This window comes from Heterodontus francisci, chromosome 6 (assembly GCF_036365525.1).
Source record: "Heterodontus francisci isolate sHetFra1 chromosome 6, sHetFra1.hap1, whole genome shotgun sequence".
Taxonomy (NCBI): domain Eukaryota; kingdom Metazoa; phylum Chordata; class Chondrichthyes; order Heterodontiformes; family Heterodontidae; genus Heterodontus; species Heterodontus francisci.
The window spans coordinates 62,508,135-62,787,715 of record NC_090376.1 but is presented as its reverse complement, the minus strand read 5'-3'; the positions used below and the strand labels follow the sequence as shown (position 1 = coordinate 62,787,715).

Sequence of the window (279,581 nt, the reverse complement as noted above, 5' to 3'; positions counted from 1 at the left end):
AGAGCTAAATAGTGCAAATAGCCTGGAGGAGTATAGAAAGTGTAGGGGTGAAATTAAAAGGAAATTAGGAAAGTGAAGAGAGGGCATATAAAAATATTGGCAAGGAAGATCAAGGATAACCCAAAGATGTTTTATAAATACATAGGACAGGATTTTACTGAGCTCCTGATATCGGGCTCCATGGCCAGGATGGCCGGAAGATCGTTCCGGCAGTGGCCCGCCATGAAGCCCCACACCAGGAGTGCTGGACCTGATCTTCCTGGCAGCGGCAAGGCTCCATGACGGCCCCCCTACCGCTGGGCAACAGGATCCAGATTAACATATTTAAATTAATGAAATTAATACATTTAAATAAAATCAACAGCGATCCTAGCTTCAGGCCGTGATCTTCCAAGAGGCGGCTGGCACCCATGCACCTTCAGTTTCCCGTCCAGGGAAAACAGGTGCCACCGATGTGGGGAAGGGGGGAACTTATGACTTTTTATACAGTTGTGGGGGGGGAGGGTGGTGGGAAACGGGCTCTAATGCAGGAGAGGATGGGAAGGGGAGACCTCTGCACCTTGATCGGCCTGTGGGGAGGATCAAGTGCTAAAATTAAGTGTTCTGGGGGGAGGGAGTGGTGTGGAAGAGGGCAAATCTTGAATTTAATTATTATGGGAGGGGATGGGGTGATAGATTTATCGGCAGTACATTGTGGGGGCGGGGGGGGGGGTAGTCCTTTAAAAATTCAAATGACCCGCCAGGGCTGGCTATTCTTTAAAAATGGCGCCAGCTCCTGCACACAGGCAGCTGATGCCATTGCCGGCGTCAGACAGCCCACCCCCTCCACATGATTGGGTGTGGGGGTGGGAGCACGCCCCAACCGGCTCATTATCATGGACCGTGAGGAAGATCACAGCAGCATGGCGGCGTGAGGCCCCCACATGTGGGCTGCTATTTTTTTCTCCCGCCGCCGTGGGAGTCTTTCAAACGTCAGTTTATTAGAATCCAGGACCAGTATGTTCCTGTGAGGAAGAAGGATAAGTTTGGCAAGTTTCGGGAACCTTGGATAACGCGGAAAATTGTGAGCCTCGTCAAAAAGAAAAAGGAAGCATTCGTAAGGGCTGGAAGGCTAGGAACAGACGAATCCTTTGAGGAATATAGAGACAGTAGGAAGGAACTTAAGCAAGGAGTCAGGAGGGCTAAAAGGTGTTATGAGAAGTCATTGGCAAACAGGATTAAGGAAAATCCCAAGGCTTTTTATACGAATATAAAGAGCAAGAGGGTAACCAGGGAAAGGGTTGGTTCACTCAAGGACAGAGAAGGGAGTCTATGTGTGGAGCCAGAGGAAATGGGCGAGGTACTAAATGAGTACTTTGCATCAGTATTCACCAAGGAGAAGGACTTGGTGGATGATGAGCCGAGGGAAGGGAGTGTAGATAGTCTCAGTCATCTCATTATCAAAAAGGAGGAGGTGTTGGGTGTCTTGCAAAGCATTAAGGTAGATAAGTCCCCAGGGCCTGATGGGATCTACTCCAGAATACTGAGGGAGGCAAGGGAAAAAATTGCTGGGGCCTTGACAGAAATCTTTGCATCCTCATTGGCTACAGGTGAGGTCCCAGAGGACTGGAGAATAGCCAATGTTGTTCCTTTGTTTAAGAAGGGTAGCAAGGATAATCCAGGAAATTATAGGCCGGTGAGCGTTACGTCAGTGGTACGGAAATTATTAGAGAAGATTCTTCGGGACAGGATTTACTCCCATTTGGAAACAAATGGACTTATTAGCGAGAGGCAGCATGGTTTTGTTAAGGGGAGATCGTGTCTCACTAATTTGATTGAGTTTTTTGAGGAAGTGACAAAGATGATTGATGAAGGAAGGGCAGTGGATGTTATCTATATGGACTTCAGTAAAGCCTTTGACAAGGTCCCTCATGGCAGACTGATACAAAAGGTGAAGTCACATGGGATCAGAGGGGAGCTGGCAAGATGGATACAGAACTGGCTCAGTCACAGAAGACAGAGGGTAGCAGTGGAAGGGTGCTTTTCTGAATGGAGGGATGTGACTAGTGGTGTTCCGCAGGGATCAGTGCTGGGACCTTTACTGTTTGTAGTATATATAAATGATTTGGAGGAAAATGTAGCTGGTCTGATTTGTAAGTTTGCGGACGACACAAAGGTTGGTGGAGTTGCGGACAGTGATAAGGATTGTCAGAGGATACAGCAGGATATAGATCGGTTGGAGACTTGGGCGGAGAAATGGCAGATGGAGTTTAATTCGGACAAATGTGAGGTAATGCATTTTGGAAGGTCTAATGCAGGTATTGACAGGCAGAGAGATCTGGGCGTACAGGTCCACAGGTCACTGAAAGTGGCAACGCAGGTGGATAAGGTAGTCAAGAAGGCATACGGCATGCTTGCCTTCATCGGTCGGGGCATAGAGTATAAAAATAGGCAGACATGCTGCAGCTGTACAGAACTTTAGTTAGGCCACACTTAGAATATTGCGTGCAATTCTGGTCGCCACACTACCAGAAGGATGTGGAGGCTTTGGAGAGGGTACAGAAGAGGTTTACCAGGATGTTGCCTGGTCTGGAGGGCATTAGCTATGAGGAGAGGTTGGATAAACTCGGATTGTTTTCACTGGAACGATGGAGGTGGAGGGGCGACATGATAGAGGTTTACAAAGTTATAAGCGGTATGGACAGAGTGGATAGTCAGAAGCTTTTTCCCCAGGGTGGACGAGTCAGTTACTAGGGGACATAGGTTTAAGGTGAGAGGGGCAAAGTTTAGAGGGAATGTGCGAGGCAAGTTCTTTACACAGAGGGTGGTGAGTGCCTGGAACTTGTTGCCAGGGGAGGTGGTGGAAGCAGGTACCATAGAGACGTTTAAGAGGCATCTTGACAAGTACGTGAATAGGATGGGAATAGAGGGATACGGACCCCAGAAGTGCAGACGGTTTTAAGTTTAGGCAGGCATCAAGATCGGCGCAGGCTTGGAGGGCCGAATGGCCTGTTCCTGTGCTGTACTGTTCTTTGTTGACCTAAGAAATATAAATGAGTATTTTTTAAATGAGAAGCTAGGAACTATCGAGATAAGCAAACAGATTTAGGGTGCAAGTACAGAAATCTACATAGTCTAACAAGCCCATTATTGAGAATCTCAAAGCGCTTTACAACAGATTTTAAAGAGTAGTTATTGTTATTATGTCGAGGAAACACAACGGCCAATTTACATACAGTATGTGAGATAAATTACCAGTACATCTGTTTTTGATGCCAAAATAAAAGCAAAATACTGCGGATACTGGAAATCTGAAACGTTAATTCTGCTCCTCTCTCCACAGGTGCTGTTGGACCTGCGGAGTACTTCAAGAACTTTTTGTTTTTATTTCTGTTTTTGATGCTGCTGGTTGCAAATACTGTTTTCGAGTAAACCTTTTATGAAAAGGAGGAATCTGTGTTACCGGTTTTCTGGGTTGGTATATTAGCAAGAAGCAGATTACATATCTTTCAGTGAAGCCCCTGAAATACTGAGCAGCAATGAGCAATCCTTCCAATGACTCTTGTCAAACATCCTTACTGGACCTTCGCAACAGAATCCAGCACTTCAGCCTCGCGAGATTTGAATGTAGTCTCGCTCCCGTTCTTTATGCGTTTACCTCAGTGACGTCAGCTCGTGATTTACGTAGGGTGTTCCCTGTGAAGTCAGCTCCTGGTCGCTGCTTTGTGACTGTGTGCGGAAGGTGCAAGCGGCTTGTGCGTGTTATTGGGTCGGTTTTGCTCTGCAGCGTCTGAATTGGAGCCGCGGAATAGGCGGTAAAACTTCCTAGTTCAGAACGGAAATAACAGTACAGGACTGGAAACTGGTTTGGCAGGCGAGGCATTTGCCGCGTCTAGTACGCAGCAGGCTGAGGCCGGCGAGCAGGCATGATGCGTAGTAAGGCGGAGGTGGAGAGGTACATTGCTTCGATGCAGGGCGGCATGGCGCTTTCACCCCGCGAGGTGAGTGTTTGAGTGTCTGTCACTGCCGTCCGAATAATTAACCTTGCGGGGCGGGCTAGGAAAGCGTGCAGGTTGTGTTTTTGTGGTGTTAGGCCTTGCCTCTGTCAGGACGCAGCGGTTGTACTTTCAGGACCGGGCTTCATATCTGGAACAGAGAACCAGAGGATTTCTGAACCAGCTGTCGTTTAGCGCTCTAAAGTGGAGGCGGTAGTCCCGTATCATATTTTTGCCAATGCCAGAGCCTGTAAACCGAGCTTTTCCACACTTTCAGTTTGAACCTCGTTGGTTTCGTTTCTTTAAAAAATGTGAATGTCCGAGAACTGATGCGTTATTAAATTGTCGTCTTGTGAACGCTGTGAATTATTTGTGTCTATAGTTAGAATAGTTGGCAGGAAAAAAGACAGAGGCGCAAGGGGAGAGCCAACTGTGCAACAGCCCCAACAAACAAATTTCTCTGCAGCACCTGTGGAAGAGCCTGTCACTCCAGAATTGGCCTTTATAGCCACTCCAGGCGCTGCTTCACAAACCACTGACCACCTCCAGGCGCGTATCCATTGTCTCTCGAGATAAGGAGGCCCAAAAGAAAGAAATAGTTAGAATCATAGAGAGCTCAAGTTGCGTTGTTAATATCTCTACAGCAGTAATAATGTTTCGTACAATTTAATGACATTTGATAAATTAATCTGTTAAACTAGTTTGTTTATGGAAATGAGTTAGGTTCACCGGACTTGTTGCTGGGATGGCGGGACTGTCCTATGAATAGAGATTGGGGAAACTGGGCTTGTATCCTGCAGAGTTTCGAAGAATGAGGTGTGATCTCATTACAATCTACAAACTACTTAAAGGGACGGACAGGGTAGATATAAATAAGATGTTTCCCTGGTTGGGGAGTCTAGAACCAGGAGACAGAATTTCAAAGTAAGGGGGAAGCCACTTAGGACTGAGATGAGGAGGAATTTCTTTACTCAGTGGGTTGTGAATCTTTGGAATTCTCTACCCCAGAGGGCTGTGAAAGCTCAGTCATTAAGTATGTTTAAAGCAGAGATTGACAGATTTCTAAATACTAATGACATAAAGGGATATGGGGAAAGGCCTACTTGGGTCTGCAAATGAGACCCGACCCAGCCCAAGACCTTTCATTTTTTCCCACGCCCGATCTGACCATCAGTTAACCTACCTTCCGTTTTTCACTTTGTTCCTTACCTGCACAAGCTTAAAATAACTGTAGCAAAACCATCTTTAAAGTCCAAAAAGTGAATTAATGTTAAAGTCACTTACCCAAGGTGGTGATAGAACGTGTCCAATCCGGCCCGACCGGAGCCCGAATGCCGGACCCGGAAGTGCGACCTGACCCAAACGTTGTCGGGTTCGGGTCGGGTAGTAGGCCTTTAGTGTGGGGGGAAATGGCATTGAAGTGGATGATCAGCCATGATCATATTGAATGGTGGAGCAGGCTTGATGGGTTGCTCCTATGTTCCTACCTCAGCCGGAATTTTAGGGAATGTTTTTCTTATGTTTGCACTTTATCTGTTTCACACAACTTCCCAACTTTCCTTTTAGAAATCACTCAAAGGATTTTTGTTTGCAAAACTCTACTATGAAGCCAAGGAATATGAACTTGCAAAGAGGTAAACAATGTTCCCACTATTTTATAGTGCTGTCGTTTTTTATTTACATTTATGTATTTATATATTTTGGACAAAACCAAGAAAATGTTTTTCTTGGGTTGTTCTAAAAGCTTTTCAACTTGCACACTGGGAAAATACTAATTACAACAATAAAACATGTTTAGCTTTATTATTGTATGTAATGAAAACACTTAAATGTATTAAATACTTTTCCTTTTTCTATCTGTTTCTATCTAATTAACCTCCAACTTATTTTCCTAACATTGAGTTCAATTGCTAAAAGTAATGTGTAACAGCCATACACACAAATCAGAAGATCTCTGCTAAATGAGCTGATCTTAGCACTGCTTTTGTTACACAACCCCTAATTTGACTTTGACATCCTAGGACTAGTGGGTGGGGGCGGAGTTCAAATGCAATTCCTGCTCCTGATTATTATCTAGTATTGTGTTTGGGATGCCTTTTGTTTGCTTGTTAAAACTTCTAGACACAAACACACACATGAACAGTGGTCACTTGGGAAATTTGGAGAGCATCCATGGAATTGTCTTAGATCAGAAGGGCAGAATATTTCCAAAATTTGGGAATAGGAGCATCTCTGGGAAAATATTACTTATAAACTGCTTGTAATGCCTATTTAAGCAAGTTAAATTGCAAAAAAAAATTGGAATAGTTGTACCATGCATGTAACTGGATGGAATTGCTATGATGCTAAGCTACAGAGCAGCCATGATCTAACTGAATGGCAGAACAGACTTGAGGCTGAATGGCTTACTCATATTCTAGTTAATTGGTTACGAGCTGAGGAGTAAACTTTTGATTTGTGTGTTAAGGTTTGATGTAATTGTTCTAATAGAATTCTTTGCTGTTTGCTGTCATTTGGTTTGCTTATAAAGTGATAAAGGAACAAATGTGCCTTAAATATCCTAATTCTATGTAATGTATTTCATATTAGCTGTGTCCTGGAACAGTTGTTTAATTGATGTTGCTGGTTCATAACAGATTTACATAGCTGATGCTGTTCACAGAATCATTCAGCACAGAATGAGGCCATTTGGTGCTGGCTCTTCGACCTATCCGATTAGACCCACTTCCCTGTTGTCAGCCGTGATTCAGTTAGTGCACTCGTCTATGTCAGAAGGTTGTGGGTTCAAGTCCCCAGATTTGAGTAGAAAAATCAAGGGTGACTCAAGTGTAGTACTAAGGGAGTGCTCCACTGTTGACGGTACTGTCTTTCGGATAAGACGTTAAACTGAGGCCCTGTCAGCCCTTTCAAGTAAATAATCTATGGCACTATCTTGAAGAAGAGCAGGGGAGTTATCCCTGGTGTCCTGGCCAATATTTATCCCTCAATCAACATTACAAAAACTGATTGTCTAGTTATTATCACATTGTTGATCTTGGGAGCTTCCTGTGCCCAAACTGACTGTTGCCTTTCCTTCATTACAACACTTTGGGATGTCCTGTGGTTGTGAAAGGCGCTATAGAAATTCAAGTCAACTTTCTTTTGCTCTTTCCCCAGAGCCCTCCAAATTGTTGTTTTTTCAAGTATGTATTATTCCCGAAGAAGGGTCACTGACCCGAAACGTTAACTCTGCTTCTCTTTCCACAGATGCTGCCAGACCTGCTGAGTGGTTCCAGCATTTCTTGTTTTTATTTCAAATTTTCAGCATCCGCAGTATTTTGCTTTTATATTATATGTATGTGTCCCTGTTGTGACTCCCTCTGATTTAATTTCAGGATTAAACGCCGCTTGCTTGATTAATTAGGAAGTAGAAGTGCTTTCTATGCCCCTGCTGTAATCACTTTAATTTTTTTTTGCAGGCAGATATCAGCATACATAAATGTACAGGAAAGGGATCCAAAAGCACATAAGCTTCTTGGCCAGATCTATGAGTCTGAAGGCAACATTGAAAAAGCCATTGGTTGTTACAAGGTAAGGGCTATGGTACAAATACAGCTTACTTGTTCAGATTGTTGTTTTTACCCAGGTCAGTACATTTTTGTATTACTGTTAGTTGAAGACCTGTTGCTGCAGGTGTTGTAGAATATTCTTAGTAATTGACCCAATAGTGGGCTACACTAAAGGCCTGCTCAGGTCTGCAAATGAAACCCGACCCGAGCCCCGACAGAACAACATCCAACCCGAGCCTGACCCGGCCCGAGTCCTTTCATTTTTTTCCCGCGCCCAACCCAACCACCGGAATGTTCAGTTAACCTAGCTTCCATTTTTCACATTTTAAGCTTGTGCAGATAAGCAACAAAAACTGTAACTGGACTTGCAAGGTTGTTTAAAAAGTACATTACAATTGGAGCCACATACCGGAGATGGTGAGCCGAAGATTTTTACCAGAGAAATTCGTGCTTATTTGGTCACTAGTTAAACAGAAACCCATGGAGTTGTGCCCCAACTGGTTGTCCCACACTGTACCAGTATCTGTATTGCTTAAAATAAACGCAGCATTGCCCGAAGCCTCAGAAAATATCATTATACATTACCTAGGCACCTGATTTACAGGTTGAAGTTTATCCAGTGAGCAGCTGAGATGCAGAGACCAGGAAGGTCCTGAGTGATTATTATAAAATATACATTCCTATATTAAAGAATGTGCTCTACCTTTGACGGAATCGCTTACTGCAGACTAGTGTGGAGTATTTCCCGCCTTGGCGTCCTGGCTGTTACTGGATCATGAGTCCAGGCCTCTGGATTACTAGTCCAGTAATCTCTGAAATATCTCTCCTTGTTTTAATACTTTAATCCGGTAGGTCAAAGAACAGTACAGCACAGGAACAGGCCATTCGGCCCTCCAAGCCTGCGCCGATCTTGATGCCTGTCTAAACTAAAACCTTCTGCACTTCCGGGGACCGTATCCCTCTATTCTCATCCTATTCATGTATTTGTCAAGATGCCTCTTAAACATCACTATCGTACCTGCTTCCACCACCTCCCCCGGCAGCATGTTCCAGGCACTCACCACCCTCTGTGTAAAGAACTTGCCTCGCACATCCCCTCTAAATCCCCTCGCACCTTAAACCTATGCCCCCTAGTAACTGACTCTTCCACCCTGGGAAAAAGCTTCTGACTATCCACTCTGTCCATGCCGCTCATAACTTTGTAAACCTCTATCATGTCGCCCCTCCATCTCCGTCGTTCCAGTGAAAACAATCCAAGTTTATCCAACCTCTCCTCATAGTTAATGCCCTCCAGACCAGACAACATCCTGGTAAACCTCTTCTTTACCCTCTCCAAAGTCTCCATGTCCTTCTGGTAGTGTGGCGACCAGAATTGCACGCAATATTCTAAGTGTGGCCTAACTAAAGTTCTGTACAGCTGCAACATGACTTGCCAATTTTTATACTCTATGCCCCAACCGATGAAGGCAAGCATGCCGTATGCCTTCTTGACTACCTTATCCACCTGTGTTGCCACTTTCAGTGATGTGTGGACCTGTATGCCCAGATCTCTCTGCCTGTCAATACTCCTAAGGGTTCTGCCATTTACTGTATACCTCCCACCTGCATTAGACCTTCCAAAATGCATTACCTCACATTTGTCTGGATTAAACTCCATCTGCCATTTCTCCGCCCAAGTCTCCAACCGATCTATATCCTGCTGTATCCTCTGATAATCCTCATCACTATCCGCAACTCCATCAACCTTTGTGTCGTCCGCAAACTTACTAATCAGACCAGCTACATTTTCCTCCAAATCATTTATATATACTACAAACAGCAACGGTCTTAGCACTGATCCCTGTGGAACACCACTAGTCACATCCCTCCATTCAGAAAAACACCCATCCACTGTTACCCTCTGTCTTCTGTGACTGAGCCAGTTCTGTATCCATCTTGCCAGCTCACCTCTGATCCCATGTGACTTCACCTTTTACACTAGTCTGCCATGCGGGACCTTGTCAAAGGCTTTACTAAAGTCTATATAGATAACATCCACCGCCCTTCCCTCATCAATCATCTTTGTCACTTCCTCAAAAAACTCAATCAAATTAGTAAGACACGACCTCCCCTTCACAAAACCATGCTGTCTCTCGCTAATATGTTTGTTTGTTTCCAAATGGGAGTAAATCCTGTCCCGAATAATCCTCTCTAATAATTTCCGTACCACTGACGTAAGGCTCACCGGCCTATAATTTCCTGGATTATCCTTACCACCCTTCTTAAACAAAGGAACAACATTGGCTATTCTCCAGTCCTCTGGGACCTCACCTGTAGCCAATGAGGATGCCAAGATTTCTGTCAAGGCCCCAGCAATTTCTTCCCTTGCCTCCCTCAGTATTCTGGGGTAGATCCCATCAGGCCCTGGGGACTTATCTACCTTAATGCTTTGCAGGACACCCAACACCACCTCCTTTTTGATAATGAGATGACTGAGACTATCTACACCCCCTTCCCTCGGCTCATCATCCACCAAGTCCGTCTCCTTGGTGAATACGGATGCAAAGTACTCATTTAGCCATTTCCTCTGGCTCCACGCATAGATTCCCATCTCTGTCCTTGAGTGGGCCAACCCTTTCCCTGGTTACCCTCTTGCTCTTTATATATGTATAAAAAGCCTTGGGATTTTCCTTAATCCTGTTTGCCAATGACTTTTCATGACTCCTTTTAGCCCTCCTAACTCCTTGCTTAAGTTCCTTCCTACTGTCTTTATATTCCTCAAGTGCTTCATCTGTTCCTAGCCTTCCAGCCCTTACAAATGCTTCCTTTTTCTTTTTGACTAGGCTCACAATATCCTGTGTTATCCAAGCTTCCCGAAACTTGCCAAACTTGTCTTTCTTCCTCACAGGAACATGCTGGTCCTGGATTATACATTCAAAAGTATTAACTGATATAAGACTGCTTCGTATTTAGTAGTGTCACATGAATTAAATTAAAATATATTCAGAATTATATATCAACTATTAAGTACTAATGCCCAGCTTTGTATATAAAAAATGGCTATTAATTTCATTAATTATCCATAAACACAGGCCACATTAAATTAAAAGTGATTTATCAGGTCTGACAAATATATTCCAAATTCAGAGCATAATTCGTTGTCTTTCCCCTTTAAATCTCTTAATTTACCTTGCATCCTCCTTCATTTTACATTCTTTATTCAATACAATATGTTTTGAGGCAGGCACGAGAAGACTTGCCAACCCCGAAAGGGGTGTAGTCAATTCATTGGAAAACTGTGCAATTCAAGAAAAGGGCCAAGTTCCTATTAATGCAGATTGAAGCTGTTAAACTGCTTTTGTCGCCAAGAATACAAAGTGCGAAGGAAAACCAAGCGATAAACCAAAACACACACAGGTTAAATTTTGTGTCAATGAAAAATAGAACGCATTAAAAACATATTATTGCATAACAGTGCAGCAACTGATTACATTGCCATTTTAATCTTCATGAAATATTTACAAAGACCTTCAGCAGCCCAAGAATCAGGAAAGGGCTAACCGGATAGTTATGAGGCTGAGTTCTGCTACAATGTACGCAAGTACCGTTTATTGTTTATTGCGCAGTATATTGAAATACCAAGCAGAGTAGGAAGCACACTTCAAAAGATCTGCGGTTTCCAGTGTTTCACTAATGCAATTGTAATGCAAGGCTGTTAGTGTTAGAGTGTCCCCGACCCAGCCCAGCCCGAATGCTGGACACGGAAGAGCGACCTGACCCGGCCCCGACACATTTTGTCGGGTCCCGTTGGGTTCGGGTAGGGTAGCCATGCTCTGTACTGTATTTTAAGAAAGAATTCTACAGTGCTTGTAGCCATAAAATTTGGCAATAGGCACTAGTAAAACATTCCAAGGTTGAGTAACTTTGGCTACAGCAAATCATGCATGCCATCCGTTCTGTACCATCAACCATTACCATTGCAGTGTTTCAGTGCAGTTAATAGTACAAGCTTCATGCTTTTAGATGACAAAGTGCCAACAGAGATCAAATTACAAAAATGATGTTCCGGATAACACAGCCACCTTGGTGCATGCAATGTAGCAGTTCTGGTTAAGACAAATTTCAATAAGACTCTTATTCCATGTGAGAATGCCAGCAGACATTCCTTTCCACAGATTTTAAAAACAAATTAGCCATAAGAAGATAAATAGCAGGAGTAGGCTATTTGGCCCCTCAAACCTGCTCTGCCATTCAATAAGATCATGGCTGATCTGATTGCAGCCTGAATCCACTTTCCGGCCTGAATCCACTTTCCTGCCTGCCCCCCCTTAACTTGTGTTTATATAGCGCCTTTAACCTAATAAAATGTCCCAAGGTGCTTCATAAGAGCATTCTTACACAAAATATAACACCGAGCCATCTTGTTACAAAAGTAAAATACTGCAGGTGCTGGAAATCTGAAATAAAACTGTAAATGTTGGAAAGAGTCAACAGGTCAGGCACTTGTTGCTGCAGGTGTTGTAGACTGTTCTTCATAATTGACCCAATAGTGGGCTACACTAAAGGCCTGCTCGGATCTGCAAATGAAATCCAACCCGAGCCCGACAGAACCACATCAGATCAGACCTGACCCGGCCCGAACCCTTTCATTTTTTCCCGCAATCGACCTATCTTCTGTTTTTCACTTTTTAAGCTTGTGCAGATAAGCAACAAAAATTGTAACTGGACTTGAAAGGTTGTTTAAAAAGTACATTAAAATTGGAGTCACGTACTGGAGATGGTGAGCAGGTTTGAGGGGCCAAATAGCCTACTCCTGTTTATGTTCTTATGTCTGATTTGTTTTTAAAATCTATGGAAAGGAATGTCTGCCGGCATTCTACGTGGCATTATATGGAATGAGTTTTTTTGAAATTTGTCTGTTGAGAGAGAAACAGTTAACATTTCAGTCTGTGGCCTTTCATTAGAATTGGAAAAAGTTAGAAATGTAATAAGTTTTGAGCAAGTGAATAGGGGGAGTGGGGAAAAAGAATAAAAGGGAAGGTCTGTTTTAGGGTGGAGAGCAGGAGACATTACATGACCAAGGACCAAAGGGAGTTGGAATGGGACAAGTTTTAAAAAAACAAAAACAAAAGATGTGCCTAGAATGCCGGGATCATCAACCGCTTTCGGATGACAGCAACCTTATTTTTATATAGCACCTTTAATGTAATAAAATATCCAAAGGTGCTTCACATGAGTATTATAAAACTAAATATGGCACTGGGTCACATAAAGAAATATTAGGTCAGACGACTAAAAGCATGGTCAGAGATCTGTTTTAAGGAATGTCTTAAAGGAGGAAAGCGAGATAGAGACTGAGAGGTTTAGGGAGGAAATTCCAGAGTAAAGGCCCCAGGCAGCTGAAGGCATGAACACCATTGGTATGCGATTAAAATCAGGGATGCTCAAGAGTCAAGAATTAGATGAGTACAGCTATCCTGGAGGCTTGTGGGGCTGGAGGAGTTTAGAGATAGGGAGAGGTGAAGCCATAGAGAAATTTTAAAATCAAGGCTTTGCTTGACCAGGAGCCAGTGTAGGTCAGCGAGCAAGGGGGTGATAGGTGAACGGGACCTGGTGCAAATAAGAACATGGGCAGCAGAGTTTTGGATGTCCTCAAATTTACAGAGGGTAGTTGGTGAGGTCAGCTGGGAGTGCATTGAAATCGTCAAGTCTGGAGGTAAGAGGCATGAGTAAGGGTTTCAGCACCAGATGTGCTGAGGCAGGGATGAAGTTGGGCAATGTTAGAGGTGGAAATAGGTAGTCTTAGTGATGGCGCGAATATGTGATTGGAAGCTCATCTTGGTGTCATTTGAAAGGAAAAGAAAAAAATGAAATGAGAGAAAAAAACAAACCAGTAAAGAAGAAGGAAACAAAATGGTTATGGTCTAAAGTTGTTGGACAGTGTTGAGACCAAAAGGCTATGTTCAAAGTTGAGGTACTGTTCCTGGAGCTTGCGTTGAATGTCATTGGAACACTTGTTATGACCGAGGTGGGAGTAATGCACTGTCAATTCAGGCCCACTACTCCACAGGTCACAGCATTTATTAAAGTTTCCCAGCTACCAGAAATTAGCCAAATTAAACATTTTATTAACCCCCAGAATAAAACACACCAAACCCGATATCTTTAAACAACAACAAACTAGCTATTTATTAATAAACTAAATCTTAAACAATGCTGAGATAAATCTATGTCTGAAACGACTTTATAACTTCTTATTCCTCCTAACCCTCATGCTCACACACATACATTCAAAAACCAACGGTTATCCGGTTCTAAAATTATTTAAAATTAGAGCTGTTTCTTAGGAATAATAAAACAACTGAATTCTAAGTCCTGGTTGATTTCTTTCCCGGATCAGTGAGGTGTCCCAGATTCGAATAGTCAAATGCCATTCGTTTGAGGTCTCCAGGCGAGTTGAACATTGTAATGGATAGACATTCAAGGCACTTTGGCTGCAGTAGGTGTCACACTGATGTTTCAACAAGGAGTATAACATCAGGTTTATTTAGATTTTGAATTAGAATTCTATCAGTAGAACCTTTACTGAGTTGCCAGAACTCTCAGAAACACGAGACAACAGAAAGTCGCTGTTGAGGCAGTGACGACTTAGGGACGGGAGTATAAAGGAATTTGCTACCTCCACTAATGCAAAGATTCCTTTCCGGGGTTGTTTCCTCTTTAGGTGAAACACAGCCTGTAGGCCAGTGTAGATTTTCTGCTGAGAGAGATACAAATCCTTCCTTCAGGGAGAGCATGCTTCGTTGGTCTGCCATATCAAACCAATTCTAGCCAGTCTTTATACACAGTCAAACTGATACAATACAGCATCTCTTGCTGTTGTTTAGGAACAGGCTGGTAGCTCGCCCACACTGTTCCCAGAGAATATTAAAACTTCTTTCAGTCTTAAAGGCACGCAGACCCCCCTCCCCTTAGTTTTAAAAAGGGAGAAAAAAAACACTTCCATGATACACTGCAGGAGGCAGAGGACAGAAAGGTGTGGGAGCAAGATGGAGAATTAAAATGGAAACTCAGGATCATGCTTGCGGACTAAACAGAGATGTTCCGCAAAGCAGTCACCCACCCAGCTGTGATGACAGTTTAAAAATTGGCAAATTAATACCTCGAACAAAAGTAATAAGTTCAATCCATGGTTTATGATTGTGAAAACTGATCAAGGATTTGGTGTAGTAACGTCTTGTACCACTCCTCCTCTTGGCATTTCTTGGCGGACGATTTTAGGAAGGTTGTACTCATTAGTTGCAGGCCTGTTGATGGCTAGTCAGGCCTATCCGTGACTGGCAGATTCTCCCACAGTGGGTGCAAGTGAAGGTGTAGTCGCTGCTGGAGACAATTAGATCTATCCTTCTCCTCCTATTCTCTTTCATGCTGGTGCTTCGCTCAGTCTCAAAGTTGTCTGAAGCACTCCCAATGTAGCGTCTTCAGGCATCACGATCTATGGCCTGCGCTTCCCACTGGCAATGGTCGATGTGGCACACAGAGAGGGACTTCTTCAGGCCCCTCTGATCAGTTTACCAGTGGTCAGCTCTCCATACAACACGATCTTGAGCAGACAACTGTCGTCCATCTGGGCAACACTTGACCAACACAGTTGGCATCGATGCTGGTAATGTTGGCTGTTTCCAGGACTTCAGTGTTTGTGATGCGGTCCTGCCAGCGGATCGTGAGGAGGCAACACTGATGGAAGCATTCTAGAAGGCGTACATTTACGGCGGTATAGGACCTATGACTCAGTGCCAAACAGAAGGCTGATGAGGACTATAGCTTGCACACTTTGAGTTTGGTCTGTGTTCTGAGGTTGTGGTTGCTCCACACTTGTTTGTAGCCAAAAGTACTGTTTACTTTTAAAAGCCTATTGTCCACTTCCTTGTCTATGGTGGCATCAAACAAGATGATGCTTCCCAAATAGGTAAATTGCTTGACGGCATTCAGCTCGGTTCCCTCGATGACCATGCCTGGTCATCTATATTCTATATCTATATTTGCAGGACTTCAGTTTTCTTTAAATTGATTTTTAGTCCGAAGATTTGTGCTGCCTCGGAAAAATGTGTTGTATGTTGCAGGTCTAACTGACTATGGGCCACGAGAGTGCAGTCATCAGCGAAAAGAAGTTCATGGATGAGTTTTTCTTGTGTCTTTGCGTGAGCCTGAAGACGCTTAAGGTTGAAAAGGCCTCCATCAGTCCGCAAGCTTACGTAAACTCTCTCTTAAGGTATTCAGTTGCCTGCTGCAGCAGCATGCCGAAAAGAATGGTGAATAAGATCAGGGCCAGTACAACCCTGCTTCACGCCATTGGCGATTCGGAAGGGACTCGAGAGGTCGCTGTTTTTGCTTGACTTGTCTGTACTGATTTTCATGTGACCTGCTCACATGGCCAGGAACCTGGGTGGGCATCCAAGTTTTTCCAAGGATTTTCCAAAGTCCATCTCTGCACACAGTGTTGAATGCCTTGGTGAGGTCTACGAAAGTGACGTACAGGTCTTTGTTTTGCTCACAACACTTTTCTTATTGTCTAAGTGCAAATATCATGTCTGTGGTGCCTCTGTTTGCTCTGAAACTGCACTGGCTCTCTGGGAGGCTTTCTTTTGCAATGGTAGGCACAAGCCTGAAGAGGTGGTAGAGGCAGGAACCCTCAACGTTCAAGAAGTATTTTAGATGAGTACTTGAAACGCCACAGCATACAAGGCTACGGGCCAAGTGCTGGAAAATGGGATTAGAGTAGTTAGGTGCTTGATGGCTGGCACAGACACAATTGGCCGAAGGGCCTGTTTCTGTGCTGTATAACTCTATGACTAAGTATTCTAGCCAGGATCTTCCCAGCAATAGAAAGGAGGATCATCCCACCATAGTTGGAGCAGTCTGATTTTTCTCCTTTTGGTTTTTGTACAAGGTGATAATAACGGCATCATAAAGATCCCATGGAATCTTGCCCTGTTCCCAGTAGGTCGTGAAAAACTCGAGCTTGCTGTGTAGGGCAGGGCCACCATGCTTCAAGGCGGTGGAATTCCATCGACTCCGGGGGCTTTGTTGCTCTTCTAGTTAATGGCAGTCACAGTTTCTTTCAGAGTTAGGCTCTCATCCAGTTCTTCTTTGATGCTGTTGTTGGATGCGATTGATGGCAGTGTCATGCACTGTGCACTTCGCGCTAAAGAGAGTTTCAAAGTGCTCCGACCGGCGATCCAGGACTGACTACTTGTCGGTGTGTAGGGTCTTGCCATCAGCGCTCCTGAAGGGGTTTTGGGTTTGATGTGCTGGTCCATAGATTTTAGTGCTTCATAGAAACTACTTATGTCACCAGTATCCGTGTACAGTTGAGTTTCCAGAAGTGCGATCCACCAGTCATTTTGGATGTTCCGTAGTTTACATTAAAGGCTGCTGCATGCTTGACTTTATGCTGTCTTTTTCTCTTGGCTGGCCAGGTGAGCCTGATGAGCTGACCTTTTTATTGTTAGCAGACCTTGAATTTCCTTGTCATTTTCATCAAACCAGTCCCTATTCTTCTTGGTGCTGGCTCCGATAACCTCATGGGAAGTATCCAGTATTGCAGTTTTGATGTGTTCCCAGAGTTCTTCTGGAGTGGAATCAGCAAAGAGATCAGGGTGTTCCAGTTTAGTCTGTAAGGTTGCTTGATATCTATCTCTGCAAGATGAGGTTTACAGGTTGCTAATTCGAAATTTCTTTGGGTTGTCTCTAGGCCTGTTCTTGGGCTTAGGCTTGAAATGGAAGTTCAGCTTTTAGCGAACGAGCTAGTGGGCTGTATGACAGTCAGCGCTGGGCATGACTCCAGTATGCAGGTATTTTCAGTCAGCTGCATCCTATTTGTAAGATGGACTGGAATTACTGGTCCTCATCAACACCCAGCGGCACACCGTCTCAGCTGACGGGCCAAATGTAGTGAGGGGAAAATGAACATAACGCCACCTGGGCGGATGTCTTTCTTGATAAAGATAACAGCCAGGGCTGAAAGATTCCAGGTGGCTCAAGTGACCATGTTCTGGACCAAAGGCATGCCGCACCACATTGCGTGGACTATGGTTGTTGGTCTACCAGCTATGGATAACATAGCAAGGGAAGATGGATCCTTTCAAGCCTTGGTCGGCAACCCACCTAGGGGAGGGAAACTCTGAATCCAAACCTGTGGCTTGGAGACCTCGCTGCTGCTGTCCTAGTTAGCTGGGCCACGACAGATGAGCTCCAGGCTTAAAGGGTGGGGTCAGTTAGCACAAACTGTACTCTACCTTAAAGCACCAATGCGCAGGCAGGAAGGAAATCCACCCCAACTATAACTCGACAAGTAAGTCCTGTAGCGAAGGGGAAGAGGCGAAAACGGCAGGTGCAAGATGGCACTGGCAGCCGCAGTTCCAATCCTGCATGCAGGCAGCTCAGGATATTGCTCGTTTTTATGATGACCTAGGTGACAACATCACCTAGTAGCACCCTAAGCAAGCCAACCAGCCTTTTTGAAGGACAGTACTGCTTGCTCCTGAATTGGAGAGGGGCCAAAAAAAGGTGGCCTAAACACATGTTCGTCTCCCCACCACCCAGTTGACTTGCCATGATCAATGGGCATCTCTTAATGCAGCCAAACTGCAATAGAGAAGAAAATGCAAACTCCTAATCTCACTTCAAAAGGTGGGAAAAGAAGAAAAGTTCTGAAACTCGCCTGCTGTAATGTGAGAACAATGCTCGACTCTGGTGGGACAATAGCCGCCCCCAACGATGTTCGGCCCTGGTGGCGCATGAGCTAGCCAGACTAGGTATTGATATAGCAGCCCTGAGTGAGGTCTGCTTGTCGGACCAAGGCAGCCTGACAACACAACGCTGGCTACATCCTCTATTGGTCAGACAGACCTCAAGGTGAAAAATGCCTCTTTGGTGTTGGCTTCATATTGCGACAAAACTTTCAAGCCTGCCAATCGACCATTCCGAATGCGTCATGTCCCTGCGTCTCCCCCTCCAAGACCAGCAGCATGCAACTCTCATCAGCATTTATGCTCCAACCCCGAAGGCTAACCCAGCTGACAAAGATAAGTTCTACACTGATCTCCGTGAACTGATCCAGAATGCCCCTCCCAAGGACAAAATTTTTGTCCTTGGCGATTTCAATGCCAGAATGGGCTGTGACAGTCTTGCATGGAAGGGAGTGCTTGGAAACCATGGAGTTGGTAACTGATGAAAATGGGCATTTACTCTTGAAACTCTATGCAGAAGAACTCTAAACACTGGCACCTGATAGATTACATCTTGGTGTGCCAGTATGACTTAAACGATGTGCTTGTACCACTCAAATATATTATAAACTGCATAATATACTTTTTGCCTTTTTTAATAAAAAACCTTTTTGGATCCCTTTTCATGTTTTACTCAGTTTATTCACATTTGTAGTGTGTCAAGGCCATTTTATACCTTAAGATAGTCTGGCTAGCATTTTCTTTTTGGTTAAAAAATTCTCTTCCATGCTATTATTTAACAGTACATAATTGTTAGCTTTTTCTTTCCATTTGTTCCATATCCCTTCTCTTCTGAAGGTGGTGACTCCTTCGGGGTATAGTTCAACTGGTCCCAGTTACCCTTTTGTGTTCCTCAATTAATTATTGATGTGAATATTGGCGGGTGTCCAACTGTGAAAGAGCATTGCAATCAAGTGCATGAACTACAAAAGACCTAAGATATTACTATCTTTTTTGAATCTCCGAATCGTTACAGTGCAGAAGGAGACCATTTGGCCCATCGTGTCTGCACCGGCTCTCCTACTGAGCACTTCACCTTGTGGCCCCCCCCTACACCACCCCCTGATCTTCTCCCCGTAACCTTGTACATTCTTCCTGTTCATATAACTGTCTAATTCCCTTTTGAATGCTTCAGTTGAAACTGCCTCCACTGAAATCTCAGGCAATGCATTCCAGATCTTAACCACTCACTGCGTGAAAAAGTTTATCCTCATGTTGCTTTTGCTTCTTTTACCAATTACTTTAAATCTGTGCCTTCTCGTTCTTTCACGTGTGGGAACGGTTTCTCCCTATCTACATACATGCATACAAGTTAGGAGCAGGAGTAGGCCATTTGGCCCCTCGAACCTGCTCTGCCATTCAACAAGTTCATGGCTGATCTGATCGTAACCTCAACTTCACATTCCTGCCTACCCCTGATAACCTTTTACCCCCTTGCTTAGCAAGAATCTATCTACCTCTGTTTTAAAAATATTCAAAAACTCTGCTCCCACCGCCTTTTTGAGGAAGAGAGTTCCAAAGACTCACGACCCTCAGAGAAAAAATTTCTCCTCATCTTGGTCTTAATGGGCGACCCCTTATTTTTGGACAGTGACCCCAGTTCTAGATTCTCCCACAAAAGGAAGCATCCTTTCCAGATCCAGCCTGCCAAGACCCCTCAGAATCTTGTATATTTCAATCAAGTCGCTTCTTACTCTTCTAGACTCGAGCGGATACAAACCTAGCCTGTCCAACCTTTCCTCATAAGACAACCTGCCCATTCCAAGTATGAGTCTAGTAAATCTTTTCTGATCTGCTTTTGTCCAGACCCCTCGTGATTTTGCATACCTCTATCAAATCTCCTCTCAGTCCTTCTCCAAGGCAAACAGTCCCAATTTCTCCAATCTGTCTTCATAACTGAAGTTCCTCATCCCTGGAATCATTCTCCTGAATCTTTTCTTCACCCTCTCTATCACCTTCACATCCTTTCTAACGTGCGGCACCCATAACTGGGCACAGTATTCCAGCTGAGGTCGAACTGGTGTTTTATACAAGTTCGATATAATCTCCTTGCTCTTGTACTCTATGCCCCTATTAATAAAGCCCAGGATGCTGTATACTTTATTAACCCCACTCTCAACCTGTCCTGCCACCTTCAATGACTTATGCAGATATACACCCAGATCCCTCTGCTGCTGCACCCCCTTTAGAATTGTACACTTTCTATTGTCTTTCCATGTTTTTCCTACTGAAATTATCACTTCGCATTTCTCTGCATTGAACTTCATCTGCCACCTATCTGCCCATTCCACCAATCTATGTCCTTTTGAAGTTCTACACTATCCTCCTCACAGTTTACAATGCTTCCAAGTTTTGTATTATCTGCAAACTTTGATGATGTGCCCTGTACACTAAGGTCTAGGTCATTAATATATATCAGGAAAAGCAAGGGTCCTAACACTGACCCCTGGGGAACTCCACTACCAACCTCCTTCCAGCCCAAAAAACATCCATTAACCACTACTCTTTGTTTCCTGTCACTCGGCCAATTCTGTATCCGTGTTGCTACTGTCCCGTTTATTCCATGCTGGCTTTCTTTAATTAACCTTCATTTGTCCATGTGACTATTAATTTTGTTCCAAATTATTTTTTTCTAGAATTTTCCCCACCACCGAAAGTTAAGCAGACTGGCCTGTGGTTGCTGGGCTTATCTTTACATCCTTTTTCAAGCAAGGGTGTATAATTTTTAATTCTCCAGTCCTCTGATGCCACCCCAGAGTTTAAGGAAGACAGAAAAATTATGGCCAGTGCCTCTGCAGTTTCCTTGGATGCATCTCATCTGGTCCTGGTGCCATATCCACTTTTAAGTACAGACAGCCTATCCAATAGGACTTACTTATCAATTTTAAACCCTTCTAGTGTCTGCATTACCCCCTCTTTCACCATTGCCTGGGTTGCATCTTCTTCCTTAGTAAAGACAGATGTAAAGTGTTCATTTAATACCTCAGTTATGCCCTCTGCCTCCATGCGCAAATCCCCTTTTTGGTCCCTAATCGGCCCAACTCCTCCTTTTACCACCTTTTTGCTATTTATATTTCATAGAAAACTTTCGCATTCCCTTTTGTATTAACTGCCAGTCTCTTTTCATACTCTCTCTCTGCTTCTCTTATTTGCCTTTTCCTTCCCCTTTGAATTTCCTATATTCAGCCTGGTTCTCAATAGCATTTTCTACCAGGCATCTGTCATTAGCACACCTTTTTCTTCTTTATCTTAATCTCTATCTCTTTTGTCATCCAGGGAGCTCTGGATTTGTTTATCTTTCCCTTCGAGGGAACATACCTTGACTGTGCCCAAACTATCTCCTCTTTGAAGGTAGCCCATTATTCAGCTACCACTTTTCCTGCCAACCTTTGACTCCAATTTATTCATCCCAGATCTGTTCTTGCCATATCTAATGCTTACTTAAACTCTCTCGATTTCAAACTGTCATCGGTTCCACTATGAGCGACGACATGTGGCTGCTCTCCCTATCGCATTCAATAATGTCCTTCATCCTGACACCAGGAAGGTAATACCATTTGGAACTCCTGGTTATGACCGCACGAAAGACTATTCTCCTTGCCCTACTCTGGGCTGACATCTGTTTGCAGCGCTTTTGATACGTAGAGAATATGAAATATGTTTTAAAGATGAATTTCCTGTAAAATGTCACTAAGGTTGCTTCCTGCTTGATTCTTAGCGCGTTGTGGAGCTGAACCCAGTCCAGAAGGACGTTATCCTGAAAGTGGCTGATTTGCTGTATAATAATGGAAACCTGATTGATGGACGAGCTGAGTACTGGGTGGAAAAGGCAGCCAAACATTTTCCTGGTAATGGAATCGTTTACAAATTGAAGGTAAGCTAAAACTTTGTTGTTGAATTTTAAAAAGTGAATCAAAACTTGGGCTCTGATTCATGACACCAAGACATTATTTAAAAATTCAGTGGTTTTTGCCAATTACATTCTCATGGCATTTGCTGTTGATTAGCTGCAGTAATGAGGTGCTAGGTTATCAGTATCCAGCAAATTTAAAAGTTTTTTTGAATCTTCTAAGAAGCTCTGACAGCCTCGAATTTCATGCACTGATTAAAATCTTGCATTTTATAGTCTTTAATTTTCTTCAGGAAAGAGGGTTGAGAGTATTACAGAAATGTAATTCTCCGGTACATTTAAATTCTAACTAACTTGGACTTGTGACCAATATTGTACTCTTTTCTTTTCAATTAGCTATCTGTTTCAAGCATTCCATCATCTTTCTGTCTCCTTTTTTTTCCAAAAGGAGAAGCTGTTGAGCACAAAGGGACAATTAGACCATTCTCAACTGTTTGACCTTATTCAGTCAGAATTACGTTCTCGGCCTGATGATCCATATGCTAATATTCGCTTGGTGGAATTCTACTGCTCTATTGGGAAACTTGACGAAGCTGTGAATTTCTGCATTAGTACAGAAAAGAGAAGAACCCTTTGCAAAAGTCTAGAATGGTACACCTGCATGGTACAAACATTGAAGGTGTGTAATAGTGTTATTTTTGACATTCTTCCTGCAACACGACTGTTTTTTTTTAAAAAAGCTATAGAACCAGCTATATAAAAGTCAACACTTTATTTTCTTTCTGCTAATCATGTTTGCTTAATGTCAAATTGGTCTAAAAGTTTGTATTCTAGCATCTGAAATCTTTTTTTAAAGTTATGTTTCTCTACATAGAAAAGTAGTTCCAAAATATCTAACTCAATGCAAATTCTTTCAAGGAACTTATATTTTAAGCAGTTTTCCATTAGAAAGTATGTAATCCAGGAAAGAAGCAAGAAAAAAAGATTAGCTCTTTTTTTTTACTCTGCTCCATCTCATTTTGGTGGAGTGTAAGGGAGTGTTATCTGTTCTTAGAATAGCTTAAACTGCAGAATACTATAAGGCGTTCAAACATTCTTTGGTAAATGTCTTTGTGTAATTCATTTTTTTTGTATTGCTCTGCAGAAAAATCTTGGTTCATCAAATGTCTCTGCAGCTGACAAAAGCAGGCAGAGATCCATGCAGAAGGAGTTGCTCCTGGCTTCCTCTAATCTTGTGTTCCTGACATTGTCAACCAGAGATGTCCGAGATGCTGTAAATGCTCTAATGAGGTAAACTTTTGTATGTTCTAATTTTTTTTGTTCTGCTAATTATATTGACTTATGCTGGGCTTTGATTTCAGGTGCATCCTTCCATGTTGCCTCTCCATTTCACCAATGATTATTACTATGTGAGACCAGGTGACTAGTGTCTGTAGCCTTTGACTGGATCACCACCTGGTCATGCCAGATGTTCTCATTGAACAGGGATTACTGTATAGAAGTCATGGGTAGAAGCCTAAGCCTGGTTTTCTGTTCCCAGGGACACAGACAGGTTAACAACTCTATTGCCTTGCTGAACATAAATGGTACCAGGGTATTTCAAAGTGGGGATGATTAGACACTGAACAGGAATCGGGAGATTTAGGGGTGGTCATCAAAGGCATAGTCAGAGTTGCATTTAGGGGAGACTTTTGGGAAAGCGTCGATGTGGCAAGGCAGCTAGTTTTTAAAACTTCAGATTGCATGTATATAATGGGCAAATACCATGTTTTGGAGGGAGGGGCATGCACAGTACCCCAGACTAAAGAGTAGAGGGTGAGCCTGGATGGATGTAAAGGAGATTCCGATGGTAGGGATGAAGACATGGAGGGCTTTAAGTCAGGGCAAGGATGTGCTGGAGGACATTGAGAACTGAGGTGATGCGTGAACAGGACTTAAGGGGTAGGATGCAAGGTGGTAGAGCTCTAGATGAGCTACAGTTTGAGAGATTAACAAGGATGACATTGGAAAAGTCAAGTCTGGATAAGTGTCTTGGCTGAAAGGAGGGTACGGCTGCAAGGTAAAAATAGATGGTCTAGTTGCTAGATTGGATGTGGACTTGGAAGCGCCATACTGGGTTGAGCATTGGAAATAGTTAAATCTAATTTGGGTGAAGGTTGCAATTGGACTGAGCAGAATTTTGGGAGCATATTAGATAAAGATGGCTTTGGTTTTACTGATTTGGTAAGTTCTTGCTTCTCCCTGACTTAATGTCAAGCAGTCTGACAGCCAAACCCAAAATTGATCTCCACAAATTCCATCAATCTTAGTTACTCATCTCTGGTACTTGGATCATTTTCAGTCTCATGCTAGTGAGTAGTTTATTGGCCCCTAACAGTTATACTGTTGGACAGAGCATTAAGCAAGAAATAATTTGAGCTGGTAACGAAGGCAGTGTAATAATTTCATATAGACTGGACAAATCAAATTGGCAAAGGTGGTTGGAAGATGAGTTTGTCGAATGCTTTTGCGACAGTTTTCGAGAACAGTACATTATGGAACCAATTAGGGGTAAAGCTGCTTTGTATCTAGTATTGTGTAATGAGGCAGGGATAATTAGTAATCTCCTAGTAAGAGTGGCAATGCCACTGAATTGTCTTCATGACCTTTGTCATTCATTTTGTTAACTCTCCAACTATTTCTGTCTACCGCTGTTTCCATACTCCGTGTTGAGTATTAATCAAATTTAAGTTAATAGTGCATGACTTGTCTGTCTTTGAATTTGGCAAGAAAGGGTTAATGAAATCATTCAGTACCTTGTGGGTAAACGTGGGGAGGGAAATTTAGAAATCTAAAGGGAGAAGTCAAAGCAATAGAAGAGTGTAGCAATTTGGGTAAAGACAAGCAGAGTGGAACGGGAAGGAGAAGAGAATTTAATGGTAATAGTTCATCAGCAAATAAGGTTCATGCAAAAACTAGCGATTAAAATAAAGTTAAAAGACTTTGTCCGAATGCATCATGCATTAAGACATGAGAGATAAAATAACGGCGCAAATAGAGATAAATGGCTTTGATCTAATCGCCATTACAGAGACATGGTTACAAGGTGACAAATAAATATTCTAGGGTACACAACATTTCGAAAAGATAGGCAGAATGGCAAAGGAGGAGGAGTAGCCCTGATGGTGAAGGATGACATATGGACAGTAGTAAGGAAGGATCTTGGATCAGAAGACCAGGAAGTAAAATCAGCAAGGCTGGAGATTAGGAATAGCAAGGGTCAGAAAATTCTGGTGAGAGTAGTTTATTGGCCCCTAACAACAGTTATATTGTTGGACAAAGCATTAAGCAAGAAATAATTTGAGCTTTTAACAAAGGCAGTGTAATAATCGTGGGGGACTTTTAATATAGACTGGACAAATCAAGTTGGCAAAAGTGGTTGGAAGAGTTTGTCAAATGCTTTTGCGACAGTTTTCGAGAACAATACATTATGGAACCAACTAGGGATAAAGCTGCTTTATATTTAGTGTTGTGTAATGAGGCAGGGATAATTAGTAATCTGCTAGTAAGAGATCCTCTGGGTAAAAAAATGATGCAATTGAACTCCATGTTAAGTTTGGGAGCGACATACCCGAATCCAAAATAAGAATCTTAAACTTAAAGCCAATTACATGGGTATGAGGAGAGCGCTGGCTAGGGTTAATTGTGTAAATAGACTAAAGGGTATGGCGGTAAATGAACAGTGGGGAAATATTAAAAGAAACAATTCAAAATGTTCATCAATACATCCCATTAAAAAAAACAAAAACTCAATGAGAAAGATCCATCAGTTTTTTTTAAATTCATTTCATGGGATGAGGGTGTTGCTGGCAAGGCTCGCATTTGTTGCCCAACCCTAATGGCCCTTGAGAAGGTGGTGAGCTGCCTGCTTAAACTGGTCCATTTGTTGCAGGTACACCCACACTGCTGTTGGGGAGGGAATGCCAGGATTTTACTAGGAAAGTTAAGGATGGTATTAGATGAACAGAGGCTTGGTTCTTGGGAATGAGGTAGGCCAAGTAGTTCAAGAAGAGAATTTAGGGGATAGTGATCATTGTATCATAAGGTTTAGGCTGCCTATGGAAAAGGACAAAGAGCAATCCTGGCATTCCCTCCCCAACAGAATAATTAACTGGGCGAAGGCTAACTTCAGTGGGGTAAAAATGGAGCTGGAGCGAATAAATTGGAGTCAAAAGCTGGCAGGAAAACTGGTAGATGAGCAATGGGCAACCTTCAAAGAGGAGAGAGTTCGGGCACAGTCAAGGTATGCTCTGTCGAAGGGGAAAAGTAAGGCAAACAAATCCAGAGCTCCTTGGATGACAAAAGAGGTAGAGATTAAGATAAAGAAGAAAAAGTGTCCTAATGACAGATGCCAGGTAGAAAATACTATTGAGAACCAGGCTGAATATAGAAGGTCCAGAAGGGAAATGAAAAAACAAATAAGAGAAGCAAAGAGAGAGCATAAAAAGAGACTGGCAGCTAGCATTAAAGGAGAAATCCAAAGTTTTCCATAGACATTTAGTTTAGAGATACAGCACTGAAACAGGCCCTTCGGCCCACCGAGTCTGTGCCGACCATCAACCACCCATTTATACTAATCCTACACTCCTACTACATCCCAACTGTCCCTATATTTCCCTACCACCTACCTATACTAGGGGCAATTTATAACAGCCAATTTACCTACCAACCTGCAAGTCTTTTGGCTGTGGGAGGAAACCGGAGCACCCGGAGAAAACCCACGCAGACACAGGGAGAACTTGCAAACTCCACACAGGCAGTACCCAGTACATGTAAATAGTAAAAGGAGGAATGCGGCCGATTAGGGACCAGAAAGGGGATTTACTCATGGAGGCAGAGGGCATAGCTGAGAGTATTAAGTGAATACTTTACATCTGTCTTTGCCTGGGTTGCATCATCTTCCTTGGTAATATTGTTGAAGGAAGAGGTAAGTCAGACAATAGAGGGGTTTAAAATTGATCAAGTGTTAGACTGTCTGTACTTAAAAGTGGTTAAAGCACCACTGCCGGATGAGATGCATCCAAGGATACTGAGGGAAGTGAGAGTGGAAATCGCAGAGGCACTGGCCATAATTTTTAAGTCTTTAGACTCTGGGATGGTGCCAGAGGACTGGAGAATTGCAAACGTTACACCCTTGTTCAAAAAAGGGAGTAACGACAAGCCCAGCAACTACAAGCCAGTTTAACTTTGGTGGGAAAACTTCTAGAAAAAATAATTAGGGACAAAATCAGTAGTCACGTGGACAAATGTGAATTAATTAAGGAAAGCCAGCATGGATTTGTTAAGGGAAAGTCATGTTTAACTAACTTGCTGGAGGTACCAGAGGGTTGATGAAAGCAATGCTGTTGATGTGGTGTATGTGGACTTTCAAAAGGCATTTGATACAGTGCCACACAACAGACTTGGGAGCAAACTTGTAGCTCATGGAATAAACAGGACAGTATGGATATGGAATTGGCTGAGTGACAGGAAACAAAGAGTAGTGGCTAATGGATGTTATTTGGGCAGGAGGAATGTTGGTAGTGGAGTTCCCAGGGGTCTGTGTTGGGACATTTGCTTTACCTGATATATATTAATCACCTAGACCTTGGTGTACAGGGCACAATTTCAAAGTTTGCCGATGATACGAAACTTGGAAGCATTGTAAACTGTGAGGAGGACAGTGTAGAACTTCAAAAGGACATAGTCAGATTGGTGGAATGAGCAGACAGGTGGCAGATGAAGTTCAATGCAGATAAATGCGAAGTGATTCATTTTGGTAGGAAGAACATGGGGAGACAATATAGAATAAACGGTATAATTCTAAAGGGGGTGCAACAGCAGAGGGATCTGGGTGTATATGTGCATCAGTTATTGAAGGTGGCAGGACAGGTTGAGAGAGCGGTTTATATTAATACAGTATCTTGGGCTTCATTAATAGGGTACAAGAGCAAGGAAGTTGTGTTGAACTTGTATTAGACACAAGTTCGGACTCAGCTGGAGTATTGCATCCAGTTCTGGGTGTCATACTTGAGGAAAGTTGTGAGGGCATTGGAGGGAGTACAGAAAAGATTCACGAGAATGGTTCCAGGGATGAGGAATTTCAGTTACGAAGATAGATTGAAGAAATTAGGACTCTTTTTCTTAGAGAAGAGAAGGCTGGGAGGAGAATTGATAGAGGTATTCAAAATCATGAGGGGTCTGGACAGAGTAGATGGAAACTGTTGTTCCTACTCATGAAAGGACCGAGAACGAGAGGGCACAGATTTAAAGTATTTGATAAGAGAAGCAAAAGTAACATGAGGAAAATCATTTTCAAGCAGCGAGTGGTTAAGGTCTGGAATGCACTGCTTGAGAATGTGGTGGAGGCAGGCTCAATTGAAGCATTCAAAGGGAATTACAGTTATATGACAAGGAAGAATGTGCAGTGTTATTGGGAGAAGACAGGAGAATGGAACCTGAGGGAGTTCTTCCAGAGAGCCGGTGTGGACGTAATGGGCCGAGTGGCTTCCTTCTGCACTGTAACGATTGTGATTCTGTTTCTAATGTTGTAAAGAATGTTGTTAAGCCTGGGAGTTGGGAGAGTTTTAGAAAGTAGCAATGAATGGCCAAAAAGGTTAATGAGGGAAAAAATAGAATGAGAGTGAACTAGCTGGAATATAGAACAAAGAACAGTACAGCACAGGAACAGGCCATTCGGCCCTCCAAGCCTGCGCCGATCTTGATGCCTGCCTAAACTAACACCTTCTGCACTTCCGGGGCCCATATCCCTCTATTCCCTTCCTACTCATATATTTGTCAAGATGTCTCTTAAACGTCGCTATCGTATCTGCTTCCACCACCGTTCCAGGCACTCACCACCCTCTGTGTAAAAAAGCTTGCCTCGCACATCCCCTCTAAACTTTGCCCCTCGCACCTTAAACCTATGTCCCCTAGTAACTGACTCTTCCACCCTGGGAAAAAGCTTCTGACTATCCACTCTGTCCATGCCGCTCATAACTTTGTAAACCTCTATCATGTTGCCCCTCCACCTCTGTCGTTCCAGTGAAAACAATCTGAGTTTATCCAACCTCTCCTCATAGCTAATGCCCTCCAGACCAGGCAACATCCTGGTAAACCTCCTCTGTACCCTCTCCAAAGCCTCCACGTCCTTCTGGTAGTGTGGCGACCAGAATTGCACGCAATATTCTAAGTGTGGCCTAACTAAGGTTCTGTACAGCTGCAACATGACTTGATAATTTTTATACTCTATGCCCCGACCGATGAAGGCAAGCATGCCGTATGCCTTCTTGACTACCTTATCCACCTGCGTTGCCGCTTTCAGTGATCTGTGGACCTGTATGCCCAGATCTCTCTGCCTGTCAAAACTCCGAAGGGTTCTGCCATTTACTGTATACCTCCCACCGGCATTAGACCTTCCAAAATGCATTACCTCTCATTTGTCCGGATTAAACTCCATCTGCCATTTCTCCGCCCAAGTCTCCAACCGATCAATATCCTGCTGTATCCTCTGACAATCCTCATCATTATCCGCAACGCCACCAACCTTTGTGTTGTCCGCAAACTTACTAATCAGACCAGCTACATTTTCCTCCAAATCATTTATATATACTACAAACAGCAAAGGTCCCAGCACTGATCCCTGCGGAACACCACTAGTCACATCCCTCCATTCAGAAAAACGCCCATCCACTGTTACCCTCTGTCTTCTGTGACTGAGCCAGTTCTGTATCCATCTTGCCAGCTCACCTCTGATCCCGTGTGACTTCACCTTTTGCACCAGTCTGCCATTAAAGCTTTTACAAGTAGGAGAAAAAGTTTTTAAAGTTAAACATTGGTCCCTGAAGGCAGAGAGGAGAAACTATCATGGGGAATGAAGAAATGGCAGAAACCTTGAGCAAATATTTTGCATCTGTCTTCGCAGTGGAAGACAAAAATTACATATCTGAAATAGAAGGTAACCAAGGGGTTAATAAGACCGAGGAGCTCAATGTAATTAATATCAGAGAAAAATATTAGAGAAAAGGGATTAAAGCCTGACCAGTCTCCAGGACTTGATGGCCTATATCTTGGGGTTCCAAAACAGGTAGCTGCAGAGGTAGTGGATGCACTGGTTATGATTTTCCAAAATTCCCTAGATTCTGGAAAGGTTCTAGCAGTTTAGAAGTTAGCAAATGTAACACTGTTGTTCAAGAAAGGACAGAGAGAGAAAACAGTCAATTAGCCTGACGTCAGTTGTTGGGAAAATGCAGAAATCTATTATTAAGGAAGTCTAAATAATGCACTTGGAAAATGATAGTATGGTCAGACAGTCCACATGATTTTCGAAATCTTTAACAAATTTGAGTTTTTGAAGATGTACCTAGTAGGGTATATAAAGGAGAGCTAATAGATTGGGGAGCGTGTATTTCCAAAAGGAATTCGACAAGGTGCCACACAAAAGGTTAATAAGATAAGAGTCATGGAGTTGTAACTAATAGCATGGATAGAGGATTGGTTGACGGACAGGAAGCAGAGTAGGGATGAACAAGGCATTTTCAATTTGGCAGGTCGTAACTAGAAGTGCTGCAAGGATCAGTGCTGGGGCCTCAGCACTGATGAATGACTTGGCTGAAGAGACCAAGAGTAATTTATTTAAGTTCCGAAGAAGGGTCACTGACCCGAAACGTTAACTCTGCTTCTCTTTTCACAGATGCTGCCAGACCTGCTGAGTGGTTCCAGCATTTCTTGTTTTTATTTCAGATTTCCAGCATCCGCAGTATTTCGCTTTTAATTTATTTAAGTTTGCTGACTACAAAGCTAGGTGGGAATATAAGCGGTGAGGACACAGAGGCTGCAGAGATATAGACAGGTTAAGTGAGTGGGCAACAAGTTGGCAGATGGAGTATAATGTGGGGAAGTGAAAAGTTATTCATTTTGGTCATAAGAATAGAAAAGCACAATATTTTAAAAGGTGTGAAGCTTCTAAATATTCTTGTTTAGCAAGACTTGGTTATGCTCACAGAAGGAACACAAAGTTAGCATACAGGTACAACAAGCATTTAGGAAGGCAAATGGCATGTTGGCCTTTATTGAAAGGAGATTGGAGTGCAACAGTCAGGAAGTTTTGCTACAATTGTACAGGACTTCGGTTTAGACCACACCTGGAGTACTGTGCACAGTTTTGGCCTCCATATCAAAGGAAGGATATAATTGACTGTAAGCATGACCCCGAGCTTCCGGTTGCTGGCCATTTCAACACACCCTCATGCTCACATCTCCGTCCTGGGCTTGCTGCAGTGTTCCAGTGAACTTCAACTCAAGCTTGAGGAACAGCATCTCATTTACTGATTAGGCACACTACAGCCTGCCGGACTGAACATTGAGTTTGATAATTTCAGAGCATGACGGATCCCCCTTTATATGCTTAGTTATTTTTCTTTTTTTTTGTTTGGTTATTTTATTTTGGGTTTTTTAGTTTGTTTCCACTGTGCTTACCCGCTGTTTTGGGTTTTTTTAATGTGTTTTTTTATGATTGTGCTGGAGTGCTCTGTGCTTTAGTCATTCACACCCTATCTGTACTAACACTTTGTCTTTCAGCACACCATTAATATATCGTTCGCCTTTATTCCATTACCTTCTGATCAGTTATTCTCTGTGACCTTGTCCTATCTACACCTTCACCTTTGTTATCTCTTGCCCCACCTTACTTGCTTAAAACCTTTTGCATTTCTAATATTTGCCAGTTCTGAAGAAGGGTCTCTGACCTGAAACGTTAACTATGCTTCTCTCTGCACAGATCCTGCCAGCCTGCTGAGTATTTCCAGCATTTTTTGTTTTTATTTCAGACTACCAACATCTGTAGTATTTTGCTTTTATTATATTGAAGGATATAATTGCCTTTGAGTTGGGACAGTGAAGGTTCACCAGATTGGTTCCTGAAATGAGAGGATTGTCCTGTGATGGGCTTCATAAATTGGGCCTGTGCTCTCTGGAGCATAGAAGAATGAGAGGTAATCTCATTGAAACATACAAGATTCTGAAGGGGTAGACACTGAGAAGTTGTTTCCTCTGGCTTGGGAATCTAGAACATGGGCACAGTCTCAGGATGAGGGGTTGATCATTTGTTTATGAAGGTATTTGACATGTAAGGTCCATTTATATCTTCCACAACTAGTGGAATTCCATTTTTAGATACTGAATTCATACATTAGGAATTTTATGTAGATAGCTTCTGGATAATGTGAGGACATGGGTACTTTGACACCATATGTTGCTATCATGGGAATTAGGAAAATTATGGTAACTCCTTGATGCTTTTTATATATTTTGTTTTAGTTTTGATCATGCAATGCACATTGCCAAGTTGTATGTAACTGCAACAATGGATGACCTTTCTGCTACTTTTACTGAAATGAGAGGGCATCTCTATTTACATGCTGGAACATTACTTCTAAAGATGGCTCAGCAGAATGAGATTCAGTGGAAAGCAATTGTGGATCTTGCAGCATTGTGCTACCTAATTGCCTATCAGGTAGGCTTCTCCAGTGCTTTGAAACTCTTGATCAGTTGCCATGAAAATGCTATTGCTGACATTGTTTATAACAGTATTGCTGTATTAAAGAATGTATATATTTCCAGGTTCCAAGACCCAAGCTGAAATCCATAAAGGCAGAAGAAAAAAAACAGGAATTAATAAACTGGTTAGCAGCAGACAGACAGAGTCAGTCAGGTAATATTACTTTAATGTAATCTTTCGTTTTTCAGTGTAACTCAAGCTTACTGTACAGAAGAGTTTGTCGCTGGTTTATGCTTTGCAAAATTACTGCAACTTGATATTCTAACAGATCATTTCCTTTTTGCAGGGCATATGTTAATTAACTTAATGTTGGGGAAGCCTGACTTTCACAAAGAAGTGGTCGAGACTTTTGCCAACGCAAGTGGCCAGACTGCATTAATTGAAACACTATTTGGAAGTTTGGTATCTGTTGAAAGGTCATTCCTCGCCAATGATGATATCAGAAATGTTACGGGAGAGCAGCCAGACCTGAATGAACTCATCAAATGGGATGATGGTAGGAAACTTTCAAGATTTGAAATATTCTTATGCTTCACCTTTAGATTGTTGTGTAATCAATATTGTTTTTCTGTGCACTTTTGGTTGTGCTAGTTAGTTTTGTTGGGCATGTTCTAGCCAAGGCAGCTGTTGCTGTGCTTTTTCTGTGGTCTTTTATGTTCCCCTTTCTGAAATGAGGGAGGGGAAGTACTCGAATATGTTCTGTTAGGTGAATGTCTAATGAGTAGTTGTCTAGGGTATGTATATGTAAAGTAAAAAGTAAATTTTAATCTAAGTATTCAGTGTGAAGATATTTTGCAGTGAAGCTGATCCAACATCAGCTACTATATAATTTAGAACATATTAGGTGCAATTTAGGGGAGACGGTGGTGTGGTAATCCAGAGACCCTGGGACCATGGGCTCAAATCCCACCATGGCAGCTGGTGGAATTTAAATTCAATTAATTAATAAAAATATGGATTGTAAGCTGGTCTCAGTAATGGTGACCATGAAATGATTGTTGTAAAAATCCATCTGGTTAACCGGCGTCCTTTAGGGAAGGAAATCTGGCCTACATGTGACCCCAGACCCAAAGCAATGTTTTTGACTCTTAACTGCCCTCTGAAATGGCCGAGCAGGCGGCTCGCCACAATCTTAAGGGCAACTAGGGATGGGCAACAAATGCTGGCCTTGCCAGTGACGCCCACATCCCATGAACAAATTTTAAAAAGTTGTGTCTTAATTATATAGTACATGAGGAAATTTAACATGGTAAACCTTAAGTTTTGTATTCTGGACTTCAGCTTCTGTGAAGTTGCATGGTGGAAATCTGCAGCATCTTATTTGGCTTGGTTTGCACCAGTTTTCAATGGACCAGTTGCCTGTGGTGCGGAATTGGCTTAAGCAGTTATTTCCTCGACTGCCCCAAGAAACATCACGGCTTGAAACAAATGCTCCTGAGACTATTTGCGTTTTGGATCTGGAGGTAGGGTAAAAACTGCAAATTTTTTAAATGTTACTATAAATGAATGATGTTGATCGATATTAAAATTAAACTTTTTTATTTCAGGTTTTTCTTCTTGGACTGATATATTCAAGTCACACGCAGTTACAAGATAAATCAAATCTTCTGTACAGTTTGCACCAACCACGGTACATGCCGCTACCAATCAGTAAACTGCTCTATACAGATCGACAAAGAGCTTGGTGGGATGCTGTTTACAGCCTTGTCTACAAAAGGGCGCAGTAAATATGCTGATCATTTTTATACTGAATTAACTGCGGTTTTTTGAACATGAGTATGCTAAGACAAAAACAAAACTTATACACCACCTTCCTTTTTTAGACCTGGTACGTCAGCTAAGCTAAGACTCTTGATTCAACGTGAACTTGGTATTTTGAGGGCACTAGAAAAGCATGGACTTCAACCTGCCCTAATTATACACTGGGCACAAAGCCTCATTAACATTGTAAGTCTCAATTGCTGTGAGTTTTTTTTGGAAAATGTGATAACGTAATGGAAGCTGAATTATGAAATACTTAATGACATTTCATGGGGCTTCAGTTCAAAGGACTGTTGTCACTAGATTTTTCTTAACACAAAAGTATGTCTGCTAAAACTGTTCTACTCCAGGATCATCCTCATGAGCACAACTTTTCACCTCCCCTCTTCCTTTTCCAACAACACTGTTTGAATCTCTCCAATGAGTTTACTGCCCTGCCACAGTATTGACAATCAAAATCATGGTGCACTATCCTTCCATGACCCCTCTGCAGCGATCATCTTCCTTCAGTGTCTCTCTTCTTATCTAGCTCTGTGATTGACCATGCTTGTTTCCGCTCTTAACAATCCATACATGTCCAGTACATCTTGAATTCTTCCTGCCAGTGCATCATTGCCACTTAAGAGTTTCAAAGATTTATCCTTGGCCCATGCCTCTTTCTCACCTGTATGCTGCACTTCAGCAACATCATCTGCAATCATATAATGTGCTACATGTATGCTGACAACATCCAGCTCTACTCTGCTGCCTGTAATGACCCTCCCTCACTGTCTTTGTAGTGTTAGGTTTCTTAATCCAACATCCTCCAGTTAATTATTGGAAAAACTGAAACCATTGTCTTTGCCTCTGAGACAACCTCTCCCACCAATTCCATCTCCTTCCCCAAATAGTCTCATTGGTTGAACTAAACTGTTTGCTTTAGGAAGCAAATAAAACACAGAGGCTGCAATGTTAAAGTTTTTGCCCTATTCTGTTGTAACTTTATGCATATGTTAGTTACAAAAATTCTAGTGTGCCATTTTTAACTCTTTAATTTGATTTTTGTTTTCTCCATACAGGGATGTGGATTAGATTCGTATTATGACCAGAAAGAATACATTGGTAGGAGTGTCTACTATTGGAGGAAAGTTCTGCCCTTACTACAGAGCATCAGAAAGAAAAGGAGTATTCCTGAACCTATTGATCCATTGTTTAGACACTTCCATAGCAAGGATATTAAGGTACCAATGTGGACATGTAGTTCATCTGGGAATTGGAAATGTCAATGGTTATGCATTTGATAAGATATCATTATGGATTGTTGAAGGCATATATTGCCCAAAGTCCATCAAATTTCTGTGCCACAGTTGCATCAAATGTCATTCACAGCTGAAAACAGTCAGTTGAACTGGTATGTTCCCTACCTGTCCTGCCAGCAAGTAGCAAGAGGGAATGGAAACTACCAATCATGAGGCTAAATACTGCTATAAATGGGAAATCGCTGCTGAACCGCTCCCAATCAAATAGCAAAACATTCAAGTCAGTTGAAATAGCTAAACTTTTGGCTGCCATCTTGGGTGCTGCATTAAACTGAGCACTTACTGTTGGAAATAATATTATTGTAAAATGAGAGTTTAAAATAAAATGACTTTAAAGTATAATGAGCAATGCCATGGGAGATCTATTAGTACAACTGAAGTTCCAAAAATTCTAAATGTTAACCTTTCTTTAGGAATACAGAAGTCCCCATTTTCATGTTTACCTCTTGAGAACTTGGATGGGGACAAGATATTATCCTTGGAGGTGGAGCAAACCAAATTCTTTGGCAAACCCCTTTTTAAAAAAAAAGCAACCTTAATAGGATTATGCGAACTCTGTTGGAAGTGTTCACTTCAGAAATTATTCAACTGATCCAGCAGCTTCTGGAATACAGAAGTGGAAAGGATGTTTGTCTAATCTTCAGGGAAAAAAGACTAAAGCTGATGAGCTGAGGGCACAGATAAACATAGTAGCATGATATCATTGGTGTAACGGAAACCTGGCTTAAAGAGGGACACAATTGTCAGCTCAACATCCCTGGATATAGTTTTCAGGCAGGACAGAGAGGAGGATAAAAAAGGAGGGGGTGTAGCATTAATGGTTAAAGAATCAATTACAGCTGTGAGGAGGGATGATATGCTAAATGAATCATTAAATGAGGCCATATGGGTTGAGCTCAGAAATTAAAAGAGCAGCCACAGTACTAGGAGTGTACAATAGACTGCCAAATAGTGAGAGGGAGATAGAAGAACAAATATGTTAGTAAATTTGAGTGCAAAAACAATAGGGCAATAATAGTTGGGGACTTCAACTACCCTAATATCAATTAGGATACAACTGGTGTGAAAGGCACAAAATTCTTGAACTGTATTCAAGAGAACTTTTTTAGCCAACAAGCCCAACGCGAGGGAGCACTATTTTAGATTTAGTCTTAGGCAATGATCTGATGAAAGTGGACTGGTTAAAGCTACTTGAAGGAAAATCAGTGGCAAACCAGTGGGAGGCATTCAAAAGTGAGATTCTATGGGCACACTGTAGACATGTCTCCACAAAGAAAAAGGGGGGTACTGCCAAATCAAGAGTCCAGTGGTTATCCAGAAGCATACAGGGTAGGATAAAGCAGTAAAAGAAAACTTACGACAGTCACAAAAAACTAAATACTTTAGAAAGAGATGGAGATGGTGGCACAGTGGTAATGTCACTGAGCTAGTAATTCAGAGGCCCAGGCTAACCGCCTGGGAAATGGGTTCAAATTCCACCACAGCAGCTGATGGAATTTAAATTCAATTGATAAAAATTTGGAATTGAAAGCTAGTTTCAGTAACCATGCCATGGCACGATCATCGATTGTCATAAAAACTCATCTGGTTCACTAATGTTGTTTAGGGGAGGAAATCTGCTGTCCTTACCTGGTCTGGCCTACATGTGACTCCAGACCCACAGCAATATGGTTGACTCTTAACTGCCCTCTGAATTGGCCTAACAAGCCACTCGGTTCAAGGGCAATTAGGCATGAGCAACAAATGCTGGCCTTGTCAGCGACGACCATATCCCATGAAACAAATAATAAAAAGCTGAGAGGAGTATAGAAAGTGCAGGGGTGAAGTAAAAAAGGAAATTAGGAAAGCAAAGAGGATGTGAAAAAATATTGGCAAGTAAAATCGAGGAAAACCCAAAGATGTTTTATCAGTATACAAAGAGCAAGAGGTTAACTAAGGAAAGGATAAGGCCTAGCAGATGCACAAGGTAACTTATGCGTGGATGCAGAAGATGTGGGCAGGGTTCTTAAAGAGTACTTTCTCTCTGTCTTCAAAGGACAGCGATGATGCAGATGTTGTCGTAAAAGAGGACGAGTGTGAAATATTAGATATGATGAGCATAATGAGAGAGGAAGTAGTAGAGGGCCTGACATCCTTGAAAGTGAATAAATCACCAGGGCCGGATGGATTGTATCCCAAGCTGTTCAAGGAAGCCAGGGAGAAAATAACGGATGTTCTGAGGATCCTCTTCAAATCCTCACTAGATACAGGCAAGGTACCAGAGGATTGGAAGTCTTCACACGTTGTACCACTGTTTAAAAAGGGTGCGAGGGATAGACCAAAAAACTATAGACCTTGGTGGTGGGCAAATTATTGGAATCAACTCTGAGAGCTAGGACAAACTGTCACTTAGAATGGCACGGATTAATCAGGGATAGCCAGCATGGATTTGTTGAGGGAAGGTTGTGTCTTACTAACTTAATTGAATTTTTTGAGAAAGTAACAAGGAGGATTGATGAGGGTAGTGCAGTGGAAGTTGTCTACATGGATTTTATTAAGGCATTCGACAAGGTCCCAAATGGCAGACTGTTAAGAAAAGTAAAAGCCCATGGGATTCAGGAGAATGTGGTGAGTTGGATCCAAAACTGGCCCAGTGACCAGAAACAAAAGGTAATGGAAGAATGTTTTTGCAAATGGAAGGCTGTTTCCAGTGGCATTCCGATGGGCTCAGTGTTTGGTCCCTTGCTGTTTGTAGTATAAATCATTTGGACTTAAATGTGGGAGGCATGATTGGGAAATTTGCTGATGAGACAAAAATTGGCCGTGTAGTTGATAGTGAAGAGGATAGTTGTCGACTCCAGAATATCAATGGTTTGGATAAGTGGGTGGAAAAGTGGCAAATGGAATTAATCCAGAGAACTGTGAGGTATTGCATTTGGGGAGGGCAAACAAAGCAAGGGAATACACAATAAACGGGAGGATATTGAGAGGGGTAGAGGAAGTGAGACACCTAGGAGTGCATGTCCACAGGTCCATGAAGGTGGCAGGACAGGTAGATAAAGTGGTAAAGAAGGCACATGGAATGCTTTCCTTTATTGGCTGAGGTATTGAATATTTTTTTATTCATTCATGGGATGTGGGCCTCGGTGGTGAGGCTACCATTTATTGCCCATCCCTAATTGCCCTTGAGGTGGTGGTGAGCTGCCTTCTTGAACTGCTGCTATCCATGTGAGGTAGGTACACCCACAGTGCTGTTAGGAAGGGAGTTCCAGGATTTTGACTCGGCGACAGTGAAGGAACGGCGGCGATATAGTTCCAAATCCGGATGGTGTGTGACTTGGAGGGGAACTTGCAGATGGTGGTGTTCGCATGCATTTGCTGCTCTTGTCCTTCTAGATGGTAGAGGACACAGGTTTGGAAGGTACTGTTTAAGGAGCCTTGATGCATTGCTGCAGTTCATCTTGTAGATGGTACCGCTGCTGTCACTGTGCATCGATGGTGGAGGGAGTGAATGTTTGTAGATGGGGTGCCAGTCAAGCAGGCTGCTTTGTCCTGGATGGTGTCGAGCTTCTTGAGTGTTGTTGGAGCTTCACCCATTCAGGCAAGTGGAGAGTATTCTATCACACTCCTGACTTGTTCCTTGTAGATGGTGGACAGGCTTTGGGGAGTCAGGAGATGACTTACTCGCTGCAGGATTCCTAGCCTCTGACCTGCTCATGTAGCCACGATATTTATATGGCTACTCCAGTTCAGTTTCTGGTCAATGGTAGCCCCTAGGATGTTGCTAGTGGGGGATTCAGCGATGGTAATGCCATTAAATGTCATGGGGAGATGGTTAGGTTTTCTCTTGTTGGAGATGGTCATTTCCTGGCACTTGTGTGGCACGAATGTTACTTGTCACTTATCAGCCCATGCCTGGATATTGTCCAGGTCTTGCTGCATTTCCACACGGACTGCTTCAATATCTGAGGAGTCGCGAATGGTGCTGAACATTGTGCAATCATCCACGAACATCCCCACTTCTGACCTAATGACTGAAGGAAGGTCATTGATGAAGCAGCTGAAGATGGTGAGTACATTACCCTGAGGAACTCCTGCAGTGATGTCCTGGAGCTGAGAAGATGGACCTTCAACAACCACAACCATCTTACTTTGTGCTAGGCATGCCTCCAACCAGTGGAGAGTTTTCCCCCGATCCCCAGTGACTTCAGTTTTGCTAGGGCTCCTTGATGTCATATTCGGTCAAATGCTGCATTGATGTCAAGGACAGTCACTCTCACCTCACCGCTTGACTTCAGCTCTTTTGTCCATGTTTGAACCAAGGCTGTAATGAGGTCAGGAGCTGAGTGGCCCTGGTGGAACCCAAACTGAGCATCAGTGAGCAGGTTATAGCTAAGCAAATGCTGCTTGATGGTACTGTTGACACCTTCCACCACTTTACTAATGATTGAGAGTCGACTGATGGGGCAGTAATTGGCTGGGTTGGACTTGTCCTGCTTTTTGTGTACAGGACATATCTGAGCAATTTTCCAAATTGTTGGGTAGATCCCAATGTTGTAGCTGTATTGGAACAGTTTGGCTAGGGGCGCGGCAAGTTCTGGAGCACAGGTCTTCAGTACTATTGCCGGAATATTGTTAGGGCCCATAGCTTTTGCAGTATCCAGTGCCTTCAGTCGTTTCTTGATGTCACGCGGAGTGAATCGAATTGCTGAAGTCTGGCATCTGTGCTGCTGATGGAGGAGGAGGCTGAGATGGATCATCAACTCGGCATTTCTGGCTGAAGATTGTTGCAAATGCAAATACAAAAGCAGGGATGTAATGCTAGAACTGTTTAATATGTTGGTTAGGCCACAGCTGGAGTATTGTGTACAGTTCTGGTCATCACATTACAGGAAGGACATAATTGCTGTAGAGATAGTTCAAAGGAGATTTCCAAGAATGTTGCATGGGCTTGAAAATTGTAGCTACGAGGAAAGATTGGATAGGCTAGGGTTGTTTTCCTTGGAGCAGAGGAGGCTGAGGGATGACTTAATTGAGGGGCCTAGATAGAGTAGACAGGAAGGACCTGTTTACCCTAGCGGAGAGGTTATTTACCAGGGGGCACAGATTTAAGGTAATCGGTAGAAGGATTAGAGGACATGAGGAAAATCTTTTTCACCCAGAGGGTGGTGGATGTCTGGAATTCACTGTCCAGATTGGTGGTGGAGACAGAAACCCTCAACTCACTTAAAAGATACCTGGACCTGCACCTGAAGTGTTGTAACCTACAAGGCTACGGACCAGATGCTGGAAGGTAGGATTAGATTGGGCTGCTAGTTTTTTCAACTGGCGCAGACATGATGGGCTGAATGGCCTCTTTCTATGCTGTTACCTTTTTATGGTTCTACTACAAGTTTCAGAATGCTGCGGATAAGTAATGGTTGGAAGCAAACAAATTGATAGCACATCTGCACACCCTGTATGCCCTACGAATTATAAGATTGAGAAAATAAGGTAAAAAGGATAAGGGAAAGAGGAGGAAGTATGAGGAGAATCTCTCATAGTAAAAAGTAAAGTAGAATATTCTACGTATGAGGCATGTTGGACCTTCTGATAGTAGAGGATAAATGGAAATTGGCAGCCATACTTGCCAATCGTGAATTGAAGCATGAAAAATAAAGCTAAAGATGGGCCTGTTGGGATAAATCTGAGGATCTTGAGAGAAATGAATGAAGAAGCCAGGGATGAGGACCTTCAGTTGTAGGGAGAAGTTGCAAAAATGAGGTTTGTTCCCCTGGGAACAGTTAAGAGATGACCTAATAGGGTTCTCTAGATGATAAGAGTAGATAGAAAAAAATTATTTCCTTTGGTGAGCAGAGGTCACAAATTCAAAATCATTGGCAAAAATCAAGAAGGGAAAAGAGAATTCTTTTCACTATGTTGGGATCTGGAAAGCTCTACCTGAAAAGTTGGTAGCAACCGATTCTATAATTTTAAGAGAGTTGGACAAGATGAGGACCTTGAGAGTTAGCGAAGAAATGGAGATGTGTGACAAAGCACAACAGGCCAGATGGCTACCTTCTGTGCGGTAAGTTTCTATGATTCTAAATAATAGAGGCTCTGAAAATTCTATTTAAGTTCTACTGAGTGAATGAACTGGAGGATTGCATAGTGGCCAATGTAGTACCCATTTTCAAAAAGGAAGGCTGAGATAATCTGAGTAACTAAAGGGTAGTTAATTTATCATCCATGTTAGGATAAATTTTTAAGATAAAACATGAATGACTAGCTGAAGAAGTTTGGAAGCAGCCAGTATGGATTTCATAAAGGAAGATAATGCTTGCCAAATCTTGATGGTTCTTTGAGGAGGTAGCAAGGTAATTGGGAAATTTACACAGAGTACATGGGCATAAAGCCTTAAAATATGGTATTGCACTGAAGACTATTGAAAAAGATGAAGGGGAATGGTATTAAGGGTAGAGTAGCAAGTTAAATTAAAAACAACACGGGAAAAAAGTGTCTGAGTTAAGGGCATTTCCTCGGTCTCTGGAATTGGTTAGTGGTGACCATGGGGTTTTGTTCTGGAACTACTGCTGTTCACTGTATAGCAATGATTTGGATATAGGGCTAGAAGGTGTAGTGTTTGTATTAGCACTTGATAAAGTAGGAGATTCAGAAAAATAATTCAGGATCACTGGCATCTGTAAAGAGATATTGATAGGATGGTGAAATAACTTTTTTTTAAAAAAGGAATTCCATATCAGTAAATGTAATTGCATTTGAGTTTTTTTAAAGCTATAATTTGGGGGAAAGCTTGGTGATAGAGCGAGGGATTTGGGGGATTCTTGTTCACAACATTAAAAGTAGCACCTCAACTTGATAAAACCATAAAAATAATAAGTACTAGATTTTATGACAAGAGGTATAGAATGTAGAAGTTGAGTTTTAAAATGTAAAATCACAGCTGGCGTAGTGTGCAACTTTGGGCTCCATACTATAGAGATGTTGAAGCAGGAGAGAAAATAAAATACAGACTTACTGGGATGCTGCCTAGTATGAAGAATACGCATGAAGAAAGACTTGAGAAAAATAGGGGCTGTGTTCATTTGAACAGAAGAGGTTGTGGTGTGATATGGGTTGGGGGGAAGGGAGTTTAAATTATGAAAGGGTAAGACTGTGCATCGAAACACTGTTTCTAGTGATTCAAGTGTCAAATGTTAGGTGATAAAACTTTTAGGACAGAGCAGGTGAAACTATTTCTGTCAAGACTGGAATGCACTACCAGAGTGAGTGAATGAAGCACAAAGCAAATCAACATTCAGGAATAGGTTAAATGTTCAAAGAAAATAATGAAAAAAAGGCAACTGGCCAAGCACATGGAATTATGACTTGAGATGATAAACACCAACACAGACTCGTTGGGCTGAACAACCGGTTTCCATGCTGTAATTTGATTAATTCTATATAACTAAGGCAGCACTCCATTAAGGATTCATAATAGAGATGCTGTTCTTTATCTTTTTATCATGGATATTCAGTCTTTTAATTTGCTTAAGTGGTGAAGGGAATTGGAGCATAAAACCTTTCCAATCTTGATAACCAGATTCGAAGTATGAATGGTTATACACAGCTCAAACGCCAAATTGTTGGATCCCATTAGTTGCACAAAGAGAGACGAAGTCCGACTGTAGCTTTAAGAAACTTTATTGCAGTACTTAATTGTTACATCTTCAGAAAACTTAACAATGAACTGAACTAAAACTAAAAGCAACACACACACTGAACTAACCTAAAACTAAAAGCAACACGCACACTGAACTAAACCCCCCCTGAACTAACCAAATCAAGCCTAATTATAATTATTCATACAAATCAGTAACACCTACTTTGTTCCCAATTGGTCTACAAACTTCTGCAGTTTCTTGGTGTTGGGGCCTGATTGGGGTACTGCCATGTCAATTTGTTTTTAACTTCTTACTCCAGTTTCCCATCCCCTTATCTTCTTGTGAACCTTTAGGCTGATTGTTGTACAAAGGGTTATTATTAAGCAGTATACAGCTGTCCTGATAGTTTCTGCTTGTTAGTCTGTTTCTACTGATAAGCTGTCCCTACAGCACTGAATAGGCTGCTATTAATTTCTGATGAGCTGTCTGCTGAAGCTCTAAAATTATTTTGTTAGTAGGCTATACTTAATTGATTAATTCACTTTAAATGTCCCCAAATTCTGTTCCCACACTGTTTCACCTTAAAATACTTATGGTCTTAAATCAAAAATAAAATACTGGAAAAGTTCAGGTCAGATAGCATTTGTGGAGAGAGAAACTGGGTTATCTTATCAGGTTGAAGACTTACTGTCAGAAGTGCATTCAAAGTTGATGGACTGTTCTTGGAACAGTGTAGGAGGCCAAGGATAGAGGCTACGTCAGGAGTGGGATGGAAAATTAAGGTGGCAAGTGGCCAGAAGTTCGGGACTACACTTGTGGATAGAGCAGGATGTTTAGCAAAGCAGCCACTCAATCTGCATTTAAGTTTCCTGATATAGAGGAGCTCTCATTGTGAGCAGCAAGTATAACATACCAGGTTGGAAGAAGTACAGGTAAATCACTCTCAACTGGGACAGAATATTCGAGGAAGAGGTGAAGAGGCAGATGTTGCATTTCCTGGTCTTGCAGGAGGAGATACTGAAGGAAGGAAGGATAGCAGGTGTTTGGGATGATGAAGTGAACCAAGGTGTTATGGAGAAAATGATTCCTTCGGAATGCTGAATGAGGAGAGGAAGATGTGTTTAGTGGGATTATGCATTAGTCTTGTTTGCTTAATGAAAGTCAGTAATTCAAGTAAATTGCTCCTTGAATTTTGGACCTGTGAGGAAATACTGGTATATGACTTAAATATCTATTCTACGTAGTGGTATTGGCACTTTAAGAGTAGAATAACAATGGCAGCCCCATCTGTCCCAAATCCGAGACCAAGTTAAAGGCAATGCAGCATATAAATGAGATCTCTAAACTAGCATAATTAAATTAAAATTGAAAATTGCCCATTCTTCATAATTATTTGGCTCATAGGTTTGCTATGAGTGTCAGTTTCTGTTTCCATTACATGGGATTCTTGAATTTTTACCTGTAATCTGGGATCCCATTCTGTGGTTGTTTTACCATAAAAACTTAAAACCAGTGACCTGACCTTTAGTGCAACATGACAAGATACTTTACTTGTTAAGTACTGATGCTTCACCCTCTTTTGAAAAACAAAATTGGTGCCTGTTAGGTCCAACAGTAGAGAATTGTCACAGATGAAATTTAATCTGTTCTGCAGCTCAACATGTTATGGTTTTAAATGTTTTTGGGAGAAGGTAGGATTGAATCATGGGTACATACACAAGATGAAAAATTTAAGCTGGGATTTGTACATCCTTTAATGGGAGGCATTCAAACAGGAAACTAACAGGTATGTGCTTTTATTTAAAATAAATTAGGTTCAATGTAGTATTAAGTAGTGAAGTACCTTTGTCACTGTGAATTAAGACTGTTCATTTATTTCAGGTCACTGAAGTTAAAGATTATGAAAATAAATTGGAGATTGCTTTTGCTACACTTGATGTGGTTGATGGAAAAATTGATGAGGCAATTGCTGCTTTTGAATCTATCAATAATATTGTTGCACATTGGAATCTTGCTTTGGTAAGTGATGGCTGTATCTACTATAGTCATAGACATGTCTGCAAGTGCTGGTGTAATTTGTATTTTATTGGTTTTGTTAGATATTTCACCGGAGGTCTGAAGAATATGAAAATGGTGATGAGATGGCTCCTGATGAACAAGAAGAATGTAAAAATTGTTTACTCAGCAGCAAACAATACCTCAGAAAGGTTTTGAATGAAGCTGAATCTAGCAATGCGGCTGACCGCGTAAGTGCCCATGAATTAATATATAGCAACGGGCAAAATATTTTAAAAGCATCTCATTGAGAATAAATTTGAGGTTCTTTGAAGGAAAATTACAATATGTCCGCATTTTTTGTCAATTACTCAAAGGAGGAGGCGAGATGCAATATTTTCCCCTTTGGTTTTTCAAGTAAATACTTGAAGTCATTTTAGAATATAAATTATTTAATGCTCATCCTTAGTTTTGAGCCAGTTTGCAGTTTTTATGGTTTTTCCCTCTTCTCCCCTTATCTATGCACCCCCTCGCCAAACCCTTCCTCTTTCCCATTGTTTCAACTAATTTTGCAGTTTTTTTTTTTTGCTAGTTGCCTGTATCAATAGATACAGTGAAAGAAATGTTGGAGTTGGTAAATCAACATCTTCACGAATATAATGGAGATGTGCTTGACCATGGAGAAGAAATAAATGAATATTCCCAGATAGTTGAAAATGGCACTTCTATGGAGTCAGTAACATTACAAGAAAAACAGTCTACCCCATCTCCAACAAAGCTTATTCCATCGCCAACCAAGAGTTACAAGGTAAATTTAGTATTTGCAAATTGACTTGAGTCTACAAGTGATAACGTGGTGTAAACTTTCATTTCATACTTTTAGTGGCAAAATAACTTTTGACTTGATGTTGAAAGTGAAATGCTCTCCCCTTCTACCCCACTCCCTCTTTGCCACATACTCTGCATCAAGTGTTCCCAGATCAGTGATGATCATTTGCGTTTTCTTCATCGTATACCTGATCTCGCACCTACAAATAAGTATCCATCGATCTTGTTGAACTGGTGTCAAATTTGTTAAAGCATTAAGACCAAATGAAAGCTATACTGCTAAATTGTTGCTTTGTTTCAAATATCCAGGAAACTAAATGATTCCGCACATTGCTGAAAATAGAGACATGTTGGCGAAGCTTTTCGTCTTGCACTCATCAGGACAAACCACAAGAATACCAATGTAAGGGAAAACAACAACCTTGTACTATATGAGAAGAGAGTGCTGATTAGTTGGCAAATGAACTCTGGTAGAGGCGGTTGCCATGGAGAATGCACCAGTTTACGGTGACTGGCTGTTAACTGCCAAGCTTTGTTTGAAATTTAAACCAAGCAGCTTGGCTCTGGTCAAGGCATTGCCCTGAGAAATGAACCAGAAAATAGCTGTCTCTTATTTTGTTTAGCTGAACAAGTGCAATGTTTGTACATGTTCTTTCTGTCTGCAAAGAACAGGGCCCTGTGCATTAATATATGCAGCTTCCTGTACGCGTAAATGCGCCAGCCACACTGTGAGCCCTGCTGACCATCTTAAATTGGTTGTCAGCATAATTCTTAGCACAGTGAGGATTATTTAGCGAATATTGTCTAATCGCGGAATCACATCTAATGTTGGACATTGTGTTTTGAGTTTTGCAAGCATGGGCTGGTTGGGCACGGCCGTTGCGAATAGCGGAATGGACATATTTGATATGATCTGCCAGCCTTTGGGACATACGACCTCTATACCTAGCATCACACTGGCATATATCACATTACTGATTTGTGTGATAGGCAGGATGTTTTTTTGGCTTGATGGCAGCATCCTGTTAAGGCGAATACAACACGTGTTGCTACTGCACAGTAGCAACATGAAATAGCTAGCTTCGCCTGTTGCTCAGATTTTGCTATATTTGAATCTGCAGCTGCACGCAATAATTACATTTCTTAATGGGCTCCAACCTGCACTCAAATTCACCTTTGAAATGGAGCAGTCAAATGAGCTCCCTTTCCTTGACGTATTAGTTGAGAAATCTGCTAAGGGGTTCTCTACCATGGTCTACTGCAAACCTACCTTCACTGGTCAATACACGTCTTGCGATTCTTACAGTTCCATGCGCTACAAGATTGGCCTTATCGGCAACCTCGTAAATAGGGCCCGGGCCATTTGCTCATCGTGCAAGCTTGATGCTGAAATAGGGTAAATCAAAGACATCCTGCGTGCCAGTGGTTACCCTATTCAGATCATTTTTCGCTGTATATCACGCAAACTTATGAACGGGCCTAAGGCCGTCATTTTCGGCCCTAAAAAGTGCCCATTCTACCTCGGATTACCCTGGGAGGGTAATGTATCCCAAAAAATTGAGCAACAGGTGAAGCTAGCTGTTTCACGCTGCTCCAATGCAGTAGCAACACGTGGTGTTCCACTTAACAGGATGCTGCTGTCAAGTCAAAAGGTATCCTGTCTATCTCACAAATGACTAATGTGGTATATGCCAGTGTGATGCTAGGTATATAGGCTGTACATTGCAAAGACTGCCGGATCGTATCAAACAACAGGTCCCTTCCACTCTTCGCAACGGGCAAGGTATAGGCTGTACCTAACCAGCCCATGCTTGCAAATCTCAAAACGTAGTGTCCAACATTAGATGTTGTTCCGCGATTGGACAACATTTGCTAAATAATCCCCAGTGCGCTAAGAATGACACTGACAACCAATTTAAGATCGTCAGTCGGGCGCTCAGTGTGGTGCATTTGCGCGTACGTATATTAATACACAGGGCCCTGTTCTTTGCAGACAAAGAACATGTACAAACATTATGCCTGTTTCATCTAAACAAAATATGTGACAGCTATTCGCTGGTTCATTCCTCAAGGCAATGCCTTGACCAATCAGATTCAAGCTGCCTGGTTTAAATTTCAAACCAAGCTTGGCAGTTAACAGTCAGTCATCGTAAACTGGTGCATTCTACATGGCAATGCCTCTACCAATCAGAGTTCACTTGCCAACTGATCAGCACTCCCTTCTCATACAGTATAAAGTTGTTGTTTTCCCTTACATTGGTATTCTTGTGGTGTGTGCTGATGAATGGAAGACAAAAAGCTTTGACAGCATGTCTTTATTTTCAGCGTGACTCAAGTTCTGTACTATGAAACGACTATTTGATTACACTAATATTAACATGATGGTTACTTGCAGTTTCAGTGTAAATTTAAAATATCCAAGGACTGGATACTTCATTCAGTTACACAGGAAAAGGAGGATATTATTTTGAATATAATTTTATCTTCTGTACATGCCAGAATCAAAGTTCTATTAAGTGTATAAATGTCCGATTCTGAATTTGTTCTTTGAAAAATAGATTTTATAAATTGTAGAACTTAATTCAGGATCTTTCTTCAGTGGTCTCCAAAGACTCCACCTCGCTGGGCTGAAGATCAGAAACATTTGTTGCAGATGCTTTGCCAGCAAGTAGAACAGCTGAAGGTATGTAATCTTTGGAAGTGTAGAAATTTTGTGTCGGTAGAGTGATGAAAAGCCTATTAAAAGAATGCAATAAAAAAAGTGGTGTATTAATTGGTCCTTTTTACCTGGTTTGGCACTTTTGTTGCTACTAAGTCACATCTTTCAGCATAACATTTTGGATTTTTACCAATTAAGACTTATTTATCCAGTTTTGCAATAAAATGAGATGCAGTTGTTTTATGTCAGTTGACAATGAATGTATTACAAAGTAGCAGTGTGTTTAGTAATTCATACAATGTGCTAAGCCACTTGGGCAAAATACAAGTGCTTTATCCATTAAACATGAAATCTGTTGTAAACTTTATTTACATAGGAGTTCATTAAAAGGGTAGGTGAATCCTATATGGACTTCTGTCATAGCAAAAGAACCTCTAGTGCAGGGATCTACAACCTTTTTTAACCTGAACAGCCTTTTTTTAAATTAAATTAAAAACTGAGAGCTGCAAGAAGAAAATTCAGCAATTCTAAATCAAAGACTTGACTAGTTACCAAGGGTCTCTGGTACATACATAGTTTGCATATATAATAAAACACATGTATTGAATTTATGTATTAATGGGGAAAAAAAGACCTAACTTTGAATTATCACCTTTTTTGACTTCTAACTATAATTTTGTCTGTGAGGTCCTCTTTAAAACAAACTTTAACAATGATGCATAGAATTAAGACAATTTTTTAGGCTATTGATTCTCGTGATTAAAAAGCTTCTGATAGCACATTCAGAATAATTTATCGTCTCAGCTATATTAGAAACAATAATGGTTGCAACCATAACACCTATTCCTTGAACCAAAGGCGTCATCTATAACCATGGTGTAGCTATACTTCTTGATTAGGTTTATTTAGAGCATCATGTTTTTTGTTAAAACAGTCATTCGAAACTGTCAAGTGCAGCATAATGATTAGCCTTCTATCCCCTAATTAAAAACAAGGCTCTTTTCTTGACTTGGCTTTTTCAGGCTTTTTTTGTTTTTTTTTAAGGCTTTTTTCATGTTAATGCAGTCCAACTGGAAAAGGTTGGGAGCCACAAATGACTTAGGAGCAGGTGTAGGCCATTCAGACCGTTGAGCCTACTCCATCATTCAGTTAGATCATGTCTGATCATCTACCTCAACGCTGCATTCCTGTGCTATCCCCACATTCCTTGATGTCATTAGTATCCAGATATCTCTCGATTTCTGTCTTGAATCTGCTCAATGATTAAGCTTCCACAGCCCTCTGGGGTAAAGAATTCCAAAGATCCATCACCCTCTGCGTAAAGAAATTCCTCCTCATCTCAGTCTTAAATGGCCTACACCTATTCTGAGACTATGGTCCCTAGTTCTAGACTCACCAGCCAAGGGGAAACATTCTACCTTGTCCCGCCCTGTAAGAATTTTGTTAGTTTCAATGAGATCACCTCTCATTCTTCAAAACTCAAGAGAATACAGGCCCCAGTTTCCTCAGTCTCTCCTCATAAAACAATCCCGCCATCCCAGGGATTAGTCTGGTGAACATCCGTAGCACTCCCTCTGTTAAAGAGCCGCATGTAGCTCTGGAGCTGCAGTTTGCAGAGCCCTGCTGTAGTGGAATTCATGATACAGTTTGTAGCAATATACTGGTTAGTAATTCAGGTGTCCTGTGACAAGAGGGAGGGCAGTCAGTGTGAGGCCTGTGTAAATTCAACTGTAATAACTTGTGTAGAAATAACATATCCTGTATACATGGTTTACCAAGAGTATGAATTTTTTTTATTCATTCATGGGATGTGGGTGTCGCTGGCCAGGCCAGCATTTATTGCCTATCCCTAATTTCCCTTGAGAAGGTGGTGGTAAGCTGCCTTCTTGAACCGCTGCAGTCCATGTGGGGTAGGTATACCCACAACTCTGTTAGGAAGGGAGTTCCAGGATTTTGACCCAGCGACAGTGAAGGAACGGCAATATAGTTCCAAGTCAGGATGGTGTGTGACTTGGAGGGGAACTTGTAGGTGGTGGTGTTCCCATGTATTTGCTGCCCTTGTCCTTCTAGTTGGTAGAGGTCGTGGGTTTGGAAGGTGCTGTCTAAGGAGCCTTGGTGCATTGCTGCAGTACATCTTGTAGATGGTACACACTGCTGCCACTGTGCGTCGGTGGAGGAGGGAGTGAATGTTTGTACAATAAATCTGAAATAAAAACAGAAACTACTGGAAACACTGAGCGGGTCAGGTGCCATCTGTGGAGAAACAGAGTCAGCATTTCATATTGTTCTTTCATCAGAATTACAAGTTATCAAAAATGAATTGCTTTTAAGCAAGTGCAGAGCATGGGTAGGGGATGCGTTGGGAAGCAGGAAAAGAACACTGCTGCCACTGTGCGTCGGTGGTGGAGGGAGTGAATGTTTGTAGATGGGGTGCCAATCAAGCGGGCTGCTTTGTCCTGGATGGTGTCGAGCTTCTTGTGTTGTTGGAGCTGCACCCATGCAGGCAAGTGGAGAGTATTCCATCACACTCCTGACTTATGCCTTGTAGAGGGTGGATAGGCTTTGGGGAGTCAGGAGGTGAGTTAGTCGCCTCAGGATTCCTAGCCTCTGACCTGCTCTTGTAGCCACGGTATTTATATGGCTACTCCAGTTCAGTTTCTGGTCAATGGTAACCCCTAGGATGTTGATAGTGGGGGATTCAGTGATGGTAATGCCATTGAATGTCAAGGGGAGATGGTTAGATTCTCTCTTGTTGGAGATGGTCATTGTCTGGCACTTGTGTGGCGCGAATGTTACTTGCCACTTTTCAGCCCAAGCCTGGATATTGTCCAGGTCTTGCTACATTTCTACACAGACTGCTTCAGTATCTGAGGATTCACGAATGGTGCTGAACATTGTGCAATCATCAGCGAACATCCCCACTTCTGACCTTATGATTGAAGGAAGGTCATTGATGAAGCAGTTGAAGATGGTTGGGCCTAGGACACTACCCTGAGGAACTTCTGCAGTGGTGATCTGGAGCTCAGATGATTGACCTCCAACAACCACAACCATCTTCCTTTGCGCTAGGTATGACTCCAGCCAGTGGAGGGTTTTCCCCCTGATTCCCATTGACCTGAGTTTTGCTAGGGCTCCTTGATGCCATACTTGGTCAAATGCTGCCTTGATGTCAAGGGCAGTCACTCTCACCTCACCTCTTGAGTTCAGTTCTTTTATCCATGTTTGAACCAAGGCTGTAATGAGGTCAGGAGCTGAGTGGCCCTGGCAGAACCCAAACTGAGCGTCACTGAGCAGGTTATTGCTAAGTCAGTGCCGCTTGATGGCACTGTTGATGACACCTTCCATCACTTCACTGATGATTGAGAGTCGGCTGATGGGGTGGTAATTGGCTGGGTTGGACTTATCCTGCTTTTTGTGTACAGGACATACCTGGGCAATTTTCCACATTGCAGAGTAGATGCCAGTGTTGTAGCTGTACTGGAACAGCTTGGCTAGGGGCGCGGCAAGTTCTGGAGCACAGGTCTTCAGTACTATTGCCGGAATATTTGTCAGGGCTCATAGCTTTTGCAGTATCCAGTGCCTTCAGTCGTTTCTTGATATCACGCGGAGTGAATCGAATTGGCTGAAGTCTGACATCTGTAAAGCTGGGGACTTCAGGAGGAGGCCGAGATGGATCATCGACCTGGCACTTCTGGCTGAAGATTGTTGCAAATGCTTCAACCTTATCTTTCGCACTGATGTGCTGGGCTCCCCCATCATTGAGGATGGGGATATTTGTGGAGCCGCCACCTCCAGTTGTTTAAATGTCCACACCATTCACGGCTGGATGTGGCAGGACTGCAGAGCTTAGATCTGATCCGTTGGTTATGGGATCGCTTAGCTCTGTCTATCACATGCAGCTTACACAGTTTGGCACGCAGATAGTCCTGTGTTGTAGCTTCACCAAGTTGACGCCTCATTTTGAGGTATGCCCTCCTGCACTCTTCGTTGAACCAGGGCTGGTCTCCTGGCTTGATGGTAATAGAGTGGGGAATATGCCAGGCCATAAGGTCACAGAAAGTGGTTGAGTACAATTCTGCTGCTGCTGATGGCCTACAGCGCCTCATGGATGCCCAGTTTTGCATTGCTAGATCTGTTTGAAATCTATCACATTTAGCACGGTGGTAGTGCCACACAACACGATGGACGGTATCCTCAATGTGAAGGCGGGACTTCGTCTCCACAAGGACTGTGCGGTGGTCACTCCTACCAATACTATCATGGACAGATTCATCTGCGGCAGGCAGATTGGTGAGGACGAGGTCAAGTATGTTTTCCCTTCTTGTTGGTTCCCTCATCACCTGCCGCATACCCAGTCTAGCAGCTATGTCCTTTAGGGCTTGGTCAGTAGTGGTGCTACCAAGCCACTCTTGGTGATGGACATTGAAGTCCCCCACCCAGCATACATTTTATGCCCTCGCCACCTTCTGTGCTTCCTCCAAGTGCTGTTCAACATGAAGCAGTACTGACTCATCAGCTGAGGGAGGCCGGTAGGTGGTAATCAGTAGGAGGTTTCCTTGTCCATGTTTGATCTGATGCCATGAGACTTCATGGGGTCCAGAGTCGATGTTGAGGACTCGCAGGACAACTCCCTCCCTACTGTATACCACTGTGCCACCACCTCTGGTGGGTCTGTCCTGCTGGTGGGACAGGACATACCCGGGGATGGTGATGGCAGTGTCTGGGACATTGTCTGTAAGGTATGATTCCGTAAGTATGACTATGTCAGGCTGTTGCTTGACTAGTCTGTGGGATAGCTCTCCCAACTTTGGCACGAGCCCCCAGATGTTAGTAAGGAGGACTTTGTAGGGTCGACAGGGCTGGGTTTGCTGTTGTCGTTTCCGGTGCCTAGGTCTTATTGACTTTATAGCGGTTAGATACAACTGAGTAGCTTGCTAGGCCATTTCAGAGGGCATGTAAGAGTCAACCACATTGCTGTGGGTCTGGAGTCACATGTAGGCCAGACCAGGTAAGGACAGCAGATTTACTTCCCTAAAGGACATTAGTGAGCCAGATGGGTTTTTGCAACAATCAACAATGGTTTCATGGCCATCATTAGACTAGCTTTTAATTCCAAATTTATTAATTGAATTCAAATTCCACCTTCTGCTGTGGTGGGATTTGAACCCATGTCCCCAGAACTATACCCTGGGTCTCTGGGTTACTAGTCCAGTGACAATACCACTATGCCACCGTCTCCCCTAAATGAATGAACCTGTTTTCTCAGTAGAGGGAGGTGCGTTTGTTTCTAATTTCTTCAAGGCGTCTTCCAGTGCTAATGTTGATCTAAGAAAGCAAAGTCTGGAGTCTTGGTTCCCCCTTTTCCTGCAAAATAAATGTGTATTTTAAAAAAGTATTCAATTTATGATGGAAATCGATATTTTTCTGTAATGCTGCAGGGTGAAGTGCGTGAACTGAAGCTAAGTAATTCAAATACAACTGAATCACCACGTCCTCGATGGCATGCAGATTGTTATGGTGCAGATACCCATATGGATAGCTACCAAGGAACACAGAGTTTTCAGGGGGCACCTTTAACAGGTAAATCCAAAGCTGACTATTAAAGACTTCTATTTGTAAAATATCTGAAGGGGGAAACTGAAGTTTTCACTTCTTCCCATGAATAAAAATAGACTATCAAAGTTACTGTGCTGCTTTCTTTAATCAATAGTCAGATTAGTCCATAAAATAACACGTTATTTTTTGCAATAAGCTGTTCTGACCAAATGCAGCTGTATGAGCCATTATGTTCAACAGTATGCATACGCGTTGAGCAGTAACCAAAGTAACTTGGCTGTAAAGAGGCGACCGTTTAAATTGGACCCTGGGCGATTTGTTTTTTAATCCCATCACTTAGTATTCTAATTGATTTACATGTGATGTTCTAGTTTGTTTGGAAATCTTTCAGATTTTTAAATTTTCAATTAAGATACTGGTTTTAAATAAAGCAAATTGATAGGTTCAATTCACAGCCTCATTTTATTTTTGTTCATGTAATTGATCTGAGTGACCGTATGAGGAATAAATGCTAAAGTAGAAACAGTGATTAAAAATACTACAAAAAATTGAATTTCAGGATGTTGCCCAATAATTGCGAACAGTGGGCTGTAGCTTCTGTTTAAAATAATCCCTTCAGAATAGCAGTTTTTGGCTCAGCCTAATTCCAAATATTGCTTATTCAAGTACTGTTTATATTAAGCTACTTAAATGTACTTTTTTGTTTTGTTATTCACGTTGGACATTTGTGTATTTCTGTTAATAGCCATTGAAACATTTATGTAAAAGATACAAACTAACATATAAACTTAGTTTCTACCTCAGGACCATCTGTGTTCTACAATCAGTCCTCAGCATACAACTCCCAGTATCATCTTGGAACAGCCACGAATGCGACTCCAACCAAGGTACCTAACAACATAATATTCAGCACTTGGAATATGTGTATGTATTGACATTCTAATTTGACTTTTTTCCCCTTAAAACAGCCTCCTGCATATGGAATTGGTCGGATTCCACCACAACAGTCAATGTATGGATATCAACAGCAAACTCACACACCTCCTATTCAGACCAACTCAGCTTGTATGTATTCACAGGATATGTATGGAACACAGTTGCGTTTTGAATCTCCTGCAACTGGATTGCTTTCACCATTTGGTGAAGACTACTACAATCATGGTGTTCCACAGACCAGCACAAACCCACCATTGCCAGAGCCTGGTTATTTCACTAAACCGTCAGTAGGAATGCAGCTTTCTAAGCCTACAGAAACTAAGGGGATAGAGTTTGGAAAACTGAACCAACAAATGCAAAATGAAGCTACAAAGGCTTCCTTGGTTACTGGGCCAATGCATTCCACACCAGCAACAACATTCAAATTTAACTCTAATTTCAAGAATAATGAGGGGGATTTTACATTTTCTTCACCACAGATGAAAGCCCAAACACCACCACCTTCTGCCAGTGATAGTCTTCTGGGCATTTTAACTGCAGGTAGATGTAGGAAAAGTGACCAAACTGTAGGTCACATGTTTGCACAAGCAGTACCCAGTCGAGGAAGCTTCTTTTCCCTAAGGGGGCAGGATTCTTTTGATGATTCTTCAGCTCAAAAGCAAAATAAAAATTCATTCAACAATGTTTTGAGTAACCAGGTATTTGGTTTCAAGGATGCTAGTAAGGCAACAACTTCTGGAGTCAATACAGAAGATAAAGGTGGCGAAAGTGACAGGGACAGTGTTCCTGATGAAGATGGTCCACATTTTGACCCAGTAATACCACTTCCTGACAAAGTAGATGTGAAAACTGGAGAAGAAGATGAAGAACTATTGTTTTCCAACAGAGCTAAACTGTTCCGTTTTGACACAGAGACCAAAGAATGGAAGGAACGAGGCATTGGACATGTGAAACTACTACAACATAGAATGTCCGGCAAAATTCGACTCCTAATGAGACGGGATCAGGTTTTTAAAATCTGTGCAAATCATTACATTACAGCAGATATGAAATTGAAGCCAAATGCGGGATCTGATAAATCATGGGTCTGGTGTGCTTTAGATTATTCTGATGAAATGCCAAAACATGAGCAACTTGCTGTTCGATTTAAAACTACAGATGAGGCTGCATTGTTCAAAACCAAATTTGAAGAAGCACAAGATTTGGTTAAAGGCCAAAAGTTGAAATCAAGCAGTCTATCCAGTCAAAAAAAGAAAATGGGAATCAAAATCAGGGCTGAGGATGCAAACTTGAGTGCCATTACACCTACTGCTGAAGAGTCTAGATTTGGTGCTCAGTTCATCAAGAAAGATGGTGAATGGGATTGTAGCTCATGTTTTGTACGAAACTTTGCTGCTGCTTCTGTGTGTGCAGCCTGCCAAAGTCCTAATACCACTATTGGAAAACTGGGTTTGCCCTCCATTCCACAAACCTCAGTACAAAATGGAAGTGAAGTTGGAACAACTGAGAAGATAACAGCTTTTACTAAAACAGTAGGATTTGGTGACAGATTTTCTAAGGAAGCCCAATGGGATTGCAGTGGACATTTTCTCAGAAATGAAGCTATCTCAGCACCCCGTGAAGCTTGCCAGGCGCCAAATGCCAAAAGCAAGGATGGCATTACCGCAGCCATTCAGGCACCTGCAGCTTTTGCATTTAGTGCTAACAAAGACATTGCAAAGCCGATCACACCTGCTTTTGGTCCACTTTTAGGAAAAGCAGATGGCCAATGGAATTGCAATGTGTGTAGTGTCAGAAATGAGGAAACTGCACTACATTGTGTGTCTTGCCAGGCACGCGGTCCATCTTGTAAAGATTCTGGTGCATCATACAACCAGCCAGCGACTACCTTTAAGTTCAGTCTCAACAGTGCGTCTGTGAAAACACCAAAAGGATTTGGTGCTTTCAGCAAAAAGGAGGGACAGTGGGATTGTGGCACTTGTTTGTTGAGAAATGATGGAAATGTGGCAAACTGCGTAGCCTGTCAGACACCCAAACCTGATGGCAAAGCTACAGTTGTTACTTCTATGGGTCAGTCGGCATCACCCTTCAAATATGGTGAGAGAACATCTACATCTGCACAAGCAGCATTTGAAGGATTGTTTGCCAAAAAAGAGGGACAGTGGGATTGTGGCACTTGTTTGGTGAGAAATGATGGAAATGTGACAAACTGTGCAGCCTGTCAGACACCCAAACCTAATGGCAAAGCTACAGTTGTTACTTCTGTGGGTCAGTCGGCATCACCCTTCAAATATGGTGAGAGAACATCTACATCTGCACAAGCAGCATTTGAAGGATTGTTTGCCAAAAAAGAGGGACAGTGGGATTGTGGCACTTGTTTAGTGAGAAATGATGGAAATGTGACAAACTGTGCAGCCTGTCAGACATCCAAACCTGATGGCAAAGCTACATTTGTTACTTCTGTGGGTCAGTCGGCATCACCCTTCAAATATGGTGAGAGAACATCTACATCTGCACAGGCAGCATTTGAAGGATTGTTTGCCAAAAAAGAGGGACAGTGGGATTGTGGCACTTGTTTGGTGAGAAATGATGGAAATGTGACAAACTGTGCAGCCTGTCAGACACCCAAACCTGATGGCAAAGCTACATTTGTTACTTCTGTGGGTCAGTCGGCATCACCCTTCAAATATGGTGAGGGAACATCTACATCTGCACAGGCAGCATTTGAAGGATTGTTTTCCAAAAAGGAGGGACAGTGGGATTGTGGTACTTGCTTGGTGAGAAATGAAGCAGATGTGGCAAACTGTGCAGCCTGTCAGACACCTAACCCAAACAGTAAAGCTGCAAGTACTTCAACTGCTTCTGCCCCATTTGGTCTTGCCAATGTTTATACAAAATCTGATGCACCTGAATCAGGATTTAAACTTAACTTTCCTGCAAGTGGCGTTAAATTTGGCCATAGTGACAGTAACAGCTCAACAGCTTTCAAGGTTGAGGCATCTTCTCCATCTTCAAGACCATTTTCTAGTACTGCATTTACATTTTCTTCCAATTCGGGTGGTGGATTTAAATTTGGATTGCCTGATTCAAGCAAAGATTCTACTGATAAAGGTAACCAGCTAGTACAGGAAGGATCGGCTGCACTCTTTTTAAAAACCTTTGCTGAGCAGCAAAAAGAGAGAGAAAGAATAACTTCATCTGGCAGAGACACAAATCAAGCATCTGATACTTCAAGCCAAAATGAAGATTTTTTTCTCGGTAAGAATACTAGTCTCTCTTCCTTTGCTGATCTGGCAAAAACTGCAGATGAGCTTCCATTTGGTCATAAAGATCCAAATTTCAGAGGTTTTGAAGGAGTAGGTCAGCAGCTGTTTTCAACGTGCATTACAGCAGATGCTTCTGCAGAAAAGGAAGATGATGAACTATACAAAACTGAAGAGGGGGATAATATTCATTTTGATCCTGTCGTTCTCATGCCTGAAAAAGTAGTTCTCATTACAGGTGAAGAAGACGAAACGGAACTTTACTCTCAGAGGGTTAAGCTATTTAGGTTTGATACAGAAACGAGCCAGTGGAAGGAACGCGGTGTCGGAAATCTCAAAGTTCTCCAAAACAAAGCTAATGGCCGCCTTCGGATACTGATGCGTAGAGAGCAAGTTTTCAAAGTGTGTGCAAATCACTGGATCACTACCACAATGAATCTGAAACCTTTAATGGGTTCAGATAGGGCATGGATGTGGTTGGCTAGTGATTTTTCAGATGGTGAGGCAAAGCCAGAGCAACTAGCAGCAAAATTTAAGACTCCTGAGTTGGCTAAAGATTTTAAAGAGAAATTTGAAGAATTCCAAAGGCTATTGCTAGATATTCCACTGCAGACGCCTCATAAATTATTAGACAATGGTAGGACTGCTCGATTAATACAAAAAGCTGAAGAAATGAAAAGTGGTTTAAAAGACCTGAAACATTTTTTGAAAGATGAAGGGAATGCAATAATGAGTTCTGTTTCTGAAAACAGCAGCACCACTGGTTTAGTAATTAAACCACATTCAGAAAGTACTGGGCCTACGTTGGAGTGGGATAATTATGACCTGCGCGAAGAGGCCTTGGATACAAGTGTATCTAGCACTGCATATGGGTCCCCTGATACTAGCAGTCCCGTGAGGAAAAACCTCTTCCGCTTTGGCGATTCAGCAACTGGATTTAACTTCAGCTTCCAGCCAAACTTGAGTCCATTAAAATCTCCTAAACTGAACCATAGTGGGTTGTCTGTAGCTACAGATGAAGATTCAGAGTTTGGACAAGAGGAGGAGAAAGATGTTCAGCATTTTGAGCCAGTCATTCCGCTGCCTGATTTGATTGATGTATCGACAGGGGAGGAAAATGAGCAAGTTATCTTTTGTCACAGAGCCAAACTTTACCGATATGACAAAGATGTAAGTCAGTGGAAAGAAAGAGGAATAGGAGACCTGAAGATCTTACAAAATTATGATTCTAAAAAAGTTCGGATAGTTATGAGACGCGACCAGGTGTTAAAAATTTGTGCTAATCACTGGCTAACACCAGAAGTAAGAATTGAGCCCATGAAAGGAACAGAAAAAGCCTTTATTTGGAGTGTTATGGATTTTGCAGATGATGAGGCAAAAATGGAACAGTTGGCTGTACGGTTCAAGCAGCAAGAAGTTGCCAACTCTTTCAGAGACCTCTTTGAAGAGGCCAAGAAGGCTCAAGAGCAGGGAACATTAGTCACACCGTTGTCTTCAAGGGGGAATACACCAAGAGAATCTCCATGTGGTAAGATTGCAGTATCAGTGCTAGAAGAAACTATTAAGGAGGCAACAGAGCAAACAAATACATGTGTTGCATCTCCAACCAGTGCAGTCAAGTCAGCAAGTACTTGCTTGATAGAAGCACCATCATATGTCTCTGTGTCTCCTCCAAAATTTGTATTTGGATCTCATTCTGTGAAATCCATCTTCAGCAATGAGAAAGAGAGGCCTTTTACCTTTGGTAGTTCAGCAACTGGATCCTTGTTTGGTTTCAGTTTTAAAAGTACAGATTCTGTGTTAAAGGACCAAGTACAAAATGGTTCCTCTGCCACTAAGAGCAAACTGCAGGAGGTAACAAGTGGTGGATTTGATTTTCGTAAAGCAGCTGCATCTCTATCAAAGTCTACAACGACCAGCTTGTTGCCTTCAACCACAGCAACAGAATGTTTTACAACTAGTGATAAATCCAGGCACGCTACATTTAATGTGCCACAAACTGGTAAGTTGCTCTAGTAGCTCAAAGAATTCTTTGTTAGCACACTTGTTGACTATGCCCAGTTTGACAACAGGAAGTCCATTGGTCCTTCCATCTCTGACAGAGCTGTCTCTGATCACTTTATTTAACAGCACATCATTATGCTTGCTACATATCCCTCGACAATTATCCTGTGCTCCGAGAGGAAAACAGTAACGCCCCCACCCCTCAATTTCCTTTCTAGCAGTTTCTGAGTCTTAGCTAAATCTCTTCTTGTCTCAATCCCCTCCAAGTGTCATTGTCTTGTTGCTTTGGTACAATTCTTACCGCTGCATTTTTAAAGCTGAGGGTTGTAGCATGCTTGGCACATGACTTCCCTTGGTTGTTCAGTGCTAGATATGCATTGATCATCAAACAATATCCTGCTTCCTTCTCAATTCTCCCACTGCTGATTATCCTGTAGACTAAGACAGCACCAAGTAGCGCTTCTTTCATTCAGTTTCCTCCTCCCTGCAACTCCCCCCCCCCCCCAAGCCCATTCTTGGTTTTCATCATCTATACCAAATATGAGGAACTCATGAATTTTTTCAGCTTTTTACAAAATTAAGAACATTTCACTGTCGCCATTTGGTTTTCTTTTTTCCTCCAAATATTTAATCCACTCTCTTTGCCCCGATTGAATCTGCTTCCACCACACTCGGGCAGTGCATTCCAGATCCTAACCACTCAGTGCATTTAAAAAAAACTTTTTTCCTCGTGTCTCCGTTGCTTCTTTTGCCATTCACCTTAAATTGGTGTCCTCTGGTTCTTGATTCTTCTGCTTATGGGAACAGTTTCTCCCAATCTACTCTGTCCAGACCCCTCATGATTTTGAACACCTCTATCTAATCTTTTCCAAGGAGAACAGCCCCAGCTTCTCCAGTCGATCCATGTAACTGAAGCTGCTCATCTGGGGAACCATTCTTGACAATCTTTTCTGCACCCTCTCTAATCCTTTAACATCCTTCCTGAAATGTGCCCAGAAATGGACACAATACTTCAGTAGAGACCAAACCAGTGTTTTATACAGGTTTATCATAACTTCTTTGCTTTTGTACTCTATGCCCCTATTTATAAAGCCCAGGATCCTGGATGCTTTATTAACTGCTTTCTCAACCTGCCCTGCTAAGTTCGGGGATTTGTGCAAGTATATCCCCAGGTCCCTCTGCTCCTGCATCCCCTTTAGAATTTTACCCTTTAGAGGCTGGGAATTCTGCGATGAGTAACTCACCCTCCTGATTCCCCAATGCTTGTCCACCATCTACAAGGCACCAGCCAGGAGTCTGATGGAATATTCTTCACTTGCCTGGATGAGTACAGTTCCAATAACACTAAAGAAGCTCAACACCAACCAGGACAAAGCAGCCTGCTTCAACATTCACTCCCTTCACCACCACCGCACAGTGGCAGCAGAGCATACCATCTACAAGATGCACTGTAGTAACTCACCAAGGCTCCTTCGACAGCACCTTCCAAATCTGCAATCTCTATCACCTAGAAGGACAAAGGCAGCAGATGGATGGCAACACCATCACATGAAAGTTCCCCTCCAAGCCACACACCATCCTGACTTGGAACTATATCGCCGTTCCTTCACTGTTGCTGGGTCAAAATCCTGGAACTCCCTCCCTAACATCACTGGGTGTGCCTACACCCCGAGGACTGCAGTGGTTCAAGAAGGCAGCTCACCACTACCTTCTGAAAGGCAATTAGGAATGGGCAATAAATGCTTGCCAAGTCAGCGACGCCCACCTCTCATTGCCTCTCCTCGTTCTTCCTACCAAAATGAATCACCTTTCACTTTTCTGCGTTAAATTTCATCTGCCACTTATCCGCCCATTCCACCAGCCTGTCTGTGTCCACTTTAAGATTATCACTATCCTCCTCACAGTTCACAATACTTCCAGGTTTTGTGTCATCTGCAAATTTTGAAATTGTGCCCTGTATACCTAAGTGTAGGCCATTAATATATATCAAGAAAAGCAGGGGTCCTAACACCGACCCCTGAGGACCCCCACTGTATACCTTCCTCCAGTCCGAAAAACAACCTTTCGCCAGTCCTGTCACTCAGGTCAATTTTGTATCCATACTGCTAGTGTTCCTTTTATTCCATGGGCTCTAACTTTGGTGACGAGCCTGTTAGGGTGGCACTTCATCAAATACCTTTTTGAAAGTCCATGTACACCACATGAACTGCGTTACCCTCATCGATCCTCTCTGTTATCAAAAATCAATCAAGTCAGTTCAGCAGTATTTGTCCTTAAACACATCCATGCTGGGTTTCCTTAATCAATCCACATTTGTCCAAGTGACTTTTAATTTTGTCCCAGATCATTGATTCAAAAGCTTTTCCACCACCAAGGTTAAACTGACTGGCCTGTGGTTGCTGAGCATATCCTTACACCCTTTTTTGAATAAGGGTGTGATATTTGCAATTCTCCAGTCCTCTGGCCCCACCCTGTACCTAAGGAGGATTGGGAGGCTGCGGCCAGTGCATCCATAATTTCCTCCCTTACTTCGCTCAGTTTCCTTGGATGCATCTCATCCGTTCGTGGTGATTTATCAACTGTAAGTAAAGCCAGCCTATCTAATACCTCCTTTATCAATTTTGAGCCCATCCAATGTCTTAGCTACCTCCTCTTTAACTATGACTTGGGCAGTATCTTCCTTGGTAAAGATAGATTTAGTATCTCAGCCATGTCCCTTGCCTCCATGTGTAAATCGCCTTTTAGGTGCCTAATTGGCCCCACTCCTTTTACCACCTTTTTACTATTTATATGCCTTTAGAAGACTTATGGATTCCCCTTTGTTAACTCAGACTCACTCTTTGCTTTTCTCTTTTAACTTCCTCTCTGAACCTTCTATATTCAGCTTGGTTCTCAATTGTATTATCCACCTGACATCTGTCATATGCACCCTTTTTCTCCATCTTACTTTCCATCCCTTGTTATCCAGGGAGCTCTGGATTTGTTTGCTCTACCTTTTCCCCCTTGTGGGAATGTAGCTTGACTGTCCTGAACTAGCTCCTCGTTAAGGGCAGCTCATTGCTTAATTAGTTTTGCCTGACAGTTATTGATTCCAGTTTACCTGGGCCAGATCTGTTCTCCTAGCATTGAAGTTGGCCCTTCCCCCAATCAATTATTTTTACTCTGCATTGCTACTTGTCCTTTTCCATAGCCAACCTAAACCTCCATATGCTATGATCACTGTCCCCTAAATGTTGCGCTACTGACGCTTGATTCACCTGACCCACCTCATTCCCCAGAACCAGATCCAGCAATGCCTCCTTCCTTGTTGAACTGGAAACAAACTGATGTAGAAAATTTTACTGAACAAAGCCTAGAAACTCTTGCCCCTCTCTACTGTTTACACTATTACTTTCCTAGCCTATATTAGGATAATTTAAGTTCTCCCACTATAACTACTCTAAAATTCTTGCAATTCTTTAACTTCCTTACAGATTTGTTCCTCTAGGTCTTTCCCACGAGTTGGTTGCCATATAGGATGCACCCAGTAGTAAAATGGTACCTGTATTGTCCCAGGAATCTGAAGTCTTCCCTCCTGCACCATCTCTGCAGATGCACATTCATCTGCTCTATCTTCCTATTTCTGCACTCATTTGAGTGAAGTATTGGGAGTAATCTAGCGATTACTACCTTTTGAAGTCCTTCTTGCGAGTTTCTTTCCTCGCTCCCTAAACTGCCTTCAGGACCTCATCTCTCTTTGTACCTATGTTGGTACCGATATGGACCACAACCGCTAACTGTTACCCCTTTCCCCTCAGAGTGTTGTGCAGCCACTCAGTGACATCCTTGATCCTGGCACCAAAGAGGCAACATAACATCCTGGATTCACATCTGTGATAGACTTGCCTGTCTGTGATAGCAGATTTGCTTGTCTGTTCCCTTAACTATCAAATCCCTCATCACTGTTGCTTTTCCAATCTTCCTACTGCCCCCCTATAAAGCTGAGACAGCCGTGGTGCTGTAGACTTGGCTCTGGCTACACTCCCCAGAGCAACTGTCACTCTTCTCAGTTTCTGCATGGTCCTCTTTGACTGCCTGGTGGTCACTCATTCCTTCTGTGCCTACATATCCCAATTTCTACTGATGTGGCCTATTTTTACGTTTCCAACTTCTGTCCCTACCCTCCCACTCCTATTGAAATGCTTATCCACACCTTTGTCACCTCCACCCTTGGTGTCCTTCCCGGACACCTGAGCTTACCCTTCACAAATTGCATCAAATTTTTGTCAACTGCTTCCTATCCTGCACATTCATCAACCTGCATTTGCTCCCAATTTGCAGCACGTCTTTTCCAAATATTTGTCCTCATCTAAATGTCCTTTCATCTTTCTTGCCTTTCCAACTCCCTTCAGTCCTATGTTTTTCCTTGCATTTCCACAACACCTGGCCTACTTTATGCCCCTGTATTCTTGTTACCACCTTCACTTTCTTTTGTTCTACATGAAATTACACAGCACAGAAACTGACTATTCATTCCAAATGATGTATGCCAGTATTTATCCTCCCACTCTATTTACTACTTCCACCCTTTCTCCCTTGTGTATACATCAAGCCTCTTCAATGCATCAATGCTATCCACTTCAGTCACTTCATATGACAATCCATTTTCAGCACACCCTGTTTAAAGAAATTCCTCCTGATTTTTTCTGATCTGTTGTGGCTTTCTTGTATTTATGCCTCCTTGTTCTGGACTCGCCCATAGGCGGAAACAATTTCTCAGCATCTACCCGAACAAACGCCTTCATAAATTTAAAAATCTCCTTCGAGTCTCCTCTAGGTCTTTACCAATGAAGAGGCCTAGTCTTCCCTTCATCTCAGTTCTGGTAACGTCCTTGTAAGTCTCACTTTTCTCCAGTCCTTTTTGTATGGAGACCAGAACTGCATGCGTTATTGCAAGTGCGATTCAACCATGGTTCTAAATTTAAAATTACCTTTTTTATATTGCTTTCTGTTTTCCTAGTAATTAACCCTAGTACTTTGCAGGCTATATTGCTTTATCAACTTGGGTTGCTACTTTTAATGCTTTATGTATCTATTCCCAGGTCTCCCCACTCTACTATCTCATTTAATTTCTTGTCTTACTAGGAATGTGACCACCTCGTTCCTCCTACCAAAATGAACCACCTCACATTTTGCCCCATACTCTGAAATACCATCCCTAAACACCCCTGCCATGGGACTTTTCTGATTTAGCAGTTTCCTAAAAAAAAAACTACCTCTTTGTTAATGTCTTTAGTCACCGCCACCAAATCCTTCTCTGACCAATGTTTGTCAGTTATTTTCACCTCTGAAGTAGTCTTAATGTGTTGAAATCTGACCTGGAATTGATGAGTTACAAATTGACTAAGGAATTAAAATGAAGTGATGTGACAGTTAAGCGAACAAGTCACTGGGACTTAATGTTAATTGCTGTAGTTTAGGGGTTGCCTGAGAGCCAGGAGTACATGTAAAACAAATGGTGTTATTTTACCTTCACCTGACTGGCAGGGAGCTGGCGGGATCAGATTAGCATCCCATTTTACCCTCTGCCTATTTTTACTTTCCATTAACTTTAGAAAGTCAAATCGGACGGAGTGATACTGTAGTTGCCCACCGTGTAAGTTACGTCATAATTATCTGCCAGGTCTTGTAAATTTCACTTTTTCCCCTTCTCTCGTATCTTCCTACTCTGTTTGACAGGGCAGCTAAATGACCTGCTAGCTGGTTTCTAGTGCTTTTCTGTCGTAAGTTTCTGAGCTCAGAAGTATTTTTATCTTCCCTATTTCTCTTACAATTAATGTAAGCAATAATCATGTATGCATGATCTTGGCAAACTGAGTGGACAGGACAATTGGAGGATGCATGAGAATTTAGTTGTCTTTAATGTACAATACTTTGCAGTTGGTTTACACTTACACTTCAAATTATGAAACACAAATGTTTAACAATAAGCTGCATGAGATCACTGCTGTGGCTCCATCGAGTGACATGGTTCATTTAATACCGAAAAAAACTCTGGATAATATGTGCAAAAATGTTGTATTTGAATCCAAATTGGGGATTACTGTTGAATCTAAATAAATTGATTGTTACTGAAGAGTGTAATAAACCTTGAAAAACTCAGATTAGATTTAGAGAATTGAATTATATTGGAAATTATTTGAAGTGCCATGGAAATGAGCAGCCTCAACTGTCAGTTGCTTTGCTGGTTTATCCTATTTCTTGGTAGCCTGATATTTCAAGTGTATACTTATTGAGGGAGCAGGATAGTTTGTTTCTTAGAAATAGCTTGTATAAAATGGTTAGACCAAGAGATATGTGCTCTGTGCAAATGTGGTTGCAAATTAGTACCTTACAGTTGAAAAGGGTCCATTTCTTTTGGACAACTTGTTGCATCTAGATATTGACACGGGAATTCTTATTTTTAGGATTTAATTTTAGCCTTTTCAAATCTAATCCATCGGCCTTTTGGACCAGCACATCTGTCCCACAGTGTGAAAATAAAGGTATTTCTTGTATCTTGAGCAGCAACTTTGCATCAAAATTGCAAAATGGTACTGCAATGGTGTGTGTGTTTTTTTTTTAAATGTACTAATCCGACATAGTCTAACTTCTGCATGCAACACCTTTTTTTTGGCCTTGCCTCTTGGAAAACGCTCAATAAGCATGTTTCTTTTTTTAAAAAAACATAGTTTTGTGTTTAAGGTTGCTGGGTTAGGAGGGGTGCGGGGAGAGGGAAAGAGAGGAAATGGCCAGGGCAAGACCGTTTTGTACCACCTTCACCTGTTATCTGTATTTGAATGTACTCGAGTCAAATATTTTCTTTCAAATATATTTCCTCTATTTTGTCCAAAATCTGTCTTAACTGGCAATTTTGGGTCTCCCCTTTGTATACTATAGGGATTTATCGAATTCCCCCCACGTGATATTCTCATGACCTCGACTGAATTGTTGCATGTTTACTATGGAGTAACACCCGACTAGCTAAGCTACACTGCTGAAACTGCCTTCATGTAAACTCTTTAGAATCACCTCTGATGATTTGTGCATGTCTTTCTCTCTCTTCCTGTCTACCTGCCCCTTGAGCTGTATCTTCCCCTTGCTGTCTATCCCCTCCCATCTCGTTGGTCCCTGCCAGCAGGACTTTTTTCCTCAATCCACCTTGCCTGTAGATCTCCAGCCCAGTCAAAGCAGCACCCCCTCATTTCCCTCTCTGCACAATTCCTATTCATCTTTTGTTTGGACCAAACCTCTGACCCTCTGTCCACCCCTTTTCTGGCAGATTCTCCCACCTAGCCATTCTGCATCATTCCCTTGTGGATAAAGCTATTGCCATCCTGAATGATTCTATCAACAATTAAAACCATGATGGCTACCACTTTACTAATGCTGCACATCTGGCTACATATTCCACCACCTTCCCTGCTGTAAGCTAACAATATGGCTTTCATCACTCAACCCCATCTTGGCCCTCTTCTCAAATTCTCCAACATGTTATCCTTGGTGTATCTTGTGTTGTACTGACTTAAATCTTCATGTGCTGCCTTCTCGAATCTGATAACTTTCTTGCCAAAATCTCTCTCCTCCTCACCTAACCTCTGCTCCAGGACTCCTCACTCCGACCATTTCAGTCTTTACCTAAATTGCCCTTGGACCCAGGCCCTCCCACCCCAACAGTTTTTCTGCGTTCCTGTCCTTGCTCAACCTCAGCCCACTTATTTCCCATACCGAGATTCACAGAAACCCCTTAACCATAGCATCTTGTGAAGCTTGACCGCTGAGATTTCTGTTACTGACAAGTCTATCTCCTAACATATTACTAGGCCTATAGTCCTCTGAACTTGCTGTGCCATTCCGTGTTGGCTGAACTACTGCATTAATTCCACATTCCCATTCTATCCCCATATCCCTTGTTTTCCATAGTATCCAAGAATCTCAAACTCAGTCTTGAATATTCTCATCATTGGAGTGTCCACAATGCCCCAAGTGAAGACATTTTTCATGTCTGTGCTAAATGGCTGACCTGTATTCTAAGACTGACCCCTAGTTCTAGACTGTGCAGCCAGGGAAAACAGCCTGTCAAGTGCGCTCAGAATTTTGTATTTTCATGAGCTCAACTCTCATTCTTCTAAACTCCAGGGAACATAAGTCCATTCTACTCAATCTCTCCTCATAGGCATCCCAGGAATCAATCTAATGGAGATTCATTGTACCCCCTCCAAGACAAATATATCCATACCTAGGTAAGGAGACCAAAACTGTACCTATACTTAAGCTGTGGTCTCACCAAAGCCCTATATAATTGCAGCAAGACTTCCTTGCTCTTATACTCCAACCCTCTTGCAAATGATACGTGAGCTTTTATTGCCTTCCTAATGCTTGCTGTGCCTGCATGTGGACTTTGTGGTTCCCAAATTCCCTCTGCATGCCAGCATTTGCTGGTTGCTCACCTTTTTAAACAAAAATATTGTTTTTCCATTCTTCCTACCAAAGTGGATAATTTCACATTTCCCACATTGTACTCCATTCCGCAACCCCCCCCCCCCACCGACTTAGAATGTTTACATCGAATCGTAGAAATTCACAGCAGAGGAGGAGGCTTTTCAGCACGTTGTGTCCATGCCAGCTGACAAGTAGCCATCCACTTTCTAGCACTTGGTCCGTAGCCTTTAGGTTACTACACTTAAAGTACTTTTGAAATGATATGAGGGTTTCTGCCTCTACCACCATTTCAGCCAGTGAGTTCCAGAACCCCACCACCCTATGGGTAGAAAATTTTCCCCTCAAATCCCCTCTAAACCTCCTACTACTTTCCCTAAATCTATGCCCCTTGGTTATGGACCTCTCAACTAAGGGGAACATGGTTCTCAACTAAGAGTGGCCTTCCTATCCACTCTATCTTGATCCCTATAATTTTATACACTTCAGTTAGGTCTTCCCTCAGCCTCCTTTGTTCCAAGGGAAAACCACCTTGGCCTATCCAATCGTTCCTCACAGCTAAAATTCTCCAGTCCAGGCAACATCCTTGTAAATCATCTCTCTACTCTCTCTTGTGCAGTCACATCTTTCCTATAGTGCAGTGACCAGAACTGCATGCAGTACTCCAACTGTGGCCCAACAGTATTTTATACAGTTCCAGCATAACTCCCAGCTCTTGTATTCTGTACCTCAGCTAATAAAAGCAAGTATCCCATATGCCTTCTTGACCACCTTATCTACCTGTACAACCTTCTGGGATTTGTGGTCATGTACTCCTAGATCCTTCTGCACTTCTTACCATTTAATGTGTATTCCCTTGCCATGTTAGCTGTCCCCATGCAGATGCATTACCTCACGCTTTTCCAGATTGAGCTCCATTTGTCACTCTTCCACCCACCTGACTAGTCCATTGATATCTTCCTGTTCTTCATTATCAACCACGCGGCTAATTTTTGTATCGTTTGCAAACTACTTGATCGTGCCCCCTATATTAAAATCCAAATTTTTGATATATACCACAAAAGCAAGGGACCTTTAGAATATTAGAATATTACAGCGCAGTACAGGCCCTTCGGCCCTCGATGTTGCGCCGACCTGTGAAACCATCTGACCTACACTATTCCATTTTCATCCATATGTCTATCCAATGACCACTTAAATGCCCTTAAAGTTGGCGAGTCTACTACTGCTGCAGGCAGGGCGTTCCACGCCCCTACTACTCTGAGTAAAGAAACTACCTCTGACATCTGTCCTATATCTATCACCCCTCAACTTAAAGCTATGTCCCCTCGTGTTTGCCATCACCATCCGAGGAAAAAGACTCTCACTATCCACCCTATCTAACCCTCTGATTATCTTATATGTCTCTATTAAGTCACCTCTCCTCCTCTTTCTCTCCAACGAAAACAACCAAGTCCCTCAGCCTTTCCTCGTGAGACCTTCCCTCCATACCAGGCAACATCCTAGTAAATCTCCTCTGCACCCTTTCCATAGCTTCCACATCCTTCCTATAACGCGGTGACCAGAACTGCACGCAATACTCCAGGTGCGGTCTCACCAGAGTTTTGTACAGCTGCAGCATGACCTCGTGGCTCCGAAACTCGACCTGATACTGATTACTGTGGAACCGCACTGCAAACTGAATTCCAGTCACAAAAACACCCCTTGGCTATTGCCCTTTGCTTGTTGCCTCTTAGCCAATTTTGGATCCACTTTGCCTTCGATCCCATGGGCTTTTGCTTTCATGACGAGTCTGCCATGTGGGACCTTAGCCTTGCTAAAATCCATATTGATTACGTTAAATGCACTGCCTTTGTTGACCCTCAAAAGTTACAGTTGGTAAAGGGTCAAGAATAAGTACCATTGATGCAATATTAAACGTAAGAGACTTGGGAGGCAGGAGAAAGATCTTTACTTAGAATTGTGAGGCTGTGGAATTCACATCCAGGGTTAGTGATTCAGGCAAAAACTAATCAAAATTAGATTGTATGAGTGCATCTATGTCCTGTCAACCGCGATTGAGGGAAAAGCTAGTAAAGGACAAAAGATATTTTCATAGCTTTGGGGTAAATGGAGTCATCGGAACAAATGTAATGGAAGGGTGGGGGGGGGGGTGGCTGGTGGGTTGAAAGAGTAGAATATTTATAAGAAATCTAATCCAAAAGAAAAAAAACCTATATTTATATAACCCCTTTCATGACCACCAGACATCTCAAAGCACTTTACAGGTGGTTTCCTTTGGAATTACTTTTGAAGTGTAGTCACTGTTTTAATGTAGGAAATGCTCTTTATGGGTGTCATTAGGCTTATAATAAGTTGATTTCCTCATTTAAGCATGTTTTGGAAGATGGCAAGCGAAGTCCAAGAAGGGAGAAGTGATAAATGAATCATGTAAAGGTGAGGAATGTGTGTGAACTAGAAGAAAAATTAACATCCTCAAGATCATAGTGAAAGCAGGAAGCAATACCAGCAATCATTGGTGTAAGAGATAGCAAAGGGACCTGTGTAGGATGGAACTGTGTTCCACATATCCTACAAAAATATAAGCATGCTCGGATTTATGACTTCCCAAAGTAACATCTATTTATCTGGTGAAAGTGAGTACAGTTGAGCATTTGGTTGGGAACACATTCAGCTAGATAGAGATTTTGGATGGGGACTGTGATGGGCTACAGCCCAAGGAAAAAGCATAGGGTTGGAGATTGTCCTGTTGAGCCATGAAGATGTGCAGAGATTGTACATCCATGGTGGAAAGGAAGTGTTTAGGGCAGAGATCCTGAAATTATCAAAGTACCAGACAGCATCAATAGAGTTATCGAAGTCAATGGGTAGATTGGGCTGAAAAAGTGGGGTGGGGGTTGGGGGGTAGGAATGAAGACAGACCAGAAAGAACTCGTTTGGGACCAAAGCAAAGTGAAATAATCTGTCTGGTAGGACAGTCCTATTTATGTATTTTGAAAAAAAGTAGCAATGCGCTGTGTGGGTTTGGAGGACAAAAGTTGGAGGTGATGGGAAACATTGGTAAATCTGAGAATTGTTTTGGTCAACAGTGGGGTCATGGTTCAGAAGGAGAAGAATGTAGTTAGTATTCCCGCTCAGCCAGGTAGAAGCACATCATCCAACATATTTTATGCAGTTGCAACGGAGATCTGTAAATAAGCTCGGATTTTCATTTGCAAATTAACTGCATGGAAGTTATAAAAAATCTAATGAACTAACTTACTGTTGCTCATATATGAGGCTAGATTGCTTTTAGTGCATGAATGCCAGTACCTCTTGTTTTAGAATTGTGGGCTAAGCATTAATTTTCAGTCACTGATTTTTTTTTTAATCCCCTTTATACATTGTGTTTACTTGGTTTTAAAGTAAATGCTTCATTAGGGAATGGAACATGTTACACTTTTCTACATCAAGCATGGCCAGATTTAGAGTAAATGTCCCTCTACTGTAGCATCTCCCTTTCTACTGTAACTGAGTGCAAATGCTTCCATCCTTTTTAACCTCCAAAGTGAGAGTAAATTTGTGCTGTAGACATGTGTCCACTAGGACCGAGTGTAGAAATGGTCTGTACTAATTTAATATATTTGCCTTTTGTTCCAATAGTTGGCATGCATTTATGTTGGCATCTTGACTAATATTTGGAAACTTGTAATGTTTGCAACACTAGCATCCAGCTTCTGGATGATGGCCAGCTGACACTCCAAGGGTTAAAACCTACTTTATATGGCTAATTCATTTTTGAATTGTTTAAAGGAGTAGAAATTTAACAGTGTACTGATTTAAGTTTTTAAAACCGTGTAGCATTAAGTTAATTGTTGCAAAGACTGTCATGGTTCTATTAATTTGCTTGAGTGTGTGTTGTTTGTGTGGACTGCTTTTGAGTTGGTTTGCTTCAAATAACTGAATTTGCTTAGTTTTGACTCTGAATTATTACCAAAAAAAGAGTTAAAGATTAGAAATAAAAACAAAGTGCTGGAAATCCTCAGCAGGTCTGGCAGCATCTGTGGAGACAGATGCAGAGTTAACGTTTTACGTCAGTGACCTTTCATCAGATGACAAAGTTTGTAGATGACAAAACTTGGAAAATGTATGAATACTGAGGAGAATGGTAACAAACTTCAGGAAGGCAGACAGACTGACTGACAGTTCTGATGAAAGGTCACTGACCTGAAACGATAACTCTGCTTCTCTCTCCACAAATGCTGCCTGACCTGCTGAGGATTTCCAGCACTGTTTATTTCAGATTTTCAGCATCTGCAGTATTTTGCTTTCATTTAGTTAAAGGTTAGATCTAGAATGAACCGTACCAGGAGTGTTACTGATGAAGCATGTACCTATGAAATCATACAGTATGGAAGGTGCCCCTTCAGCCCATCATTCTGTGCTGGCTCTTTCAAAAAGTTATCAAAATAGTCTCTCTTTCCTGATAGTCATGCAAATTTTCTTCACACTTATCCAATCCCCCTTTAAAAGTTACTGTTAAACTTGCTGCAAGCACCTGCTCCGGCAATGTATTGCATATCATCGCAACTTAATGTGTATTTGTATGAATGCATGTATGTGTGGAAGGGATGAATGATATGTACCCTTCAGTCATTTTGCCACTTATAAATCTGTATCCTCTGGTTACTGACCCACCTGCCGGCTGAAACCATTTCTCCTTATTTACTCTATCAAAACTCATAATTTTGAACACCTATTAAATCTCCTCTTAGCCTTCATTGCTCTAAGCCAAACAATCCCAGCTTCTCTCGATTCCACATAACTGAAGTCCCTCATTCCTGGTATAATTCTGGTTAATCTCTTCTGCACCCAAGATTTGTGTATAAGAACAGCTAGTTCTCTGTTCCTTCGCCCCCTTTAAAATTGTGCCATTTAGTTTGTTGCCTCTATTTTTCCTCCAAAAATGCAAATTTTCGCACTTCTTCATTAAATTTCATCTGCTATGTGTCTTCCCATCCACCAGTCTGTCTACCCTCCTGAAGTCTGCTACTATTCTCCTCAGTATTCATAGATTTTCCAAGTTTTGTCATCTACAGACTTTGAAGTCGTGCCCTCCATTAGTCCAGGTCATTAACACATATCAAAAGGAACAATGGCTAAAATTCCCCAGAGGGCACCATTATATGCCTCCCTCCAGTCTGAAAAACAACCATTCAGCTTTAATGACCCCATGTATGCCCAAATAGATGGTGTTGCCATGGGATCCCCTCCAGGTAAAGCCTGGCTACCGAACCCGAACTGGACTGTACTGTTTAGCTTTGGCAGTCTTGGTGCCACTTGTCAGGTCCGCTTATGTGAAAACCATAATTTGAATTCATATTATGTATTAAAATTTAAGTGTGACATTTTTAAACCAAACTTTTCAGTGATATGATATTTTTTTTAAATTAAAATTTTCCAGACTGGTTAAGTCTGGAAATTTTTGTGAATTGCATTTCTAAGGCAATTGTATTTAAATTGACTTTAGAGTATGAAATTCAATAACACAAATTAGAGGCTGCCTTTTCTTCCCAAAGGAAACCCAGGAGTAGATTGTAAGGTCCATTCATATCTCAGTTATAGTGGCTGCCAAAATGGTATAAAATTTACTGGATAATTTGAGTGATAGTCAAGTGAGTTAAAATTAGCCTCTAAAGGAATGCTAATGTCTCATTTTATACATAACACATGCTTAAAATATAATTTGTGAACTTGTTTGTTTTAACATTGCAAGTACAGACTTGGAAAAAGAGCTGTAGTGCCCTGCCCAGACCACCCTGGTTGTAAGCATGTTGATGATTTGTCTTAACTCTTAAAAAATTTCAAGAATTAGGTTATTGAAAGAGGACAAAAAAAATTAGTCTACCACTGAATTCCATGATGGGATTGTTTATGTAGAAAGTCATGTTATAGCTGTTGTGATGTACATCTGGAAAGCTGCCACATTATGTTTGAAAGTGAGTGCCATTGACCACATCTATGGAATTTATGGACAAAATCCACTAGGAATTATAAGATAAGCCAAAACACAGGATCCAATTTACTTAATTCTCATTTCTGAGTGGGTGAGACTAACTTATTCTCAAGTTATCTTAGTTTTGATAATTCAGTGTTTCAAATGCAAATATTAAAAATGAAAATACATAGAACCAGTATTTATTGTATCTAGTCTAGACGTTAATTGGCATTGTGCACACTTTTTTTCATATATTGAGGGTGGGTGGTGGGTGTTGAATAATCACCACTGGCCATCTCTTCAGTAAAGGGTTGATCTGTTCCATGGGAGTGAATAGAGAGCGCTGGCTATCTCTAGAAACGTCAGTTCATGTCAAAACCATTTTGAAGACATTAAACAGTGTAGCATTATTGATGCAATATTTTCCCGTCAAATGTAGATAATTTCAAACAAGCTATAATGGCTATGGAAATAATGTTGTTTGATTTTTCAGAAGCAAGCCTTTGTCCCATTACTTGCCAGCTAATTGTTTCACAGTAGCAGACAGGTAACATTGCAGAGAGAAAGCCATCTACGAGCTTAACTTAAAAAAAAATCAAACCATGTACGCGTAGGAGTAGACAGGATGTTAAGTGATTCTTTTCCCAGATAATGTAGAACCTCTCGAATATATTGTCATCTGGTGTGATGGGTGCGGCTTCAAGAGGGAGCTCGATCAGTTCCTGACTGAGAAAGATTGCATCATGTAGAAGATAAGTTTCTTTGTAGGTAACACGTGGTCCATGTAATCTCCTGGACAGGTTTTTGACTGCCAGGGGAGCAGGGCATTGGAGAGGAAATATACTGAGTTTTTTTCTCCACATTGGCCCAGGGTTTTTTGTTTTTTGCCACTCCTAGTAGATTTAGATGCGAGTTAGGGAAAGGGAAGAAGTATTTAGTGATTTTGGTCCAGCCATCTTGGTGTGGGGCAGTCTTAATGGGCCAGCTAGTCTTCCTGCGTCATTTCTATAAGTTTGTAAGCTAGAAATTTCCCTCTGTCTACTCAAATTGTACAGGGACCTGAATGCAATAAATGCTACAAGTACCCAACCTTCCTCAATATTGTAGACAAAGAAGTAAGTAGCAGAGGATCTAAAACAGACAAAAGTTGGTTATGCTCTCTGACAGCACCATGTCTGGGTTCCTGAACTGTCTGCTTAATGCAAGAGTAATGTGGGTGGCTCATCCTCGCACTTGTTAACTTATCTTGTCTACCTTAGGCACCCCAGCAGAGTTTGGGAACTCTCTGACACAGTATTACTGATGTAGATTTCCCAATTGCACTACTAATTGTCGTTCCCATTAGCTGGTGGTATTGTTTTCTTTTTATTCTACACTTTTTTTCTGTTCCAATAATTAATATGTTTGATATTTTTGGGTCGGGTCGGGCATGAAAAGAAATTAAAAGATTCGGGTCTGGATCGGATTTGGGTTGTCTGTTGTCGGGTCGGGTTTTAATTTTATACCCGAGCCAGGCTTTACCTCCAGGTCCAGCTCTCGCTAACATTTTCATTAGTTTGCAAACGAAATACATTTTCTACCCAATCTGCTACTCCATGCATATTTCCGATACATAAAAGATAAGTTTGCTATATTTGATTCTGCACCTGCATGTAAGAATATCCATACACACATTAATGCGCACCATCCAGCACTCAAATTCTCCTTTGAAATGGAACAGTCCAATGAGCTCCCTTTCCGCGACGTGCTAGTTGAGAAATCCGCCAGTGGGTTCTCTACTACTGTCTGCTCCAAGCCTACCTTCACTGGTCAATATATACATTGGGATTCCTACAGCTCCACATGCTATAAGATTGGTCTTATCAGTAATCTCGTAAATAGGGTCCGAGGCATTTGCTCACCATGCAAGCTTGTCAAATGGTGCACATTAAAGCTATCCTGCGGGATAATGGCTACCCCAATCAGATCATTGCTTGTTGTGTATTGCGTATACTCACTTTCGGACCTTTACCCTGGAAGAACATATGAATTAGGAGCAGGAGGAGGCAACTCGGCCCCATGTACCTGTTATGCCATTCTGTAAGTTCATGGCTGAACTGATTACTCCACATTTCCACCTACCCCCGATAACCTTCCACCCCCGATAACCTTCCACTCCCTTGCTTATCGAGAATCTATCTACCTCTGCCTTAAAAATATTCAAAGATTCTGATTCTTTTGAGGAAGAGGAATTCCAAAGACTCACGACCCTCTGAGAAAAAATTTCTCCTCATCTCTGTCTTAAATGGGCGACCCCTTATTTTTAAACAGTAACCCCAGTTTGAAATTCTCCCACAAGGGGAAACATCCTTTCCACTTACACCCTGTCAAGACCCCTCAGGATCTTATGTTTCAATCAAGTCGCCTCTTACTCTTCTAAATTCCAGCGGATACAAGCCTAGCCTGTCCAATCTTTTCTCGTAAGACAGCCCGCCCATTACAGGTATTAGTCCAGTAGTCCTTCTGTGTACTGCCCCCAACACATTTACATCCTTCCTTAAATAAGAAGACCAGTACTGTACACAGTACTCCAGATGTGGTCTCACCAATGCCCTGTATAGCTAAAGCATATCCTCCCTACTTCTGTATTCAATTCCCCTCACAATAAACAATAATATTCAATTAGCTTTCCTAATTACATGCTGTACCTGCATACTAACCTTTTGCAATTCATGCACTGGGACATCCAGATCCCTCTGCATCTCGGAGCTCTGCAATCTCTCATCATTTCAATAATATGCTTTTTTTATTCTTCCTGCCAAAGTGGACAATTTCACACTTTCCCACATTATACTCCATTTGCCAGGTCTTTGCCCACTCACTTAACCTATCTATATCCCTTTGTAGCCCCCTTATGTCCTCATGGAAGGGTAAGGTGTATCAAAAATTTGAACAACAGTTGAAGCTAGCCGTTTCACACTGCTACGATGTAGAAGCAATACAAGTGGTATTTTCCACTAATGGGATGCTGCCATCAAGCCAAAAAGATGTTCTGCCTACCACACAAATGAGTAATGTGGTATATGAATTCCAGTGCCAGTGCGATGCCAGATACTTAGGCCATACGTCCCAATGACTGGTAGATCGTATCAAACAGCACGTCTCTTCGACTGTTCACATTAGGCAGAGTACTGACCGTACTCAACCAGCCTGTAATTGCAGAACCCAGAATACAATGTCTAACCTTTGTTATTCCCTGATTGGACAGCACTTACTGCGCAAATCTGAGTGTGCTAAGAATTGCACTAACAATCAATCTAAGATTATCATTCAGGCTCACAATGTGGCTCACTTACGCTTGCTAGAAGCGACATATATTCATCTGCAGGGACCCGGTCCTCTGCAAGCAAAAGGAGCATGTCCAGGCGTTGTGCCTTTTTTGAATTAAACAAAAGTGTGGGGGATAATAGTTCCCTGGTGCATTCTCCAAGGAAGTGCCTCAACCAATCAGTTGACTTGCCAACCAATCAGCGCCCTTTCCTCATGTAGTATAAATTGTTGCTGCCTTTGAAGTTTGGCATTGTTGTGTGTGTCCTGATGAGTGCAAGACGAAAAGCTTCAACAGCATGTTAATTTTCAACAATACTCAAGTTCTGTACTACCAAGCAACCATTCACCACTATTCTTTTCTTTTAATTAGCAAATTGTGTTTACACACTGCCACTGTCTCTTTAATCCCATGGGTTCAGTTTTGCTAACCAGTTTGACCCTTCTTCAGATTACTTTTGGAATGTATATACACATCAACTGCACTCATTTCATGAGTCTTTCTATTTCATTAAAGAACTCAATCAAGTTTCAAACAGGACTTGTCTTTAACCAATCCATATTGACCATCATTAATTAACTGATGTTTTAGAATCATAGTTTATGGCACAGAAAAAAGCCACTTATCCCATCGTGTCTATGCTGGCTGAAAAACGAGCCAACCAGCCTAATCCATTTACCGTGAAAAATAATATTATCCAGGATTGTGGTCTATCTAGAGACTTGTCTGTTATTTAACAGGTTTATCCCTTTTTGTGAACAGGTGTTTAACATTTGTAACCTTCCAGTCCTCTGTCCCACTGCCAAGGAGGATTCAAAGATTGTGGCCAGAGCCACCACCTATTTCCAGCCTTACTTCCCTAAGCAATCGAAGATGCAATCCATCTGGACTGGCCTTTCCTTGATTGGTGGCAACCTTTTTTAAGTACCACCTCCATATATATTTTACCCTGTTCAATTTCTCTCCCCACTTCTGCTTTACTGTGACATCGGCAGCATCCTCTTACGAAGACAGATGCATAGTACTCATCTAGTACCTCAGACATGGCCACTGCCTTCATAAGAATTTGTGTTTGGTCCCTATTTGGCTCCAATCTTCCTTCTGACTACTTTTTTACTCTTTATATTTTTATAAAAGGCTTTAGTGTTCTCTTGTTGTCTGCTAATATTTTATTATGCACTCTGTTTTGCTCTTAATTTTTAAAATTCTCTGTATTCTGCTTGTTTTCCCATTATGAACCTGATAATTATAACACTCCTTTTTCTGTTTCATCTCAATCTCCATTTTATCAGAGTCATAGTCATAGAGTTATACAGCACAGAAACAAGCCCTTCGGCCCATTGCATCTGTGTCGGCCCCATCAAGCACCTAACTATTCTAATCCCATTTTCCAGCACTTGGCCCTTGTATGCTGTGGCGTTTCAAGTGCTCACCTTAATACTACTTATGTTGTGAGGGTTCCTGCCTCTACCACCTCTTCAGGCAGTGCGTTCCAGCTTCCAACCACCCTCTGAAGTTTTTTTTCCTCAAATCCCCTTTAAACCTCCTGCCCCTTACCTTAAATCTATGCCTCCTGGTTATTGATCCCTCTGCTAAGGGAAAAAGTTTCTTCCTATCTAACCTATCAATGCGCCTCATAATTTTGTATACCTCAGTCATGCCCCCCCCCCCCCCCCACCCCGGGCTTCACTGCTCTAAGGAAAATGACACTAGCCTTTTCAGACTCTCTTCATAGCTGAAATGCTCCAGCCCAGGCAACATCCTGGTGAATCTCCTCTGCACACTCCAGTGCAATCACATCCTTCCTATAGTGTGGTGACCAGAACGGTACACAGTACTCCAGCTGTGGCCTAACTAGTGTTTTATACAGTTCCATCATAACCTCCCTGCTCTTATATTCTGTGCCTCGGCTAATAACGGCAAGTATCCCATATGCCTTCCTAACCATCATATCTACCTGTGCTGTTGCTTTCAGTGATCTATGGACAAGTACACCAAGGTCCCTCTGACCCTCTGTACTTCCAAGGGTCCTACAATCTTTTTTTTTTTAGAGATACAGCACTGAAACAGGCCCTTCGGCCCACCGAGTCTGTGCCGAACATCAACCACCCATTTATACTAATCCTACACTAATCCCATATTCCTACCAAACATCCCCACCTGTCCCTATATTTCCCTACCACCTACCTATACTAGTGACAATTTATAATGGCCAATTTACCTATCAACCTGCAAGTCTTTTGGCTTGTGGGAGGAAACCGGAGCACCCGGAGAAAACCCACGCAGACACAGGGAGAACTTGCAAACTCCACGCAGGCATCTAATGTATATACCCTTGCCTTGTTAGTCCTCCCAAAATGCATCACCTCACACTTCTCAGGATTAAATTCCATTTGCCACAGCTCCGCCCATCTTACCAGCCCATCTATATCCTGTATTCTAAGGCTTTCCTCCTCGCTATTTACGACACCACCAATTTTCATGTCATCTGCGAACTTACTAATCATACCTCCTATATTCACGTCTAAATCATTAATGCACACTACAAACAGCAAGGGTCCCAGCACCGATCCCTGTCACAGGCTGGTCACAGGCTTCCACTCGCAAAAACAACCCTCCACCATCGCCCTCTGCCTCCTTCCACTAAGCCAATTTTGGATCCAATTTACCAAATTGCCCTGTATCCCATGGGCTCTTACCTTCTTAACCTATCTCCCATGCGGGACCTCATCAAAAGCCTTACTGAAGTCCATGTAGACTACATCAACTGCTGTACCCTCATCTGCACATCTGGTCACTGCCTCGGAAAATTCAATCAAGTTAGTTAGACGCGATCTCCCCCTGACAAAGCCATGCTGACTAACCCTGATTAATCCCTGCCCCTCCAAGTGGAGATTAATCCTGTCCCTCAGAATTTTTTCCAATAGTTTCCCAACCACTGATGTTAGACTCACCAGCCTGTAATTACCTGGTTTATCCCTGCTACCGTTCTTAAATAATGGTACCACATTCACTGTCCTCCAATCCTCTGGTACCTCACCTGTGGCCAGAGGATTTGAAAATTGTCAGAGCCCCTGCTATCTCCTCCCTTGCCTCACATTACAGCTTGGGATACATCTCATCGGGCCTGGGGATTTATCCACTTTTAAGCACACTAAAACCGCTAATACTTCTCTATTAATGCTAATATGTTCAAGTATATCACAGTCCCCCTCCCTGATCTCTACAGCTACATCGTCCTTCTCCATAGTGAACAGAGATGAAAAGTAATCATTTAAAACCTCAACTATGTTCTCCGGCTCCACACACACATTGCCACTTTGGTCCCTAATGGGCCCTACTCTTTCCCTGGTTATCCTCTTGCCCTTAATATACTTATAAAACGCCTTAGAATTTTCATTTATCTTGCCCGCCAGTGTTTTTTCATGTCCCCTCTTCGCTCTCCTAATTACTTTAAGTACCCCCCTGCACTTTCTATACTCCTCTAGTGTCTCTGCTGTTTTCAGCGCTCTGAATCTGCCTGAAACACTCTAGTCCTCTGTGGAGCTCTAACTTTGGATGCTCCTCATTCTAGCTCATGAGAATGTGTTTAGTGTACCCAAACTGACTGTCTCTTAAAGTCAGCCTATTGCTCATTTACTGTTTTACGTGCTAATTTTTATTTCCAGCCTACCTAGACCAGATCTCTTTTCAACTCATTATAATTAGCCCACTTCTAATTGATTCTAGTTAATTGTTGCTTGATTCTTTTCATAGTTATTCTAAATCTAATTTATTTAATTCTTTCACGGGATGTGGACGTCGCTGATTAGAGCAGCATTTGTTGCTTATCCCTAATTGGCTTTGAAAAGGTGGTGGTGAACCACCTTGAACTGCTGCAGTCCATCTGGTGTAGGTACATTCACAGTGCTGTTAGGAAGGGAGTTCCAGGATTTTGGCCCAGTGAGTGAATGAATGACGATATAGTTCTAAGTCAGGATAGTGTGGCTTGCAGGGAAACTTGCAGATGGTGGTATTCCCATGCATCTGCTGCCTTTGTCCTTCTAGGGTAGAGGTTGCCGGTCTGGAAGTTGCTGTTGAAGGAGCCATGGTGAGTTGCTGCAGTGCATCATATATATAATGTGCACTGCTGCCACTGTGCATCGGTCAGTGGTGGAGGAAATTAATGTTTAGGGTGGTGAATGGGTTGCCAGTCAGGCGGGCTGCTTTGTCCTGGATGGTGTCGAGCTAGCTGCACTCATCCAGGCAAATAGAGAGTATTCCATCGCACTCCTGACTTGTGCCTTATAGATGGTGGGCTGACACTGGGAGGTCAGGAGGTGAGTTACTCACTGCCGAATTCCCAGCCTCTGACCTTCTCTTGTAGCCACAGTACTTACAAGGCTGGTCCAGTTAAGTCTCTGGTCAATGGTAACCACCACCACCTGCCCCCCAAACTGGATGTTGATGGGGGAGTCAAAGATGGTAATGCCATTGAATGTCGAGGGGTGATGGTTAGATTCTCTCTTATTGGAGATGGTCATTGCCTGGCATTTGTGTGGCATGAATGTTACTTGGCCACTTATCAGCCCAAGCCTGAATGTTGTCCAGGTCTTGCTGGATGCAGACAAGGACTGCGTCAGAATCTAAGGAGTCGCGAATGGTACTGAACACTACAATCATCAACAAACATCCCTGCTTCTGGCTTTTTGTTGGAGGAAGGTCATTGATGAATTAGCTGAAGATGGTTAGGCTTAGGACACGTGAGGAACTCATGGGGCTGAGATGATTGGCCTCCAACAACCACAACCACCTTCCTTTTTTGCTAGTTATGACTCCAGTCAGTGGAGAGTTTTTCCCCAAATTCCCATTGACTTTAGTTTTGCTAGGTCTCCTTGATGCCTGACCTAGTCAAATGTTGCCTTGATGTCATGGGCAGTCACTCACCTCACCTCTTGAATTCAGCTGTTTTTATCCATGTTTAGACCAAGGCTGTAATGAGGTCTGGAGCTCAATGGCGCTGGCAGAACCCAACTTGAGCACAGTGTAGCATATTGTTGCTTAACCAGGCAAGTGGAAGAGTATTCCATCACGCTGCTGACTTATGCCTTGTAGATGGTGGACAGGCACTGGGGAGTCAGGAGGTGAGTTGCTGAAACGCGCTTGATAGCACCATCAATGACACCTTCCATTCCATTGCTGCCGATTGAGAGTACACTCGGCGGTAATTGATCAGATTGGATTTGTCCTGCTTTTTGTGGATAGGACATACCTGGGCAATTTTCCACATTGCCTGTGTTGTAGCTGTACTGGAACAGCTTGGTTATGGGTCGCTGCTAGTTCTCACGCACAAGTCTTCTGTACTACAGCTGGGATGTCGTCAGGGTCCATAACCTTTGTTGTATCCCATGCCTTCAGCCATTTCTTGGATATCTCTTGGAATAAATTGAATTGGCTGAAGACTTGGCATCTAAGATGGTGGGGGCCTCTGGAGGAGGCTGAGATGGATTGTCTGCTCTGCACTCCTGGCTGAAGGTGGTTGCAAATGTTTCAGCTTTGTCTTTTGCATAGACATGCTGGGCTCTGCCATCATTCAGGATGGGGATATTTGTGGAGCCTGCTCCCCCAGTTGTTGAATTGTCCACTACCATTCACATCTATATGCGGCAGGACTGCGGAGCTTTGATCTGATCCATTGGTTATGGGATTGCTTAGCTCTGTAGTATGCTGCTTCCGCTGTTCAGTATGCATGAAGTCCTGTGTTGTGGCTTCACCAAGTTGGCACCTCATTCAGTGATATCATGGCTGATCTATATCTTATTTCCATCCACCTATGTTGACTCCGTACCTTTTTGTATTGTGGTCTGTGGCCTTTGATGATTTTTTTTACCCTGACCACTACGTTTTAGTCATCTGTGTACATGGACCCCTAAATCTCTTTGAACCTCCTCGCTACCTAGCTTTTCACCATTTAACTAAAATCTCTAATCCTTTTTTGTCCAAAATGATTGAGATCTCACTTTTTTTATTCGTTCACTGGATGTGGGCATTGCTCACGAGGCCAGCATTTATTGTTTAATTGCCACAAAGGTGATGATGAGCCACTGTCTTGAACTACTGCAGTCCTTGTGGTGTGGGTTCACCCATGGTGCTATTAGGGAGGGTGTTCCAGGATTTTGACCCAGTCTCAGCTAGCAAAATTTTTGGCTCAAACCTTTGAGGTTATGTCCCCTTGTTAAAGACATCCCACCAATGGGAAAAGTTTCCTATCTAATCAATTTATTTCAATATCCTAAAAATCCCAGTCAAACCAACCCTTCCAGGGAATACAAATTAACTTGTCATCTCTTTTTAAAAAAGAGAAAAAATAGACTGAGTAAACTAGCCAGGAGTATAAATAGATTTTTTTTTTGCATGTATATAAAAAGGAGGTAAGTAGCTAAAGTAAACGTTGGCCCCTTAGAGGCAGACAGGAGAAATGATCATGGGGATTGAGGAAATGGCAGAGACGTACAAATATTTTGTCTGTCTTCCCAGTAGTAGCGACAAATTACATACCAGAAATAGAGGGTAACCAAGGGGCTGATGGGAGTGAGGAACTTAACACAATTATCAGAGGAGAAAAAGTATTGAAGAAACTTAAGACTAAAGGCCGGTAAACCCCCAGGACCTGATGACCTACATACTCGGGTTCTAAAAGAGGTAGCTTCAGAAACAATGGATGTGCAGGTTATGATTTTCCAAGATTCTGGAACAGTCCTAGCAGACGGGAAGTTAGCAAATCTAACACCACTATTCAAGAAAGGAGGGGGAGAGAAAACATGGAACTACAGGCCAGTTAGCCTGACATCAGTCATTGGGAAAAATGCTGGAATCTGTGATCTAAGTCTTAACAGTACACTTAGAAAATCATATGATCAGATAAAGTCAACATTGTTTTACAAAAGCTAAATAGTGTTTGACAAATTTACTAGTTTTTTGAGGATGTAACTAGTAGGGTAACCAGTAGATGCATACTTGTATTTCCAAAAGACATTTAAGGTCTCATGCAAAAGGGTACGATGCAAGATGAGGGCTCATGGAGTTGGGGGTAATCTATTAGCATGGAGAGAGGATTGATTAACAGACAGGAAGCAGAGAGTAGGGATAAACGGGATGTTTTCAGATTGGTAGCCTGTAACTAGTGGAGCATCGCAAGGATCAGTGCTGAGGCTTCAGCTGTTTACAGTCTATATTAGTGACTTAGACGAAGAGACCGAGAATAACGTATCCATGATTACTGGCAAAGCTGGGTAGGAATGTAAGCTGTTAGGAGTATATTAAGAAACTGCAAAGAGATATAGGCAGGTGAAGTAAGTGGGCAACAAGCTGGCAGATGGAGTATAGTGTGGGGAAGTGTAAGATTATTCACTTTGGTAGTAAGAATAGCAAAGCAGAATATTTTTTAAAAGGTGTGAAACTTGTAAATATTGTTCAGAGGGACTTGAGTATACGAAGAAAATTAGCGTGTAGGTACCGCAAGCAATTAGTAAGGCAAATGGCATGTTGACCTTTATTGCAACAGGATTGGAGTATAATAAGGCAATCTTGCGACAGTTGTGCAGGGCTTTGGTGAGACCGAACAAAGAACAGCACAGGAACAGGCCATTCGGCCCTCCAAGCCTGCGCCGATCTTGATGCCTTCCTAAACTAAAACCTTCTGCACTTCTGGGGACCGTAACCCTCTATTCCCATCCTATTCATGTATTTGTCAAGATGCCTCTTAAACGTCGCTATCATAGCTGCTTCCACCACCTCCCCCGGCAGCATGTTCCAGGCACTCACCACCCTCTGTGTAAAGAACTTGCCTTGCACATCCCCTCTAAATCCCCTCGCACCTTAAACCTATGCCCCCTAGTAACTGACTCTTCCACCCTGGGAAAAATCTTCTGACTATCCACTCTGTCCATGCCGCTCATAACTTTGTAAACCTCTATCATGTCGCCCGTCCACCTCCGTCGTTCCAGTGAAAACAATCCGAGTTTATCCAACCTCTCCTCATAGCTAATGCCCTCCAGACCAGACAACATCCTGGTAAACCTCTTCTGTACCCTCTCCAAAGCCTCCACGTCCTTCTGGTACTGTGGCGACCAGAATTGCACGCAATATTCTAAGTGTGGCCTAACTAAAGTTCTGTACAGCTGCAGCATGACTTGCTAAGTTTTATACTCTCTGCCCCGACCGATGGAGGCAAGCTTGCCGTATGCCTTCTTGACTACCTTATCCACCTGCGTTGCCACTTTCAGTGACCTGTGCACCTGTATGCAAAGATCTCACTGCCTGTCAATACTCAGAAGGGTTCTGCCATTTACTGTATACTTCCCACCTGCATTAGACCTTCCAAAATGCGTTACCTCACATTTGTCCGGATTAAACCCCATTGCCATTTCTCCGCCCAAGTCTCCAACCGATCTATATCCTGCTGTATCCTCTGACAATCCTCATCACTGTCCGCAACTCCACCAACCTTTGTGTCGTCTGCAAACTTACTAATCAGACCATCTACATTTTCCTCCAAATCATTTATATATACTACAAAGAGCAAAGGTCCCAGCACAGTTCCCTGCAGAACACCACTAGTCACATCCCTCCATTCAGAAAAGCACCCTTCCACTGCTACCCTCTGTCTTCTATGACTGAGCCAGTTCTGTATCCATCTTGCCAGCTCACCTCACCTTGAGTACTGTGTGCAGTTTTGGTCTCCATGTCTAAGGAAGGATATACTTCCCTTAGAGCTGATACAGTGAAGATTCACCAGATTGCTTCCTGGGATGAGAGTGTTGTCCTATGATGAGAGGCTGGTTTAATTGGGTCTATACTCTCTGGAGATTAGAAGAATGAGAGGTGATCTCATTGAAACATAAGATTCTGAAGAAGCTTGACAGGGTAGACACTGAGAGGTGATTCCCCAGTCAGGGGAAACATAGAACATTTGGTGGGGGGAGTGGCGGGTAGAAACAGTCTTGATCATTTAGGACTGATGAAAAATTTCTTCACTCAAAGGGTTGTGAATTCTTGGAATTCTCTACCACAGAGGATTGTGGATGCCCCCATCGTTGAATATATTTAAGGCTGAGAGAGAGAGATTTTTGATCTCGGGGAATGAAGGGATATGGGTAACTGGTGGGAAAGTGGAGTTGAGGCAAAAGATCAACCATGATCGCATTGAATGGTGGACAGGCTCAAGGGGCCTATTACGTCCGTTCTTAGTTCTTATTCTCATAATCTAACCTTTGGAGCCCTGGTAACATTTTGGTAAATCAGCATTGCACTCCTTTCAAGGCCAATATATTCTTTCTAAGGTCTGGTGCCCAGAACTGTACACAGTATTCTAGATGTGGTTTAACCAGGGCTTTGTGTAGCTGTCGCAAAGTTTCTTCCCCTTTTACATTCTAGCCCCTTAGTTTTACAGACGACCATTCCATTAGCCTTTAATTATATTTTACTTCTGACTACTACATTTGTGTACATAGACCCCCTAAATCGCTTTAAATCTTCACTTTTCCTAGCTTTTCACTCATATAAAAAAAAAATCTCTGATCAATCTTTTTGTGGTCCAAATTGAATGTTACCTTTTTTGTTGTTTGTGGGCATTACTAATGAAGCCTGCATTTATTGCTTATCCCAAATTGCCCTTGTGTGTGCAGCCTAAACTATTGTCGTCCCTGTAGGTTCACCCACAGTGGTATTCGGGAGGAAGTTTGAACCAGCTACAGTGAAGGAACGGCGATATAGTTCCAAGTCAGGATGGTGTGTGACTTGGAGGGGAACTTGCAGTTGGTGTTCCCATGTGCCAGCTGCCCTCCTTGTTCTTGGTGGTAGAGGTCATGGATTTGGATTTCGGAAAATTTGGAAGGTGCCTTGGTGAATTTCAGCAGTGCATCTTGTAGATGGTACACACTGCTGCCACTTTACACCAGTGGTGGAGGGAGTGAATGTTGAAGGTGGTGGATTAGGTGGCAGTCGGGCAGGCTGCTTTGTCCTGGGTGGTGTCCAGCTTCTTATGTTGGAGCTGCACTCATCCAGGCAAGTGGGGAGTATTTCATCTTCACTTTGTAGATGATGGACAGGCTTTGGAGAGTCAGAAGGTGAGTAACTTGCTGCAGAATTCTCAGTCTTTGACCTGCTCTTGTAGCCACAGTATTTATGTGGCTCATCCAGTTGAATCTCTGGTCCATGGTAACCCCAAGATGTTGATGGCGGGGGATTCGGCGTTGCCTGTGTTGAAATCCATCTGCCACAGCTTTACCCACTCTTTGTAATTTTGCGCTGCCGTCAACAGTACTTGTACCACCAATGTTTTGTTTCATTGGCAGAGTTGGACATATGGTTCTCTATTTTAGTTAACTCGGAACATACTGGAAATACTCAGTAGGTCTGCCAGTATCTGGAGAGAGAAGCAGTTAATGTTTCAGATTCATGACCTTTCATACGGAAGGTGTCTGCACAGATGCTGCCAGACCTGCTGAACATTGCCAACATTCGCTGTTTTTATTTCAGATTTCCAGCATCTGCATTATTTTGCTTTTCTAGCGTATCTCAATTCTGTTACCTAAGTCAGTGATTTAGTGAATGGTTGAGGCCCCAGCAGTAGGAATGCATGCTGGCTCTCTGTAGAACAATCCAGTCTGTCACATTTCCCCACTTTATCCCCGTAGCCCTGCAAGTTCATTTCCCTCAGGTGCCCCTCCAATTTCCTTTTGAACTCATTGTCTCTGCTTCCACCACCCTTGAAGGCAGCGGTTTCCAGGTCATTAACACTCAGTGTTTTTAAAAAAAAAGTTACCTCTTTTCTTCCCCCCACCCCAAATCTCTTCTCCTAGACCAGAAATCTGTGCCCCCTCGTCCTTGTACCATCAGCTGATGGAACGGCTTTTCTTTATCTAAACCTGTCACAATCTTGTACACCTCTATCAAATCTCTTCTCAATCTCCTTTACTCCAAGGAGAACAACCCCACCTTCTCCAACCTGCCTTGCAGCTAAAATCCTTCATCTCTGGTACCATTCTGGTAAATCTGCTGCCCTCTCAAGGACCCTCACATCCTTCCTCAAGTGTGGTGACCAGAACTGGATGTAATATTCTGGTTGTGGCCTAACCAGAGCTTTACAAAGAGTCAGTATAACATCCCTGCTGTTGTACTCAATACCTCTATTCATGAAGCCCACCATCCCATGTGCTTTGCTAATCAGCCCTCAATATGTTCTACCACCTTCAAAGATCGATGTACATGAGCCCATAGGTCCTTCTGTCCCTGGACACTCTTTAGAACTGTGCTAGTAAGTCTTTCTTGCCTCTCCCTATCCCATCTGCCAAAATGCATCACCTCACTTCTCTGTTGACTTCTGTCTGCCCATTCTGCTAGCCTATCTATATCCTGTTGCAGTCGATTGCCATCATCCTCACTGTTTGCCACACCTCCACGTTTGGTATCATCGGCAAATTCTGAAATTTTACTGTGTTCCAAGATTCAAGTCATTGTGGTTCTAGCACTGACCCTTGGGGAGCACCACTGTCTACCATCCTCCAGTGTGAAAAACAACCATTTACCATGACTGTTTTCTGTCCTTATGCCAATTTTTCATCCAAACTGACACTAACCCTCTATTCCATGAGCCTCAATTTTGTTAATAAGCCTTTTATGTGGTATTTTGTCAAAGGCTTTCTTAAAATCCATATAGACAACATCCATTGCTTTCCTCTCATCTACCTTCTGTTATTTCATCATAAAATTCAGTTTGATTAGTCAAGTACGATCTGCCTTTTACAAATCCATGCTGGCTGTCCTCCGTTAACTCAAACTGTGCCAAGTGTCTGTTTTTTTTTCCTTGCTTATTATTTCTAAAAACTTATCCACTATAGATGCTAAACTGACTGGCCTGTTCCGATGAAGGGTCACTGACCCGAAACGTTAACTCTGATTCTCTTTTCACAGATGCTGCCAGACCTGCTGAGTGGTTCCAGCATTTCTTGTTTTTATTTCAGATTTCCAGCATCCGCAGTATTTTGCTTTTATATTACTGTAGTTTCTGGGAGTGTCCTTGCATCCTTTCTTGAATAAGGTTATCACATTTGCCACTGTCCAATCCTCTGGTGCCTGTACATCACCCTCTTTGTCCATAATATCCCCATCACAACTCATTATTTGGATACTGGTAGATTTTTGAGTTCCTTTTTATATGCTCTTTGCCTCTTATTTTCCTCTTCACTTTTCTTCTCAACTTATTTTATAGATACATACCTATTATTACTCTTGTCTTCAACCTAAACAAGTCAGTAATTTGTCTTCACTTCCATGCACTTCAGTTTTAGTTAATTTTTCTGGAAGATCATATAAGCTACATTTCCCTGAATACGACTCCAGTTACATTTTCAAATATTCTGTGAGGTTAGTTGGACATGGCTTACCCATTATAAGTTCATGTTAGCTCTCATAATAGGCTCAAATTTCTTAAAGTGCTAAGTCATTCTGTCCTTTATAGATTCCAATCACATCCCCACAACAGATGTTAGACTTGCAGGTCTATAATTTCCTGCTCTTGCCTGAACTGGAAAATTTCATCAAATTTGCACCAATTTCTGTCCTCTGTCACCTTCACACAGTCTATGCCGACTCTCCTTCCCTTCCTCAAGTTCTCTGTCTCCATTTCTGGGGATAGGCTATCAATGAATTTTCACTATAAAGCCCACTGACTCCCACAGCTACCTTGACTATACTTCCTCACACCCTGCTTCCTGTAAGGACACTATTCCATTCTCCCGGTTCCTCAGTCTCCATTGCATCAGTTTTTTTTTATTCATTCATGGAATGTGGGCATCACTGGCTATGCCAGCATTTATTGCCCATCCCTAATTGCCCTTGAGAAGGTGGTGGTGAGCTGCCTTCTTGAGCTTTTGTAGTCCATGTGAGGTAGGTACACCCACAGTGCTGTTAGGAAGGGAGTTCCAGGATTTTGACTCAGCAACAGTGAAGGAACGGCGATATAGTTCCAAGTCCGGATGGTGCGTGACTTGGAGGGGAACTTGCAGGTGATGTTCCCAAGCATCTGCTGCTCTTGTCCTTCGAGGTGCTAGAGGTCACGTGTTTGGAAGGTGCTGTCGAAGGAGCCTTGGTGCGTTGCTGCAGTGCATCTTGTAGAGTTCTGAGTTTCGCAGTTCTGAGGATACAACTTTCTATACCAGTACTTCTGATATGTCTTCCTTTTTCTTCAGTCGAGGATTCCGCCCGTTGACAGGATCCTCCTTCTGTGTCCATTCTATCTCCAGAACTTCTCCTCTCACCCCTTCTTCCCAGAACCATGATGGGGCTCACATTGTCCTCACCTTACACCCCACCAGCCTCCATATTCCACGGATCATCCTCTACCATTTCCGCCACCACCAAACGCATCTTTCCCCTCCCCTGCCCTTTCAGCATTCTGATGGGACCGTTCCCTCTGCATCACATAGGAGGTCCACCCCTCAATCACCTCTTCTCATAGCACATTTCCATGCAAGCACAGGAGATGCAACACCTGCCCTTTATTAACTCCTCTCTTCTCACTGTCAAATGCCCCCAATACACTTTCCAGGTCAAAGTGATTTATGTGTATTTCTTTCAACTTAGCATACTGTATTTGCTGCTCATAATACAGTCTGCTCTACGATGGGGAGACCAAATGCAGATTGCGTGACCATTTTGTGGAATACCTCTGTTCAGTTCTCCAAGCATCAGCCTGTGCTTCCAGTAGCCTGTCATTTTAATTCTCCACCTTGCCTCTCATGCTGACTTCTGTCCGCGGTGTTCCAATCATGTTCAAGATAAGCTCAAGGAACAACACCTCATTTTTTTGATCAGACACAGAATTCCAGATTTAACAATTTCAGACCATAATCTCTATCCCCATTTTGTTTCCTTTCTCTTTGCAGGTTTTGGTTTTACTCTTGTTTTTTCTCTTGTTTTACTTCCGGACGGCAGCCATTCACACCTCCTCTAGACATATCTTTTTTGTTTCTTTACTTGTCCCATTACCACTCCCTTTGTCCCTGCACCATCAACTCTTGTCATGTAATCTCTTCTGTCTTCCACCCTATTGCAGACCTTTCCTTTCGTTTTTCCACCCTCCCTCTTTCACTTGCTCAATGTGTTATATTTCTAACTTTTCCCAGTTCTGATGAAAGGTCATTAACCTGAAATATTACCTTTGTTTCTTTCTCCATAGATGCTGCCTGCCCTGCTGAGTATTTCCAGCATTTTCTGTTTTTGTTATCCATAATTTGCTAGTTTTTCTTCACACGTTTCTTAACCAATGGAGTCACATTTGCAATTTTTCAATCGATAGGGACAGTTCCACTTTGCAAGATTATGGTTTTTCACGAGATGTGAGCATCAAGTTGTGAAGAGGGCGCAAAGTGTCTGCAAAGACATGGATAGTTTGAGTGGGTGGGCAAAAATTTGGCAGATGAGTATAATGTGGGAAAATGTGAAGTTGCCCACTTTGGCGGGAAGAATAGAAAAGCAGAATATTATTTACATAGAGACTGCAGAATACTGTGGGATCTGGGTGTCCTTGAACATGAATTACAAAAAGTTAGCATCCAGATACAGCAAGCAATTAGGAAGGCAAATGGAATGTTGGCATTTATTGCAAGGCAGATGGAGTATAAAAGTAGGGGAAGTCTTGCTACAACTATACCGGGCATTGGTGAGACGGCACTTAGAGTACTGCATACAGTTAATGAGGGATATGCTTGCATTGGAAGCAGTTCAGAAAAGATTCACTAGGCTGATTCCTAGGATGAAGGGGTTGTCTTAGGAAGAAAGGTTGAGCAGGCTGGGTCTACATTCATTGGAGTTTCGAAGAATGAGAGGTGATCTTATTGAAACATAAGATTCTGAGGGGGCTTGCAGTATAGATGCTGAGAGGATGTTTCCCCTTGTGGCAAAATAAGGGATCTCCCTTTTAAGACAGAGATGAAGAATTTCTTCTCATGAGGGTCGTTAAACTTTGGAACTCTTCCCCAGAGAGGAGTGGAGACTGGGTCATTGAATATATTCAGGGTTGAGTACGACAGCTTTTTGGTCTACAAAGGTGTGAGGGGGGTTGCAGGCAGGAAAGTGGAGTTAAGGCCACAATCCAATCAGCCATGATTTTCTTGAATGGCTGAGCAGGCATAAGGGGCCAAAAGGTTTACTTCTGCTCCTATTTCTTATGAGGCCAGCATTTATTGCCCATGAGAAGGTGGTAGTGAGCTGCCTCCTTGAACAGCTGTGGTGTCGGTACACCCACAGTGCTGTTAGGGAGAGAGTTCCTAAAGCACCTGCAATTTCTAACCTTTTAAAGTCCAGGAGTGGAAACCATCAGATTCTGAGGATTTGTCAGTCTTCGATGCCATTACCTTTGCTAATACTGTTTTCTTCCTTATGTTAACTTTAGTGAGGTGCAGTACAGCACTCCCTCAGTACTGCACGAGCTTGTCAGCCTAGATTTCATGTTCAAGGCTCTGGAGTGGGACTTGAACCCACAACCTCTGACTTGGAGGCGAGTGTGCTACTGCTGCGCCACAATTAATGTATTAATATTGTGACCACTGTTCTCCAAATGCATTCCCACTGAAACATGCTTCTCTTGCCCCACTTCATTCTTCAGAACTAGATCCAGCATTGCTTCCTTCCTTGTTGCACTGGAAACCTAGTGATCAAGAAAGTTCTGCTGTACACATTGCAGAAATTTCTTGCCCTTTCCACTTTGTTTTTGTCAGTCATCATGACTCTCTTGTTATTACTTCCTGAAATTTGATTTCAGGTTTGCTTCTTCATTTCCTTCCCACTATTTGGTCTATAATATATACCCAGCAGCATAGAAACTCTTGTGCCCCTTAACCCTGGTGATCTGTAAGACACTTAAAATCAATGGATTTAAGTTCTGTTGCATGTACCATATTGGGAATCCGTGATCTGTTTAAAATATACTCATTTCCTCCTTTTATGGCTTTATATGAATATCCTGAAATTACAGTCTGCCATATTAAGCAGCAAAACTGGATCTTGATTGTTGACTTTTAATAGTTATTTGTAACATCTGAGTCTGAATGTAAAACAACTGCCAGTTTTAAATAACCATGTGGAGTGAGAAGTCATTATTTTGTCTTTATTCTATGCAACATAATATAGAAATTCATATTGCTTGTGTTATGACCAGGTGAGGAAGGGGTCTCAGGCTCCCCTTTCGCCCCTTCTCTGGTTTGACAACAGGGTGGTTTCTTTTAAGTGATTTTAGCTTGCCACCTCAGTGAACCCTTGCTCACTGTTCCTTGAATATATTGAAAACCTGTGATTAGTTCATTTTTATTGGGTTAAACAAGAAAGATGCAAGTTTATTAACCTTATCACTCTCTAAACTGGTTAAAATTACTAAAATACTGATGCATCCACACTCACATTCGTACGAGAGGCGTGCACACACACAAATAGATACAGAGAGGAAAAGATAGATTTGGGAGGTTGAAGTAAGGTCCGTAATAAATGGAATTCAAATACTGAGTTTGAATATCCTTAGTTGAAGTTAAAGTCTTGAAGTCCTCATTGGGGTCACGTGCACAATTTCGGCTTGGTTCTCTGGTCCAAGAAGGCTGAAGAGAGGCTTTATCCATCCTCATGATTGTTGTCTGTAAGGTTTTGTAGTCTTGAGGCTTAGTAGCTGCCACCAAGGTTTCCCTGGGACTTTGCAGAGAGAGAGGTGCTTTTCTCTTGTAGTTCAGTTACAGTCTCTTCCTTTCAAAGGCACAATTCACAACTCAGTGTTACACCAGCAGGTATGTCATGTGATCAACTCGTTGTTTGAAACCAGAAGTTTCTGGAAGGTCTTTTTTGAAATTCCAAATTCTTCAGACATACATGGTGGGGGTGGGGGGAGGGTTGGCTCTTTCAGAGTCAAAGGGTGTCTATGGCTTTTGATCACTATTGACAAAACACATTCTAAATAATTGAATCAGAGTGCTAGACTGGGTACTTAACTCTGTCTCCAGTTGGCCTTTGGCTTCTCATGCAAATTGTGCATGGTCATCTTTTGCTGTTCTGTTCTGCTTTTTAAAAGTTTTGTAATGTCTAGTAAAAGGTCTCAAGCAGCGTTCCATATGACAAGATTAATATTTTCCATTTGGCATGTGGGGTTTCTGTCATGCTTGTTATGAGTAAATTAATCACTCAATCGTGAGTATCTTGTAAAGAGCAATGTGAAAATTGTATGCTTGAAATCATTAATATATTCTTTAATTGCACATTTAAACTTACTGAATAAGGCGCAGGCCATTTAGGACTAAGATGAGGAATTTCTTCACTCGATGGTGAATCTTTGGAATTCTGTGCCCCAGAGGGCTGTGGATGCTCAGTCGTTGAGTATGTTCAAGACTGAGATCGCTAGATTTCTACATATTAAAAACATTAAGGCATATAGGGATAGTACAGGAAAATGATGTTGAAGTAGATGATCAGCCATGATCTCATTGAATGGCGGAGCAGGCTCAAAGGGCTGGATGGCCTACTACTATTTCTTGTGTTCTTGTCTATTTTGAATTGCATGGTCATTTGGCTGGAAAAGCCTGCTGGACAAAATGGAAGGCGTAAAATAACTGATTTCTGTTTGCTACTTCTCATTTTGAGTCTAAACGTAGATTTATTTAGCTAAATTATACTTTTCATTCTGTGTGCCATCACTGATGTATGACCAAGGGAAAGGGCATTCTGTTTTAAAGCTTTGTAGATATTAAATTGTTATTTAAGTGGATCATTATCTTGTAATTCTGACTTTGGGGAGAAGGTGGAGGTGCATCTGAGCAGTGCTTTGCAACTGAGCTAAATCATGAGAGAATTCAATTGTCATTCTATTTATAAACCTTGAGAAGTGGTAGTTTAAAAGTGGAAATGTGGTGTGAATCAGGTCAGTTTTTTAAAAATCTACAAATCAAAATGGTTCAAAGTTTATTTTGGGGTAGGTGCTGTTTCCCCAGTACATTTCCTGCATTCACACTGAAGTTTGAGGGAGGTGGACTCTAGCACACCTAGTTGAGATTTTCACCCTCACCCCCTACAAATGTTTTGTCACATAAAGCAGTGTCACCTCACCATTACCTGTGCAGCCAAAATCATCTCCAGGATCGTTCTGGAGGGCAAAAGCAATTCAAGTCTGTTTTTCAACAATAAGCTCTGGCTTTCCTGTCTCCTTTACCTTCACTTTAGTGCCAATGCAAGAAACTTAATGCACTTTGTCGCTAATATTAAGGCTGTCTATGCAGCTGTTTCAGATCCTTTCCTGACCTCTTATCACTCTAGTTTCGTCCCCTTCCTCCCATCAGCTGACCTTCAATCTGTGACGTTGCCCTCCATCTTTACCTCATTCCCACCCTGGCCAAAGCTTTAACCCGTGGTACTGTCAGCTCCAGATTTCACTTAGTAATGTTCCCCTCAGTGATCTCCTAAGCAGCATCCTCCATTGACTCCAGTGTCCAAATTTACACCCTTCTGGGGTGGGTGGAGATGTGGAGTAATCAGTTCAGCCATGAACTTATTGAATGGCGGAGCAGGGTCGAGTGGCCTACTCCTAATTCATATGTTCAGCACCCTGTCTCTCTAAATCCTGCTAGCTGATCGCTCAATAATCCCCCAACCTAGCTCCAATGAACTGATTTTTCAATATACATGTCTTAATCTACATATTCCTCCATGACCTCAAGCCACCTCAACCCCCTGCGATCTTTATCTCTGGTCTTCAGTGCGTCACCCCTCCCTTTGTCCAGCCATCACTGCTGCCCTGCTTCTCTCTCCCCATGCATTTTTAAATGGCTTCTTAAAACCTACCTATTCAACCATGTCTTTGCTTACCTGTCCTAACTTAAGCTGTGTTCATTTTTACTGTGAAGTGCTTGGAAATGCTTCTTGATATTAAAGATGCTATACAACTGCAAGCTTTTTGTTACCTAATAGCTGGTTTTAACCTCGGTGTACTTTATGTTCAGATTGACATCTGCATCATTTTAAGTTATAATTCCTGTTGTGCATATGAATGCTACCATTATGCTATGCTCCTATGATGAAATTTTCCTTTTTATAGATGTCGTACAAAGTCTTCTGTTAATATATGCAAGTAATAGAGCAGTAATCTCTTCTCTGTTGTACCATTATAAGGTGCATGGAAATTATTGGTTTAACACAATCTGTCCTTAACTGGGGTGGGTGAACTTGGATGAAAATACTGGAGGAAGTGGAGGCTTGATGAGAGGTTCTCGATGTACATTTAGTCTTCTGTTATGGTAGGAGATATAGGTTCACTAACATAATAGAAATTCTGCACATGCAGAAGGCTGTTGACACAATTGATTCTTTTGTAGTTGATGAAGATGTACAGATCGTTTTTGTATTGACACCCACACCTGAACAAGCAGCTCTTGCAGAGGAACTGCAGCTGCCTCCAACATTCTTCTGCTACAAGAACAAGCATGGCTATATTAGTGATGACGATGAGGATGGTAAGATATACTTACTAGCAAAGTTAGTTCTTACTGGTGATTCATACAATATGTTTGTATATCTATAATTTAAAAAAGGTTGGCACTATCAATCATTAGACAATGCAGAATAAACAATTTATTTTTTCTCAATACCCCCAATCTGGGGACCCCAACTAGTGCAAAGCTTTATTAGCTTTATAGATGTCGTACAAAGTCTTCTGTTAATATATGCAAGTAATACTTTTTTCAGTTTTTTCAGTCTTCTCTTTCTTGCTGTGTGTCACTGGCACATACCATGTCACAGCCTGTCTGACACATTCCCTCCCTTTTTCCCGAACCACATAGATCTGACAGTTAAATTATTCGACTTTTGTGTACCTATTAATGCCTGACAGGTGTGATCAGATCACATTGTTGCCATTTGATCTGTGGAAATAATGTTTGGATTTCTGAGAAGCAAAATAATATTTACAAGTGAACTCTTTATAAATACACTGGACAGTTCTGTCAAATAGAGTTTACACTTAAATTACAGATAAGTTACAGATGCCAAATTAAACTTTGTTTTTAAGATGAAGACTATGAAACTGCTGTTAAAAAGCTCCATGGGAAATTGTATCCGGATAAGCCAGAGAAGCAAAAGACATCTAACACAGGTACAGATTTAAAATTGTAGAAACAATCTTGTAAATTAAAACTGCCAAAAGATTAATTTCAGAGTCTTGCTGTGCTAGGTGAAATCTTGAGAACTGATAGAAATTTGGATCCAGGTGAATCAAGGGAGCCGTTGCATTTTAGTGAACCAGAAGACTTCTCTGATGCAGGTAAATGATTTTTAACCCAAAGATTCATTTATTTAAAGTAGCTTTATTTTAATCGTGGTTTTTAAATTTAACATGAAGGGAATTTTATGCTGTTTTCCACCTGGCAGGTTTGGGGACCCAGCCACCTTCCCCACCTCCACCGAAATTAACTCTGGGGTGGGAAGACCTGTGAATGGCCTTCCCTCTTCACTGCCAATTGAGGCGCTTAAGTGGGCAATTAATGCCCAATTGAGAGCCTCAGCCCGCTGCTTCAATTAGCCCAGCGGCAGGCAGGCCTATTGCTGTACATGGAGCACGGCAAGAAAAATTGTGTGGGTTGCTTGCGGGCTCCAGGGCAAGTCCGTCATTAAAAGGTACTCGGTGCCTGAACGAGGGACCCGGCATTGGAAGGGGGAGGGGCCCCCTGAGAGCCACCCCCTGCCCTTGCTGTCAACATCCCTACATCCCCTCCCCCGCAAGACCCCCACCCCTGGAACAGCCTCCCACCCTGACCTAATCAAATTCAGACTCATGCCACTTCAAAATGATGGTATTCTAAAGGACTCTACCCTTTCCTTGCACTCCATTTTTTTTTCCAGGCTTGGGATGCCAAGGAAAACCTGAACATCATAATATTGCAATATTAACAAGTCAACATCCCCCATCAATCCTTTAATAATGGGAATGATTGCCACCAGTCATTCTACCAATCTCTCAAAATTCCCTCCTCGGCCTCGGTGGGTGTTCCGCTGCTGCAGCCACTGTCTCTGTGGTGGTGCTGCTCGAAGAGCTGCCAGCCTCTGAGGGCGGGATTTCCGTCGCCAGGATCCTTGATCCTTTGGAAGGCCTGCCACTGCCCAGTTAAGTGCCTAATTGGCACTTGATTCAGCAGGCCTCCCAGATAAGCAGCAACGTGGGGTTCTCGGCACTTTTGCCGGAGGTCGAGACTTTTTGTCACTTGGATAAGATCCTGGCCAAAGTGTCAGAAACTGATAAAGGCTTAGTTTGTACTCAGATCAGCAAAGTGAGTAGGTGTACCAAGGTGAGTCATGACAGTAAGTCTCTGTTCAAACCGATGCAAATTTTTTTTTATAGAGGATTTCCTTGTGATTTGAGAGTGTCAAAAGTTTTAATTCTCAACATTTTCTGATTCAAGGCACATCCTTGCAAGCTACTGATGTAAAGCTGCATGCAGATGAACAAAGGGAGCACAAATCTTATGCAGCAGGTATGCATTTTAAAAGGTTTTATGCTTTTGTAATTATCCATCTGGATTTATCATTTAGATTTGAGCATTTGATGGTTTTGGCACCTGCAAATGGAGTTTGATGGTTTTAGTAGTTAACTGCAAGTTTGTGGCTCAGTTGATCTTTAATTTCTGTTGTGTTCATAAATGGATCAACTGGCGTTTCTAAATCTGAGATTGCCCAAAGCCACACAGCAGCTGCTAATTGTGGTTTTTAGTGAAGAGCTTTGTCAGAAAGGACGAGAGGTACTTTGTATTCTGGGTGAAAAATACAAGTAGATATTGCATATAATATGGTCATTGCAATCTGAAGAAAGGATGTGTACTTTCAAAATTCTACAGAATAAAGGTACTCGAGCATTATGTAAAGAAACAATAAAGGTTTCCCATTGGACTCATTCAGGACACCCAGAATTTGTCCAAAGTAGTACTGGTTCCCGACTGTGTTACTGTCTTCACTCTGCTCCCAATTGTGTTACTCATGCATTCCCATTGCGCCCACCCCCACTTAAATAATTGGTTGGTAGTAAAACTGCAAAACCAAATTGCTTAACTAACTTCAGTGCTATAAGTTTAGCTTTTTATCTCTTCCAAATTCTTCAAACCTAATTCCTTGATATTTTATGGGGACTAGTTTTGTCCCATTGTGTTTCCTAGTCCAACATCACCAATTGATCCCTCTGGTTCATTTGTTCCAACACCAGTATCCTTTAGGTCTAACTACCATGTTGATTGTGCCTATTGGAAGAAACTCTAGATGTCTTAGGGCCATGCCTGAATTTTCTGAGATTGCCGCCAATCATGCCCATTCTTAAAGGATTGATGAGGGATGTTGACTTGTTAATATCGCAATATTAAGACCTTCAGTTTTCCTTGGCATCGCAAGCTAGGGAAAAAAATGGAGTGAGGAAATGGGTAGAATCCTTCAGAATACCATCTTTTTGAAGGGACATGAGTCTGACCATTTGATTTATTCGACAGGAACTGATACTGAAGTAATTTTTTTCCAGTTTGGGGCATCTTTTTCTCTTTCTAGTATCTTTTGTAACCTTATACTTTCCATAGTAGACTCCAGTGGGGATAATCTACTAGAAGATGGTGACAGAGACTGTATTCTTGTGTGGGAAAAGGTGCCCACCCTTAAAGAGAAGTTGAAGGCTGAAAAGTTGTTGCTTCCTCCCACCTTTTTTTGTGGTATAAGCAGTGATACTGAAGGAGAGAAGGAAGAAGACGACTTTGAGACTGAAATGAAAAAAATCACGGAATTACAGGTGAGATTAAAAATGTCTTGATGTAACCAATGGAATCATGGGCACAGGTAATGCAGTGCATTGTAATTGCAACACAGTTGCCCCTAATGACGACATTCAAATATTGTCCCAAATTTTCTCTCAAATTGCATCTTGTTTGGAAGTGAACATCTGCATCAGGTAGCAAAATTGAAGCTGTACTTTTCCAATGAAGTAAATATTTTACTGATTTGAAATTATCAAAAGATGTAATTTGCTGCTCCTGGAATTCAATTGCATTTTGCACGTGGAGTGACATTGCATTTAACAATTAGTGTTTAATGTTGTACTATTTGATTTAAAATGGTGTAGCATGCTCATTTTTCATTTAAAATAAAGTCAAGCATATCCTTATTTTGTCTCTAAATTGACCTGTGACTATTGTAATCTAGAAACAATTTGGAAGAGGTTAATTAGAACAAAAGTTTTTCATTTTAACCAATGTAAATTGTGTTTTATTGCAGTTAATTAGAATGTGGTAATTTATTTTTGATACAGGTAGCAGAAGAAGAAATCATCAGCAGCTCCACTGATGTAGATTCTGCAGTCCAATTGAATGAATCGACTACTGCACCAGTTACTGTTTCAGAGGCTGAACCAGACTCTACAATGCAATTTGAACTGAAGGAATTTCCTGATGCAGATGCTGGAAGGCCCATTGATTTAACAACTAAAAAAGAAATGGAGCCTGATTCTACTACTCAAGGTACAAAGGCTGTAATGAGTCAGGAGCTTAGCGGCCCTGGCGAAACCCAAACTGATCGTCAGAGAGCAGGTTATTGCTGAGCAAATGCCACTTGGTAGCACTGTCAATGACCTCTTCGATTGAAGTCAGCCGTACCTAAGTCTAGAATCTTAGCTTTTGTATTTCTCCCTTTTCAAGCATGATTGAAGTCAATCATATGGTTGCTATTAGATAAGTGTTCAAGCAGCATTCGGCTGTTAATTCAATCTGGCTCATTGCTCATTCCTGCATTTAGTTGCAGAAAACTATCCTGAACACAAGAAATTTACTACCTTTCTGACATAAGCTTGTCTGCTTATCCCAATCTATATGGAAGTTAAAATTTCCCAATAAAATCACTCTAACTTAACTGCATTTGCCTAATTTCTGAATTAATACATTCTGCCACTTTACAGCTGCTACCAGGGAGCCCATGCGCAACTCCTACTTCAGTTTTAAATCATTTTCTATTAATTCTATTCTATGTCTTTCACTCCCTGCTTACCTCTAGATCATCATCTTCTCATAGAAATAATTTATTTTATCCTTAATCACTAATGCTATCCTCCCCCGTACTAGATTCCCTATCCTTCCTGTAGACCTTAAAACCTGCTGAATTCAGTTCCCAGTTCTGACTGTCTTGCAGCCATGTCTCTGTCATAACTTGCTTTGTACCCTCTAAGTTGAATTTTTGCCTGCAATTTTTTCTTTATACTCCACATATTTGTATAAAGCTTACTGGGGTCGCGAACAATACACCCATTAATTTTTTTGGGAGTACACAGGCGATTTAGCTGTGTGACCGTGCACACACAATAACTTAGAGACCAACTTGTGCACAGCCTGCGTTGGAACTTTTGGGTTACTGCATTGCAGGGACTGTTGGTCACAAGCCCTAACCTGTCCTCCTCTATGCATATTTGCTGCTGTTTGCACAATGACTACACATCAAAAGTGGCACACTTTGGAACATACTTATGATGTGGAATATGCTATTAATGCAAGTTCATGCTTTTATAGTGTCCTTTGGGGGAGGAAATCTCCCATCCTTTCCCAGTCTGGCCTACGTGTGATTTCAGACTCACCTCAATGTGGTTGACCCTTAACTGTCTTCTGAAATGGCCTAGCAAGCCACTCAGTTGTATCAAATTGCTACAGAAAGTTTTTTAAAAAAAAGGACCACCTGGCATGGACCAGGGCACCGGGCACAACAAAGGCATGCTCAGCCTAGTTAACCCTGCAAAGTCCTCTTTGCTTACATCTGGGGACCTGTGCCAAATTTGGGAGAACTGTCCCAAAGACTAATTAAACAACTGCCTGATAGTCAGACTCTCCTACCTTTCAGTCGATGCCCCAGACTCCTTCATCTCTGTTCCTGGGTATATTCTGTCCCACTGGCGGACAGACCTAACAGAAGTGGTGGCACAATGGTATACAGTTGGGAGGGAGTGGCCCTGGAAGCCCTCAACATTGACTCCAGACCCCAAGAAAACTCTGCATCAGGTCAAACATAGATAAGGAAGCCTGCTGATTACTACCTACTGCCTTTCCTCAGCTGATGAATCAATACTCCTCCATGTTGGGCATCACTTGAAAGAAGCACTAAGGGTAGCAAGGGCACAGAATGTACTCTAGGTGGGAGACTTCAATGCCCACCACCATGAGTGTCTTGACAACAACACTATAGACCAAGCTGGCAGAGTCCTGAAGGACATAGCTGCCAGATTGGGCCTGTGGCAGATGGTGAGAGATCCAACGCAAGGCAAAAACTTGACCTTGTCCTCACTAATTTACCTGTTGTAAATGCATCTATATTGGAATAGTGACCACTGCACACTACTTGTGGAGGCAAAGTCCTGTCTTGACACTGAGGACACCTTCCATCATGTGTGGCACTTGCACTGTATTAAATGGGATAGATTCAGAACCGATCTAGCATCCTTGAGGTGCTCTGGACTATCAGTCGCAACAATCTGTAACCTCCTGTCCTGCATATTCCTCGCTCTGCCATTACCATTGAGCCAGGAGCCGAACCCTGCTTCAATGAGGAGTGTAGGTGTTCAGGCCAGGAGTATCCACAACCACTGATGAGATCAAAGCTCTGCAGACCTGCCACATCCAGTCATGAGTTAAACAACTAACCAGAGGAGGAGGCAGCTTCATCCTCTGATGGCAGAGCCCAGCATGTCGGTGCACAAGACGAGGCCGAAGCATTTGAGACTACCTTCAGCCAGAAATGCCGAGTGAGTGATGTTCTCATCCAGAAAACCAGTTGGTGAAGGACAGAACTGGAGCCAATCTTTACACGCTTATGTCTAATTAGAATTTCACATTACAAGCATACGCCTCCTAACTCAGCAACTACAGTTTCAGTATGTCTCTTGATCGGGACTGTTATGACTGAGGCGGGAGTAATCCACAGGTCACTGCATATTAGTAAGGTTTCCCACCTACTGGAAAAATAGCCAAATTAATCACTTTATTTATCCCCAGAATAAAGCATGCCAAACCAGGTTTCTTTAAACAACAGCAAAATTAACTATATTAATAAACCAAGTTTTAAACAATGAGATGAATCTAAAGGTATGAAAAGACTTTTAAGTCCTCTACCACTTAGAAGGGCAAGAGCAGCCGGCGCATAGGGATGTCACCACCTGCAAGTTTCCCTTCAAGTCCAACACTATCCTGATTTGGAAACATTGCTGTTTCTTCATCGCTGCGTCAAAATTCTGGAACTCTTTTCCTAATCACACAGACTGCAGCGGTTCAAGAAGGTGGCTCACCACTTCTTTCTCGAGATGGGCAATACTGGCCTTGCCAGTGGCTCCCACATTCCGTGAATGAATGAAAAAGACATGTTTTGTGTTGTGGATCTCTTGAGAACTGGAGTGAAATTATCTCAAGTTTTTTTCAGTTTAGAGCAAGCAGAGAAGAGACTTGTATCTTAGCATTCTGAACTGAATTTAGGTAAAGTTCTAAGGTAAAAGTAGTCTTCAGATCTGACTAGATCCTATGCTGGAGAGAGTAAATTGGTTAATTTTGCTCTGAAGAGTACTGTGGCATATGTTTTAAGAACTAACTTCAGATTGATTCTCTTGGAAGTTGCTCATTATTTAAAATAGTGATGTTTGTACACATTGAAATAATAACTTCAAAGATTACACAACTTATCGTTCTTCAAAATTATACTTTGAGACTATATATTATGATTCTAGACATTGTTTAATGACATACCTAATAAAATGGCAATTGGTTATGTTTTTATTTAGATTGCAAAGCATTTACTAATGAATTTGTGTTTCTGTTTTTAATACAATTTTTCCTACCTTTCAGAAAATGGCATGTTTGGATTTGGTGACTCTGAAGTAGTTTCTTTCGCAGATTTGGCTGCACAGAGTACAGAAGGATATGCATTTGCACAGAAAGGTATCTTCTGAGTTGCTGTTTGATAGCTATGAAAATATGCATAACAATAGCATTTTATTTGGTTCAGGCCATTTTGTTCAAGGATACATAAAGGCCAGCAATGGATTAATGGAAAAATAGTTTCTCTTTGTAATCATAGTTCATTTTCCTGACCATTGCTAATCAGATAGTATTGCAGAGCTGCTGGCCTGCTCTGTATCTGGGCTTTAAGAGGTACCTGAGAGCAACCTGGATTATTGATCTGCCTTCCTCTTTTTAATGTGAATTTCCCAAGAGTAGTACTAAAATTTGGAACTCTGCTTCTCCCAGTGTCCTAATGTTGTTACTGTTAACGACTGAGACGGGAGGAGTGCACTGTATTTTCTAGTTCCATTTCTCCACAGGTCACAACGTATATTTAAATGTTTACCCAGTTGCCGATGCAGTCAAATTCTACTGTTTATCCCAGAATAAAATACACCAACCAAGTTTCTTTAATAAGCAACAAAATTCAGTTTATTGTAAAACAAGAATTATTCAAAAAGAAGCAAAGCATTAAAACAGATTGAAATATGAAAGCTCCTTTTTTAAATACCCAACACACATGCGCTCACACACTGGTTTAAAAAAAAACATTTTCTCTACAGAGCTCTTTTACAAAAAAGAAAAGAATACTTTGGCCAAATACTTGTTAATTCTTGACAGAAAATGATGAGATATGTTGTGTCCCAAAATGGCATACAGCCTGGCATTTGAGTACACGTCGATGGATCATTGGGATCTTTTCTGAAGCAGTTCTTTTCAGGCGGCGTCGGGAATTAATCTGGCAGGTTTTCCAGGAGAAATGCAGCATCAGGGGTTTCAGATATCACACTCGATACGCAGGGTTTCACAGAGACAGGAGGAAGGAGGCAAGCTGGGTACTTCTCTCTTGGCAGGTTGATTTCCAACTAACTCAAAACAGTCCACAGCCCAACCAGAAAGTCAAAACAATATCCCAGAATTGACCACCTGACCATCATAAATCTTGACCTGTCACTTCTCTTGTAAACATCTTCCCCAAGTCACCAAGGTTTCTCTTTATTGAGCTTCAAGCATGTGACATCCAGTCAAGGTTGCTTTCAAACACATTATCTCAAGTGTCCTCACAGTGAACTTTCAAATAAAAAGTCCAGTAACTCTGAAATCTTCAGTCTTCTAAATGAATCCATTTCCACAATTTAAATGAGTCTAAAAAGAAAATTATAAATAGAAGCACTTTTATAACATTGCCTTGTGTTGAATTGTGCCTTACAGATCAGGAATAGCCCATGTGTATTCCTGATCCTTATTATCTCATCTAGGCCAGAGTTACAGTTGGTCTCAGTATTCCTAAGCTATATAACAAGCAAATCAATTGGTATGTGCACTTCTGACAGCAGTGATGCTACCACAAAGTGCAGGTTTGTGGATGTTTGCTTATCTGTGGTGCCCCCCCCCCCCCCCCCATAGAGAAACATTTTGCTAATGAGTTCAATTCCCACCATGGTAGTTTGAAAATTTTAATTTGGGAATTAAAAAAAAGTTGGTGACAGTGAAGCTGTCAGATTATCATAAAAATCCAACTTGTTCACTAATGGCTGCTGCCATCCAAGTGAGCTGCAATCCAGCATGAGTAAGGAGGAAAGAGGAAAAATTAAATGATTTTGCCTGCAACTCCATTCTTAATCACCCCATTTTTAAGTCAATGCCAGTGCCATCCTACTGTCCTGTAAATCCTAGGTCTTGGTTGCATGAAACTTTCTAAGTTTAATAGTTAAATCTTTGCTTTGCTGTTTATTACAAAAAAATTGCTTTACTGTATAAAACAATGCAACTATCAACTTTCATTTTGTCCAATCAAGTAAACAAATGTTAGGAAATACAAAACGAAAGCTTGCAAATATCAATTATTCAAATTTATTTAACTGATAAATAAAAGCAAGTTTTTTTTTTTAACAAAGCTTTTATGTATTTCACCTACTTTCCAATTTAGCAACAAACCTTTTTTGAGTGGAATTTAGTCTTTATAACTAATACCTATTCACAGTTTGAGATATTTTCTTGATAAATTGTATTCTACAGATAGTGTCCAGTTTCCTTGTACTTCAGCTTGTTAGTGGCATTTTGTGCTTTTATTTTGAAAATAATGCTAATCGTTTCTCTTTTTTTTTGTCAATCTGTACAAATGATCATTGATGAACTGCCAGGAATGATTAAAACTCGATGCTGTTTCATTTTTTGTTATGCCCTTGATGCAACTTTTTTTTTTAAAAAACAGAATCCAATTTCACATGGGCAAACGCAGGAACTGCTGTGTTTTCTTCGATGGTGCCCAGAACTCTAGATGATGAAGATGATGGCACTGATGTGGTATATAGCGATGACATCCACTTTGAGCCAATAGTTTCTTTACCTGAGGTAAAAAGCAAACATTTTGTCAAACAATATACATAAATGTGCAAAGAGGAAAAGTGCCATTTTTTTAGGACTGTCTGCTCTCGGATAAATGTAAATGTCACCATAAATATTTAAGTTAACGTGTATAGTTAGTTTAACTTTGTCTAATATTTTGATACCTGTCTAATTTGTGTATAGCCTAATCTTGGTCATCTAGAATTTAGGCTGGTAACCAATAGTGTGATGCAAGTGCTGCCCAATGTTTCTCTGCAGGTACAGAAATCTTAGGAAAGTGGTTGCTATTGAAATTCAGATACTGACAATTTTGTGAAATTATTAATAATTGCTATTATTGTTGCTAGGTTGATACAAAATCTGGTGAAGAGGATGAGGAAATTATATTTAAAGAAAGATGTAAACTGTATCGATGGGACCGAGATACTTCTCAGTGGAAGGAACGTGGTGTTGGAGATCTAAAAATTCTATATCACTCGCAAAAGCAATGTTACCGTATTCTGATGAGGCGAGAACAAGTTCTCAAGGTCTGTGCAAACCATGCTATTACTGAGGAAATGGAACTCAAGTTAATGAATACCTCAAGTAATGCATTTGTTTGGACTGCAGCCGATTACACTGGTGAGTTTTTGTCCTTCATTACTCTCCACATGGTGAGACAGTATAATTCTAAAGAATTCTAATATTCTGCGTAGTCTTTAATTCCTTTAGAGCTCTGGGAGAAAAGGCACAAAAGCTGTTTTAGGAGGAAATTATTTGGTGAATTGTTATAAAAATATAAATGGCCCCTCTCTACTAGCCAGAAAAGTAATGTACCTGTTCGTACTTTTTCAGATGGAGAAGCAAAAATAGAACAACTTGCTGTCCGATTCAAAACTCCAGAGTTGGCTGGTGTTTACAAAAAGAAGTTTGAAGAATGTCAAAATGCACTTTCACAGCTCCAAGAATCTGAGGAATCCCAAGTTATGACCCAATCAGATAACAGCAATCCTGTTGTTTATTTTGATGTATCAGCGGGTGAGGAGATCTTGGGACGAATTACTATGGAACTGCTAGCAAATAAGGTTCCACGAACTGCTGAAAACTTCAGGGCCCTCTGCACTGGAGAGCAGGGTTTTGGATTTAAAAACTCAATATTTCACCGGGTTATTCCAGAATTTATTTGCCAGGTATTTAATTGCCTCATTTCCCCACCTGTATTGTTTTTTTGATTCTTGTTTGTGGTAGATGCATGCTGTTTGTAGCTGTAATATAAAAATGCATACCAATATCTTGTTTTTTTTGTGTGAAAAGGACACATAGTTCATCCAGTAAGTTGCAGACTAGCCAGTAGAACCCAGCTAACTCTCACTTACTTGCTGAGATGCAAGTGCGGGCCAGTTCCAAGTGAACTGGAGTCCATTGCACAAATTATCACCTAAGTCACCAAGAATTACATAGAATATACGGCACAGAAACAGGTCATTCGGCTCAACCAGTCTCTGCTTGTGTTTATATTCCAAATCCGTCTCCTCCCATTCTATCTACCTCATCGCAGCCTTTCGGCATATTTTTCTATTCCTTTTTCTCTTATATATTCATCTAGTTTCCTTTTGAAAGCATCTAAGCTATTTGCCGCAACTTCTTGTGATAGTAAGTCTCACATTCTTACCACTCTGAGTAAAGATATTCTCCTTATTTCCCTATTGGATTTATTAGTTAGCTATCTTGGATTTATGGCTCCTAGTTTAAGATTTTCCCACAAGTGGAAATATTCCATATCTATCCTGTCCAACTCTAATAATTTAAGACCTCCATCAGGTTACCCAAGTCTTTTTCCTAAAGAAAAATTTTGCAGCCTGTTCAATCTTTTCTGATAGTTGTAATCTTTCAGTTCTGGTATCATCCTTGTAAATATTTTTTGCACTTTCTCCAGTGCTTCTATCTCCTTTTTATAATGTGGAGAGCAGAACTTGTGCACTGTGCTCTAAGTGCATCCTCGCCAGGGTCCTGTATGAACTTAAATTCTACATTTGAATTCTATATCCATAGAAATAAATTCCTGTGCTTTGTTAACCTTTTCATTTATTTTACTGGCCTGCGATGCTGTTAATGATTTTACCTGTATCCCTTGATCCCTTTGTTCTTTCCCATTCAGCTTATTTTTGACTGTATAGGTAATGTTTTTGTTTTACCTACCAAAGTGCGTCACCTCATTTATCCATGTTAAAGTTCGTTTGCCACTTAACTACCCATTCTTCAAGTAATGCAGAAAACACAATGGCCAATTTGCGTACAGCAAGATCCTGTTTGAGAAACCGCAAAGTGGGTTTTGCAGTTAGCAGTGAAGAAACATGCTCGCTGTTCACTGCACTGACAGCTGTCCAGTCTTTTTGCAGGCGTCTGATCCAGCATGGTATCCTCTACAAAGGGGACGTGTGACATGACAAGATATAGCAACACCGTTCAACCAATCAGATTGAAGAATCCTCACTGAGCCACCCAGAATGGGTGGCGCAGTGGTTAGCACTGCAGCCTCTCAGCTCCAGGGACCCGGGTTCAATTCTGGGTACTGCCTGTGTGGAGTTTGCAAGTTCTCCCTGTGACCGCGTGGCTTTTCGCCGGGTGCTCCGGTTTCCTCCCACAGCCAAAGACTTGCAGGTGATAGGTAAATTAGCCATTGTAAATTGCCCCTAGTGTAGGTAGGTGGTAGGGAATATGAGATTACTGTAGGAATAGTATAAATGGGTGGTTGTTGGTCGGCACAGACTCGGTGGGCCGAAGGGCCTGTTTCAGTGCTGTATCTCTAAATAAATAAAATCAGGAATTCTAAATCGATTTAAATTATGTACAGAAAAAAGATTGGGAAAGAAAGATGGGATTAAGATAGAGATAAGACACAGGCAGAAAAGTTTTTTTTTTAAAAATTTATATCTCCAACACTGAATTCTGAAGGGATGAGACTTCACGGTTGTAAAATTAAATTTTCACAGCCAGTTAGGTTGTTTGGCATTAATTAGGACTGATCACACAGTTAAAAATGCACTTACACCTGAATTCACCAGCCCTGATTTTTTCCTGGTGTGTTTAGCATGTAACTAGGGCCTAAGTACAGCAACCCCTTCACGCCCTTGCATTGGTTGCAAAGCTAAATCTATCGGTGAGGCCTATGCAGGGGGATAACTCAGACTGCAATTTCTGGATTTGTATGTTTAATTGCACATGTGCAAACTTCATATTTGCTGCATAATAACAAAAATCACTGTTGGCCTCATCATTATTCTCAATACAAAATCTAGGTCGATATGACATTTGGTATTGTATTGGCTCTGGTGAGGTTGAAGCTAAGGTATTTAAAAGTATCTTTACGCTATATCTAATTATGCTGTTTCTGATTTGGGAGGAGTGGTGCCAAAAATGAGATCCATTTCCACCAATAACATCCAGTCACTTCTCAATCATCATTACAGTGAAACTCGTCTAATTCAAATTCAAAAGGAAAAGTTAACAATGCAAGATACCCCCCTTCACCCAGACTTTCGCACTTTCCTGCCCTCCATTATTGTGTCCTCCTGTACCATCTCCCATCATGCTGCCGCTATGTCTTTGGGCTAATTACCTATGCGCTAACCCTGCTGGAACAGCTAGTATGCAAATGTATACATTAAAATAAACATTAGAGGTATATAGATGTGCCAGTGGGATTTCCCTTTAATCCTTGGGCCCAGCTGCATTGCATGCCTTGCTCTCAAAATTGATTGGATTTCAAAGATATTGCAACGATAGGCCTTAAAGTTCCAAATCCAAGATGCTTCAGTAACTTTCCCCAGTTTGGGGCTGATATCCTCAAGTTTCCTTCCTGATTACAGCTATTTATGCATCTAAATGGCAGACTTTCCAACTTTTTCAGTTTATGGCCTCACTAATATTTAAAATTTGAGAGTTTTGAAAGATGGCAATAGAGAGTGGGCTGAGATTTAAAATCAGCAAGAGGCAGTGTTATTTAGCTATGAATGGTGGAGCAGCAGGTGAGCATGCAGTAGTTGAAATGAGAGAAAATGTATTTGTAGATGCTAACGGGATGAAATTTAGAATTTAGGTGGAGAGTAGCTTTGTAATGTTTGTGCCATGTAACATGAATTGCCTTCTCTTTCAGGGTGGTGATATTACAAAGTCCAATGGATCTGGTGGAAAGTCTATTTATGGAGATCAGTTTGAAGATGAAAACTTTATTATGCGGCACACCTGTCCTGGCGTATTATCCATGGCAAATAGGGGTCGAAACACCAATAATTCACAGTTCTTCATCACTCTAAAAGAAGCGAAACATTTAGATTTGAAGCATGTAGCTTTTGGCTATGTAAAAGAAGGCATGGAAGTTGTGAAAAAAATTGAAACATTTGGTTCAAAAAATGGCGTCACGAGTAAAATCATTGTAATCACTGACTGTGGACAGATTTCTTAAGTGGAGAATACCTGGTTTCTCTGTGGTCATGCTCTCTATTTAGGAATCTTACATTAAGGATTTGGAATGGTGTAATATTGGATATTGCCAGTATAAACTGTACTGGTCTGAACATTGGATGTACAAATTATATTGACTGCTACCAGCTGTCAATTTTTTTAGTGTTGAATATTGCATGTTTCAGAATAAAGATTTTGACAAACATTTAATGAGCAGTAGCATTTATCTTAAACGTATACTTAACATTCTGAGACATTTTGCAGTTCCAGCTAAACTTTACCGGGAGTAGTTTTTAAACCTGGCAATGTGTTCAGAAAAAATGTCATTAAGTTACAACTTTTTTTTTTAAAGTGTAATATTTGAGAATTAGGATGGTATTTAGTAACTGCATTCCAGGACTAAAGGTGCAAATTGCCAGACAGGATTAGGTAATTTTTAACCAGGCTTTGGATATTTTTGTTGCATTCATTTTAGTGCAACCAAAGACCAGCTGTTGTTTTCATTTCATTTCAAATTCCTGGAATGGGGTTACATTTGCTGATGGCCCTGTTGCCAAGATTAAAGTTCTGCTGGTAACATTGCAAATACTGAAACAGATCTGACACTATTGTAAAATGTAAAGTTTTTTTTTACAGATTGTCTATTTGCTAATGTGATTGGCTCTAATTTTAAATTGGTAAATTTAGTTAAAAGCTCATAACTTTATAAATTTCTAATAAAGGAATAATTATGTATCTACTGATTTAAACAGTTTCCTTTCTATTGGTTTGTTTCAGATTCATGCAAACTTGAAGTGGAGGTACATGCCGTACCAACATTAAATTTTATTGTACCTTTCTAAATATTTCATTGTGCATTTATTCCAAGATAGCTTCACTACAAATTCATTAGAAATATGGTGTTTTTGAGATTAATACATGGTTACATAATTCTCCCAAGTACTAACTAAGTCATCCTTACATGGGCACTACTTAATTTTTCTTCCTTTTGCCAGCAGTCTGTTTCAAGTTTCTCTTCGGCTGTTATCAGCATGGAGTACTTTTCCCTGATGTAAATGTTTTCTTACGAAAGTTTACCGTCAAATTCTGCAAATTCGCACTTTACATACAGAAGGCACACATAGCAGGAAAGAACCCAACTGTATAATACTTAGTATGAAGATTATCGGTAGCCTCGGACAGGGATGTTGAGGTTATCCTGAATGACAGGATGATTTTGGTTACCTAACTGCCACATACCAGCTATGAGTCTTATGGATGTTAGCTGTGCCTCAGTGGTAGCACACTTGCCTGAGTCAAAAGGTTGTGGGATTAAGTTCCACTCCAGAAACTTGAGCACAAAATCTAGGCTGCCACTGCAGTACAATACCGAGGCATTGCTGCACTGTAAGGTGCTGACTTTCAGACAAGATGTTAAATAGGTCTTGTCTGCCCTCTCAGTGGATACAAAAGATCCCATGGTGCTATTTTGGAAAAAAGGGGGAGTTCTCCCTGATATCCTGGCCAATATTTATCCCTCAACCAGGAATACTAAAATAGATTATCTGGTCATTGTCATATAGCTGTTTATGGGACCTTGCTTTAGTGCAAATTGGCTGCTGTTTCCTGCATTCCAATAATGACACTTAGTTTTTTTAGTTTAGAGATACAGCACTGAAACAGGCCCTTTGGCCCACCGAGTCTGTGCTGACCATCAACCACCTATATATACTAATCCTACACTAATCCCATATTCCTACCACATCCTCACCTGTCTCTATTTCCCTACCACCTACCTATACTAGGGGCAATTTATAATGGCCAATTTACCTACTAACCTGCAAGTCTTTTGGCTTGTGGGAGGAAACCGGAGAAAACCCACGCAGACACAGGGAGAACTTGCAAACTCCACACAGGCAGTGCCCAGAATTGAACCCGGGTCGCTGGAGCTGTGAGGCTGTGGTGCTAACCGCTGTGCCGCCCCTTCAAAGTACTTTATTGGCTGTGAAGCATTTTGCAATATCTTGAAGTCATGAATGGTGCTATATAAATGCAAGTCTTTTGTTCTTAGCAATCTAAGAGCACAAGCACCCCAACAAAGGGTCTGTCCAAAACAACAGTAGAATTGCAGCCGATCTCTTGACCAAATTAATGCAAGTTGCAGTCAATATACACTTACATCTGTCATTTTATTGGTAAAGCTATTTATGCATGTTGCCTGCTTAGTTTATTCCCAAAGTTAAGAGGCTCTTCTAAGTTGGTGGCACAAGTGCCATAACTGCTGTGTAGGCTTTCAGGAGGGCATGTTTAAACTGAATTCTGATGCCAGTACAGATTTTGCTCATTCTGAACTAATGTTTATGTCAGATTTGTACGGAGATCCTATCCTGGCTGTTTGTGGCTGTAAAGATTTTTTTTTTTTTAATTTCTGCACCTTCCAAAAAATGAATCTAGTTCCACTAAGGTCACATGGATAAATGCAGGTTAATTAAGGCAAGCCAGCATGGATTCATTAAGTGAAAATCATGTTTAATTTGCTGGAGTTTTTGTGAAGAGGTATCAGAGGGTTGATGAGGGCAATACTGTTAATGTGGTGTACATGGACTTCCAAAAGGCATTTGATACAGTGCTGCACAACAGATTTACGAGCAACCTTCTAGCTCATGGAATAAAAGAAGCAGTAGCAACATGGATATGAAATTAGCTAAGTGGCAGGAAACAGTTAGTGGCTAATGGATGCTCTTCAGACTAGAGGAAGGTTTGTAGTAGAGTTCCCCAGGGGTCAGTGTTGGGACCATTGCTCTTCCTGATATATATTAATGGCCTCGACCTTGGTGTACGTGTGACCACCTGTGCTGGAAGCCACCTGTGATTAGGGCTCAGTAAACAACAGAACTCTTGATGACTTGGAGAAAAATGGTTACAGGGAAGCCACACGTCCAGGTTTATGGAGGTCAGGAGGTTGACTCTGTTTGGAGTTTGGACATTGTTTTCAGTTTAGTTGGGTTGCGAACTGTTTGAAGACAGTTGAGTGTTTTCTTGCCAGGGAGGAAGAAGCCACCCACGTTGCCACTGCCTCTACCTCTGAAGAAGTCCTGTAAAAGTCCAGTGTGGGAGAGCTAAAATCACTGGTGCTGCATAGCTCCTGAGAAGCTGAGAAAAATCTGCAGAGAGAATTTGTTTTTTCTCCAGTGTGTGTGTAATTGGGGGATTTAAAAAGGGAACTTTCATATTTCAATCTGTTAATGCTTTGCTTCATTACTGGTTAAGTCTTGTTTTATACTAAACTGATAATTTTGTTTATTAAAGAAACCTAGCTGGTGTATTTTATTCTGGGATTTTAAAAAAAGTATATGATTGGATGTACTGGTAATCGGGTAAACATTTAAATATATGTTGTGACATGCAGAGAAGTGGAACTAGAAAAGACAGTGCACTCGTCCTGCCTCTGTTCTAACAATATGAAACTTGGAAGCATTGTGAACTGTGTGGAGGATGGTGTGGAACTTCAAAATGACGGATAAATTGGTGGAATGGGCAGTCAAGTGGCAGGTGAAATTTAATGTGGAGAAGCATGAAGTGATTCATTTTGGTAGGAAGAACATGGTGAGACAATATAATGTAAAAGATACAACTCTAAAGGGGGTGCAGGAGCAGAGGGACCTGGGGGCATACGTGCATAAGGGGCTGAATTGCCGCCTACTGCTCCTAGTTCTAATAAGTCATGTTGAAATTGTATAAGACGCTAGTTTGGCCTCAGTGGGAGTATTACATCCAGTTCTGGGCACTGCACTTTAGGAAAGATGTGAAAGCATTGGAGAGAATGCAGAGAAGATTCATGAGAATGGTGCCAGGGCTGAGGAACTTCAGTTATGAAGATTGATTGAAGAAGTTAAGACTGTTTTCCTTGGAGAAGAGAAGGCTGAGAGGAGATTTGATAGAGGTATTCAAAATCATGAGGGGTCTGGACAGAGTGGCTAGGAAGAAACTTCCCACTCGTGAAAGGATCAAGAACTAGAGGGCACAGATTTAAAGTAACTGGCAAAAGAAGCAAAAGCAATGTGAGGAAAAACTTTTTCTCACAGCGAGTGATTAAGGTCTTGAATGCACTGCCTGAGAATGTGGTGGACACAGGTTCACTCGAGGCATTCAAAAGGGAACTGGACGCAAGGCTGCAGCTGTGGCCAAACTAGTATCTGATACAAGTTCAACATATCCTCCTTGCTCTTGTACTCTATTCCCCAATTAATAAAACCTAGGATACTGTATGCTTAATCGTGCTCTCAATCTGTTCTGCCACCTTCAATGGCTTATGCAAATATACCCTATTACGCGAGTGCTTCTATTTTTTTAAATATGTTTTTGATGACTTTTAAATTGTGGAAATGTGTTCATTGGAAGGCTGAAGATTTCATAGAAGCTGGACTTTGCTTTGTTGTTGACTGTTCATTGAAAGGACACTGAGATATTGTCTTAAAACCTTGCTCGAAGTCATGTGCTTTAAGCTTCATCCACAACAGAAACCTTGGTGACCTGGGAAGATGTTTACAGAGAAGCCACATGTCAAGGTTTATGGGGATCAAGAGGTTTACTTCCTGTTTTGAGGTTTTGGATATTGTTTTCAAGTCAGTTGGGTTGTGCACTGTTTTGAGGACAGTTGGTTTTGCCTGCCAAGGAAAAAGGAACCACCCAGCTCACCTCTTTCTCTACCTCTTTGAAGAAATCCTGCAAAGATCCAGTTTGGGAGAGCTAAAACCCCTGGTGTTGCTTCTCTCCTGAGAAGCTGAAAAACCCTGCAATTCAAGTGTGTTGGCTGAAACCCTTGATGCTACATGTCTCCTGGAAAGCCTACTGAGCAATGTCCAGAACGAATTGCTTGTGAAAAGATCCCAGATGCCAAACAAAAAAGGACAACTGACATCCTTCCATATCTTTTTTTGACCAAAGTTTATTTTGTCTTTATGCAACAGATCTCTGCGGAAAGAATTTCTGTTTTTTCAGTGTGTGAGAGAGTATGTATGTGGGGAATTTAAAAAGGGAACTTTCATATTTCAATCTCTTGATGCTTTGCTTCGTTACTGGATAAGTGTTGTTTGATAAACTGATAATTTTATTGTTTATTAAAGAAACCTGGTTGGTGAATTTTATTCTGGGATAAAGAGTAGATATTTTATGATTAACCGCATCGATAACTGGGTAAACATTTAAATATATGTTGTGACCTGTGGAGAAGTGGAACTGGAAAAGACAGTGCACTCCTCCCGCCTCGGTTGTATAACATAATAGGGGACTCTGTGCAGGATAACCGGTGCTGACTATGTGCAAGTATAAGTGGGGTAATAATAATTGAAAAGAGGAAAAGTAAAAAAACTGGTTTCTTGTGCATTAGAGTAAAGTTTACACTACCGGAATGTCTTTGCCAGTTGCTATGACCTCACTGGGGAAGGAGAAAATATCCCTGAGTGATCTGAGAAACATAACCAAGGTTAGACAAAAGGAATTGGCAGAAAAGTTGGTGTTAGAGTTGAGGTAATAGCACAGCATTTGCAATTGGAAGAAGAAAAAAGTAGACCAGAGGGTAATGTAGTTGCAGATGAGGCAGCTTGAATTTGACAAAGAAAAAGTATAATTGGAAAAACCTAAGCTTGAACAGGAAAGAAAATTGACAATGAAAAAACTTGAACTAAAATTTCAGAGAAAGTGAAAGAGAAGGAAGGGAATTTGAATTTTTAAAAAAAGATGGCACTAAGACAAAGGGGGTGGTCTTGACTCCAGTGAAAATTTTGGTGCAAAGATCTGACTCCAGCCCTTGACCCAGTGGAGAGCTGTTTAAATTTGCAAAAACCCTCCTGAAGTTTGAGGAAAGAGATGCAGAGGCATTGTTCATTTCTTTTGAAAAGATAGCTAGACAGATGAAGTGGCCAAAGGAAAGCTGGACACTGCTTATACAAAGCAGGTTGATGGGAAGAGCTCATGAAGTTTATGTCATGCTTTCTGAGGAGGCTTCAGCAGATAGAGATGACAAAAAGGCTGTTCTCGCTGCTTATGAGTTGGTCCCTGAAGCGTAAAGGCAGAAATTTCAGAACCTCCGGAGATATCCAGGGCACACTTGTATAGAATTTGAGAGGGTAAAACAAATTAATTTTTATTGGATACAGGTACTAAAGTTAGACACCACGTATGAGAACCTTAGGGAACTAATTCTCCTGGTTATCTGAGGAAGGATGTTCTTGCTATAGAGGGAGTGCAGTGAAGGTTTACCAGACTGATTCCTGGGATGGTAGGACTGACGTATGAGGAGAGATTGAGTTGGTTAGGATTATATTTGCTGGAGTTCAGAAGAGTGAGGGGATCTCATAGAAACATATAAAATTCCAACAGAACTTGACTGGGTAGATGCAGGAAGGATGTTCCTGATGGTTGGGGGTCCAGAACCAGGGGTCATAGTCTAAGGATATGGGGTAAACTTTTCAGGACTAAGATGAGAGATTTCTTCACCCAGGGAGTGGTGAGCCTGTGGAATTGGTTACCACAGAAAGAAGTTGAGGCCAAATCATTGTATATTTTCAAGAAGGAGTTAGATATAGCTCTTGGGGCGAAAGGGATCAAAGGATGCAGGGAGAAAGCGGGAACAGGTTACTGAGTTGGATGATCATAATGAATGGCGGAGCAGGCTTGAAGGGCCGAATGGCCTCCTGCTCCTATTTTCTGTTTCTATGTTTAACCTTGCTGTAGTCGATGCAGAATCTTGTTGAAACATCAGTTTTAGGCTCTAACACCACTGGGGAACTTCAACTGCTTTGACTGGGTTCAATTTGGTGGTTTTCCAATATGTATTGGATTTCGGCTTTTACCTGGGCTTGTTTCTCTGGACTTAAGCGATAAGGATGCTGTTTTATAGGACAGGTTTACCCTACATCTACATCATCTGTAGCTAAGGTTGTCCATCCTGGCTTGTCCCTACAGACACTTTTAAATGCTGTGAGTAGCCTTGTTAGGTCTTCCTGTTGTTCTGCATCTAAGTATGAAAGCATAGTGTACAATCTTCCTAACAATTCAGTATTAGTTAACCGGATAGTAGGAAGTTCAATTTGAGAATTGTCTAGGCCTCCTTCTGCTTCATTCTCACTATCCCTTTCATCCTTCACTGTCCCTACTACCTGATATACCTGTGCTTGCTCATCCGCCTCCCGCAATGATATTGTTTCAACATATTGCTATAACACAGCCGATTCTTTTTCCAGCGATCTGGGGTGTCGATCAAATAATTTACTTTACCAATTCTTTTGACTACTTTATATGGACCACTGAACCGTGCTTTCAGGGGTTCACCCTGTAAAGTCAGTAATACGAACACCTCATCTGGTTGAAATGTTCGGGTCTTGGCATACTTGTCTGCCCATTTCTTCCTGGGAACATAGGAGCAGGAGTAGGACATTCAGCCCATCGAGCATGCCCTGCCATTCAATACAATCATGGCTGATCATCCACTTCAATGCCTTTTTCCCACATTATCCCCATATCCCCTTATGTAATTTGTATTAAGAAATCTGTCAATTTCTGCTTTAAACATACTCAATGACTGAGCTTCCACAGCCCTCTGAGGTAGAGAATTCCAAAGAGTCACAGCCCTCTGAGTATCAAAATTTCTCCATCTCTGTCCTAAGTGGCTTCCCCCTTATTATGAAATTTTGTCCCCTGGTTCTAGACTCCCCAACCAGGGGAAACATCTTAGCTGCATGTATCCTGTCTATCCTTTTAAGTATTTTGTAGGTTTCAATGAGATTACCTCTCATTGTTCGAAACTCTAGAGAATACAGGTCCAGTTTCCCCAATATCTCTTCATAGGACAGACCCGCCATCCCGAGAGCAAGTCACTGAATCTTCGTTGCACTCCCTTCATGACAATATCCTTCCTGTGGTAAGGGGACCAAAACTGCACACAGTGCAGTCTAACCAAGGTTCTATACAACCAAAACATTAACTCTGCTCTTTTCACAGATGCTGCCAGACCTGCTGAGTGGTTCCAGCATTTCTTGTTTTTATTTCAGATTTCCAGCATTCGCAGTATTTTGCTTTTATCTATAGAATTGAAGTAAGACTTCACTACTCCTGTACTCATATTCTCTTGCGATAAAGGCTAACATACCATTAGTCTTCCTAATTGCTTGCTGCACCTGCATGTTAGCTTTCAGTGACTTATTGCCAAGGACACCCGACAAGAGAAGGGGCAGTACTGGACCTAATCCTAGGGAATGAAGCCGGACAAGTGGTAGAAATGTCAGTGGGGGAACATTTCGGGGATAGTGACTCTAAGATTTAAGGCAGTTATGGAAAAGGACAAAGATGGACTGAAAATAAAGGTACTGAATTGGGGGAAGGCCGATTTTAAGATGATAAAACAGGATCTGGCCAAAGTGGACTGGGAGCAGCTACTTGTAGGAAAGTCGACATCAGATCAACGGGAGTCATTCAAAGAGGAAATAGTGAAAATTCAGAGCCAACATGTACCCATTAAGGTGAAGGGTAGGACCAACAAGTCCAGGGAACCCTAAATGTCAAGGGATATAGAGGATTGGATCAGTTAAAAAAAGGAGGCTTATGGCAGATTCAGAGTGCTGAAAACAGCGGAGGCACTAGAGGAGTATAGAAAGTGTAGTGGGGGTACTTTAAAAAAAAAGTAATTAGGAGAGCAAAGAGGGGACATGAAAAAACATTGGCGGGCAAGATAAAGGAAAATCCTAAGGCGTTTTATAAGTATATTAAGGGCAAGAGGACAGCCAGAGAAAGAGTAGGGCTTATTAGGGACCAAAGTGGCAATCTGTGTGTGGAGCCGAAGGTCATAGGTGAGGTTTTAAATGATTACTTTTCATCTGTGTTCACTATGGAGAAGGACAATGTAGATGCAGAGATCAGGAATAGGGATTGTGATATAGTGGAACATATTAGCATTGAAAAGGAGGAAGTATTAGCTGTTTTAGCGAGCTTAAAAGTGGATAAATCCCCAGGCCCAAATGAGATGTATCCCAGGCTAATACGTGAGGCAAGGAAGGAGGTTGCAGGGGCTCTGACACAAATTTTCAAATCCTCTCTGGCCGCAGGAGAGTACAAGAGGATTGGAGGACAGTGAATGTGGTACCATTATTTAAGAAGGGTAGCAGGGATAAACCAGGTAATTACAGGCTGGTGAGTCTAACATCAGTGGTTGGGAAACTATTGGAAAAAATTCTGAGGGACAGGATTAATCTCCACTTGGAGAGGCAGGGATTAATCAGGGATAGCATAGCTTTGTCAGGGGGAGGTTGTGTCTGACTAACTTGATTGAATTTTTTGAGGCGGTGACGAAATATGTAGATGAGGGTAAAGCAGTTGATGTAGTCTATATGGACTTCAATAAGGCTTTTGATAAGGACCCGCATGGGAGACTGGTTATGAAGGGAAGAGCCCATGGGATCCATGGCAAATTGGATCCAAAAGTGGCTTAGTGGCAGGAGGCAGAGGGTGATGGTCGAGGGTTGCTTTTGCGATTGGAAGCCTATGACCAGTGGTGTACCATAGGAATTGGTGCTGGGACCCTTGATGATTGTAGTGCGCATTAATGATTTAGACGTGAATATAGGAGGTATGATCAATAAGTTTGCAGATGACACGAAAATTGGTGGTGTTGTAAATAGCGAGGAGGAAAGCCTTAGATTACAGGATGATATCGATGGGCCGGTAAGATGGGCGGAGCTGTGGCAAATGGAATTTAATCCTGAGAAGTGTGAGAGGATGCATTTTGGGAGGACCAACAAGGCAAGGGAATAGGACCCTAGGAAGTACAGAGGGTCAGAGGGACCTTGGTGTACTTGTCCATAGATCACTGAAGGCAGCAGCACAGGTAGATAAGGTGGTTAGGAAGGCATTTGGGATACTTGCCTTTATTAGCTGAGGCATAGAATAGAACAGCAGGGAGGTTATGATGGAGCTGTATAAAACATTAGTTAGCCCACAACTGGAGTACTGTTTACAGTTCTGGGCACCACACTATAGGAAGGATGTGATTACACTGGAGGAGACTCACCAGGATGTTGCCTGGGCTGGAGCATTTCAGCTATGAAGAGAGACTGAAAAGACTAGGGATGTTTTCCTTAGAGCAGAGAAGACTGAGGGGAGATATGATTGAGGTATACAAAATTATGAGAGGCATTGATAGGTTCGATAGGAAGAAACTTTTTCCCTTAGCAGAGGTATCAATAACCAGGGGGCATAGATTTAAGGTAAGGTGCAGCAGGTTTAGAGGGGATTTGAGGAAAAAGTTTTTCACCCAGAGGGTGGTTGGAATCTGGGGTGGTAGGGGCAGGAACCCTCACAACATTTAAGAAGTATTTAGATGAGCACTTGAAACACCATAGCATACAAGGCTATGGGCCAAGTGCTGGAAAATGGGATTAGAATAGTTAGGTGCTTGATGGCCAGCACAGACACGAAGGGCCTGTTTCTGTGCTGTATAATTCTATGACTCTATGACACCCAGGTTCCTTTGTACATCTACACTTTCTAATCTCTTACCATTTAAGAAATACTCTGCACATCTATTCCTCCTACCAAAGTGGATAACCTCACCTTTTTCCACATTATATTCCATCTGCTACGTTCTTGCCCACTCACTAAGTCTGTCCAAATCCCCTTGAAGCCACTTTGCATCTTCCTCACAACACACATTTCCACCTAGTTTTGTGTCATCCGCAAACTTGGAAATACTACATTTGGTCCCCACTTCCAAATCATTGATATATATTGTGAACAGCTGGGGCCCAAGCACTGATCCCTGCGGTACCCCACTAGTCACAGCCTGCCAACACGAGAGTGACCCATTTATTCCTGTTCTTTGTTTTCTGCCTGTTAACCAATCCATGCCAGTATATTACTTTCTATCCCATGTGCTTTAATTTTTTTAACCAATTTCCTGTGGGGAACTTTATCAAAAGCCTTCTGAAAATCCAAGTATACCACGTCCACTGACTCCCCTTTATCAATTCGGTTCATAACATCCTCAAAACTCCAACAGGTTCGTCAAACATGATTTCCCATTCATAAATCCATTTTGACTATGCCCAATAGAAACATAGAAAATAGGAGAAGGAGTAGGCCATTCAGCCCTTTGAGCCTGCTCCGCCATTCATTATGATCATGGCTGATCATCCAACTCAGTAACCTGTTCCCGCTTTCTCCCCATATCCTTTGATCCCTTTAAACCCAAGAGCTATATATAACTCCTTCTTGAAAACATACAATGTTTTGGCCTCAACTGCTTCCTGTACAGAAACATAAAAAACAATCAGATCATTATTATCCAAGTGTCCATTTATCACATCCTTTAGAATAGATTCTAACATTTTCCCAATGATTGATGTAAGGCGAACAGATCTGTAATTCCCTGTTTTCTCTCTCCCTCCCTTCTTAAATAGTGGGGCGACATTTGCAACCTTCCAATCTGCAGCAACCGCTCCAGAATCTATAGAATTTTGGAAGGTGATCATCAATGCATCCATTATCTCCATAGCTACCTCTTTCAACACTCTGGGATGTAGAATGATATCAGGTCCTGGGTACTTACCAACCTTCAGCCCCATTAATTTCTCCAATACAACCTTCTTGCTAATACTAATTTCCTTCAATTCCTCATTCCCCCTAATCCCTTGGACCTCTAATTCTGGGAGATTGCTTGTATCTTCCTCAGTGAAGACGGACACAAAGTAATCATTTAGCTTCACTGCTCTTTCTCTATTTCCTATTATAAATTCTCCTGACTCTGCTTGTAATGGACCCACATTTGTCTTAGCCAAATGTTTCCTTTTTACATACCTGTAGAAGCTTTTACAGTCCGTTTTTATATTTTTTGCTAGCTTACATTCATATTCTACTCTCCCTCTCTTTATCAGTTTCTTGGTTCTTTGCTGTATTCTAAAATCCTCACAATCCTCAGGTTTACTACTATTTCTGGTAACTTTATTGGCCTTTTCTTTTAATCTTATACAATCCTTAACTTGCTTTGTTAACCACAGTTGACTGCCTTTACTTTTGGGGTTTATGTGTCTTGAAGGAATGTATAGTTGCTATAAAGTATGTAATATTTCTTTAAAGACAATCCATTGCCTATGTACTGTCATATCTTTTAATGTATTTTCCCAATCCACCTCAGCCAATTTGCCCCTCATAACTTCATAATTTCCTTTTTCAAATTTAACACCCTGATTTCAGATTGAACTACCTCACTTTCAAACATAATGGTTGGTTGGGAAGCTTTCAGGTGTTCCTGAGCCACTTTGCAGGCTCTTGTGAGCTGCTCCCTGAACATGGATACATAATCTAGCACAGAAGATTTGTCCCTCTGTTCTAAAAACTTGTCTTTGATTAGTTTTAGAGGACCTCTTATCTCATGTCCATAAACTAATTCAAAAGGAATAAAACCAGTAAACTCATTAGGTGAATCCCTAGTGGCAAACAAAAGAAATTCTAGCTCTTTATCCCAATCATGGGGATGTTCATGACAGTATGCCCTGATCATCGTTTGAGGGTCTGATGGTACCTTTTGAAAGCCTTTTGTCTGTGGGTGGTATGCTGAAGACTTTAACTATGTTATACCCAAATTACCCATAATGCTTTGAAAATTTTAAACATAAAATTGGAATCTTGATCCAACTGAATCTCAATTGGTGATCCATATTGGGCGAAGAACTGGGTTAACTTCTCTACCACTACCTAGCAGAAATTGTTCTCAAGGGACTAGCCTCTGGGAACCGAGTAGCCATATCCATGACAGTGAGTATATATTGGTGTCCTGCTTTTGTTTTCAGTGGGCGGCACAGTGGCGCAGTGGTTAGCACCGCAGCCTCACAGCTCCAGTAACCCGGGTTCAATTCTGGGTACTGCCTGTGTGGAGTTTGCAAGTTCTCCCTGTGTCTGCGTGGGTTTTCTCCGGGTGCTCCGGTTTCCTCCCACATGCCAAAGACTTGCAGGTTGATAGGTAAATTGGCCATTAGCAATTGCCCCTAGTATAGGTAGGTGGTAGGGAAAAATAGGGACAGGTGGGGATGTGGTAGGAATATAGAATTAGTGTAGGATTAGTATAAATGGGTGGTTGATGGTTGGCACAGACTCGGTGGGCCGAAGGGCCTGTTTCAATGCTGTATCTCTAAACTAAACTAAAGGTCCTACACAGTCTACCAAAAGCCTACCAAATGGTTCCACAAAAACTGGTATGTGAATTAGAGGTGATGGTTTTAAGACAGATTGCGGTTTTCCCCAAATCTGGCATGTATGGCACATTTTACAAAACTGTACCACGTCCTTGGAAAGACCTGGCCAGTAAAAATGTTGACCTATACAAGATTGGGTCTTCCGGATCCCCACATTTTCTATATTAGGAATTTCATGGGCTATCCTTAATATTTCCTGGCGATACGTGGGCCATACCACTATATGGTGAACAACCTTCCATTCTTCGTCCGTATGTCTGTGAGGAGGTCTCCACTTCATCAGAATCCCTTTTTTTGATATAATATCCATGCGGAATTCCCTTTGCTTCAACTTCAGTTGGAGCCAATTGTGCTCGCCTCCCACCTCGGTTGTACCAACTCCCAGATCCCTCTGCTCCTGCATTCCCTTTAGTTGTATCCTTTATTTTATATTGTCTCTCTATGTTCTACCTACCTAAATGAAAAGAAAGAATGTGCAGGGGTTATGGGGAGAAGCTGGAGGAAAGGCATTTGGTGAATTGCTCATTCGGAGAGATGGTGTGGATAAGATCGGCCGAATGGCCTCCTTCAGCACTGTAATAATTTTGTGATTCTGTGGCTATGGGTGACACCAGCAAGTCTGCATTTATTGCCCATCCTTAATTACCTACAGAATGTGCTGATGGGCCTTCTTTGTCTGCTGTTGTCCTCATGATCGTGCTCCTGTGCTGTTGGGGCATACCAGGACTTTTTAAAAACCTGGCAACAACTACAGCCATTTTTAAAGTCAGGTTGATGTGACCTGGAAGTGTTGGTATTCCCACAACATTGCTGTTCTTGGTAGAGGGTGCAGGGAGGAAGATGGTGTCAAGGCAACCTTGGTGAGTGGCTGCCACACATCCTGTAACCACAGCATTGATGCTGGTGCCATTGAAGTTCAGAGAAGGTGATTGGACTTTTGTTGATAATCTTTGTTTTGCATTTGAGTGCTGAAAATGATATCTGCCAATTTTTAGCCCAAGTCTGGATGTTGTCTACAGCCTGCTGTAGGCTGGTATGGGCTGCTTCATTATTGGAGGAATTATGAATGGAACTGAACACTCTGGATATGTCAGTAAACAGCCCTCTTAACTTTGAGGGAAAGTTATTGGTGAAGCACTAAAATGGTTTGTGTTCAGCATGCTTCCTTGAGGAACCCTAGTTTTTCCCAAACCCTGCAAATTAGTCTTCTTCAAGTACATATCCAATTACCTATTGAAAATTCCTGTGAAATCTGCTTCCACCACCTTTTCAGGTTGTGCGTTCCAGATTGTAACAACCGTGTGTAAAAAGAAAATTCTCCTTGTTTTTTCATAAAAATTCTTCTCGTTGTTTCATCTGGTATCTTTGCCAATTATTTTAAATCTATGACCTCTGGTTACTGACCTACTTGTCAGAAGAAACAATTTCTACCTACTTAACCTATCAAAACCCCTCAATTATGAACTCCTCTATTAAATCTTTGCTTAACATGGGAAGAGGAGTAGACCATTTTGCCCCTCAATGAGATCATGGCTGATCTGCAACCTAACTCCATATACCCACCTTTGCCCTATATCCCTTAATATCTTTGGATAAAAATAATTTATCAATCTCAAACTTACAACTGATCTAGTATCAACTGCCATTTGTGGAAGACAGTTTCAAACTTTTACCACCCTTTGCATGTAGAAGTGTTTCATAATTTCACCCCTGAAAGGTCCAGCTCTAATTTTTTGACTATGCCCCCCTAGTCCTAGACTCCCCGATGAGTGGAAATAATTTCTTTCTATCCATCTTGTCTGTTCCTTTTAATATCTTGAAAAGTTTGATCAAATCACCCCCTAACCTTTTAAATTCCAGACAATACAACTCCATGTGTGATCCTTCTTTGATACTGGACTCCAAGGGTTAGATTTTATTCTGGTAAACCTACCCTACACTCCCTCCAAGGCCAATATATACTTCCTAAGGTATAGTGCCCAGAACTAATCACAGTACTCCGTGTGTGATCTAACCAATGCTTTATATAGCTGAAGCATTAAATTCTTTTTTGAATGTCTCCTACTGATGATCTGTCATTCTACCCATTAACAGATTTGCCCAGTTTACTGTGGACAGATTCTGTCTCATCCCATTGAAAACAGCCTTACTTAAATCTAGAATCTTAGCTGTTTTGTGCGTCTTCCTTTCAAACAATATGCTGAACTAAATCATATGATCGCTAATTGATAAATGTTCATGCAATGTTAGGCTGTTAACCAAATCTGGCTTATTACTCTTTATTAAATCTAATATGGCATGCTCCCTCGTTGCTGCAGAAAACTATCCCAGACACACTCAAGAAATTTACTACCTTTCTGACATGCTCGTCTGCTTATCCCAAACTATATGAAAGTTAAAATCCCCCATTAAAACCACTGTGCCTTTGCTATATGTTAATTTAATCTTTGCATTTATACAATCCACCACTTCACAGCTGCTACCAGTAGGCCTATGCACAACTCTCATTGAAGTGGGACACGAAGGGTTAAAATTTAAAGTGGTGGCAGTACTCAGCTTTATTAATGTAGTGCATAGTAACTTTTAAATAAATGCTGTAGTTATGATTAGGTTTCAAGTTAGCTAAGGGGCCACAACTACTTTCAGGCAACTACTTTCAGTGACCAAGGATAGTTCCAAAGCTGCCAGCTCAGCCTTTTAGAACACTAACAGTGCTTGCAAACATTGTTCACTGTTAAACAGGACAAGGAAATAGGGTGAATTGAAAACCAGATAAGATGGTTGAGTAGCCATGAAAGCAAAACATGGAATTTGAGATATCGGGGGGGCAGTTGAAACATCTGCTGAAGCCTACATGTCTAGCTTTAGAGGGTGAAGGCCATCAGTACAAAGAACTATATGGTTGTGAAATTTGTCATGTGATGTACAGTCAATGGCTAATGAGAAGTAGCAAAACACTGTGACGGGAATCGGGAAATTAAGAACTATAAATATGTGCTGCAAACTCTGTATCGTTGAGTGAGGCTCTCGAGTGATTGAGGCCTTCTCCCTTGCATATGCTCAAATAAATCTTTGCTTGCTTGAACCACACAGAAAAGAGAGTGGGAACTGGTGTAGTACAAAGACATCCCACAACACTCACAATAGTCTAAATCCTTTTCTATTTAAGTCTACCCGTAAAGTCTTCATTGCCTGCTTACCTCTCATTATATCCTCTCTCATCACGGATATATACATTAATATATATCTCTTCTCTCTCTCTTTGGCCTCCTTGTCTCAAGAGACAATGGGTAAGCGCCTGGAGGTGGTCAGTGGTTTGTGGAGCAGCGCCTGGAGTGGCTATAAAGGCCAATTCTAGAGTGAAAGACTCTTCCACAGGTGCTGCAGAAAAAATTGTTTGTCGGGGCTGTTACACAGTTGGCTCTCCCCTTGCGCTTCTGTCTTTTTTCCTGCCAACTGCTAAGTCTCTTCGACTCGCCACACTTTAGCCCTGCCTTTATGGCTGCCCGCCAGCTCTGGCGATTGCTGGCAACTGACTCCCACGACTTGTGATCAGTGTCACAGGACTTCATGTCGCGTTTGCAGACGTCTTTAAAGTGGAGACATGGACGGCCGGTGGGTCTGATACCAGTGGCGAGCTCGCTGTACAATGTGTCTTTGGGGATCCTGCCATCTTCCATGCGGCTCACATGGCCAAGCCATCTCAAGCGCCGCGGACTCAGTAGTGTGTATAAGCTGGGGATGTTGGCCGCTTCGAGGACTTCTGTGTTGGAGATACGGTCCTGCCACCTGATGCCAAGTATTCTCCGGAGGCAGCCAAGATGGAATGAATTGAGACGTCGCTCTTGGCTGTCATACGTTGTCCAGGCCTCGCTGCCATAGAGCAAGGTACTGAGGACACAGACCTGAAACACTCGGACTTTTGTGTTCCGTGTCAGTGCGTCATTTTCCCACACTCTCTTGGCCAGTTTGGACATAGCAGTGGAAGCCTTTCCCATGCGCTTGTTGATTTCTGCATCTAGGGACAGGTTACTGGTGATAGTTGAGCCTAGGTAGGTGAACTCTTGAACCACTTCCAGAGCGTGATCGCCGATATTATATATTTTCTTTTTTTCTTTCTTTCTTTCTTTTGGGCCTCCTTATCTCGAGAGACAATGGATACGCGCCTGGAGGTGGTCAGTGGTTTGTGAAGCAGCGCCTGGAGTGGCTATAAAGGCCAATTCTGGAGTGACAGGCTCTTCCACAGGTGCTGCAGAGAAATTTGTTTGTTGGGGCTGTTGCACAGTTGGCTCTCCCCTTGCGCCTCTGTCTTTTTTCCTGCCAACTACTAAGTCTCTTCGACTCGCCACAATTTAGCCCTGTCTTTATGGCTGCCCGCCAGCTCTGGCGAATGCTGGCAACTGACTCCCACGACTTGTGATCAATGTCACACGATTTCATGTCACGTTTGCAGACGTCTTTATAACGGAGACATGGACGGCCGGTGGGTCTGATACCAGTGGCGAGCTCGCTGTACAATGTGTCTTTGGGGATCCTGCCATCTTCCATGCGGCTCACATGGCCAAGCCATCTCAAGCGCCGCTGACTCAGTAGTGTGTATAAGCTGGGGGTGTTGGCCGCTTCAAGGACTTCTGTGTTGGAGATATAGTCCTGCCACCTGATGCCAAGTATTCTCCGAAGGCAGCGAAGATGGAATGAATTGAGACGTCGCTCTTGGCTGGCATACGTTGTCCAGGCCTCGCTGCCGTAGAGCAAGGTACTGAGGACACAGGCCTGATACACTCGGACTTTTGTGTTCCGTGTCAGTGCGCCATTTTCCCACACTCTCTTAGCCAGTCTGGACATAGCAGTGGAAGCCTTACCCATGCGCTTGTTGATTTCTGCATCTAGAGACAGGTTACTGGTGATAGTTGAGCCTAGGTAGGTGAACTCTTGAACCACTTCCAGAGCGTGGTCGCCAATATTGATGGATGGAGCATTTCTGACATCCTGCCCCATGATGTTCGTTTTCTTGAGGCTGATGGTTAGGCCAAATTCATTGCAGGCAGACGCAAACCTGTCGATGAGACTCTGCAGGCATTCTTCAGTGTGAGATGTTAAAGCAGCATCGTCAGCAAAGAGGAGTTCTCTGATGAGGACTTTCCGTACTTTGGACTTCGCTCTTAGACGGGCAAGGTTGAACAACCTGCCCCCTGATCTTGTGTGGAGGAAAATTCCTTCTTCAGAGGATTTGAACGCATGTGAAAGCAGCAGGGAGAAGAAAATCCCAAAAAGTGTGGGTGCGAGAACACAGCCCTGTTTCACACCACTCAGGATAGGCTAGATATATTGAGGGGTGACTTAATTGAGGTGTAGAGAATTGTGAGGGGACTAGAGAGTAGAAAGGAAGGACCTGTTTCCCCTAGTGGAGAGGTCAATTACCAGGGAACACAGATTTAAGGTGATTGGTAGAAGGATTAGAGGGGGCATGAAGAAAAACGTTTTCACCCAGAGGGTGGTGGGTGTCTGGAATTCACTGCCAGAAATCGGTGGTGGAGGCAGAAACCCTCAATTCGTTTAAAAGGTTCCTGGACATGCACCTGATGTGCTGTAACCTGCAAGGCCATGGACCAGGTGATGGAAGGTGGGATTAGATTGGGCGGCTAGTTTTTTCAGCCGGCAAGGAAACGACGAGCTGAATGGCGTCCTTCTGTGCCGTAATTTTTCTATGGTTCTAAGTGATTTCATGGCTACTCCACCCCCTCTATCATTTTCCCTATTTTTCCTGTAGATCTTATAAACTCTTATATTTAGTTCCCAGTCTTGACTGTCTTATAACCACGTCTCAGTAATGGCTAACATGTCATATGCTCCAAATCGAATTTGCACTGTAATTTATTCAACTTGTTCCATATACTCGGAGCATTTGTATAATGTAAGATTTAGAACCTTACTTATAATTTGTTCTTGGACCAGACAATAAGAATTCGGACAAGGAGACAGCTAATGTAGTGATATCAGGATGATTTATTAAGGCTAAAAGCAATACTTAACAAATCCGAGGCAGTCGATATCCTAGTCCAGATGGCCTTTACTCTCCACCGGCTCTAGTGGCACAGACGGTTCGTGACTCCTCTTTTCTTGTCTTTCCCTTTGTCATCTTCAAATCTGTGCACTGCACCTCTCCAGGTTTGTCCTTTTATTCTTTGTAGCCAGTGGCTCCTCCTGTGTACTGACTGGTTGGTTCATACATATCACTGCTTCAATTGGTCCTACCACTTCGTTTGTCAGTACTTCCGTTTGTACATGAATCATTATCATATGTGCAAAACAATGTGTATAAACAATCCATTATAACCTTGAGGTCCATTAGATCATACATTTTTGGCAAGACTCATCCTGCTTTTCTGGAACATTTTGATCATAACTTGTTATGTAGTTTTAAATATCTGTTCTTTCTCTTTAACTATTCAGGGTATTAGGTCATACATTTCCAGTGAGACTTATCTTGCTTTTCTGTTATATTTTGATCACAACTTGCTCCATAGTTTTCGATATCTGTTCTTTTCTTTCCCTTTATCTGTTTGTTATTGGTGTGTATCACAAAGTAATTCTGGTTGACTCAAACTGTATAGGCAGCATTTTTTCAGTAAGATACACAGATAAAGTTAAATCTTCATTTACCAAAACCTTATACACAACATATATATATGAAAGTACATAAAATTCATAATACAAACAAAAATAGCCAGTAAAAATCACAGAATTCACATTTCGTACAATAAAGAATGCTTATTTGGGCCACACAACCTTAGCTTGTGCTTCTGCTCTAATGTTTTACTCACATGTTTCTTATTTCTCTCTCCTGGTTTAATTACTTTATAGCTTTTTCTTTTCCTTTTACCTGTAGTGCCTAAAGCACAATTTCTAACTGTTACTCTATTCTCTTCAATTTTGTTAGTTTTTGAACTATTATTTATACTACCTTTTCCACCTGAGCCCTCCCCCCACTTACTAGTTTAAAGTCCTTTTGATTACCTTATTCACCCTTGCAACTAGAACCCTGGTCCCAGCTGGGTTCAGGTGAAACCCAGCCCAATGGTATGGTTCCTTCCTGTCCTAGTACTCGTGTTAGTATCCAAAGAAATGGAACCCCTCTTTCCCACAGCTTCCCTACAGCCACATGTTCACCTCCCTAATCTGCTTATACTTTTGGTAATTTGCACGTGGCTCGCATAACAGTCCAGAGATCATAACCCTTGAGGTCCTGCTCTTAAATTTAGTTCCTGATTCCGGATACTCTCCAAAAAAGCTCTCTTGCCTATTCTTCCCTGAGTAATCTCAGGATTGCTATCAGTGTCAATGTACGGCATCAGATAAGGAGACAGGTGAAAATATGGCTGGAGAGATGATATCGGAAGAAATTTCAGATTTCTTACACTGCGAGATCATTTTGGTAAAGGAGGAAGTTTTTCAGGAAGGATGGATGTCACCTAAACTGGATTGGAGCAATCTCCTTGCTAAGAGGGTAAAAAGATCAATCCAAACTTTTTAACTGAATTCAAATTCTCAAATCCTCTGGATAACTAGTCCAGTAACATAACTGCAATCCAACAGAGTACAATTTCCAGCCAGTTCCACCCATTTTGCACAGTACTTGATCTTCCAGCAGACCTAAAGTTATTTTTGCATAAAAAGTTGCAGAGCTTAGATTCAATATGTAGTGGTCCAAGGACAGATCCTCTGAAACAAAAACAAGAAATGCTGGATTCACTCAGCAGGTCTGGCAGCATCTGTGGAAAGAGAAGCAGAGTTAACGTTTCGGCTCAGTGACCCTTCTTCGGAACAGATCCTCTGCTCATTTCTCCATGCTTCACAGTTCTGTACTTTCCTCTTCAGTTACTCATGTCTCTCATTTTTCTAAACCTCCATTAGAAATGAGCAATATGACTAGGGAAAAAGTACATGAAGTGGTTCTCGTTGCCTGTAAGCAGCCATTGTCCCTCTTCGAGCTCTTCCATCATTACCACTGAAAATTTCCTGGATCAGCAATTAGCCGTGGTTTGTAACCCCGAGCATCGGACCCTTAACTGTGGGCTTTCAATATGTAAATGTATCATAATCAGGTCTAATGTAATTGCTCGTTCATTTACATCATTAAGTGAAAATTCAACACTTCTGCACCCCTCGGCGCTGCGAAGCTCGTTGGGTGCGAGTTGACCACGTTGTGAACACTGATTGTGCGGAAGCTGGCCGTCGCCATAGAGACGAGTCTTCCCTTTGACCTGTCAATAACCGGAAGTTCCGGCTGGAACGGTTGGAGATTCGAATGGTTGCTGCGGAGACGCTTAGTTTGTGGCGGCGAGGAGCGGTACAGTGATGAGGAGTAACGAAGATCAGGCTCTCGATTCCATTATCGAGCGGTTAAAACATCGCTACCTGGGCAATACCGGGACGGAAAATAGGAGTCCGGATTCCTCTGGGGGAGGGCTGGTGGAACATTTTAAATCGCGGCTCCGGGACTGTCAGGATCAGGTGAGAGGATGGTGGTGTTGACGGGGCCGAGAGGCAGAAGCTGAAAGGTTCTCAACCCACTCCAGAAACTTAGCTGATAGTACGGGGCTGAGATGCTGTTAAATCAAAGGCTAGTCTGCCTCTTCCTGTGGACTTAAAAATGACCCAGTTTGAACCTGAAGCCTCAGCTACTAATAGGCATTCATCTCTTTTTTGGGGGATCTTGCTGTGTGCAAAGTGGCTTCCATGTTTGCCATGTAAGAGTTATTGCACTTGAAAATAATACACGGATAAAAGACTTTTAAAGATGTGATGTAGTCAGTCAAGATGCTTCCTTTTGAGCCTGCAGTAACTGTCCACATCCAGCTTGGTCAGTAGTGGTGCTATCAAGCCACTCTTGGTGGGGGACTTCAACGTCTATCACCAAGAGTGGCTCAGTAGCACCACTACTGACCAAGCTGGCCGAGTCCTAAAGGACATAGCTGCTAGACTGGGTCTGAGGCAGGTGGTGAGAGAACCAACAAGAGGGAAAAACAAACTTGACCTCATCCTCAGCAATCTGCCTGCTGCAGATGCATCTGTCCATGATAGTATTGGTAGGAGTGACCACCGCCCATTCCTTGTGGAGACAAAGCCCCGTTTTCACATAAATACCCTCCATCGTGTTGTGTGGCACTACCACCGTGTTAAATAGGATAGATTTTGAACAGATCTAGCAATGCAAAACTGGGCATCCATGAGACGCTGTGGGACATAAGCAACAGGAGAATTGTGCTCAACCACAATCTGTAGCCTCATGGCCTGGCATATCTGCCACTCTACCATTAGCATCAATCTGGGGGTATCAACTCTGGTTCAGTGAAGAGTGCAGGAGGGCATGCCAGGAGCATGCCAGGCAAACATCAAAATGAGGTATCAATCTGGTGAAGCTACACCCAGGACTACTTGCATGCCAAACAGCGTAAGCGGCATGCGATAGACAGAGTTAAGCGATCCCTCAACCAACGGATCAGATCTAAGCTCTGTAGTCCTGCCACATCCAGCTGTGAATGGTGGTGGACATTAAAACAACTAACTGGAGGAGGTGGTTCCACAAATATCCCCATCCTCAATGATGCGGGAGCCCAGCACAATAGTGCTACAGATGAGGCTGAAGCATTTGCAACATTCTTCAGCCAGAAGTGCCGAGTAGATGATCCATCTCTGCCTCTTCCTGAAGTCCCCAGCAGCACACATGCCAGTCTTCAGCCAAATCAATTCACTGCGAATGATATCAAGAAATGGCTGAAGGCACTGGATACTGCAAAGGCCCTGACAACATTCCGACAGACCTGTGCTCCGGAACTTGCCGTGCCCCTAGCTAAGCTGTTCCAGTACAGCTACAACACTGGCATCTACCCGTCATTGTGGAAAATTTCCCAGGTATGTCCTGCACACAAAAAGCAGGACAAATCAAACCCGGCCAGTTACCGCCGCATCAGTCTACTCTCGATCATCAGTAAAGTGATGGAAGGTGTCGTCGACAGTGTTATCAAGCAGCACTTGCTTAGCAATAACCTGCTTAGTGATGCTCAGTTTGGGTTCTGCCAGGGCCACTCAGCTCCTGACCTCATTACAGCCTTGGTTCAAACTTGGATAAAAGAGCTGAACTCAAGAGGTGAGGTGAGAGTGACTGCCCTTGACATCAAGGCAGCATTTGACCGAGTATGACATCAAGGAGCCCTATCAAAACTGAAGTCAATGAGAATCAGGGGGAAAACTCTCTGCTGGTTGGAGTCGTACCTAGCACAAAGGAAGATGGTTGTGGTTATTGGAGGTCAATCATCTCATCTCCAGGACATCACTGCAGGACTTCCTCAAGGTAGTGTTCTATGCCCAATCATCTTCAGTTGCTTCATCAATGACCTTCCGTCAGTCATAAGGTTAGAAGTGGGGATGTTCGCTGATGATTGCACAACGTTCAGCACCATTTGCGACTCCTCAGATACTGAAACAGTCAATGTAGAAATGCAACAAGACCTGGACAATATCCAGGCTTGGGCTGATAAGTAGCAAGTAACATTCACGCCACACCAGTGTCAGGCAATAACTATCTCCAACAAGAGAGAATCTAACCATCTCCCCTTGACATTCAATGGCATTACGATTGCTGAATCCCCAACTATCAACATCCTGGGGTTACCATTGACCAGAAACTGAACTGGAGTAGCCATATAAATTCCATGCCTACAAAAGCAGGTCAGAGGCTAAGAATCCTGTGGCGAGTAACCTCCCTCCTACTCCCCAAAGCCTGTCTACCATCTACAAGGCACAAGTCAGGTGTGTGTTGGAATACTCTCCACTTGCCTGGATGGGTGCAGCTCCAACAACACTCAAGAAGCTCGACACCATCCAGGACAAAGCAGCCTGCTTGATTGGCACCCCATCTACAAACATTCACTCCCTCCACCACCGATGCACAGTGGCAGCAGTGTGTACCATCTAGAAGATGCACTGCAGCATCGCACTAAGGCTCCTTAGATAGCACCTTCCAAACCCGCAATCTCTACCACCTAGAAGGACAAGGTCAGCAGGCGCATGGGAACACCACCACCTGTAAGTTCCCCTCCAAGCCACACACCATCCTGACCTGGAACTATATCACCGTTCCTTCACTGTTGCTGGGTCCTGGAACTCCCTTCCTAACAGTACTGTGGATGTACCTACCCCATATAGACTGCAGCAGTTCAAGAAGGTGGCTCACTGCCACCTTCTCAAGGGCAATTAAGGATGGGCAACAAATGCTGGCCTAACCAGCAGTGCCCACATCCTATGAACGAATAAAAAGAAATCCGTGCTTCTCGATTATGTTCAATATTAATAGTTTGTTGTACTATTACTAGAAACTTGCCATGATATTTTAAGAGAACTTCTTATTGCAGTAGGTTAACAAATTGCACTATGGGACCCAATTTTAAGTGATGGAATGGAGTTTGTGTCTGTAATGCCTTCATTTCCCATGGGTTGAGAGCACAAAACTGCCCACACATTAGTAATTTTTTCATCTGGCATGGATAGGGAAAAAAATTAACACCGGAGCTCTAGGGAATTTTTATGCTGTGGTGAGTATCTGTTGGGTTTAGATGGCTGTACTTTACTTCATGGAAAAGACCTTGGGCAGAGTTACTTCACAGGACTGGAATTGAAAGGAGACGAACAGTTCTTCCATTGGCGGCAATTATTGTGGATACCCTGATATTTGGCAATCCAAAGGTATTGGGCCAGATTTTGCTGAAGAAACTAAAGGTATCTGAACGAGCCATGCCATTATTCATGTGCAAATTGGCCAGCAACTTGTAACAAATTGCCACATGTTGCTGTCTGATTTATGCCACATTGTTGTTAACTTTGTGAAAATGACATTCTCACTAACCTCCCTGTGCACTTGCACATTAATTGCTCATTAAATCGCCAGACTCCATCCCGCTGCAGCTCATCTGCTGAAACCTTCATTCATGCCTTTGTTACCTCTAGACTTGACTATTCCTACACACTGCTGGCCAACTCCAAAATTCTACCCTCCTTAAGGTCATCCAGAAGTCTGCTGCTGTGTCCTAACTTGCACCAAGTCCAGTTCACCCATCACCCCTGTGCTCGCTGACCAACATTGTCTCTCAGTTAAACAATGTCTCGATTTTAAAATTCTCATCCTTGTTTTCAAATCTCTCCAAGGCCTCACCCCTCCATATCTCTGTGATCTCCAGCCCTCCAAGATATTGGCATTCCTCTAATTCTAGCCCCTTGAGCATCCCTGATTTTTAATCACTCCAGCATTCTTGGCTGTGCCTTCAGCTGCCAAGGTCCTAAGCTCTGGAATTCCCTCCTAAACCTCACTGCCTTTCTACCTCTGTTTCCTCCTTTAAGACGCTCCCTAAAATCTACCTCTGACCAAGCTTTTGTTCAACTGCCCCAATATCTCCTTTTGTAATTCGGTGTCAAATTTTGATTTATAATACTTTTGTGAAGTGCCTTGGAATGTTTTATTATGTTAAATTCATTATATCAGTGCAAGTTGTTGTTGCTGTAAACTCACCAGAAAAGTTAAATCTCGTCATTAATAGTGTAACTATCCTTTTAACCAAGTGTTAATTGTTAATGGCTGCAAATCAACATCACTTGTCCAGAAAGTTTTCAATTAAGTGTCGCATCTCATTCCTTCAGGTTTTCAATTGTTTTAGATTTTAAAAATAAGTTTTACAATTTTTTTCTTGCATTTCCTTTCTGTACCTTTTTTCTATCTTAATCTAATTTTTCTTTCCCTTTGTTTTTATCATTTTGTACCTGATTTGATTTTGAATTCACCCTCTTTCTTAGTCTTTCCTCTGTATATTTCTCAATCTTTAAATCTCACTAGTTAACAAGATACACTGTGCCATAGTTCACCAAGGTCCCAGGTAGCTTGTAGCCCTCGCTATGCCGTTATCAGCTCGCCCTCCCTTTGCCAACTTTGTTGGCAAAAAATGTTAAAACCTAAATATGAACAAACAAGTTTAACTAATGGGGCATGCTCCAAATTAGCCCCGCTCCAGCAAAATCTGGCCCACTGTAAACCTATTCGTTGCACTGAGCAGGATCACAAGAACATAAGAAATAGGAGCAGGAGTAGGCCATTCGGCCCCTCAAGCCTGCCCCGCCATTCAGTATCATGGCTGATCTGACTCAGACTTCAACTCCTCTTTCGTGCCAGCTCCTCATAGCCCTAAACTCCCCAATATTTCAAAAATCTATCTACCGCCTCTTTAAATACTTTCAGTGATCTCGCCTCCACAACTCTCTGTGGTAGAGAATTCCAAACATTCACTACCCTCCGAGAGAAGAAATTCCTTCGCATCTCAGTTTTAAATGAGTGTCCCCTTATTCTGTAACTATGTCCCCTAGTTCAAGATTCCCCCACTAGTGGAAACATCCTCTCAACATCTACCCTGTCAAGCCCCCTCAGAATCTTCTACGTTTCAATAAGATCACCCCTCATTCTTCTAAAATCTAATGAATAAAGGCCTAACCTGTTTAGCCATTATTGATAGTCAACCCCTTCATCCCAGGAATCAGCCTAGTGAATCTCTTTTGAACTGCCTCCAATGCCAGTATATCCTTTCTTAAATACGAGGACCAAAACTATACACAGTAGTCCAGGTGCAGCCTTACCAACAGCCTGTACAGTTGTAACAAGACTTCCCTATTTTTAATCTCCAACCCCCTAGCAATAAAGGCCAAAATTCCATTTGCCTTCTTATTACTTGCTGCACCTGCATGCTAACTTTTTGTGTTTCATGCACAAGAACACCCAGATCCCTTTGTGCTGTACTTTTTTGAAGGTCTCTCTCCATTTAAATAATAGTCTGCCTTTTGATTCTTCCTACCAAAGTGCATGAACTCACACTTTCCTATATTAAACTCCATCTGCCAAGCTTTTGCCTACTCACTCAACCTATCTATATCCCCTTGCAGATTCCTTATGTTCTCATCACAACATGCCCTCCCACCTATTTTTGTATCGTCAGCCAATTTGGATATATTACACTCTGCCCCCTCCTCCAAATCATTAATATAGATAGTAAATAATTGAGGCCCTAGGACTGATCCTTATGGCACTCCACTACTTATGTCTTTCCAACCTGAAAAAGACCCATTAATCCCGAATCTCTGTCTTCTGTGTGTTAACCAATCCTCAATCCATGCTAATACATTACCCCCAATACCGTGAGCCCCTATCTTGTGCAATAATCTTTTATGTGGCACCTTATCAAATGCCTTCCGGAAATCTAAATACACTACTGGTTCCCCTTTATCAACTCTGCTTGTTATATCCTCAAAGAACGCTAGCAAATTTGCCAAATACGATTTCCCTTTCACAAAACCATGTTGACTCTGTTTGATTGTGTTAAGCTTTTCTAAATGTCCTGCTATTTCTTCCTTAATAATGGACTGTAGCATTTTCCCAATGACCGATGTTAGGCTGACTGGCCTATAGTTTCCTGCTTTTTGTCTCCCTCCCTTCTTGAACAGGGGCATCACAATAGCAGTTTTCCAATCTGCTGGGACCCTCTCGGAATCCAGTGAGTTCTGGAATATTTCGACCAATGCCTCCACTATCTCTGCAGCTACTTCCTTTTAAAACCGTTGGATGTAGGCCATCAGGTCCTGGCGACTTGTCTGCCTTTAGTCCCATTAGTTTGTCAAATACTTTGTCCCTCGTGATAGAGACTGTTACAAGATCCTTCCTCCCATTAGCTCCTTGCTTATCTGATATCTGTGGGATGTTTAAAGTGTCCTCCACCGTGGCTGTGGGTGTTTGCACAGCAAATTTCTGTCAGCTAACCATCCAAAAATTGCAGCGTCTGCAACAGAGCATGTGGGACCTGTGTGAACAGGGCAACAGCTGTGTATCTCCTATATGAATCAGATTGAAGAATCACTAATGTGCAGTGCAGAATCTGAACCAGAAAGTGTAAATTGGGATGTTGAATTCATGTCAGGTTAGATGCAGAAAGCTGAGAGAGAAACATATAAGAGCTAAGAGCATGAGTAGGCAATTCAGCCCCTCGAACCTGCCCTGCCATTCAATACGACCATGGCTGATCTCATCTCTGCCTCAACTCCACTTTCCTGCCCGTTCTCCGTTCTTCAACCCATTGCTAATTAAAAATCTGTCTATCTCCTCAAATTTACTCAATGTCGCGGCATCCACCGCACTCTGGGGTACTGAATTCCACAGACTCACGACCCTTTGAGAGAAGTAATTTCTCCTCATCTCTGTTTTAAGTCTGCTACCCCTTGTCCTAAAACTATGACCTCTCATTCTAGATTGCCCCACAAGAGGAAACAGCCTCTCTACGTCTACTTTGTCAATCCCCTTAATCATCTTATATACGTCAATTAGATCGCCTCTCATTGTTCTAAACTCGAGAGAGTAAAGGCCTAAACTGCTCAATCTCTCTCTTAAGACAAACCCCTCATCCCTGGAATCAATTTAGTGATCTTCCTCTAAACTGCCTCCAATGCAACTACATCCCTCCTCAAGTAAGGGGATCAAAACTGTACGCAATACTCCAGGTGCGGTCTCACTAATGCCTTGTACAGTTGCAGCAGCACTTCCCTACTTTTATTCTTTTAGCAATAAATGCCGAAATTCCATTTGCCTTCCTTATTACCTGCTGGACCTGTATACTAGCTTTCTCCGATTCATGCACGAGGGCACCCAGATCCCTCTGCACCGAAGCACTCTGAAGTTTCTCTCCATTTGTATAATAATTTGCCTTTCTGTTCTTCTGACCAAAATGGATAACCTCACACTTATCCACGTTAAACTCCATCTGCCAAATTTTGGCCCATTCACCTAACCTATCCATATCCATTTGTAAATTTCTAATTTCTTTATTGCAACTTACTATCCCACCTATTTTAGTTTCATCTGCAAATATGGCTATAGTACCTTCTATCCCCCTGCATCCAAGTCATCAATATAGATTGTAAATAGTTGGGGGCCCAAGGAGCGAACCCTGTGGCACCCCACTAGTTACATCTTGCCAACCAGAGAAAGACCCATTTATCTCGACTCTCATTTTTCTGTTGGTTAGCCAATCCTCTATCCAAGCTAATAAATTGCCCCTAACCCCATGTGATCTTACCTCGTGTATTAACCTTTTGTGCGGCACCTTATCAAATGCCTTCTGGAAGTCCAGATATACTACATCTACAGGATCCCCATTATCCACTTTGCTTGTCACAGCTTCGAAGAGCTCTAGCAAATTAATCAAACACGGTTTATAAAACCATACTGACTCTGATGGATTGCGTTTTGACTTTCTACATGTTCTGTTATTACTTCCTTCATAATGGATTCTAACAATTTCCCAAAGACAGATGTTAAACTAACTGATCTATAGTTTCCTACTTCTGCCTCCCTCCCTTTTTGAATAAGGGCGTTATATTAGCTTTTTTCCAATCCACTGGAACCTTGCCCGCATCCAGGGAATTTTGGAATATTATAACCAATGGATCCACTATCTCCGCTGCCACTTTCTTTAAGACCCTAGGATGTAGGCCATCAGGCTGCCTTCAATCCCAATAGTTTGCACAGTACTTTTTCCCTAGTGATGATGATTTTTCTAAGTTCCTCTCTTTCTATAACCTCTGCATTACCTGTTACTATTGGGATGGTACTCGTGTCCTCCACTGTGAAAACTGAGGCAAAATACTGATTTAGTGTCTCCACCATTTCTGTGCTCCCCTCTATTAACTCCCCAGTCTCATCCTCCAAGGGACCAACATTCACTTTAGCTCTCTCTTGCCTTTTATATACTTATAGAAGCTTTTGCTATCCGTTTTTATATTTTGCGCTAGTTTTCTTTCATAATTTACCTTTGTTCTTTTTATTACTTTTTGGTAACCCTTTGTTGATCTTTAAAAGTTTCCCAATCTTCCAGTCTGCCACTGGTCGTTGCAATATGGTTTGCCTTAGTTTTTGTCTTTATGTTATCCTTAATTTCTTTGCTTAGCCATGGATGTTTTTCCCCCTCTTAGAATCTTTCTTACTGTCTGGAATATATTTTAGTTGGGAGGAATTTAATATCTCCTTAACCATCTGCCACTGCTCATCAACTGTCCTACCTTTTAGTTTTCCTGCCCAGTCCACTAGAGCCAAATCTGTCCTCATGCCTATGCAATTACCTTTGTTTAACACCAGAACGCTAGTGTGGGACTCCGGTTTCTCACCCTCAAACTGAATTTGAAATTCTAGCATGCTATGATCACTCTTCCCTAGAGGATCCTTAACTATGAGATCATTAATTAATCCCACCTCATTACACAATACCAAATCTAGAATAGCCTGCTCCCTGGTTGGTTCCACAACATATTGCTCCAAAAAACAATCTCTAATACATTCAATGGACTCTCCCTCGAGGCTACCTTTGCCAATTTGATTAATCCAGTCTATATGCGTACTAAAATCACCCATGATTATTGCCATACCTTTCTTCCAAGCCCCCAGTATTTCCTGGTTTATACTGTGCCCCACTGCGGAACTACTGTTTGGGGACCTATAGATTACTCTCACCAGGGACTTCTTTCCCTTGCTATTTCTTATTTCTACCCAAACTGATTCTACATCTTGATCTCCAGTGCCATATCGTTTCTCACTACAGCACTGATCTCTTCCTTTACTAACAAAGCTACACCTCCTCCTTTTCCTTCCTGCCTATCCTTCCAAAATACTGAGTACCCTTGGATAGTCAGTTCCCAAACCTGGTTTCCCTGCAACCATGTCTCAGTAATTGCCACTAAACCATACCCATTCGTCTCTATTTGCGCTGTTAACTCATTTATTTTATTTTGAATGCTTTGTGCCTTTAGCACTTCTCTCAAAGGTTGGATAAAGAGAGAGATAAGAGACAGAAATAAAAAGTAAATAAAAAGTTTAATTTCTTTTATATTTCCAACAATAATTAAATGCTAAAGGAATGAAATGCCACACATGTTAATTTTCGGTGCCAGGGAGGTTGTTTGGCAGTAATACCATTAAAAGGGTACTTAGACTGGAATGGGCAAGCCCCTCCTTTTTTGGGGTGCATTTTTGGGAAGCTTTTGGAGGAGCCCTCAGACAGCAACTTCCAGAAGCCAGTGTTTAGCTGCACATGTGCAAATGCTGGAAGTTACTGTCCAATCTGCACACAAATACCAGTGAGTACTTGATTTGAGCCTCTCCATTTCAGTAGGGTAAACTTTGACAATGATATATTAACATCCCAAAGTGCTTCGCAGCCAATTAAGTACTTTTTATGTGGTGTTATCGTTGTCGTAATTTCGATAAATGCAACGGCCGATTTTCACACAGTAAGGTCACATTAATAGCAATGAGATAAATGACGATCTGTTTTAGTGGTGATGTTGAAGGATAAATGCAGATGATGAGAGAACTCCCCTCCTGTCCTTCAATTAGTAGTATATCATATACATCCAGCTGAGAGGGCAAGATGGGGCCGTAGTTTAACATCTCAACATCTCAATCGCCATTGACAGTGCAACACTTCAACACTTCCTCATTATTGCACTGAATTGTCGAGTGGGACTGGAGCTTACAACTTTATGACTGAAGCAAGAGTGATATACTGGAACCGAAGCTGACGTCTAAGCATAGCATCTGGTTCTCAGAGGTTTTTATGTACTGAACGATACTTAGGAGGACTTTCCTTGTATCATGTTGCATTCATTTTGAAAAACGATACAATTTTAGTGAGATGTACTTGTCAGCTATCAGTGAGAAGGCAGATGTGCTAATATGCTTTGAGTTAACATTGCAAGATTTAACAATTGATTATAAACGTTCATCGCTAATAACATTATCTCCCAATTTCATCAGTTCAATTTTTATTCTGGTCTTCCTATTGTACAGTGGAGCCTAGTAGCACTACAGAGACTGGCTGGTCAACTGGACTGGCTAGAGAATGCTTTCTAAAACAGAATCAAAAGTCTAGAGGTGAACAAACAAAGTACTAATATATTCTGACACCCAATGGTTATAACCTAATCTTGACACTCGGGTAACTATTATGAACTACTTGAATTTTCTTAGCTTCTTCAAAACACATTAAATTACAAAACTACAGATACCCATTATTTGTTTGTTTACATTTTCACATAAGTTAATTTCACAGATGTCTGTTGATGCATCGTAGTTTGTACATTGCTGTATTTCTTTGTGTTTTTGTGACAATTGACTAATTTAGTATACTGTAGCACTTTGGGTAATTAAAAGAATGTTCTGATTTGAGGAAAATGGTCTTAAAAAGTCAGGCATGAAAATACAAATTTTGATGTAATCATGTATAAAATCAGATATCCAAATGATGATAAATGTGAGTTTCATGCTGTAAAATACTGAGATTTATAAACATTGTCATCCATTCCCCCATTGGTATTTCACCTCAACTTTGTGAGGGTGGTAACTTACTAAATGAAAATTTACTAAAACATTACTTTAAAATATCCCAGTATTATAATGCATCATAAAATGTTGAAAGATATGGTAACTTGCCTATAGTCTTTTATTACTTGTTAAATAAACCTAGCACTATATTGCTGTGGTGCAATATTTTATAAGTAATGTAGCATATATTTTCCCAACATTTTATGCAGTTAAATTTCCATGTTTTGCAATTTTGGCTTTCTAATTTAAAGGCCACAGTGTTCCATTTTCAACAGTTCATTTCTTTATTTTAGGACTCCACTGTAAATTTAACGAGAATTAATTCGAAAATCAACCCATCTATCAAAGGTAAGGTTATCTGATTTTTACTTTTCTATAGAATGAAAAGAGTAATCTGGTGTACAATTTTGCAGAAATGTATCTCTGCCGGTCAGTATATTTGTGTTTTAGGAGCAGGAGTAGGTTATTTAGCATCTCCAGCCTGTTCCACTATTAAATGAGAACATGGTTGATCTGCAACCTAACTCCATATATCTGACTTTGGCCCATATCCCTTAATACCTTTGGTTGGCAAACATCTATCAATCTCAGATTTATAATTAACAATGGATCCAGCATCAATTTCCATTTGTAGAAGAGAGTTCCAAACTTCTAGCACACTTTGCGTGCAGAACTGTTTCCTAATTTCACTCCAGAAAGGTCTCGGTGTATGTCAAAGTATTTGTACACTTGTTGCTTTTTGCCATTCCAGAACATAGGAGTTTTGGGAAACTGTCCATAACTATAACTGACAAATGAATTTTAAGACCAAGAAAATAAAAAATCTATAATAATAATACAGTTTTTGTCTGTCCACATTTTCTGATTGGTCAGTGGTTTGATTTGGAGGATGGAGCCTGGCACACGTGCCTCGCTTACTGGCCCCCGGCTCCTGCTGCTGCCCAGGCTCGCTTACTGGCCCTTGGCCCGCACTGCTCCCTGGCCTCACTTACTGGCATGGGAGGGAGTGGGTGGGGGACATGGCATGTGAGGAGGATTGGAAGGGAGTGGGGGGACGACATGTGAAGGGGGAAGACGGCATAGGAGGAGGGAAGAGGGCATGGGGGGCAGACAGCATGGGAGGGTGGGAAGGCTGAGAGGGAATGATGGAGGGGAGGGAAGGGCTGGGAGGGGGAATGGCACGGGAGCTGGAAAGGGTGCGGAGGATGGCATGGGAGGGTGGGAGAGGGTGAAGGGGCAGAATCGGGGGGGGGGGGGTGGAATGGGAGTGTTGACATGAGGGGAGGTGAGAGAGGGGTTGGCATGGGGGCGTCAGCAAAGGAGGAGGTGGGGAGACTGCATGGGGGACAGAGGGCAGAGGGGGACAGCATGGGAGTTGGGTTGGGACTGGACATCCTGGGACGATGATGAATTGGCGATGGGATGACATGGGAGGGATGGAATGGGGGGGATGGGGATGGCATAGGAAGAAGGGGCGGGATGATATGAGGGGGATAAAAGGAATGGGATGGGTATGGCATGAGAGGGATGGGATGCCATGGGATGGGGATTTAAATAAGTACCTTTGCAATAAAGGTATGAATTTCAGCACAAATGTTTTGTGGGCCTCTGTTAGTATATCATACTAATAGATGATCTGTGGTGCCAGTGGATACAATGGAGTTACAATGTTATTTTTTGGCAGCAATCAGCAACTGCAGTATCAATGACCTATTTACACAGGGAATTTCTATTATAACTGTTACAGAGGCATTTCAGTGTTTAAAGTTGACATGTAAACTGTGATCCCTATCCCATCCCACCCATGCAATCCCTCTCATGCCATACCCATCCCATTCCTTTTATCCCTCTCATATCATCCTCATCCTGCCCCTTCTTCCTATACCATCCCCATCCCCCCATTCCATCCCCCAATAAAATGCAGCTATGAGGAAAGATTGGATTGATTGGGCTTGTTCTCCTTGGAACAGAGAAGGCTAAGGGGAGATCTGATTGAAATGTACAAAATTTTGAGTGGCCTGGGTAGAGCAGAGGTGAAGGACCTATTTACCCTAGCAAAGAGGTCAGTCTAGGGGGCATAGATTTAAAGTGACTGGTAGAAAAACTAGAGGGGAGATGAAAAACCTTTTCACCCAGAGGGTGGTGAGGGTCTGGAACTCACTGCCTGAAAGGGTAGTTGAGGCAGAAACCCTTAACTCATTCAAAAGGAGTCTGGATATGCACCTCAAGTGCCGTAATCTGCAGGGCTATGGACCAAATGCTGGAAGATGGGATTAGAATGGGTGGATTGTTTTTTGGCCGGCACAGACACGATGGGCCATGTGGGCTCTTTCTGTGCCTTAAACTTTCTATGGTTCTATTCTATTCTATGGTTAAGTGAGTGGACAAAATCATGGCAGATAGAGTTCAATGTAGAAAATGTGAGGACATCCACTTTAGATCCAAGAAAGACGTATCAGAAAATTTTGTTGAGAGACTAGGAACTGTGGATGAGCAAAATAATTTGGGTGTTCAAGTACACAAATAACTAATAGCTAGTGCACAGGTACAAAAAGTAATCAAGAAGGCTGATGGAATGTTGGCATTTATCTTAAGAGGGGCTGGAATATAAATGAGAGGAAGTGATACTTCAGTTGTACAGAACCTTCTTCAGATGGCATCTGGAATATTGTGTTTATTTCTGAGATGGCTACATTGGCCTTGGTTGAGGTACAGTGCAGATTCATCAGAATTATACCAGTGCTTAATGAATTAACTTATGAGAACATGTTGCCAATTTCAAACAGATCTAGCAACTCAAAATTGGGCATCCATGAGGCGCTGTGGGCCATCAGCAGCAGCAGAATTGTATTCAACCACAATCTATAACCTCATGGCCTGGCATATTCCCTGCTCTTGTTATCATCAAGCCGGGGGACCAACCCTAGTTCAATGAAGAGTGCAGGAGGGCATGCCAGGAACAGCACCAGGCACACCTAAATGTGAGATGTCAGCCTAGTGAAGCTACAACACAGGACTACTTGCATGCCAAACAGCGGAAGCAGCATGCGATGGACAGGGCTAAGTGATCCACAACCAAAGGATCAGATCTAAACTCTGCAGTCCTGTCACATCCAGTTGTGAATGGTGGTGGAGCATTAAACAACTAACAAGAGGAGGAGGCTCCACAAATATCACTATCCTCAATAATGGGGAGCCCAGCACATCAGTGCAAAAGACAAGGCTGAAGCATTTGCATCCACCTTCAGCCAGAAGTGCCAAGTGGATGATCCATCTTGGCCTCCACGTGAGGTCCCCAGCATCACAGATGCCAGTCTTCACCCAATCCGAATCAATCCATGTGATATCAAGAAAGGGCTGAAGGCACTGGATACTGGAAAAGCTACGAGCCCTGACAACATTCTGGCAATAGTACTGAAGACTTGTGCTGCAGAATTAGCCGCCCCCCCCTAGCCAAGCTGTTCCAGTACAGCTACAACACTGGCATCTACCCGGCAATGTGGAAAATTGCCCAAGTAAAGCAGGACAAATCCAACCCAGCCAATTACTGCTCTATCAGTCGACTCTCGATCAGCAAAGTGATGGAAGGGGTCGATGACAGTGCTATCCAATGGCACTTGCTCAGTAATAACCTGCTCAATGATGATCAGTTTGGGTTCCGCCAGGGCCTCTGAGCTCCTGTCCTCAGTACAGCCTTGGTCCAAACATGAACAAAAGAGCTGAACTCCAGAGGTGAGGTGCGAGTGACTTCCCTTGACATCAAGGCAGCATTTGACTGAGTGTGGCATCAAGGCAGCATTTGACTGAGTGTGGCATCAAGGAGTCCTAGTAAAATTGGAGTCAATGAGAATCAGAGGGAAAACTCTGCTGGTTGGAGTCATACCTTGCTCAAAGGAAGATGATTGTGGTTGTTGGAGGTCAATCATCTCAGTCATAGAGTTATACAGCACAGAAACAGGCCCTTCGGCCCAACGCATCTGCACCGACCATCAAGCACCCATCCAATCTAATCCCATTTTCCTGCACTTGGCCCGTAGCCTTGTATGCTATGGCGTTTCAAGTGCTCATCTAAATACTTCTTAAATGTTGTAAGGGTTCCTGTCTCTATCACCCCTTCAGGCAGTGTGTTCCAGATTCCAACCACCCTCTGGGTGAAAACAATTTTCCTGAAATCCCCTCTAAACCTCCTGCTTCTTATCATAAATCTATGCCCCCTGGTTATTGACCCTCTGCTAAGGGAAAAAGTTTCTTCCTATCTATCCTATCAGTGCCCCTCATAATTTCGTACACCTCAATCAGATCCCCTCAGTCTTCTCTGCTGCAAGGAAAACAACCCTAGCCTATCCAGTCTCTCTTCATAGCTGAAATGCTCCAGCCCAGGCAACATCCTGGTGAATCTCCTCTGCCCCCATTCCAGTGCAATTGCATCCTTCCTATAATATGGTGCCCAGAACTGTACACAGTAGTCCAGCTGTGGCCTAACTAGCATTTTATACAGCTCCATCATAACCTCCCTGCTCTTATATTCTATGCCTCGACTAATAAAGAAAAGTATCCCATATGCCTTCCTAACCACCTTATCTACCTGTGCTGCTGCCTTCAGTGATCTGTGGACAAGTACACCAACGTCCCACTGACCCTCTGTACTTCCTAGGGTCCTACCACCCATTGTATATTTCCTTGCCTTGTTAGTCCTCCCAAAATGCATCCCCTCACCTTCTCAGGATTAAATTCCATCTGCTACTGCTCCACCCATCTTACCAGCCCATCTATATCGTCCTGTAGTCTAAGGCTTTCCTCCTCACTTTACGCCACCACCAATTTTCATGTCATCTGCGAACTTACTGATCATACCTCCTACATTCACGTCTAAATCATTAATGTACACTACAAACAGCAAAGGTCCCAGCACCTATCCCTGCGGTACACCACTGGTCACAGGCTTCCATTTGCAAAAACAACCCTCGACCATCACCCTCTGCCTCCTTCCACTAAGGCAATTTTGGACCCAATTTGCCAAATTGCCCTGGATCCTATGGGCCCTTACCTTCTTAACCAATCTCCTATGCGGGACCTTATCAAAAGCCTAACTGAAGTCCATATAGACTACATCAACTGCTTTACCCTCATCTACACATTTAGGCACCTCCTCGAAAAATTCAATGAAGTTAGTTAGATACAATCTCTCCCTGACAAAGCCATGCTGTCTATGTCTGTTTAATCCCTGCCTCTCCTTGTGGAGATTAATCCTGTCTCTCAGAATTTTTTCCAATAGTTTCCCAACCACTGATGTTAGATTCAATGGCCTATAATTACCTGGTTTATCCCTGCTACCCTTCTTGAATAATGGTACCACATTTGCTGTCCTCCAGTCCTCTGGTACCTCTCCTGTGGCCAGAGAGGATTTGAAAATTTGTGTCAGAGCCCCTGCTATCTCCTCCCTTGCCTCACATAGTAGCCTGGGACACATCTCATCTGGGCCTGTGGATTTATCCAACTTTAAGCCCACTAAAACAGCTAATACTTCCTCCTTTTCAGTGCTAATTTGTTCCAGTATATCACAATCCCGCTCCCTGATCTCTACACCTACATCGTCCTTCTCCATAATGAACATAGTCCCAGGCCATGACTGCAGGACTTCCTCAGGGTAGTGTCTGAGGCCCAACCATCTTCAGCTGTTTCATCAATGACCTTCCCTCCATGATAAGGTTAGAAGTGGGAATGTTTGCTGCTGATTACACAATGTTCAGCACCATTTGCGACTCCTCAGATAAAGAAGCAGCCTATGTTCAGATGCAGCAAGATCTGGAGAACATCCAGGCTTGGGCTGATAAGTGGCAAGTAACATTCACGCCACACAAGTGCCAGGCAATGACCATCTCAAACAAGAGAGAATCTAACCATCTCCCCTTGACATTCAATGGCTGAATCCCCCACTATCAGCATCCTATGGGTTACCATTGATGAGAAACTGTATTGGACCAGCCACATAAATACTGTGGCTACAAGAGCTGGTCAGAGGCTAGGAATTATGTGGAGAGTAACGTATCCATTGTCTCTCGAGATAAGGAGGCCCAAAGAACTCACGTCGTGACTCCCTAATGCCTGTCTACAAGGCACAAGTCAGGAATGTGATGGAATGCTGTCCACTTGCCTGGATGGGTGCAGCTCCAACAACACTCAAGAAGTCAACACCACCCAGGACAAAGCAGCCTGCTTGATTGGCACCACATTTACCACCTTCAACCTTTACTTCCTTCACCACCGATGCACAGTGGCAGCAGTGTGTACCATCTACAAGATGCACTGCAGCAACTCACCAAAGCTTCTTCGACAGCACCTTCCAAACGCGTGACCTGTACCATCTAGAAGGACAAGGGCAGCAGATGCATGGGAACACCACCACCTGCAAGTTTCCGTCCAAGCCGCACACCATCCTGACTTGGAACTATATCGTCGTTTCTTCACTGTCGCTGGGTCAAAATCCTGGAACTCCCTTCCTAACAGCACTGTGAATGTACCTACACCCCAAGGGCTGCAGCAGTTCAAGAGGGCAGCTCACCACCCCTTCTCGAGGGCAGTTACGAATGGGCGATAAATGCTAGCCTAGCCAGCGACATCCGCATCCCATGAAGGGTTGAAAAAAAAGTAACTTGATTCCCTTGAAAGATGAGAGGTGATCTAATTGAGATGTTTAAAATGAAAAAAGAGTTCAATGGAGTACATGTAGAGAAGCTATTTCTCTGATGGGGGAATTGAGAACAAGGGAACAATATCTTAAAATTAGAACTAGGTCATTCAGGACTGAAATCAGGAAGTACAAAAGCAGGTAAATGGAGTTGAGGTACAGATTAGCCATGATCTGATGGAATGGTGCACCAAGCACAAGGGGCAGAATGTGCTACTCCTGTTCCTGTTGATATGTTAAACAGTTTCAAACCATTATGTTGTTCTTTTGTAACCTTTTTGAATCCTTTATATCCTTTTGGTTGGAATTGTGCTTCGCAACTCTTCAGATGCTGAAGTAGTCCATGTCCATATTCAGTGAGACCTGGACAATATACAGACTTGGGCTGATATGTGGCAAGTAACATTCACGCCACGCAAGTGTCAGGCAATGGACATCTCTAACGAGAGAGAATCTAACCATCTGCCCTTGACATTCAATGGCATTAGCATCGCTGAATCCCCCGCCAACATTCTGGGGGTTACCATTGACTGGAAACTTAACTGGACCAGTCATATAAATACTGTGGCTATAAGGGCAGGTGTGAGATTGGGAATTCTGAGACCAGTAACTGACCTCCTCACTCCTCAAAGTCTGTCCACTGTCTACAGTGCACAAGTCAGGAGTGTGATGGAATACTCTCCACTTGCCTGGATGAGTGCAGCGCCAACAACACTCAAGAAGCTCGATGCCATCCAGGGCAGAGCAGCCTGCTTGATCGGCACCCCATCCACCACCTTAAAGATTCGCTCCCTTCGCCACTGACACACAGTGACAACAGTGTGTACCATCTACAAGATGCACTGCAGCAACTCACCAAGGCTCCTTTGACAGCACCTTCCAAACTTGCAACCTCTACTACCTAAAAGAACAAGGAGAACAGACACATGGGAACACCACCACCTGCAAGTTCCCCTCCAAATCACATGCCATCCTGATTTGGAACTATATAATCGTTCTTTCACTGTCGCTGGGACAAAATCTTGGAACTTCCTTCCTAACAGCACTGTGAATGTACCCATACCAGATTGACTGTAGCTGTTCAAGAAGGCAGCTCACCAGAACCTTCTCAAGGGCAATTAAGGATGGGCAACAAATGCTGGCCTCGCCAGTGATGCCCACATCCCATGAAAGAATTTTTTTAAAAATTGTTTGCAAACCATGTCTCAGAAATCTCTGCTGTTTGAATTCTGCATAGTGGCACAGAAGTCTAGATTTAAAAACAAAAATGATAATTTGCAGGTATTTAAGAGTCTTTTCTTTTTTTTTTGGACCGTCTTCTTCCAAAAAAGCCACCAACAATAACTTTATATGGCATTATAATAAGCTGGAGAAGAGGGAGGAAAGAAGAGGTTGTTGCCCACAGGAGGAGGATGCAGGCGAAGGTGGTGCTGTGCATGTGCGTCCATGTCTTTAGCTTCCTAGTTGAAGAAATTCATCTTCACCGTCCTATTCAGAATCCATACCACGTCAGTGAACTCCAGTGGCTTTTTCTCCACTTCTTCCTCTCAAATTGGGGAGGGGGACTGGGGTGGGGGCAGTGGAGGGAAAGCACTGCTGCATAAGTCACTAGGTGTCTTGGGATATTGGACAGGATTGCTCTGAATGCCTTTCTGCAAGAATACAAGTTGGTCATAAACCAACTAATGCCTCCTATTTTTTATTGCTGTTTGGTCACTTTAATTCCTCCCCTTGAATTCCTCATCACCATTCACAGGAAAGTAATTGATTTCCTCTGGCATAAAGCAAAATACTGGGTCTCTGTTGAAGTTCTGAGCCAACACTTGGGAAGGGCAGTTAGGTGCTGGTGTATATTTCTCTATAAACTGCTGTTACAATTTTATGGTGGATATTCTCTTGTTCAGTGTCACTGTTCAGCCCTAAAAGTGGGCCTTGAGTCCTCAATGATCCACATCTTTCCTGTTCAATATCTAGTTAAATAATGGCACATCCTGGGGATCATCACATGGAACTCTTGTTCCATTAACTGATAACTGAAGTCTCACCACTTGTGTTCACTTGTCTTTAAGGAAGGCAAACTGAAAACCACTTTGAAGCAAGGCACAATTATAAACCAGCAAGCTAGTTTGTTGCACATAATGTACCTAAATGAACAGAATACAGCTTTCACAATGACTTTCATCAATGTCCAACTGCTCCTTGTACCATGAAAATAATAAAATGCAACTCTGCTGCTATTCTAGGTAAAACTCATTTTTACACTAGCTCTTTCTAAGATGTCTTCCTCTACTATAGTCATTATGGGTTTAGCCTGGAATCAGCATCCCCAGAGAGAACTAAAGGAGGTCCTCTGATCCTGGTCAATTATGACAGCTCAATAGACCAGTCGCCTGCACACACAGGGCTGGATTTACCTTCTCAAGGCCAATTAGTGATGGGCAATAAGTGCTGGCCTGGCCAAGGATGCCCACATCCCATGCTGGCGGGCCAGCGATGCCCACATCCCATGAATGAATAAAAAAAAAATTTAATGAGCCCTCTAGAGACAGGCTAGGAGGCAGGGTCATAGGGCCTGTCGCCTTCCCATCAGTCTGCGATTCTTTTGCGGGCAGGAAAGGGCGAAGATCGCCTTCCCGCCCAGAGGCCAATTCAGGCCGTTAAGTGGCCAGTCAGTAGCCACTTAAAGGAGGGCCTCCCCCATGTGAGGAGTTAGCACAATGAAACAAGGCGACCTCGCTTTGGGCTTGGGGGTGTGGGGCCTCCTCTGTGGGCAAACTGTGGGCCATGAGGGTCCCCGCCGGGCAAACAACTCACCTCCCTTAATATCTCCTCTCCCCCCACCCTTCCCCTTGTCACCGGGGCCTGCCAGAGTGGCCCCGGCGACCCCATCTCATTTGCTTTTGGTCCCGGGCTCCAGTACTGGGCAAGGTCCCAGTCCTCCTGTAGTATCAGCTGTGGCCACTGCTCCCGGTGGTGCTGTTGATCTTACTGAGCTGCCAGCCCTCTGATTGGGATCCCTGTCTTTAAAGGGGTGGGGATCCCGGTGCCGGGCCGAAAAGGCTTGGGAAACCCACCTTGGCCTTTCGGAGCTCCCCAGCACGATTCAGTGGCACTCAGACCTTTAAGTGCCCAGCGCCGGGAGCCCTGCCAGTGCAACTAAATCCAGCCCAAACTTACAATCCTAAAATAATTGCCTTTCCTTTGATGTAAGAGTTAATGGCGCCTGTGTATCTGTTCAGCTAAGACCCCTGCTGGCTATATTGAAGGAAATCCATTCCATCACAAAGGCAAAAAAATGCTTATAATTTTCCCAATAATCCTCATTGTTCTAAAGCTGAAGTAAACTGCAGAAGTAAATAGTCTGGTATTTGTTCCATCTTTCTTTGATAGGCCATTAACGATCTAAAATGCCCAAATCTTCTTCAATTCTTTGTTGCCTACTGGTTTTAATGTTAAGTTAAAAATGCTGAATTTAACATACAAGAGTTATAAATTGACAAAATTCTGCTCAGGCAAAAATGGGTGAAATACAAACTACTGAAAGTGCTTCGAGTTGTTTTATGGATTAAAGATGCTATCTCCCTAAACCTCTCCACCTTTCCTCCTTTTAAGATGCTCCTTAAAAAATACCTCTTATAGTCACCTGGCCAAATGTCTCTTTCTTTGGCTGTCAATTTTTGTCTCATTACTCTCCTGTGAATCACCTTGGGTATTTTACTATGTTGAATGCACTTTCTAAATGGAAGTGCATGAACCATTGAATTTTACAGCATAGAATGAGGCCCTTTGGCCCATTGTACCTGTACAAGCTGTTTGAAAGAACTGTCTAATTCATCCCACTCATCCACTTTTTCCCCATTGCCCTGCAATTCTTTTTGTTTTTTGGTGATGGGTGAGAAGGATTTAACAGGGGAAAGGATATGGACAGCAGAGTTTCAGAATAGCTGAATTTTAAGGAGGGTGGGGGATGAGAATCCAGCGAGGAGAGCATTGGAAGGCTTGAGTGTGGAAGTTACAAAGACATGAGTGATAATTTCAGCAGCAGATGGGTTAAGGTAGAGCAGAGGTGGGAAACTTAGGTAGTCTTGTAGTGTGATGGGGTCGGAAGCTAGACTCAAGGTTGAATAGGAACCCAAGGATATGAACAATTTGGTTCAGCCTGAAACCATGGCTGGGGAGGGTTTGTGAAGAGGATCCAAAGATTATGGCAGGGACTGAAGACAGAGACTTCAGTCTTCCTAATCTTTAGCTGGAGCAGATGGTGGCTCATCAAGACTGGATATCAGACAAGCAGTCCGACAGCACAGAGGTGTCAAGTGAGGTGGTGGAGAGCAATATTTATTTATTTTTTAGAGATCCAGCACTGAAACAGGCCCTTCGGCCCACCGAGTCTGTGCTGACCAGCAACCACCCATTTATGCTAATCCTACATTAATCCCATATTCCCTACCACATCCCCACCATTCTCCTACCACCTACCTACACTAGGGACAATTTACAATGGCCAATTTACCTATCAACCTGCAAGTCTTTGGCATGTGGGAGGAAACCGGAGCACCCGGCAGAAACCCACGCTGTCACAGGGAGAACTTGCAAACTCCGCACAGGCAGTACCCAGAACTGAACCCGGGTCGCTGGAGCTGTGAGGCTGCGGTGCTAACCACTGCACCACTGTGCCGCCCTATTTGTGGAAACATGTAGGCTTCGTCCATCGATGAATACCTTGAGTGCACAGCCAGTCAGAAAACTTTAAAGGGAATGCACATTAAAAGGAATATTGGTGGAAAGGTAGAGCAAGGTGTCATCAGCATACATGTGAAAGCTGCCTTGTTGCTTAAGGGTAGCATGTAGATGAGGAGATGGTAGAAGGACTGCTGAAGTAAAGGTACAGGGCTGTAAAGAGAATACATTGCTCTGATTACAAACACAAGTGTAAGAGTAGAACCAAGCCTTTCCTGTTCCAATACCAAATATGTATGTATACCGTCAGAATTTCTAAACATGTGCATTGGTTGCAGAATGTTGAGCGTTGACCAAAATCTTTGTAGCAAGCTCCACAAAAGCAAAACAGCTAAATTAAGACTGGAGAATGACTGTTTTTGGAACCTTGCTGTGCGCAGTTTGGCTGCCAAATGTTCTGCATGACAACAGTGACTATACTTCAAAATATTTAATTGGTTCTATAGGACTTTGAGCCATCCTGAAGTCATGAAAGGTGCAAGTCTTATTTCTTTCCTTCAAGAGGATATTTGATGTTGATTATTTAGTAATAACACACTAAAACCTCAATTTTTCAGAGGTTTGAAGAATTACTGGTTTATTTTTGTATATCTCATTCTTAGCCAATCAGACTTCTGAATACATAAGTAATTAAACGATTAATACTTTAATATCCTTACAAAAAACTTCTACCTCACTTGGTTATTATTTTCTATATACCCCGTCATTAAGAATATGCCTCAGTTAGTTAATATTTACACTACCAGATAGTTCTGTTTCGGACCAAGTCCTGCTCACTCATTACCTCAGTCTTCATTGATCTAAGATGGCTCATGGTCCTTCAAAACTACAGATTAAAATTCTCATTCTTTTAAATGCCTCAATAACCTTGCCCCTCCATATCTGTGTAATCTCTATGACAACCCTCCCTCCAAACTCTTCATTTCTGTGGCTCTAGCCTTCCACATTCCACCCCCTGCCACCACCTTTTGGCCCATGTCTTGGACCAGCATTCACTGTAGCCTCTTCACACATCTCTCCACCCTTTAAACCCTCCTTATAACCTCCCTTTTTGCCAGACTTTGGTCATTCTTCTCAACATTTATGGGTGGCACAGTGGCGCAGTGGTTAGCACTGCAGCCTCACAGCTCCAGCGACCCGGGTTCGGTTCTGGGTACAGCCTGTGCGGAGTTTGCAAGTTCTCCCTGTGACCGCGTGGGTTTCCGCCGGGTGCTCTGGTTTCCTCCCACAGCCAAAGACTTGCAGGTTGATGGGCCATTGTAAATTGCCCCTAGTGTAGGTAGGTGGTAGGAGAATTGAGGGAAGGTGGGGATGTGGTAGGGAATATGGGATTAATATAGGATTAGTATAAATGGGGGGTTGATGGTCGGCACAGACTCGGTGGGTCATAGGGCCTGTTTCAGTGCTGTATCTCTCTATGACTCTAACATCATCGTCTTTGCTTGGCATCCTATTGTTTCTTTGTGCCTCTGTGAAGCACCTTGGGCATTTTCTACATTAAAAGTGCTCAATAAATGCAAATTTATTATTGCCATCAAGAGAGGAGGAAATAAGGCAAAGTTGGATTTCCAAAGCATGCATATGATACCTGATTCTATTCTTCTCCATGTTGTTACCAAGAAGAAGTGTATAGATAAGGTGTACAGATAAGTTACCATGTGGGCATGAGTGGAGAAATTGTTGGTGGATATGTAGTATTGTTGTTGGGTTGGATATGTTCAGAAGTAGGAAAGAAGCGTAAAGCTGTATTGTTAAGAAGAGATGTTGAAGGAGGATAGAATGATTAATAGTGTCCAAGGCGTCAAGAAGGATGAGGTAGGACAGCAATCTGTGGTCATGGTCACAAAGGATGTTTTTTGTAACTTTGACCAGAGATTTCTCAGCCTTGTGGGTGGTTTGGAAGTTATTTTGCAGGGATCTCAAGCAGGGAGAAGTGGGCATGTTGTCATAAAGCAGCAACACATTCCAGATCTACGGAGAGGAAGGAAATATTTGAGGTCGGACAGTAATTGGAGATTAGAAACAGGTTTAAAATTGTGTTATAATTGTCGTGTAAATATTAAAATAGTGTAAAATTGGTCTGTTCTGAAGGAGGTTAGGTCAAAGGGGCAATGTCTGAGATTGATGGTAAGTAGGAGCCAAGGGGAGGAATTTGGGTGGTCAGGACCTGAGGGGGGCATTGGGGGAGAATTACAACCATACGACCAGATGAGTCAGGAGCAGAAGTAGGCCATTCGGCCCGTCGAGCCTGCTCTGCCATTCAATAAGATCATGGCTGATCTGTTTTTGTCTAGAATTCCGCAGTCCCATCTACCCACGATAATCTTTGATTCCCTTGCCTAACAAGAATCTATCTACCTCCACCTTTAAAATATTCAATGACCCCACCTCCACCACCTTCTGAGGCAGAGAATTCCAAAGTCGCAAAACCCTCAGAGAAAAAATTTCTCCTTGTCTCTCTGTCCCAAAAGGGTGACCCCTGATTTTAAAACCGTGCCCCCTAGTTCTGGACTCACCCACAAGAGGAAACATCCTTTCCACATCCACATTGTCAAGACCGTTCAAGATCTTATATACTTCAATCAAGTCTCCCCTTACTCTTCTAAACTCCAGTGAAAACAAGCCCAGTATGTCCAACCTTTCCTCATAAGACAACCCGCTCATTCCAGGTACCAATCTAGTAAACCTCCTCTGAACCGTCTCCAACGCATTCACATCCTTCCTTAAATAAGAAGACCAAAACTGCAGACAGTATTCGAGATGTGGTCTCACCAATGTCCTGTTAACTGAAGCATAACATATTTTCAATTCCTCTTGTAATAAAGGATAGCATTCCATTAGCCTTCTTTATTACTTGCTGTACCTGCATGCTAACTTTTTGTGACTCATGCAGTAGAACACCTAGATCCCTCTGCACCTTGGAATTCTGCAGTAGTTCCCCATTTAAGAAATACTCTGCTTTTTTATTCTTCCTACCAAAGTGAACAACTTCACATTTTCCCACATTATACTCCATCTGCCAGATTTTTGAGGGAAGATGGGAGCCTTTGAAAATGATTCTCCAGATTTGATGAGATTTACTAAGTTCTAGGTTTTGGCATGTTTAATTCTGTCATTTTCATCTCATAAAACAAACTGCATCAGCTTACTATATCACTCAAGGAATTTGAACATTTCTTCCTAAGCCAGCCATAGATGTCAGAAAAATTTTGCTCCATTTCAAATTCCCACTTTTAGCCCTTGGAATAGCAAAACTAGCATATCTTTGGCCCTTTTAACATGGAGACTCTCAAACAAACTTAACACTTCACAGACATATGCAGTGGACAGTGTGAACAGATGTTCTGGGCAAATATGATCACTTTATCTGTCTCTCAATTGTACAAATCATGCAGTGGAACAAACAAATTCTTTCACATGGAAGAGCCAATACTGCAAGTTAAATCAAGGAAATGAACCAGTTTTTTCTTCGAAGTAAATGAAATGAGCAAATCCTGTTACACCTAGCCTAAATATTCCCTGTGACCCATTTAATAGAATTTGAATCATTTAACCATATCCACATGTAAGATCAGCTCTGCCAAGAAACCTGGTGGGAGTGAGTATTAGCTATCTTTTTTTGTCTTGTATTCCAAAGTTGAAAGAAAATTTGTATTTACTTCGCTACGCAAATGTATTTGTATTTTACTTTCCTCATGCCAACAGTGTTATGATTTCTTAAGTTCTTTAGTTCCCCTTAGAATTGTTAGAATTCTGTATCTGCAACCTTTTCCCATAGAATCAGTCGATGCATGCCATTTGTGAAGTTATTTGATGCAATAGCTGGTTCTTGATGTTAAATTTGAACCAGTAACCTGATACTTGCCAATTTTCTAACTCATTAAATAAGGAATAGTTGCAGTTTTTGGTATTTATGATGTGTCATTATGCATTCTGAGTAATCCAAAACTTGCTTTGTCCTGAATATTAGGTGCTCTGGGTACATCAGCAGGAAAGAAATGTTCACCTCCTGTGAATTCACCGATATCTGGTTTGACATACAGCGAGAGAAAGCACTACAATAGAATGTTACGTAATCTATGCAAGACAATAAAACTTAACTCTGCATGGTAAGGCTGGAGACCTATAAAGGTGTGATATATCTCAACAATGGCTTTCTGCATCACAAATATCTTTTTCAGAGAATACTATGAATTTAAAAAAAATTAATTTTTCCTTGCATTCAGCATTAAATGTGATTGATTTTGAAAACTGCAGAGAAAATTGTGCACTAACAAGCTTAGCAATGTGAATTGAGGACAAATCAGTATGCTGAGCATATGTCATGTTAAGTAAGGATAATGACTTTCAAAAAGAAAATGGAATACCTGTTCTAATAATGTAAGGATGCAGTCTAGACTCAATCAGTGGTTGCAGTGAAAGGTGGGTCGGAGGGAAAATAAATTAGGTATCTAGAAATCAATTACTGTAATGTCACTTCTAGGCAAAATGTTAGAATTTATAATTTGAGAAAAAATTAGTGAGCATGCAGAAATACATGATACTATTCTATGATTTGGACGTGAGCCTAATAACACAATCTCATATATAATACAAAAGCAAAATACTACAGATGCTGGAAATTTGAAATAAAATGCTGGAAACACTCAGCAGGTCAGGCAGCAGCATTGGAGAGAGAAACAGAGTTAACCTTTCAAGTCGACAATCCCGCGGTTTACTGATACACGTAAGTAGGAGATTTGATTAACAGTGAGGAGACTTTTAAAGGACTAGGAAGATAGAGAGTCTAACTAGGAGAGGCACACTGGTGCTAGAAGGATTTTAATTTGGAAGAGTGTGAGGTAATACATATTGGGAACTTAAGAAATTTTATGACCATACAACTTGTATTTATAAAGTGCCTTTAACCTAAAACATCCCAAGGTGCTTCACAGCAGCATTTGAAGCAAGATTTGACACTGAGCCGCATAAGGTGGTATTAGGGCAGATGGCCAAAAGCTTGCTCAAAGGTAGATTTTAAGGGGCATTTTAAAGGAGGAAAGAGAGGTAAAGAGGCGGAGAGGTTGAGGGAGGGAATTTCAGAGCTTAGGGCCTAAGCAGCTGAAGGCACAACCAGCAATGGTGGAGCAATTAAAATCAGAGATCTTCAAGAAGACAAAATTAGATGGGTGCAGATAGCTTGGAGGGTCATGGGACTGGAGGAGATTAGAGATGGGGAGGGATGAGGCCAGGGAGGGATTTGAAAACAAGGATGTGAGTTTTAAAATTGAGATGTTGCTTGACTGGGAGCCAAGGTAGGTCAGTGAGCACTGAGGTGAAGAGTGAACAGGACTTGGTACAAGTAAGGATACAAGCAGCAGAGTTTTGGATGACTTCAAGTTGGCAGAGGATAGAATGTGGGAAGCTGCCTAGCAGTGCATTGGAGTAGTCAAGTCTAGAAGTAACAAAGGAATGGTTGAGGGTTTCAGCAGCAGATGAACAGAGGCAGGGGTGGAGTCGGGTGATGTTATGGAGATGAAAATAGTTGGTCTTCGTGATGGCGTGGATATGTGGGCAAATACGACACACAGATTGTGAACAGTCTGGTTTAGCCTCAAGACAGTTGCCGAGAAGAGGGAGGGGGTGAGCATCCAGGGATGGAGTTTGTGGCAAGGACCGAAGACAGCACAGTGAAAAGATGCTGGTAGGCTGGAGGTGAACAGAGAACTAGGAGTTCAGCTGCAACTGTGATTGAAGGTGGTCTGTGCCATTATAAAGGCCAACAGCATTTCAGGTTTTGCAACTAGGAGCATGCAGTATACTCAGTGAAGCACATCTTCCCCTCCCCTCCCAACATTCTGAAGGCCAAGTGCTAGAAATGGGATTAGAATAGTTAGGTGCTTGATGGCCGGGACAGACATGATGGGCCGAAGGGCCTGTTTCTTTGCTGTATAATTCTATGGCTCTAAAAATTGGGTAAATATTTGAAGCAGAAGATGCTACAAGGAGAGGGCAAGGCTTGGAATTAGTTTTGGATTGCCCTAACAAAGACCTAAGTCAATGAGCCGAATGATATCCTTTTGTGTTTCTAAATGCAATGATGCAGAAAACTCAGTTAGGTGCCAAGATCATGTCCGTCCCATTTCCTGCACTTCTGCTTTACCCCCCCCCCCCCCCCCTCCTCGCAATTTCCTCCCAGGACCACAATAGGGTTCCCCCCGCTGTCCTTACTTTCCACCCTCCCTGCCTCCCTATTCAACGGATCATCCTCCACCATTTTAGCCACACCCAGCATGGTTCCACCACCAAACACATCTTCCCCTCCCCTCCCAGCATTCTGAAGGAACCTTTCCCTCCGTGACATCCCAGTGCACTCCTCAATCATCCCCAACATCCTTTCCCCTTTCCAAAGCACCTTTCCGTGCAACCGCAGGAGATGCAACACCTTTTACCTCCTCTCTCCTCACCACTCAAGGCCCCAAACACGCTTTCTAGGTGAAACAGTGATTTATGTATTCTTTCAATTTAGTGTACTGTACTCACTGCTTACAAAGTGGTCTGCTCTACACTGGGGAGACCAAATGTAGATTGGGTGACTGCTTTGCAGAACATGTCCATTCAGTCCACAAGCATGACCCTGAGCTTCCAGTCACCTGTTATTTTAAATCTCTGTCTTGCTTTTGTGATAAAATAAAAGATTTCTCTGAAGAGGTAGACATCTTTTTGCTTTCAAGAAATAGATCCCTCCTCCCTGACCATAACGAGAGACACTACTGTAGGTTATAATCAGGAAGAAGCTGGGAACAAATTACATTTCTGTGAATGTCTCTCAAATTTCAAACCAATAGGTAATTGCAGACATGGTTGTGCTGTGTATTTCTCACATTTCATTTCTGAAGTTGGGTGTGATTTTGCAGTTTTGAATCAAAGCACTAGATGGTGCTCTATTCAAAAGCCAGTAATTTTCCACCTTTGATTTCCCAGTTGTAATTAAGAATGAGCATCTGATTGTATGTTTGCATTATGTTTTGGTGAATTTACAACTTAAATATGTAAATTTGCAGTAGGATAGGTGCACTTTTAGAAACAAACAAACTAAATTTGACTTTGCTGTCTGTGTTCTCCTGATTTGGCTGCATTAGGAGTCACTCATAATACCTAATTTCTCTATGCCTGCTTGATTTCTACTTCCAGTCGCATTTCAAACTCCCCAAAGTTTAGCCAAGGTCCTGTTTATGCTGCCAAGATTGGACCTGAGACCTGGTCCTATCCTTCAAGTTCCTTCTAATGTATCTTATGGCCCGTGGCTGGTTCCATCACAACTTTCTGTTCAAAATAGGGGCAAAGGAAGGATATAGGAGGATCCGAAGGAGAATGTGGAAGAAATGCAGATATAGAAAGAGATTCAATTGGGTGCGAGAAACTGAGTGTGAGGAGGGCATATAGAAAGAGCAAGGGGCAAGAGAGAAGGGTGCAGGGAGATAGCAGGAGGCTGAGGAGAGTTGGGATAGTGAAGGGGAGGGAGAGAGAGACAGGAGAGGGCGATAGTGTCAGAGAGAGAGGGACAAAAGAGGGGTCAGAAAGGAACAGAGTAGTGGGATAGAGGGGGGAGTGCAGCAGGGCAGGCAGAAAAGTCGAAGGGGAGAGACAAAAACAGATGGAAAAGATTGGGGTAAAGAGAGAGAACAAGAAAGAAAGAAAGTGAGAAAGAAATAAAAACAAAGTGCTGGAAATACTCGGCAGGTCTGGCAGCATGTGTGGAGAGAGAAAGAGATAATGTTTTAAGTCGATGACATTTCATCAGAGAGAACTGTTTTTGTTGTGCAAAAGGTGGCAAATTTACATTTTGAAAAAAAAGATTTAAAGTAACAAAACAGTTTTAAAATTAACTTTGCAAAGCTGGGAAAATGAGAGCACGTCCAAGAGTGGCCATAAATATTTTCTCTGGGTGGCATTGCAGAACTGGTTGGAATGGGTCCAGGTGGCACTGCACTTTAAATTGAGACAGGAGAGCTGGTGGTCAGCCCTGAAGTGGAAGGTGGAGTTGGAGGACAACTAAGCAAAGAGTGAAAAGCAGGGTTTAATATTCTTGTCAGAGCTGGGAAGAATGGTCCTGATGGAACTGATTTAATTTTTTTTGAATCAGCGAGAGCATGGAAAGAGCACAGAACAGGGCTCAATGATACTGTAGTTTACAATCTGAGAGCTGGGCTTAAATGGGACACAGGGCTGGTTTTTGTTTTTTTCCAACAAAAACAAAGGAGACAGGGAGGAAGGGGCTGTTTACTTGGATGGGATTGCAGACATGAATGTTCAGCAACTTTACTGTAGTGTTATGACCAGATGAGAAAGAGGTCTAGAGTTCCCTTTCAGCCTTCACTTGATCTTGCTGTAGCAGGGTTTTATTTTTAAACACAGTGTTTTTAGCTCCCCCTTGGTGAATCCTTGTTTACCGCTTTCCAATTATAAGGCAAAGAAACCAGCACAAATAGGCTTTCTTAGTTTAAAGAAGAAAAGTTGAAAATTTATTAAACTTGAACTGTAATTTAGTTGACATCTACGGATACACAACACGCCCAAGCTAGCATGCATACGTGATACACACATGCAAATAGAGACAGAAAAGAGCAGAAGGAAAATCAAGTGGAAAAGTTTGAGGCAATATCTGAAGAGTTTTTGTTACGGTTCTTCGAGCTCAGTGTAGAATCCTTGATTGTAGGTAGATCTTGTTTTTCGTTGGGGGCCATTATTCTTCTTAAACCTTTTTCTCTTGGGGTTCATGTGACTTCAGTGGATTCAGAAGCTTGTGAGAAAGAGATGGGAGCAGACAGGAGAGATCATCTCAGTCCAGGAGCAAACAGACACTCTGAGTTCAAACTGTTTGTACAATTCAGAAAACCCCAGGTTGGCAAGCAGATTGTATCACCTTAGCAGTCTCTGGAATGCTCCTCTTCACACAATACCTGATGATCAAGGTCCATTGTGGGTTGAATGTGTCAGGGAATGGCCCTTTGTCCTTCCAATCACTGTTTGTTAATATGCAAATGTATTTTCCAGCCATGGCTGATCTGTTTAACAAGTCATTCTTCACTCCAGTAACAGTTTAATATCAATGTTCATGACAAAATGTGCCTCATTCTTGGCAGGTGAGGGCCTAGCATGACAGCAGACTTAAAGTTGTAAACTTGTGAGACTGTAGGGGGCTACCGACTGCAGTTGCAGTTCTTTTAAAGTGGAACTTCATGTGTGTGTGTGAGAGAGAGATCTGTAGCTGTTGGCCTGAAGTAAAAAAAGTGTGATCAGACCAATGAAAGTGTATGTGTAACTCGTGGAATCACCCCATCAACTCAACTAAAGAATGAATTGGACATATGAATCCTAGTTCACTGACCTGGATTTCATTCAGCAATCTCTGACTGTTGGAGAAAAGGTAAACCTCAGTTCAAATTGAAATTAGCTTAGACTTATCTTACTCTATTCAATTTCTCATATGGAGCATGCTTTAAATGATCTGTCCTCCCATATCAGTCACTTGCTTTAACATGCTTACAATTTTATGGGGAAATACTTTAGAAGTGCTGTTCCAATCTTCATGTCTCATGATACTAGGTTTGGAAACCACTAAGCAATTGGAAGAAGTCTTTCCAGAGCTCAGTATTTCATGAAAGTGGCTCCTGAGTTAGGCATCCTACTGTCTCCAAAACAACAACAAAATGTTGCTTTTTAACATCCACGACTCATGTTCCCTCCAACTATTGTTTGCTGTGTGCGGCCGGCTTGATACACCCCACAGTCCCTTTAAGATTGAGTGACCTCGTATGCGCTCATCTTATAGGTAACTTTGTTTGTGTGCGGGCTGTTTGTTCCCTGTGTGGCACCTTCTAGATTGCTGCGCATTCATGCACCCACACAGCTCAGAGGGTACATTGTCCAGGACCCAATAATTTTCTTAATTTAAATCTACTATGCTGGATAGTCTAAAGCAATTTTTATTAGTTCCTGGGATATGGGCATTGCTGGCTAGGCCAGCAGTTATTGCCCTTCCCTAATTGCCCTTGAGAAGGTGGTGGTGAGCTGCCGTCTTGAACCTCTGCAGTCCATGTGGGGTAGGTACACCCACAGTGCTGTTAGGAAGGGAGTTCCAGGATTTTGACCCAGCGTCAGTGAAGGAACAGCAATATAGTGCCAAGTCAGGACGGTGGGTGGCTTGGAGGGGTACTTGCAGATGGTGGTGTTCCCATGCATCTGCTGCCCTTGTCCTTCTAAGTGGTAGAGGTCACAAGTTTAGAAGGTGCTGTTTAAGGAGCCTTGGTGTGTTGCTGCAATGCATCTTGTAGATGGTACACGCTATTGTCAGTGTGCAACGGTGGTGAAGGGAGTGAACGTTTGTTTGTACATGGGGTGTCGATCACGCGGGCTGCTTTGTCCTGGACGGTGTCGAGCTTCTTGAGTCTGTTTAAGTATATTCTTAAAAAAAAAATCAGTATCCCAGCTTGGAGTGGGAGTGGGTGGTTTGGCTTGAAATAGCTTTGAATGAGAGTGGAGCCATTGGAGCAAAGTATGTTTTAAAATCGGTCCTAGTATTGAAAATAATTCCAACCTTTATCAAATATTAGCAAATTCCAAAACAAATGTGATGTGACCGTCAACTATGACTTTACAACTGTGCAGTTAAGACTGAAAGTTAATTAGTGCCGCATACTAGCACCTTTCTCTACCTCTTACTCCTGTCTGTCTCTTTTCTTTTGGGCCTCCTTATCTCGAGAGACAATGGATACGCGCCTGGAGGTGGTCAGTGGTTTGTGAAGCAGCGCCTGGAGTGGCTATAAAGGCCAATTCTGGAGTGACAGGCTCTTCCACAGGTGCTGCAGAGAAATTTGTTTGTTGGGGCTGTTGCACAGTTGGCTCTCCCCTTGCGCCTCTGTCTTTTTTCCTGCCAACTACTAAGTCTCTTCGACTCGCCACAATTTAGCCCTGTCTTTATGGCTGCCCGCCAGCTCTGGCGAATGCTGGCAACTGACTCCCACGACTTGTGATCAATGTCACACGATTTCATGTCGCGTTTGCAGACGTCTTTATAACGGAGACATGGACGGCCGGTGGGTCTGATACCAGTGGCGAGCTCGCTGTACAATGTGTCTTTGGGGATCCTGCCATCTTCCATGCGGCTCACATGGCCAACCCATCTCAAGCGCCGCTGACTCAGTAGTGTGTATAAGCTGGGGGTGTTGGCCGCTTCAAGGACTTCTGTGTTGGAGATATAGTCCTGCCACCTGATGCCAAGTATTCTCCGAAGGCAGCGAAGATGGAATGAATTGAGACGTCGCTCTTGGCTGGCATACGTTGTCCAGGCCTCGCTGCCGTAGAGCAAGGTACTGAGGACACAGGCCTGATACACTCGGACTTTTGTGTTCCGTGTCAGTGCGCCATTTTCCCACACTCTCTTGGCCAGTCTGGACATAGCAGTGGAAGCCTTACCCATGCGCTTGTTGATTTCTGCATCTAGAGACAGGTTACTGGTGATAGTTGAGCCTAGGTAGGTGTCTCTTAGAAACATAGAAAATAGGTCCTTCCTAACCACTCTAGGCTCCTCATAATTTTATACACCTGAATTAACTCTCCCTTCAGTCTCCTGTGTTCCAAAGAAAATAACCCCCAGCCTGTCCAATCTTTCCTCATAACTAAAATTCTCAAACTCTGGCAACATTTTGGCAAATCTCCTCTGTACCCTCACGAGTGCTATCACATCCTTCCTGTAATGCAGTGATTGAACTGTATGCAGTACTCTAGCTGCGGTCTAACTAGTGTTTTATACAGTTCTAGCATAACCTTCCTGCTCTTTTATTCTGTGCCTCAGCTAATGAAGAAAAGTACCTTTTATGCTTTCTTAACCACCTTATCAACATGTCCTGCTCCTTCAGGGAACTGTGGACATGCACTCCAAGATCCCTCTGTTCTTCTACACTTTTCAGTATCCTACCATTTATTGTGTATTTCCTTGCCTTGTTTGCTTTCTTCAAATGCATTACCTCACCCTTACCCAGATTGAACTCCATTTGCTAATGTTCTCCCCACCTGCAATCTACAACTTTCTTCTCACTATCGACCATGTGGCCAATTTTCAGATCATCTGCATACTTCTTAATCATGCTCCCTACATTTGAGTCTAAATTATTGACATATACCACAAACAATGAGGGACCCAGTGCTGAATCATGTGGAAACCCACTAAAACAACCTACCAGTCCCAAAAACACCTGACAAGCATTACCCGGAACAAATCCATGGTGAGTGTCCTTTCTAAGTGATGTTTTATACTGTGTCTCAGAATTTTTTCCAATAATTTACCCACCACTGAGGTTACGCCGACTAGCCTGTAATTTCACAGTGTCATGAAAACCATACCTGCCAAAGTGAGACATGTTGGTTTCGTCATATGGAACATTAATTTTGAATTGTTGCTGGACTGAAAAAAAAAATGGCTTGGTTTAAAAGACCACTGAAGCATGGCTGCACATTTTGCATTCTAAAAGACTATTCTTAAAGATAGTATGATCGCTGCTACCAATGGGCGCCTTAACTATGAGGTTATTAATTAATCCTGTCTCGTTGCACAATACCAGGTTGAGTATAGCCTGCTGTCTGGTTGGCTGCAGAACATATTGTTCCAAGAAATTATCCCGAAAACATTCTATGTACTCCTCATCTAGGCTACCTCCGCCCATTTGATTTTTCCAGTCTATATGTAGGTTAAAACCCCCATAATTATCACTGTACCTTTCTGACAAGCTGCCATTATTTCTTCCTTTATACACTGTCCTACAGTGTGGTTAATGTTAGGTGGCCTGTACACCACTCCCACAAGTAACTTTTTGCCTTTGATGATTTTTCATCTCTACCCAAACATCCTGGTCTCCTGAACTTGCATCATCCCTCTGTATTGCGCTAATACCATCATTAATTAACAGAGATACCCCTCCACCTTTTCCCAGCTTCCTGTCCTTCCTAAATGCCATGTATCCTTCAATATTCAGGTCCCAATCTATGTCGTCCTGCAGCCATGTCTCTGTTATGGCTGTCAGATCGTACCTATTTATTTCTATTTGCACTCTCAGTTCATCTGTTTTGTTTTGAATGCTACGTGCATTCAGATACAGAGCCACTCAAATCTCAAGGGAGAAGACTTCTGCAGCTAAACAAGTTTGAAAGTGTGCGCTGGACCCCAACGAGAACAGCAAGACAACTGCAATCCAAGACTTCACATCAAACCCAAAAGCCAGTAACTGAACTCCAGCTATTACTTTAAACCTTTTTCCGTCTTTCTCCTCCTCTGTCTCTATTTAGTTTAGTTTAGAGATACAGCACTGAAACAGGATCTTCGGCCCACCGAGTCTGTGCCGACCATCAACCACCCATTTATGCTAATCCTACACTAACCCCATATTCTTACCAAACATCCCCGCCTGTCCCTATATTTCCCTACCACCTACCTATACTAGTGGAAATTTATAATGGCCAATTTACCTATCAACCTGCAAGTCTTTTGGCATGTGGGAGGAAACCGGAGCACCCGGAGAAAACCCACGCAGACACAGGGAGAACTTGCAAACTCCCCACAGGCAGTACCCAGAATTGAACCCGGGTCGCTGGAGCTGTGAGGCTGCGGTGCTAACCACTGCGCCGCCCTTTGCATGTGTGTTTATCATGTATGCATGCTAGCGTGGTCGCGTCACGTTTTTCTAGTAGTTTTAACTGAATTAGAGTTGTAAGGTTAATATATGTACACGTTTCTTGTTTAAGTCAAAGAAAACCTGTCTGGTTGATTTCTTTGCCATTACAATTAGAGAGCGGTGCACAAGGATTCACTGAGGGGAAGCTTAAAACAGGGTGTTTTAAAAATTAAACCCTGTTACGGCCAAACCAGGCAAAGACTGAGAGGGGAGCCCTAGACCCCTGCCTCACCTGGTTGTAACAACGGGCTAATCCTTCCTCCCTTTTTAAACAATGGTACAACACTAGCTGGCCTCGAATCCTCTGGCATCACACCTGTAGCCCAAGAGGATTGGCAAATGATGGTCAGAGCCTCCGCTTTTTCTTCCCTTTCCTGTCTGAGCAGCCTGAATACATTTCATCTGGGCATGATGACTTATCACTTTCAAGGATGCTAAACATCTTAATATTTCCTCCCTCACTATGTTTAGCCCATCCAATATTTCACAGTCCTCCTCCTTAATTACAATGTCTGTTTCATTCCCCCTCTTTTGTGAAAACAGACACAAAGTATTCATTAAGAACCATGCCCATGTCTTCCGCTTCTACACACAAGTTACCTTTTTAGTCGCTAATCGTCCCTACTATTTCCTTAGTTATGCTTTTGCCCTTTGTCTTTGTAAAATATCTTTGGGTTATTCTTGATTTTACTTGCCAGTATTGTGTCATGCCCTCTCTTTTGCTTTCCCAACTTTTTAAATTTCACCCCTGAACTTTCTATACTCCTCTAGGCTTTCTGCATTATTGAGCGCTTGGCATCTGAGAAATGCTTCCCAATTTTGCCAACCTAATCTGAATGCTCTTTGACATACGTTGGGGTGTTAATTATTAGTCACTTGGACAAATGTGGATTAATTAAGGAAAGTTAGCACAGATTTGTTAAGGGCAAATCGTGTTTAACTAACTTGCCTGAGTTTTTTGATAAGGTGACAGAGAGGTTTGATGAGGGTAGTGTGGTTGATGTGTACATGGCCTTCCAAAAGAGATTTGATAAAGTACCACATAACTGACTTGTCAGCAAAGTTAGAGCTCATGGAATAAAAGGGACAGTAGCAGCATGGATACAAAATTGGCTGAGTGAGAGGCAACGGAGTAGTTGTGAACAGTTGTTTTTCAGACTGGAGGAATGTATATAGTGGGGTTAGGACCCCTGCTTTTCTTGATATATGTTAATGACCTAGACTTGGGTGTGCCCTGCTGTTCTTGATATATGTTAATGACCTAGACTTGGGTGTACAGGGCACCATTTCAAAATTTGCAGATGATACAAAACTTGGAAGTATTGTGAACTTTGGGGAGGATAATGATAGTCATCAAGAGGACATAGGCTGGTGGAATGAGCGGACAAGTGGTAGATGAAATTTAATGCTGAAAAGTATGGTGATTTATTTTGGTAGGAGGAACAAGGAGAAGCAATATAAATTTAAGGGGGTTCAGGAGCAGAGGGACCTGGGGGGTATATGTGCACGAATCATTGAAGGTTACAGGGCAGGTTGAGAAAGCATCTTTATAAATAGGAGCATAGAGCACAAGAACAGGAAAGTTATGATAAATCTGTTAAAAAAAAACATTGGTTCGGCCTCAACTGGGGTATTGTGTCCAGTACTGAGCACCACACTTTTGGAAGGATGTTGAGGCAGGCATTAGAGAGGGTGCAAAAAAGATTCACGAGAATGGCTCCAGGGATGAGGATCTTCAGTTAGTGGATAGGTTGGAGGAGCTGGGTCTGTTCTCCTTGGAGAACAGATTAAGAGGAGATTTGATAGAGGTATTCAAAATCATAAGGTGATTGGACAGTGTAGATAGGGAGAAACTGTTCCCATTGCTGGAAGGATTCAGAACCCAGGGACACCGATTTAAGAGGATTGGCAAATGATGCAACAGAGCCATGAAGAGAAACTTTTTTTATGCAGCGAGTGGTTAGGAACTGCAATACACTGCTTGAGAGTGTAGTGGAGGTAGATTCAATCGAGACTTCAAAAGAAAACTGGATAATTATCTGAAAAGAAAAAAGTTGCAGGGCTACGGGATAAATGCAGGGGAGTGGGACTAGGTGAGTTGCTCTTCCAGAGAGCTGGCATGGACATGATGGGCCAAATGGCCGCCTCCTGTGCTGTAACCATTCTATGATTATATGTGTCTAGATTTGGGAGTCGCACCCTTTTTCTTGATGGGAACATATTTGTTCTGGACCCTCTCTATCTCCTCCTCGACTGCCTCCCACTGCTCTGACACTGATTTAGCTTCAAGTAACTGGTCCAGGAATACTCGCTTTGTGTGTGACACCCAAGGCTGTGCTTCTCCGCCCAGCTGAACATGGCTGTGTCTGACTTCCATCCTCTGAGGGGGACTGCCCACATCTGTCACTGCCGCACATTCGTAAATTGCATGAGGCCCCACTGTGATGCATACGCTAGTGGAGGGTGTGCTTGGCTGATATGACTGTACAGGCACGCTTGCTTCCTCCTCCTCCACTGAAGACAATGATGTCACTTTGGCCTGCATTGGCGCCCTCTCCGCAACTGGCCTTATGAGAGCCATAAGGTGGTTATGCTAAATCGCCTCTGTCGGGAGCTGCTTCTACAGAGCTGATGCAGGCCATTAAAGCTTATGCTCTGGCATGGAGGAAACCAGGAAGGAGGAAGCACCATCCCAGTCACCTGGAGATGTTTGGATCATTTCACCCTATCTTGCACAAACTCCCATCTTGCCGTCGCCCACTCGCTGATGTGCTTTCATCCCGTCCATATCAAGGGCTGCCTCCCCTCCATGGACAAGTTTTCTTGTAGGGTTAAAACAGAAATGTAATTATTTATTGAGCAATGTGCCATATCCCGAAATTGTCGCAACCGCATCCACTAACGCGTTCATTCGCACGCACACACACAAAATGAAACAGATAGAGAGGAAAAGGGGTAAGTGATTTTCAAGTGAGGTAGGGTTTTGGGGTCCACGGTAAACTGTTGAATTCTCTTAGAAGTCAAGTTTTTGGTTGTAGGCCTGAGGTGTTTGCAGGTTTCTCTCCTGGTAGAAAGTTCAGTTTGAAGACAGAAGATCACTTTCAATTCACTGCTGCATAGGTTGGAAATACAGAATTCACAGCAGGACGCCTCCCTTCTTGGTTGCTTGATTTTCTCCCCAGCTTTTAGCTGGACAAGCTTCTCGGTGATGCTTTTTTCTCGGTGTGTCTCTCTAGAGTGCTACTTTTAAGGTCAAAATGGTCTTACACCTTGCGTCTGTTGGGAGGCATAGATCTCCCTTCCTGTGGTGACCCACATGGCCCAGGATGTGGCTACTTCCCACCTTCTTTATTTCAGAAGAATCATTCAATTTGGAAATGTTTCAGGATGATTGAATTGACAACTGTCAACCTGGTTGAACATCCTTTGTTCTAAACAGACAGTGTGGCAATGTTCGAATACACATGCGGCCATCTTTTGCCGCATTTGTCCATTTAAAAAAAAAAAGGCAAAGTCAATTTTATTAACTGCAGGAAGATATTGATGGTCTGGGCAGATGGACAGAAAAGTGGCAAATGGAATTCAACCTAGAGAAGTGTGAGGTGATGCATTTGGGGAGGTCAAACAAGGCAAAGGAATACACGATTAATGGGAAAATACTGAGAAGTGTAGAGGAAGTGAGGGATCTTGGAGTGAATGTCCATTGATCTCTGAAGGTAGCAGGACAGGTCGATAAGGTGGTTAAGAGGCATATGGAATCCTTTCCTTTATTAGCCAAGGTATAAAATATAAGAGCAGGGAGATTATACTGGAACTGTATAACTCATTGGTAAGGTCACAACTTGAGTACTGTGTGCAGTTCTGGTTACCTCATTACAGAAAGGATGTAATTGCACTAGAGAGGGTACAGAGGAGATTTATGAGGATGTCGCCAGGACTGGAAAAATGCAGCTATAAGGAAAGATTGGATATGCAGGGGTTGTTGTCCTTGGAACAGAGAAGGCTGAGGGGAGATCTGATTGAAATGTACAAAATTTTGAGGGGCCTGGATAGACTGGATGTGAAGGACCTATTCACCTTAGCAGAGATGTCAGTGACGAGGGGGCATAGATTTAAAGTGATTGTTAGAAAGATTGGAGGGGAGATGAGGAAAAACCTTTTCACCCAGATAATGATGGGGGTCTGGAACTCACTGCCTGAAAGGGTAGCTGAGGCAGAAACCCTCAAATCATTTGACAGGAATCTGATTATGCACCTCATGTGCTGTAATCTACAGGGCTGTGGATGGAATGCTGGAAAGCGGGATCAGAATGGGTGGATTGTTTTTTGGCCGGCACAGACACGATGGGACAAGTGGCCTCTTTCTGTGCCTTAAATTTTCTATGATTCTATAACTCTTGAGTTTGAGTTTGTATTTTTTCATCGTCGCACTTCTCTTAAGCGCTCCTTTCTCCTGCAAGGTCAAGAGCATATGAGAGTTGGAACCAAAGTGTCGTCCTCCTCTACTTCCAGTGGTACTTACACATGTTACTCTTTTCATTGTTGCCTCCTCCACTACTACCAGTGTTGTGAGCTTTGCCTATGGCTCTGTAATGCTCCTGGGCACACATTTTTTTCAATGCTTGGGAGGTCCATGCGCCGTCAGGCTGCTCTGCTTGTGGCCTGTCATTTGGGTGCAGCCTTGCACTCACCTTGCCAATCTGCAAAAGGTCATTGAAGAGCTTCTGTCGTTGTACCCAGATCCTTCTGACAATGCTGCGGCTACTCACTTTCTGAGCCACCTCCAGTCGTGATTGCTTCCTCTGTCTAGCTTGCCTTCTGCTGCTACTCTCTGGAAATAGAACGCACCACTGTGATGCCACCACCTCTAAAAGAATTAGAGATACAGCACTGAAACAGGCCCTTCGGCCCACTGAGTCTGTGCCGACCATCAACCACCCATTTATATTAATCCTACACTAATTCCATATTCCTACCACTTCCCGACCAGTCCCTATATTTCCCTACCACCTACCTATACTAGGGGCAATTTATAATGGCCAATTTACCTATCAACCTGCAAGTCTTTGGCATGTGGGAGGAAACCGGAGCACCCGGAGGAAACCCACACAGACACAGGGAGAACTTGCAAACTCCACACAGGCAGTACCCAGAATTGAACCCGGGTCGCTGGAGCTGTGAGGCTGCGGTGCTAACCACAAGGGAATCTCAAGGGAGGCATCGGTAAATTGTGGGGCTGCCCTTGCACAGCCTGTCCTGCTGCTTGGCCGCTGATATCTTTCTCCCATTACAAAATAAATCGGCAACCATAATAAAGGCTGCCAGTTCCCCTTTAATTGGACCCATCACATTACTTTCTCACCTACTCCCTGCCTCCGCCTCTCCTAATTGGATGGCAAATATGCCACCTGGCCACTAATTGGCTTGCTCTTTGAGAATTACGTTGGGCTTCAGGTGTCGAGGCGATCCAGGGTTGGAACCTGGAAATGTTCCCGCCCTTGGAGACCCAACCCAGGAACAAAAATCCAGCCCCCTTCTTTATATACATATGTATGTATCTTTATTCCTGTATGCTTTGTACTCTTTTATTTTCCTCCTCACCTGCCATGGAGATCTGAATACTAGATATGAGGCACTAAATCACAAAGGTGATCTTGCCTTTGAGTGGAGGAGTGGGTGCAGTATCATGTCACATTTGCGCAAAGGAGCTGGGGCAATAATCTAGGATGGGAGGGAGCAGGGAACTGTGATTGAGATGGGAGTTGGGGGATGCAATACTGGAACACAGGAGTATACAGGACTGGAAAAGACCATTTTGTTCAGCCAGAAATAGAATGTACAGTTCAGTCCTTATATTTCTCAATTTATTTTTTAAAATTACTTCTTCAAATCTGTGTAATGTTGGCAATGCTGCATTCATTGCCCATCCTAGATACATTGAGAAGTGGGCCGTCTTGAACTGCTGTGGTTCCTGTGGTGCTACCACAATGGTTTTAGGTAGGGAATACCAGGATATTTATTCAGCAACAATGAAGGAATGATAATGCGCATCCAAGTCAGGCTGATGTGTGACTTTGAGGTGACAGTATTCCCACAATTGCTGCTCCTGTCCTTCCCAATGATAAGTCACAGTGGAAAGAGATGCTGTAGATTGTACGTACTGCAGCCACAGTTGGTGGAAGGAATGGTTATTGAGATCTACGACCTGGGGCTTGATCAGGCAAATTAATTTGTCGTAGAAGGTTTGAGATTTTTGAGTGTTGTGGCTGCACCCATGTATGTGATTGGTGAGTATTCCATTGCACTCCCAATTTGAGCCTTTGTAAATGGCAGATAGGCTTTTAAGGGCCAGGAGATGAGTCACATCGCAGAGGACCCAGCCGCTCTGCTCTCTTGCAGGCACTGCATTGCTATGGCTGGCCCATGTAGTGTAGGATGTGCAGCCAGCATTTATATCACAACCCTTGTACTGCTGTATATTCCTTTTTTGACTATTGTGTTCACGATTGCCTCTTGTAACCTTGCATGTAATCTTTAAAAATTCGCGAGTGTCAGCATTGCTAAAAACCATGATGTCTTGATATGGGTATTATAATAATAACCCAATCATTGCTCATGTCTGTTACAATTGTATAGAAAGGTTAAGTGTCAACAGATGGTCTTTGTATGGAGAAGTAAAATGGAAATAGTATCTGTCTGATAACGAAACAGCCAGCGGGAGGTAGAGGAGCAGATATGTAGACAGATTTTGGAAAGATGTAAAGGTAACAGGGTTGTAGTGGTGGGTGATTTTAACTTCCCCAATATTGACTGGGACTCACATAGTGCTAGGGGCTCGGATGGGGCAGAACCTGTAAGAAGCATCCAGGAGGGCTTATTGAAACAATATGTAGATAGTCCAACTAGGGATGGGGCCGTACTGGACCTGGTATTGGGGAATGAGCCCGGCCAGGTGGTCGAAGTTTCAGTCGGGGAGCATTTTGGGAACAGTGACCATAATTCCATAAGTTTTAAGGTACTTGTGGATAAGGATAAGAGTAGTCCTCGGTGAAGGTGCTTAATTGGGGGAAGGTTAATTATAACAATATTAGGCAGGAACTGAAGAATTTAGATTGGGGGCGGCTGTTTGAGGGTAAATCAACATCTGACGTGGAAGTCTTTCAAATGTCAAATGATTAGAATCCAGGACCAGCATGTTCCGGTGAGGAAGAAGGATAAGTTTGGCAAGTTTTGGGAACCTTGGATAACGCGGGATATTGTGAGCCTAGTCAAAAAGAAAAAGGAAGCATTCGTAAGGGCTGGAAGGCTAGGAACAGACGAATCCCTTGAGGAATATAAAGACAGTAGGAAGGAATTTAAGCAAGGAGTCAGGAGGGCTAAAAGGGGTCATGAAAAGTCATTGGCAAACAGGATTAAGGAGAATCCCAAGGCTTTTTATGCATATATAAAGAGTAAGAGGGTAACCAGGGAAAGGGTTGGCCCACTCAAGGACAGAGATGGGAATCTATGTGTGGAGCCAGAGGAAATGGGCGAGGTGCTAAATGAGTACTTTGCATCAGTATTCACCAAGGAGAAGGACTTGGTGGATGATGAGCTTAGGGAAGGGAGTGCAGATAGTCTCAGTCAACTCATTATCGAAAAGGAGGAGGTGTTGGGTGTCTTGCAAAGCATTAAGGTAGATAAGTCCCCAGGGCATGATGGGATCTACCCCAGAATACTGAGGGAGGCAAGGGAAGAAATTGCTGGGGCCTTGACAGAAATCTTGGCATCCTCATTGGCTATAGGTGAGGTCCCAGAGGACTGGAGATTAGCCAATGTTGTTCCTTTGTTTAAGAAAGGTAGCAAGGATAATCCAGGAAATTATAGTCCGGTGAGCCTTACGTCAGTGGTAGGGAAATTATTAGAGAGGATTCTTCAGGACAGGATTTACTCCCATTTGGAAACAAACGAACTTATTAGCGAGAGGCAGCATGGTTTTGTGCAGGGGAGGTCGTGTCTCACTAATTTGATTGAGTTTTTTGAGGAAGTGACAAAGATGATTGATGAAGGAAGGGCAGTGGATGTTATCTATACGGACTTCAGTAAAGCCTTTGACAAGGTCCCTCATGGCAGACTGGTACAAAAGGTGAAGTCACACGGGATCAGAGGTGAGCTGGCAAGATGGATACAGAACTGGCTCGGTCATAGAAGACCGAGGGTAGCAGTGGAAGGGTGCTTTTCCGAATGGAGGGATGTGACTAGTGGCGTTCCGCAGGGATCAGTGCTGGGACCTTTGCTGTTTGTAGTATATATAAATGATTTGGAGGAAAATATAGCTGGTCTGATTAGTAAGTTTGCGGACGACACAATGGTTGGTGGAATTGCGGATAATGATGAGGATTGTCAGAGGATACAGCGGGGTATAGATCGGTTGGAGACTTGGGCGGAGAAATGGCAGATGGAGTTTAATCCGGACAAATGTGAGGTAATGCATTTTGGAAGGTCTAATGCAGGTGGGAAGTATACAGTAAATGGCTGAACCCTTAGGAGTATTGACAGGCAGAGAGATCTGGGCATACAGGTCCATAGGTCACTGAAAGTGGCAACGCAGGTGGATAAGGTAGTCAAGAAGGCATAAGTCATGCTTGCCTTCATCGGTCGGGGCATAGAGTATAAAAATTGGCAAATCATGCTGCAGCTGTACAGAACCTTAGTTAGGCCACACTTAGAATATTGCGTGCAATTCTGGTCGCCACACTACCAAAAGGACGTGGCAGCTTTGGAGAGGGTACAAAAAAGGTTTATCAGGATGTTGCCTGGTCTGGAGGGCATTAGCTATGAGGAGAGGTTGGATAAACTCGGACTGTTTTCACTGGAACGACAGAGGTGGAGGGGCGACATGATAGAGGTTTACAAAGTTATGAGCGGCATGGACAGAGTGGATAGTCAGAAGCTTTTTCCCAGGGTGGAAGAGTCAGTTACTAGGGGACATAGGTTTAAGGTGAGAGGGGCAAAGTTTAGAGGGGATGTGCGAGCAAGTTCTTTACACAGAGGGTGGTGAGTGCCTGGAACTTGCTGCCGGGGGAGGTGGTGGAAGCAGGTACGATAGCAACGTTTAAGAGACATCTTGACAAATACATGAATAGGATGGGAATAGCGGGATACGGTCCCCGGAAGTGCAGAAGGTTTTAGTTCAGGCAGGCATCAAGATCGTCGCAGGCTTGGAGGGCCGAATGGCCTGTTTCTGTGCTGTACTGTTCTTTGTTCTTTGAAACAGTCTTTGGGTCATAATCAGAACAATATATGGGAGCCTTTGTGGTTATGGTTGAGCAGGGCAAGGTTACACATGTAGTAAACAAGTTGGATACAAATATAGATAATGTAGCTGGTGTTTGGCCAACAAACTTGAGAAAGTAAAAATGCTGAAGCCATTATACCCTGTTCCCAGATGGTAATTATACCCTTTCTGTATTTTGCAGTACTATTAATATAGTCTTAAAAGACTTAATTGTCAGGTGTCTGAAATCATAAGACTCAATCATAACAGTCAACATCCAGTTAAGCTTCTAGTCATTGGTGAGCCTTGAGACGTTTGTGGCAAATTGGAGTTAGTGGGCTGTTGAACATGATCACTACCTATCACCTTTGTGGCCTAAATGTTACCAACTTCCTTGATGGCACTACTGATTTTCTTGTCAAATGCATCTTTGCAGTTTCCTTTGAAATGAAATAGCTTATATTTGTATAGCCCCTTTAACATAATAAAACATCCCAAGGTGCTTCACAGGAGCATTATAAAGCATAATTAGACACTGAGCTGCATAAGGCGAGATTAGGGCAGATGGCCAAAGCTTGGTCAAAGAGATAGATTTTAAGGAAAAAAAGAGAGGCGGAGGGGTTTAGAAAGGGAATTCCAGAGCTTAGGGCCTAGACAGCTGAAGGCATGGACACCAGTGGTGAAGTAATTAAAATCGGGCATGCTCAAGAGGCCAGAATTAGATGAGCACATATATCTTAGAGGCTGGAGGAGTTTACTGAGATAGGGAGGGGCGAGGCCATGGATGGATTTGAAAACAAGGATGAGAATTTTTAAATCTAGGCATTGCTTGACCAGGAGCTAGTGTAAGTTAGCGATTACAGGGGTGATGGTTGAATCAGATGTCGACGATGATACTCAGCATCGCCTCCAGTGTGCCAGTGCAGCCTTCGCTTGTCTCAGGAGAAGTGTTTGATGTCAAAGGCCTCAAACCTGGCACCAAGCTCATGGTCTATAGGGCCGCAGTGTTACCTGCCCTCCTGTATGTGTTGGAAACATAGACACTGTACAGCAGACATCTCAAAACCCTGCAGAGATACCACCAGCGGTGCCTCCGCAAGATCCTGCAAATTCAGTGGCAGGACAGGTGCTCCAGGCCAATATCCCCAGTATTGAGACACTGGCCATGGCTAGTCGGTTACATTGGGTGGGTCACATCTTCCGCATGCGTGACACAAGACTCCCAAAACAAGCTTTCTACTCTGAGCTCCGTCACGGCAAGAGGCTATCAGGAGGAGGAAATGCTACAAGGATGTCCTTGAAGCCTCACTGAAAAAATGTGACATCTCCACTGATTCGTAGGAATCTCTTGCCTGAGACTGCCCAAAATGGAGAAGAAGCATCCGCAACAGTGCCAGCCAGTTCGAACAACATCGCCATGCTCAAGCAGCGACTAAGTGCAAACAGCGGAAGAAGCGTTTGGAGTTTCGAGCATCCCATTCACTCGCCTCACCGGACACCACCTGCCCCACCTATGGCAGATTGTGCGGATCCAGAATTGGACTATTCAGTCACCTAAGGACCCACAACCCTGGAATGGAAGAAAGTCATCCTCGTTCCTGAGGAACTGCCTAAGAAGAAGATGCTTGAATGGGACTTGGTGCGAGCAAGGACACGGGCAGCAGAGTTTTGGATGATCTCAAATTTGCAGAGGGTAGAATGTGAGAGAGCAGCCAGGATTTACGTCGGTAGTGGGCAAATTATTGGAGAGGATTCTGAGAGACAGGATTTATGATTACTTGGAAAAGCATGGTTTGATTTGAGACAGTCAGCATGGCTTTGTGAGGGGCAGGTCATGCCTCACAAGCCTTATTGAATTCTTTGAAGATGTGACAAAACACATTGATGAAGGAAGAGCAGTGGATGTGGTGTATATGGATTTTAGCAAGGCGTTTGATAAGGTTCCCCATGGTAGGCTCATTCAGAAAGTGAGGAGGCATGGGATACAGGGGAAGTTGGCTGTCTGGATACAAAATTGGCTGGCCCATAGAAGTCAGAGGGTGGTAGTAGATGGAAAGTATTCAGCATGGAGCTCGGTGACCAGTGGTGTTCCACAAGGATCTGTTCTGGGACCTCTGCTCTTTGTGATTTTTATAAATGACTTTGATGAGGAAGTGGAAGGCTGGGTTAACAAGTTTGCCGATGACACGAAGGTTGCTGGAGTTGTGGATAGTGTGGAAGGCTGTTGTAGGTTGCAACGGGACATTGACAGGATGCAGAGCTGGGCTGAGAAGTGGCAGATGGAGTTCACCCTGGAAAAGTGTGAAGTGATTCATTTTGGAAGGTCGAATTTGAATGCGGAAAAAGACAGGATTCTTGGTAGTGTGGAGGAACAGAGGGATCTTGGGGTCCATGTCCATAGATCGCTCAAAGTTGCCACTCAAGTTGATAGGGTTGTTAAGAAGGCGTATGGTGTGTTGGCTTTCATTAACAGGGGGATTGAGTTTAAGAGCCGCGAGGTAATGCTGCAGCTCTATAAGGCCCTGGTTCGACCACACTTGGAATATTGTGTTCAGTTCTGGTCGCCTCATTATAGGAAGGATGTGGAAGCTTTATAGAGGGTGCAGAGGAGATTTACCAGGATGCTGCCTGGACTGAAGGGCATGTCCTACGAAGAAAGGTTGAGGGAGCTAGGGCTTTTCTCATTAGAGCGAAGAAGGATGAGAGGTGACCTGATAGAGGGGTACAAGATGATGAGAGGCATAGATAGAGTGGATAGTCAGAGACTTTTTCCCAGGGTGGAAAGGGCTATCACCAGGGGGCATAATTTTAAGGTGATTGGATGAAGGTTTCGGGGAGATGTCAGAGGTAGGTTCTTTACACAGAGATTGGTGGGTGCATGGAATGCGCTGCCAGCGGTGGTAGTAGAAGCAGATACATTAGGGGCATTTAAGCGACTCTTGGATAGGTACATGGATGATAGTAGAATGAAGGGTAGGTAGTTACTTAGATCTTAGAGTAGGTTAAAGGTTCGGCACGACATCGTGGGCCGAAGGGCCTGTACTGTGCTGTAATGTTCTATGTTCTATGTTCTAATAGTCACATCTGGAGGTAACAAAGGCATGAATGCGGTTTTCAGCAATAGGTGAGCTGAGGCAGAGCTGAAGTCAGGCGACATTATGGAGGTGGAAATAGGGAGTCTTAATGATGGTGCTGATATGTGGCCAGGAACTCATCTCGGGGTCAAATGCAAGTAGTCTGGTTAAGTCAAAGACTGTTGTCAGAGAAAGGAATGAAGTAGGTAGCTAGGGGACAGAGCTTGGAGCAGGCATCGAAGACAGTGGCTTCAGATTTCCCAATATTTAATCGGAGGAAGTTTCTCCTTATCCAGTTCTGGATGTCGGAAACACACTGATAAGTTAGCAACAGTGGTGGAGTTGAGAGGTGGTGGTGAGGTAGACCTGGGTGTTGTCAGGGTACATGTGAAAACTAACAGTTTGCTTTCAGATGATGTCGCCGAGGGCAGCATGTAGGGAAGGGCCAAGAATATATCCTTGGGGAATACCAGAGGTAACAATGCCAGAGTGGAAAGAGAGACTATTACAAGTGATACTACGGCTACAACTAGATAAATAACAAAACCAGGAGAGCGCAGTAAAGTTATGAATATTTATAGTTTTGATCAATTTCCTGGACAGTCCATTTGAAACAGTTATGATCCTCTGCAATCCAGTTGTTTGCACTATTAATTAGCATTTGGGGAGGTGGTGGCGTAGTGATAGTGTCACTGGATTTTAGTGATCCAGACCCCTAGGCTCATTCTCTGGGGACAAGTCCCACCACGGCAGATGGTGAAATTTGAACTCAATTAATAAATCTGGAATTAAAAGCTAGTCTAATGGTGACCATGAAACCATTGTCGTTTGTTGCAAAAACCCATCTGGTTCATTAATGTCCTCTAAGGAAGGAAATCTGCCATCCTCACCTGGTCTGGCCTACATGTGACTCCATACGCACAGCAATGTGGTTGCCTCTTAAATGGCCTAGCAAGCCACTCAGTACTAGGGCAATTAGGTATGGGCCACAAATGCTGTCCTAGCCAGCGACACCCACATCCCATGAATGAATTTAAAAAAAACATTTATTGTTGCTGTGTCTTCAGCATTGGCTGCAAAGGTCTTGGTGACATCACGAAGATGTGTGGAAGGTGCAATATAAAAGTTTTTATTTGTTTGTTTGTTGTATATATCTTATTGGCATAACACAGTTTTACTTCTGCTGTTAATGTGGATTTGCATATTATTATAATTCCATTCTCAATAAATATTATTGCTGCTCAGGAGAAGCAAAGTCCAGGATCTGAGTAGATTTGTTTGAATCTGGAAGCTTAAAAACCAGGAGGAGTAGAGGGAAAGATGCCAAGAAACAGCAAGGTTGAGCCTGTAGTGGTAAGATCATATTGAAATAAATAAAGTCAATAATCTTTCTTTCTGGTGACTATTGGCTGTAGAAGATACTGAGGTAACTCACCAAAACAATGAAGCAGAACAATTTAGATAATTCATTGCCATCACTGACCTTGTACCAAACAGTTTCAACTCCCTCCCAAGCAGAACTGCTTGCCCATTGTGCTATAGGCCAATGTGACATTATTTCAGCAGTGGAGATTTCAGAAATTAATTTTTGGACTGCATAATTTTCCATCTTTATTGTGGCATTGGAGAGCTACTTAGTGTCGGGCATAAAAAACAATTTCCTCCAATTGTCACGGACTGCAAACAGGTATCATACGCTCAGAGCTCAAAATATTGGCAGGAAAACATTGCGAATGTTGGGAATTCCAGCTGCAATTCCCAGAGATGGTGACCTATTTACACAGACTGAAGTATTTCTAAGATATATTGATTTATGAATTCAGTTAGCGATTTCTTTGAGAGATATTTTGTTGCTTTATTAAATTATAAAAGAAACAAAATGGTGGGAAAGCAAGTTGTGAGGAGGATACAGAGTCTTCAAATGGATAAGATAGGTTAAGTGAGTGGGCAAAAATTTGGCACATGGAGTATAATGTGGGAAAATGTGAGGTCATCCACTTTGGTAGGAAGAATAGAAAAGCAGGATATTTTTTAATAGAGAGAGACTACAGAATACTGTGATACAGGGGGATCTGGGTGTGCTCGTACATGATTCACAAAAAGTAAGCTTGCAGGTACAGCAAGTAAAGTTCTGATAGAAAGAATGTTGGCCTTTATTGCAAGGGGGATGGAGTATAAAAGTAAGAAAGTCTTGCTACAACTGTACAGGGCATTGGTGAGACCACACCTAGAGTACTACGTACAGTTTTGGTCTCCTTACTTAAGGAGGGTTATACTTGCATTGGAGGCAGTTCAGAGAAGGTTCAGTCGGTTGGTTCCTGGGATGAAGGGGTTGTCTTATCAGGAAATGTTGAGCAGGTTGGGCCTATACTCATTGGAGTTATATAAGGTGATCTTATTGAAACATAGAATCATAGAATTATACAGCATAGAAACAGGCCCTTCGGCCCATCATGTCTGTCCCGGCCATCAAGCACCTAACTATTCTAATTCCATTTCTAGCACTTGGCCCGTAGCCTTGTATGCAATGGCGTTTCAAGTGCTCATCTAAATACTTCTTAAATGTTGTGAGGGTTCCTGCCTCGACCACCCCTTCAGGCAGTGCGTTCCAGATTCCAACCACCCTCTGGGTGAAAATATTTTTCCTCAAATCCCGTCTAAACCTCCTGCCCCTTACCTTAAATCTATGCCCCCTAGTTATTGACACCTCCGCTAAGGGAAAAAGTTTCTTCCTATCTAACCTATCAATGCCCCTCATAATTTTGTATACCTCAATCAGGTCCCCCCTCGGCCTTTTCTGCTCTAGGGAAAACCCTATCTAGGATTTTGAGGGGGCTTGACAGGGAAAATGCTGAAAAATGGTTCCCCTGGTGGGAGAATCTAGAACTAGGGGGCACAGTTTCAGAATAAGGGGTCTTCCATTTAAGGCAGATGAGGAGGAATTTCTTCTCTGAAGATCGTTAATCTTTGGAATTCTCTGCCCCAGAGAACAGTGGAGACTGGGTCATTGAATATGTTCAAAGCTGAGCTAGAGAGATTTTTGATCTGCAAGGGAATTGAGGGTTATGGGGGACAGCAGGAAAATGGAGTTGAGGCCATGATCGGATCAGCCATGATCTTATTGAATGGCGGAGCAAGTTCAAGTCGCTGAATGGCTTACCCCTGTTCCTAATTCTTATGTTCTTATGTAAAGTTTTTTGAGCAAGTTGTTTAGTTTTGTGTATGCTTGAAGTAGCTTTGAATAAAATTGATTTTACTGGCTTGGTTTTATGCTGGATGTTCATTGCTGATAGGCATCTTTTACTGCCATCTTAGTGAATGAACCGTTACTCATTTGGTCAGTTAACACAATTAAGTTAATAGATGGTTATTTGGGCAAATTATTTGCCACCCTACCAATGTGGTTATATTGAAGTGTGAAGCTGTAGATACAACTCTGGAATTCCAATAATATAGATAGCTCTTTTAAGAATGTGATTCTAATTTTGGTAATGTTGCATTTATGGCAAAAATAAATGTGTTCCATTATGAAATTTTGTTCGAACAAAGTACTTTGATTTATATGGTGCCTTTCATATTCAGAGCATTCCAAAGCACTTCACAGCCATTGAGTTACTTTTTGTAAGCAAACCAACTTTTGAACATGGACTTAAATCAATTGCTGCATACTTATGTAATAATGTGAATAGATGCATACCTGGTGTTCATGCTTATGTGTTGTTTAAATAAAAAGTTGCCTAAATATTATAACTTGTATTTTAAACAACTTAGAGATACTCATTTCTAACTTCATTAAATTTGCAGGGTTGATGATGCTTATGACCATACTCATTGCTCAAATAAAAAATTAGAGGGATATTTGAGTGAAGAAGAACCCACAATGCACACAAGACCAGATAGTAGAACACAGTTTTATACAGAAACTGGTTAGTACTGATAGACTTGAGCTTCTTTTACACTAATGTCTGCAGTGATGCTTTGTTTTTGTTCAGTTCTTGATTTGGCAAGATTACGGGAACAATATGTTGTCAAAGAACCTAAAAAAAAAATGGCATATAAACAAACAAGTTGCTGTATTGTTTTTTTTCCTGTATGGTCAAACAATTTATGTGGTGTATTCAATCTCTGACTCAGTTTCTACTGATTACCAATGACTTGGTATGCGTTGACATTGAGCCAATCACCCAACATGGGTGTGCCCTGTACAAAGCAGAATATTGCACAGTTTTGCCATGCTTCCACTTCCATCAAGAAAATATGTATTTCACGTCTCTAGATTAAAAACATGTTATATCTTACAGGGTGGTCAAATTGCACAGAATGTTGAGGGATTGCTGTAGATTCCTCCCTGAATCCACCCCCATTGAGTTCAGCCACAAATTGGGGTGTCTTTCCAGTACGGCTCATTGAGCCTGGTGACTCCAAAATAATTTTGGAATATGTAGCCTCGATCAGTACAGGCTATACTTGGGGAAAAAAAAGTGAATGATCATGCTACTGAACTATTTCTACTTCTAAAGGAAGGATCTGCAACCATTTATAGTATTTAATCCCAAAACAAGTGGAAAAAGGAAAAAAACTTCTCTTTCTGTATATAGTGCCATTCACGACTTCAGAATGTCTGAAAGCATTTCAGAGACAATGAAGTACTTTTGAAGGGCAGTCACTGCTGTAATGTAGGAAATCGTGGCAGCTAATTTGCACATAGCAAGGTTCCACAAAGAGCAATGAGGTAAATAAACAATTTATTTTTAGCAATGATGGTATAGGGATCAGCATTGGTCAGGATACAGAGAGAACTCCCCTGCTCGTCTTCAAATCGTGTCCTGAGGAAGAGAACAGGAATTAGAGTAAGTAATTCATCAAATCCATTGCAAGTGAATAGATAAACGCTGGCCTGGTCACTGGTTGATGTGCTAGTGATCATGAAGTAGCCATGCGCTTCCATCTGCCTCTTCTCAAACGGCATCTAATTTCCTACAGTTATGCTGGGCATTAGTGAGGCCACGCCTAGAGTACTATATGCAGTTTTTGACTGTTTACCCTAAGGGAGGACATATTTATCCTAGAGGGAGTGCAACGAAGATTCGCTAGGCTGGTTCCTGGGATGAGGGGATTGTCTTATAAGGAGGTTAAGTAGACTTGGCCTATGTTCCCTGGAGTTTAGAAGAATGAGAGGTGATCTAATTGGAACATATAAAATTCTTAAGGGGCTTGACAGTGTAGATGCTGAGAAAATGTTTCCCGTGGCTGGGGAATCTCAAACAAGGGGGGTCACAGTCTCAGAATAAGGGGTGGCCATATAGGACTGAGATGAGAAATTTCTTCACTCAAAGGTTGTGAATGTTTGGAATTCTTTACCCCAGAGAGCTGTAGATGCTCAGTTGTTGAGTGTTGTCAAGACAGAGATTAATAGATTTTGGATGCTAAGGGGAGAAAAAGGATATGAAAATAGTGCAGGCAGGTGGAGTTGAGGTAGAAGAACAGCCATGATCTTGTTGAATGGCGGAGCAGGCTCAAAGTGCCAAATAGCCTACTCCAGCTCCTATTTTTTTACTTTCTAGTTGCAAATAATCCTGAATTCACCACAAATGTTGAGATTATCTTGAATTATATGCCTTTTAAAGCTTCTTAAAAGTAGAGGGCTTGTTTTACATTTTATTATTACAACTATTTCATAGCCTCGCGAGTGCACTGAATAGCCCAAGAGCTATTCCAAAGAGGTTTCCAGATTCTTTTAAAATCCTTTTAAAGGCTGAAAATGTTTAACTTGGTTTTCTCCCTAAAAGTGGTTTCCAGTTTAAACTACAACAAAATGTATGATTTCTGCTATTTTTGCTGCCGTACTTTTTTACATATTGATAATTGACTTTTTCACTTATTAATATATATGCTAATTTGGTCATGGACACAACTGCAGAAGTTCCCAGATATGTTTCTGTATGATCAGTTAAAGTTGTTAATTTCCATCTTTGATGATGTGACCTTGTGAAATTAGAGTAAGTCATTATACTCTAGTATTTATATGTTAAAAAATAGGTTTAATTTTGTCACTAATAATTTTTACAAAAATTCGTTCCGTGCTTGGCTAACAGTTTATGACTTTGTTCTTGTCTTCAGATGTTACATTGCCTTCCAACCTAGCTGCCACCGATTTCACATCAGCTACAGTACCTTATACAGATGACAGCATTACAGAATCAAAGAAGAATGGTTGCTTTTCAGAATCTTGGGGTGATCCCTGCCTTTTGCCAGCTGAAACAATGCAAATTTATAATGAGTTAGCATGCATACGGCACCACTTACAGGTAGGCATGCAGTGTGCTATGAGTATGACGTAATTATGATTGTCAAAACTAGTATTCTGCTGGTCAATTACCTTTAAACAAATGCATAATTCTAAACATATCTTGATTAGCCAACTTGCATGTGGATGTAAATTGTGGTGATTGCAATTCTGTTCGAGGAAAGCATGTGAAGTACAAAACCAGGAAAGAATCTAGTCATATTATACCAAAGCAGCTCACACCGCATCTCTCAAAATTGACTGTTGGCTCTCTGTTTTAATTATGTTCTTTTGGGATATCTATATACAAAATTCCAGCTGTTCTTGGACTCACATAATGACTATTAGAGCAGTAAGTCAGTTTATAGTTTTGAGAAATAACTTCAATAAAAACTGTATGATAAATTCAAATAAATTTTCAATTACATTTTTAAATATTAGCTTTTCTTTTACAAAGCAGTATAAGCTGAGAGACAGATGGAGTACAGTATTTTTCCTCATCCTGATTTGAGTTACTTCCTCTTTTCTCAAACTAAAGGACAGAGGCTTAATTTGAATGCTTCTCAGGTAAACAGAAAAACTCTGATCAGCAGCACCTCTATTGGAAAATGTAAACAATATAATTAGTGATGGTTAAGTGAAAGAAACAGACAAAGAAGCATCCAGGAAATGCTAAATTCAATATTTGTGAAGATCTCTGTGAAACTTAGAAACTTGTGTGTTATCAGGTTGTTTACCTGCCACAACCTCCACCTCCCCAACCCGCACCCCCCCCCCCCCCCCCCCCCAACCCCAACCAAAAGCCTTTACTGACTGACCCCAGGAATTCATCAGTGAACCAAATCCTATATTCCATCCCTCCAGTCTACCAAACCCCAGATTATTTCTTCAAAGTGTGCTAGACCACAGGATCTCTCTTCATTTTGCCAAACCCCAGCTACCTCCCACAGTGCAGCCAAACTCTGACCTCACACATCAGTTCTGCCAAACCCCAAGATCATTCTCCAGTGCTACCAAATCTTAGAATTGACCTCAGTCAGCTAAACCTACCTACTTCCCAATACAGTTAAATGCGAATTGCCTACCTCCAAATGATAAATATTCAACACTATTTTTCTATGTATCCTTATCTTTAAAATTGTAAGAGTTAAAAATTAAATACACATATGTAAAGAAATGTATATGAAGTGAGGGGTACTCGTACAGTTTCATAAAACAATAGACAACATTGCAGAATTTGATCCTCAAATAATTAAAAGAGGCTAATGTATTGTTAGCCTTTATAACTAAAGGGCTAGAATATAGAGGGGGGGGGAGAATATTTTTCTACAGCTATGCAAAGCCCCAGTTGGACCAAATCTTGATTACTGTGTACAGTTATTGCAACTTAGAAAGAATATATTGACCTTGGGAGGAATGCAACACAGATTCAACAGAATGTTGCCAGGGATCCATGGATTAAATTATGAGTACTGGTACCATAAACTAGACAAATATTCCCTGGGATATCGAACGTTAAAGGGTGATTTGATTGAGGTTTTTGGATTTTGAAGGGTATTGATTAAATAGATAGTGAGAAACATTTTCCGCTGGTGGAGTCTAGATAAAGGAGATATAATCTTAAAATCAGAGCCATTCAGAAGTTAGGAAATATGTCTACACGTGAAGGATGATAGAAGTGTGGAACACTCTCCCACAAAAAGCAGTATGTCTTAGCTCAATTAATAATTTTAAGTGCGAGATCGATAGATTTTCGCTAGCCAAGAGTATAAAGAGATATGGAGCCAAGGTGGGTGGATGGAGTTAGGATGCAGATCAGCCACAATTTCATTGAATGCGGGAACATGCTCAAGTGGCTGAATGGCCTACTTCTGTTCCTGTGTTGCTTCTTTGAGTCCTTAAGCCATCAGGTTACTGGTCTGAAAGAATAACTCAAATTAGAATGAGGATTGGCACTGTCTGCCATATCTTTCTCTCACTCACATACTTCCCAAAGTGAAAATTGCTCTTATTTAAAAGTTTAATAGAAATATTAATCATCAAACTTGTATGCCATTTTATTATGTTAAAGGCATTATAAAAGTGGTGTTGAGTTTTTTTGTGGAGGAGTAGAGCATTTACCTGCTCGATCAGGGTTGTCCAACGTATGGTCCACGGGCCAGAATCCGGCCCGTCGAAGGTTTCCATCTGGCTCGCTAATCTGCCTGTGGCTCGGCTCTGATTGACGCCTCCCCTATACGTCAAGTGGAGATGGAACCTGTGTCTGATGGGCAGGGGACCCCTGTCTGTGATTGTTCACTCCCTGTGACTGACCGGTGCTGATTGGTGGAATGCAGCACAGGCATCCTAGGATCGCCCGCCCCTGCTGCTTTTGCACAATTCAGTAAATGTCCAGTAACCTGCACACTGAGCAGGTTTCCGCCTTCACTCATCCCAACTTAAATAAAATAGGCATTGGTAATTATCTAGCTGTGGGAATGGGGAACACTGAGCAGGGAGCGGGGAATGCTGAGCGGGGAGCTGGGAACGGGTAGCGGGGAGTGGGGAGCAGGGGACATGGGAGGGGAGATTTGGGGGGAGACAGAGAGAGTTGGGGGAGAGAGAGAGACGGGGGGGGGAGAGGGAGGGGTAGAGTGGAGAGAGAGAGAGGTGGTGGGGGGGAGCGTAGAGAAGCGTGGCGAGAGGGGTGTAGAGATGCGGGGTCGAGGAGAAGGGCAGAGAGGGGATGGAGAGTGAATGTGAGGGGGGGGGGGGAGAGAGAGAGAGAGAGATAGAATCACAGAGTCACTTGTTTACAGCACAGAAGTAGGCCATTTGGCCCATCGAGTCCATGCCAGCTCTCCACGAAGCTATGCAGTCAGTCCCACTCCCTAGCTTGAACGCCTTGGCCCTGCAAGTCGATTTCACTCAGGTGGCCATCCAACCTCCTCTTGAAGTCATTGATCGTCTCTGCTTCCACCACCCTTGTGGGCAGTGAGTTCCAGGTCATTACCACCTGCTGCATAAAAAAAAGTGCTTCCTCATATTCCCCTGCATCTTTTGCCCAAAACTTTCAATCTGTATCTCCTAGTCCTAGAGCAGGGAGAGGGGGAGGTGGGGGTAAAGAGAGACAGAGACATACACACACACAGCATGGGGAGAGGGGAGAGAGAGATCAAGGTCTCTCCTGACGGATGGAAATCTATCCAGAATACTCTGCATCGCTGCATTAAGTGCGCGGGCAGAGATTCACTACTTATGAAAGCAAAAACAATGTCAGGTATGTCACTAAGTCAGTTTTCAATATCATGACGAGAAAGTAAGTCAATAAGTTAGGCTTCTCATTTAAAGCTTCTTTACAAAAATACACATTTGTTGTTCTTCTGATAGGATAAATTTGTGTTGCCTTTATCTTTCTGAAATTTGCTCATGTAGGACAAAAATTGTAATGTGCCCCCCCCACGTAATAAGGTTGGACAACCCTGTGCTATATTGTTTTAAGGTATAAAATATACTGATTCCATGTATATATCTAATAAGTAACTGCCCTGATTTTTATGTTGTAATGCAGAGAGAAAGTGTTGCGCTCCAGGACTACCGACATCAGGTGCAGTTACATGAACAACGCCTAGCAAACAGACAGGCTTTGCTCTTCAAACATCAAGATGCATTAACAAAGTTAAGAGGAGTAGAGGAAGAGGTTCACGCTAAGTTTCAGATTATGAAGGAGGTATAGTTAACTACAGCAGGTTACTCACTACACTACTTTTGATAGTTTACATTTCATTTTTCCTGGTTATCATCTGCTGTTACTTGTCAGAAACTGTCCAACTGATTATTTGTATTAATAACTTGGATGGTAATCCCAGTGGTATTTTCCTTTTCAGTGAGACAAGCTTTAATTTATTATGAACATATTTTCTAGAAAAACATTCATATATATTTCTCCTGTTTCTTTTCATGTGATCAGAAATGCCTCAGATCCTTAGACTTTTTTCCTGTACATTGTTCATCCCATCATCCTCCCCTCCCTTTACTCAAGAATGAAAATGTGTCAGCAGTATCAAAATTAATGTTAGAGACTCTTTGATACTTGGGTTAGCATATTATCCTGTTGTAAAGTACTTCTGTACCCTTTCTGCTTACTTTAAAATAATGGAGATGCAAAATGTCACACTCAGTCCATCTATACAGAGTTCTGAACAGATGGTCTATGGGCCATTACTGAAACAATAAGAACCTTTTGGGGCATTAGGTGAGTTTAGTAATCATACTTTCTCGTGAAAACTAGCCAAGAAAGTTCAAAAATTCTATTTTTATTTCAGATTTAGAGAGCATTCTGGGAAAGACCTGAAATTTTTAAGAAAACATAACAGCATTGCACAGCCTCAAAGGAGTAAAAGCAATCTCTCATCTATATCTTATAAAGTAAGCATGGTGCCTTTCTGAAGCATTGTAAGATTAATCTCTATGGAACAGATCATAACACACTTTAACACCACACATCCTTTTTTCAAAAACAAACCAGGCAGGTTTCCCTGATATGGCTACACACTTATTCAGTGAGCAGTTGAGGCAGAATATCTTAAATTTGGTCCCAGATCAGTTTGTAAGTTAGTTGATCTCAGCCACATTAGTGGTAAGGACTCTAATTAACTTCAAGACTCCTGCATTGTGGAGGAAAAAGTGTTATCCAGGATCTCTACTGGCATGTTGTATGAACACTGGATAAGAATAGGCTTAGGCTTTTTTCTTTTGGTCAATTGGGAACCTGCCTTTCTGGAAACCCATCACCATGTTTAATAGCTAATTCACATGGTTGAGTTTTCTTTTTGCCTCATATGGAGTGCACATTCTGGGGTGAACCAGCAGTGGCCCCGTAAATGGATGCCTTTCCCATTTGTCACGTGGGCGACTGCCCCACCGTGGTCACGCAGCGGGTGGCTATTTTGTATAATGGAGGCACAGGGACCCCCCCCTCCAATCACATTACGGGGCAGGAGACGAGATGCCAAATACAGTGGTATATCACTCCGGAGCAGGTGTTGGTGCCATATTTAAAGCCCTACCAGCCCTGTTTGCATTGCTTCCTTGCATTCATTTGCTACTAGCTGCTCAAAACTGTGACCCATTTTGCAGAGACTCTGGATCTCCAATCCCCCCAAAGGTGGACCTCGCAGGATGGGCGAGCCAATTCACAGGGTGGCCCCACGTTTAGTGATGCCTCCTTCCAAATTCTGCTCCAGGCTGCAAATGAAAGGCAGGAGGTTCTGTTCCCCAGTGATGGCAAGAAGAGGTCCTCTCGCCTGACCAACCAAGCAAGCCTGGATGGAGATAGCTGAGGAGGTCAGTAGCTGTGGTGTCACCCTCACCACCCACCCCCCCCCCCCAACCCCAGAACTGGGTACAGTGCTGCAAGAGGGTTAACGACCTCCTACAGTCTGTCAGGGTGAGTGTTCCGTACCTTTCGTGATAGCAAGTGGCTACGCAGGAGGAAGTGGGACATGCAGAGGGTGGCACTACAACAGCGATGGCAGAGGAGGTTAGGCATCACTTCATCCTGACCAATGCGTGGCTGCAACTCGGCCACAGACCACTTTCTTTCACACCTTACCCCTCCTTTATTCCCGAGAGCGGACAGCAGCGTGAGCTATATGTGAAAGCCCAGTAGCGGACAAGGGGCTGACACTAACCGAACTGATGTTGATCTCTCTGTGAAGTTTGACTATCTCCATCTATCCTCATGCATGACAAGAGGGCCTAAAACAGGAGGGAGATAGCCTGAACAGGCAGAGGCATACCAGATCATCGGCCCCTCAGCACAGCCGAGGAAGAGGTGTTAGAATTGGCAGGTACCACAGGGTAGTCAAGTCATATCTGATGGAGAGACTGGAGCTTCCGCGCAAGAGTGTGAGGATTGGCTTCCATCAACATACAGATCTCTTCTGGAGACCCATATCACATATGGTTGGTATACCAAGATCTGCACAGCCTAACCCACACATGATTTTGTTCTCTCTTGCAGGTCGGCATCTGCAGGAGACCCAACTGGAAGGGGGATAGCCATCCACCTCTGAGGAGGAGGAGCACTCAGAGGATGCACCGTCCACCAGTGTAGATAAATTTATCTTTTTGGGTTTCCACTCAGCTGTAGAATCAGGGTCACAAGCTGCTTAGAGCACCGCACACGCGCCCGAGCATCTAGCTGAGGCTGAGACAGCCGAGGTCACTGATGGTCGAAGGACTGTGGGTGACCAGGCCCATGCTGAGCCCCAGGCTGATGACGAGTCTCTGGTGTCAACAGTACAGGGAATTCTGGAGTTGCAGAGATGTAAACAACATCTGGCAGAGATGCCAGAGGCCGAACGTAGCCGTGAGCAGACGATGGAGGAGTCCATCCATGCCATGAGTGCTGCCATGTCTCAGGCATGTGACCACATGGCTTCATTGAGAGTTTGGCAACCCTCAAGATCCCACAGATGCGCACAGACATCCATCACCTTGGCCATGAGCTTGAAGCAGCAGTGGCAAGGAGAGAGAAGGACAAGGCGCCTGGGATCTTCTCCAGCTACTCGTCCTTCTCTGGTGAGCAGGGAGAGACAAGTGAACCTTGAAAGGGAGGAGGAGAGACTGACCTCCACATCTGGGGGCTCGCCTCAGGGTGCTCTGAGTATGGAAGCGGCTCCTGAGCCCCTCCGCCAGTGAGCCCAGCTCCAGCAGCCATGACGTCTGAGGAGAGTCCTGCACCAGTGCAGGAAACCCTTAGGCAGCCAGGGCCTTCCAGGCCTCGGGCCATCAGAGGACAGCTGCCGAAGTCATCCCAAGGCCAAGGGGCTGCCTGATCAGCAGCCTGCCTCCATTCCAGCTGCTAGCACCAGGTTCACACCTCATGGAAGCACTCGCAAACGTATAAAGCACCTAGACACTCTTGGGGGTTCACGGGTGTTTGATAACTGACATGTGTTGCTTCATATAAAGTTAATTTGTTCAAGTCATTAACGTTCATTCTGCAAGAGTGATTATTGGATCATGCCTTAATTGTGAGCTGCTGACCTCCCCCTTCCCCCTAGTGGAATGCCAATTAAGCACAGCCCTCATTTAAGTCATAGAGTTACACAGCGCAGAAACAGGCCCTTCGGCCCATCGTGTCCATGCCGGCCATCAAACACCTAACCATTCTAATCCCATTTTCCAGCACTTGGCCCATAGCCTTGTATACTATGGCTTTTCAAGCGCTCATCTAAATACTTCTTAAATACTGTGTGGGTTCCTACCTCTACCACCTCATCATGCAGTGTGTTCCAGATTCCAACCACCCTCTGGGTGAAACATTTTTTCCTCAAATCCCCTCTGAACCTCCTGCCCCTTACCTTAAATCTATGCCCCTTGGTTATTGAACCCTCCTCTAAGGGAAAAAGTTTCTTCCTATCTGCCCTACCCTCATAATTTTGTGTACTTCAATCATATATCCTCTCAGCCGTCTCTGCTCTAAGGAAAACAACCCTAGCCTTTTCAGTCTCTCTTCATAGCTGAAATGCTCTAGCCCAGGCAACATCCTGGTGAATCTCCTCTGCACCCTCTCCACTGCAATCACATCCTTCCTATAATATGGTGACCAGAACTGCACACAGTACTCCAGCTGTGGCCTAACTAACGTTTTATACAGCTCCATCATAACCTGCCTGCTCTTATGCTCTGTGCCCTGGCTAATAAAGGCAAGTATCCCATATGCCTTCCTAACCACCTTATCTACCTGTGCTGCTGCCTTCTGTGATTTATGGACAAGTACACCAAGGTCCCTCTGTACTTCCTATGGTCCTACCATCCATTGTATATTCCCTTGCCTTGTTAGTCCTCCCAAAATGCAACACCTCACACTTCAAGCTTCAAGTTGAGGGGTGATAGATATCGGACAGATGTGAGAGGTAGTTTCTTTACTCAGAGAGTAGTAAGGGCGTGGAACGCCCTGCCTGCAGCAGTAGTAGATTCGCCAACTTTAAGGGCATTTAAGTGGACATTGGATAGACACATGGATGAAAATGGAATAGTGTAGGTCAGATGGTTTCACAGGTCGGCGCAACATCGAGGGCCGAAGGGCCTGTACTGCGCTGTAATGTTCTAAATTCTCAGGATTAAGTTCCATTTGCCACTGCTCCACCCATCTTACCAGCCCATCTATATCATCCTGTAATCTAAGGCTTTTCTCCTCACTATTTACAATACCACCAATTTTTCTGTCATCTGCGAACTTACTTATCATACCTCCTGTATTCACGTCTAAATCATTAATGTGACTACAAACAGCAAGGGTCCCAGCACCAATCCCTGCGGTACTACACTGGTCACAGGCTTCCATTCGCAAAAACAACCCTTGACCATCACCCTCTGCCTCCTGCCACTAAGCTAATTTTGGATCCAATTTACCAAATTTTCCTGGATCCCATGGGCTCTTACCTTCTTAACAATCTCCCATGTGGGACCTTATCAAAAGCCTTACTGAAATCCATGTAGACTACATCAACTGCATTACCCTCATCTACACATTTAGTCACCGTCTCGAAAAATTCAATCAAGTTAGTTAGACATGATCTCCCCTTGACAAAGCAATGCTGACTATCCCTGATCAATCCCTGCCTCTCCAAGTGGAGATTATTCCTGTCCCTCAGAATTCTTTCCAATAGTTTCCCTACCACTGATGTTAGACTCACCGGCCTGTAATTACCTCGTTTATCCCTGCTACCCTTTTTGAATAATGGTGCCACATTTGCTGTCCTCCAGTCCTCTAGTACCTCTCCTGTGGCCAGAGAGGATTTGAAAATTTATGTCAGAGCCCATGCTATGTCCTCCCTTGCCTCACATAACAGCCTGGGATACATCTCATCTGGGCCTGTGGATTTATCCACTTTTAAACCCGCTAAAACAGCTAATACTTCCTTTCAATGCTAATATGTTCCAGTATATCTCAATCCTCCTCCCTGATTTCTACACCTACATAGTCCTTTTCCATCGATCACACAGATGAAAAGTAATCATTTAAAACCTCACCTATGTCCTCCGGCTCCACACGCAGATTGCCACTTTGGTCCGTAATGGGCTGTACTCTTTCCCTGGTTATCCTTTTGCCCTTAATATACTTATAAAACGCCTTAGGATTTTCCTTTATCTAGCCCGCCAGTGTTTTTTCATGTCCCCTCTTTGCTCTCCTAATTACTTTTTTAAGTACCCGCCTACAATTTCTATACTCCTCTAGGGCCTCCGCTGTTTTCAGCACTCTGAATCTGAATATGATCTCGCATGGGCACCAGCACGTGTTTCTGCTGGGTGCTAGGCCAGGAACGCAGATGGAAAGGAGGCGACAGACTGCATGCATTGAGGTGAGTCTTTATTGGTTTCTCTGTGAGTGGACATCAGGGTGGCTGAATTTATGAGATTGTCTCTTGCTTCCTTGGCACTTTGTTCAATCCACCTGGTCTCCGGTGCAAGGGTTTCAACATCCAGTGCTGCTTGCTCCTCTCCCTCCTCTGTGTCGTCTTCATTGGTGGAGGAGTGTCGCTCAGGCATCTCATCATCCTGCAAGGCCTCCCCGCACCCTCCCTCCACCCTCCCCACAGTGGTCGATTGTGGAGAACGCAGCAGGCCACCATGATACGCGAGGTCCTCGCAGGGACATACTGCAGGACTCCACCGGATTGATCTAAGCAGTGGAATCTCATCTTCAGCAGTCCTGCTCGATGGTCACATGGGTGGAGACGTGGAAATTGTTGTATCTGTCCTTCGCTGCATTGTGAGGGTCCCTCACAGGTATGAGTAGCCAAGTCTTCAATGGGTAACCCTTGTCCCTGAAAATCCATCCCTGAAGGCAAGCGGGGAACCTGGGACTATTGAAGTGTGTAAGCATTGTGGCTGCCTCCCAGGAAGTGGGCACACACCTGCAGAAACGTTTTCGGTGGTCACAGACGAGTTGAACGTTAATGGAATGAAAGCTCTTCCTGTTGTTAAAGGTAGCTGGCAGCTCTGTGGGAGCCTTGATAGCCACATGTGTGCAATCTACCACACCTTGCACCCAAGGAAATCCAGCAATGGCCCCGAATCCAATGGCCTTCTTGGCCTGACATGATTGGTCCAGTAGCGCACATAGTCACCAGCCCACTTGAACAGGGCATTGGTGACCTCCTTAATGCAGTGGTGGGCTGCTGCCTGTAAGACCCCACACACGTCCCCAGTGGATCCTTGGAATGATCCAGACGTGTAAAAGTTTAGTGCCACTGTGATCTTTAGAGCCGCTGGCATAGGGTGACCCCTAAATCCCATGGGTCGCAACTCTTCCTGCAACAGGGCACATAAATTGACGTCAGCCTCCCTGGAGAGGCGCAGTCTTTGCTGACAATGCCACTCGGACATTTGGAGGTAGCTGATTTGAGTCCGGTACGCTCTCTGGCACAGGTGGGCTCTTCTTAGCATGGTCGACTGCTGCTTCTCTCGTTGTGGAGCTTCACGGGCTCGTGCAGCTGCCTCTTCGACCTCCCTCCGTCAGAGGCGTGCATCATGCCACAGGGGTCCAAAAAGACAGGGTGTATGAGACCCATGCAAGGTAACCAGTAATTCTACAGAGCGCTGTTGATGCAGACGACCCTGCCCTGGCAACTGAGGGTTTGCTACTTTTCCTGGCAGAATCCCTGATGGCCTTCAGTGCCCACCCTTGCTGTGTTGGCAACCACACATCTCACCCAACAGTTTGTTCACTATTTACAGCCCCCCCAAACCGAAGTCCCATCACCTAGCAGAGCCCCCGAGACCCCAATAACCCCTTGCAGAACCCCAGAGACCCTGATTTTCCCCCTCCCTTTGCAAAGCTCCCAAGACCTCGACTACGCCCCCTGCAGAGTGCACAGCATTACAAGTCCAAAAATGGCCTCCACATCCACCTGTTCCCCTATGCAGTGCTAGTCATGGCTCCCTCCCTGTTGCAGCACTGAAGCCTCGCCTCAGTGCTGCCAAATTTTAACGGCCGTGAACACAAAGGCACGTGAATGCCGCCCGCCGTCCCCTTAATCCCAAGCTCCCCATTGAATCATGATGGATTAGATGCAAATGCATTAATATTAACTGCTCAGCAATTTAAAGTTCTCGTCATGCCCGATAACGTGTCGGGTTCGGGTCAGGTCGCTCTCCCGGGTCCGGCATTCAGGCTGGGCTTGGGTAGGGCCGGGTTGGACGCAGTGGCAGCCAGGATGTCAAGGCGGGAAACACTCCGCACTAGTCTGCAGTGAGCGATTTCATCCATGGTAGAGCACAACCTCTTCAATAAAATTGATTATATTCCGGTGGTCGGGTCTGATCGGGCGTGGGAAAAAAGGAAAGGACCGGGTCAGGCTTGGGTCGGATGTGGTTCTGTTGGGCTCGGGTCGGGTTTCATTTGCAGACCCGAGCAGGCCTTTACCAGAGTGTTGATGCTGTCTTAATGCTTTCCCGCCACTGACTAAATCTGGAACCGAGGTCAGTGCGCCAGATTTCCGGATGACACGATTCTCCATCCCCCATGTCACCATTCCCGCTTCAATTGGCCACACAAAACACTGCCCTCTGTCCTCATAAAGAGACACCTGGGTGCAGTTTTCAAAATGCCAAGGCTGTGATTCTGTGATGACATATCCTCTAATTCTCTAATTTTAAAACTGCTAAAATCAGAACTCGGTGACACTTTGTTTTCAGCCCCTCTCCATTTTATATTGATAAATTGTCTTGTAATGTAAAAGAAATTGTAATAAAAATACAGAATGCTTGTATTTACACAACTCATGTCTTATTTAAACCACTTGGATTCTCACATATCTATTAATGTCATTTGTAAACCACCTTTTTAAAGCAGTACACCGGAACGATGACAAATCATATTTGTGAATCTTCCCCCATTATATATTGTGTTTTCCTGAATTATGTGGTCTGCCACTGAGACAAACAGATTTGAAGGGTCCCAGTATCAATCCTGGTCAATGCTGAGGCATTACGAGTGCATTGTTGACCTCCGTATCCCTGGTTTAAAAAAACTGCATCCAAACCTGGTAGAAATTAGCTTTATAACGGTGGAAAACCAGCGCAATTAGAGATGAGGAAACATTTCATACTACATTTAGCTCAGAAATGCTGCTGATGTCAAAACTGTGATTTTTACTTGGAAGTACAGCAAGTTAAATTAGGCAGCTCTGCTGCCCTCACTGGCAGAAAGAATGATCTTGAAGTTTTTTTTTTCCATCCACCAGCTGCAGGCGAGTTGATGGATGCTGCCAGTAGCCTAGATTACCCTTGTTGGAGTGGTTTGAACCTGTTTGTACAGATAAAGAATGCACTGCTACAGGGAAGCAAGGGAGTGATAGTGTAGCGGTAATGTTGCTGCATTAGTAATCCAGAAGCCTCGACTGGTGCTCCAGTGGCACGAGTTCAAATCTCTCCACGGCAACTGGTGGATTTAAAATTCAATTAATTAATAAATTTGAAATAAAAGGTGTAATGGTGACCATTAAACTACTGATTGTCATAAAAGCCCATTTGGTTCACTAATATCCTTTTGGGAAGGAGATCTGCTGACCTCATCCGGTCTGGCCTCCATGTGCAATGTGGTTGACTCTTAGCTGCCATCTGAAATGGCCTAGCAAGCCACTCAGTTGTATCAAACCGCTACAGAAAAGTCAAAGAACAATAAAACCGGACGGACCACCCGACATCGACCCAGAAATGACAAAACGCACCTTGCCCAGTCGACCCTGCAAAGTCCTCCTCACTAATGTCTGGGGAATTGTGCCAAAATTGGGAGAGCTGTCCCACAGACTACTCAAGCAAGCCTGACATAGTCATACTCCCTGAATCATACCTTAGCCAATGTCCCAGACTCCTCAGGGTCGCTGACCCGAAACGTTAACTCTGCTTCTCTTTCCACAGATGCTGCCAGACCTGCTGAGTGATTCCAGCATTTCTTGTTTTTGTTTCCTCCATCACTATCCCTGGGTATGTTCTGCCCCACCAGCAGAGGTGGCAGCACAGTGGTATATAGTCGGACGGGAGTGGTCCTAGGAGTCCTCAATATTGACTCCGGATCCCATGAAGTCTTATGGAATCAGGTCAAACGTGGGCAAGAAAACCTACCACCCTCCTTTAGCTGATGAATCAGTGTATGTTGAACACCACTTGAAAGAAGCACTGGGGGTACAAGGACACAAAATGTACTCTGGGTGGAGGACTTCAATGTCCATCACCAAGTGTGGCTCGATAGCACTACTACTGACTGAGCTGGCTGAGCCCTGAAGAGCATATCTGCCAGACTGGATCTGTGGCAGGTGGTGAGAGAACCAATAAGGGAAAAAAAAACTTAACCTTGCCCTGACCAATCTACCTGTCGCAGATGCATCTGTCCATGAGGAATTGGTAGGTGTGACCACCGCACAGTCCTCGTGGAGCCAAAGTCCTGACTTCACACTGAGGATGCCCTTCATCGTGTTGTGTGGCACCAAGAGCTGCAGGCGAGTTGATGGATGCTGCCAGTAGTCGAGATTACCCTTGTTGGGGTAATTGGATTGGAGAATTTTTTTCACCCCGAGGTTGGTGGGGATCTGGAACTCACTGCTTGAAAGGGTGGTAGAGACTGAAACCCTTATCGCATTTAAAAAGTACTTGGATATGCACCTGAAGAGCCATAACCTACAAGGCTACAGACTAAGAGCTGGAAAATGGATTCAGGCTCGATAGCTATTTTTGGCCAACATGGACACAATGGGCCGAATGGCCTCCTTCTGTGCTGTATATTTCTATTCTTCCTCTTAAATAGTACCACTATGCTAAATGGGATAGATTCAGAACAGATCTGGCAGCTCAAAACTGGGCACTGTGGGCCATCAGCATCAGCAGCAGCAGAATTGTATTCAACCACAATCTAATCTTGTCCCCACATATCCCTCACTCTACCACTACTATCAAGCCAGAGGATCAACCCTGGTTCAATGAGGATTGCAGGAGAGCATGCCAGGAGCAGCACCAGGCATACCTAAAAATGAGGTGCCAAACTGATGAAGCTATAACGCAGGTTCACTTGCATGCTAAACGGTGGAAGTGGCATGTAATGGACAGAGCAAAGCCATCCCACAACCAATGAATCAAGTCAAAGCTCTGCAGTCCTACCACATAGAGTTGTGAATGGTGGTGGACAATTAAACAACTAACAGGAGGAGGGGGCTCCAAAACATCATCATTCTTAATGATGGGGGAGCCCAGCATATCAGTGCAAAAGACAAGGCTGAAACATTTGCAACCAACTTCAGGCAGAAGTGTCAAGTTGATGATCCATTTCGGCCTCCTCCTGAGGTCCCCAGCATCACAGATGCCAGTCTTCAGCCAATTCGATTCACTCCATGTGATATCAAGGAACAGCTAAAGGCACTGGATACAGCAAAGGCCCTGACGACATCCCGGCTGTAGTACTGAAGACTTGTGCTCCAGAACTAGCCACGCCTCGAGCCAAGCTGTTCCAGTACAGCTAACACACTGACATCTACCCATCCAGCTGACAATATGGAAAATTGCCCACAAGCTCTACCACATAGAAGGACAAGGGCAGCAGACGCATGGGAGCACCACCCACTGCAAGTTCCCCTTCAAGCCGTCCTGACCTAGAAATATATCGCAGTTCCTTCACTGTTACTGTGCCAAAAACCTGGAGCTCCCTTCCTAACAGCACTGTGGATGTACCAACAGTACATGGACTGCAGCGGTTTAAGAAGGTGGCTCACCATCAGACTTGTTCCCAGGATGGTGGAACTGTCCTATGAAGAGTGATTGGGGAAACTGGGCCTGTATTCTCTCGAGTTTCGAAGAATGAGAGGTAATCTCATTGAAACCTACAAAATACTTAAAGGGATAGACAGGGTATATGCAGGTAAGATGTTTCCCCTGGTTGGGGAGTCTAGAACCAGGGGACACAATTTCAAAACAAGGGGGAAGCCACTTAGGACAGAGATGAGGAGAAATTTCTTTACTCAGAGGATTGTGAATCTTTGGAATTCTCTACCTCAGGGCTGGGGAAGCTCAGTGATTGAGTATGTTTAAAGCAAAGATCAGCAGATTTCTAAATACAAATGACATAAAGGGATTTGAGGATAGTGTGGGGAAAAAAAGGCTTTGAAGTGGATGATCAGCCATGAACGTATTGAATGGCAGAGTAGACTCGATGGGCTGAATGGCCTACTCCTGCTCCAATGTTCCCATGTTCTTGTGTTCTCAAGGGCAATTAGGGATGGTTAACAAATGCCGGCCTCGCTAACGACACTCTCATCCCATGAACAAATTAAAAAAAAAAAAAAATCAAAGTCATGATTTGAAGTTTTAAGCAACTGCACAGGTAAATTCTGTGATTTAGCATTCTCTGGTAGATGCTCTGCAATGAAATAGATTCCCAGAACTGTTTCTATTTGATACTGAGCCACATCATTGAATAATAGAAGCTTACAGCAACAGAAGGTGGCCATTTAGAGTATACTGTCTTTCCATATTAGACCTTCCAAAATGCGTCCCTTCACACTTCGCTACATTGAATTCCATCTGCCATGCTTCTGCCCATTTTACCATCCTATCTATGTCATCCTGAAGCCTATAACTATCCTCATTACCATCTACTACTTTGCGAAGTTTCATATTACCTGTAAGCTTTATAATGTTGCTCCCTATTCCTGACTGCAGCCCATTTATAAAAATTGCGAAGAGTAATGGACTGTTGGGGAATACCACTGCAAACCACCACCCAGTCTGGAAAGCATCCACCCACCACCACCTTTTGCTTCTTGTCACTGAACCAATTTTGTATCCATGCTGCCACTTTCCCTTAATTCCATCTGCTTCCATCTTCTTAATAAGCCTCCTGTGTGGCACTTTGTTGAGTGCCTTCTGAAAGTTCATATGTACAATATCTACTGCATGACCTTGGTCACTCTTCCCTGTTACTGCAAAGAATTCAATTAAGTTAGTCAGACATGATTTGCCTTTAACAAATCCATGTTGGATCTCCTTGATTAACCCATGGCTTTCCAAATGAAAGTTTATTTTGTCCCTGATAATGGTTTCCAATAACTTGCCCACCACTGATGTTAGGTTGACTGACCTGTAGTTTCCTGGTTTATCCTTCTCTCCTTTCTTGGATAGTCATAATATTAGCAACCTCCAGTGTTCCAGCACTACCCCTGTATCAATGTGGATTGAGGAGATATTTCATAACTCTCAACAAAGATATATTCCATTGAGGAAGAAAGACTCTACTAGAAGGTTGCACCATCCATGGCTAACTAAGGAAGTTAAATGTGGTATCAAATTGAAAGAAAAAGTGTACAATGCTGCGAAGATTAGTGATAGGTGAGAAGATTGAGAAAATTTTAGAAACCAGCAAAGGATGACTGAAAAAAAAAGGAGAAATTGGAGTACGAGATAACACTAACAAGAAATATAAAAACAGACAGTAAAAGCTTCTACAAATATATAAAAAGGCAAAGAGTAGCTCAAGTGAGCATCGGTCCCTTAGAGGGTGAGACTGGGAAATTGATAATAGGATACGAGGAAATGACAGAGGCTTTGAAAAATTTTTTCGTATCTGTGTCTTCGCAGTAGAAGACACAAAAAGCATCCCAAGAATGGCAGAAAATCTGGAGGCAAAAGGGAGGGAGGAACTTAAAACATTCACTATCATTAGAGAAAAAGTAATGGGAATACTTAATGGGACTAAAGGCTGACAAGTTCCCTGGACATGATGGCCTGCATCCGAGGGTCTTAAAGGAGGTGGCTGCAGAGATAGTGGATGCATTGGTTGTAATCTTCCAAAATTCCCCATATTTTGCAAAAATGCAAATGTGACACCTCTGTCCAAGAAAACAGGGAGACAGAAAACAGGAAACTATAGGTCAGTTGGCCTAACGTTTGTTGTTGGGAAAATGCTAGAATCCATTATCAAACAGATAGTATCAGGACTTCTAGAAAATAACAATACAATCAGGCAGAATCAACGTGGTTTTGTGGAAGAGAAATTGTGTTTGAAAATTTATTAGAGTTCTTTGAGGATGTAGCAAGCAGGGTAGATAAAGGGGAACTAGTAGATGTAGTGTATTTGGATTTCCAAAAGGCATTTGATAAGGTGCCACATAAAATGTTACGACACAAGATAAGAGCTCATGGTGTTGGGGGTCACCTTAGTTTTGGTCACCTTATTTAAGAAGAGACATACTTGCATTGGTAGCAGTTCAGGGAAGGTTCACTAGGTGATGAGAGGTTTGTGTTATGAGGAAAGGTTGGGGCTATACTCATTGGAGTTTAGAAGATTGAGAGGTGATCTTATTCAAATGTATATGATTCTAAGGGAGCTTTACCATGTAACCGCCTTTAACAGTCCACCTCTTTTAGGTCCCTTCTTAATTCATGGAAATTAGCTCTTCCCCAGTTTAGCATTTTTACCTTGGATATTTTCTGGTCTCTTTCCATAGTTACTTTAAACCAAATTATTTTGTGGCCATTGTTATTTAGATGATCTCTGACTGTAACGCACTCCACTTGCCCTATTTCATTTCCCAGAACCAGACTGTTTCTTGGACTGGAGACATATTGATTGAGAGAGATTCCTGTAAACATATCAGAAATTCCTCTCTCTCCCTACTCTTAGCACTATGTTTTTCCTGGTCTATAGTACCAGTTAGTTAAAGTCTCCTAATATTATCACTCTCTTTTTGTTACACATTTTTGAAATTTGTTGGTCTATCTCCTCAGTTTTTGCAGCTCCATATAATGCCCTGGGGACACGGGTTCAAATCCCACCATGGCAGCTGTTGGAATTTAAATTCAATTAATTAATAAAGTCAATTAACTAATAAAAATCTGGAATTTGAAGCTGGTCTCAGTAATGGTGGCATGAAACTATCATCGATTGTCATAAAAACCCATCTGGTTCACTAATGTCCTTGAGGGAAGGAAATCTGTCCTCCTTACCTGGTCTGGCCTACATGTGACTCCAGACCCACAGCAATGTGGTTGACTCTTAACTGCCCTCTGAAATGGCCTGGCAGGCCACTCAGTTATCAAGGGCAATTAGGGATGGGCAACAAATGCTGGCTTTGCCAGCAATGCCTACATCCCATGATAAAAATTTTAATTTTTTTTTAATAAAAAAAAACTCCCAACAATGTAATAGTTCCCCCACTGTCCATCAATTCAAGCCGAATTGATTCAGTCCTAGAACCATCTAGTATATACTTTCAATTTAGAACTGTAACATCATCCTGAATCAGTACTGCAGTGCCCCTTCCTCTTTTTCCTTCACTGTCATTCCTGAATATTTGGTAACCAGGGATATTAAGAGCCTATTCCTGGTGTTGTTTGAGCCACATCGCTGTTAATATAACCACATCATATTCCCATGTAGCAATATGTGCCTGCATCTCGCTAACTTTATTAATTACACTGCAGACATTGACGTACATTCAATTTAATACCTGCTTCATGGCTTTTGCTATTTTTTCAATCAGTTCCCTGCAATTATTGAGATATTTCTCATTTTACTGCTGTTCATATCTGTCTGTTGTCTGATCTCATTTCTACTCCTTTCTGGTTCCCCTTCCCTTGCCAAATTAGTTTAAACCCTCCCCAACAGTACCAGTTAACCTATCATACAGAGATATTGGGATAAATGACAAGAAGCTTGGTGAAAGAGGTAGGTTATAAGGAGCATCGTAAAAGAGGGAGAGGTAGAAGGGCAGAGAGGTTTAGATAGGGAATTCCAGAATTTAGGGCCTAGACAGTTGCAAGCACTGCTGCCAATGGTGGAGCAAATAAAATGGAATGCACAAGAGACCTGAATTCGAGGAGCACAGAGATCTTGGAGCATTGTGGGGCTGAAGGAGGTTACAGAGCTAGGGAGGGGAATGGCCATGGAGGGATTTGAAAACAAGGATGAGAATTTTAAAATTGAGGCATTTGCCGACCGGGATACTATATAGGTCAGTGAGCAAAGGGGTGATGGGTGAACAGGACTTAGTGTGAGTTAGGATATGGGCAGCAGAGTTTTGGATGAACTTAAGTGTATGGAGTGTGGAATATGGAAGCTTGCCCAGCAGCTGGTCGGAATAGTCAAACCCAAAGGTAACAAAGGCTTGGATGAGCGTTTTACTGCAGATGAGCTGAGTTGGAGCGGAGTTGGGTAATGTTATGGAGGTGGAAGTAGACATTCTTATTGAGGGCACATATGTGTGGTCGGAAGCTCTTGTTACAATTGAGGCGGGAGAAGTACACTCTTTATTCTAGTCCCACTTCTCCACAGGTCCACAACATATATTTAAATGTTCCCACTTACCAATACGGTCAACCGTATACTCTACTCTTCCCAGAATAAAACACCCCAACCAGGTTTCTTTAATAAACAACAAAATTATCAATTTATTATAGACAAGTCTTAAACAATAATGAAGTAAAACATACACACACAAATTGAAATATTAAAGCCCCTTATTTATCTTAGCCCCTCATACACATGCACATACGCACACCGGTTAACCGAGAAAAATAAAAGGGATTTGTGTTTATAGTGCTGTTACAAAGGAAACAAAAGGCGGCACAGTGGCGTAGTGGTTAGCACCGCAGCCTCACAGCTCCAGTGACCCGGGTTAAATTCTGGGTACTGCCTGTGCGGAGTTTGCAAGTTCTCCCTGTGTCTGCGTGGGTTTCCTCCGGGTGCTCCGGTTTCCTCCCACATGCCAAAGACTTGCAGGTTGATAGGTAAATTGGCCATTATAAATTGCCCCGAGTATAGGTAAGTGGTAGGGAAATATAGGGACAGGTGGGGATGTGGTAGGAATATGGAATTAGTGTAGGATTAGTATAAATGGGTGGTTGATGGTCGGTGGGCCGAAGGGCCTGTTTCAGTGCTGTATCTCTAAATAAAATAAATTAAAAAAAGAAAAAAAAAACACTTGGGCAGAATGCTTGTCCTTGGTTTTGGTTTGGCGTCCCAAATGCATATGTCACTGGGATCTTCCTGGAACAGTTCCTTCTAGGCGATATTGGAGATCAGTTTGGCTAGGGTTTCTAAGAAATGTCACTCCAGATGTGCCAGATAGGTCTTACAGCAGAAATGCGGCAACAAGGTTTCAGTTCCCACACATTCGATATGCAGAGTTTCTTCAAATATGCAGGGTTTCTTCAAATACAGTTGGAAATAGGAAACTGACACACTGTATGCAGGATTTCTTGTCGAGAGAGAGAGAGAGCTGGGTTGTCTTCGTTTGGCAGACAAAAACCAACTGTCTGTTGTAACAGTTCAAACTGGAACTAAAAACTGTCCAGAAGTCAAGCCTGCTGACCTGCATAAATCTTGACCTGTAACTTCTTTGTAAACATCTCCCCAAGTCAAAGATGACCCCTGCTGGGTGATTATCCAGACAGGTGCCTTCCAGTAAAACTTGTTTACAAGCCAAATCCAGGAACCTTCTTTTGACTTTAAAAAAAACACACAAAGTTCAGCGGCTCTTCAAGATTCCAGATGAATTAATGTCCATAACTCAACTATAAGTCCTGAAAACATATTTTACAAATAAAAAGAGAAGTAATCTCGTAACACTTTTCCGGTTGAAATATGACACCAAGTTTGCAAATGGGCTGGTTGAGCCTCAAACAGTTGCCAGGGAGAGGGACAGTGTTGGTGCATGGGAGTGGAGTTTATGGTGGGGACTGAAGGCAATGTCTTCGCTCTTTCCAGTATTTAGTTGGGGGAAATTTCTGCTCATCCAGTCTGACAATTTAGAGACATAAATTGTATAATATAGGCAACTTTAAAAAGCTAGTTCAAAAAGAAACGTTCTTAGAAGATACTTAGCAAGATAGGCCTTTGGCTCCCTATAACCAACTACAAATCTCATTATTGGTGCAGAAAACCTAGCAAGCCAGCTCTAAAACTGCAACCGCTACACAGTTTGCCAGTTTTTTTAACTTGCATGATGGAGAATGTATTGTCCTAGAATTGCATTGTGGTGATCAGCAGTGATAATAGAAATTATTACCCCCCTGGCATCTTCACGATTATTGTTTAGCCCATCATTTCTGTGACTTCTCATCTCAAATTCCATCTGTTATATAGTCTGGACGCGGTGCTCCAATGTATTGTGTCACGTATTAGCATGAGGAACATCTATAGTATGTCTTTTTATTTCAGTCTGGGACTGCATCTTTTGAACTGTTTGATACATTGATTTCCTTCTCCCCATCTCTTTCACCCCAATCCCCAAGAATATGGGCAACCAATTTGGCTAGAAGTACAATAAAGCAGAATCTGGCTGAAAAGTGCATGATATAAGTGCAAGTTCGTTCTTACAATCACATTTTTCCTTTCTGCTGTAGTCGTTCACATGATACTAACTGGAGGTTAAAAATCCTGAATTGAATCCTGGTTGAAAATTGGGCAGGGACCTGTTAATTTCAGGTCATGTTTCCTTTTGGATGCGCCAATTTTCTTGGGGGAGGGGCAAGCATGTGCTTTCTGCATCCAATTCCACCCCCACCCTCAGCCCCCTTTGCACCTAATGTTAAAGGCAGAGGCAAAACTGATGTGGTCTGTTGGAATTCCCTCCATTTCTGCATCAGATGCTGCCTGCGTACTATACCTAAATGAACTCGGCATACAGTTCTGCCAAGTGATGGAATTGGAACACGCTACATTTAAAAAGGTTGGTTTCCTCACAGCAAAGTGATATCAGCCTTGCACTAAAAGAACCAGGTTTTGTTGACTATTTCCCTGTTCGATTTGTTGACACTCCTCCCCGGTTACTTCCTCCGCCAGTGTGTGGCCCAGATGTACTGCAATTGGAATGGCCTTCCCCCACTGCTTTAATTAAATGCCCCAATTATGAAAATCTAGAGGAGATTGGGTCCTGGGGCCAGTGGGTTCAAGCCCTGCTCCATCATGGTTATGGCAGTGGAGTAGCAATGCAGACTTTCGGGTCGAATTTATTTTCTTATTCCTTTTTCTTCTCAGCCATGTTGTGCTCTGATTTAGATATCAAAAACAATAAATTGAATCTTAACAGAATACTAAGGAAATAGTTTTGGGAAAGCACAAATTATGGAAAGTGACAATTTGGAATTGCTCATATGTGTCTAAATTGAAAAGATAAGCATCATGCCATCTAGTATTGTTGAATATGATTGTATTTGGAAAGTTACACAGTGAATAATGAGACTCAGTGGGGCAGGTGTTCCCATTGCCAGTAGGGGTAAAACTGGAATTGTGAATTGGTCGTCTGTCAAAACTGCCCAACTTTCATTTTCATTGAAATTGGTGGAAATTAGATGACATCTGCAATGGGGGCTGATCCACAATGCCAATTTTACACCTGGGTGGCAAATTGAAAATCTCCCCCCTTTTTTGTTTTCCACAGCAACATGCTGCAGAAGTCAGTCAACTCACAAATGCCTTAAAGGAGAAGATAAAAGAAAACAAGAGACTTAAATCCTCCTTTGGCGCATTAAAGGAATTAAATGACTCCTTGAAAAAACAGGCAAGAACTATTTTGTAAAGCTAATATTACCATAACCTGGTTGTGTCTCAACTGATACAGTTGTCGAGGGTAACTCGCCTCAGGTCATTGAATATAGTAACTGTTTCCTGAGCATGGAAACCTTTAGTGTGTACTACAGGTACAATCAAGTTAGATAGATCCTTCACAAGTCAGAACAACATGTGAATGAAGTGTTTTCAATTTCCTTTAATCTTAATTGTTTCTCCCTTCCCTTGGGCGTTGCACTGTTAAAAAAAATATATAAAATGAGGGGAAAAAGCATGCACATCTGTGTGGAACCATATCTTCTTTGAAGTTGCAATATCACATGGAAGTTGATTTACTTTTTTTCCCTATTTGACATCTTTGTGATACCATGTAAAAAGAACAAATATTGTGGAATGGAACAAAAACAAAATTACTTGCTGATCAAGGAAGTTTGTATTTATGTACCTTCCTGGCTAGTTGCTCAGACTGGATCAAATTATACAAAAATTAAGTGTACAGAGCTGATTTTCAAACCCATATACAATCCATCAGCAAAACCATTTACTCTCACTTTTGCTGCATCATCAACCTACAATCCTACCTTGCTCTCCACTGTTGTTGAACACTCATCCACTTGCATCAGTGCTAGACTCCAACCTTCCAGCGCCCTCCTTACCAGACTGCTAATCTTCATCCACCACAAATTCCAAATTGACCAAAGCTGCACTGTCTGCAACTTGTCCTGCAATAAATTTGATTCATCCATCATTCTTGCTTACCTTCCCCTGTTCCCACTTATCAAATTTAAAATCATTCTCATCGATAGCTTCTTCTCACCTTATCTCTGCAAACCTCTTCAGCCTAATTTATTGAATTGTTGAGCAGGTCATAGGATTATTTTTATGATTCAGAAAGCAATTGCAAATGAGTAATTATGATTTTATGAAAAATAGGTAGCTGTGCAGTCAACAGTTGACTTATGAACATTGAATATTGGCATTGTGTTAAAGCCATTATTTTGAGTAATCTATAGACTCTGCTTACATGTCAAAGAATGGACTTTGTTAAAAACCATATTGCTTAGAAGCTCATTAAAATTAGTTAATTATTAAGTTGGGTGATTTGATTCCAATAAATTTAGATGTGATGAATTGCACTAAGTGGCAGGATCTGCTGTCATTACAATCCCACTTATCACTATGCTTCTATATTACCCTTTGGAACTTCAGTACTGTTCTGTTTGGTAGTGGTAAAGCAGCTGTTCCATAAACAGAACATTATCCCATACAATATGGAAGCTGTATCCTTTTATACACTCTGCCCTTGCAAAGTTGGGTTCTTGAGAGCTAACATTAGTTCTACTTGAAGTAATTTGAATTTACCTTGGTCATGTGCTACTAAAACAATTCTTTTCTGTTGTTAGAGATTTAGAGATCAAAGCAACTAGCTTTATGTATGAATATAAATAGCACAATGAAGTACAATAATTGATACATACTTTCAGTACAATGCAAAAGTTTGAAATAAGACAATTGCCTTTATTAAGAACGAGATTCTATTTAATTCAAATGTCTGTCATCTGACAGACAAATTTTTCTTCTTCCTCATATGAAAATCTTCATGTTTCAAGTAGAGCTTAATGATGAAAATTCTGAATCTTATCCAAGCAACAGATTCCAATGGATGTTCCTGTTTGTTCCAAATCTTGAGTTTATGAGAATACAGCTTCCAGATTGTAAGGAACAGTGGTCTCTTTGTATTCAGAATACATCTGGTTAGTAATTGAATATAGTTGTTCCTGGACAAACTTAGCAGTACTTCATGCATATTTCTAATTAAAGTAAGAGACCAGATTCCACAATGCAACCAATATTTGTGATTTCTTACTGAGAGATATGAACAAGTTACGTATCCATATCTATCTTACAAATCAATGAATTGTTGTAAATTGGTTTTGGGTCCATTATGGAACACATCAGTTTGGAGCAGTCTGTTAATTTGAATCACTGAACCAGTCTGAACTAAAGATCAAAGAAACAAACCATTCTGCTCTGCCACAGACATTAAAATAGAATTTTCCTTCTTTGGTGCTGGATACATTTGCTGATAACACATTGGGAAGCAGCACATTACTAGCCCATGATTTTTCGCAATTAACATTAAAGGGCAGAAAATCATGGGCTGAGGTCTGCATTTTCCGAATGTGTGCTCCTGGGTGTGTTGATGTGGAAATTCTCTCTTCAACTTCCCCCAAACCCCTGCCATTTATGTACAGTATTGTACATAATGATCTGTTTTTTTAAAAAAAAGGAACGTTATCTACTGGAAAACAGTGTAACATCAACTTCCAATGCAAAGGTATTGGATTAGAGTATGTCTTTTACCATTGATACTGGTGATATTTTTCAGATGAACGATGTAAAGCAACAGAATAAGAAGTTGGAAGCTCAGGCCAAAAAGGTGCAAAATCGTTTAGAAAATCTACAAGTGAGTTTTAGATGACTGTATAAAATATTGAAAATCTACGGAAGAAATAAAGTAATGAAGAAAACATTCTGTCCTGTTTCCCCCACCTCATCCTCCTGTTCCCTTCGTTCCCCATTCCCTGCCCTCCACCACCCCCCCAGCAATCTATGAAGTTCTAATTTTGGAATAGTCAAAAGGAACTATGATTAATATGTTGTTCGTCCAGTTGAATGAACAGTAAATGAATACTGTAACTGACTTCAAAACTACTTCTTAATGTTTCTATAATTGGTTCTTTCCGCAACACTTTTTCCTCATTATTCTTGATCGTAATTTGCTCTTGGATTTCAGCAAAATGGAAATTTTTTGTTCTTTTAACATTTGGTGTATTTTGTATCCCATTTAAATATAATAGCAATTTTTTTCTCAAAATAACACTAGAAGTACAAAATGATTGGCCGGCAGCTCAATGAGGCAGGTCTTCCTCCCTCAAGCGGGTGGAAGTCCTGCCTCGAAACAATTAAAGCCTGGGGACCTGTAAAATGCGGGACGGATCCCCGGGCTAGGCGGAAGCGGGTTCGCCACCAACTTTCACATCGGTGGCCAGATCCCGTCCGCCCAACATAAAATCCAGCCCATCATGTCCAGTATTCTGTTGGCATCTTTGTTAATCACTTTCTATGCCTTTAGTTGAGATTAATACCTATTCCTGTCCTCCTGAGTCCTTTTTTTAAGCTTGTAAAAATATTTGTGCTCGAGTCCAATTTACCTTTGAACATGACCCGTTAGCCAAGTTACCTTTATGTTACCATGTGTGCTTCTTTTAACTTTAGGGACATGTATGGCTTCATCTAGAGACCTATAAGACAGTGTTGTCCAATATGTTAGCCACTTATCACATGTAACAAAGAGGATTGATGAGGGTAGTGCAATGGATGTGGTTTACACGGATTTTAGTAAGGCATTTGACAAGATTCCACATGGCAGTCTGGTCAGAAAAATAAAAGCCCATGAATGTAAAGCCCACTGCAAATGAATGTGGCAAGTTGGATCCAAAATTGGTTCAATGAACGGAAACAAAGGGTAGTGGTCAGCGGCTGATTTTGCGGATGGAAAGCAGTTTCCTGTGGCATTCCACAGGGCTCAGTGTTGGGTCCCTTGCTGTTTGTGGTATATATTAATGATTTGGATTTAAATGTGGGAGATATGATTGGGTAATTTACAGATGACACAAAAATTGGCCATGTAGTTGATAGTGAAGAGGATAGCTGTAGACTCCAGAATGATATTAATGGTTTGATTGAGTGGGCGGAAAAGTGGCAAATGAAATTCAATCCAGAGAAGTGTGAGGTAATGCATTTTGGGAGGGCAAACAAAGCAAGGGAATACACAATAAACGTGAGGATATTGAGAGGGATAGAGGAAGTGAGGGATAGAGGAAGTGAGGGCCGCCCGCGCATCAACACGAACAGAATTTCTTATCCACAGCTGTTACACAAGTTTCTAAATTCACTTGAAAAAGCCCTTCAAAACACTGCTGCAGGGGATGCCGAGACGAAGTGGGCCCACATCAGAGACACCATCTATGACTCAGCAATGACCACCTTTGACAAACGTGAGAAGCAGAATGCAGACTGGTTTCAACCTCACTTTGAAGAGCTGAAACCTGTCATAGCCGCAAAGCGCACTACACTGTTGAACTACAAGAAAGCCCCCAGTGAGTTAACATCCGTAGCACATAAAGTAGCCAGAGGTGCTGCACAAAGAACAGCCAGACGCTGTGCAAATGACTACTGGCAGCACCTATGCAGTCGTATTCAGCTGGCCTCCGACACCGGAAACATCAGAGTGGCAGTATGATGGCATTAAGAGAGCTTTTGGGCCAACCATCAAGAAGATCGCCCCCCTCAAGTCTAAATCAGGGGACACGATCACTGACCAACACAAGCAAATGGATCGCTGGGTTGAGCACTACCTAGAACTGTACTCCAGGGAAAGTGTTGTCACTGATACCTCCCTCAATGCAGCCCAGTCTCTGCCAGTCATGGATGAGCAGCCAGCAAAATTGGAACTCAGTGATGCCATTGATTCTCTAGCCAGCGGAAAAGCCCCTGGAAAGGACGGCATTACCCCTGAAATAATCAAGAGTGCTAAGCCTGCTATACTCTTAGCACTTCATGAACTGCTTTGTCTGTGCTGGGATGAGGGAGCAGTACCACAGGACATGCGCGATGCCAATATCATCACCCTCTATAAGAACAAGGGTGACCGCGGTGACTGCAACAACTACCGTGGAATCTCCCTGCTCAGCATAGTGGGGAAAGTCTTCGCTCGAGTCGTTTTAAACAGACTCCAGAAGCTGGCTGAGCGTGTCTACCCTGAGGCACAATGCGGCTTTCGAGCAGAGAGATCCACCATTGACATGCTGTTCTCCCTTCGTCAGCTACAAGAGAAATGCCGTGAACAACAGATGCCCCTCTACGTTGCTTTCATTGATGTCACCAAAGCCTTTGACCTTGTCAGCAGGCGTGGTCTCTTTGGACTACTAGCAAAGATCGGATGTCCACCAAAGCTACTAAGTATCATCTCATTCCATGACAATATGAAAGGCACAATTCAGCATAGCAGTGCCTCATCAGACCCCTTTCCTATCCTGAGTTGCGTGAAACAGGACTGTGTTCCTGCACCTACACTGTTTGGGATCATCTTATCCCTGCTGCTCTCACATGCAGAAGAAGGAATTTTCCTCCACGCAAGATCAGATGGCAGGTTGTTCAACCTTGCCCGTCTTGGAGCAGAGACCAAAGTACAGAAGGTCCTCATCAGTGAACTCCTCTTTGCTGACGTTGCTGCATTAACATCCCACACAGAAGAGTGTCTGCAGAGACTGATCGACAGGATTGCGGCTGCCTGCAACGAATTTGGCCTAACCATCTGCATCAAGAAAATGAACATCATGGGACAGGACGTCAGAAATGCTCCATCCATCAATATTGGCGAGCACTCTCTGGAAGTGGTTCAAGAGTTCACCTACCTAGGCTCAACTATCACCAGTAACCTGTCTCTTGATGCAGAAATCAACAAGCACGTGGGAAAGGCATCCGCTGCTGTGGCCAACAGGGTGTGGGAAAATGGCGCACTGACATGAAACACAAAAGTCAGAGTGTTTCAAGCCTGTGTCCTCAGTACCTTGCTCTACGGCAGCGAGGCCTGGACAACATATGTCAGCCAAGAGCAACGTCTCAATTCATTCCATCTTCGCTGCCTCCGAAGAATCCTTGGCATCAGGTGGCAGGACCATATCTCCCACGCAGAAGTTGTCGGGGCGGCCAACATCCCCAGCATATACACCCTACTGAGCCAGCGGCGCTTGAGATGGCTTGACCATGTGAGCCACATGGAAGATGGCAGGATCCCCAAGGACGCATTGTACCGCGAGCTCTGGCTGTCCATGTCCTCACTTTAAAGACGTCTGCAAACGCGACATGAAGTCCTGTGACATTGACCACAAGTCGTGGGAGTCAGTTGCCAGTGATCGCCAGAGCTGGTGGACAGCCATAAAGGCGGGGCTAAAGAGTGGCGAGTCAAAGAGACTTAGCAGTTAGCAGGAAAAAAGACAAGTGCAAGGAGAGAGCCAACTGTGTCACAGCCCCGACAACCAATTTTATCTGCAGCGCCTGTCACTCTAGAATTGGCCTTTATAGCCACTCAAGGCATTGCTCCACAAACCACTGACCACCTCTAAGGGTTTACCCATTGTCTCTCGAAACAAGGAGGCCAAAGAAGAAGAAGAGGACGTGAGAGATCTAGGAGTGCATGTCCACAGGTTCGTGAAGGTGGCAGGACAGGTAGATAAAGTGGTATTGGCTGAGGTATAGAAAACAAAAGTAGGGATGTGATGTTGGAGCTGTATAAAACGCTGGTTAGGCTACAGCTGGAGTATTGCGTACAGTTCTGGTCATCCCAGTACAGGAATGACATAATTGCTGTAGTCTGAATAGACTAGGGTTGTTTTCCTTAGAACAGAGGAGGCTGAGGGGTGACTTAATTGAGGTGTACAAAATTATCAGGGGCCTAGATAGAGTTGACAGGAAGGACTTGTTTCCCCTAGCGGAGAGGTCAATTACCAGGGGACACATTTAAGGTGATTGGCAGAAGGATTAGAGGGGTCATGAGGAACACTTTCTCATCCAGAAGGTGGTGGGTATCTGGAATTCACTGCCTGGATCGGTGGTGGAGGCAGGAACCCTCAACTCATTTAAAAGGTACCTGGACCTGCACCTGAAGTACTGTAACCTTCAAGGCTATGCACCAGGTGCTGGAAGGTGGGATTAGATTGGCAGCTAGTTTTTTCAGCTGGCGCAGACACGATGGGCTGAATGGCCTGTTTCTGTGCCGTAACCTTTCTATGGTTCTATGATGCGTAATTGGGAATAGAGTTGTAGATTGGGCATGTAAACTGCATTTTCATATTTGCACAGCATATATAATTGTACTTTTAACTTGTGGATTTGTTGGTGAAATGCTAAGATTACAGTGTTTTAGAACATTGTAAATGCTTTACTTGCTTGGTTACTGAATGCTGGTAAAAAAAAATTTCAACAATACGTCAGAAGTACAATTACCTGTATTGTGTGAATGTATTTAAGGAATTTTTTCCTAAAATTAGAGCGTGTGACTAAAATGGTGTCATTGGCACCATACCTGTGGCTATTTGGCCATTTTTATTGGACCACTGTGCCAATTGGATGCTTTTGAAGACTTTCTATTTATCTTCAGTGTCACTAATATCCCCAACTAGTAGGATTGCCTGTCAATCTTGTTCAAGTGATTTGTCGTCTTTAAAGTCTGGAACGAATATTTAATTTGTAGTTTGGCTAATCAATTTATGCCTTATCACCATGGGCCTTTTGAATTGGAGGCCAAGACTGGTGCCAGTGATCAGTTTTGGGCCAGCTCATGGGTTTCAGCAAATCTACTTCAATAATGGGTAGTAAAGACCTCACAATGGTTTGTAGGGAATGTGGGAATAATTACGAGTGGCAACTGATGCTGAGTCCAAGGGCACATCTAATGTTAAAAACTCAAAAAAAGAACAAATTTTGCAGCATCTGTAAAGAAATTGAAGTTCTGTAAAAGAATCTACACCCAGCATTTTGTTTTACACAAATGAAACTGCTATGTATTCCAGCATTTTCTATTTTATCTCACTGCAAGGTATCATCATAATTTTAAAGAAAAATGTATAAATTTTAAACCCTTGCAGAGGAAGAATGATTTATGTGTGGTGCAAAAATTTCATGAAAATGTTTCTACTGATGTGAAGGAGATCAGATTACAAAAACAGAAGATTCAACCTGCTCGTAAAATCAGTCAAGTAAGATATTTTGCTACATAGTCCACAATTTCACATAAAAGTCAGCTATCGGATTTCTAGACTATTCTGCTGATTTTAAAATTCAGGCATATTTTGTAATTTTACACCGCATCCACCATTAACCCCCATCCTTGCCTTCAGCAGCACAAAATTCTTTTGTATTTGTACAGCTGCTTCAGCTACTGTCTTTTGCTCCTCCTCATCTTACCCAATCCCTCTCCTGACATATTACTCTGAATTTTTCCCCAGCTTCCCCACCGTTACCAGACTTATCCTTCTCCATGAGAAGCGCCTCTTGCTCCCTCAACTCTTGAATATTCAACTATCTTAACATCATAAGTAACTCCCTTTATAAGCACACCATTCCAACTCTCTTATACGGTCATTATCGCCTCCTCTCAAAAAGGCAACCCTCGACTCCTTTATCCTTTCCTGCTACCATCCTATATTTATCCCCCCCTTTCCTCTCCAAGCTCTGTACTTGTCAGTCCCAGAATTCCTAGCAATCTAACTTCTATCCTACCCACAGAACTAATACATCTTTAGAGTCATAGAGTTATACAGCACAGAAACAGGTCCTTCGGCCCATTGTGTCGTCCCGGCCATCAAGCACCAATCTATTCTATTCCCATTTTCCAGCACTTGGCCCGTAACCTTGTATGCTATGGCGTTTCAAGTGCTCATCTAAATACTTTTTAAATGTTATGAGGGTTCCTGCCTCTGTCACCCCTTCAGGTAATGTGTTCCTGATTCCAACCACCCTCTGGGAGAGAACATTTTTCCTCAATTCCCCTCTAAACTTTCTTCCCCTTACTTTAAATCTATGCCCCCCGGTTATTGATCCCTCCGCTAAGGGAAAAAGTTTCTTCCTATCTATTCTATCAATGCCCCTCATAATTTTGTATACCTCAATCAGGTCCCCCCTCAGCCTTCTCTGCTCTAAAGAAAACAACCCTAGCCTATCCAGTCTCTCGTAGCTGAAATGCTCTAGCACAGGCAACATCCTGGTGAATCTCCTCTGCACCCTCTCCAGTACAGTTACATCCTTCTTATAGTGTGGTCCCCAGAACTGTAAACAGTACTCCAGCTGTGGCCTAGCTAGTGTTTTATACAGCTCCATCATAATCTTCCTGCTCTTATATTCAATGCCTCGGCTAATAAAGGCAAGTATCCCATATGGCTTCCTAACCACCTTATCTACCTGATCTGCCTTCAGTGATCTGTGGACAAGTACACCAAGGTCCCTGTGACCCTCTGTACTTCCTAGGGTCCTACCATCTATTGTATATTCCCTTGCCTTGTTAGTCCTCCCAAATTGCATCACCTCACACTTCTCAGGATTAAATTCTATTTGCCACTGCTCAGCCCATCTATATCGTCCTGTAGTCTAAGGCTTTCCTCCTCACTGTTTGCGACACCACCAATTTTCGTGTCATCTGCGAACTTACTGATCATACCTCCTGTATTCACGTATAAATCATTAATGCACACTACAAACAGCAAGGGCCCCAGCACTGATCCCTGCGGTACACCACTGGTCACAGGCTTCCACTCGCAAAAACAACCCTCGACCATCAACCTCTGCCTCCTGTCACTAAGCCAATTTTGGATCCAATTTGCCAAATTGCCCTGTATCCCATGGGCTCTTACCTTCTTGACCAATCTCCCATGCGGGACCTTATCAAAAGCCTTACTGAAGTCCATGTAGACAACATCAACTGCCTTACCCTCATCTACACATCTAGTCACCACCTCGAAAAATTCAATCAAGTTTGTTAGATGCGATATCCCCCTGACAAAGCCATGCTGACTATCGCTGATTAATCCCTGCCTCTCCAAGTGGAGATTAATCCTGTCCCTCAGAATTCTTTCCAATAGTTTCCCTGCCTCTGATACTGGACTTATTGGCCTGTAATTACCTGGTTTATCCCTGCGACCCTTCTTGAATAATGGTACCACATTCGCTATCCTCTAGTCCTCTGGTACCTCTCCTGTGGCCAGAGAGGATTTGAAAATTTGTGTCAGAGCCCCTGATATCTCCTCCCTTGCCTCACATAACAGCCTGGGATACATCTCATCTGGGCCTGTGGATTTATCCACTTTTAAGCCCACTAAAACATCTAATACTTCATCCCTTTCAATGCTTATATGTTCAAGTATATCACAATCTCCCTCCCTGATCTCTACACCTACATCGTCCTTCTCCATAGTGAACACAGATGAAAATTAATCATTTAATACCTCACCTATGTCCTCTGGCTCCACACACAGATTGCCACTTTGGTCCCTAATGGGCCCTATTCTTTCCCTGGTTATCCTCTTGCCCTTAATATACTTATAAAGCACCTTGGGATTTTCCTTTATCTTGCCCGCCAGTGTTTTTTCATGTCCCCTCTTCGCTCTCCTAATTTTTCTAAGTACCCCCCCTGCACTTTCTATACTCCTCTAGGGCCTTCGCTGTTTTCAGCGCTTTGAATCTGCCATAAACCTCCTTTTTTTTCCCCTTGTCCAATCCTCTATATCCCTTGACATCCAGAATTCCCTGGACTTTTTGGTCCTACCCTTCACCTTTACAGGAACTCTCACTATTTCCTTTTGAATGACTCCCACTGGTCTGATGTAGACTTACCGAAAAGTAGCTGCTCCCAGTCCACTTTGGCCAGATCCTGTTTTATCATATTGAAATCGCCCTTCCCCCAATTCAGAATTTTATTTCCAGTCCCTCTTTGTCCTTTTCCATAACTACCTTAAATCTTTTAGAGTTATGGAGCTTTAGTTATATAGCACCAATTACGTCCCTTTTGATTGACGGTGTTGCACTATTCTTCCTGATCATCGATCAGTCCACATTGTTGACTGTGATCAGTCCACCCACTTCTCCTTCACAATCCTGCATCTATGATCCACCTTTGGTTCCCTGTCCTTGATTGGTTCCACTCCTAGTTGTCTCAAAAAAGTTAGCATATCTTTATCAATAGCTTCTCCTACTGCCCACGTAATCACCTCTGGGATACCTCAAGGTTTCATCCTTGGCTCACTCCATTTCCTCATTTATTTGATGCCGTTTGGAAACATTATCCAAACACTTCGGGCTAGTTTCTAAAATAATAATTTTGTTCCGGATTCTTCTAAATTTTATAACCCTTCATTAAAATTTGCTCTTCGCCTCCTTTGTTCCAGTGGAAATAGTCCCAGAATCTCGTGTCTCTCTACATACCTTTGATTTCCCATGTCTAACATCATTGTAGTCTCAACTCTGTTCCTGTGCACATGAAACTAGTGCATAAAACAGCCAATTTGTTGTTTATGTTGAATGGGAGAAGTTTTCATGAAAGGTGTTAGAAATGGCTAAAATGTTAAATAAGATGTCAAACTAATGGGTGAGAGGGTGATATTCTGTTTTTGGGATTGAGCCCCATTAGGATACTGAGATGTTTTACTCTTTGTCGGCACTTAATCGTTACATTGATTTTTTTCAGTGAATATTTGGTACCAATATCACCTACTTTGAGCACAAAATTATAACCGATATTGGAAGCTTGTATACATGATGCACTTTTATGGCATGTTTTCTAGCTCCATAACTGTCAGTTTGAGATCTCTACTTTATATTCCAGCCTCCTTTAAATAACAGTTTCTATGAACTGCTTGGAATGCTGCTGGACTGGATCTCTGATGGTTATCTTTGCTATTTGACTCCAGAGGATGAAAATGATATTCAGAAGTCATCAGTTCCCAATTGTTTATCCAGAAAATCTACTCAAGAGAAGTGTGTGAAGGTAATCATGTTTTTTCCCCTTCAGGTATTTTTAGTATTTGACAGACTTATCTCAGTTGTATGAATATTAACCTTGAGAATCAAGCTATTTTATATTAGAAATCTGAGCAGAAAATGCTGGAAATACTCAGCAGGTCTCTGGAGAGAGAAAAACAGCTTTAACGTGTCCGGTCGACGACCTTTCATCACAACTGGAAAAAGTTAGAAGTGTAGCAGGTTTTAAGCAAGTACAGAAGCGGGTGGTGCGGGGAGAACAGAAGGGAAGGTCTGCAATTGTTAGTAAGGCAGGAGGGATTAAATGCCAAAAGAGATGATGGTGCAAGACAAAAGGAGATGCTAATGGGATATGTAAAGAAACCAAAGATGGGTCTAGAGGAGGGGTAAATGGAAAAAGTAGAATAATCACCAATAGCTACCATCCAAAAGAAAACTCAAAATGGAGGCAGGGGCTATGACCTGAACTTGTTGGTCTTTGTGTTGAATCCAGAAGGCTGTAAAGTGCCTAATTGAAAGATGAGGTGCTGTCCCTCAAGCTTGCTTTGAGCTGCAATGGAACAGTGTAGGAGGCCGAGGGCAGCGAGTTCAGAGTGGGAGCTAGATGGAAAATTATTGATGGTGGTGTATTTTCCATTAGATATTGGCAATCTTTCTGCTGACCAAGAAAATAATCTCCTAACTTTACTGTTTGTTTAACTGAAAGGAGACTATGCCCCACCATTTTAAGAAAAGGATAATTTCTGTGAGCCTTATATTGGCTTTTGACTTGAGTTCAGCTAATTTCTGTACATTTTAAAATCTTGTCAATTGATTTGAGCTGTATGAAGAAGTTGAACACAAATTCACATCAAAAGTGAGTATTAGTTAGAACATGTATATTCATTCCACAGAACAAAAACTCAAATATTTCATCAAAGATGATTCACCTTTTTTTCATTAGTACCATTGTACAGTCAGTATGAGCACCACAATTACTGCACACGAGCTAATGCCATGGGAGCAGTGGGTAGCTTCTATCTTTTGCAACCCTTTTAATGCTAAAATAAAATACCTTTCTGTTTATTCCATTACAGACAGAATTGAGAGAGAACTGAAACCCCACGTCTTTTTCCCTTTTCTGTCTGTAATCAGTGTTTTTGACAAGAAAGATGTGTGCGTTTCTTAACCCCTGAGTGTATGGCCAATTTGAATAACTAGCAGCACGCGTTTCGTGGTTTAAATAAAGAGGAATATTTTTATTCAAACGTTCACCCCGAAAATCTAAGGCTACGTCACTCACTCACCACTCATGCACACACACACTTGAGAAAGGTTGATTAGCCTCATCCTGTTTGTTGTTCTAAGATAAGAGGAGGTTTAAGACGATCACCTTCTTTGTTTCAGGCGAAAGCTATTAAATTCAGGAATGTCGCCCTATGGTTTTAGGATAGGCGTTGATAATACCCTCCAGACTAAGATGTGTCATTTGGTCCTTTCAGACAATATGTCAGTTCTTAAATACACAAGTCAAGGTCAGCTGGCCTTCAGTTGCCGTCTTTGCAGCCCATGTCCATTTTTAATCTCCATTGTGGTTCACTTAAAACAAAAGGAAAATTCAGTTCCAGAATATGCTGTGCTGAAGATAGTCCATGTTTAAAATTAAGAATAGCACATGCCTGTACTGGGCATGACAATACTAAAATTAACTTTAAAAAAAAATCTATATGTTCTATCCTACAGACCTGTGCATAGTTCATTAGGTTTCAGCAAATGCTTAAGTTTTCATGAGCAAATCAAAGCCCCTATATTTAAGCTTACTGCACAAATAATTTGTAATTTCTATCCTCGTAAGCTACTGCTCCCCTTCTTGTATCTTGTATGTATAGCATTATTTGCTTTGTCTTTAATAATATCACATGCTGCAAGTGGCACAGCAAATTAATAAATGCACTGAGTCACACATTGAATTAAGATTTGCAAACAGGTACTGAGTAGAGACTACTCCACCCGTTTCCCCCCTGCTGTCCCGCCAAGAAGAAAGAGAAACGTGCATATGGCTGTTGTCCATTCGAATGACTAATTTCACATGGATGGAAGTCCAATGCATAGGCACTTTAGGCAGTTGCTATATATTTTTTTTTAGAGATACAGCACTGAAACAGGCCCTTCGGCCCACCGAGTCTGTGCCGACCATCAACCACCCACTTATACTAATCCTACCCTAATTCCATATTCCTACCACATCCCCACCTGTTCCTATATTTCCCTACCACCTACCTATACTAGGGGCAATTTATAATGACCAATTAACCTATCACCCTGCAAGTCTTTGGCATGTGGGAGGAAACCGGAGCACCCGGAGGAAACCCACGCAGACACAGGGAGAACTTGCAAACTCCACACAGGCAGTACCCAGATTTGAACCCGGGTCGCTGGAGCTGTGAGGCTGCGGTGCTAACCACTGCGCCACTGTGCCGCCCTATAATTAAATGAATAATGAAAATTGTACTTCACCACAATACCTAATGAATCATATGCAGCTGCTTATTAGGAATTGGAGGTTTTTTTAATTAAACCTTGTATTAGATGTGTGAGCACTTGTTCATTTGACATATCCAAGTTACTCAAGTGTCTGATGGGTATGTGCTTGAAATGTCATATCCTGTTTGTTTTATCATGTCTAGACATCAGAAAATGTCTGTAATGCAGGCATTTCCCTGATCTGGCAGGAATTTTTCAATGTTCAATACCACAAAGTTTGCTGTTGATAAGCCCCTATCCCCTCCCCTGTGATGTAACATGCATAGGCACTTTAGGCAGTTGCTATATATAATTAAATGAATAATGAAAATTGTACTTCACCACAGTACCTAATGAATCATATATAGATGTTTATTAGGAATTGGAGGTTTTTAAAAATTAAACCTTACATTAGATGTGTGAGCGCTTGTTCATTTGACAAATCCAAGCTACTCAAGTGTCTGATGGGTATGTGCTTGAAATGTCATATCCTGTTTGTTTTATCATGTCTAGACATCAGAAAATGTCTGTAATGCAGGCGTTTCCCTGATCTGGCAGGAATTTTTCAGTGTTCAATACCACTAAGTTTGCTGTTGATAAACCCCTATCCCCTCCCCTGTGATTTAATTTTCTTCTTTTTACACCCCCTGCCTTGAAAAAGATCTAAATACATTTTTTAAGAATTTGAATGAGCATTGGAAGGCCTTCAATTAGGAGATAGTTCAAGCTGGATGCATTTCCAGGAGGGGGAAATGAGGGGCTTCTAATGCTAGAACTCCCTGCATGACTAAAGATAAAGAGAATGACCTGATAGAATTTGATTTTAGTCTTCAGCTTAATATCATGCTGCTTCCAGACGCAATCATGGAGTCAGCCGTAGTCAGAACTTGCTTTCTGGATTTGTGCATGGATATTTTCATCAGTGGTGGCATTCCTAGAGAGCACACTACTAAGGTATTAGAATTGTTCTACAGCCTTGAGACTGATGCCATCAATGGTTATGTCTGATGCTTAATAGCATGTCCCTTGTGTTGGCTGAACATAATCTTGGTCTTGGAGACACTGATTTGAAGATCAAAGTTTTTGGCAGCACTCCAATTTACTTCCTATAGTCTGGATGCCTTCGTTGTTGTGGGCTGCTAGGTCACAGTAATCTGCACACAGAAGCTGTCTGATGACTGCCTGCCTCTGTGACTTTGATGGTGGCACGAGTCTAGAGTGATTGAGGAACTTCCCCAAACAGAACCTAATGTTGATGCTTGCAGGCATATCTCTGGTGGCTTCCTTAAGCATTGCAGCAAAGAAGTGATTGAAGAATTGGGGAGCCATGACGCATCCTTACTTTATGCCGCTGGTTACCTCAAAGGCATCAGACATCTCACCACAGGTGCACACACATGTCCAACCATGCCATCATGCAGTAAACGCAGGATTTTGACAAACTTGTTCAGACAACCTAGCTTGGAGAGCAAGTGCCATAGAGAAGGTCGACTCACATTGTCAAAAGCTTTAATTAAGTCTGTGAACAGGATATATAGATGCCGATGTTGCTCTCTGCACTTTTCTCATAGTTGACTTGCTACAAATACCATATCGGCTATCCCATAGTTAGCCCTAAAAACACACTGATTCCTGGAGGACATCATCAATAAGGCTGTCTAGTAAAGTTTAATAGGACCCTTGTGAGGGTCTTTCCTGCAATTAAGAGAAGACTTATTACTCAATAGTTGCTACATACGTATTTGGATCCTTTCCGTTTCCAGATGCTGACTATGTTGGCATCCTTGAGTTCCTGTGGATGATAAATGTCATGTTCAAAATTCAGTAAAGAGCCAGGCTGAATATGAAAAGTACAGAGGAGAACTGAAAAAGAGAGTACAAGAATAGATTAGTGGGTAACGTAAAAAGGAACCCCAAATGTCTTTTATAAGCATGTATAAATAGTAAAAGGGTAGTCAAAGGAAGGGTGGGAATGATTAGGGACCAAAAAAAATCATCTTGTGGAGGCAGAGGACATGGCTGAGGTACACTGAGTACTTTGCATCCATCTTCATGAAAGAAGAGGATGTGTCACAGTAAAGGAGGAGGTAGTAGAGTAATTGGGCAGGATAAAAATGCATAACATGTCATGCCCAGTAAAGACATATCATATTCCTAACTTTCAAGATATGAACTTTAATCAATGTGGGCTCTTTGTCCACTTTTTTTTTTAAAAAAAGGAAAAGTCAATGTCAATGTGCTGCAGAGATGGCTGCTGAAGGTCAGATGACCTGGTCTGTGTATTCAAAATCTGCTTCTCTGTCTCGGAAGGACAAAAGGATGCATTCCAGACTAGAGGTATTAACTACACCCATACTGAAAGAGACATTCCTGAATTGAATGGGTTTCTCCTGAAACAAAGACTGGGTGAAGTAGCCATATCATAACAGAATGGTACCCATCCAGACATCAATAGATAACCATAGATTCCACATCCTGGTCCATTGTGTGATCACACCAGGAGAAAGGACCATGTGTCAGCTAACAGAAATGCTAATGTGTTAGATTTTGACCTTAAAAGGTAGCCCTCTGGAGAAAGGGGGGAGATCACAACAACATCACAGAAAGCAGTCCAGCGAGAGTCTGTGGAAAGAGATCCAGCCAAAACAAGGAAGAAACCCTGCTGCTAATTCTTCACTTCACTTTGCTGCAGCAGAGAACTGAAAATGACAACCACCTCCAGTGTGAAGTCTTAACCCACCAGAAATCTACAATACTTTAAATTTATTTTAGAGGTACAGCACTGAAACTGGCCCTTCGGCCCACCGAGTCTGTGCCGACCAACAACCACCCATTTATACTAACCCTGCAGTAATCCCATATTCCCTATCACCTACCTACACTAGGGGCAATTTACAATGACCAATTTACCTATCAACCTGCAAGTCTTTGGCTGTGGGAGGAAACCGGAGCACCCGGCGAAAACCCACGCAGTCACAGGGAGAACTTGCTAACTCCGCACAGGCAGTACCCAGAATCGAACCCAGGTCCCTGGAGCTGTGAGGTTGCAGTGCTAACCACTGCGCCACTGTGCCGCAAGTTCAAGACTACAAACATCCAGGCCTGCACCTTTAAAATACACTGTGTGGAAATAGCGGAGCCTCTGCCCACAATCTTCTAATCCTTATTCCATACGAAAGGACTAGAGGGTGGCACTCCACTCAAAAAAAATCGAGAGGGATGAATCCGGCAATTACTGGCCAGTCAGCCTAATGTTAGTGGTGCAGAAAGTTTTAGAGACAATAATCTGGAACAAAATTAATTGGCACTTGGAAAATATGGTTTAATTAATGAAAGCCAGCTAGGATTTGTTAAAAGCAAATAATGTTTAACTAACGTGATTGAATTCCTTTATGAAGTAACAAAGAGGGTTGATGAAGGTAGTGTGGTTGATATGTGTACAGACTTTCAAAAGGCCTTTGATAAAGCAATATGTAATAGACTTGTTAGCAAAGGCCTGGATTTTTCAGTGGTGATGTCGATAAAACTTTCAGCTTTCACCGACATTACCCCACTGAAACTGATAGCAACTTCGGGAGTTCACACATGCGCAGAATGCAGAAAGTCAGATGTTGGTGTCAGTGATTCTGCGTTTCTCCAGGGGATGCGCTGTTGAGGACATTCACCTCCTGTGCCCCAAGAACAATCCCTCAGCAATCAGTGAATTAGCAAAAAGTTCTACTTTTACGCTGTTAGTCTTGCTAAAAATCCTTGAAAAATTTGAATGAGGAATAACTGGGTTTTTAACACTGTACTAAGTTCATAGTTAATGCTAAACGCCCTCACTGGCCCTGAAAGCTAACTTCATATTTGTCAAATTTCTTCATTATGATAAATTACACATTTTTAAAATACTTTTTTTTTAAGTTTGTCTAAGATAATTTAGCTTCTATCTTAATCCAACCATAATCATTTACTTTGCTAATGGAAAATTTTAATAAAAAGTGAAGGATCATCAGTGCTTTTAACTTCCTGTTTGCTGCCTGTGAAAATACTTCAATCTGATTAGCTGCTTACCCTGCTGGTTGACAACACTGCTGCTGGGCGCTTGGAGGTCTCCTTGATGTGGCAGCAGATTTAAACTGCCATCAGGAAAGGGGAAATCCACTCCATAGAGATAACTAGGTCTTTGTGAACAGCTTTCTTTGAGGTCAGCTGTGAATGCCATTGCATCGCTGCTTGCCCCAAAACCCACCCCCTGAATTGAAGCTCATGGCATTAAAGGGGCAGTGGCTGCACGATTAAGAAATTTTGTAAGGGACAGAGAGTAGTGGTGCAGGGTTGTATTTCAGACTGCAGGGAAGTGTGCAGTAATGTTCCCCAGGTGTTGGTATTGGGACTGCTGCTCTATTAATGACCTCAACTTGGGTATACAGTGCATCATTTAAAAGTTTGCAGATGACATGAAATTTGGAAATGTCACGAACAGTGAAGAGGATAGTGACAGACGTCAGGAGGACATAGACCGACAGGTGAAATGGGCAGCATGTGACAGATGAGATTTAATGCAGGAAAATGTGATGTCGTAGAGTAATTTATGGCATAGAAGGAGCCCATTCTGCCCATCGAGTGCATGTCGGCTCTCCACAGAGCTATGCAATCAGTCCCACTCCCTGCTTGATCCCCTTCGCCCTGCAAGTCTATTTGATTCATTTTGATAGGAGAATGAGGAGAGGCAATATAGACTAAATTGAGACTTGGGGGTGTAAGTGCACAAGTCATTGAAGGTGACAGGCTAAGTTCAGAAAGATGTTAAAAAGCCATATAGGATCCTTGGCTTTATAAATAGAGACATAGAGTACAGAAGCATGGAAATAATGCTAAACGTTTATAAAACACTAGTTACGCCCTAGCCTGGAGTATTGTGGCCAATTCCGGGCACCACACTTTCTGAAAGATGTCAAGGCCTTAGAGAGTGGGCAGAGGAGATTTACTAAAATGGTATTGGGGATAAAAAAAACTTCAGTTATATGGAGCGACTACAGAAACTGGGGTTGCTCTCCTTAGAGCAGAGAAGGCTAAGGGGAGATTTGATAGAGGTGTTCAAAATCATGAAAGATTTTGTTAGAGTAAATAAGGAGAAACTGTTTCCAGTGGCAGAAGGGTTGATAACTGGAGGGTGCAAATTTATGGTAATTAGCAAAAGAACCAAGGACGATTTGAGGGAAACAAAATTTATGCAGAGTTGTTATGATCCAGGATATGCTGGCTGAAAGGATGTTGGAAGCAGAGTCAGTAACAACGTTCAAAAGGGAATTGGGTAAATACTTGAAAAGGAAAATATTGCAGGGCTGTGGGGAATGAGAGAGGAATGGGATTAATTGGATAGCTCTTTCAAAGAGCTGGCGCAGACATGATGGGCTGATTGACTTCCTTTTGTGTTATCATTCTCTGATTTTAACTGAAGTGATTTAGAAAGTACTTTTAAGTGGAGCTCTACACTAAGTTTCACATTGCTTTGGCAAAACAGTAGTTTGTTTTATTCTGACTATACTTTCTGTATGTAATGGCTTTCAGATCCTACCCCTAATCACAGCACAAATTCATTTGATACCATCTGGAGATATCAAATTGCAGCTCACACTGGTGAAATTCATTTACTGGGCTTTAATGCATATAGACAGAGGAGGGACACAGGTAAGTGTAAAGATATTTTCCTTCCCTTTCCAGAGATTCAAAGTGGGCATCAATAAGTTCAGTAAACTTCGGTTGAGGTCTGAAACCAATACCTTAGAAAAAATAACTCAAAACATCATGCCTTTTATGAGTTTGACACTTTTTAAATATATATTGAAATACTTTCTTGAGGCATTGAGAGCTACCTGCGATTAACTTTTTTTTGCCATGTCTAGTATGTGACAGTTTTCAGGATGTTTTCATTTACTGTCAAGTCCATTTCGCATCTGACTTCTAGAAGAATTTTCACACATACTGAATGTAGGAACCAAACAATAATAGTTACTTTGTGATTGGAATGCTAACATGGCACCTCTTTTTAATCTTGTATTTATTTACAAAATATGTTGCTAAATGGTTCCACGGATGTTACATAACCAACAGTTAAAACCATATATGTGTTTGCGGTCAACTGAGTGAGGGGCTAATGGAGAGCTTTGCTGAGATATAGAAAGGGAGTGCATTTTGATGTGACCTGGGGTTTAGTTTTGTGATGAAGTGGCCAGAATCTGTAAGGCAAGGCATTTAAGTTTAAAATTAATTCTAAGTAATGAAAATTAGAGCAATGCAGAAGTTAGAAGCATAGAAATTTCAGGTTAGGAACTAAGAAATATGTGTGGTATGCATGATATTGGGTGTCCTGGATCTGCAAAATATTCAGAGGGAATACACTGCATAATATGTTAGAAAGTTGCATTGCTTGAGTAGAGGAATATTGAGTTTGAGGACGAGATAGTACATACACCAGTGTAAGTGAGGATGAAAGGTCCTTGCAAAGCATGAATATAGCACCGGGAAAGGATTTAAACAAGCAAGCAGAGGGGAGGGGAAAATTATAGAATTTGTGGTAGAGGCGTTGAAAATATAGTGATGAGAAAGCAGCTTAGACTCAAGACAGTGGTATGTAGAGGCCTGCCTTAAAACAAATGGGAGAGTGATTTAAGAGAAAAGGACTAAAGAAAAAAATAATAACTTGAATTTCTGCAGTGCTCATTACATACATTACATTTTAAAAATGGAAACTGAGCTGAACAGGATGAATAAAAATGTCAGGATATGGCAAATGCACAATTGAGAGGAGGGTCTTGAGGTTTTGAATGTAGTAAGGGAGTTGTTAGGGAAACAATGCTGAAGGCAGGAATTTGAGGACGGGGCAAAATAACTGATGGAGCACCACTGATGGTGAAAAGAAGTAAAAAGCAAAAGCAAGTTAATGAATATGAATGGATCACGGTTGCAGTGTTTATATGTAAATTTGCAAAGCATTAGAAATGAAGTTGAAGAACAGGAGGCAATAATTAGAAAAACAGATATGATGTAGCCTTGGTGGAAAGTTGTCTTCAGCTGGGTAAGACTAGGAACTAAATATTCACAGTTACATTTTCAGGAGAGATGGAGAAGGTAAAAAGAGAGTGGCCATACTGCAGCCAGAAAAAGTTCTTTTTGATGGTGGTTCCTGGACAAAGGGGGGAGCTTTAACTTGAAAAGGTGGGTGGGTTTGCGAGCAGATAGCTGGTTAAAAGAGCTGAAATTTCTGGCACATCAGGAAGCTGGCAGCACTCACTGACTTCCGCCCTTAACCTCTGTGATCTGCAGCATGAGGGAAAACCCCTGTGAGACAGACGTGATGGCAATTATGGTATGCAAAGACCTCATTATCAGCTGTTTTAACTAGGATTTCTGAATTTAACTGTGTGTGCAGTGGTTTCTTGGGTTTTGTGGAACTCTACAGGGAAATCAAAGCAAGTGGATGGTGGGATTTGAGAGTGCTGAATTGACAGTCAATAAATGCTTTCAATACTGAGACATCATACCTGTTTCCTTGCCTAGGTGAAAGACTCACAGGGCTTTTTCTGAGAGTGTGCTCTCACTACTTTGGAGGTCATTTCTAGTACTTTGGGAGTATAGAGCATTTGATCTACACTTCCCAACTGTCCATCTTCATTTCAGCATCAGCGCTTCTTTTCAGCTTTACCTTGAACTTCAGATGAGGAACAAGATGAGCTTTCTCTTCAGCCACATGCCACTCCACAGGAGAGAGGGGATGAGCACAGAGTTTCAGTTTGCAGCAAAAATATCCCCAATTCAGGGTCTAGAGTCAGAGGATAAACTTCCAGGATATGACAAAACAGCAGTGCCTAAGGCAGCTCAGGGTTTCACATCAGGTGGTCACAGACATTTGCAGCCTCTGGGAAGATGACTTCCTGCCAAGTGGACCAGGTGAGTGCTCATTGCCAGTGGTTGTGAAAGTCACCACAGCCATTAATTTCTTTGCTTCTGGCTCCTTCTATGAATCTGCAGGTGATAGTTGTAGAATCTCACAATTTAGATTAGATTAGATTAGAGATACAGCACTGAAACAGGCCCTTCGGCCCACCGAGTCAGTGCCGACCATCAACCACCCATTTACACTAATCCTACACTAATCCCATATTCCTACCAAACATCCCCACCTGTCCCTATATTTCCCTACCACCTACCTATACTAGTGACAATTTATAATGGCCAATTTACCTACCAACCTGCAAGTCTTTTGGCTTGTGGGAGGAAACCGGAGCACCCGGAGAAAACCCACGCGGACAATCTGCCACTCACAAGTGCATCTCCCAAGTGTCCGATGCCATGTTTACTGGGCTGGGACTTTTGTGAATTTCTCAACTGATGAGACCAGTCAAAATGAGCAGGTGTTTGGTTTTGCCACTCTGGCTGGCTTCACATGCATCCATTGAGTCATCAACTGCACACGTGGCAATCAAGGTGGCATTAGATCATCCAGAGCCTTCAACCAAAAGGGCTTCAATGCAAAAGCAAAATATCGCGGATGCTGGAAATCTGAAATTCAAAGAGAATATGCTGGAAATACTCAGCAGGGCAGACAGCATCTGTGGAGAGAGAAACAGAGTTAACGTTTCAGGTCAATGACCTTTCATCTGAACTTCGCCACACTACCAGAAGGACGTGGAGGCTTTGGAGCGGGTACAGAGGAGGTTTACCAGGATGTTGCCTGGTCTGGAGGGCATTAGCTATGAGGAGAGATTGGAAAAACTCGGATTGTTTTCACTGGAACGACAGAGGTGGAGGGGCGACATGATAGAGGTTTACAAAGTTATGAGCGGCATGGACAGAGTGGATAGTCAGAAGCTTTTTCCCAGGGTGGAAGAGTCAGTTACTAGGGGACATAGGTTTAAGGTGCGAGGGGCAAAGTTTAGAGGGGATGTGTGAGGCAAGTTCTTTACACAGAGTGTGGTGAGTGCCTGGAACTTGCTGCCAGGGGAGGTAGTGGAAGCAGATACGATAGCGACGTTTAAGAGACATCTTGACAAATATATGAATAGGAAGGGAATAGAGGGATATGGGCCCCGGAAGTGCAGAAGGTGTTAGTTTAGGCAGGCATCAAGATCGGCGCAGGCTTGGAGGGCCGAATGGCCTGTTCCTGTGCTGTACTGTTCTTTGTTCTTCAATGTTCAACTTGGCTGCAACCTCAAAAAGATCATCATGCATGTTTGTGCAAGGTTCTCGGGAGCTGCCATAATGCTTTCATCCTGTGCTAGTCACTAAGATTTTCACATCTTAAAGGAGAGTTAGAAAATGATTTCTTGGAGGTAAAGGCTACCCTCTGAAGACGTGGCTGATGATACCTGTGAGGATGCCTAGGAAAGATACAGTAGAAGCCACGTGACTACCAGACCTGTGAGGGAGAAAGCATTCGGGATGCTGAAGATGTGCTTTAGATTCTTCGACAGATCTGGAGGCACCCTTCAGTATGCACCAGCCTGAGTATTCAGAATGATGGTGGTCTGCTGTGCCTTACATAGCATGGCATAGCAGTGAGAACTGGAGCTCCAGGAAGAAGGAGGTGTTGAGTGCACTCCCTTTTCAGAGCAGGAGGAGCATGATGTAGCAAGGGCATCAGCAGCCATATACACAGCTGTCTGGGATGCCCGGGAGAGTCTGATTCGGGCATCGTTCACTTAAACTGAGGCAATGCATCCATCAGGCAGCCAAAGTCCACCCCTCCCACTGCCCCTCAAATCCCTAGCACAAAGCAGCCCCACAATCTACAATTCATCCTGTAGACTCCATTGCTACTCTAATTCTTGTTCTATTATTCTTCACAAGGTTGAAGGCCAGTTGCCAGGAAGCAGGCAAAAATGAGTAATATGGGAAAATGGAGCAAACAAATAAATACATTTTATTGTATTGAAAATTATCAATCTAACATTGTGCTAAACACCGATGTGCTCATCCTTGTGCAACTACAATTCCTTGCTCTTCCTTTTTTAACTACTCATATATGGTGCTTCCTGTGTAGTTTTTGCAGAGGTGGTGAGGGGCTGCTTATATCCCTGCTGTGACTGCTCAGATGCTTTTGGCTGATGTCCTCTGGTTTTTGGAGCCCATGAGGGCTCCACCAACAACTGCCCCACCTGCACTTGTACAGGAGCAGCCCCAGGCTTTGGATAGGAGACAGCATGTGGGGCTCTGAACAGGGAACTGTGGGGTGCAAGGAGTCAGAAGTAGAAGGGTTTTGTGTAGACTCCCCACTTCCATATCCCCTTTCTCTATCTTTCGTCTCATGCCCCTGATGGCAATGAGCTGGAGAGCATTTTGCTGCACTTCAGTGAGATGCTGAATAACCAAGGCTAGGTTTTCATGAATCCTGTTTAAGGTGGCATTCTGAATGTGCAGGCCTTTGGTGAAGACCAGTATGCACTTGGTCGCCTGCTGCGTCTTATGTTCCATGCAGGTGCCCACTGTATCCATGGACGTAAACATCGGCCTGAGACATCGTGGCATTCATGTATTCTAGCCCTCCAGACAGAAAGGTCAGAATTCCACGAAACGTTTTGATTTTTTGTTTGCCCATGACATTTTAATGATTTGTGTACATGCACTCCTAAGTCTCTTTGGACCTCCACTGTTTATAGCTTTTCACCATTTAGAAAATACTCTGATCTATCTTTTGTGGCTCAAAGTGGATGACTTCACATTTGCCTATATGAAATCCATTTGCCAGATTTGCCCAATCACTTAATCTATTAATATCTGTAATTTTATGCATCCATCTACTCTTCTTACTATCTTTGTGTCATTGGCAAATTTGGATATGTGGCTCTTCATCCTTCATTTAAGTTGTTAATAAATACAGTGAATAATTGAGTCCCCAACACATCCTGTGAGACACCACTAGTCACATCCTCACAAGTACCTGCCTGTTGTTCCTACTCTGTGTCTTCTGCTGCTCAGCCAATTTCCTAACTTCTATCTTAGTGTGGAATTTTGCATTGACATCATGGCTTTGATAGATACTTGGCTGAAGGGTGGTGACACCTTAGCCCTTACTGAAGCTTCCCTGCCTTGCTATACATTTATCCACCTGCAACACCCAAACATGCTGCAGTGGTGGTTTTGGCCATTACCATCAAATTACAGCTTGGTCTTTCCCTCTACTCATTTGGTACCTTCTCCTTCAAGTTCCACCTTCAGCCACTCCTTTAAAATCCTCATTCTTTACCACGCCACAACCCCAGTCTTGTGTTTCACACCATATGCTTTTTCCGTTTTCCCTCAGCTTCTGCCCTGAACAACTCATCATCCTCAATGATTTCAATTTCCAACTCAATTCTCCTTACTCTCTATCCTCTGATTTCACTGTCCTCCCTTAACCCGTCGTGCCAAATAAACTCTCAAACATATATCCACAGCCACTCCCTTCATCTTATTATCTTGCACAGTCTCATTCCCACACCGCTCCTTTAGCCACGTGTTCATCTCCCTAATCTGTTTATCCCTACGCTAATTTGCACAATTAGTTGAATGGCCTCCTTCTGTGCTGTAACATTCTGTGACATCATCCAAAAACATGAGGTCAGGCTCAATATGCATGTTGAGACCACTCCGTCATCCTTCATGGCTTCTCCCCTACCTCTGTATTGTCAGATTGCTTGTCAAGCATCTAGTCTTGGATGAGTTAGAATTCCCTCTGGTTAAACATTTGGAAGTACAAAGGTGCCGGTGGAAATTCACCTTGGAGGGTAAGACGTGGTAGCCATGACTGAGTCATGGCTACAAGGCGGTCAGGAGTGGGAACTAAATGTACCAGGGCATAAGGTCTACAGGCAAGACAGGAAAATGGTAGGAGGAGAAGAGTAGCCTTCGTGATTAAGAATAAAATCACTTCATTGGTAAGAGGAGATATAATGAGAGGTAGGCAGGCAGTGGAGACTTCAAGAATTAAGAAGTAGGAAAAGGTTTAAGACTGTAGTGGGAGTTGCATATAGGACTGCTGGTAGCAGCTGTAAAGTTGTAGATTGTATAAATGCAGAGATTAGAGAAGCCTGTAGCAAAGGCAGAATGGTGTAATGTGGGATTTAACTATCATATAGATTGGGACAAGCACATGTCAAAAAGGTAGTGAATTTCTTGTGTGTCCAAGATAGTTTGCTGCAGCAATATTTCTTAGAACCAACAAGGAGGCATGCCATATTAGATTTAGTAATGAGTAATAAGCCAGATTTAGTTAACAGCCTAATGGTGTGTGAATATTTATCTAATCGCTCTCATAATTTGATCAAGTTCAACGTAATGTTTGAAAGGGAGAAATGCGAAACAGCTACTAAGATTCTAGATTTCAGTAAAGTTGACTTCAATGCGATAAGACAGAGACTGTCCACAGTATACTGGCCAATCCATTAATGGGTAAAGTGACAGAACATCAGTGGGAGTTGTTCAGAAAATGAATTTACTGTGGTACAGAATCAATTTATACCCGAAGGGCAAGAGTTCTAATTGCCATGAAAAACTAAGAAGGTAAGAGACAACGTAAAACCAGAAGAGAAATACAAACATGCAAAAAATAGCACAGATCCTGGTGAATGAGAAAGATAGAAAAAACAGCAAAGGGTGACAAAACATATTAAGAGCTACACAAAGAAGTATGAAAGGAAACTTGCAAGGGATATCAAAAGCAACGCAAAATTTTGATAATTATATTAGAAAAAAGAGGGTGGTCAGGAACAATGTGAGCTCCTTGATAACTATAATGATAATATTGTGTTACCGACAGGTGGGGAATGGTGGAGATGGTTTCCCTTTTCACCTCTCAATTGACCGATGACAGCATTTTTAATCAGAAATGTGTTTTAACCCCTGAGCATTTTAATGGTCAAAAAACAAATGACAGGTTTTCTCATAGATTTAAAGAAAAACAAATGTTTATCATGCAATAGCTGAAAATATTTGCATTTTAATGCCTTCTCCAAGGCTGGTCCAGACATGAAGATTGACTCAGGGTTCTTGTAGTTTCCATGTGTATTGGCAGAACAGGATAAGGTCACCTGACCTCCCGACTTCATCTCGTTTTCAGGAAAAGTGTCTGTTTTGGGTTTATTTTACAGGTTTGCTATACTGTTACAACCGAGGCGGGAGCAACACACTGTCAATTCAGTCCCATCACTCCACAGGTCGCAGCATATTATTAAAGTTTTCCCACTCAACTGGAAAACAGCCAAATTAAACACTGTAGTAACCCCCAGAATAAAACAGACCAAACCAGGTATCTTTAGGCAACAACAAATCAACTATTTATTAAAACTAAATCTTAAACACTAGTAAGATAAACCTATGTCTAAAGACCTTATAACTTCTTATTTTAACCTAACTCCCCCATTCACACACACATATACTCAAAAACTAACGGTTAACCGTTTTTAAAAAAAATGATTTTTCTAAGAAATTAACTGTTTCTTAAGAGTAAATAAGTAACTGGGTTGTTAGCCTTTGTGGGTTATGTTCCTGGTGGGTGAGGTATCCTTGTGAAAAAATAATCAAATGCCCTCGAAGTCTCCATGCGGATTTGATGAAACAGTCTCTTAGTAGATAGGCATTCAAAGCACTTCAGCTGCAGCAGGCATCACACAGCTATTTCAATAATGAGCATAGCAATAGGTCTACTTGAATTTTTAAAAATCGTCAGTCTTTTGATAAAAACTTTACTGCGAATTCCAGCAAACACAATCAGTCAAGAGAGATTCAATCTTGAAGCAAAGACTTCTTAGATTGGAAGTAAAGAAAATGAATTTTGCTACCTCCAGCAATACAAATGGTCTCTTCAAAGGGCTTTTTCCTCCTTAGGTATTTAACATGGCCCGTAGCTCCTTGTAGAATTTCTGCTGAGAGAAATAGACAGCTCCTGCAGTGAGCACACTTAGCTGGTGTGTCTCAAAACTGGTTTTAGCTGTTTTTTACACGCAGTTAAATTGAAACACCGTGTGACCTCCTCACTCTCCTGCTGTTTCCCAGGCAACATGTGCAGCTGTGGTACACTTCTCAGAAATCTAACTTCTCTCTCTGTCTTAAAGGCACACTGTTTCAAACAGAAGGAAAAAATACAGTTCCGTGACAATACAGTTCATAATTGTCAGGCTCACGCAAGGAGGAATTGTCAATGAAAATAAAGAAATGGTGGGCATACTCACCCACTCTCAGACACGCAGACGCACGCACACACACAAGAAAAGAAAGTGATTAGAAGATAACAAGCATTTAGGTCTGATGTTTTTTAAGAGTTCACTGTAAACCTTGCATTGTTCCCTGGGGGTAAAGGTTTAAAATAAAAACAAGAAATGCTGGAACCACTCAGCAGGTCTGGCAGCATCTGTGGAAAGAGAAGCAGAGTTAACGTTTCGTGTCAGTGACCCTTCTTCGGAACTAGCAAATATTAGAAATATCAAAGGTTATAAGCAAGTGAGCCGGGGGTGGGGCAAGAGATAACATAGGAGAAGGTGTAGATTGGACAAGGCCACATAGCTGACCAAAAGGTCATGGAGCAAAGGCAAACAATGTGTTAATGGTGTGTTGAAAGACAAAGCATTAGTACAAATAGGGTGTTAACGGACTGAAGGTTGAACAGCAGCAACTACAAACATGAAAAAAAAACAGTGGGTAAGCAAACTGAACAAACTAAGATGAAATGAAATAAACATTTTAAAAAAAAAGTTGTAAAAAATGTAAAAAAGAAAAAATAACTAAAAATAAAAGTAAAATGCGGGGCCCGTCATGCTCTGAAATGATTCAACTCAATGTTCAGTCCGGCAGGCTGTAGTGTGCCTAATCAGTAAATGAGATGCTGTTCCTCGAGTTTGCGTTGATGTTCACTGGAACATTGCAGCAATCCCAGGACAGAGATGTGAGCATGAGAGCAGTGGGGAGTGTTGAAATGGCAAGCAACCGGAAGCTCAGGATCCTGCTTGCGGACTGAGCGGAGGTGTTCTGCAAAGCGGTCACCCAGTCTGCGTTTGGTCTCCCCAATGTAGAGGAGACCACATTGCGAGCAGCGAATACAGTATACTACATTGAAAGAAGTACAAGTAAATCGCTGCTTCACCTGAAAGGAGTGTTTGGGGCCTGGGATAATGAGGAGAGAGGAGGTAAATGGGCAGGTATTACACCTCCTGCGATTGCAGGGGAAGGTGCCATGGGACGGGGACGAGGTGGTGTGGGTAATGGAGGAGTGGACCAGGGTGTCGCGGAGGGAACGATCCCTTCAGAATGCTGACAGGGGAAGGGAGGGGAAGATGCGTTTGGTAGTGGCATCACGCTGGAGGTGGCGGAAATGGCGGAGGATGATCCTTTGGATATGGAGGCTGATGGGGTGAAAAGTGAGGACAAGGGGAACCCTGGTGTGGTTCTGGGAGGGAGGCAAAGGGGTGGGGCAAGAGATAACAAAGGAGAAGGTGTAGATAGGACATGGTCACAGAATAGCTGACCAGAAGGTCATGGAGCAAAGGCAAACAATATGTTAATGGTGTGTTCAACAAATCTCTTCCGCCATCCCCACTTTACTTGCTTATAACCTTTGACATTTCTAATATTTGCCAGTTCTGAAGGAGGGTCGCTGACTTGAAACGTTAACTCTACTTCTCTCTCCACAGATGCTGCCAGACCTGCTGAGTATTTCCAGCATTTCTTGTTAGACAATGGGGTATGGGTGTCACCCATCTTCATTCTATTTTGATCAAGTGGAATTTTTTCACACCCATTCATTTGAGTTTGAATTTGAAGACACCATGTCTGCCATGCCATTGTTAACCCAATTTGTTGAGGAGAGGTAGCAATTAACACAATGGGCCATTTACATATTCATGCCTTCTCCAAGGCTAGTCCAGACATGACGATTGACTCGGGGTTCTTGTAGTTTGCATGTGTATTGGCAGTACAGGATAAGGTCACTTGACCTCTCGACTCCATCTTGGATTTCAGGAAAAGTGTCCGTTTTGGGTTTGTTTTATAAGTTCAAGATATACTTCATAATTGTCAGGCTCACGCAAGGAGGAATTGTGAAAATAAAGAAATGGCGGGCATACTGAATAATTACTTTGCATCAATATTTGCAGTAGAGGAAGAGGTCAGCATACTGTAAATCCCAAGGAACTTAATATTGAATCAGGGACAGAGACTCACCAAAATTAACAATAAGCACAATAACAGTAATGAAGGAAACAATAGCACCAAAGAGTGACAGGCCCCAGGTTTCCATCCCAGGTTTTAAAGAACGTTGCAGATGCCCTAAATATAATCTCCCAAAGTTCTCTTGACCCAGGAACTGTTGCTTTAAACATTTTCCTTGGAAAATAGCGCACCTCACTCCGTTATTTAAGAAAGGTGACAGAGGGAAACCAAGGAATTATAGACCAGTTAACCTAACTTCTGTTGTCGGGAATTTGCTAGAGACTATAATTAAGGATAGTGTGATTGAACACCTTATAAAAAATATTTCAGAGAGAGCCAGCATTGATTTGTAAAGGGTAAGCCATGCCTGATGAACCTGATTGAATTTTTTGAAGCAGTGACTAAAGTAGTGGGCAGGGGAACATCTATAGATGTTATTTATATGAACTTTCAGAGACATTTGAAGAGGTCCCTCATACGAGACTATTAGCTAAAGCTGAAGCCCATGGAATTGAAGGCAAATTATTGGGATAATAGGCAGGTACTCTAATTGGCAGAATGTGATTAGTGGTGTGCTGCGAGGGTCTGTGTTGACACCTCAACTATTCACTGTATTTAGTAATGACTTAGAAAGCCACATATCCAGATTTGCCAATGATACAAAAATAGATGGCATCATAAGCAGCGTAGTTGGAAGCATAAAATTCCAAAGAGATATTGATAGATTTGTTGAGTGGGAAAAACTGTGCCAATTAGATTTCGATGGAGGCGAATGTGAGGCTATCCACTTTAGACCTAAAAAGGTTAGAACAGGGTACTTCCTAAATGGTGAAAAGCTAGAAATGGTGGAGGGTCAAAGGAACTAATGGGGTCCAAGTACACAGATCATTAAAATGTCATGAACAGGTACAGAAAATAATTTTTAAAAAGGCTAATGGAATGCTGGTTCTTCTATCTAAAGGAATAGAATACAAGAGGGTAGACATCATGCTTCAGCTATATAAAGCCCTGGGTAAGCCATACTTGGAGTACTGTAAACAGTTCTGGGCACCACATCTTAGGAAGGATATATTGACCTTGGAGAGTGTGCGGCATAGGTTTGCCAGAATGATACCTGAACTCCAAGGGTTAAATCGTGTCGAGTGTTTACACAAACTAGTGTTCTATTCCCTGGAATTTAAAAGGTTAAGTGGTGATTTGATTGAAGCTTTCAAAATATTAAGGGGAACAGATAGGATGGATAGAGAGAAGCTATTACCATTGGATGACAAATCTAGGACTAGAGGACAGCGTACCCTCTAATGTTTTTTGCGGCTCATGGTGAATTCATTGAAGTGCGCAGGCCCTTTAAATTTTTTTCTGTAGCCATTTAAAGCGCCGACTTGTGCGTCGCCGGCATGAGAACTTCAGGGGTGTCACAAGGCCACACAGCTTAGAGGGAGCATTGCACAGGGGCATAGCCTAAAAATTAGAGCCAAACCTTTCAGAAGTGTACTTAGGAAACACTTCTACACGCAAAGGGTGGTTGAAGTTTGGAACTTTTTCTGTAAACGGCAGTTGATGCTAGATCAATTGTAAATTTAAAATCTCAGATTTTGATAGATTTTTGTTATCCAAAGATATTAAGGAATATAGAGCAAAGGCGGATGTATGGAGTTGCCATGATCTAATTAAATGGCGGAACAGGCTCGAGGTGCTTAATGGTTTACTGCTGTTCATATGTTCCTATGGAAAGGGAATATGCTGCAAACATTTCCTCCAATGAGAGTTTACCAGTACAAACTCATTACTTTTAGTCTGATGTTAGAAAAGGTTTTCTAATGGAAAATGGCTGTGGATTGAATAATTAGTAGGTGTAGTTCATTCTTTTCTTTTCTTTCTTCTTTTGGGCCTCCTTATCTCGAGAGACAATGGATACGCGCCTGGAGGTGGTCAGTGGTTTGTGAAGCAGCGCCTGGAGTGGCTATAAAGGCCAATTCTGGAGTGACAGGCTCTTCCACAGGTGCTGCAGAGAAATTTGTTTGTTGGGGCTGTTGCACAGTTGGCTCTCCCCTTGCGCCTCTGTCTTTTTTCCTGCCAACTACTAAGTCTCTTCGACTCGCCACAATTTAGCCCTGTCTTTATGGCTGCCCGCCAGCTCTGGCGAATGCTGGCAACTGACTCCCACAACTTGTGATCAATGTCACACGATTTCATGTCGCGTTTGCAGACGTCTTTATAACGGAGACATGGACGGCCGGTGGGTCTGATACCAGTGGCGAGCTCGCTGTACAATGTGTCTTTGGGGATCCTGCCATCTTCCATGCGGCTCACATGGCCAAGCCATCTCAAGCGCCGCTGACTCAGTAGTGTGTATAAGCTGGGGGTGTTGGCCGCTTCAAGGACTTCTGTGTTGGAGATATAGTCCTGCCACCTGATGCCAAGTATTCTCCGAAGGCAGCGAAGATGGAATGAATTGAGACGTCGCTCTTGGCTGGCATACGTTGTCCAGGCCTCGCTGCCGTAGAGCAAGGTACTGAGGACACAGGCCTGATACACTCGGACTTTTGTGTTTTCATGTGTAGTTCATACTATTTAATTAATCTGCCAGTGCCTTTTATTTACTTTCAATTTATAAAGCTGGTAAAGATATAGTTACTAACAATAATACTGGATTGTTGAATGTTAAAAATTGGTAGGAGTGAGATGTAATAATTGGAACTTTACTCTAGAAGACCATGATTACTTCAACGATGCGAAGACTAGGAGAAGAACTGTTCCGAGGAACTGTGACCCAGATATTGCAGGAGAGTCCTTCGGAGTCTGTTGCAGAAACCAAACCTAAGATATCTGCTTTCTTCAGGAGCTCTGACCTTAATGTTCGGATTTTATCAGCCCTCAGCATCCTCAAAACAATTACACAAGGTGAGCAGAAAATTTTAGCTAAAAAGAAATTTAATTTATCTTTATAACCTGCTGAGAGATCTACGAATCAAAAAGCTGATTCTGTCTGGTTTCAGGTACAACTGGAAGATCCCTAATCCAGAGACAGTACTAGGAAGTTCATAGTCTGATTTACTTTTTCATGCAAGACTTGATATAGTAATTTAAATTTAATATTTAGAATATATTAGAAAAAAATTTCTCTTGGAACCATAAAAGTTGATAGCTTAGAAGGAGATCATTCACTGTATCATATTTGTGTCAGCCCTTTGCTCGGGTAATCCAAAACTAACTCTGAACCCCATCCTTTCCACATGGCTCTGTATCTTACTCTGCTTTAAATATATATTGAGTTTTCTTTTAAAAGTCCACAAGTCTCTGTGGGAAAAGCATTTTGTGCTCCAACCACCTGCTCTGTAAAGAATTTTTCCCAACCCCTCTCTTCATTCTCTTTTAGTGATAGTTTTAAATTGGTGGCCTTTAGTCACTGACTCTCAAGGCAAAGGAAATAGTCTTTCCTTATTCACTCTATTAAAACTCTTCATAATTTAAAAAAATCTCTCTTAAATCTCCTGTTAACCTTCTCTGCTCCAGTGAAAATAGTCCCAGTATCTCAAGTCTTTCTTAACTATAGTTTCAATCCTTGGCATTATCCTGATGAATGTGCATTAAACATGATTCATAGCTTTAATGTCCTTTCTATAGTCAGGTGCCCAAAACTGAACACACTGCTCGAACCAACATTTGTACAAATATTTTAATTCTTTACTCTTGTACTATGTGCTGCTATTTATAATTAAAATGCTGTTGGCCTTTTCCATGGTTTTAGCTATCTGTACGTTCAAAGAATTATAACAACTGCTTGTATCTATATAGTGCTTTTAGTTTAGAAAAACGCTCCAAGCTGCTGCATAGACGTACAAGAGAAACGAGTACTGAGCCAAAAAAAGAGAGATTAAGAGACCTTGAACAAATATTTGGGTTTTAAGGGAGATCTTAAAAGAGGAGTGTGAGGCCCTATCATTTATTTTTTTAAAAAGTTAGATATTTATTTAATATCTCTGCCACATCTTCATCCTCCACAGTTAGACTCCCTCCTTCATTCCTGAGCGGTTTAACTACTCTTTAACTATTCTTTTGCTTTTTATATATTTAAAGAACCCTGTCTCCTTTTGCCAGCTAGAAGTTTCTCATATTTCCTTTCAGCCCTTCTGATCTCTTTTCACCTTGCCACCATACTTTCTATATTCCTCATGATTTTCTTTGGTATAATTTGTGCTTTTTTATCATGTGTCTACTTTTAAAATTTTAGTTTAGTTTCAATCTCCCCATGGAACACTAGATTTTGATCCATCCCTTTTTCCCCTTATAGCAATATATTTATTTGAGAACCATAAAAAAATTGCGGCACAGAAGGAGGCCATTCAATCTGTCATGTCTGTGCCGGCTGAAAAAACTAGCCGCCCAATCTAATTCCACCTTCCTGCACCTGGTCCATAGCGTTGCAGGTTACAGCACCTCAGGTGCTTGTCCCGGTACCTTTTAAAAGAATTGAGGACTTCTGCCTCCGCCACTGTTCCTGGCAGTAAATTCCAGACACCCACCATCCTCTGGTGAAAAAGTTTTTCCTCATGTCCCCTCTATTCCTTCTACCAGTCACCTTAAATCTGTGCCCTCTGCTAATTGACCTCTCAACTAGAGGAAACAGGTCCTTTCTGACTACTCTATCTAGGCCTCTCATAATTTTATGCACCTCAATTGAGTCACCCCTCAGCCTCCTCTGTTCTAAGGGAAACAACCCTAGCCTATCCAATCTTTCCTCGTAGCTGCAACTTTCGAGCCCTCGCAACATTCTTGTAAATCTCCTCTGTACTCTCTCCAGAGCAATTGTGTACTTACTGTGGTAACCAGAACTGTACGCAGTACTCCAGTGGTGGCCTAACCAGCGTTTTATACAGTTCCAGCATTACATCCCTGCTTTCGTATTCTATACCTCGGCCAACCAAGGAAAGCATTCCATATGCCTTCTTCACCACTTTATCTACCTGTCCTGCCACCTTCAAGGACCTGTGGACATGCCCTCCTAGGTCTCTCACTTCTACCCTTCTCAATATCCTCCAGTTTATTGTATATTCCCTTGCTTTATTTGCCCTCCCCAAATGCATTAGCTCACACTTATTGGGATTGAATCTCATTTGCCACTTTTCCGCCCACTCAACCAAACCATTGATATCTTTCTGGAGTCTACGGCTATCCTCTTCACTATCAACTACACTGCCAATTTTTGTGTCATCAGCAAATTTTCCAATCATGCCTCCCACATTTAAGTCCAAATCATTAATATATACCACAAACAGCAAGGGACCCAACACTCAGCCCTGTGGAAAGCCACTGGCGTTCTCTATGCATCTCACATTTAAAGATTTTCCACTGCTGATCCATTGACCTGTTTGCTAACTTTGTTGCCGGTTAATTTTGGCCAAAACCTTATGCTGCTAATCTTTGCCACCTTCCAGCCCAGCACTGTTATCTTCATTATCCTTTTCTGTTCTTACATTGAACCTAACTATGTTGTACTTGCTATTTGCTTATTTTTGTCTGCTCTCATATCAACTATTTGTCCCCCTTCATTTCCGATACCCAAATCCATTAATCCTCTTTGCTTGTTGGACTCGATACTTATGCAACTGTTGATTTGCTCAACCAGTTCCTCAGCTGCACTTGGGATGCCCTAATCCACAGCAAAACCAATATAGCTCCATTCCTTTGTTGGCACTGGATCAACATACTGAAATTCTCTACCTAACACAATTGTGGAGGTGCCATTACCATATGGACTGCAGTAGTTCAAGGTGAAGGCCCACCAACATCTTCTCCGAGCAAATAGGGAGAGAACCTATTGGCCATACATCCTAAATCACTCCAGTACCTTTTTCAGATTTCTATAAAACAATTTGTATTTGGGATGCTTGCCTGTTCAGATGTTTGTGGTGTCATAAAGTGCCAAGGTAAAAGCTTGCAGTGAGAGCCAGGTTCACAAATTGGGTCATAAATGAGAGCTGTTAAAGCCAACACTTTCTCATCAGCAAAAAAGATTACTCTTGGCATTCCTTGCATTGCTGTTGCATATGTCCGTGTGTGATTGATGAGAGAATCTAGAACAGGTTGTCTGTTGGTTTGTTATCCAGTGTGTAGAATGGGAAAGAAAAAGAGTGTTTTTAATTTATTCTAAAGAAAAATGCTCAATGAAAAGTCTTTACTACATGTTGATCAAACTTTGAGAGTAAGCTGGCCTGTCAGAAGAGGTCCGCTGAAGAATCCCAATCTCTCTTTTTGTACTGAAGCAAAAACGGGAAATACACAGCTAGTCAATCAACATTGAGAGAAAGACACGTTAATGTTTTATACTAATGCTCAAATATCTCATCAATAACATGAAAATTATGTTCTCAGCAAATTTGCTAAATGATTACTGAGTTTCAGGTTAATTTATTTTGAAAATGAGCATTGTGAGATTCATCAGAGTGGTTAATTTGTCCTTGTTGTCTACGGGCCCAAAGTTTTGGTATGAAGGGAAAGCAAAATTGAGGCAGATCCTCCACCAGGGGTGGGTAAGAGACAAAATTGGGGTGCCCTCCAGGCCTGCTGGGTTCCTGCCTCATTAACACTCTAACCCAAATTCCTGTTGGAAAACAGATCGGTAGAGTCAGTTCACATACCAGTAAGGCAAGGCAACACTTTGGGGAAGTGTTTAGAAATGTTGCTGGTTTCTCCAGGTGTTCCAACCAATGGGGCCTCTAATCGATGCCAAGAGTAGGTGCAATTTCTGTCTTAGATTTTAAGAAGGCCCAAAGCAGTTGAAGTGATTCATCAATAAGGACAGCATTTTTTTTCTGAGCTAATTGTTTACTTTTTAAAAGGAAAAGTTATTTTTCAACCTGTTAAGAGATTCTATTCCCAATCAGAGTGGCAACACTTTGCTTGTTCGCAAACACAGAATTGCAAAAATTAAAAAATGGTTTGTGGAATTCTCAACAAACGCAAAACAAAATGTAATGCCTTTATCGCAGAAACATTTCACAATATATATATTTCTTCACACAATGATATTTGCTTGTTTTTTTCACATTTATATAAGAGATTTCCAAAACCAGCTCCATCAAAAGTACAATTGTTATTGTTTTTCACCACCTGCTGCTGAATTTTAATTGTTTTGCTTAAGTAAATACTTCACACTGTATTGAGGAAGTACAGCATTGTTGCAAGCCAGACAATAAAGGTTGCAATAAAAGCAAAATACTGCAGATGCTGGAATCTGAAATAAAAACAAGAAATGCTGGAAATACTCAGCAGATCTGTCAGCAGCGGTGGAGAGACAAGCAGAGTTAACGTTTCACGTCAGTGACCTTCATGACCAGTTCTAACCCCAACTTCTCCAATCTGTCTTCATAACTGAAGTTCCTTATCCCTGGAACCATTCTTGTAAATCTTTTCTGCACTCTCTCCAATGTTTTAACATCTTTCCTAAAGTGCGGCGCCCAGAACTGGACTCAATACTCCAGCTGCGGCCGAGCTAATGTCTTATACAGGTTCAACATAATCTCCTTGCTTTTGTACTCAATGCCCCTATTACTGAAGTCTAGGATACTGTATTCTTTACTAACCACGCTCTCAACCTGTCCTGCCACCTTCAAAGAATTATGTGCATGTACACCTCCCTCTGTTCCTGCATCCCTTTAGAGTTTGTACCCTTTATCTTATATTGTCTCTCCATGTTCTTCCTACCAAAATGAATCACTTCACATTTCTCCGCGTTGAGCTTCATCTGCAACTTGTCCGCCCATTCCACCAACTTGTCTATGTCCTTTAGAAGTTCTACAGTATCTTCCTCACAGTTCACAATGCTTCCAAGTTTTGTATCATCTGCAGATTTTGAAATTGTGCCGAGATGAGTCCAGAGGAGGTGTAAATGGAAATAGCAGAATCATCAACAGCTACTGAAAAAATGGCAGTGATTATGATGTGAAATTGTTGACCTCAATGTTTAGAGGAAGGCTGTAAAGTGCCTAATTGAAAGAAGAGGTGCTGTTCCTCGAACATGTGTTCACCTGAAGCATTGACGCTGTTTCTCGCTTCACAGATGCTGCATAACTTGCTGAGTATTTCCAGCATTTTCTGTTTTCATTTCAGATTTCCAGCATCACAGTATTGTGCTTTGGTAACTATGAACAAATAAAAAAAAGTGCTATGTAAATGCAAATTCATTTTCTTTAGCAGCATGGAATGAATATTGTTCCCAGAGACTTTGAAAATGTTGAATTTTAATTGCAGGGTAAGCTGCCAGAACTCTTTATGGTAAATATTCTGATATATATGTGGGCTCCAACTAGCAACCTGGGACAGTGAGGAAAAATTGTAAAAGCATATGAATTGTTTCAGTATAACATCTTATAAATTACAGTAATCATTGGAAGAGTGCAATGTTCACTCTTGGTTTCAATCAGTTTCCTGCCCAATATTTGGAGAAGAAAGAGCTTGCATTTATATAGTAATTTATTACATCTGACACACTTCACAACCAATGAATTACTGCAGCCATTGTTGTATGAAGACAAACATAGCAGCCAATTTGTACACAAACAGTAAATGAACTGAATGACGAATATGTTTTTGATTGTTTTGATAGAACAGCCATATTGTTGTTTAGTTAGTGCCATGGGTTCTTTTACACCAACTTGATCAGACAGGAGGGGTCTGCTATCTAAAAGATGGAACCTTCAATAATACAGTAGCCCCTCTGTGCTACACTGAAGTGTCAGCCTAGATAATGTGCTCAAATCCTGGAGTCTGACTTAAACCCAAAACCTTCTGATTCAGAGGTTAAAATGCTCCCAAATGAGCCAAGCTGATAGATTTGTGATGTATTACTTTGCTTTATTACACTTTTGTATTATTCCATGATATTGAACAATTTTTCTCAGTGACTTTCACCGACATCATAGATAAATATTTTTAATTAACATGCTTCTCATTACTAGTGGATTATCTGGCTCAAGCATTTGACATTCTTCTTATCGACCTGAGGACAGATGAAGGCAAAGCTTTGTTCTTGGAGTACCGGGCTGTGCAGATTATTCTTTGTTACCTGAAACCTTCTAGTAAAAGTTTACTACACAGTGCTGTTGATATCATTCTACAGATGACAATGGAGTCAAGTAAGTATTTATATACAGTCGAATTTTCTCCATTAATTAGAACAATAAGCCAAGAATTCCCAGTGAATCAGTCTCAGCTGCCATATTGTACTTTTTTTTTCTAAATGTTACCTAAAATGTAGAGCATTCACAGGTTTTTTTTATGATGTACAAACCTGGTAATGTGACTTCTAGAAAGGTGAGGGCACTTGTCTTTGGCAGCTCAATATTCGGTACAAAAAGCAAGTAGAATATTTTTACCAGCCTTACAGAAACTGGAATTAGTAACTTTTTATAGTAAATACATGATGGTTTAATAAATCTGAATTCTTAAGCTTGTTCAACTATTAAATTAAGTGTTAATTTTTTAAAATGCTGCTTTCTTAATTAGTTCAATGTGTTTGTACTTACTGATAACTCATTAAACTAATGATTCAGATATGAACATGATTATAAAGACCATTTTTAAAGTCTGCTGCAAATATTATGAATGGAATTAACTGTACTACTCAGTCTCAAAATATCTTGGAGATTCATTTGCATGCACTTGGTCTTTTGTTATGTATGCACACTAGATATGCTTACGAATGGATAGGAAAGTAATGTAATGCTTTATTCAGTTATGCTATGTAGATACCACAATATATGGTGTGTTACAAAATTCAAGTCTGCCTTAGGTAATCATTTGAGCTTAGCAGCACTGGTCATTCCCATAAGCAGACTCATGAGTGTTACAATCACCTGGTTCATGGTTTGTATTTTTCTAGAGAGGTAACTTTTAATTTGGGAACTGAATTTTTTTTAATGCAATATAAATGAAAACACCTGGTTTTAGAGGCTGGCAAACAAACCTAAGGTGGTTACAAATAAAAGGGTAACCCATGTTTGTTTAGTAAGATCATAATGGGAAGTGTAAAGTGTAAACCCCTCGTAACTGTTGATGGAGACGTTGTGTCTGCAGCTACCTCAGTCCGGGGTTTAAATTATTCATATTATTTCCCAGATCAGAGAGCTTTGAAGTTGGAAATAATTAGTTTAAATTGCTATCTGGGACATCCCACATTTACCACTTGCTATGGCGATAGATGATGCAGGGAGTGCCTGTTGGATTTCTGATTTGTGTGCTTGCAGACACAGGCAGTTGACTTTTGGAAAAGCTGTTGGCTTTTGGAAGCCTGTTGAACTCGAGCAAAGAGGCCATCAGGAACCAGGGATGTTTCTGTTTTGAAGCAGGCTCATGCTCAAGCTGGGAAATCCAGATTCGTGAGGTGTTGAAGGTGAACTGGAGGAGTTGCCTAGCCGAAGATAGAGGGAGAATTCCCAGGAAATCTCAAACCTTGGAAAACAGCTGAGAAATTAAAGATTTCTTTACTCAGAGAGTAGTAGGGGCGTGGAACGCCCTGCCTGCAACAGTAGTAGACTCGCCAACTTTAAGGGCATTTAAGTGGTCATTGGATAGACATATGGATGAAAATGGAATAGTGTAGGTCAGATGGTTTCACAGGTCGGCGCAACATCGAGGGCCGAAGGGCCTGTACTGCGCTGTAATGTTCTAATTCTAATTCTAATTCTAAATGGAAGTGAATTCCCAAGAGCTGTGGTACTTTGGATTGGTCCCAGGAGAAGTGAGCAAACCACCAAGATCCTGTAACATATAGGGGAATTTTCGGGGTGGAAGTAACAGTCAAACAGGAGTGTCAGTTGAGATTTAGCTTTTAAAACATACAACTTCAGGTTCTGTTAAGATTTTAAGTTTAAAATATAATTGTTTCCAAATTGTAGTATTATGTTAGTAGTGTTTTGCTTTGTTTAACTCTTGTACAGTAAGGTTTTTTGTTTAAAACGTGAAATTGTGTGGCATAATTTTTTCAGTAATAACTGGGAATTTGACTTTCTCTTTTTAAAAGTTAATGCTCCCTCACGGGATCAGGGATCATAACAGGAGTCAGGAATGCACCCTTATTTCCAGATGTCTAATCAAACGATAGCATACTGTTGGTCCTAACCATAGAAACCCCTTGTGATCTGAATTGGAGGTTGGGTCTTTTGTGCATGCCCTGATGTGTGCTCGTCAATCTTTCAGTAGGCAGTTTATTGGCATGTGACCAGATATGAATCATTACGTTGCAATATTTTGTGGACAACAAGTGAATGTACAGAATCACAGTTATAATCAAATCTTTTCTTCATTTCAAACCCTATCTTGTGAATAATAATAATGAACCATGCGTCCCTCTTCTGGTTAGAGTCCAAAGTCCCTTACTTTTAGCCCACTACATCCTTATGTCATAGTGAAAGAGGAGGTAGTTGAGACACTGGATGGGCTAAAAATTGATAAAAAGGATGTATTAGAAAGGCTGACTGTACTTAAGGTTGATCAGTCACCAGGACCAAATAGGATGCATCCGATGATGCTGAGGGAACTAAGGGAGGAAATTGCGAAGGCACTTACCATAACCTTTCAATCCACCTTAGATACAGGGGTGGTGCTAGAGGACTGGAGAATTGCAAATGTTACACCCCTGTTCAAAAAAGAATAAACCAAGCAATGACAGGCCAATCAGTTTAACCTTGGTGGGAAAGCCTTTAGATACGATAATCCAGTACAAAATTAACAGCCACTTGGACAAGTGTGGATTTATTAAATAAAGCCAGCATGGATTTTTTTTTTAAATACTAAGTGTGTTTAAGTAGCTTGATTGAGTTATTTGTTGAGGTACCGGAGAGGATTGATGAGGGTAATGTTGTTAATGTGGTGTACATGCACTTCCGAAAGGCATTTGATAAAGTGCCCAATAATAGGCTTGCCAGCAAAGTTGAAGCTTGTGGAATGAAAGGAATAGTGGCAGCATGGATACGAAGTTGGCTGAGTGACAGGAAACAGCGAGTAGTGGTGAATGGTTGTTTTTCAGACTGGATGAAGGTATATAATGGGGTTCCTCAGGGATTGGTACTAGGACCACTGCTTTTCTTGATATATGTTAATGACCTAGGTTTGGGTGGACAGGGCACAATTTCAAAATTTGCTGTTGAAGTATTGTTAACTGTGAGGATGATAGTGATTAGAGTTCAAGAGAGAACAGACAGGCTGGTTGAATGGGCGGACACGTGGCAGATGAAATTTAATGCAGAGAAGTGTGAGGTGATACATTTTGGTAGGAAATAATAGGTGCAATTCTAAAGGGGATGCAGGAACAGAAAGACTGGGGGTATATGTGCACAAATCATTGAAGGTGGCAGGGCAGGTTGAGAAAGTGGTTAAAAAGACATGGGGACCCTGGGCTTTATAACTAGAAGCATAGAATACAAAAGCAAGGAAGTTATGATGAACACTGGTTCAGCCTCAACAGGAGTATTATGTACCATTCTGGGCACCACACTTCAGGAAGGATGTGAAGGCTTTAGAGAAGGTGCAGAAAACATTTGCGAGAATGGTTCCGAGGTGAGGGACTTCAGTTATGTGGATAGATTGGGGAGGCTGAGGTTGTTCTCCTTAGAGAAGAGAAGGTTGCGAGGAGATTTAATAGAGGTGTTGAAAATCATGAGGGATCTAGACAGTGTAGATTGAGAGATACTGTTCTCATTGGCGGAATGGTCGAGAACCAGAGGACACTGATTTAAGATGAGTGGCAAAAGAACCAGTGGTGACATGAGGAAAATCTTTTTTATGCAGGGTGTGGTTAGGATCCGGAATGCACTGCCTAAGTGTGTCATGGTGGTAGATTCAATCGTGGCTTTCAAAAGGGAATTGGATAAGCACCTGAAGAGAGAAAATTTGCAGAGCTTCTGGAAACCCAACAGATTTGTCAAACAGAATTTCCCTTTCAAAAAACCACATTTTCTCTGCCTAAGCATGTTTATGATGATCTAAGTGTCCTGTTACCTCATCCCTAATAGATTTTATCATTTTCCCTACTACTTGGGAAAGGCTTACTGGCCAAAGTTCACTCTTTTATCGATTCCTCCTTTCTTGAATAGCAGGGTTACATTTGCTACCTTCCAACCAATGGGAACCATTCTGGAAGATCAAAAGGAATACCCTAGGATGTAGGCCATTAGGTCCAGGGGATTTGTCAGCTTTTAGTCCCATGGATTTCTCCAGTACCTTTCCTTTACTGTTATTTAATACTTCAGGTTCCTCACTCTCATTAGATTGTTGGTTCCCTGCTATTTCTGGTATTTATTTGTCTTCCACTGAAAAGACATACACAAAGTTGGAAACTGCCAGTGTGTTGGGAAGTCAGCAGGAACCCACCAACTTCTGCCTTTAACCTGAACATGATCTGCACTGCGCAGGAAACCCCCGTGGGACAGGCGCCTTCTTTTTAAATATGTAAAATGTTCATTAGCTACTCTTTTAACCCAGGATTCTGAATTTAACAGTGTGCATATAGGGTTTTCCTGGCTTCCTGGAACTCACCAGGGCAAACAAGACAAGAGGATAGTGGGATTTGACGGGCTGAGCAATTGACATGCAAGAAATACTTTCAATACTGAAATCCAACAACTGCTTCCTTGCTTACATGAAAGTCTTTTACTCACAGGACTTGCTCTGAGAGTGTGCATTTATTGCTTTGGATGAGATTTCTAATATCTTGGAGGTCATTTCTTCTATCATGCAGTTTGTTGCCTTTGATCTACACTTCCCAATTGTTAATCTTCAAATTCTTATGCAACTCTGCCTTGAACCTCAGATGAGGAACAGCAGGGCCAGCTGCAGCCTTCTCCTGAACCACCTGCTACTCCACCGGACAGAGGGCATGAGAACAAAGCTCCTGCTCACAGCAGGCAATACTTTAAACACATAGCATACGGGCAGAAGATAAGCTTCCTGGACATAACTGAGCACCAGTGCCTCAGGTGGCTATTTCAGGTCATTTGGTCATTGATATTTGCAGTCTCCTGGAAGAAGACCACCTACCAAGTGGACCAGTTGGGCACTCATTGCCAGTGGTAATCAAGGTCACTACAGCCCTTAATTTCTTCGCCTCTGGCTCCTTCTGGCAATCTGCTGGTGATATTTGTGGAATCTCATAATCCGTTGCCCACAGGTGCATCTCACAGATGACGGAAGCCATGTTTGTTAGCCGGCACATGGCAACACCTATGCAGTCATATTCAGCTGGCCTCAGACACCGGAAACATCAGAGGAATGGCATTAAGAGAGCTTTTGGGCCAACCATCAAGAAGATCGCCTCCCTCAAATCTAAATCAGGGGACATAATCACTGACCAACGCAAGCAAATGGACTGCTGGGTTGAGCACTACCTAGAACTGTATTCCAGGGAGAATGTTGTCACTGAGACTGCCCTCAATGCAGCCCAGCCTCTACCAGTCATGGATGAGCTGGACGTACAGCCAACAAAATCGGAACTCAGTGATGCCATTGATTCTCTAGCCAGCGGAAAAGCCCCTGGGAAGGACAGCATTACCTCTGAAATAATCAAGAGTGCCAAGCCTGCTATATTTTCAGCAGTACATGAACTGCTTTGCCTGTGCTGGGATGAGGGAGCAGTACCTCAGGACATGCACGATGCCAATATCATCACCCTCTATAAAAACAAAGGTGACTGCGGTGACTGCAACAACTACCGTGCAATCTCCCTGCTCAGCATAGTGGGGAATGTCTTTGCTCGAGTCGCTTTAAACAGGCTCCAGAAGCTGGCCGAGAGCGTCTACCCTGAGGCACTGTGTGGCTTTCGAGCAGAGAGATCGACCATTGACATGCTGTTCTCCCTTCGTCAGATACAGGAGAAATGCCGTGAACAACAGATGCCCCTCTACATTGCTTTCATTGATCTCACCAAAGCCTTTGACCTAGTCAGCAGACGTGGTCTCTTCAGACTACTAGAAAAGATTGGATGTCCTCCAAAGCTACTAAGTATCATCACCTCATTCCATGACAATACGAAAGGCACAATTCAACATAGCGGCACCTCATCAGACCCCTTTCCTATCCAGAGTGGCGTGAAACAGGGCTGTGTTCTCACACCCACACATTTTGGGATTTTTTTCTCCTTGCTGCTCTCACATGCGTTCAAGTCCTCTGAAGAAGGAATTTTCCTCCACACAAGATCAGGGGGCAGGTTATTCAACCTTGCCCGTCTAAGAGCGAAGTCCAAAGTACGGAAAGTCCTCATCAGGGAACTCCTCTTTGCTGACGATGCTGCTTTAACATCTCACACTGAAGAGTGCCTGCAGAGTCTCATCGACAGGTTTGAGGCTGCCTCCAACGAATTTGGCCTAACCATCAGCCTCAAGAAAACGAACATCATGGGACAGGACGTCCGAAATGCTCCATCCATCAATATTGGCGACCACGCTCTGGAATTGGTTCAAGAGTTCACCTACCTAGGCTCAACTATCACCAGTAACCTGTCCCTAGATGCAGAAATCAACAAGCGCATGGGAAAGGCTTCCACTGCTATGTCCAGACTGGCCAAGAGAGTGTGGGGAAATGGCGCACTGACACGGAACACAAAAGTCCGAGTGTATCAAGCCTGTGTCCTCAGTACCTTGCTCTATGGCAGGGAGGCCTGGACAACATATGTCAGCCAAGAGCAACGTCTCAATTCATTCCATCTTCTCTGCCTCCGGAGAATACTTGGCATCAGGTGGCAGGACCATATCTCCAACACAGAAGTCCTCGAGACGGCCAACATCCCCAGCTTATACACACTACTGAGTCAGCGGCGCTTGAGATGGCTTGGCCATGTGAGCCGCATGGAAGATGGCAGGATCCCCAAAGACACATTGTACAGCGAGCTCGCCACTGGTATCAGACCCACCGGCCGTCCATGTCTCCGCTTTAAAGACGTCTGCAAACGCGACATGAAGTCCTGTGACATTGATCACAAGTCGTGGGAGTCAGTTGCCAGTGTTCGCCAGAGCTGGCGGGCAGCCATAAAGGCGGGGCTAAAGTGTGGCGAGTCGAAGAGACTTAGCAGTTGGCAGGAAAAAAGACAGAAGCGCAAGGGGAGAGCCAACTATGTAACAGCCCCGACAAACAAATTTTTCTGCAGCACCTGTGGAAGAGCCTGTCACTCTAGAATTGGCCTTTATAGCCACTCCAGGCGCTGCTCCACAAACCACTGACCACCTCCAGGCACTTACCCATTGTCTCTCAAAATAAGGAGGCCAAAGAAGAAGAAGACTTATGTGCACATCATAGCTGAAAGGGCCAGTCACTATGAGTGGCTGCTCAGATTTGTTGCCCTGGCGGACTTCACACAGGTCCAGGGATTCATCGACACCATACCCACCATGGCAATCAAAGCATGACCAAATCACCAGGAGTCTTAATCAACCAAAAGGGATTCCACTGCATCAGTGTTCAGCTGATCATCATATATGTCTATGCAAGACTCCCAGGGAGCAGCCACGATGGATTCATCCTGCGCAGTGAAGTCTCCCAGAGATATTCACACCTCAAAGCAGTCACTGGATGGCTCCTTGGAGACCAGGGCTATCGTCTGAAGACATGGCTGATATCTGTGAGGAGCACAAACTCTTAACACCCAGGAAAAGTGCAACAGAAGCCACATGAGCACCAGAGTTGTAATTGAGCAAGTAATCAGGATGTTGAGGACGCAGTTCAGGTGCCTAGACAGATCTGGGGTGTCCTTCACTATGCACCATCCAGGTAGTAGTGATTTGCTGTGCCTTGCACAACATAATGCAGCACTGAGGACAGGAGATCCAGGAGGAGGAAGGTGATGAATGTTCTCTATCTTCAGAGGAGGAGGAACCTGATGTGGAGGTAGCACCTTTGCCATAGAGTTGTCAGGGATGCCTGGACGATCTGGTTCAGGCACACATGATTTAAATTTCAGTTAAACCATCTGGCACATGAATTCTGAAATCGTCGTGCCCCTGTGCCCCCAGCACAAAGCAGTTTCCACAATCGCTAATTCGTCTCTCTGTCAGATACTCATTGCTCATCTTTAACTCTTCATAGGGCAGAAGGCCACTTGGCAAGTGGTAGGCAATAATGAGCAAGATGGGATGATGGGGTTTTGAAAACATTTTTTGGTTCATAAACATGACACAGGAATGTAGTGATGTGACAACGTAACATTGTGTTAAAACCCAAGTGAATACCCTTGTACAACTACAAATCCTTTATCTTCCTTTTTTTTTATTATTCCTATGTGGTCCAACCCCTTTGGTTTCAGCAGAACTAGAGGCAGGTTGCTCGTATCCCTGCTGTGACTACTCAGGTGCTCTTGACCAACGTCCTCAGGGTTTTGAAGCCTGTGAGAACACTGCCAAAAACTGCTCCACCTGCACCTGTACATTGGCAGACACAGCCATCGGGACAGGAGGCAGCATATTGGGTACTGAATGAGGCGGGGGGAGGTTGTTAAAGGTCAGGAGTGGAAGTGCTTTGGGCAGAGTCCCCACTTCCATGTCCCATTTTCCCTCTTGGTCCACGCACATCCCTGCTAGCCAAGCACTGGAGAGCACTTTGCTGCATTTCAGGGAGATGCTGAATGACTAGGCGATGTTTTCCTCAATCCTCAGTAAAGTGGTATTCTGAGTGCGTAGGCCTTTGGTGACGGCCAGCATGCACTCGGTCAACTGCCATGTAGCCACTCTTTCCATGGATATAGCCATCAGCATGAAGGCCTGAGACATCATGACTTCTGTTAGCGACTGATTCCTCCATTTTCTCTCCAGTCATGTGCAGTGAAGCTGGAAAAGCTTACTGAACTTTACACATTTTCTGCTGCTGGTCTTCAATTGACAGCCCCCCACTTCCCCCACAAGGCCCAGCATCTGTATCCAGCTGAGCAGAGCTTGGAGGGTCCTGTGCCATCCAACGGGGAGCCTCCACTACTGTACCAGTCTTTTCCACCTGCTCCTGCTCACTTGTGTGTGATTCACCATCTGTGTTTAGCATGCCCCATATGCTGTCCCCTGACCCGATGGTTGGGTCTACCAATGCACAGGTGCAGGTGGGACAGTTTTTTGGCAGGGCTCTAACAGGCTTCAAAACCCTGAGGAAGTAGGTGGCGTAGTGGTAATGTCACTGGACTAGTAATCCAGAAGCCCAGGCTAAAGCCCTGGAGAGACCGGTTCAAATACCACCAGGGCAGCTGGTAGAATTTAAATTCAATTAATTAATAAAAAAATTTAGAAATTGCAAGTAAAATGAAACTATCAATTGTCGTAAAAACCCTGTCTGACTTCGCAGGGAGATCTGCTGTCCTTATTTGGTCTGTGACTGCATGTGTCTCCAGACCTACAGTAGTTGACTCTTAACTGCCCTTTGCAATGGCCTAGCAAGCCACTCAGTTCCAGGGCAATTAAAGATGCCATGAAAGAATTAGAAAAAAAATTGCTTGTCTTGGTGGCCCCACTGAGGTTTGTGTATCTGAGTTGGTGGATGTTGGGCATGAGTCCTGTGACTGTGCGCCCTCAAGTGAGTGACCTCCTGTGAGGAGTCTTTGTCTTCCTCCCACACCACCACCTGAGGGATGCTTCTAGGACCTGTGGGAGATGAAAGGCATGAATTAGAACTGACAAGGTGAGTGGGTTCTAAGTCATCATTGTGCACTGATATACCACAAAAAACAGGGGACCCAGTACTGCGCCCTGCAGTACACCTCTGGAAACAGCCCTGCAGTTGCAAAAACACCTGTCAACAACTACCCTTTGTTTCCTGCCACTGAGCCAATTTTATACCCTGTTTGCTACATTACCCCAATCCCATGCACTTTTATTTTTTTAAACCAGTCTGCCATATGGGATCTTGTCAAAAGCCTTGCTGAAATCCATGTAGACCACATCAACTGCACTATCCTCATCAGTCCTCCCTGTTACTTCTTCAAAAAGTTCAATCAAGTTAGGCAGACACTAACTTCCCTTAACAAATACATGTGGTATATCTGTGATTAATCCGTGCCTTTCTAAGTGACCGTTTACCCTGTCTCGCAGAATTGATTCTAATAATTTGCCCACTACTGCGGTTAAACCTACTGGCCTGTAATTATTCAGCCTATCCCTCACTCCCTTTTTAAACAGAGGTACAATACTAGCAGTCCTTCAATCCTCCGGCACCACGCTTGTATCCAGTGAGGATTGGAAAATGATGGTCAGACCTTCTGCTGTTTCCTCCCTGGCTTCTTTTAACAGCCTGTGGTACATTTCTTCCAGCCCTGGTAATTGATCAACTGTCAAGGATGCTAATCCCCTTAATACTTCCTCTCTCCCTATGGTTATCACATCCAATACTTCACACTCCTCCTCCTTGACTACAATATCTGCATTGTCCCCCTATTTTATGAAGACAGACGCAAAGTATTCATTAAGAACCATACCAAAATCTTCCGCCCCTACACATAGGTTACCATTTTGGTCTTTTATGGGCCCTAATCTCTCCTTAGTTATCCTCGTACTCTTAATGTATTGATAAAACATCTTTGGGTTCACCTTGTTTTTGCTTGCCAATATTTTTTCATGCCCTTTCTTTGCTTTCCTAATTTTCTTTTTGATTTCACCCCTCCACTTTCTATACTCCTCTCAGCTTTCTGTAGTATTGCGTTCTCGGTATCAGACATAAGATCTCCTTTTCTGCCTTATCTTACCCTGTAAGCTCCTTGACATCCAGGGGGCTGTAGATTTGGTTGTCCCACCCTTATTCTTTGTGGGAACAAAAAGGGAGTGAAGGATTGACCAAATAATTACAGGCCAGTCAGTCTAACCTCAGTAGTGGGCAAATTATTGGAATCTATTCTGAGAGACAGGATAAACTGTCACTTAGAAAGGCACAGGTTAATCAAGGATAGTCAGCATGGATTTGTTAAGGGAAGATCTTATTTGACCAACTTGATAGAATTTTTTGAAGAAGTAGCAAGGAAGATAGATGAGGGTAGTGTAGTTGATGTGATCTACATGGATTTTACCAAGGCTTTTGACAAGGTCCCACATGGCAGACTGGTTAAAAAATTTAAATCCCATGGGATCCAGGGAAATGCAGCAAGGTGGATACAAAATTGGCTCAGTGGCAGGAAACAAAGGGTAATTGTTGACGGCTGTTTCAGCGACTGGAGGGCTGTTTCCAGTGACATTCCGCTGGGCTCAGTACTGGGTACCCTGCTTTTTGTGGTGTATATTAATGATTTGGACGTAAATGTAGGGGGCATTTTTAAGCAGTTTGTGGGCAACACAAAGATTGGCCGTGGAGTAGATAGCGAGGAGGATAGCTGTAGGCTACAGGAAGATATTGATGGTCTGGTCAGATGGCCGAAAAGTGGCAAATGGAATTCAGCTTGGAGAAGTTTGAGGTGATTCATTTGGGGAGGTCAAACACGGCAAAGGAATACACGATTAATGGGAAAATACTGAGAAGTGTAGAGGACGTGAGGGACCTTGGAGTGAATGTCCACAGATCCCTGAAGGCAGCAGGACAGGTCGATAAGGTGGCTAAGAAGGCATATGGAATCCTTGCCTTTATTAGCCGAGGTATAGACTACAAAAGCAGGGAGGTTATGCTGGAACTGTATAACTCATTGGTTAGGTCACAACTTGAGTACTGTGTGCAGTTCTGGTCACCTCATTACAGAAAGGATGTAATTGCACTAGAGAGGGTACAGAGGAGATTTACGAGGATGTTGCCAGGACTGGAAAAATGTAGCGGAAAGATTGGATAGGCTGGGGTTGTTCTCCTTGGCACAGAGAAGGCTGAGGGGAAATCTGATTGAAATGTATAAAATTTTGAGGGGCCTAGATGGAGTTGAGGTGAAGGGTCTATTCACCTTAGCAGAGAGGTCAGTGACTAGGGGCATAGATTGGTAGAAAAATTAGAGGGGAGATGAGGAAAAACTTTTTTCACCCAGAGGGTGGTGATGGTCTGGAACTCACTGCCTGAAAGGGTAGTTGAGGCAGAGACTCTCAACTCATTCAAAAGAAGTCTGGATATGCACCTCAAGTGCCATAATCTGGAGTGCTACGGACCAAATGCTGGAAGATGGGATTAGAGTAGGTGGATCATTTTTCGACTGGCATAGACACGATGGACCAAGTGGCCTCTTTCTGTGCCTTAAACTTTCTATGATTCTACTCTGAACCCCTTGAATCTCCCCTTTGAATGCCTCCCACTGCTCTGACACAGATTTACCTTCAAGTAGCTGTTTCCTGTCCACTTTCGCTAACTCACTCCTCAACTTAGTAAAATTGCCTTGCCCCAATTGAGAACTCTAACTCCTGTTCTATCCTTGTCCTTTTCCATAATTATGTTAACACTAACTGAATTATAATCACGACCACCAAAATGCTCTCCCACTGCCACGCCTTCCATCTGCCTCGCTTCATTGCCTAAAACTAAGTCCGAAACTACCCCCTCTTATATTGAACTTGCTACATACTGGCCAAAAAGGTTCTCCTGAATGCACCTCAAGAATTCTGCTCCCTCAATTCCTTTCACTAAAACTATCCCAGTTAATATTGGGGGGGTGGGGGGGAGTGTCTATAGTACACTTCCAGCAGTGTAATTGTCCCTTTTTTGTTCCTTAGCTCAATCCATATGGCCTCATTTGATGGTCCTTCTAACATATCCTCCTTTCAGCTATAATTGTTTCTTTGACCAAAATTGCTACCCCTCCCTCCCTTTTTTTATTCCCCTCTCTATCGCATCTGAAAACCCTGTAACCAGGAACGTTGAGCTGCCATTTCTATCACTCCTTAAGCCATTTTTCTGTAATAGTTATGATATCATACTGCCATATGTCTATCTGTGTGCTCAGCTCGTCTGCTTTATTTGCTATACTCCTTGCATTGAAGTAAATACCCTTGAGCACTGCGCTAAGAGCGAGGCGGGAGGAATGCACTGTCTTTTCTAGTTCCACTTCTCCACTGGTCACAAGATATATTTAAATGTTTACCCAGGTACTGATATGGTTATTCATATACTCCTCTTTTTAACCACAAATAAAATACACAAACCAAGTTTCTTTAATAAACCACAAAATATCAGTTTATTATAAAACAAGACTTATCCAGTAACGAAGCGAAGCATTAACACACAGAAATATGAAAGTTCCCTTTTTACCTTAGTCCCTTCAAACACAGCAAACACCCCAACTGAACCAAAACCATATCTCAGAAGCGAAACCCCAAACAGCAAGTCAGAACCTCCTGACCATTATAAATCTTGACATGTCACTTCTCCGTAATATTTCCCCCAAGTCAACAAGGTTTCTGTGGTTTATTGAGCTTAAAGCATGTGATTTCCAATAAAGGTTGCTTTCATACAACACCTCTCGGTGACCCTTGTTTAAAAAAAAAATCCATGGAATCTTTTCAGTTTTCCCAAACAATCCAATGTCCATACATCTTACACATGAATCCTCAAAAAAGAAGTACTTTCATAGAACCTCCATCCTTGGAGGAATGAAGCACTATTTTAAAATGCATTTCATTACAAAGTGTGGGGAAAAAATACAATGTTCGTAACAACGCATGTAGTACAGCCAGTTATTTCTATTGAATTATAAATTTGAATTTCTAAAAATAATTGAATTCATGCTAGTGTAATGCTTAGAAACAGAGAAAATAGGTGTAGGAGTAGGCCATTCAGCCCTTCGAGCCTACTCTACCATTCAAAGAACAGTACAGCACAGGAACAGGCCATTCGGCCCTCCAAGCCTACCTATCTTGATGCCTGCCTAAACTAACTTCCGCACTTCCGGGGACCGTATCCCTCTATTCCCATCCTATTCATGTATTTGTCAAAATGCCTCTTAAACGTCGCTATCGTACCTGCTTCCACCACCTCCCCCGGCAGCAAGTTCCAGGCACTCAACACCCTCTGTGTAAAGAACTTGCCTCGCACATCCCCTCTAAACTTTGCCCCTCGCACCTTAAACCTATGCCCCCTAGTAACTGACTCTTCCACCCTGGGAAAAAGCTTCTGACTATCCACTCTGTCCATGCCGCTATAACTTTGTAAACCTCTGTCATGTCGCCCCTCCACCTCCGTCGTTCCAGTGAAAACAATCCGAGTTTATCCAACCTCTCCTCATAGCTAATGCCCTCCAGACCAGGCAACATCCTGGTAAACCTCTTCTGTACCCTTTCCAAAGCCTTCACGTCCTTCTGGTAGTGTGGCGACTAGAATTGCATGCAATATTCTAAGTGTGACCTAACTAAGGTTCTGTACGGCTGCAGCATGACTTGCCAATTTCTATACTCTATGCCCCGACCAATGAAGGCAAGCATGCCGTATGCCTTCTTGACTACCTTATCCACCTGCGTTGCCACTTTCAGTGACCTGTGGACCTGTACGCCCAGATCTCTCTGCCTGTCAATACTCCTAAGGGTTCTGTCATTTACTGTATACTTCCCACCTGCATTACATCTTCCAAAATGCATTACCTCACATTTCTCCGGATTAAACTCCATCTGCCATTTCTCCGCCCAAGTCTCCAACCAATCTATATCCTGCTGTATCCTCTGACAATCCTCATCACTATCCGCAACTCCACCAACCTTTGTGTCGTCCGCAAACTTACTAATCAGACCAGCTACATTTTCCTCCAAATCATTTATATATACTACAAAGAGCAAAGGTCCCAGCACTGATCCCTGCGGAACATTACTAGTCACATCCCTCCATTCAGAAAAGCACCCTTCCACTGCTACCCTCTGTCTTCTATGACTGAGCCAGTTCTGTATCCATCTTGCCAGCTCACCTCTGATCCCGTGTGACTTTACCTTTTGTACCAGTCTGCCATGAGGGACCTTGTCAAAGACTTCACTGAAGTCCATATGGATAACATCCACTGCCCTTCCTTCATCAATCATCTTTGTCACTTCCTCAAAAAACTCAATCAAATCAATACGATCATGGCTGATCATCCAAACTCAGTACCCTGTTCCCACTTTCTCCCCAGATCCCTTGATCCCTTTAGCCCTAAGAACTATATCTAACTCTTTCTTGAATATATTTACTGATTTGGCCTCAACTGCTTTCTGTGGTAGAGAATTCCACAGGTTCACCACTCTCTGGGTGAAGAAATCCCTCCTCATCTCAGTCCTAAATGGCTTACCCCTTATCCTTAGACTGTGACCCCTGGTCCTGGACTACCACACCATCGGGAACATCCTTCCTGCATCTAAACTGTCCAGTCCTGTTAGATAGGTTTTGTAGGTTTCTAGGGCGGCACAGTGGCGCAGTGGTTAGCACCGCAGCCTCACAGCTCCAGTGACCCGGGTTCAATTCTGGGTACTTTCTGTGTGGAGTTTGCAAGTTCTCCCTGTGTCTGCGTGGGTTTCCTCCGGGTGCTCCGGTTTCCTCCCACAAGCCAAAAGACTTGCAGGTTGGTAGGTAAATTGGCCATTATAAATTGCCCCTAGTATAGGTAGGTGGTAGGGGAATATAGGGACAGGTGTGGATGTGGTAGGGATATGGGATTAGTGTAGGATTAGTAGAAATGGGTGGTTGATGGTCGGCACAGACTCGGTGGGCCGAAGGGCCTGTTTCAGTGCTGTATCTCTAAACCTAAACCTAAACCTATGAGATCCCCTCTCATTCTTCTAAACTCTAGTGAATACAAGCCTAATTGACCCAATCTCTCTTCATATCTCAGTCCTGCCATCCCAGGAATCAGTCTGGTGAACCTTCGCTGCACTCCCTCCATAGCAAGAATATCCTTCCTCAGATAAGGAGACCAAAACTGCACACAGTACTCCAGATGTGGTCTCACCAAGGTCTTGTATAATTGCAGCAAGACATCCTTGCTCCTGTACTCGAATCCTTTCGCTATGAAGACCAACATACCATTTGCCTTCTTAACTGCCTGCTGCACCTGCATGCTTACTTTCAGCGACTGGTGCACAAGGACACCCAGGTCTCGCTGCACTTCCCCCTTTCCTAATCTATCGCCGTTCAGATAATAATCTGCCTTTCTGTTTTTCCCACCAAAGTGGATAACCTCACATTTATCCACATTGTACTGCATCTGCCATGTGTTTGCCCACTCACTCAACCTGTCCAAAACACACTGGAGCTCCCCTGCATCCTCCTCACAGCTCACACTCCCCCCAGCTTTGTGTTGTCTGCAAACTTGGATATATTACATTTAATTCCCTCATCTATATCTTTAATATATATTGTTAATAGCTGGGGTCCTAGATCTGATCCACGCAGTACCCCACTAGTCACTGCCTACCACTCGTAAAAAGACCCGTTTATTCCTACTCTTTGTTTCCTATCTGCCAGCCAGTTCTGTATTCATGTCAGTACCTAACCCCCAGTCCCATGTGCTTTAATTTTGCATGCTAATCTCTTATGTGGGACCTTATCGAAAGCGTTCTGAAAGTCCAAATGCGCCACATCCACTGGTTCTCCCTTATCTATTCTACTAGTTACATCCTCAAAAAATTCCAGTAGATTTGTCAAGCCTGATTTCCCTTTTGTAAATCCATGTTGACCTTGTCCGATCCTGTCATTGTTTTCCAAGTGCACTGCTATTACATCTTTTATAATGGACTCTAGCATTTTCCCCACTACTGATGTCAGGCTAACCGATCTATAATTCCCTGTTTTCGCTCTGCCTCCTTTTTTTAAATAGTGGGGTTACATTAGCTACCCTCCAATCTGTTGGAACTGTTGCAGAGTCTATAGAATTTTGAAAAATGACCAGCAATACATCTACTATTTCCAGGGCCACTTCCTTAAGTACTCTGGGATGTTGATTATCAGACCCTGGGGATTTATTGGCCTTCAATCCCATCAATTTCCCTAACACCATTTCCCTACTAATACTGATTTCATACAGTTCCTCCTCCTCACTAGACCCTATGTTCCCCAACATTTCTGGGAAGTAATTTGTGTCCTCCTTTGTGTAGACGGAACCAAAGTATGTATTTAATTGGTCTGCCATTTTTTTGTTCTCCATTATAAATTCCCCCATTTCTGACGGTAAGGGACCCACATTTGTCTTCACTAATCTTTTTCGCTTCACATATCTATAGAAGCTTTTACAGTCAGTTTTTATGTTCTCTGCAAGCTTAATCTCATACTCTGTTTTCTTAAAAAATCCCTTTGTCCGCCTTTGCTGAATTCTGAACTTCTCTCAATCCTCAGGTTTGCTGCATATTCTGGCCATTTTACATTTCTCCTCTTTGGATCTAATACTATCCCTAATTTATTTTGTAAGCCATGGTTGAGCCACCCTTCCTGTTTTATTTTTGCACCAGACAGGAATGGACAATTGTTGTAATTCATCCTTGCGCTCTTTAAATGCTAGCCGTTGCCTATCCACTGTCAACCCTTTAAGTAATGTTCCCCAATCTATCATAGCCAACTCGCGCCTCATACCTTCATAGTTTCCTTTATTTAGATTCAGGACCCTAGTCTCAGAATAATTTTATGAAGAACAGAGAATTCATTTATATACCATAAAACAGAACAAGGAAATGGCACTAAATAGGAGCACATGATTTAGTTCTAATGGTTAACTTTTAATTTATTATAAAAGAGGGGGGAAATAAACTATTTTGCAGTGTTTCACAATAGGAAATGGTGCACAATTGAAAAGCTGTAGAATCATTGCATTCTAAAAGAATTTAAGTGGAATGGAACAAGGAACATGCTGCATTATTATAAGTATCATATTTTCTTTATTTTTGTGCAGGATATTTGCAGCATTTCCTCGAGGCATGCAGCAACGAGACCTGGTTCCGCACTTGTTCAATGCTTCTGAGAAATTCTAAACTGGAGGTACAAATACTAGAAAAACTCAGCGTCATCCTGCAGAAGCTCTCTAAAATAAAGTACGGAAAATTACATCGTGCTGAAGTGACTAATGTTGCCAATGTACTAAGTATAATTATAATTTTAAAACTTAATGAGTAATTTTATGTGTCATTTAAGTTGACCTTTATTTATATAAGTAATTGCTCCTTGGCGTGCTTGTGATACCTAACACTAACTATTAAAACTACTTCACAAAAAAAGGAATTTGTTCTTGGACCCCCATATTAGTGGAAGGGTTTGGACGCCTAGTATTCCAGATCCCTCCCCCAGTTATTTAAGGTTTTCCCTAATGCTGTGGGCAATTTAAAACATGAAGCTTACTATAATATTTAACATTTTGTCTGAGTTAGGATGTCTCCAAACTACATTATGTGCATGATACTTAAGCATCCACACTCAATTTTTATAAAATTGTTTCTTTTCTCAATCAAACTCTGCACTGAAGCTGAGGCATGTAATGTAGTATTTGAGATTAATCTTCTAGTAAAGATTATGAGCAGGAGAGAGGATGTCAAATGATCCTCATAAACCAAAATATTGGAAAGCAAAACCAACTTGCAATTTCCTTTTGGAGAACCTGCTTCACTCTTTTTAATATATCAATTGGAATTCATGACTGCAGTTTTCAGCAGTTAAATTTAATGTCTCCGATGGATGAGGACCAACTGCAAAATTTTGTTATCTAACCTTCAGTGATAAAGTGTAATACTATTGGTTGGAGAGACTAATTGAAATGTATACTTTTCTTTACAGGAATAATAAGAAATTATTTGAATTGTTCACAATCCACAGTCTGATTCAAGAGTTACACAGGACTACAGATCCAGAGCATACTTTCCTGGCTATCAACCTGCAATCCATTCTGTTTAACCTAGGTATAACTAAAGACACTGCTGTGGCCAATAGTCTGGGCAACAGCCATCCAAATCAGTAAACATTTATCCATTTAAGCTAAAACACTGCTGCTTTTTGTACTTTTACAGTCACTGGTGAGCTTTCTGTGTCTAATTTATCAATAATTCACACATCTTGTACTTCACTCTATTTGAGCAAAGCATGTTTTAGTGTATATACTTTTTAATTAAAACCAAATCAATTGAAAAATTCAGTTTCTTCCCAGAAGTGAAAACTTTACCTCTAATCTATTGGGATACAGCCCCTATCTATCAGCTGTAACCATTCATACCTCTGAGTTAGAAGATTATGGGTTTGAGTCTCACCAGGAGCTCATGTCAGGGTGACATTCCAGTACAAAACTGAGGGAGGTTTGCTACCTTTTCAGTTAGACAATAAATCAAAGTTATGTCTGCCTGTTCAGGATGAAGAAGAGCAAGATGTTCTCCTTATGTACTGACCAACATTTCTCCCTCAACCAATACCACCAAAAAAGACATTAACGATTTGTGGAATGTCGCTGATGCAGAATGGCTGCTACATTTGCCTGCATTCCAAAGGTGGTTCATATGTGAAGCATGTTGAGATGTTTTTGAAAGACATGGGAAGATACACTTTGTTTTATTCGTTCGTAGGATGTGAGCGTTGCTAGCAAGGCCAGCATTTGTTATCCATCCCTGATTGCTCTTGAGAAGGTGATGATGGGTCACATTCTTGAACTGTTGCGGTTCATAAATACAAAAATACAATTATTTTTCTTATTTCATTCCTCCAAAGGTATTATATATATTTGCTACATTAAATGTTAAGTTATTATGCACCATATAAGTTCTCAACATTGTATTAAAATTCTGAAGTGCATCAGAATTTTCCTTCCTGTCCTCCTCCTCCTGGCTCTAATCACTCATGCCATGTTATAGTTCCATGAACAACAGAGGCCCATGCCGCATTGAAGTGACAATCTTCTTACGATTTCAAATGATGTCAGTGGGTTAATTGATCTTGACGGTCATTACAGCCATTAAATGATATCTTCCATGTCTGCAATATATATTTCAGTTTGTCACTGAATAGTGATCAAGAGCAGACTCCTAACCAGCTGATAATGGAAAATATTGTTTTAATTCCTCCCCCTAATTTTCCTTTTCCACTTTTACTATTCCCATTATTTTCCTGGCTACGATGAATTAACCAAACATAAACCAAGAACTGGATGTTTATACTTTCCTAGTCTAGATAACTAGTACCACACCACTTGGTACAATTACATACTGAAATAGTGGGAAGTTAAAAATAGGATTACTTTTAGGTTGTTCTGTTTAGGCTGTAGGTTTACAGATGTTTTTTTTGGTAAAGCACAGAGTGTATATGCAGTACCAATAAAAGTGTAAATTGGAAATGTTTGGTGGGCCGAAGGGCCTGTTTCAGTGCTGTATCTCTAAATAGGATTAGTATAAATGGGTGGTTGATGGTCGACACAGACTCGGTGGGCCGAAGGGCCAGTTTCAGTGCTGTATCTCTAAAATAAATAGGATCGTTTGGTTTTGTGCTACAAACTTAAAGGCAACAAGCAGCCATCTAATTTGTCCCTCAGTCATTTTATGTAAGTAGACATGGCACTTCACTTGTTTTTGTTACTAGTGTCAGCACTTCAACAGATGTAAAGTTGACAGTTATTTTTGTGATATGATCGTACAAGCGCATGTCTACTTCCAATTTATACCATTCACTTGATGCTGGTACTTGCTGCCGAAGTGATTAAGAACAGAATAACTTTGTAACTGTACTCATAAATAATGGTGGGGGAAAAGAACAAAGAACAGTACAGCACAGGAACAGGCCATTCGGCCCTCCAAGCCTGCGCCGATCTTGATGCCTGCCTAAACTAACACCTTCTGCACTTCCGGGGCCCAAATCCCTCTATTCCCTTCCTATTCATATATTTGTCAAGATGTCTCTTAAACGTCGCTATCGTATCTGGTTCCACCACCTCCCCTGGCAGCAAGTTCCAGGAACTCGCCACCCTCTGTGTAAAAAAAACTTGCCTCGCACATCCCCTCTAAACTTTGCCCCTCGCACCTTAAACCTATGTCCCCTAGTAACTGACTCTTCCACCCTGGGGATAAAGCTTCTGACTATCCACTCTGTCCATGCCGCTCATAACTTTGTAAACCTCTATCATGTCGCCCCTCCACCTCCGTCGTTCCAGTGAAAACAATCCGAGATTTTCCAACCTCTGCTCAATGCTAATGCCCTCCAGACCAGGCAACATCCTGGTAAACCTCTTCTGTACCCTCTCCAAAGCCTCCACGTCCTTCTGGTAGTGTGGCGACCAGAATTGCACGCAATATTCTAAGTGTGGCCTAACTAAGGTTCTGTACAGCTGCAGCATGACTTGCCAATTTCTATACTCTATGCCCCGACCGATGAAGGCATGCTTTCTTGACTACCTTATCCACCTGCGTTGCCACTTTCAGTGACCTGTGGACCTGTACGCCCAGATCTCTCTGCCTGTCAATACTCCGAAGGGTTCTGCCATTTACTGTATACTTCCCACCTGCATTAGAGCTTCCAAAATGCATTACCTCACATTTGTCCAGATTAAACTCTATCTACCATTTCTCCGCCCAAGTCTCCAACTGATCTATATCCTGCTGTATCCTCTGACAATCCTCATCACTATCCACAACTCCACCAACCTTTGTGTCGTCCGCAAACTTACTAATCAGACCAGCTACATTTTCCTCCAAATCATTTATATATACAACAAACAGCAAAGGTCCCAGCACTGATCCTTGCGGAACACCACTAGTCACATCCCTCCATTCAGAAAAACACCCATCCACTGATACTCTCTGTCTTCTATGACCGAGCCAGTTCTGTATCCATCTTGCCAGCTCACCTCTGATCCCGTGTGACTTCACCTTTTGTACCAGTCTGCCATGCGGGACCTTGTCAAAGGCTTTACTAAAGTCCATATAGATAACATCCACTGCCCTTACTTCATCAATCATCTTCGTCACTTCCTCAAAAAACTCAATCAAATTAGTAAGACACGACATCCCCTTCACAAAACCATGCTGTCTGTCGCTAATAAGTTCGTTTGTTTCCAAATGGGAGTACATCCTGTCCCGAATAATCCTCTCTAATACTTTCCCTATCACTGACGTAAGGCTCACTGGCCTATAATTTCCTGGATTATCTTTGCCACCCTTCTTAAACAAAGGCACAACATTGGCTATTCTCCAGTCCTCTGGGACCTCACCTGTAGCCAATGAGGATGCAAAGATTTCTGTCAAGGCCCCAGCAATTTCTTCCCTTGCCTCCCTCAGTATTCTAGGGTAGATCCCATCAGGCCCTGGGGACTTATCTACCTTAATGCTTTGCAAGACACCCAACACCACCTCCTTTTTGATAATGAGATGACTGAGACTATCTGCACTCCCTTCCCTAGGCTCATCATCCACCAAGTCCTTCTCTTTGGTGAATACTGATGCAAAGTACTCATTTAACACCTCGCCCATTTCCTCTGGCTCCACACATAGATTCCCATCTCTGTCCTTGAGTGGGCCAACCCTTTCCCTGGCTACCCTCTTACTCTTTATATATGCATAAAAAGCCTTGGGATTTTCCTTAATCCTGTTTGCCAATGACTTTTCATGACCGCTTTTAGCCCTCCTAACTCCTTGCTTAAGTTCCTTCCTACTGTCTTTATATTCCTCAAGTGCTTCATCTGTTCCTAGCCTTCCAGCCCTTACAAATGCTTCCTTTTTCTTTTTGACTAGGCTCACAATATCCCGTGTTATCCAAGCTTCCCGAAACTTGCCAAACTTGTCTTTCTGGAACATTTCGCTGCCAATCCTGCCCTTCCCTCAACCAAGTCTCTGTAATAGCAACAACATCATATTTCCAAGTACTAATCCAAGCTCTAAGTTCATCTGCCTTACTTGTTATAATTCTCACATTGAAACAAATGCACTTCAGACCACCAGTCCCGCTGTGCTCAGCAACATCTCCCTGCCTGCTCTTCCTCTTAGTCCTACTGGCCTTATTTACTATGTCCTCCTCATTTATTTCACTAGCTGTCCTACTGCTCTGGTTCCCACCCCCCTGCCACACAAGTTTAACCCCTCCCGAGTGACGCTAGCAAACCTTGCAGCCAGGATATTAGTGCCCTTCCAGTTTAGATGCAACCCGTCCTTCTTGTACAGGTCCCATCTGTCCCTGAAGAGAGCCCAATGGTCCAGATATCTGAAACCCTCCCTTCTACACCAGCTGCTCAGCCACGTGTTTAGCTGCACTATCTTCCTATTTCTAGCCTCACTGGCACGTGGCACAGGGAGTAATCCAGAGATTACAACCCTGGAGGTCCTGTTTTTTAACTTACTACCTAACTCCCTAAACTCCCCCTGCAGGACCTCATCACTCTTCCTGCCTATGTCATTGGTACCGATGTGTATCACAATCTCTGGCTGTTCACCCTCCCCCTTCAGAATGCCCCCTGTCCGTTCAGAGGTATCCTTGACCCTGGCACCAGGGAGGCAACATACCATCCTGGAGTCTCTTTCATGTCCACAGAAGCACCTATCTGTGCCCCTGACTATAGAGTCCCCTATAACTATTGCTCTTCTGCGCTTTGTCCCTCCCTGCTGAACAACAGTGCCAGCCGTGGTGCCACTGCTCTGGCTGCTCCTGTTTTCCCCTGATAGGCCATCCCCCCCAACAGTATCCAAAACGGTATACTTGTTAGAGAGGGGGATAGCCACAGGGGATTCCTGCACTGACTGCCTGCCCCTTCTAGCAGTCACCCATCTATCTACCTGCACCTTGGGTGTAACCACTTCTCTAAAACTCCTGTCTATGACGCTTTCCGCCACCTGCATGCTCCTAAGTACATCCAGTTGCCTCTCCAACCGATCCATGCGGTCTGTGAGGAGCTGCAACTGGGTACACTTCCTGCAGATGTAGTTGCCCGGAACCTTGGAAGCGTCACGGACCTCCCACATCTCACAGGTGAAGCACTTCACCCCTCTAACTGTCATTTCTAGCACTAATTAGTTAATATAAAATAAATAAATACTTATTAAATCCTTACTAAATTATGATACACTTAACTATATGGTCCCTAGTGCTAGATTTCTACAATAAATACTAAATGCCAACTAAATACAATAATCTCCTCCCTCTGGTTTAGTTACTCTACTTATTAATTAGTTAATTAGTGTTTTAATCAATTTTTATCAGTTTTATTTTCAAATTCGGTACAGATTCCCTACCAGCCATTCAGGTCACAGTTTTCCTGTGACGTCACTGAGGCTGAATTGTAATTTTAAGTGATAATTCCAGCACTAACCTGACAGTGACGTTTAGTCAAAGCTGAAGTAGGATTTAAAACTATTGTTCTAAAGCACTATAATTGTGTTCTCAGGTGCATGTTCTTCGGCAGATTGGCATCTTTCCACCTGTGTGCAATGATGGGAATGCAGCCTCGGAACTTTGAGGTCAGATGTGATCATTTGCTGCACTTCTTTTGATGACTGAACCAGCCAATTCTGGAAAGGCAAAGTCTGCCATAAGTGCCAAACATGAAGTTCTCCCTTGCTGGTGGTGCGGGATGATCTCTGTTGGTGCCTTGTTTGCAGGGCTGGCATCTGCTTTGGAGGTTCTGAAATCACATGTCATAATGGTGGCAAATTCCTGTCCACAGCTGGCGTCACCATTTGCATCAGTCGTCAGCTAGAATTTCCAACTTGTCGTAATTGATGTTGAGGGCTTTCATGTCTCTTTTGACAGCATCCTTGAATTGGAGCTTTGGGCACCCTGCTGGTTGCTTGGTACGGGCTACCTTCCTGTATGGCATATCCTTGGGGATGCGGCCATCTTCCATCCTGTGCACCTGCCCAAGCCAGCAAAGCCTTATTTGCCTGATTAGCACTATAATGCTTGACATGTTTGGCCTGGAAGGACTGTTTCATTGGTGACTTTGTCTTTCCATCTGATACCAAGGATGCGTTGTCGACATCAGAGATCGAAGTTATTGAGCCTTTTTTCTTGGTAGGTGTAGGTTTTCCAGACTTCGCTGTCATACAGCAATGTGCTGAGGATACAGGCTCGTAGATAAGCATCTTGGTCCTGTGAGTTGGTTAATTGTTTTTCCATGCCCATTTTGTTAGTTGGCCAAAGTTGGTGGCTGCCTTTCCAATGTGGGTGCTGTGCTGTTCATCAAGAGACAGGTTGTCCATCACTGTAGATCCAAGGTAGCAGAATTTGCTGACTGCTTCCACTGGTGAGTTGTTGAGTCTGATCACAGGTGGAGACACAACACCCTGTCTCATAACTACAGTTTTCTTGACACTGATGGTGAGGAAGAATATGACACAGGCATGGGACAGACAGTCCACGAGCCTTTGGAGCTGGCCTTCTGTCTGGGCAACTAGTACACAACATCAGCACATGCCGCACTTTTGTCTTGTCTTTCTGTCTTGACAGATTGAGGAGTTTCCTGTCTGATCGTGTGTGGAGGTACACTCCTTCCATGTCAACAGGGAAAGCATAGGTCAGAAGGACAGAGAAAAAGGTACAAAACAGAGTAGGGGTTAAGACGCAGCCCTGTTTCACCCCATTCTTGATCTCAAAACTGTCAGAGCTGGAACCGTCAAACTGAATGGTGCCATGCATGTTATGGAAAGACTGTATGAGACTGCGAAGCTTGGGAGGATAGCTGATTTTCTCTAGTATCCGCTGGAGGCCCCCTGCTCAAGGTGTCATGCTTTTATCCAGATTCTATTCTAATAGTAATGGCGCACAGGTTGTATACCAGCAAAACTAAACATGAAAAGGTGGAAGGAGGGATAAAAATTGCTGTCCTTAGACTCCTACTTTTAAGTATACACATGTGGATATTGGACGAGAATAGGATCTATTTTGGCTGTAACACCCCCATTGGTCAAATAGCCATTGGCTAACTACACGGTCTCACATATGAAGAACGGCCAATGGGGCGATACTCGATGATCTAGCAGAACCAGTGAAAGTGAATGCCAACAAGAGGCCTCCTCCAAGTTTTTCATGTCACGTTTTTTGTTATATTGTGGAATATTCAGTACAAACACATAGAATCATAGAATAGTTACAGCACAGAAGGAGACCATTCAGCCCATCGTGTCCATGCCAGGTCTCTGCAAGAACAACTCAGCTATCTCACTCCCCCACCTTTCCCCTTAGCCCTGCAATTTTTTTCTCTTCCGGTAATTATCCAATTCCCTTTTGAAAGCTCTGATTGAATCTGCTTCCACCACACTCTCAGGTCCTAACTACACGGTCTTACATTTCAGATCCTAACCATTCACTGCGTAAAAATGTTTTTCCTCATGGCGCCATTAGTTCTTTGTGCCAATCACCTTAAATCGGTGTCTTCTGGTTCTTGACCCTTCCAGCAATGGGAACAGTTTCTCTCTATCAACTCTGGCTAGAGTCCTCTTGATAATAAAATTATATTAAAATGTGCAAAGTGCCTGGTATCCAATGCAGGCGGGGTTCATTACTGAATTTAATTTTTCATTGCAGGTTAATGTCTTTTTTTTAAATAGCAAACATAAGATTTTCATAATGTTAACACACCATTACTATTGTGCAATGCAGTTTCATCCTTCACCGATCTTTAAGATTTCCTCATCTAATAATGAATGGTCTGTCATAATCAGTAACCACAGTGGCGCAGTGGTTAGCACCGCAGCCTCACCGCTCCAGTGACCCGGGTTCGATTCTGGGTACTGCCTGTGTGGAGTTTGCAAGTTCTCCCTGTGACTGCGTGTGTTTTTGCCGGGTGCTCCAGTTTCCTCCCACAGCCAAAGACTTGCAGGTTGATAGGTAAATTGGCCATTATAAATTGCCCCGAGTATAGGTAGGTGGTAGGGGAATTGAGGGAAGGTGGGGATGTGAGAGGGTAATGGGATTAATGTAGGATTAGTGTAAATGGGTGGTTGATGGTCGGCACGGACTCGGTGGGCCGAAGGGCCTGTTTAAGTGCTGTATCTCTAAAAAAAAAACAAATCCTGTTATCATCCAAAATCAAATTACCTGATGAAAACAGCAGCAAAGTTTCATTGTAATGCATGCTTATTACTAAAAGTTAGTCTTAGAATTCATTCACTAGAGGGGGAAAAAAATTACAGGCTTACAATTTGATCTCTGACTTCAAACTTTGCTCATCCGAGTATTGAGTTCTTGGGCTGGATTTTACTAGTGCACCGCAACTTGCGGCAACACACTTTGAAGTTGGCGGTTTACTCACATGCAGCGGGCGCCACTGAGCCCCCGTGATATTACATGCGGGGTCTCGTTAGGATCATGGTGACCCTGTCCCCCATATTATGTGGGGAGAGGTGGGACATCTGGCGCCATGATGGACGTTGGCTCAGCTGTGTATTTAAATCGCCCCAGCACCTGCTTCCTGACAGCTGCCAAATAAATACTTCACTGTTGAAAAGTGGGGATCCTGTCAATCTGGCAGCAAAGCAGAAAGTTCTGGAGAAACTCAGCAGGGCTGGCAGCATCTGTGTGGAGGGAAGCAGAGTTAACTTTCAGGTCTGTGAACTTGGTCACAGACCTGAAAGTTAACTGTGCTTCTCTCTCCACAGATGCTGCCAGACCTGCTGAGTTTCCCCTGCACTTTCTGCTTTACTACCACATACCTACTCTGTTTTGTCCCTGTGTCCTGTGCAGTTGAGATCCTCTTCTTCCACTCAAGTCTAACATTCCTTCTTGTAGGCGTGCTGCACCTTGATGAATTATCTTAATTTTGCACATACCAGGATGTGAGACTGAATTATATCATAAAAGGCAAATACACAACAGAAATAAAAGCATAATTTAAGAATATCTACATATTATGGGCTTATCATCTGACTGTGAAACCACAGACTAATATGCATTTGGAATCTGTACTCATTTCTCTGCTAATGGTTATGTGAAAAAAACATGTAACTGGAATTAAAAGTACTTTTTTAACGAATCAGGAAAATATGTTCATATTCTAGCTGCATTGCAAACTAGAAATATTACTTCAATAATTATGATCAGCTGCTGCAGAAGCAAAGTGTATGTGAACATGTGTCTGTCATAGATGAAACACCAGGACAACAACACAGATTTCCTCATTAGTCCTGCATTAGTTTTCAATCATATGCAAGAAAAATCTTGCAGCCAGAAGTTGGAGCAGTTACACTGTGGAATCACCTTTGCATTTAAAGGACCAGAGCAAAAACCAAAGATGGCAGAGGAGTGCTCTTGTGTGGCCCCACAGTTCAGCGATGCCTTCCTGCTCACTCTCCTCCAGGCTGTGCAAGGAAGGCGGTGGTAAGAAGAGGCCCTCCCACCCAACCAAGGCAGCCTGGCTGGAGGTGACAGAGGAGGTCAGTACCTGTGGGGCCATCCGGCATCAAAGGTTCCAATGCCGGAAGAGGATGAACAATCATTCTCCCAGCCAGCCTGGTCCCTCCAAGCCTCGTGCGCACAAAGGATGACCGGTAAAATCATCCACAGCCAAACGGCAATGAGATCAACAGTTTTCGTCCAGTCCTCCCATGCTCCTTTTCTGTTGTAGGTCCTCATAGTCCAAGGAGGAATCTTCTTGATGTCTCTCCTCATCATGCCAGGCTTGCCCCCTGTTGGGTGCATAGTTGTGCAGAGCACAGCAAGCAGCAAAGAAAGGAGCTGGCCTTTTCAGCCCATGGTATAGGGCATCACCCTATATATCCAGGCATTAGGGAAGCACGTTTTCAGCATGCTGATCGCCTGCTCAATGGCGGCTCGTAGCTCAGTGGCTGGTGTTGTATCTCTCCTTTGCAGCAGTGATGGGGTCTCTCACTGGTGGCAGGAGCTATGTCTCCAAGGGATAGCCTTGTCTCCAAGAAGCCACCCCTCCATCTGAATCAGTTCAGTGAACAGCTGGGACTGATGCAGGATCCAGGTATCATGGCAGTTGCCTGAGAATCAGGCAGAGATTTGCATGACGCATTTCAGGTTATCACATACCAGCTGCACCTAGATTGAGAGGATTCCTTTAATGATGACATCTGCAGGTAATAGCCTGGCGGGAGGTGTGATGGCCACATGAGTGCAGTCTATGAACCCTAAAACCTTTGGTTATTTGGCAATGGTGCCGAAACCGATGGCCCTCTGGGCCTGGCTGTGAGTGTCTGTCCTGAAATGGACATACTCACTGGCCCTCCGGTGCAGAGCATCAGTGACCTACCTGATGTAGGTGGTGCACTGCTAACGGTATGTCCCCACCAAGGTCTCCAGTGGGCCCCTGAAATGCAGCATAGGTGTGAAGCTTAAGT

At 42.6% G+C, this 279,581-nt stretch overlaps 2 protein-coding genes across 10 annotated transcripts; both read left to right on the top strand.

Annotated features, from left to right (window-relative positions):
- Window positions 1-3,681: 3,681 nt before the first annotated feature.
- On the top strand, window positions 3,682-112,430 carry ranbp2 (RAN binding protein 2). Of its 4 annotated transcripts, none has more exons than XM_068033793.1 (31): window positions 3,682-3,980; window positions 5,541-5,608; window positions 7,433-7,544; window positions 22,010-22,165; window positions 22,590-22,820; window positions 23,286-23,431; window positions 32,477-32,672; window positions 32,780-32,870; window positions 33,004-33,213; window positions 33,999-34,180; window positions 34,265-34,440; window positions 34,541-34,664; window positions 35,537-35,698; window positions 45,280-45,417; window positions 45,498-45,644; window positions 45,986-46,201; window positions 48,821-48,904; window positions 54,319-54,460; window positions 55,229-55,323; window positions 55,405-60,163; window positions 97,763-97,900; window positions 98,455-98,538; window positions 98,617-98,706; window positions 99,842-99,913; window positions 100,997-101,202; window positions 101,719-101,926; window positions 105,278-105,370; window positions 107,649-107,788; window positions 108,130-108,403; window positions 108,617-108,951; window positions 111,918-112,430. In XM_068033793.1, exons 1-31 carry the CDS (start codon window positions 3,906-3,908, stop codon window positions 112,224-112,226), a joined length of 9,459 nt encoding a protein of 3,152 aa, XP_067889894.1. In that variant the 5' UTR covers window positions 3,682-3,905; the 3' UTR covers window positions 112,227-112,430. The 4 variants fall into 4 exon arrangements, with proteins under 4 accessions (XP_067889894.1, XP_067889893.1, XP_067889892.1 ...); XM_068033792.1 differs by having other exon boundaries at window positions 55,405-60,637; window positions 101,000-101,202; XM_068033791.1 differs by having other exon boundaries at window positions 55,405-60,637.
- Window positions 112,431-133,735: 21,305 nt separating this feature from the next.
- LOC137371343 (coiled-coil domain-containing protein 138-like) lies at window positions 133,736-277,797 on the top strand. 6 transcript variants are annotated; one of them, XM_068033787.1, is made up of 16 exons: window positions 133,736-133,959; window positions 145,198-145,252; window positions 160,303-160,441; window positions 186,176-186,297; window positions 188,492-188,679; window positions 192,208-192,366; window positions 211,079-211,198; window positions 213,596-213,673; window positions 218,919-219,029; window positions 222,647-222,808; window positions 230,860-230,979; window positions 244,179-244,371; window positions 250,428-250,604; window positions 268,223-268,361; window positions 269,098-269,219; window positions 274,667-277,797. In XM_068033787.1, the coding sequence occupies exons 1-16, from the start codon at window positions 133,804-133,806 to the stop codon at window positions 274,711-274,713; spliced, it is 2,088 nt and encodes a 695-aa protein (XP_067889888.1). In that variant the 5' UTR covers window positions 133,736-133,803; the 3' UTR covers window positions 274,714-277,797. The 6 variants fall into 6 exon arrangements, with proteins under 6 accessions (XP_067889888.1, XP_067889887.1, XP_067889886.1 ...); XM_068033786.1 differs by lacking the exon at window positions 274,667-277,797 and having other exon boundaries at window positions 244,182-244,371; window positions 269,098-270,677; XM_068033785.1 differs by lacking the exon at window positions 274,667-277,797 and having other exon boundaries at window positions 269,098-270,676.
- Window positions 277,798-279,581: the final 1,784 nt, after the last annotated feature.

Excerpts from the sequence above, each read along its gene's own strand:
- ranbp2 (XM_068033791.1), top strand. The coding sequence starts at position 3,906 with ATGATGCGTAGTAAGGCGGAGGTGGAGAGGTACATTGCTTCGATGCAG. Across the intron at positions 45,645-45,985 it reads CTAGCAATGCGGCTGACCGC|TTGCCTGTATCAATAGATAC; the intron begins GTAAGTGCCCAT and ends TTTTTTTGCTAG. Across the intron at positions 55,324-55,404 it reads CGAATGCGACTCCAACCAAG|CCTCCTGCATATGGAATTGG; the intron begins GTACCTAACAAC and ends CCCTTAAAACAG.
- LOC137371343 (XM_068033785.1), top strand. The coding sequence starts at position 133,804 with ATGAGGAGTAACGAAGATCAGGCTCTCGATTCCATTATCGAGCGGTTA. Across the intron at positions 188,680-192,207 it reads GCATACGGCACCACTTACAG|AGAGAAAGTGTTGCGCTCCA; the intron begins GTAGGCATGCAG and ends GTTGTAATGCAG. Across the intron at positions 211,199-213,595 it reads ATGACTCCTTGAAAAAACAG|ATGAACGATGTAAAGCAACA; the intron begins GCAAGAACTATT and ends GATATTTTTCAG.